The sequence below is a fragment of the Xyrauchen texanus genome, chromosome 2 (assembly GCF_025860055.1).
Source record: "Xyrauchen texanus isolate HMW12.3.18 chromosome 2, RBS_HiC_50CHRs, whole genome shotgun sequence".
NCBI classification, from domain to species: Eukaryota; Metazoa; Chordata; class Actinopteri; order Cypriniformes; family Catostomidae; genus Xyrauchen; species Xyrauchen texanus.
The window spans coordinates 19,608,906-19,822,668 of NC_068277.1; the positions used below are offsets into that span (position 1 = coordinate 19,608,906).

At 38.4% G+C, this 213,763-nt stretch overlaps 7 protein-coding genes and 2 long non-coding RNA genes across 20 annotated transcripts; 4 read left to right on the forward strand and 5 right to left on the reverse strand.

Annotated features, from left to right (window-relative positions):
* Positions 1-15,221: 15,221 nt before the first annotated feature.
* LOC127652403 (tumor necrosis factor ligand superfamily member 12-like) lies at positions 15,222-26,478 on the forward strand. Its single transcript, XM_052138528.1, has 6 exons — positions 15,222-16,030; positions 18,437-18,518; positions 21,394-21,441; positions 21,552-21,575; positions 21,684-21,811; positions 24,020-26,478. The coding sequence occupies exons 1-6, from the start codon at positions 15,857-15,859 to the stop codon at positions 24,272-24,274; spliced, it is 711 nt and encodes a 236-aa protein (XP_051994488.1). The 5' UTR covers positions 15,222-15,856; the 3' UTR covers positions 24,275-26,478.
* A 5,071-nt stretch (positions 26,479-31,549) lies between these two features.
* Positions 31,550-102,830, reverse strand: LOC127654586 (chromodomain-helicase-DNA-binding protein 3-like). 8 transcript variants are annotated; one of them, XR_007971954.1, is made up of 42 exons: positions 102,504-102,830; positions 98,597-98,739; positions 98,283-98,447; positions 97,026-97,162; positions 96,042-96,280; positions 95,256-95,383; positions 95,038-95,167; positions 93,633-93,808; positions 92,690-92,947; positions 82,463-82,666; positions 82,153-82,370; positions 81,927-82,058; positions 81,432-81,522; positions 79,991-80,182; positions 79,408-79,608; positions 78,996-79,133; positions 78,305-78,426; positions 77,964-78,137; positions 76,212-76,353; positions 75,821-75,952; positions 74,978-75,095; positions 74,296-74,420; positions 73,171-73,402; positions 72,719-72,888; positions 71,444-71,621; positions 69,433-69,519; positions 68,790-68,875; positions 67,313-67,446; positions 67,034-67,178; positions 66,366-66,531; positions 66,121-66,275; positions 64,889-65,126; positions 64,664-64,798; positions 64,013-64,141; positions 61,864-61,950; positions 61,365-61,473; positions 60,904-61,036; positions 59,113-59,308; positions 55,140-55,303; positions 54,670-54,827; positions 54,457-54,583; positions 33,760-33,776 (listed from the first exon to the last, which is right to left on the reverse strand). XR_007971954.1 is itself a non-coding variant. In XM_052141842.1 (41 exons), the coding sequence occupies exons 1-41, from the start codon at positions 102,664-102,666 to the stop codon at positions 33,673-33,675; spliced, it is 6,303 nt and encodes a 2,100-aa protein (XP_051997802.1). In that variant the 5' UTR covers positions 102,667-102,830; the 3' UTR covers positions 31,550-33,672. The 8 variants fall into 8 exon arrangements, 7 of the variants coding, with proteins under 7 accessions (XP_051997802.1, XP_051997778.1, XP_051997771.1 ...); XM_052141842.1 differs by lacking the exon at positions 54,670-54,827 and having other exon boundaries at positions 31,550-33,776; XM_052141818.1 differs by lacking the exons at positions 33,760-33,776; positions 54,670-54,827 and adding an exon at positions 44,756-45,968 and having other exon boundaries at positions 97,026-97,150.
* Positions 102,831-104,592: 1,762 nt separating this feature from the next.
* On the reverse strand, positions 104,593-110,931 carry LOC127663371 (cytochrome b5 domain-containing protein 1). 2 transcript variants are annotated; one of them, XM_052154938.1, is made up of 4 exons: positions 110,688-110,931; positions 110,421-110,497; positions 105,758-105,976; positions 104,593-105,072 (listed from the first exon to the last, which is right to left on the reverse strand). In XM_052154938.1, the coding sequence occupies exons 1-4, from the start codon at positions 110,806-110,808 to the stop codon at positions 104,845-104,847; spliced, it is 645 nt and encodes a 214-aa protein (XP_052010898.1). In that variant the 5' UTR covers positions 110,809-110,931; the 3' UTR covers positions 104,593-104,844. The 2 variants fall into 2 exon arrangements, with proteins under 2 accessions (XP_052010898.1, XP_052010890.1); XM_052154930.1 differs by having other exon boundaries at positions 104,593-105,075.
* A 1,988-nt stretch (positions 110,932-112,919) lies between these two features.
* Positions 112,920-124,655, reverse strand: LOC127653020 (dnaJ homolog subfamily C member 3-like). Its single transcript, XM_052139504.1, has 12 exons — positions 124,180-124,655; positions 121,699-121,812; positions 121,290-121,414; positions 121,125-121,199; positions 119,764-119,907; positions 118,983-119,164; positions 118,199-118,318; positions 116,395-116,500; positions 115,834-115,954; positions 115,595-115,727; positions 114,804-114,952; positions 112,920-114,626 (listed from the first exon to the last, which is right to left on the reverse strand). Exons 1-12 carry the CDS (start codon positions 124,262-124,264, stop codon positions 114,481-114,483), a joined length of 1,500 nt encoding a protein of 499 aa, XP_051995464.1. The 5' UTR covers positions 124,265-124,655; the 3' UTR covers positions 112,920-114,480.
* Positions 124,656-125,143: 488 nt separating this feature from the next.
* Positions 125,144-129,726, reverse strand: LOC127653039 (claudin-15-like). Its single transcript, XM_052139533.1, has 5 exons — positions 129,293-129,726; positions 127,234-127,398; positions 127,028-127,109; positions 126,746-126,853; positions 125,144-126,651 (listed from the first exon to the last, which is right to left on the reverse strand). The coding sequence occupies exons 1-5, from the start codon at positions 129,507-129,509 to the stop codon at positions 126,546-126,548; spliced, it is 678 nt and encodes a 225-aa protein (XP_051995493.1). The 5' UTR covers positions 129,510-129,726; the 3' UTR covers positions 125,144-126,545.
* A 5,133-nt stretch (positions 129,727-134,859) lies between these two features.
* LOC127653049 (uncharacterized) lies at positions 134,860-138,278 on the reverse strand. Of its 2 annotated transcripts, XR_007971771.1 has the most exons (4): positions 138,158-138,278; positions 137,925-138,001; positions 135,979-137,335; positions 134,860-135,633 (listed from the first exon to the last, which is right to left on the reverse strand). It is a non-coding gene; the product is annotated as an uncharacterized LOC127653049 (long non-coding RNA). The 2 variants fall into 2 exon arrangements; XR_007971772.1 differs by lacking the exon at positions 137,925-138,001 and having other exon boundaries at positions 138,158-138,273.
* A 2,872-nt stretch (positions 138,279-141,150) lies between these two features.
* On the forward strand, positions 141,151-178,172 carry LOC127652996 (GRB10-interacting GYF protein 1-like). 3 transcript variants are annotated; one of them, XM_052139466.1, is made up of 25 exons: positions 141,151-141,345; positions 149,512-150,042; positions 150,210-150,273; positions 152,685-152,814; positions 158,758-158,892; positions 161,333-161,447; positions 162,360-162,468; positions 162,622-162,821; positions 163,225-163,451; positions 163,539-163,656; positions 164,944-165,117; positions 169,955-170,097; positions 170,737-170,896; positions 170,992-171,206; positions 171,472-171,575; positions 171,666-171,766; positions 171,870-171,940; positions 172,018-172,143; positions 173,370-173,558; positions 173,647-173,816; positions 175,037-175,197; positions 176,410-176,573; positions 176,673-176,720; positions 176,857-177,001; positions 177,981-178,172. In XM_052139466.1, exons 3-25 carry the CDS (start codon positions 150,239-150,241, stop codon positions 178,046-178,048), a joined length of 3,108 nt encoding a protein of 1,035 aa, XP_051995426.1. In that variant the 5' UTR covers positions 141,151-141,345; positions 149,512-150,042; positions 150,210-150,238; the 3' UTR covers positions 178,049-178,172. The 3 variants fall into 3 exon arrangements, with proteins under 3 accessions (XP_051995426.1, XP_051995443.1, XP_051995435.1); XM_052139483.1 differs by having other exon boundaries at positions 170,992-171,158; XM_052139475.1 differs by having other exon boundaries at positions 158,797-158,892; positions 162,622-162,815.
* A 39-nt stretch (positions 178,173-178,211) lies between these two features.
* On the forward strand, positions 178,212-184,281 carry LOC127653045 (uncharacterized). Its single transcript, XR_007971770.1, has 2 exons — positions 178,212-181,365; positions 182,488-184,281. It is a non-coding gene; the product is annotated as an uncharacterized LOC127653045 (long non-coding RNA).
* Positions 184,282-187,370: 3,089 nt separating this feature from the next.
* On the forward strand, positions 187,371-200,262 carry wrap53 (WD repeat containing, antisense to TP53). Its single transcript, XM_052139495.1, has 11 exons — positions 187,371-187,581; positions 189,340-189,629; positions 191,557-191,716; positions 191,830-191,925; positions 192,038-192,146; positions 192,341-192,429; positions 195,826-196,049; positions 197,460-197,671; positions 197,825-197,928; positions 198,028-198,171; positions 198,548-200,262. The coding sequence occupies exons 2-11, from the start codon at positions 189,386-189,388 to the stop codon at positions 198,765-198,767; spliced, it is 1,602 nt and encodes a 533-aa protein (XP_051995455.1). The 5' UTR covers positions 187,371-187,581; positions 189,340-189,385; the 3' UTR covers positions 198,768-200,262.
* Positions 200,263-213,763: the final 13,501 nt, after the last annotated feature.

Below are 213,763 nucleotides of genomic sequence, written 5' to 3' on the forward strand. Positions count from 1 at the left end.
ATGTTCTCGGCCGGAGTTTGTCACATGCATACTGCACTGATGAGGACGTTGCATGGGAAGATAGAGGGACTCGTGGGACTTGTGCCAGCTCGAGATCCTCCTCGGATTCTTCCATCTCTACCTCTTGGCCCTGCCGTTCCTCCTTGTGTGGTCCCTTAGAACTTAACACAGTGGAGTCGGATGGGAGGGCCAGGAGGCAGAATCGTCCCTCAGAATGAGGCTGACTCTCGAGCGGAGTGTCCAGAGACTCACGCTCTCACAATGGGGGCAATCTGTCCCCATTAGAGCTGCTTCAGTGTGGGTGCAGCCCAGGCAGTGAACGCAGCTCTCATGCTGATATGGCAGAGCGATATGTCACTCGCATGAAGAACACTTATGGAACAACATATTGAGATAGACGCGTAGACGCAAGTGACTCTTTTTAGAACTTTTAATGTCCCATGGATGGATATAAATATAAAGGATACAGCTCCTGCCAGAATGCTGCAGGAAGCAGGTAGGAGCCTCACTGAGGCGCTGTTGTCAAGGCGACGAGCGTCTGAAGTGAAGAAACCGTTGCCAGCGGTGAGGCGGAGAGAATCTTCAGGCGATGAATCATCCTGTTGCGTCTGCAGGAAAGTCCTGTCCACTGAAGGGTGTATGTCATAGTCATAGTCAAGAATGGGACGATGTCAGTCTTGAAAGAAGAAAATTCGGAAGAATTGGTGATTGAGTGCCAACTTATATAGGCCAACTGACCCTAAAGGGGCGGGGCTTAAACATCATTGCCGATCACAGAATTGCCGTTATTATACATATTATATCTTCAGTTAGGTCGTTGGAGAAGGAATTCCCCAAAAGCGTTTACTGCAATGTTGAGTGAACCATAATCGAAAGGGAACTACATTTTCCATCATTATATGTGAGGGCATGAGAATGATAAAATAGATAGTTAACGCATTAAGTACACACCTAATGTGCAGATATCCTCTCTATTTTGTTGTATTGGTGTTAAAAGCTTTGTATTTACGACTTCCGATCAAACCATTTAAAAGAGTTTCAGACTAAGTTTTGCCAAAGTCAGTCGACTCGACGGCCAAATTTGAAATAGAAACTAAAATAAAATGCTCCCAGGCATCTATATATTATGGATTCAAGCAGCATAAAAGTACAGCTCCTATCTACTTGAATGGGAAACGACCGAAATCTCCAAAAACGGTTGGTCAAGATTACGATCTAAAAACGTATTTTAAATCAGCAGTAAAATCTGACAACAATGGTATCATAAATTGTATTTCTTTAGCTCAGATCACGCAAAAAAAAAAAAAATTATAATAATAATGTTTTTTTAAGGCTGGTCCAACTAATGCGCATGCGCGTTCTTATGCTGACTGATTGACGTCTCTGTATCTAAAAGATGAGTGGCTCTTTTACTTATTAGGCGGGACTTCCTTCCACATCAAAGTTATTCAAACATATAATTTAATTAAGGTAGTAACAATGAAAGTAAATTAAAACAGCTGCATACGAGTCATTATTAGACAACTTGTGAATAAAGAGAAACAAATTTATGTGAAACTGTTATTCTCACAATAGTGCGCATTTATTCAAAAAGAAATATCTAATAAAACATTCATACATCAAATTAAATAAATACCAGTCCAATTTTAAATAATCGGTTAATTTAAAATGTTTCATTACATAAGTCGCCGTAGTAGCACATGGCGGATGAGCTGTATTATCGGATCACAACGTGCAGATGGCGCACTTTCACCAGTTTATTCTCCATTAAGTGCCGCGTGAGAGTCGGTTCAACATAAACACGCCGCTTTCGTTTTTCCACGTTGACAAAAGCTGAAAGTGTGTTCCTCTGTGTGGTATTATTATTGAGCAGGATGGATTTCGGGCCGCTACGCTTGAGGACTGTAAGGACATCTCGCGGATGATACTAGTGATTCAGTCAATGCGTGCATATCATGCGTCAGTTTCTGTTTTTAGACTAATCATATTGAAACGCTGATCTGTTGCGTCACTGACAGCATGCGAAATCATTCGTAATCGTCCAAATTCTGCCGTAGTGTAACAGCCATAATAACATTAATGTTGATGAATGAAAGAGTGAAACATATTCAGTATTATACTTTACTGTCACTGAGACTAGCGGATGGAATTTGAAATGCTTGACATCGTGCTGCAGCCTTCAGCTGTCAGCCGCGACTTTTGTGTCTTTGATTGTAAATGTGCAATGACGTCATGGAAATGTACATAAATGAATGAAAATCACATCGTAGTGCAACAATAACAGCAGGCTTGTCACTAACAAGTCATGTCCTTAACCCCTTTTGAAAAAATGTTTGATGAAATTTTCTTGCACATCATGGACCTCATTACTAAATATGTAATGTAAATTAACTTATCATTTTAATTATATGATAATCAAATTCTAAACATGTATATATTTTCATAATGGATAAAATAAATAAAAAAATAAAGTGTGTCTGCAAATCCTGCATCCACTGTCAATGTTGCTTTTAGGCAATACACACCTAAAGCAAATCCTTTTAACACTAATTTTTTTATATGACTAAATGTAAAAGTTTAGTCACTAACAAATATGAATCACATTTTCAATATTGTTTCACACTACAAAATTGGCAGAACATGAGAAAGTTTCTGACCAGATCTAGATTACACAAAGAGGTATGAATATGTATCATATTTTTACAATCAAAATGTAATAATATATGCTTGGCAGATGTCATGTTGAGGACTCCTTGGTTAATAATTTGGAGCTGATAACAATCTCGCTTCTTTATTTTAGATCTGGAGCAGGACGGATTCTCCAAAAAAACGTTTTTCCATGGAATTATTTGTGAAGTACCAGAGCATCTTAAATCCAAAGAATAAGAAGATTTTTTTATCTTATTGATATTTAGCAAAATATCAGCTACGAGTCACATTATACACATCACTTTCCCGCTGCACTGCTTTGTAAAAGGATAAATAATTTGTTATCTAATCAGGGAAAATATTTCTAGCCTCTCTGAATGGCTGTTACATAAGCTTATTTGGGCTATTTTATTCTCTTGCCTTACATATTCACATCTCTGATTTTATATCCCCCCCCAAAGCTGGTTCATTGCAGTTGGGGCCCCAGTGCCCCCCGCCCCATGCTTTATTGTTATTATTATTATCATCATCAGTAGGCCTATTATAGGCTATTGCTATAATTGGGAATTTGCACAAGACCTCTGATATTAATTTATGCTTTATTATTGTTATTATTACTAGGCCTAATAGTAGGCATCATCTGCATTTTTTACAGAAGCTTGCTGGTAGGTGATGTTAATGTGAGACCTGAGCCTGCTTTGCCTTGCAAAGATCCTCAATTCTTGGCTCAATGTTTGATAAACATAGCCTCAAATCATTCTCGATTTGTGCACGATTGCGGTATTTCGTTTTGAGTGCAGTCATTTTTGAGAATCCTGCCTCACACAAATATGTCGACGCGAAAGGAAGGAGAATCTTCAAGGCGACGTCACAGAGTTCAGGGTATTCCTGCATCAATGCTGCCCAGAATGACGAAAGAGGGCAGGAGCTAAAGAGTTCCTTCAGTCTACTGTCACTCTTCAGCTCAATAAGCTGTTCCTGCATATCAATTGATAGCTCGTTTGCTGTGCACACAAACGGATCTCGAACCCACGCAAAAGAGCGATAATCCTCTTTAAAGTACGTCGCAAATTGTTTTCTTATTGCTGACAGTTGCTCAGACGCTGATTGAAATAGGGAGGAGAAATCGTGTGACGTGCCTGCATCAGTGATAAAGTCTGCAAGGCTGGGGAAGATGTCGCAGTTCCCTCGAATGATGCGGCCATAGGTCTAGTTTTTGTGTGAAGGCGTGCACTTTGTCTGCAAGGAGCAAAATATGAGTTTCGCAGCCAGTCTAATACAGTTCAGCAACATAGGCTACATCACACGACCTAACGACCAAGAGAGCTGACAACTGACCATCACTTAATTTACCATCACCTCACGATTGAAAATGTGACACTGATTTCATATGACAGTTCAACAAACAAGTTAATAATATTAAGTCACTTACATTTTAGACGAAATAATGACTGTTTTGGTCTATTTTAGCAGCGAAAATAGATCCGATGAATCCAAACAAAGATCACAGCATAGCCATAGCGCATCTCACAGCAATACTCAATCGTGTTTTGAATGATTCAGTGTTGTGAACGAATCGGTTGAGTCAAAGATTCAATGACCCATTCACAAACATCTGTCTCATTCTTGATGAATCGGCCGTTTGAACGAATCGTTTGAATGAACGACTCAATGACTCGCTTAATGAAACCGCTTATGCTTATCACCTGCATTTGCGCTCACTATCGACAAACCAATCAAATTTGTTCAAAACTTTTTTTTTTAAATCAGTCCAAACACATTTTAATTTTTATTCAGGAGTTATGTATATACAAAACTATAACTTTTTATGACAGTAGTTTAGTGATAAAAAAAATGTGCCCAAAAATCTTTTTTTTCCAGTTTTTTTCCCTTCCATCGTAGCCTACTCGCGCCCCCTGGAGAGTGTACGCGCCCCACCGGTTGAGAACCACTGCATTAATACAATGGAATTACATTTATTTGACATTTTCTTTCACTTGGCTGACTATTTGTTACCTAAGCATAAAATGTGATCTCATCTTTATCAAAGTAACATGTAAAGACAATCACAATGTGCTTAGGCAAACAACAGACAAGCAATTATAATCACATCCCGTTAAACATTCACCTTACTGTGAAAAAGTAAGTGAACCCTTGGCTTTAATAATTGGTCGATCCTGCTTTGGCAGCAGTAAACTCAACCAAGCATTTCTGGTGGATGCGGATTAGACATACACAACGTTTTTGGGATTTTAGATCGTTCTTCCTTACAGAACGTCTTCAGCTCATACGTATTCTTAGGATGTCTAGTGTGAACGGCTCTCTTGAGGTCATTACAGAGCATCTCTGTTGGGTTAATGTCTGAGCTCTGACTGGGCCACTCCAAAATGTGGATTTTCTTTTTTTAAGCCATTCTGTAGTGTATTTATTTCAGTGTTTAGGGTAATTGTCCTGCTGTATCACGCAACTTCTACTGAGCTTCAGCTGGTGCACAGCAATCCTGACATTATCCTGTAGGATATCTTGATAAACTTGGGAATTCATTTTTCCCTCAATGATGGCAAGCGGTCCAGGCCCCAGAGCAGCCCTAAATCATGGTGTTCCTTTCACCGTACTTCACCATTGGGATAATATTTTCATGTTGGTATGCGGAGCCCTTTTTATGCCAAAAGTAGTGCTTGTTTTTCCCAAACAATTCAACCTTAGTTTCGTCAGTCCACAAACATTTTTCCCAGTTGTGTTGTAGAGTTTCAAGGGTGTCTTTGGCAGTGATAATTGTATTGCTTCCTGTGTAGGTGTTGTCTGTATTGTGGCAGTGTTTTGTGGTGTTTTGCTCTCTCTTTCGCTTTCCTTCTCAATCTCTCCTCATTGCAAAGGTTAATGGACACCAGCCAACAATGGTTACTGTTTGATTGCTGCCTGGTTCTGATTGGTTGCTGGATGGAGAGCTTGAAGATAAAGCTGGAGAGTGAACTGACTGAAAGGAGGCCTTTTTGGTGTCCAGGCTGCTGAGACAGTTTTCTCCTGTTCCAGACAATTAGCAATTGTGTCACGCTAAGTGTTTCCTCAACTTGTATTAGTGAAATTTTTTTTTTATTGTACAACCTGTTGATTTATTGAAGTAATGGTGGTAAGTGTTAATTCTTTCATTTTTTAATATATTGATACTCCTGGAGGATCTTTAGTTCATTGTTTATTTTAGTTCTTTTTTTTTTAAAGCCGTAGGGAGGATGGCATTTTAGTTATTGATCATGTTTTCTCCTGTTTTGGTTTAGAGGTGTGTGTGTGTGTGTGTGTGTGTGTGTGTGTGTGTGTGTGTGTGTGTGTGTGTGTGTGTGTGTGTGTGTGTGTGTGTGTGTGTGTGTGTGTGTGTGTGTGTGTGTGTGTGTGTGTGTGTGTGTGTGTGTGTGTGTGTGTGTGTGTGTGTGTGTGTGTGTGTGTGTGTGTGTGTTTAAAAGTTCGAACCTTTACAAATTTATGAGGTTTGTTGTTTTGGCCTGGTCTCCTTTTGAAGCTTCCCTTTCTCTTGTGTAATCTTGTTAATAAATTATTCTTTGATTTAAGATTGGAGTCATCTTTGTGACCGAGCTGGGACAGGAGAGGACACTTTAGCTGCCTGTTAGTTTTTTATTTTTTTTTATAATTTTTCCATTCTCATGGAAAACAAGCCACAGTACTAAATCATCTCCATGTCAAAGTAGCACTAACCCAAACCTATTCATTATTTGGATGCATGGTTTGCCAACTCCTGTCTCTAATTAGCTTTTGTTGACACCATTAGCCTAGGGGTTCACATACTTTTTCCAATCTACACTGTGAATATTTTAATTATGTATCCAATATGTACAAGAACAATTCAATAATGTGTTATTAGTTAAAACGCATTGTGTTTGTTCATTTTTTTTTTTTAACTTCGATAAAGATCAAACCAAATTTTACAACAAATTTAAACAAAGGGTTCACATACTACTTCTTGCCACTGTATGTTGTGGCATTTTAATTATGTAGTTAGACTAAAAGTGTCAGTAAGGCATAAAGCACCAAGAGAATGTTTAAGAATGGAGTACTAGTATTGTGATAACGATTTGCTTTTTTTTTTTTTATTGACGTGAACATTTTGGCTTTTAGCCTGTTTCTGTGACCGCTGAAGGGTGTGTGACCAATTAATGAAGAAATATAGACATTTTGAATTTGAGTAGAAAACCAAAAACAGTTATTTTGAAAGAAGCTTAAAAGTTAACATTTGTATTTTTTTTTTTTTTAAATTAATGTCTAAAGTTTGCTTTTGATGTAATTTGATTCATATTTAATGTTTTGAAACAAATGTTGAAAATGTATGTAGATAATGAGAATCCCTCAAATTATCACATTATTTTAAGACAAAATACCTTTTATATAATGTAAAAATTTTGTTCAAGGTCATTAAATCAAATGTTCTATGAGGAAAATGACAATTCTAAATCCTCAGGCTCTGGAGACATTAAAAGACACGTGTTCAAGCTGAGGCCCCTGAGCAACAGGCCGAGAGCCTGGGACTCAATTTGGCCAGTGTGTTGGAAGAGATTCAGTGTCAACTGTCGAACATGATGGTAATGCTGATGAAGGTTGTTGTTGACTTTGAGGATCTTGCTGTAATGCGTCGATCGATCACTGCCATGGAGATGAAATTCTCTTGGTTCCAAGAGTCTTGGATTTTGAGAAAAGGATTGATTATCTGGAGTCATCGGAGAGGGAATTAACTGCTCACCTGCTAGCGACCTTGAGAATCGTAACCGGAATCTGAATTGTTGGAATTCCTGAAAACCAAGAAGGCTGATGAAATTCCTAGACGAGCTCTTCCAGAGTCTGCTCGACATAACGGGACAAAATCTGGAGTTTGAGCAAGCTCATAGAGTCCTGGCTTGGAGATCCACAGAGGGAGACCCACGGAGGGAGACCGGCCTCGATCAATTCTGGCCAAATTTCTGAGATCATCCGGTAAAGATCTTGTGTTGCACAAGGCGAGGAGTAAAGGAAGGCTTTCTTGGAAGAACCACAGCATTTTCTTGTTCACAGACTTTGAGAATTTGACAAGAGAAAACGTGATTGATTCAAGGAATGCAAGAATCTCTTACATCAGCAAAAAGTCACTTTTGCACTGATGTTCCCTGGCAAGTTGAGAATAGATACTAAGGATGGCCGCTATTTACATGCCCACAGCAAGCAATGTCCTTTTATAATGTCAATGGAATAAGTCATTGTGTGATTCTCTCAATGCCACCGAGTGGGCCTGACTCAATGAACATTCACTTGACTGTCTGAGGAAACTGCGTGCCTATTTGGTTTCTTTTTATGATGGTTCCGCCTAGTGGCTGGAGTTAGTTTTGTGGAATAACACTTTTGGGACAGTTTGTGGATGAATCTTCATATTGTTTGTGCTTATTTCACCTGGAGTTTGTTTTATGGATTATTTTCTGTTTCGTATTTCTGTCTCACAAACACCAGACTTGAGCAATCCATCAACAAAGTTGTCACGGAATGACACAAATGTCTCAAACAGATTAAAGAAATTAGGAAGAGTCATTTTATATTTTTAACAGAAATTCAGGAAGGGAAGTTGGAAGGGAATATTAAAAAGGCAGAGCTGAAGTGCCAAATGTCATCTGATGGGCTCTGAGAATTGACCCGATTGAAATGCAGATATAATCCTATTTTGTCACGGAAGATGGAGTTTTGGCTATTCAGGGCAAGACAGTCCTACTTTGCGTAGGATCCCTTTTGCTGTAATACTGTGGTTAACCTTTGGGTGGCAGTATATTGAAACTTATAAATAGGTACACATGGGATAGAAGGGAAGGGGTTTCTGGGAACCGAGGAAGCACACAGTTTTTGACTGTGACCGTGCTTGTAAACAATAACAGGTGTGATCAGGCTTAGAACATGTGCTTGCCACTTAACGTGAACTTAAGCGTGTATTCACCATATTTGATTTGGATTGTATCCTACTTGATTGTATTCAATGATGTTAAATTTGGTGTTGGCTTGAACATATTGGAATTGTGGAACAAACAAATGATGACTTCAAACTACTAGTGAGATACATTTGTAAATTATTCCTGTCTACAAATAAGACAAAGAGTAATGAAGAGAATATTTTCTTTATTGACATGAGTCAATTACTTGCTGACTCGTCGAACCCAATTCACCTCTGGCTTTAATGGAAAGCCACTACACTTTGAGTTGGGGGAAAGGCAGGAAAACTTCTGGCTATATATATATATATATAAAACAGTATCTTTTTGTACCATTCACTCAGTGAAATCTGCTGGTGGTGAAATATTTTCCTCGGCCATTGGTATTAATAATGCTTTTAAAGAATTCTATCTTGTTCCTTATAGTTCCACCTCATCGTCCACTGATGAGGATATTAGAAACTTAGAACTTCCTAAACTGAAGGCTGAGTAAAAAAATCCTCTTGATTCTGAGATAACCTTGGAGCTTGGTGAGGTAATTAAGGCTTTGTCTACAGACAAGGCTCCAGGGCCAGATGGCTTGCCGCTGAATGTTTTAGATATTATGCTTTGGAACTGGCTCCACGTTTGCTATAATTTTATATGGAATCATTAAAGAATGGAAGGCTTCCACCAACCATGCCACAAGCCCGGATCAGTCTGATTCTTAAAAAGGACAAATATCCAAGTGAGAGTAAGAGTTACCGAATCCAGCTAGACATTAAAATATTGTCTGAAATATAATTCTGGCTAATCGATTAAGTAAAGTTATGACATCTCTTAGGATACATATAGATCAGGTGGGGTTTATCCGGGGCTGCAACTCTTCTAATTACGTTAGGTGTTTCATCAATATCATGTGGTCAGTGGCGCATGATCAGACTCCGGTCGCAGCCATCTCACTAATAATTTTGCTTATACTTTTTTTTTTTTTTTTATTGGATGTATTAAGTTACTTAGACACCTGGTAGAGGCAGTACAAACAAATGTATTAATTTAAGATTATTTTACTCTGGATAGGGGCACCTGGCAGGGTTGCCCTCTTTCCCCATTATTGTTCTGTATTGCCCTGGAACCATTCGTAGCCGCAATAAGAAAGGAAGATGATTTTCCAGGGGTGGTGGTGGGAGATGTGGCGCATAAGCTTTTGCTTTTTGCAGATGATATTTTGTTATTTGTCTCAGACCCCATTAGATCTATGCCTTACCTCCACAAAATTATGAATTCCTTTTATAATTTCTCAGGATACTGAGTCAATTGGTTTAAGTCCAAAGCTTTGGCTCTGACAGCGTTTTGCCCAGTAATGGCTTCTCAGCCAGGCGTCTTCCTGTGGCCCAAACAGGGCATTAAGTATTTGGGCATTTTATTCCCAGCAAATTTGTGTGATTTAGTGACTTTTAATTTTGACCCTTTAATAAAAAGGTTTTTGAGCGATGTGGGCAGGTGGGCTTCATTACATTTATCTATGATTGGGAAGGTTAATGTTATTAAATGAATTGTATTCAAAATTCAACTACCTACTACAGTCTCTCCCTGTTGATGTTCTCCTCTCTTATTACAAGCATTTTGATAGCATAGCCAAGTCCTTCATTTTGAAGGGTAAACATCCCAGATTACATTTCAATAAATTGCATAGACCGATTGACAAAGGTGGGCTAGGCCTACCCACATTTTGTTTTATTATTATGGATTCGGTCTCAGACATTTGGCTCATTGGTATCTTCCACCTGAGAGATCCCCTCCCTGGTTTTGTATTGAACAGGAAGTTCTTGCCCATATTTCACCATTGCAAAGCATTTCTATTAAACTAATCATAGAAGTTATACCTCGTTATCACGCATTTGCACTCTGTATGGACAAAATTGTCCAGAGTGTTTAATTTGGACATTTATTAAAATGTTGCCTTAAGCATATGGCAGAATCCAAAATTATGTATTAATAAGTCCCTTTTCTGCTGGTCAGTGTTAAGATCTTTTGAAAATGTTTTCACAAAAACATTTTGGGATTCCCAGATCTCAGTTTTATAGGCATCTACAACTGCAACACCTGCCAATTCAGAGTCTGGGGGATGGAGCTTTAAATTCTATCAAGAGATTATGGGAGAAATATTTCAAATTGGTATTGGAGGAGGGAGTCTGCGAGGATTTAAAAAAAAAAAAAAAAAACGTTAAGTCTGCATCTAGAGATGCAAGGGTGCACCTTGTGCAATTCAAGATTTTACCTAGATTTTATTGGACCCCCTCTAGATTGTAGGCTCGGTCTTAAAGACACACTCACTTGCTGGCGATGCCAATCGGAGAATGGATAAACGGCCCAGGTTTATGGTGGCCCATGAGTTTTGGTTGAGTGTTCAGGGCAAATTTAAGGACTTGTGACTTGCTTGACTAAATTAAGAAAATGACTTGAATTTGACTTGAGGATCAGCAACTCGAGATTTGACTTGAACTGAATGACTCGACAATGGCTTTAATGTTTTTTTTTATTATTATTTTCAATAACTTATTATAAACGGTAATGAAATGCGTTAAAAAAAATATTGCGACATCAATTCATTCATAGGCTATGCAAAAAAGCTAGCACCACTGATCTGCATCTGCACAGTTAACGCAGCTCTCACAACACGCCAAAATGACAGATGATTGTCAAATTCCCAAAATAATCTCCTTTTGGATATGAAGATTTAAAATTGGAATTGGGGAAAAAAATGATTTGCCAAATGCACAAAATACAAAAATATCCGATACAACCACCACAACCTTGAATTTCATCAGACTTTTTAAAAACCAAAGGTAAGATAAGTAAATAATTGTATTATCGTTTCATTATCCAGAAAGATTAATATGTAAAATTAAGGTTCAAATGTTTGAGGGTTGTCAGTAAAATGATTCACGATTAATCTTATGTTTTGTAGCACGACAAGTTATGTTGAATCATGTATTAATATTTTGCTCTTCTTTATTTAATGTAGGACTCAATGAAAAAAAAATGTTAATTACAAAAAAAAAAAAAGGTAGGTCCCTCCTACCAAGCTTCATGTATGACATTGAGTACGCCATGCGGCCGACACCCATACGGCAGCTCAAATGGGGAGTCCAGTGCATCACAAACCCTGTGGAGGCTTGGGGGACGTCTCGCATTGCAAATAGCAGGTGATCTAGCCACTTAACCCAATTTGTAGCGTTATCGTGTATGAACGTACAAAACATGTTTTTTAAGGTTAAAATCGTTCCACCAACCTGTTTGTTTGTGGGTGGTAAACACTGGTGCGAATCGATTTAATACCCAACAACTCATGTACGTCGGGTAATGTTCATGACATAAAGGTAGTGCCTTGATCAGTGAGGATTACTTTTGGAGCCCCCACTCGGGAGATAATTCTGAAGAGTGCCTTCGCAACACTACGTGCTGAGAAGTTGCACTGGGGCACTGCTTCCGGATATCGTGTTGCATAGTCCAGCAGAACCAATACAAAGAGATGCATGCTTGCGGTCCGTTCTAATGGTCCGATGAGGTCCATGCAAATTTTTCCGAAGGGGACCTTGATTAGCAGTAGAGTGGTGCTTTTGGGGTGGCTCCACACCAGTCTTCTCAAATAAGTTGAGGTAGGCCTCGGGATCATCACCCGGCCCCATCATGATGAGGGTTACCAGGGTTGTGGGCTCCGGGGTCGCAGATGCAGCCCTACTTCTGAATATCAGGCTCCGGAACGCCTGCCGATCCTCCGCTTGGGCCTGGAGCAGGAAACGCTGTTCCAGCTCCAGGGGTAAATCCTTGAGGGCTTGATTTTGGTCTTGCTGGATGCTGGCGAGGGACTTAATTAATTCGTCCAGTGGTGAAGGGTCCATGACGACATTATCTTCCAAATCCTGGATTTTGGCACCAGTGTAACAGAGTTCGTAATTTTAGGGCAAATGGAGGAGTCAGGAGGCAGTGGAACAGTCAATTTATATTACTCTTAGCGTCAGGCAAAACTTAAACAAAAGGGCTCTTTGTGGCCAACTAAACACACAGACAAGACAAATGACAGTTTACAACCATATTCCTAGTCAAACACAGCAGACTCTCTTTGCTTCCTCTTTCTGCCGACTTATGCCCTTTTCTGGTCACCCTCTGCCATCACTATTACAAGAGACAGGTGTTAATGATAATGACAGCCCAGGTGACGAGCCTTACCGTTCTGCCTCTCCAGCATACAGACACACGACCACGCCTTCAACAAAATAATGGCCTAGGAAAAAAGGAACTGCATTTTGTCAAGTGCTACAAAATAAGTGTACCCTAATTGTGAAAATGACCAGCAAAAGTTACCTTATTTCAAGCTGCTGTATCCATTGCACTGTGGAGATTTGTTGTTTTCTGTTCTGAAGGCCATGAATAAAATTACATAGTTTCAGGTTTGTATCTTGTCTAAGAAATTGAGACTCTCTGGTTTCAAGTAATGTTGGGAAAAGATTTACAGTAAAATTTAATAAATTCAATCACTGGGCTGCAATCACTAATAGGTAGGCAGAGTACATTTGTAACACTTTTTGCTGTACTGCACAAATACAGAGCAGAATAGCCTTTTTTCACAAGATACCTTTATCTGTCTACATAAATGCCAAAAACCTACACACATTGTTCCTATTTTCTACAATTTGTGATTAAAGTCAAGTAGCGCTTTTGTTACAACTGTCGTCATACCAGGTACAGTTGTAGCACTACCCCAGGACCGTTGTAACACTCATTTGTAATGTGCTAAAAAAGGCATTATGCCTAACTTAAGTGAAATATACTGACACATTTTATACTCCGTGTTTGTTTTCATATATTTCTAATGCTTGCATATGTATCACTTCTAACACATCAGCTGAAAATTCTCTTAGTTTTCCTCACCCTGATACAAGGCATGCTGTGACTTGCACACACATGTAAACCACAAAAATAATAATTTACAATCATATTTTCTGACTAAATCTACGTTATAAAATAATTTACATTGCATAATTATACCTATCTGTCTTAATTCATTAATTTGATTTGCTTATCTAAACTTCCTGACTGAAAAAAAAGCTAAAAAAATAAATTAAAAAAAAAAAAAAGTTTAAGAAATCTAGGAGTATTGCAACCATGTTTCTTAAGACACCGGTACAGTTGTAACCCAGAAAGTTGATTCCCTTCTGATCAACTTGCATGCTTGCCTGATTTTCTATGTGACTTTACATCCAGGATATCCCAAAATATATTAATATGTAGACAAATCAATAATTATAATAAGCAAAATTTCCTTTCATGGTCATAAAGAAACAATTATTTATTTACAATGAAATAGGATTAATATAAATATTATTATTATATTTTCTCATCAATATGGACTATGTTCTTCAAATTTTCCACACAGAGAAAGGATACTAATGTGAATAAGCACACTGAAAATAAGCACAAGTTCAAAGTTGCATTAGAAGCGAAATATTCACAGTGTTTCAACAGTCCCACTGTTCCAACTGTACTCGGTTTACCACATGTTTTGAGTTGCTGAAATTAATTTTGAGAACTATTTTGCAGTTCCCACACCTTATACAACAGCGCCATCATGCGATTACTGAGAGAAATCAAATCACGTCACGCACGTGCTGAGAATTCATGCGTTTTGCACTTTGTTCAGAGAATTTCACTGAAGAATTCAGCCAGTAGGCTACATCACTGTTAGAAAAAATGTCATTTATAAATTGTGGCCTATATGATGTAATTTAGTTTAATTAATCAGAACTCTGTACTTCACTACAGATTTATCTAATTCATAATTAACTCTCAGTGACCCAAGCATTGATATCCATGATGTATAGGCCTATTTTTCCCTTGAAAAGTTAAATTTTATTATTATTAATACTAATAATTTGGAAGCCACTTACGAAAAAAAAAAGATTTTTAATCATATTTTGCTTTGGGGTCATTTTTGTGTGACTTAAGTGAGTTTGATATTAAATTAGCGGTTTTTTCGCCCACCAAAACTTGTGAAACAGTTCAGTGTGTCAGCTACTATGTGTAATTGTTGTTTTTTACCATTTTAATAAAAGGAATACACTCACTTAGCCCTTTATTAGGAACACTATGGTCCTAATAAAGTGTCCGATGTGGTCTTCTGCTGTTGTAACCCATCCACCTCAAGGTTCCACGTGTTGTGCATTCTGAGATGCTATTCTGCTCACTACAATTGTACAGAGTGGTTATCTGAGTTACCATAGTCTTTCAGCTCGAACCAGTCTGGCCATTCTCTGTTGACCTCTCTCTTCAATAAGGCATTTCCGTCTGCAGAACTGCCAATTACTGGATGTTTTTTGTGTACCATTCTGAGCAAACTCTAGAGACTGTTGATGCGTGAAAATACCAGGGTATCAGCAGTTACAGAAATCCTCAAACCAGCCCGTCTGTCACATTAACTGAAACTCCTGACACCTATCTGCCTGATTTTATGCATTGAACTGCTGCCACACGATTGGCTGCTTAGATAATCATATGAATAAGTAGGTGTACAGGTGTTTCTAATAAAGTCCTCAGTGTGTGTGTGTATATTTTTAATTGGTTGAAACAAATGTTGCAATTCTGTTGTAGTGGCTCTCTCAAGGTTAAATGCTCCCCATAACTAAGGGAGCAAATTGTGTGTGGAATGAAAATATGCACTTGTTGATTTGAGCAGGACAAAGCTAAATAGTGTTTCACTACAGAATAAGAATTTGGCACAGCACGAGGGGGAAGGACATCTTTTTTCCACTGCTGTGCAGGACTCACTTCCCTGCAGTGCATACTTGAGCGCATGGACACAAAAATGCTTTAAAATGAAACCTCTAATCGACTAGATCATGCTCTATTTATCAAGGACAACACGAGGAAGTCATGTCCAAGAAACGGGTCATTGAAAACTGCGAATAAAATCCAAATCCCAGGGTATTGCTCTACTACTGTCAACTCTCTGCACAAGAATGAAAGGAATAATGCAATATTTTTGAGGCCAGCTGCAATTGATGCAATACACACAGACAGTTCTGTTTACCGGGGTCAATCTAGCAACGTGTGTAGGTTTGCATTGACCGCGCTGCAACATCTGCATTTGCGCTCCGAGTTGGTGAAGCTCTCGCCCATGGGACCTACCAGACCGGCTCAAGAGATGTCTGCGTGGAATATGGACAGAATGACTGATGTGGAAGCTCTAGAACGGTAAACTATCCGCGTGCGCAAAAATGCAGCGAATTCTTCCGAGGAGACGCATCCGCACACTGCGCTTGGTTTGGTCGCTCATGGCCGTGCTCGCGCTGTCCCTCGCCGTGTGCAGTGCAGTATTTACAGTGTGGACATTGCGACAAACGCGGGACCTGTCCAGGTCTTTCAAAACTCTGCAAGAGCGCTTAGAGCAGGTAAACGTGATTTGCTCTTATTTTTTTCTGTTCTCCAAATGCATGCCAAGTCTTGCACAATGCATGCATTCTCAAGCATATTTGTCGATGCACTTCTTTATGTAGTCAACACTAATTATCCAGTAATTTAGTAATTATGTTTTTTTTTATCACGAGGTTATGCAACACTCTCTTATCGTCCCGACCAGGAAACGTGTTTGAAAGTTCATACGGATTGTAGAAGGTATATCTTGATGAATGTAATCATATTATTGAGAGGCACTGGATTTCACAAACATACTGCTGCGGCACCGCTAGGGGGTCTGCGGGACGCGTTTTTATGATCCTTCCAGACTTTGCGCACAGGGTGCTGTGAGTTATGGCCTATTTAGTTTCTAAAGCAGCTGCCAATTGTGATAGGCTCTGGTGCCAATTTTGCTCCATGTTTAGGGCAGTTTACTGGAAATCTTATACTGCTTGGCACAGGCGCGTTTTAAAACCAATGGGCATAGCATTTTAAGCACCATGCCTCGTAAAAGCGTTTGTGTAATTATGGTTATATGTTTACTCTATTACTTTGTCATGAGTTTTGTTGTGGCGCTGCGCACAATTAAAAGTTGACGCGCAGGAACTGCCAAGCACTGCGGAGTGATTTAAAGATGTGCACACGGGGCCGAGAGGATGTATCCAAATATTCAAGGTAGGCCTATCCATTAAGAATTGGTCTGTGAAAATCCCACATTGATGAACATCCTCAATGATTTCTATTGTGATTATGATCCTTTAGGGAGTCATGATTTTGACGTTAGCTTTGCAGTACAGTTTGTGTAAACTCCATAAGATGAGTGCAGATCTCAATGCTCTTTGCATAATTACATAGATGCAAACTCCAGATGGGCAGGTGCTATCTTCACTTCTACGCACAACCACAGTTCCTGTCGCTAGACATTTGTTAAACTGCTGACAAAGCTTTCACATGCTGGTCACATTGTTTGTCAGCTTTTTCTATCCCTAAAGATTACTTTTTACATAGAAGCATTCCAGGAATATCTAGCATTATGAAAAAAACATTGCAAGGTGTTGATACCGGTTTTCATTTAGAGGAAGTGGTTGGCCTATTAAAAACTGAGATTCAGTGTTTGCCAAGCTTCTGGTGACTGTTTGCAGGGGCGGAGCTAGGGGGTGGCCGTGGCCACCATGGACCGATGCCTGGCCACCCCATTGGCCACCCCACTCACAATTGCCATTTTGGACATCTTTTTTTCTTGGCCAAAATTTTGTTAGTCTTTCTACACCAACAACCACCAAACCGTATGTTTCAGCTGGCAACAATTTTAACCCTAACTGATGCAGTGTGAAGCTTCTCATTTCTTAAACAACCATGTCGGAAGGCGTATTCTGTGGTCGTGGAAAAGATATTACTGCGTTTCAGAAGGGGTCAATTATGGGCCTGCACAAAATGTTTAATAGTGAATGTAAAAGCATTTCCACACACACAATGTGACGAGAATTTACAGGATTGGGACTAAACAGCTGTTTGGCCACAAGAAACCACTTGTTAGTGAGGCGAATCGGAAATCAAAAATTACTTCAGTTTGCTAGGGAACATAAAGATTGGACTGTAGAGAAATGGAAAAAGGTCATGTGGTCTGATGAGTGCAGATTTGCCTTATACCAAAGCGTTAGATTAAGAAGTGCACATGAAGCGAGTACCTGTCATGAATAGTGCCCACTGTACAAGCCTCCGGAGGCAGTGTTGTGATCTGGGGTTGCTTCAGTAGGTCAGGTCTAGGCTCAGCAACATCATGCAATAAAATAAAGTCAGCTGACTACCTGAATGTACTGAATGACCAGGTTATCCCATCAATAAATGTTCTCTTCCCTGATGGCATGGGCATAACAATGCCAAGATTCATAGTGCTCAAATTGTGAAAGATTGGTTCAGGGAGCATGAGGAATCATTTTCACACGTGAATTGGCCACCACAGAGTACTGACCTTAACCCCATTGAAAGTCTTTGGGATGTGCTGGAGAAGACTTTACAGAAAAAGTCTTCAGATACAGAGAATTACTCCCCGTTATCAATGCAAGATCTCGGCCAAAAATGAATGCAACTCTGGACAGAAATAAATGTTGTGACATTGCATAAGCTTGTCGAAACAATGCCATGATGAATTTGTGCTGTAAACAAAGCTAAAGGCTGTCCAACAAAATATTAAAGTATGCAATTTTGTTCTTGGCCAGGCAGTGTAGAAGCCTGCAGTGTTTCTCCCCTGTCACCTGCTTGGACCTGACACATATTTAGGTTCCATACTTGGCCCAGTCATGCTGGTTGCATCTGTCTCCCATCTCTGTCTGCAAAAGCTGTTGAGTATGATGAAAAATGTTATTCATTCTTCTCACACTCGTTATTTCTCTCCCTTGCAGGTTAATATGCAGCGTAAGGCCATCTTCCAGCTCATCCTGGAAAAACGCGAACTGCTGGAGAGTCATAGGTTCCGCAGAGATGGTACTAAAGCATATCATGTCATAATATCAGTCACAAAACAGTTAATGATATACATTCAAAGCTGATTAGCAAAGCCGACTAGTAAAGACCAGTGTTGGGTGTAATCAGATTCAAGTAATTAGTAACTGTAATCTAATTACTTTTCTAATTATTTAAAAAGCAGTGTAAAGTATTACATTTTAAATTCTTGTAACATTCGATTAAGTGCATTGCTTACTATTATAATATTATTTATGTAGATTACTTTTTAAAACATGAGTAGAGTGGCAGTCACACTACTGTACACTTCACACTTCATTCAGTCCTATTCAAACGCCAATGAATGCAGGAGACTGGAAATGCAAGCTCATGCGAAGAAATTTTGCACTACGCTGCATACATACAAAAGTTCAAATTTGGCAAACTCTGACCTGATGAGAAGACATGTGACCAATAGAAGATCAAAACATGACATACCTCTTGGCTCAATTCAAAGGATACATATTTCAAAGCTGCATGCTCTTATTTTTGCTGGAAAGTGAATAAATGGTATATTTAAACATTGAAAATATAATATTTATTATTAAAACCCGAAGCCCTCGTGCGTGACATCATATCCTGCTCTGTTGCGATGTCCGAAATAATTTTGCATGCTCAATGCCTAGTGTGACTGGGGCTTTATTTTCATATGTATGTCTGTTTGTATTTCTGTGACAGCCAGAGCATCTCTCTTGTAAGGGAGAAACATGTGGTACTGAGTGTATGACAATGAATGAGAGGAAATATAGATAGGAAATATAGATTTTGAATTTGTTGAGTGGAAAAATGGTTCAGATTTAAAAAGTTATTATATTATTATAATTATTAATGTAATTACTTTTTCGATGAATTAATTAGTAAAGTAATCGGATCACAATTTTAGTGTTGTAATTAGTAACTTGTAGTTTTGTTATTATTTAGCAATTTACCCAACACACAATCAATGATAAAATATTACTTTATGAACAATAACAAAACAATTATTGTAATGATTGGATAACGGCATCTGTTACCGTATCACATGCAGATTGCCAATGAAAGGGATATTTTACCCAAAAAAGACAATTCTCTCATCATTTACTCACCCTCATGCCATCCCAGATGTAGAAGACTTTATTCTGATGAACACAAATTAAGATTTTTTTGAAGAATATCAGCTCTCTATGTCCATACAATGCACGTGAATGGTGATCAAAACTTTGAAGCTCCAAAAATCATAAAGGCAGCATAAAAGTGGAGATTTATAGTTTAATGGAATTAAATATTGATATTTTTCTTACCTACTCATATTATATCGCTTCAGAAGACATGGATTAAACCACTGGAGTTGTGTGGATTACTTTTATGCTGCCTTTATGTGATCTTTTAATCACCATTTACTTGCATTGTATGGACCTACAGAGCTGAGATATTCTTCTAAAAATGTCTGTTTGTGTTCAAAAAAAGAAAGTTATACAAATCTGGGATGGCATGAGGTGTGAGTAAATTATGAGCAAATTTGTATTTTGGGGTGAACTATCATTGAATAAAACTGCAGGAAATGTATTAAAAACGGTGTTGCCGTAACACAACAGCTGTTGTAGAGAATAGAGAAAACTTGGATCACCTGCAGTCTTTGCAGCTGCAGAAGGATGATCTTTAGTGTTTGCACGCAATATTTACAGAGACGAAAGCATTTTGGACAGCAAGGCACATTGGGTAAACCATTGGGCACATGTTTCCAAAAGCCACAACAGGAAGCAGTAGGCAGCAGGCTGAATGACAGGAGAAATTATAGGTTTGAGCTGGATGGACACATACCCGGCAATAACCAACTGGCACAAGGATTAAAATGGCACTTTGGTTTCAGAAACATTCTAAAACCAGTGACCCCTGCATTGAAGCCTGAAATAGTTTTAATTGGCAATCGACTTGCTTCAGCCTTGAATTCTGTTGCAGTTATGCGATAAGACATCTGAGGCTGGTCTCCCTAGTGCAATGTGAAACAAATTGTGCCAACGGGGCAAAAACAACAGAAAGGAGGAGCTATGGTCACAAAGATCAGCGAAATAAACATTACTCCATAACAGATGAACCATCAGAAGTCTAAAGAACAACCGCAAGTCTTCAGCTGACACCTGACGGCTGTTTGATTTCAGAGCCAAGATGCTCATCCACAATCATTCCTTAAAATATATAGTTTTTCCAGCCCAAAATAGTGCCCCTTGGGGACAGTCAGGCTTCAGGTTGAACCAGTCAGCCAGAAATAACAATCAGGCTAATTATTTCTACGAGGTTCCTTTTGAAGTCTGAGATGTACAGTAAGTAATCAGTCAATACACATTTTGACAGATTGGAAGGAGTTCAGGCAGCTCCCATGAGGCGAGGCTCTAGAGACTCTGGAGAGGGGCAGAAATCGCCCATTTCTCATGGTGCTTTGTTTGAATTATTGCATTAAGTTGAATGGTAGCCATAGCTGTTATTCAATCCCATTTCAATTTTTTATTTTTTATTTTTTTGCATGAGAAAGGTTAGGAAAGATCCAGCAATCCATTTTCTTTTTTGTCTCTTTTCCTTTGCTATGTTGACTGGAACCAGCTGATGGGGTGAAATGTAGAAAATATTTTGCATGCTGGCCGTGGCTAAAAACAACTGCTAAGAGAAGTGCAGAGCCAAGCTGAATGGAAATATTTGACCATCTGCTTTGACAATCAGGCCCTCAGCTGGTAGATCAATTATTCTAGATTAATCCATGATGTTTGCATCTGCACAGCTGTTAATTGCTGGAAGTTGCAGGATCTGCACACTTTAATCTTCCTCACAGAGAGTTTTGTCTTTTGTCCAAAACATGCCTCTCTTTTGTCTTTTATCTTGCAAGTGGGAGGGAAAAAAGGAAATGGACGCAAAGTGGCCTCTCATTTTGAGAGTAAGTGGACATTATTTCAAATCACTTAATCTATCAATGGAACACCCAATGGCTATTCTGTCTCTCCATCCATGTGTTCAGCCTAATATATATATCTCATTTTTCAACAGTAACCAAAGATTCCGCCCAAAATGGTGAGTTATGGGGAAGGATCACTTTCAATGTGCATCATGTGGAATATTCTTTAAAACGATGTGTCATATGGAATATTTTAATAGTGAGTGTGTGCGTTTGTGTCCTAGTGGGGAATGAGGGAGTCATTAAAGGATGGACTGAGGAGCACCTGAATATGAGCAGGGCAGTTCGTTACAATCCAGACACCGGCACATTCAAAGTGGAGCGCAGCGGCGTCTACTTCCTTTACTGTCAAGTGAGTTTAATGGAAACGGCTTTCTGTAAACTTTCCTGACACACTGCTTCACTAGTAGCATATTCAGTATTCTGACACAATCATCATTTACATCCATCTTTCTTAACGCAAATGGTGATAACCTGTCTATTGCTAGCACTGCTTACTTAAAGGAATAGTTCACCAAAAAGTGACAATTCTTTCATGATTTATTCAACCTCATGTTGTTCCAAACTCACGTTCTTATGCAGAACACAAAAGGAGAAATCCCGGTCTGTCTTTTTAAATACACTGGCAGTGGTTAGTGACTCAACTGGAAAATGTAAATGATTTCACAGTAAAAAAAATCTTGATTTCTGCAATGGTTCTCATTTGCACATTTGTGAGTGCATAAGAAAAGCTCGCGAAAAATGATTGTTCACATAATAACATGTGCTTTTTTTTTGCTCTCACGACGTTTAAGCACAGGGCATTGTGAACGAGCTTCTTGTTGCACCTGTCAGCGCGCAAAGGAGAGCTTTCCACTATAACAAAGTTAGTGCTGGGTGCAGGGCTGGACTGGAAACAGAAATCAGACCGGGATTTTACATAACACATGTCCGCCCCTGATCGGCACCAAAGTGCATTGGCCCACCGGGAAAATGCCCGGTATGCCAGATTACCAGTCCAACCCTGGCTGTGTGATAAAAGTGTGTGTGTGTGTGTGTGTGTGTGTGTGAGCGTGAGCGTGTATTTATCACTTTGTGGGGACCAAATGTCCCCATAAGGATAGTAAAACCCGAAATCTTTGACCCTGTGGGGACATTTTGTTGGTCCCCATGAGGAAAACAGCTTATAAATCATACTAAATTATGTTTTTTGAAAATGTAAAAATGCAGAAAGTTTTCTGTGAGGGTTAGGTTTAGGGGTAGGGTTAGGTTTAGGGGATAGAATATAAAGTTTGTACAGTATAAAAACCATTATGTCTATGGAAAGTCCCCATAAAACATGGAAACACTACGTGTGAGTGTGTGATGATAAACTTGAGTAATTTTTTATACTGGTCTCGGAATATGAACAAACGGTCCTTTTTTCATTTCTGTTTTAAAGTAATTAAATTTTTTGTTATCCGAAATGGAAAATGAAACTCAAATTATTTTTTAAATATCACTCATCCCTTTTTGACACTGAAAAAGAGAAACGCTTTATATTTTAATAAAAAGTTTTGTATATTAAAACAAAAATCAAATAGCCACTTGTTTTTGGTTTTTTAATACCCAATTCTAAAAGAAAAATCGAATGACCAAAAGATACACGGACCTATGTGACGTACAAATTTTGAATTTTACCTACTTGTCATACAGGGAACACCGTCATGAGCATCGAATGCTCTGTTTAAAGCAGATGACAGTGCAAATTAATTTTGTGGCACGAGCTGAGAACATAATAATTTAATTCAATAGCAGCCTTTGCGGTTTATCACTTTGTCACGTAGCGACCGGCTTTTCCAGAGTGGGATGCTGGTCATAATGTCTGAGCTCCTTGGTCATTACTACACAGAAACACTTCAAAATAAAAGCTCCACCAAAATAAAAGCTCAATTTTAATAAAAAAGTATGACAGAAATTTTATATTCACTGTTATACTACTACTACTACTACATCAAATAATAATAAATCAATAGTTATATTATTATATTTAAGCAATATCTTACATCTGTGATTCTCTATAGTGCAGCACTTTATTTTATAAAATATAACTCCAATGTATTTTAGATTGAATTGTCAATTTCTGAAGTCATACACATTAGTAAATATGTCACAGTAACTTCCCCCAACAACATGGATACATTGCGATCGGTTAACACTCAAGTAATGTTTGAGTCATACAAGCATGACAACCAATCAAAAAACATACCCAAGCATTATAGCAGGTAAACAACTTTGCCAAACAGATAATAACATCCGTCCAGATTCTAGCGATGCTTGACATTCTTATGACATTCTATTCTCATGACTCAATTTTCATTTTTGGGAGAAATATTCCTTTTAAAATGGTTTTCTTATTGGTGGTTTCAGGTTTAATCGTAAACCAGAATATCAATTGCTCCCTATTAAAGGCCTTTCTCTTGTTCTTATTTCAGCCTCATTTCTGTTATGTCTCATTGTCTGAAATGATCTCTCATAACATTCCTGTTTCACTTGTCCTCTTTCTCCTGTGGTTTGGCACTGTCTGTGCTTCCACCCCCAGGTGCACTTCAACGAGAACCAGAGTCAGTATGTGAAGCTTGAGGTGTCTGTCTCTAAAGGGCCCTTGCTCCAGTGCATGGAGGGGTACGGAACCACACCAGCATCTGGCTCACACAAGTTCCACTTCCTAAAGCCTTGCCAGGTCTCTGGCCTCCTACGCCTGAACAAGGGTGCTGAGCTTAAGGCCGTCACTGGAGGTTCTTTCAGTCTGCAGGTGTCAGGCAAACACTACTTTGGCCTCTTCAAAGTTAACTAAAGGCAAGGACAGTATCCAGACACTTCAGTTATATTTTCCACAGATCACTGTTAGAGATCTGGCCCAAAAGTACCTAATCAAAATCTGTGTATTTGAGTCTGGCTCCTGGTGTTGCCTTAACAGAGGAAATTGTGACTCAAGAAGCACTGTTTCTGTAACCAGCTGTCCATGGTCATGGATGACCCCTTTATGAACACAAGTGCCCTTCCATGAAGATGTCATCAGGATGTTAATCACTGCATAACTTGCCTTGTTGGATGAATTTACGGAGAATCGTTTGGTACTTTCTTGGTTTGGCTGCAAATGCCTTATTAAAAACAAAACCAGCACAATTTTAACTATATAAATATAGCATTTAATTACAGCATACCAGAGACATTGCTCCAGCAGTGTGGTTGACTTATATACTGGTATAACCAGTTTGAACTGTAAGACGATGAATTTTCAGCAGAGTTGCAGAGCACTACAAGCATGAGAGGTTTCACCACTGACTAATTGGCTGGACCAAAAGAGAATTGCCCCAGTTCCTGAACTGCCTTACCGCTGGATGGGTTCAGCGCAGAAAATGGTTGTCTTGGTTGTTGATTATAAAAACTTTTGAGTGACTAAATAAGCATCTTCTATGTTGACTCCAAGAGAAACGTATAATTACTGTTGCATCAATTCGAATCAACAAGCTTCACACGGTCCAACCTTTTTCTCTCCTAATGCACTTAGTCATTGTGACATATGAAATGTCTATTAATATTTATCTAGCAAAAGATTAAGGCAGTGGGTTCTTAAAGTAAATGATCTATCTTGTGAACTGCACTGTTTTACTGAGAGTGGACTATATGTAATTATGGCATGAAGGTTTACTTGCTGATTGCATGTTGATTAGAGCTTGCTGGTTTATGTGTACAGTTCAGTACAACAACCTTTATAAAAAGTCACAGTATGCCTCCAATTTTATACAATGTGCAATTTCATGTTATATTTTTCTAAAGGTAAATTAACAGATTTTTTTTTACCACCATAATTACATTTAATCTCACTAATTATAAATGTATGAAACCACTGGTGTTCCATATTGACTCCTGACTTGGCACTCTACAAGACTTTCGTAAATATTGTCATTAATGTCAATTAAATTTAAAGTGGAAATTACAACAACTATTCTCAATGCACTTTACCCCAACTGGATTTCCTAATCACGCACCAACTTCCTCTTTGTATTTCCTCAACCCTCATGCGGACCTCTGGTCAACCCCTGCTTTTGGATTCACTTCCTGCATCTAAATCTGCAGCAAATAGTTGAAAACCTTTGAGGAAAAACATGTGCTTATTCCCCCCCTTGCTCTTTAGCCCCATTCCTTCCCCCTTGTCTACTCAGTATTTTTTTTATCCTCTATTTGGGTTCCTTGCACAAAATCTGCATTTGGCTAGTGGTCGAGTTTCTGCTTTTAAAACAACATCCAAGATAAACCTGACTTGGTCGAGCTGAAGTATGGTCAGACTCTGTAAAGTAAACATGTGAATTTGATATGACAGAGGGTCTTTCGATTTGTGTGCGCAGATATGCATACAAGTTGTTTGTGTTTTCATGGCAATATTTTTAAAAAGTTAAAAAAGAGACCAGATCATTTCATCTGTAAATCTGGTTGAAGACATTAGTAACGTTAATGGAAACTGGAAAGGTGTCAAAGCGATCTGGGTTCAATTTCAGTGCCAAAATAACTGTTAAACTGGTAAAGAAACTTTTTTCCAACCTTGCAAAATGTCATTTTGAGGGGAGACATTATCTTTTGCCCACTATCATATATTATCAATGAATGGTTGTAAATATGTCAAGGGCAAATATCTTCATACTAATGTCCTAATAGGATTTCCTGGCACTAACATTTCTGACTGTTGACACTTGATGTTTAATTTAGATATTTACCAGTAAAGTCTGAAATCACCCAAGGCACACTGTAAAATCTAATAATTTTTCATTTATAATTGATTTTTCATGGCAATCAGTTTGCAAGCTTTCTCTAAGTAAACATAATTGTTTGTCAAGTAAACTGAACTTAATTTTTTAAATAACGTTAACTAGTTACATGTAAGTTTAACTCATCTATGATTAAAGTTATTTTGATTTAATTATTTAAAAAGGAATATATCATGTCTTATACGTTATAAGGGAAATTATGACTTGACTCTAGGTTTGACATATGGCACACTGGAACTCAGTACATCTTAGTGCACATAAATCTGCACTTTTGTAAAGTACAATTTAGTAAATAAAAGAATTGCTTAAATTTAACAGGCTCCAAATTCTCTGGAGGTAACCCTAATCACCCTCATGACTTCACAAAAATCTAAATTATCAACCAGCTACAACAAAACAACAATAGTCATAAGTAATAAAAATAAATAGATTTTTAAATAAACAACTATTATTTTACTATGTAAGATTTCAAGTACTTTTTTATTAGGAATACTTAAATGTTTTTAATAATGACAGTTTTAGGATTTCTAGAGTAACAGTAACTTAATTAAAACTAGTAAGAACTTTTTTATAATTTGAGATAACTTAGTATTTACAGTGCTGGAATGCATAATTTTTCTATGTTCACAAACTGACATGAGCATTATTTTGAAGGAAGTGTTCACATCATTTACTCACCTCATGCTGTCTCATACTCATATGAGTTTCTTTCTTCTTTGGAACACAACAAAAATGGGTGTATGATGAATTTTTGTCAATACAAGGTCAGTGAAGGGGGTCCAAAATATTTGCTCTGAAAAGAACATAAAGGCAGCATAAATGTGATCTATATGGTTTAATCCATGTCTTCTAAGATTTTTGATAAGGACCAAATATTTGCTTAGTTTCTAAACTTAAGCAATTGTATAATTTTAGAAGACATGAATCAAACCACTCGAGTAATATGGGTTACTTTTATTCTGCTTTTACACTAACTGAGCCATTTATTAACAACAATATGGTTCGATGTATTGTGCATTCTGAGATGCTATTCTGCTTACTACAATTGAGTGGATAACTGAGTTACCGTAGCCTTTTTGTCATCTTGAACCAGTCTGGCCATTCTCCGTTGACCAATCTCACCAACAAGGCATTTCCGTCTGCCGAACTGCCACTTACTGGATGTTTTTTGTTTTTGTGTACCATTCTGAGTAAATTCTAGAGACTGTTATGTGTGAAAATCCCAGGAGATCAGCAGTTACAGAAATACTCAAACCAGCCCGTCTGGCACCAACAATCATACCACAGTCTAAATCACTGAGATCACAATTTTACCCCCATTCTGGGGAAAAATTGGTTTATGTGAACATTAACTGAAGCTCATGACCCCTTAGGTTACTGGTGTTCCTAAGAAAGTGCTCAGTGAGTGTATGTCCTTTTTTGGAGCTTGGAAGTTTTGGACCCCATTGACTTACATTGTATGGGCAATAAATTCTTCCAAAAATCTTTGCTTGTGTTCCAGAGAAGAGCGAAAGTTATACGAGTTGGAGACCGCATGAACTGAATTTTTCCTTTAACCTTAAACTCGTTGTAACGGAAACCCAGACTCGAAGATGATGTTTGAACCCGAAGGTAGGTATTTATTAAACACACAGTTTAAGTAAGCAGGGGATTATAATTCAGAGGATGTTGAACAGTAAATGATGAGCAGCAAAGAGTCCTTGATGTGCCAGACTCACAAACTCACCCTGGCGGAGCAGAATTACGACATCAGAAACCGGGAGCTTTTGGCTATTAAGCTAGCCCTGGAAGAGTGGCGGCATTGTCTAGAGGGGACCCATCATCCTTTTCTGGTGCTAACTGACCATAGAAACCTCGAGTATCTTTAGGAAGCTCATCGACTCAATACTCGCCAGCCACGATGGGCCCTCTTCACATGCTTTGACTTCACCATCTCCTATCGTCCAGGGGCCAAGAACTTCAAAGCGGATGCTCTTTGTCATCTCTTCTCTCCAGAGAAACACAGAGGAACCCGAAACCATACTTCCTCCACATGTAATAGTGAGTCCCATTCAGTGGTCCCTGGATGATAGGTGAAGTTAACGGAGCAGTGATGGAGCTGTAGTTCCTAATGAACCGACGGTAGAATTTTGTGAATCCTAAAAAACGCTGGAGTTCCTTGATGGTAGAATAAGTTGGCCATTATTGCACAGCTTTTACCTTCCCCTCGTCCATCTGAATACCTTCAGGGCTGATGTTGTAGCCAAGGAACTGGAGTGATGTCTGATGGAATAAAAAATTTTCTGCCTTGAGGTGGAGATGGAATTTTCTCAGCCTTTCCCACCTTTGATGGTGGTCGTTCTCTTTCCGGGAGTACACCAGAATGTCATCAATGTAGATCAGTGGTCTTCCATTTGTCTCCCTTCCGGATCTGAATGATGTTGTACATGCTTGGTGAAGATAGTGGCTCCTCCCAACAGTTCCAAGGCTGCCGAGATGAGGGGAAGCGGATAGCGTAACTTGACACTAATCTTGATGAGGGTGCAATAATCTATGTAGGGCCACCATCCTCTTGCCTATACTCCTCCATGGCCTTTTGATATGGGATGGAGAGAGGATTAGAGGTCTATTGTAATGTCCCATGGTCTATTAGGAGGTAGTTGAGAGGCTTGTTGGGTACAGAAGATGTCCTGAAAGTTGGGGTAGCAGGGTGGTATATCCACAGAAGTTGAACTAGTTGAGCTTTTGATAGAGGTGGTATTGAGAGAAGAGGAGATTTTTTTTATTAAAGCCATGGGTCTTGGAGTGGGACGATTGGGGAAGCAGAAAGGAAAACACTGGGGCCCCCACCTCAGGATGAGATAACGGGAGAATGTTGAATAAGTCAGGGATGTCCTAATATGATTTTTGCTGTAGAGCTCTCCAGAACCAGTAGAATGATTTCTTTGTAATGCAAAAATCAGAATTGAAGTTTGACAGGACCAACACAGTGACGGATGACTCATCTGCCTAGAGGCTTGCTGATTATACAGTGAATCTTGAAGTTGGACTCTGTAGCTGGTGGCAAAGCGCCAGAGATGAAGTTGGTGGCTGACCCAGAGTCGAGGAGAGCAGATACTGTAAGTGACAGACCAGAGGCAGTAAGTGTCACACTGGTTAATAATGATAAATAAAAGGCATTAGGAGTGTTAACGTGACTCACCAGTGGGTGTGGGCGATGATTGGGACACGCTGAGATGACATGTCCCCCTCCACCGTAATACAAGCATAATCGCTGGGTCAGCCACTGTTGCCGCTCTGCCAAGGACAACCAAAAGGCATCCACTTGCATAAGTTTCACTGTCTGGTTCTGGAGAGTGGACAGAAGGCTATTGGTGCAGAGCAGGCGGAGGGTGTGGGGCGGGTAGTTCGTTCAGGCAGGCTTTCTTTCTGTTGGCCATGTGTATGGAGAGTTGGATGAAATGCTCTAGCCCCATTGAATTGTCATAAGAGGAGAGATGACACCGCAGCCTCGGTTCGAGTCCCTGACGGTAACTGGTGAGGAGCAGGCTCATTCCATCCTCTGGAAGCAGCTAGAGTATGAAATTTGAGAGCATATCATTAATTGAACTTCTACCTTGACGGAGATTATAAAGTTGTTCGCTGATAGATGAAGCTCCTGCAGGGCATCCAAAAACGTCCTTGAAGTGTTTAATGAAGATCTCAAGTGACTGGACTGTTTTTTCCCCAGATAGATTAAGCCCACTGCAACACTCTTCATGCAAGCAGAGAGATAATTAATTAAATTTTAGCTCAGTGGGGAAGCTATGCGGCTGCATCTCTAGGGCGAGCGAACATTGGAAAAGAAAGCCGCTGCAGTCCTCCGCCGATCCTGAGTATGACACTGGATTGACCATGGGACTGGCAGTATAGACCAGTGCAGAAGAAGAAGCAGAGGGAGTTCTGGTTGCGATTTGTAGTGCAGCTGGGTTACCTGGAGGGGTAAGTGCACAGCGGACAGCGTCAACCAGCTCCTGAAAGAGATCCGCCGGTTTCATACCTGCTGTGTTCATAATTTTGGCTGGTCTGGTCTTCTGTAATGGAAACCCAGACTCAAAGATGATGTTTGAACCTGAAGGCAGGTATTTATTAAACACAAAGTTTAAGTAAACAGGTGAGTATCAATCAGAGGATGTTGAAATGTAAATGATGAGAAGTACATTGATAACAGTCTGTATTCGGATTGGAAGTGAGAGTCCTTTATGAGCCACACTCACAAACATCAGACAGGGGCACGAGGAGAGGAGAAACAGGGGAAACAGATCGTTGGAAACATTGGAAAGGAACCTTGGAGAAATCGTTGGATATTGCTGGAGTGAAACTTGGGAGAACAGGTAAGTAGCAGGTAAGTGAGTCTGTATTCCTGGGGAGACCAGACATTGATTGCGGTGTGAGTGTGGCTTATGTAGGGAGTTGATTAGCGTGGTGATGAGAGTGTGTGGCGAGAGAGCCTGGTGAATCTGTGACACTCGTACAGGTCTTACATTAGGCTGTTCTTCAAAATTATACATTTTTACTTGTCTGTGAGCTTGTTAGTTAAATCCAGTGTTATATCTCAGATGTCCAGAACAAAGCTTGCCATCCAGCAGAAAAAGCATGTTAAATAAAACATCAATAAAATATTTTATCAACTATTGATGATAACATTTTATATATCCTCTCACTCTCCTAATTTCAAGAGGTGCACTAGTGACTGATGCAAGGGGCTGTGCCTTTTAGCCTCCTTGTTAGCGCACCTGCCTCCCATACTGGAGATGCCGGTTTGAGTCCCGTACGGAACAGGTAGAACAGGAGCTTCACACATGCAATAAAAAATTTACTGGATGTCTATGGTGTGAGTGCTTAAATGTGTTGGAGTGTCACCTTTATTTCATATCTGTATATTGTGATGAAAGGTGATATAGGGGAGAAAAAAAAAATCCTTGTAATTGGTGTCATCTAGTGGAATAAAATACAACTTTTTGCAGGGTGGCAGAGTAACCAGAAACGAAGATTTTTTTTTTAAGAATTATGTTTATCACAAGACTGTAAACATTTATGGTATTATTTATGAATTATTTGAATCTTTTTTTCTGTAAGTTGAGACTATTGATTTTGCAAATAGTCCACTACATGTGTTTAAGGCGAGCTTTTAAATTTGGGTGTTAAAAATCCAGATGGCAGCCAAAAAATTCACAACATTTTAAGAAATTAATGCTTACAACTGATGAACCAGCTAAAATGAACTATTGAAACTCCCTCAACTTAAGATCTTTTAATAAGCACAGCAATACAGAAAGTCTTGAATTTAATTTTTATTTTATTACAAACAAAACAAAAGAGAGAAAGATGCATTATTAACATGTTCCGTTCAATGTGCCGAATGTCAATTACAACATTGTCACTGAATGTCTGGAATCACAACAAACACTGTGACACTTAGCAGGAAACAAACAAAATGCAGAATTGTTGAAAACAAACAATACTGAAAGTCAGAAATGAGAAATGGACAGAAAGTGCTTGTTTTGACACAACACTCCCAAATAATTCCAAGCACTGAAATGTAAAATATTTCAGTTTCAACAGAGGAACTTTGGAGGGGACAGGGGGAAATAACTTAACATTTCAATTCAGTTGAAGCCTAGCTAAGGATAGTACAACTGCAGCCATATACAGAGTTCACATCTGCTGATTAACTATTAACAGTTGTATTACCATGTAAGGCAATTACATTACAAGGCTGTGTATTTGTAGGAGCCAAAGATCGCAAAGAAACATTGCGGAAATGCCTAAAGGAATTTCATTTTCTGATTTGAATATATGGATTCTTATGTTTTCAATTGTATGGTTACAAATGTGATCCACTGCATACAGGTTATTTATTTGCAAGCCCCAAATCTAGATAGTCAGCGATGTTTATTACATAGTCATAATGTCTATCATTCCACACTTCGTTCAACATCTTCGCTGAATATTATTACAAGAGGTCCGCAATTGAGAAATGTCATGGACCAAACATACAATGTATCAATGTTTCAACTATTTATTATTCTTTTCATTTGGTAGAAGCTTTGCAATTGTAACATTAAGGACAACATTAAGAGCAACAACAATAATCATAGTTGTAATAACAATTCAAATTAAAAACAGGAGATCACAATGAAACTGAGCTTAAATATGCAAACAATATCAAAGAGCTCATAAAAAGGAGAAATGTGAAAAAAGAAAGGAGTGCAGCGGAGACATGGAAAAGTTATGTGTGATCAGAGAGAAAGAAAGAGGAGTTTGGAAAGTGTAGGTCCATCAAACGTGATTCAGTAACAATCATAAACATTATGAGGGAAGTACGAAGATGTCTTGCCAATGTACATTTTTTGAACTTTCAAGGCTCGAGCTGTGGAAACCTCTTCACCTCACCTTAACACAACTTTAAGGGTCAATAATTAAAAAGGCAGGGAGCTCTACATATCAATGCTTGATTTCCCATTATAAGGCTAAATAAACTTCATAACAAACACGTCTTTTTTATCTCAAGACAATAATGCAGCCAATACTGTATGTAATTGAACATAATAATACATTACTTCCTTACTGTCGTGGAAGGTTAAAAACTTAACCTCAAGTTTTATTTTTATATAATTATTTTCCAGAAAGACAGGAGAAAAATCGGAAACCAGAATACTGTTAAAAGTTTTTTTTTCTCTTCATTGAAATGTATTACGTGTATATTAAGGTGGCCCTCCCAATCCAAATCATCACCATGCCTGAAAGCATGTCTCCTTGCAGCTAATAGACCTCAAGGGTTAGAAGCTTGTTTTACAGTACATGGCGGCTCGGACACAGTCACGCTAGCTTATGATGAGGGTTCTCTTGAAAGACTGCACTATGCTACAGTAGGCACAGCTCAATGCACAGGCGTTTTGCTTGACTAAACCATGGACTGTGATATGCATGCTGTCAGAAAACAAATCAATGCGGGAGGAAGTGAAGCTCGGCGAATGCTTTTCCAAATACATGCAGTTTCATGTCTGTGTCAAGGGGCGCTTGCGAGATTACAGGGCTTTGGATGAATGCGAGTATGAATGAACTGCTTAGAGATGCCTGAATTGCGAGGTTGATTTTGGATAGATAGTATGAGAGGAAGGAAAATACAGTATCTGTGTGTGTGTGAGTGATCAGGAGGAAACCACCTTCTCTGCAAAATAATAAGTAGCTGTAACGTGAGGTGATGTGAAAGTGCTGGCGTGATACTGAGGGTAGTCTGTTTTCATTCAATCTGTTGGGTTGCAAGCGCACGTTTGCATCTATGTGTGTTCTAAAGGAATAGTTGTTTACGTTTGCATGCAGATGTCCTTTGACTGAGTCAGCGTGTGTGAGTGCGTGCGTGTGTGTGTATCTATCTGTATACGTGTGTTGGGAGGGGCTGAATTCAGTCATCGATGCAGATCACTTCCCCACTGCGCTGTTCCCTCCGAGCCATCAGAAGCTCCGCCTCTCTCTCTTTCTTTACTGACATGGGGGGTCCGTTCAACACTGCAGGGAAAATACAAAAAGTTAATGATCCATACACTTAGGCAAGACAAAGCATAATTTCCCCTTTTTTGTTTATATTAAAATAACTAAGCACTCGAAAGCACAATCTGACCTTTTCTCTTTTTATCTTCATCATATCCATCATATGCTGTTGATATGACCACCTTTCATCATCTCTCAATGGCTCTGGGTTTTTGGTTTTCTTTTGTCATCTTTCTGTTTCTCTCTCATTTCCATTTGTGCCATTCTCTTTCTGTCATTCAATTTAGTTCTTTCTATCTAACTGTACTACTATGACTTTCATTTGAACATTTATTTTACTTTCTGTATATATTTCAAATATAAAAACTAAACATTACAAAATACAAATAAAAAAATATGAAATCACATTGTGCTCCTTTGTGGGCATCCTTTAATTAATAAACATACAGTCAGAATATAATATACAATACATAATAATAAAAAAACACTTCTCATATTTTGTCAGAGATATAAAGTATGTGAGGAATAGTCAGTTGTACCATTAGTAGCTAACCAAGTATTATAGTTCACCACACACACGCACATAGTGAGTATCGATTGTTTGAATTGTTTTGCTTTGTTCTTCTAGATTTTGCTGTGGACTTACAATACGACAGACTGGTATGATCGCCGTTGTCCTTTGAGACACATATAAAATACAAACCATTCTAATACTCTCAAACTTTCCTGCCGGTGGACATTCTAGAGTTCTCTGGTTTTAGAAACAGGATGCAAAAACATGAAATGTTTCTAACAGACAACATATGACATTGAATATGTGTAATTCTATTCTATTCTATTCTATCCAAAATTTCATGAATGGGGTTATAGCATTCAATACCTTTTGTTTCAATTAACTTTGGCTCCACAAAAACTCCACATTCAAATAAGCCCTCTTACAATAACAACACTGGTATTGTGCTTATACTAAAGGCCAGACTATACTTCGGTTTTCTGCATGCTGCTACATCTCACATAGCACGTAACACAAATTTGGTCATCAGCATAGTGCGGCGAAATGTTTGCGTGTCTAGAAAACCTGGGCTAAAACCGGACAGTCCATGCATACTGTGCTGATGATGAATTTTGTGTCATGTGCAGCCAAGTTTTTCTAGACACCCAGACAGTTAGCATCTGTGTATGCTATCTTCACATGCATTGGCAGTATTAAACATTACAAAGTATTACAAAGCAGTCAAAGTGCACATGCGTCAAACATGTCTGTATGGGCTTGTCGTTAAAAGAGTATACATTGGCTGCATCCAAAATGCGTCCTGTCAAATTTATGTACTGCATTTGATGAAGGACGTACTTCTCAGCTGGTAAAAAAGTATGTTTCATTAGGTATGGAGGTGAGTATTATAACTACATTTATGAACATACTTCATACAGGGACATGTGTATTGTCTTGTGAACCAAATACACTCACTAAGCACTTTATTAGGAACACCTGTACACATACTTATTCGTGAGATTAAATCACTTGCCATTATATAAAACACAGCTGAAAGTTATTTGGTTTGTTAAATGAAGCTTAACATTGTCTTTGTGTTCAAAAAACAAAATCCAGTATGCTCTAAAGTTCTTCAAAAATATATATGAAGGTGCTCTTGAATGAGAAAATAATAATCCAAAAAGAAAAAGGAAAATCAAGGCACACTTCCAGATCAAAAATATAGTAAAAACCTTTATTGTCAATGGCTATAACAATAGTTAAAAAAGAGGGCTGCAAACCTACTTGTATCAGCAAAAATGCCTTCTTCAGGTACCTTGTCTTTGTGTTTGTTTTTGAGTTGCCACAGTATGCAAAAGACTGACATGTCTTAAGGTAAACATTAGGTCAAAAGTGGCAAAAAAGAAACTTTCTCTAGAAACTCGTCAGTCAATCATTATTTTGAGGAATGAAGGCTATACAATGCTTGAAACTGCTTGAAGATTTCATACTAAGGTGTACACTACAGTCTTCAAAGACCAAGGAAAACTGGCTCTAACAAGGACAGAATGTGAAAGGCCAGATTTACAACTAAACAGATGTACATCAGAGTGATTTTTGAGAAATAGACACCTCACATGTCCTCAGCTGACAGTTTCATTGAATTCTACCCACTCAACACCAGTTTTATGTACAACAGTAAAGAGAAGACTCGGGGGTGCAAGCCTTATGGGAAGAATTGCAAAGAAAAAGCCACTTTTGAAAAACAGAAAAACAAAAATAAAAGGTTAGAGTGGACAAAGAAACACAGACATTGGACATGAGATAATTGGAAAAGAGTGTTATGATCTTAACCCCATAGAGCTTTTGTGGCATCAGCTAGACTGTAAGGTAAGTGAGAATTGCCCGACAAGACAGCCACATCTATGGCAAGTGCTACAGGAAGTGTGGGGTGAAATGTCACCTGAGTGTCTGGACAAACTGACAGCTAGAATGCCAAGGATCTGCAAAGCTCTCATTGCTGCACATGATGAGAACTCATTGAAGTACTTTTACAATAAAAAAATAAACAAAATAATTTTTATAGTAATTTTTCACATTATTAATTTCCTGACTAAACATTGTGATCAGTTGAATGCCACTTTGGTAAATAAAAGTACCTATCTCTTTCCATAAGAGCTAAATCTGTAAATTTTTCCTAAATTTTGGCTGCCAGTGTATTTTTATAGATAGGGGGTTATATATGACAATTTCCTTGACAGGTTTCACCACCAATATATACTGTATATATACAGTGCAAAAGTTTTAGGCACTTAAATGTTTCACAAAAACATTTGTCATAAGATGATTATTTATATCTTCAGCTTTATTGTGTCAATAGAAAAAATAAATTTTAGACTTGCAAATAGAAATGATTATAATAGCAGAACAAAGTGCTCTGCAACAGATGTTATGGCCCCCACAAAGCCCCTCACAGAACATCGAGTCAATCTGGGATTACATGAAGAGACAGAAGCAATTGAGACAGCCTAAATAGATGGAAGAACTGTGGAAGAAGAAGCTTGTAACATCCTATCTGCCAACAACCAAGAAACACCGTGTCCAGGTGTACCTAGGAGAATTGGGGCTGATTTAAAGGCAAAGGTGGCCACAACAAATATTGATTTAGCTTTTTATGTTTACTGGACTTTGTATGATGTTAAGTGATACATTAAAACTATTTATGGCAGTATTTCTGAAGACATCCGCACTATGAAACATTTTTCACAAGTGCCTAAAACTTTTACACAGTCATGTGATTTAAGGCTGTGTAATTTACAACCTTTTGAGATTTTCCACTTTTAAACACATGATCAAACACAAACATACACACATAGCATTTTCTTTTTCATTGAATAAAACAGACAATAATAACAAAATTGAAACCAAAGTTCACTTTTATTCCTGTCATCAGCACCTAATAAAACAAGAGTTTAACTTTGCCGGTTATGTGTGCGGATTTAAATGGAAATAACTGTCCGATCAGATTTTGGTTTTTTTACAGGTACATGCACAAGAACTTTATAAAATTCTTCAGTGTGTCTGATATCAACATGCAGGGACACAGATATGAGAAGCACGCACATCAGAAGCTCAGTAAATACATTTCTACTAAATTAACTCAGAACTCTAAACGTCATGTTTGCATTTATATTATACAGAAGTATAATTAAGAGAACCTGTGCTCCAGATTTGATAGATTTTTCTTCTTTTACTTTTAGAAGCTCAGTTAATACATTTATTTCACTAAATAACTCTACCAAGATATCCAAATATTATTATTTTTTTTACATTTGAATAAGACAATAATAACAAAATTTAAACCAAAGCGGTTTCATCAAATAGATGGGCAAATGGTGGTTGTTCCCATATATAGCAACAGTATGCTTTCAGAAGTATCTGTTTACTAAGATTTTTGACATTGAAAAGAAAACAAAAGTTTTGTTATGCTATTTTACAGATACATTTCAATAAGGTATCTTAAAAATATTCATAGCAATAAAATTAAACTTATCGATTTGATTCCAGTGAATCTTTTGATGCTTGTGTTGTAGGAAACAGGATAAAATTGAACAGTATATTTATACAGTATATTATTATAAAGGTGTTAAAACCAATGTCTTTTCAAATTAATCATTTATCGTGATAAATTATATCAGGCAAATGAGTGTAATTTATAATTATCAGATTATTACCTGAAAATACCTAATAATTACTACTTTTATAGAGAACAAATAAAGAGGTTTTTCCCCCTTTTTCCACTAATATTTGAATTATATATAAAATACAATGCAGTTTACTGATGATTTTTTTTTTAAATCCAGGATTTTTGACAGCTTTTGTTTATTTTATATATATATATATATATATATATATATATATATATATATATATATATATATACAGTTTAAGTCAGAGGTTTACATAAACCTTAGCCAAATACAATTAAACTCAGTTTTTCACAATTCCTGACATTTAATCATAGAAAATATTCCCTGTCTTAGGTCATTACTTTATTAAAAAAAAATTGAAGTGTCAGAGTCACGTGATGCCATGCAAGGTTTGGACGTGTGAACGGTGAGCTCAGCGCGCTTTGCTAGTTTCAACACTATTAATGACATAAACCGGTGAGATTCAATACACTCTGTTCCATAACGGTTCTAGGAGGACAATATATCAAATAATTCAAATCCTCGGTCTCTGGAGACATTAAAAAACAGTTACGTGCTCAAGCTGACTCCCCAGAGAAGGCCCAGAGCCAGGGAGCCGATTTGGTCGGAGAAATTAGGGAAATTCGGCGAGAGATGTTGAACATGTCGGTAATGCTGACGAAGGTCATTGCTGACTTGTAGGATCTTGCTGTAATACGTCAATCGATCACTGCCATGGAGACAATATTCTCTGAGGTGGTTACAAGAGTGGGGGATGTCGAGAAATGGATCGATTATCTGGAGTCATCGGAGAGAGAATTATCTGCTAATCCGCTAGTGACCAAGGTGGATTTGGAGCATGTCTGGGAAAAATTGGATGACATGGAGAATGGTAGCCGGTGGAATAATGTATGAATCGTCGGAATTCCTGGACGGGCTCTTTCCGAATCTGCTTGACATAACAGGCCAAAAACTGGAAATTCTATCTTCTATCTTTAGTATCTTAATATTAGGCAGGTGGTTTTAATGTTGTGGCTGATATTTATATTTATGAGGTTCTAAAATGTAAAGATTCAAAACGTAAGTTTAGAACCAGCGACACACTAGTCTAGAAACTGGTTGTTGGATATTTTGGTTGTTTTTTACACCGTTTGTACTGTAGATTTTCGCTTTTCCTAATATAAAGTCACTGTATACTTTTACTGTACTTACTACTGCTTGCTGGTTCAGTTGATCATTTAAACCTTCCATGTGCCACCTGGTGTATGTTTTGTGAGAAATGCAACAAATGTATTTAAATTCTAAAGCCCAGTTCACACTGCCGGCGATATCGCTCAACAAAGTGTCGCGATCCCATTCATTTTCAATGAAAACAGAGCGGCTTCCGGCAAAACGAGCTGCAGTGAGTGTTGGCGATAGAGGAAAAGTTTAACTTTATGCAAATGACGAACAACATTCAGTAGGGACTTCCAATGAGAGTGAAGGCAGTGGAGCTCACGTCATCCATCTCCAGGCAGTGAGTGTGCAAGATACTGAAGTCGATGCATAGAAAACCGTGTCGGCATTCCGAGTGAGTTTGATTCATCCATTGAAAGATCGTTCATCTTGTTCATGATATGATGCATTAAGCACTGCTGCATGTTACATAAAAATACTGTCCCCTGCAAAATGGTTATTTTTAGAAGCAATAGAAATGATTCCTTGTCAAATTAGAATGATATCTTTTGTTTTACCGGCAGTATAATCTGTAATCAGAATTTCCAAAGCTACTATGACCAGACATGCAGTCCACCAATAACATTAAAGGGACAGCAGTAGAAACACCCACCAGCATCAAAGAGTCTAGCATCACCAAGCGGCAATGTTGTTTGCGATGTGAACAGGGTTTAAGAAGCCCGCCAGACCGATCCTGCACAAGATCACATGATGGGTTGTGTGAAGCCGCCTGAAAATCTTTTTTTAAAAGCCACATCTGTAATCTAGTCTTTTGTCTGTTTTTGTGGATCAACACTATTTACAGGAGCTGTATGTATATGTATATATATATATATATATATATCTGGCATTGTTCAAAGCCAAAAGTCATTGACTGGTTGTGCAATCTCCTGAACACATCGGAAAGAATTAAAGGTGACAGATATCTTCATTGTGTGCTATGGTTATTATTTCATCTCAGTGTGCTGTGGTTGATTATTTCATCTCAGGCCTAGACTTGCAGGGCACTGAGGACCAGTTTCAAGATCTTCAAAAAGACAATCCCTCTTGGCTTGGGTTCATCAATATTACACAACCTAAGATTATTCAAGGGCAAAATTGCCACAGTCATTTGTTTTGTTACAGGTTTTGGCTGAGATTTGCATTCTTGAGTATACAAAAAATATATGTGCAATAGAACATGCTAAAGTGTTGACTTCAATTATCTGAGTAAGACTAGCACGTTTCGTAAACATGTAAAAAGATAAGAAAAATGCATGGCCTTCAGATGGGAAAGCATCTGGTGAAAGCTTGGAATGTGATGAGGCTCCTTTACAAGGGGGAATTGCTGAGCTAGAAATCCACCGGGTGACTTTCATATCTTTGAAAGTTGTACTGCATGCTCCTATAATGTGAGCCAAGGAAAATAACTAATTGCTCAGATTCAGATCTCTGACTAGAACTCTCTGCTTCTACAATCAACAATCTTGGAAATTAGTCTTTCTCTCAGACGGCCTCTGTCTCCGAGACTGTCTTTCTCTCAGATTGTCTCTATTCTAGACTGCCTTTTGGACTACCTTTTCTCTCATTTTGGACGATCCGATCACAAGTGGACAGAAGAGACACATCACTGTTAACACCTGGTCATAATATGCATCTCTTTTGACCACTTGTGTTTGGATTTTGAGGGGAGGTTCCCTGATTTCATGACAACATACTTTAATCACTACACCAGTGTGTTGCTGCATGGAGATTCATCGCAAAATATTCAAAGAAGAAAAAGAGTGTGTGAAAAAAATGCCACACTGTTTCTTACTACTACACTTGAATTTAAGCAAAAAATACATGTATTAACCGAGCTTCAGGTGTGAGTACTTCTCATATGTGTGTTGATACCAGGCACACTGAATTTTGAATTATTCATGCTGCACGGACCAGGCAAAGTTAAAAATGCTAGTTTAGCGAAGTGGTTCTTAGACCATCTCTCCCTCTTGGACTGCCTCACTTTTTACGCTAAAGTACACAATACAAGAGTAAAGTATTCGGTTTTCTGTGTGCCAATACATCATGCACCCTATGCGAGTGATGTAAATTTCATCATCAGCCCAGTTTTTCTATCCTTACATTTAAATGTTGTCTGTGCATGTGAGTTGACTACTAAAGAGAATCTCAAAGCATTGGTAGTGTGCATGGCTCAAATGCATCCGAATGCAAAAGAATAGAGTATATGTCAAAAGAGTATACAGTATATGGTCAAAAGTAGGGATGCACCAATGTATCGACCTTAGACATTTATTGGCCAATTATTAACCAAATTTAAACCATTGGCAAATCAGTTTTAAGCATGAAAATGCTGAAATGTAAAACTGATGGTTTATTTATAATTAAACTCTGTAAATTCAAATGGACAATCCAGAAATAATAGCCCCTTTTCCACTATCGGGCCGGTGCGAGCCAGGGCTATCAACTATCAACCAGCTAGGACCAATAGCCTTGGAGCTCGATCCGCGAGACCAAAATTGATCTGCGTTCCAACCATCAGGCCAATAACCACCGCAGCATTGCCCTAAAGCCCGACCTTAAAACACTGCCCTGATGTCATTGTCACACACACCTCCCATTTCACAAGCAAGAGGGATGCTCAAGCTGAGGTATCATGTTATCTAGTTATCTAAAATATCGACTTTATATCATATGTAAACATTCGCTAGCAAGCAAGATAAGTTATCGTTAGCTAACCCTAACTCATTGACTGTAACTACCATGGTGTCCCAAATGGTCTCTCCACTAACAGAGGGATGATGTCACAGCACACCGTCTATGAAAGTTCACAGAACCATGGAAAGTAATTTTTTTGGGCACCACTTTGTCCATTTTGCATTTTAATGGATTTCTACTGTGCCTGCATATTTTTTATAAAACAAATGTCAATGAAACTCCAGCTTTGACACTGAACCCGCCTCGTTCCAAGATTGTCCTTGTTTGGTCCAAGGGTAATCGGCGGGCCAAAGGCCATTGGCCCGATAGTGGAAGCATGGCTAATGGGAAAGGCTGGCACTCCTAAGAATACGTTCTCACATGAACGAAAAAACAGTTGTTAAAGCGGCACATAACAACTATACATGAGGTAAAACCATCCAAAACGCTTTGAAACCAGCAATCTTTGAAATTGTTATGGCATCCATTAAGGCTGCACAATTGATTGAGTTAAGACTGATATCGCAATAAGATCTTGCATGATTACTAAATTTTGAAAGCTTTAAAATTGACTGCTTTCAGTGATTCAGTCAGTGCTTAAGTTAGCATTGTGTAAGCAAGTGGCGCCCTCTAGCGGTGTGTATGGCATTATCCACTATCCATTATACATTTCCGTGGAATTGCCCAACATATGCATAACATTAATTTGTGATGTTCTATTATATACAATTCAAATTAAAAACAGGAGATCACAATGAAACTGAGTTTAAATATGCAAACAATATCAAAGAGCTCATAAAAAGGAGAAATGTGAAAAAAGAAAGGAGTGCAGCGGAGACATGGAAAAGTTATGTGTGATCAGAGAGAAAGAAAGAGGAGTTTGGAAAGTGTAGGTCCATCAAACGTGATTCAGTAACAATCATAAACATTATGAGGGAAGTACGAAGATGTCTTGCCAATGTACATTTTTTGAACTTTCAAGGCTCGAGCTGTGGAAACCTCTTCACCTCACCTTAACACAACTTTAAGGGTCAATACTTAAAAAGGCAGGGAGCTCTACATATCAATGCTTGATTTCCCATTATAAGGCTAAATAAACTTCATAACAAACACGTCTTTTTTATCTCAAGACAATAATGCAGCCAATACTGTATGTAATTGAACATAATAATACATTACTTCCTTACTGTCGTGGAAGGTTAAAAACTTAACCTCAAGTTTTATTTTTATATAATTATTTTCCAGAAAGACATGAGAAAAATTGGCCAGAATACTGTTAAAAGTTTTTTTTTCTCTTCATTGAAATGTATTACGTGTATATTAAGGTGGCCCTCCCAATCCAAATCATCACCATGCCTGAAAGCAAGTCTCCTTGCAGCTAATAGACCTCAAGGGTTAGAAGCTTGTTTTACAGTACATGGCGGCTTGGACACAGTCACGCTAGCTTATGATGAGGGTTCTCTTGAAAGACTGCACTATGCTACAGTAGGCACAGCTCAAACATTTAAAATGTGAGTTCTATTGTTTTGAACTGCAAAAACAAAAGTGCAAATATGTTTTCCATCCATCCATCCATCGTCAACCGCTTATCCTGTGTACAGGGTCGCGGGGGGGCTGGAGCCTATCCCAGCTAACATTGAGCGAAAGGCGGGGGACACCCTGGTCAGGTCGCCAGTGCAAATATGTTTTAGAAATGCAAAATAATATATTCACATCAATCATCATGCTTTGATATTTAGTTAATTTAAAAAAAAATGTTTTTAATCTTTTATCTTCTATTTATCTTTTATTGTGGCTCTCTTTAAAATTTTGGCCTGTCATGTGTTCAACAGATCCAATCCATTTTCACTGAAAATTATTATTTTTAGAACAATAAAAAGCTTTTGTACTTCTTTGTACATTTTTAAAACATAATTTCTGAGCAAAATAGTGCTCTGATGACAACATAATGTAATTGGCAAAATATTGGTATTGGTAACAGCCAACTGTTATTTGTTAAAATCGGTATCTGCCAAAAATGTTAATTTCGGTGCATCCCTTGTCAAAAGAGTATAATTTGAAAAGCTAGAGTGCTTGACTATGCGCCGTGATATGTAACAGCATGCAAAAACAAGTATATTCTATCCTTCAGACTGTCTCTCTCAGACTCTCTCCCTCTCTCTCTCTCTCTCTCTCTCTCTCTGTGTATCCCACTTTCTCTGAGCAAACTTGATCTGAGGGCATCAAGTTTGCTCTTGTGTACCAGCTTGCCTCAACTCTCACTCTCTCTATTTCTTCCTATGTTTCTCAGTTAACCAGAAAAACATGAGCATGGAAATGGCAGCTGGCCACACTGACCCAGCCTAGACCATAGAATCTTCAATCGACTGAAGTGTGCGCACAACCAAACAAAAATATATACACAATTAGCCTCAGTCTAATGATACAGATCTCCAAAGCATAATGTATATGCTTATTAATGTAAGGCCACTACACTAATGTAGACTACTAAAATAAAACACTCCCCATGGTGTGAAATAAGGAGCTACTTAAGTGGCTCATGGATATTTGTGCATGCGTGGGTGTGTTTTGAACATTTTTGAGAATGCAGGGAGTTCTCATACAACAGTCATGTACTGTATAAACATCCTTCTGGGGATTGAATCTGGCTCTAGCACAGCACAGGAATTTGGTACGACAGGTTGAGTTGTGTGTGTGTGTTGTGTGCTCATGAAGGTCTTCTGCACTGACCCATAAGAGAGCTTGAAATGTCATAGAAAACTATTAAACTGATCTTAGATCAGCTGAAGTGAGCAATTCTTAGTAGCATATGCGCTTCAAAGTTTGATATTGATGAAACAATCACGCTCCATTAGTCAGATATTTGTTTCTGAACAGGTTGTAAAAGAGTCCTTCAAAACTATATGCTTCATGAATATGGAACATCAGGCTGAAAAAACCATGGCTTTTAAATTTATTTAATGATTTTGCGCAATGGTATAGGCCCTGTTAATGGTACAGAGTCCTGGTTTAGGAACGTAAAGAGTCCATAGTTGGAGGTGATTAAACCGGGATAATTTTCAAGTGGTCCAATGTTTCCAAGAAGAAGAAGAAAAATCCAAGACAGTTCCACACCACTTTGCCACAGTTTTGATTGGGTCAGGGGGTTTAATGACAGAAAACAAACTTGTGGTATTTTGGAAAACTGTTTGAATTCTTAAGTTCTGACACTGTGTGAGGCTGCAGGGCTCTTTTGTGGGTATATGTGTGCGTGTGTATGTGAGAGAGAGAGAGAGAGAAGGAGAGGGGGCAAATGATAAAGAAAGAGAGATATAATGTGATGCAGAAAGAGAGTGTTTTGAGGTGGAATTAGGGAGGGAAGGTTTCGGGCACTTAAACGAGCACTCTCGGACCGAGAGATGAAAGAAAAAGAACAGTGGGGGCAAGGGGGGAGAGACAGAGTGAGAATGGAAGGCAGATAGAAAATGGAAAAAAGTGGTGGAAAGAGCAGAAGTGGAAGATGTCTGTGTTTTCGTTGTCTCTGCTGCTCTCGGACAGCACAAGCGGCTCTTGTTTCACCAAGGCATGTTGAGTAATTTGCTTTTGCACTTTTTACCTAATTTATTTTTCTTTTCTGCATTTGTCTAGCTGTTATTATTCCTCCTGTGCTCAAGCTGTCATGGTTATCCCCTCTTTTAGTAGCACTCACACTCTCTTTCTTCCGTTCTATCTCTCTTCCCCCATTCATTTTGCCTCGCTAATCTTCTCTCTTTCTTTTCTACCTCTTTCTATCCGCTAAAATATTTTCAGACAGTCCCCCTCCTCTGCATGTTTTTAACTGTACCCTCCCCTCCTCTCTCTTTCATTCCCAATTGATCAGTCTCTTAATTTTCCCCCTTTTTCCAGCCTCTCTGCCCCTCACATTCTACAGTCTCTTCCCCCATCCCTTTGTCTCCATCCATCGCACTTTTGGTCAGGGTTTTTTGGGCCGCCCATTGCGTGGAAGATTCTCCACTGTGTTGCTGAGGCGATACTTGACAATGATGCTGTGTACAGTAGATTTAGGCATCCGAAGCTCCAGTCCAATTGACCCTTCCGACTTGCCGTCCTTCCACAGGTCCACCACCCTCTGGCGCTGGAGCACGTCATATTCCTTGGTCTTCAAGCAGGATGGAGCTTCTGTGGAGGCAGAAAGGGGGCAGACTGTAGACACTGGGGGGGTTGGGAGCGGGCAAGCAGCGGCAAGCATCGGAATCAGAAAAAACATAAACTCTGGACTGTAGGCTGGAAGGAGGCCTTATTAAAAACAAAACTAAAAATGCTTGAAAAGTTTGGGAATTTTGCTTGAAATCTGTGACATCACAAATATCCCAGTTTTGAGTTTCCCGCTTGTACAGTAATCCTGAGAGCTGTGAATGCGTCATTCAATGCAGCAAGAGTTATGACGCATTTAACTTTCAAAAAGTAAAAAGAGATTTTAGCGGTTTGAAAAGTTTTTTGCCAAAGGAATCTGTTTAATACCTTTTGTTCCATAAAGTTCATGACATATAAAAAGCTAAAAGTTTAAATGGCAATGACTTAAAAAAAAGAAAACACAAGGTGCTTGCCAAAGTCTTTTTTTCCAACAACTTTAAGAATGATTGAGAGAGATGTTACAAGGTTCCACTAGGCTTTCTACAGGGGCAAAGAGGTGCTCACAGATCACTCACAGATTTTCCTTTTCACTCTTTCTCCTCCCTCTCACTTCTACTGTCTTTTAGAGAGATCTTTGACTGGGACCAAAAATGTCCTATTATGGAGAACATTAAAAAGATCAACACACTCTTTCCTTCATTTTTCTCTTTTCTTTTATAACTTTTTCTCTCTCTCTCTCGCTCTCTTTTTTTTTTGTTTTGTTTTGTCTAGTCTGGCATGCTGTTTTCATTTCACTCTTGGCTCAGTTGAAGCTGGGGTCACCACAGTTGTCTCAATCAGGGACCAAAGGGTTCAAATGGGCCCCAAGCAGGCATATTTTTAGCCCAGTGAGGGTTCAGCATGTATGGCCTCAACAAACCCAATCAGTCTCTACACCCACCAGGATCTGAAGTCTGAGGCTATTTCAGTGACATACAGAAACAGAGAAAGAGAGAGAGAGAGAGAGAGAGAGAGACTAGCTCTGTCTCCAGGGAGTTTATAGACCGGCATAAAGACACGAGCACATTTGTGTTTCTTTCTGCTTTTTTCCACTCTCTTAAAAATATCTGAGTAGAAAAGCAAAAAAAAATTCCCTCAGCTGAGCGATTCCTGGCATGGCTACGGCTCTGGATAAACGTAATGACATTTTCAGAAAAAGAAATATAGCAAGAAAATATGCCTCCCTCAGACGCTGTGGTAGAAAGAATGTTATCAGGATCGTGATCAAGAAACCTTTGTCTCTCTCTGGGTAAATACAGTCAGGATGACGGACGGAGTTTGGCCTCTGATAGAGTATACAGAAAACACCAAACAAAAACAACTGCATTTCTCCTAAGTGCTTCCTGCCCACATATGCTGCTACAGAGCTAATATGAAACAATAAACTCACTGGCAGGGCTAATATGTTCTCTTGGACCAAAGATGGAGAGCAAGAAATTATTTAATTATTTTATTGGCCCTCTCAAATTAAATTGCAATTATGTGTATTAAAATCCTAAGCAGAATCATATTTTGCAGTAATATAAATACTAAAAGTGTGCCTTATGTCAATAAACTTTCTAACTATGGACAGAGTATGTGTTTTCATCTCTAAAGAGTGACATATTGAGCAGGGATTCCATTTGTAACGCTGTCCCATTACTTAAAAATACAAATTACATCTGTGAAGCAAGAATCAATCCAGGTTTACAGGAACAAGTAATAGTAGGACTGATTAAATATTTTTCTAAATTCAAATGCTTTGTCTTGAAAATGCTTAATCGAGAAAAAATATGAACCAAATGTCAAATCCAACCTCATAAATACTGATCTCACAAATGATCTATTGTGAAATAGTGTTCTCTCAAGTGACACACACACAACAGTAGACTGAGAGAGAGAAAAAACGAAGAAAGAGATGGAGGTTAAATCCACTCTGGATTTCGGATCCTAGAGTTATAAATGGTGTGCTTTGAAAGTTGTGCTTGCTTGTGCCAAAGTCACCACCATGGTTCTAGGGTGTTGTAGGTGGTTGCTAGGGTGTTGCTTTGCAATTGCTAAGGTCTTCTGGATAATTGCAAGGGTATTGATAGGGTGTTCTCCATGGTTGCTACGAGATTTCTCACTGGCCTAATTCAAAAGAGGCCATCACGTTTCATTCTATCAATCACAGCAGTAGAATTTCATCAGATAGTAATCAAACAGTAAAAAAAAAGAACCTGACATTAATCCAGATACAGGGTGTGGTCAAGTGCCCTTTCAACATGTTAAAGAGATGATTGAGATATCTGGATCACAGTAGTGGAGTGATGCTGTAAAGTTACAGTAGAATGTGACACATTGCAGTGGTCTGCTTCCTCCTCGGCAATATAGTGCTCTTGTTATAGCCTGCAAGATCAGAATCAGGCTGTGCAAATTGCACACAGATTTTGGGCACAGTTGCCTGATCTGCATAATTCCTTTAGTGAATTGGGCACTAAACAAATGCAGACAGCACATCAAATATAATAATAAAAAAAAAAGCTCAACAAATAAAAAGCGCTTTTTGAAAGGATAGTTCACCCAAAAGTAAAAGTTTTGTTCTAAACCCATTAGATTTTTTTTCTTTTTCGGTACACAAAGGGGGAGGGGGGGGGGATCTGCTGAATTCATATAATGGCAGTGGATGGTGACCACCTCTTCAAGCATGAAAAGTGTAATTCAGAAGTCTAATGAATAATTACATAAGACTTGTGCCTTGTTTGAAGGCATACAATACTCTAAGTTTAGGTGAGAAACAAACCAAAATCAAATGTATTATTTATTTCATTTTACAGACCATTGCTCTCTTGTGCACATTCATGTGAGTGCATGAGCACAGCAGTTCACACAGCCCCCTCTTGCGAGTTGGGGCATTCAAGCGAAAACTTGCTTTGTTTTTGCAAAAACCGTACCACCGCACAGATTTTCAAAACAGAACACAACACAGCTGCACACAAACCAGAGAACCGAACTTAGTAAACATGTCAGAAGAGTGTATTTCTATATCCAGCCTTATTTTTTTTAAATGGAGTACCAAATCAAACTAAGAGAGATGAAAGAGGCTGAGTAAGTCGCACAAGCACAGTCAAAATCCACAGTCAGACGAAGAGTACAGGAGACCGCAGTGTTTTGGAGGTTTTGGATGTTTTGCTTACCAAAAGTGATCTGGAAGTATTGGAAAGAAAGGCGGATGGAGCCGGTGTGTCATCACCTATTCTCCATTCTGAACCGGTGTGTGTGTGACAGACCTTCGACTAAAGAGAACAGTAGGTAGGTATGACAACAAATGCTGGCTTGAATATACTGTACTGTTATGACAAAGGTTTTGGACCACTGACAGCGGACAAAGTTATCCAGTGCAAAGCCTCAAAAACAGAAACCAAGTGATCGACAGAATGTCCTGTAGTGGCTGATTAGGACAAAAACTCTGATTGACATGAAAAAGATTTATTATTAGATTTATTATTTATTAACATGAAAACTTTTTTATTGCATATAGTGTTGCGTCTGTTTAGGACACGGTGTGACTGTGGCTTCCTCAGCCTCTTCAACCTCTCTCAGTTCGACTTCTGAGTACTCCAGTTCAAACAATTAAGGCTGGGTATAGCTCTCTAGATAGATCAGTCTGATTTAAAATTGGAACAGTAACATTTCTTCCAAATGTTTGGCAGTTGCATATTTATTGCAACAAGACTTGAGCCAAATTATTTGAGGTGTCATTTATGTCCATGGCACAAATGGTGCAGTATGAGGGGTACTAAGGCTTAGGAGTAGGTATGAGCAATTGTTAGTGACATTTGCCATAGCAAGCAACACTAATAAATGAATGATCCTTCCATATCACACCTTGCTTCACAGATTTGTTACGGCCTCAGGTAACAGGTATGTGGCCAAAGCACAAGAGTGCGCAGAGATCTAAATCACAGTTTTATATCCTGGAGGGTATTGTATGTATGTATGTGTGTGTGTGTTATACATGTATGGGGTATTTTCACAAACCTGCTTCCCTTGAAACTAAATATTTTACATTCATGACAGTAATGCCAGCCAGTATTCCTCTGCTCTTAAGCAAAATGTCTTTGCAATTTACATTTAAAGCATCTGGCAGATGCTGTTCCCCTTTTGTCACTCACTCGACGCTGTGTCGATGAAGTGACACTAGGGGTCGCTCTTACATTTACATTTATGCATTTGGCAGACGCTTTTATCCAAAGCGACTTACAGTGCACTTATTACAGGGACAATCCCCCCGTAGCAACCTGGAGTTAAGTGCCTTGCTCAAGGACACAATGGTGGTGGCTGTGGGGCTCGAACCAGCATCCTTCTGATTACCAGATTACCAGTTATGTATTTTAGACTCAATACACCACCACCACCCTCTTGGGAGCGCCATTCATCTCTGATATTTTGAGAAAAGGCCAATGAAAATTGGCGAGTGGAATTTGCATGCCACTCCCCCGGACATATGGGTATAAAAGGAGGGAAAATGCAGCCCCTCATTCAGATTACTTCTTCGGAGCTGAACGGTTGTATTTCACTGAGTTGAACTACTCTGCCAAGCCATTTTCATCTCTCGCTCTTACGAGCTGTTGGATTCTACCGCGCATTACAGTGGTTCTCCCCCTCTCGCACTGGCGTTGTGTAGAGAATCACCCCTGGGCCCTTCAACAGTAAAAGACCTGATTTTTCCTATTTATTCCCCTAAAAGAGAATATTTCCCTACTAAAAGAATGGCACTAACAAAAGTGTCTTTTTCAGTATGCCTTTTCGTTTGTGTGTTATTCCTGGTTGTGGTCGTTATCTCTCTGCTTCTGATGGCCACGATCGCTGTCTCACATTTCTGGGTGCTTCCCACGCGGAGTCTGCGTTCGTGGATGGTTCATGTCCTCATTGCGAGAATATGACCATGGCTACGTTGCGGTCACGCTTTCCTTCGTAAGAGGGAATGCCACCCCAGCGGCTCCCCAGCTCGGTCCTTCTACCAACGGGTATGAGGCGAAAACGGTTAGAACTGGGGGGCGATCTGGGGACTTCATTGGGAGCTTCTCCGTTGGGAAACCCCCCACAGACCTCCCATTCCACAGTACGCTCGTACGCCCCACCCAAGTTCTGGGATGAATCCGTAGGCTCATCTCACTGTGGGTTCGCAGCTCCATTCAGAGCTTGTGAAGAGGATAAGCTAATGATTGCTGCATCGGAGAGCAGGCTCGTCAGGTCTGACATGGAGGACTCTGTTGGACTCCCACCCTCGGGTGTGGTAGTCCAATGGCAGGATGACGCGGAGCTGACCTTTTATTGCCTGGACCCGATTTGCAAACTCCTCCGCTCTCACTACCCTTGACGGTGGGGCGGCAAGGGGGTATGCAGCGATTTCTTGGGTGGATCAGGCGGTCGTGGTGCACTTATGCCCGCAGAGAGCCACCACCTGGCAGAACCGTCCAAGACTCCTGTCTAGAGCCTGTAGGCTTACATCATCACTGGCGGCTAAGGCCTACGGTGCTGCTGGATGTGCCGCCTCCGCCCAACATGCCATGGCACTCCTGCAGGTGCACCAGGCCAAGGCACTGAAAGAGCTGCACGAGGGTAGTCCTGACCTGGGATTGATGCAGGAGCTGCGCTCTGAAACTGATCTCGCCTTCCAGGCGATAAAGGTCACGGCGCGTACTCTCGGGCAGGCGATGTCCACCTTTGGCTCAACCTGGTTGAGTCGAGAGTGGTTGACAAGGTTCGTTTCCTTGACGCCCCCATGTCCTAGGTGTTCTGCGACACCATCGGAGACTTTGCCCGGCAGTTTTTGATGGGGAGGAAGCAGATGGAGGCTATCCAACACATCCTGCCCTGGCGCGGCTCTAGATCCCACACCCCATCTAGTTGTCGCCAAGGGCGTCTCCGGCGGTGACAACACCGGCTCTGCCACAGCCCGCCCCAGGAAGCAGATGCCACCCGTCTCACGGACGGCCACCAAGAACCGGCCACCAGAAGGCTTCAAAGCACCCCTGAGATGGCTGTGGCACATATCCATCCCCGATATAGTTGCCTCCACATGGTATGAAGACGAGAATCTTCCTCTCCCATCCCAGGCTGTTACGGGAGTGGTCACAAGGATCCAGGTAAGTGCATCGATGTCCCTGGACTCACAGCCACAAGTGGCACCTCAGGCTCCGCCCCATCACGAGGCCCCGCCCGCCGGTATGTCCGACACGATCATTCCCTTCGTCCCTCTCGCACAGAGCATGGAGGTGTGGCTTGCGCTCTCCAACCCATCCCAATGGTTGACTGTCTGACTCAGCAATGCGATTCAGTTCACCAGCCGCCCGACCAGGTTCAACAGCATTCGATTCACGGCTGTGAAGGGCGAGAATGCCGCTGCCTTGCGTACTTGCTGAAGGACTGGCCCTCCAACAAGGATGAAGAAGGGGTTTTACAGCCCCTACTGCATCGTTTACAAAAAAGGCAGCGGTTGCAGCTAATCTTGGACCAGCGAATTCTATACCGGGCTTTGCACAGACTCCCATTCAAGCTGCTGACGCAAAGGCGCATTTTAGCGAGCGTCCAGCATCAAGATTGGTTCACGGCGGTGGACCTGAAGGACGCGTACTTCCACGTCTCGATTTTACCTCGACACAGACCCTTCCTATGGTTCGCGTTCGACGGTCAGGCGTATCAGTACAAGGTCCTCCCTTTCGGCTTGGCATCTTCACAAAGGACGCAGAGGCAGCCCTTGCCCCGTTAAGGGAAGCAGGCTTTCACAAACTCAATGAACTAGATGACTGGCTGATTATAGCACACTCTAGAGAATTCGGGTCATCTGGGGGTTAGACTCGGTCTCCATGCAGGTGCGCCTCATGAACGAGCGTGCAGTCGGTGCTGAATTGCCTGCGTACTTTCAGGCAAAACACATCGGTCCCACTGAAATCTTTTCAGAGGCTCCTGGGGCATATGGCATCAACAGCGGTGGTCACGCCACTCGGGTTGATGCATAAGAGCTTCAGCACTGGCTTCGGGTCCAGGTCCAATACCCTCTCCAGCTGGTCTAATCACATTTCAATGTCAGAAATTCCAAATTAAGCTTGAACCTTATCAAACAAGGCTTTTAAATTGTCTTTTTTCTTGTTTGGAAATCTAATAACCACATCCCTTCCTGTGGTCTCAAGTCAATTCAAACACAAATATCAGTCATCTCATATATACAGATAACAGAACAAATACACAGGCTGTTTTCAAAACCATCATGAAAGTTCAAATCAACAGTTTTGCCAGACACAAAATGTATCTCTTAACCTACTACCAGACTTTGTGAAAAAGTATTGTGCAATGCGAGTATGTTTTTTTTATTATTATTCTACTACATTGTTTGGAAAAATAAGTCACACCTGAATATAAGTCCTGGACAAAGTTGCATCCATGTATAAATTGCACTGAAATAGAGGATGCATCCAACAAGTATTAGGGCCCAGGTGTAGCCAACTTCCCTTTAGCCGCTTTGCACATCGTATTATGTTGTATTTGGGCATGTTTTAATCGGGAGCATCTTCTAAGTAATTGTGCGTAAGCTTTTTTGTAAATTCTGTTTATGTTAAACCATATCTGTTTATAATATATGTAACTCTGTGTTTTCACATACAAATGAACAGTTTTTATTCAATACTTAGTGAGTTAAGCAATATACTTGTATTGTATTCATTAACGACTCTCAATGAAGTATATAAAAAAAAAATTGCAACACTATTTGCAAACTGAATGTTTTTACTAGGGGTGTGATAAAACATAATTTTGTCCTGAATGTGGGCGGCTACCTGCAGGTACCCGATGAGTTTACCGCTAACATTTGATGTAACGGGTGGAAAAATATTTATATTGTCATTTGTGGTGCGGGTGTGGGTCGGGAATCAGTAGGCACAGGCAGACTGCGGGTCACATAGCCAAGGCCATTTTTTTCAAATGTCAAATAATGTTCATTTTTCTCAGCTTTTTTCTGTTAATTGTCACCACAACATTAGGCTATGTGTCTATTTTTCTTAAATGTTCCAACTCAGAGTGCCTAATGTTAGTTTGATTGCTTGTGTAAAGTGAGCAAATAAAGTATTTTTGTCTGCCTGATGTAGTACATTTACTCTAATGCGGGTGCGGTTTACACCGTGGGTTTTATGTTAAACGGGTCATGTAGGGTACGAAAATAAATTAGTGTTGCTGTCTGATAACAGGTCTGGTGTTCTGCAGGTGTGGGGCAACTTCGGGTTTACAAAACAGGACCCTTGCCAGACTCTGATAAGTGGAGTTGCATGTGACAGCCATCTATTAGAATAATCCTGTTTGTTAGTCACTTTGGATACAAAAAACAGAACCTTTCAGGTAAAAAAAAATTTATTCTGGATAATACGGTAAATAAAAAAACCTTTGACATAGTTAAGATTAACTTGATCATGAAACCACTGGAGAGTTTATGGTAGTTTTATTTGAGGGTTCTTCCTATGGACGGATCAGCAGAACTGACCTGATATGAAGGAGCCAGGGGGCATCTGGCTATAGTTGGCCCCAGCCAGAGTGAGAGCCACTGAGGGTGCAGGTGTGAAGGGGGGGCCAAAGTTCTGTGGAGTGGCGTAGGGACCCGGAGGAATAGGCTACATAAAGAGAGAGAGAAAGTGTGTGAAAGAGAGAAACCAAACAGATTTAATTTAAGAAGCTAAAACATAAAAACCCAACTCACAGTGGTAGTATAAGATTCATTTTGAGACGCTGCACATTTGGTTAAAACCATATTGCTGCAGCAAATGACTTTCTGGGTGCATTGGATTGTAGGTGGATTTGAGTGTGCTTCCTGTCTACTGCCTACATTGGCAGCTACCTTCTAAGGAAGCATCCTAACTGAAATGGAAATTTTGGATTTGGAACACATACTCACAATTAATTCTATTATAGTTTGACATTAGCATGTTTCTAAGTTAATAATACTCTAATAGGCATAAAAATATATAGCACACACAAATATAAGGTAAAACAGTGCTATTTTTTTAATGATACCTTTTGGTGCTGAATGTATTATAAATATACTTATAATGAACATTTCTCGTATGCCATCTTGGATTTATTTAGTTAATGGTAGGAATCCATGAGCATGCTTAAATATTTACAAACCTGAGCATTTTCCATTTGTGAACTGAGTGTTTTTGTATTTACCGGTGTTGTGAGTGTCTCGTTGCCTTTGTTGGCCAGTCTGCTGAGGATGCTTCTCTCTGACATCTGCAGACGGGCTGTGATTGGTGGGACTCTTGAGAGTGTGGCTGGGAGCCGCGTTACATCCGCCTTCATGTCACTCAGAAGCTCCTCCAGTTGGTTAAGAACTACAAAGATATAAATCATTACAACAAGCCATGTGTACAGTTCCATCTCTTTAATAAAACAGGCAGACAAGATTTATACGTAATGTTAAATAGCATTCAAGTGTTACCCTCTATTGCACGCATTATGAAATCAATGTCTAAAACATTTCTGATTCACTTTTCTTGCTTAAAAAGCCTCATTATTATGATTTTTATAGATTTCTTCAGGTTCGGAACTATATTGAATCAATTAATGAATTGTTATAATGAACAATTAATGAATTAATATTCTACTAAATGTTTTCACAGAGGCATATGTTTCGAACTCAAATCATAAAACCATCTCAAGACTTTATAGGGGTCTACAACAAACAAAAAGTAACTCATTATATGTAAAACAAAAATGGGAAAGGGAAGAAAACTTATATATAACAGAGGAGGAATGGGATAAGGTATGCAAGCTACAATGGAAAACTTCATGTTCTGCTTTATGGAGAGAGTTTTGTTGGAAAAACCTTGTCAGGTTCTTCATTACTCCAGCTAAAAAGACTCATTATACTAAACTGACCAGTTGCTGAAGAATGTGTGGGTCCTCCAAAGCTCATCATTATCATATATTCTGGGCAACCTCTTTTTCATGCAGGAGGTTCATAAAACTTTACAAAAAGTACACCAGGTGGACATTGCATTTAAATTGGAGACCTTGTATCTGGAAGCCCTGCCTTCAGGAAATACTACCTCTAATACTAGATATCTTTTCCGTATTCTAAGTGAAGCTGGCAGAAAAGCCATTACTAGAAAGTGGCTAAAACCAGAAATACCTACAATGGATGATTGGATTGACATTATTTATGATATATTTAGGATGGAAAGAATAACATTTTCTATTAGACTGCAACAGGAAACGTTTTTGAAAAACTCTGAGAGTTTGATTTTATACATCACTACTGTACGTCCATCTTTTGTTTGATGTGAATTTCTGTCCATCAAATAAATAAAACTTTTTTTTTTTCTTTTTTGAGTGAATTAAGCATTAGGAAGGCACGCCCCAACATTCTAGTTCTATTTACTATATTTAGTTTTTAATTATGTATTTAGCTTTTTATACTTGCATTTTATATTTACTTAATTGATCCTTACTTGCATCTGCATAAAATATTGTTACTCAGCTTATTATTTTTGGTAACAAGTGTTTTTGAAGAAGGCTGAGATAGATAAGGCTTCTAAGTCTTGTTACAATGACTATATTGTTTGTATGGATCTTTGTATATTTCAATAAAAAGAGAATTTAAAAAAATAAATAAATTTTCATTATTAAATCAAATATGTACATTTTAGGTATGTTGCTTGGAGGCAATATTGTGTGACAATGGAAATAAATTAATCAAAGACAGGTTTTTATTTTTTGAAATATTTATAGAGAAAGTGAACGACATTTTGCAGGATGCTAAAGAAAGCGAGATAAAAAGCAAAGAACAATTATGTTTTTATTAAGTTAAATATTAGTATAATACTCTTTACACTACTGTAACTGAGTTGTCTCCTAAATAACTCCTAGATATAAATCTAACTTACAAGTTCAATAATATTTATATAATTTAAAGCACAACTAAATAGTAAAAAGTTAGATATTTTATTAATGGATTATACAAAAAAATCTGAATAAATAACATATGACAACTGACAATATGACAATCTCGGGTGATTATGACAATCTCTATAGTGGCTGCATGTGTGACATCACTGTACATGTGTGCTATATTCATTCCACTGTCACAGAATATAGCTTTTAGGCAACAAACACATTGCAATTCCTTGTATTTTAAATGTTTAACAAATTTGAATAATATTTTAGATGGAAAATTTACATTGCTAAAAAGAGGGCAGTTCTCCAGAGCAAAAATGTTTGTCCTTCACATGGTGGACAATGCCAAGATGATTAAAAAATTACCACCAGGATGTAGTGTGAATGACAAAAACCTTAATAATTGTTTATTAAAAATAATTCCTTCATTATCAACCGATTTATTGCCATCTTACATGCATCATGTGCTTGCAAAGTAAAGGAAATGGGATTGTTGGTTTAGACCAACGACTGTAGCTGTTTATAGACTATTTGAGATATAACAGAGTTCATCTTGAAATGTTTAGATCTCTCTGCTTTCACAACTTTAAACACTCTTTACACCTGCATAGATAAAGTGTGTTTTTTTAAGAATGTCGTTTTTTCCCAGAGGTCCAGTTTTGTGAGTCAAGGTTTTCATGACTATAATCCACCCTCTCTATGACCTCTAGAAATAAACAGACTGTTTTTTTTTTTTTTTGCAGCTAGCCTACACCTTAAGGAATTCTATTTGTATGTCTTTTTATGTGCTGTTGTTACAGCAAAGCACCAGAATAACAACACATTTCAAGACAATCACTGTCACAATCACAGACATGAAATCCGTCAGTACTGCTTCAGTATTTGTGAGGTGTTGTGAAGAGATTAAAGTCTTTTGCTGATTCTGTCTGACACTGCTTAAATCAATGGCAAAAAAGGTTTAACCTGCTTGATGTGGTCCTGCAATTCTGCGCTTTTGAATGTGCAGCGAGGATCGCCCTGAAACACTCCGATTACATTGATACATGTTATTGAAGCAGTTTTGTGCCGCTCTGTATTCAAGCCTTTCTTATTTCTTTCCTTTCTTACTTTGATAGTTTCATGCAATAAGATAAGATTGTTGAATATCCGTTTGTCATCATGTTGAAGTGCTGTACTTAGCATCCATATATTCCTCTAAAAGGTGTAAAATTGGGGTCTCGTTAACATAACAGAGCCTAATTATACATTATTATCTTTAACACAGACTAGTCGACTAGTTCAAACAAATGACCACTACACATGCACATCCCTGCTTGTCAAATGTGTGATGAGTAACAACCCACTGCTACGCTTACACACAGGCTGCAGGTTTGCTGTCAGGTCTAATATAGTTTGTGCTGTCCCACACAAACCGTTAAGGTCAATGTTTTTTGGACACCAAATAGGTGATGTTGACATGTAAATGTTGGCGGTCACATGTTATTAAATTCATCAGTAAGTTCAGTAAAAAAGAGCTGTTTTAGCAGCTAAGTTTCAACAAATGGTCTTTTGGACTCAGGAGGAAGTTTTGAGCTCTAGAGGTTGTTTTCATAGTACACAGAACAATTAACTCTTCAAAAGATCAAGGAAAATTGTATTGCACATGATATGACCCCTATAAAGTACTTCAACAAGAAAGCATTTAAGTAAACTGATGTCACTTAGACAACTCCTTGAAGTTTCTTTAACAACTGAGAGCATTTAGAATTAAAAATACTGAAATTCGTTAAACTTCAAAAAATTCCCTTAACACAGCCGCCCGTTCTTTGAAGAGAGCTTATGAAGCATTTAAAGTGTCTCAATATTCTCTAGATAAGCTTTGAAAACTATCCACAGTTTTGTATGTTAACTGAACTATTATTGATTCTGGCTGTCAGAAATTAAGAATTTATGGATGGATCTTTCAGCATTAAGAGCGATAGTCCAAGTGAACTGATATCCAATAAATTGTTTATCTGCATAGATGTGACAATAAAGTGATTTGATTTTGATTTGAGATTACCAAAAAGAAAACTCCAGACCATTTTGAAAGTGCCTTGTATTTATGATCTGTTCACATATAAGACCTCTGAAACAGAGAGAAGCTGGCAGGAACACTGGTCCCACTGGATCTATTCAGCAGACACATACTCTCTGATACATTATTTTTCATTAAGAGACATTTACAAGAAAAAAGCCATCCATGCATACATACTCTTTCTCTCACCCTTATGCAAGACGGCATTGGCAGGTTTGTTTCCTGCGAGTGACTCCTTGCTGAGGTGCTGGTGGGACTCGGCCAGACATTCCACCTCAGCAAAACGAGCGTTCAGGGCCATGGCTGGGTGAGTGGGGTCCTGGGTCATGTTGAGATACGCAGCCCGACGCAATTGCTCCTCTATCACCAGGGCCTGTTCCAGCAACTAAAACAGAGAGAGAGAGATCTTAAACTATCCAACTATTTTACTGTTTTGATATGTTATCTAAAAACACTAATTCCAAGTTTTTCCAATGTTAAAGTTCTTTCTAGTATCCCAGCCTAAAGGAGTATTCCGGGTTAAACTCAATCAACAACATTTGTGGCATAATATTGATTACCGCAAAACATTATTTTGACTTGCACCTGCTTTTCTTTAAAAAAAGCAAAAATCACAGAGTGACTCCAGCCAGGTTTCCTAAGCAACCAAATTGGCCGGTTGCTAGGGAGGGTAGAGTCACATGGGGTAGCATCAACGTGGTCATGATTAGTGGTTCTCGCTCTCAATGGGGCACGTAGTAAGTTGTGAGTGGATTGCAGAATGGAAGTACCTTATCTATAAATGTTAAAATACTCATGGTTTCAAAAGAACAGCCACAAGACATAAACAATATGCGAGTTAACACGATTGTAGTGTTACTTTGTCTGTGTAAAGTTATAGCCAATTTTACAGCTTTGTTGCCATGACGATGTAATGTCAACAACCCCTAAAATAATTTAAATAATTATGATTTAAGCAACTTTACAGCTCAAATATAACAGAATAATTAATTTAAGTGCTTTTATAAAATTATAATATTTCAAAAATGTTATACATTTCCACCTTTAAATCCTCCAGAAATTGGCCCCATTCACTTCCAGTGCCTCAATGTAACCTCCATTTTTGCTTTATAAACTGTTGTTCTGTGGCGCTATCAAACTATCTGTTTTCTCAAGCAATGGCAGATGGAGGGATGATTGGTAAACTGGTATAAAAACAAAAATTATTTTTGCAATTCTGTTTGGTGACACTATTGGCACAGAAATAATACACTTCAGTTTTAAGAATTTGAAAAACACCTAATAGGATGAACAGGATGAACAGAACATGGTGACTGAAAGAGTGCAGAAGCTGAGAGGGTAAAGAAAACAAATAAAAAAGAGAAAGATAGAGAATACAGAGCTGGATAGAGGCTGAAAAACAGGCCCTGGAATAAAAGAAAATGTAAGAAATTTATTGAACCGAATTGACAGAAAAATCACGTCTGGAACGACAACTGTTCCAGTGATTTATGAGCATGAGAAAGCACCAGCTTCCAATTAAAACAAGTTCCAATGGAAGCTTTTCTCAAGTTGCTCAATGCATTTAGAATTATATAAGAGAAGAAGAAGAGAGAGAGAGAGAGAGAGAGAGAGAGAGAGAGAGAGAGACAGACAGACAGACAGACAGAAGGAGTCTGGGAAAAGAAAAAGGAAGATGTAGAGAAAAGGAACAAGAAAAACAATGACAGTGAGAAGGCTGTTTCACAAGAATGCATGTCAGATTATTCAGGTTTTGTGTATGCTTTTGACTCATCAACATTACTAATACAATATTTTGGCAGGAGTCACAGCAGAACAAAAGGTCAAATAAAAAGCTTGTTAAAACAAGACATACAATTATGACAAAATGACATACTGTGACCTGAGCCACAAAACCCACAATAAAAAAGGACAAGTGACAAAAACAAAAATAGCAAAACTTGTACAGTACATTTTATTTGTTATTTATTTACAACGTACCTTAAACCGTCTGGCGAGGAACTTGTTCTTCATCTCTAAGAAGTTTCCTTTGTTGGCTTGAGTTTTGAATGGTTCATTTATGACGGCAAACTGCGGGTCATTCTGAATATCTTGCCACCGTGCATAGCCATGACTGCAACAGGTCAAGGATTAAAGTTCAAACCTGTCAAACAATGACTAGAATTGGAGCTTCACAAGTTTCTTAAACAGAATATACATTTTGCTGTCTTTAATATTCTTTCATGTAATCTCAATGTACTCATAGCAACACCATTTTCTCATTTCATTTCCTTATCTTGTTCTTCTTGGCTATAAACTCTAAACACTATGAATACGAGAGGAGTATTGTGTTCAGACTGTAAATACAAAAACCCTCCCACTCATTTAGCAAACGTAATATAATACACATCAAATGGAACTGGACTGTTTCTATGGGGATAGCAGCCTATATCCAAGGATACCACACAATGCCTGCCAACAGCCAGAAGTCGTGTCGCCGGTGCCAGATCTCGTTGATCTTGCCTGATGAAATTGCCGCCCGCTCCTCATTCTGCCAAAGAGTGTGTAACTCTGTCAAAGAAAGAAAAACACAGCACAGGCCAGGTATCATTTGAAAAAATGCTACCATCCATTCATGATTCATGACAGGTAAATAAAAGATAAGTAACAATCCCTTTGGCAGCAATGTTAGCAAGTGTATTAATTGCGTTATCTGTCTATAAACCATATTATTTGTCCAGAGTACAGGCAGTATGCTTAGTGTTAGCTTGAAATGTTTTATCAACGCTGGTGAAATGTTTATTAACAGTATAAACCCCTCTATGTTTAGCTGCACTTGCAAAAATTTGTAAATTGAATTATATAAAGTGGTCGTCCTCAGGGAACTGAAACTATTTAAAGTCATAGGGGCACTAACGCTATTAAGTATAGGGGGAAATAATAGAAATGATAGAAACTGACCAGAAATTGACAACCTGCAATGTGAGGGTTGTTTAGGTGACAGGTGTTGAATTTGAGAATGTTTCTGATATTTAAACATGCTTGGAGCTGAAAGAAAGATACTTATATTAATATAATGTACTGTGTCATATATATATATATATATATATATATATGCAGTCCTGTGCAAAAGTTTTAGGCACTAGTGAAACATTTTGCATAGTGAGGATTTCTTTGAAAATAATGCTATAACTAGTTTTTATTGACCAATTAACTTCAAACAAATCCTGTAAACATAAACAAAAAGCTAAATCAATATTTGGTGTGACCACCTTTTCCTTCAAAACTGTTTTTCTTGGTTGTTGGCAGATAGGATGAACCAAGCTCCTTGGAGAATTCACCACAGTTCTTCTGTCTATTTCTTCTATCTCTTCATGTAATACCAGACTGACTCGATGTTCAGTGGGGGGCTCAGTGGGGCATACCATCTGTTGCAGGGCTCCCTGCTCTTCTATTCTATTCTATTTGCAAAAGGAATGTCTGGAAGTCTAAAATGTAAAAACTTGAAAAAATTGTTAAAACACTGTGACAATACCTGTGACAAAAGTGAACTACCCTGGTTTTTTTTTTTCATTTTGATGATATTAGTCATGTGATGAATCATAGAAAATGTAATTTGGTCTTGGTCATGATACTATACTTTCACACAATTTGAAATATGAAATACCACTCCCACCACTGAACTCTCCCCTTATATCCCAATACTCCCATCACAGTATCCACCCATATCATATGACAATGATTCATACTATTAGACTTCCATAGACATAATGACGTATGCATAATACCATATTTGCATTTAAAACATAAATATTTAAGTCTACACTTACATATAAATTACCCATGAATAAAAAGTGTATGAAATCATGGGTTTCTCAACTTCAACATAATATAGGAAATAATCAATGGTGACTGCATGGAAACTAATCTAAGGGAAGCCTTTGCAAACCACTGACATATGAAATCACTGGTTGCCATTTCTAGTAAAACCGCTAAAAAAACAACTGAGAATCTGAACTGCGTCTTTAAGAATGTGACCACACTGTCATCTTATCTCGGGAACACACTGTTCCATTTCACCTTTATTATAACAAAACATGCCTTTCTTTACATAAGCAAGCAGCTTTCCAAAACACATTTACCTAGCACACGTTACTGTGCTTCTAAATACCTGGCAAACTATCAATGAGCATAATGTTTTCAGTACTATACACACAAAGATAAGCACATATAAAGGTTAAGAACATAAGAACGAGTTAGACTCTCTTAAAGGGACAGCTCAACCAAAAATTTAAATTCTCTTATCATTTACTCCCACTCATGCCATCCCAGATGTGTATGACTTGTTTATTCTGCTAAACACAACCAAAGATTTTTCACTCCAGTGATTAAATCTGTATCTTCAGAAGATTTTGGGGTGAGAAACAAACTTCTTCTATTGTTTTTGGCAATTCACTTTATTTGTGCATATCGCCACATATTGTGCAGGGAGGAGAATTTATAGTATAAAAAGGACTTAAATATTGATCTGTTTCTCACCCACACCTATCATATTGCTTCTGAGGATGTGGATTAAACCACTTAAGTCGTATGGATTATTTTTATGTGGCCTTTATGTGCTTTTTGATCCTCCAAAGTTCTGGCCACCATTCATTTGCATTGTGAGGACCTACAGAGCTGAGATATTCTTCTAAAAATCTTTGTTTGAGTACAGCAGAAGAAAGTAAGTCATACACACCTGGGATGGCATGAGGGTGAGTAAATGATGAGAGAAGTTTCATTTTTAGGTGAACTATCCCTTTAAATGAGCTACCTGAACTAGCAATATGAATATGGACACTGCATACTTAAAGCTGCAGTGTTTAATCTCTGCATATTTACAGCCCCAAACAGAAATGGAAAAAAAAAAGTTTTTCCAAACCGGTTTCTCAAACGCTCTTTCCTTTCCCAAACTCAAACCACTGGTTGAGCACAATGTTTACACTTTTCAGAGTAAATCAACCTACAAATGGCGTACTTTTAGCTGTCTCTGCATATTAAGCTGGGATGTGAGAAAGTATTTTAACACAGAAACATGACACTCAGCAGCTTTAAACAATTTTATGTGTACCTGTGAAGCCTCCATCTGCAATGTTGAACATGAATCGTGGACGCTCTGTGGGTTTACCGTTACCTTTGGGTACCTCCTCCCTTGGCTCTCTGAACTCTTTCCCAGCATCTTTTTCACCCTTCACCTCCTCTGTAACCCGATAGAAGGAAGAGAAAAACATGTTTACATGATAAGAAACATTGATAGAAGTTAGGAATATTTGTATTTGTTGCACTGACACATAGAAGCATAGATGCAGCATCATTCAAAACCAGAAGTTCTCATTTACCAATGGCATTGTAGAAATACGCTTTTCGCAGTCAGCCATTATTAATTTTTCAACGAGTGAAGGCATCCAGTTACAGGCGATTATTGAGATAAAGCAAGTAATATTCGGCTGATCATTCGATCTAAACATGGTGGCACACATAAATGTGCACCCAGCACCTTTGTAGAATAATGATATGACTAGAGTCTTCATCTAAGTTTTTCAAAAATACTATTTTACTATTGCTATTCTTTCTGTTTATTAAAAGTTGGAAACTCATAATTACACTAATTATGACAGGACATGAACACTCCATTTTGTACCCTATATTTGGGAGTAAATGTACTTTTCACTGTATAACAATAAAATACATAAAACAAGAAAGGCAGACCTTTAGCATTCACCTTTTTTAACATCAGAAGACTGACCATCTGTTTTCTCTATCTTTTCTGTTGTTTCTGTTGGAGCCGTCGCATCACTTTTCTCCTTCTCTTCACCAGACTTCTCTCTTTTCTCTCCCTTCTCCCCTTTCACAGCCTCTGTGATGACATTCACAACAATCAGCCCTGAAATCGCAATTAAACTAGAGACCAAAATGACATCCAGTCAGATTTCACTGCTGCAGCTACCTCTGCTCTCATCTTTAACGAATGGGGAATCAGACATGGAATCTTCCTTCAAGGCCTCTTTCTCAGAGCTCTCCTCCTCTCGTTTCTGTTTCTCAATTTTTTCTTTGGGTGAAGATGGAGGGATGTCAGGGTTTTCTTTCGTTTTGGAGTCATCACTAACTGTTGTGGGAGCTTCGGATGTCTGGGATTTTTCATTGGTTGAGGATTCTTTCTCAACCTCTTTCATTGGGGTGGAGGTCTAGACGGAGGGATATAAACACTCTTTCCTCAAGTACTTGACAAATACACACACTCTTTCTCTCTAACACATACACTAATGCACACTTTCTCTCACTACACATTCCACCTTAAAGAAATAGTTCACCCAAAAATGAAAATTCTATCATCAGTTACTCTTCCTCATGCCATCCCAGATGTTTATGACTTATTTTTTCTGCTGAACACAAACAGAGATTTTTAGAAGTATATCTCAGCTCTGTAGGTCCATACAATGCAAGTGAATGGTGACCAAAACTTTGAAACACCAAAAAGCAAACAAAGGCACCATAAAATTAATCTATTACACTCAAGTGGTTTAATCAATTATTTTCTTAAGTGATCTAATTGATTTGGGGTCAGAACAGACCAAAATATGAAAAAAAATTCACTGTACTTCTTGCCATTGAAGTCTCTAGGCATGATCATGATTTCAAGCTCGATTACATTTCCTATGGACGCATCCATAGAGCACTAGATGGCACTGGGAAGTGTAATTGAGCTTGAAATCATGATTGCCTGATGTCACCAGTGTTTTATGGATTACTTTTATGCTGCCTTTATGTGCTTTTTGGACCTTCAAAGTTTTGAACATCATTCACTTGTGTGGACCTACAGGGCTAAAATAATTTTTAGAAAATCTTCACTTGTGAAGAAAGAAAAACATAAATATCTAGGATGTCATGAGGGTGATTAAATGATAGATATATATGGTATCTGGTATCTAAGTGACGACATATCATAGGCTTCTGTTGTTTCACTACACATAATCCCAAACCCTAACAGTAAAAGAAAAGATGTAGCATTTTTACAACAATAATATTTTTTTTACATTTATTTTATTATTTAATTTCCAATTGAGGATGTCCTCGAATGTCCCCAAAAGGATTTAGCTCACATCTGGGGGTAATTTTTTCCTCAAACTGTAGCTAAGTAACCCCGACCCCCTCTCCACACACACACAAACACACACTTACCTCTCCATGCTCTGTGCTTTCCACACTCCCCCCCTCCTTTCCTTCTTTCGTTTTCTCTTTCTCTCTCTCTTTTTCTGGTTCTGTCTGGGGCTCACACTCATCCTTCTCACCCTCTTTCCCGCTCTTTTCTATCTTGTCAGTTGGAGAGGGAGTGGCTGAGGAAACAGGTCACAGCAGGTAAAGTGTGATATTCTCTTGTAAAGGTGTGTGTGAGCACTGAAAGAGAGATTAGGGTGAGTTTGTACCTGGTTTGGAGGTGCAGGGTGTGTTGTTACAGCTACGTTCAGGTGTGGGAGTGTCTGTCTTAATGGCAGGAGAAGAGGCTCTTGAAGATCTCTTGGAGTCCACGGTAATCTCTGGCTTCAGTTCAGGCATGCTCCATTTCCCATTAATGTGCTCAAATTCTTGCACCTTCACACAGCGCAACACAACACACACCAGGTGTCAACACACACATCCTCACTGACATTCTACTAACATTCAAGAGCATCAGATTAAACACTTTTAGACTACAATCCTTAGATATTATACAAAAATGTATATGTGTAGTTGACGTCCTATGGTTTGATATCCTATACTCCATCTTTAAACAGCACTTACAGTAGCTAATTATTTTACAGTATAATTATGCATGTAGCTTTTATAATGTGTCTGTATGTCTATCCATCCATCCATCTACCAACCTACGCTGGTGAAAAGACCTGCTAAAATTGACTTTCATGCTAGCCCAGGCTGGTTTATGCCGATTAATGCTGTTTTGATCCTGGTCAAGCTGGTCGACCAAGATGAAGCTGGTTGACCATGGAAGTTGACTATTGGCATTGAAGTTTGACTATTCTTTTAAGGAATAAAACAATAGACTGTGTTAGACTCTATATGTACACTTAGCTGTGAGAGTTGGACCCACACAGACCTTCTTCTTGACCAGAGACATGACCCCTATACGCGTGAGGACCGGCTGCCTGCAGAGACCCTCCCGCGGAACACCGTCAGCAAACGTCTCCGAACCATCAGCCACCGGCTCACATAGATGCCTCATGAAGAGCGACACATACGCCCTGCCAGAGAAACCAAGAAAAAAGAATAAAAAAGAAGGGATAACTGCATTTCTTTCACAGTATTCAAGTGTTTCAATTCCTTTAAGTTTTTATATTTTCCAAACACGTGAGATTATGGGTGAGGAAATTCATACTTGAACTCTTTCTCACACTTGCCACGAAGGTCTCGCACCAGCCACTGGCAGGAGAAGGCGTCCTGAGCAGGCATTCCCCACCTCATTACAGCATTCAAGAAGGCCTTTCTCTGGCGCATATTAAAGCCCAATACCTAACAAACACACACAGATACAAGATTAAAAACCCTATATTTTCTTTCCTGTGCTAACTTAAGGCCAGCTAAGGCCAGCGTTTGCATATGGCAGAGAATGGCAGTTGCCATACCCTAGCATGCAGACAAAATGGGGAATACGCCTCGTTAAGATGCAGTTTGCTCGCCCTCTTCAGTCTATGTCGGCCTTGTTTCCCAAATGCATCATAATCCCAAGTAGGTATATCATAGAAATGACCATACGAATCATCTTAAACATTTTTTTTTAAATACTTGAAAATGGTCGTAGATCTAGTGTTCTGGAGTAAGGACATATCTGACTTATGCAGACACTAGCAGGACAATCGCGAAATTACACCTCATAAAATTTAATCCAGTTAATGTCTCACACATTATGCAGACGCATACAATGTAACCATGATACTTAAAATGTTTTATTGTATTTATTTTTAAAAAGAATATAATTGTATAGGGCTACTTATATCAGTTAACCTACATAGGCCTATTTATTATTAAATATATGATATATAGTTTAAAATTAAGGTATAAAATAGATAAATGAAAGAAAAATAATATTTTTGATAAAATAATTCAAAATTATAAATCAATAAATTATGCATATTTGTGTGCAGGATCACAAAGTTGGTACAAAGTGGCCACATGATTCAATTACAACTTAGTTATCCAAGGGTTTTTGGCCATAACCTAGGTTTTTGTGAAACGCTGCCACTGATTGAATCAGGAAGATTGGGCGTGACATATCAAAATGCTTGTCATCATTTTTTGTAACTAGCATATAGGATTCATTTACATCATACGTTACATATATTTTCCAAAAGAGTTAAACTGTATATTATAACTGTATATATTCGTTAAAGTTAAGTTTGTCAACCTTTAGAAGCATCTAGATGACTTTGAAACTAATAGACATGGACTAAAAGCCATGTCTATTAAAAACTCCAATTTTGATTTCATAGAGCCTTTAAGGATGACATATTCAAATCTTTTGCAAATCATTTCAGTCTAATCAGGCTTCCTATGAAAAACAGGCATGCTGGCCAATTTTCAATGCTGGAAAAATTTAGCAAGTTCATCTCCAACTGTATGTCAGTCAGTTTTATTATCAGACATCCAAAGATGCTGTATATACTGGTCCCACAGATGACCTCCAGAAAAACAACACTCTGAAAATACTCTTAATAATAAATATATAATAAATGACTGCTAATATATAAACAGTCAGATCTAAAAGCATCTATTATGATATTCGCCTTATTTACTGTATGTGTAGGAGTTGTGCCATAGCAAACAAACAAATAACTGAATTAGCAAATCTGCAATACCTCAATGTTGCCCCCCACTCTGGCCAACAGGGGGGGCAGTGGTTTATCCTTCTCATTTCTAAGATGCCTGCGTGACTGTCTGCGACCTTAAGAGAGGTAGAGAAGAGTCAGCCAAGAGATCAGTTTTGCACGTCCATCTCACTGAGCCAGAGTCAGGAAACATGGTTACAGCACAGGAAGGATATATTATCCTGCACAGCTGCACAACATAAACTCTGCGCAGGTCTCCATAAGAATAACAAAACCTGACAAAACCACCAGATGTCATAAATGTCATAAATGAGCCAAATAATGTTTTAATTAAAATAAAAAAGATGCCAACATTTGTTTTAGGAGTTGGGTACAGTAGTTAGATCTAGATCTTTACACTGTCTAAATAAAATGTCAGTGGTTCTTGCTTGTGCAAAATGTGCAGCCATAATGCTAGCTAACAGCTAAGGCACTCTGAGGATTTGTTCCATAGCGCAAAATAATGCTGGATGAGTTACGCACCAAAGATTAACTCAAAGTGTTAAGGTTTTTTCTTTATATTAGGAACAAAAGATGTCAATGGGAAGTGTATGCGTGTGTGTATGTGTGTGTGTGTGTGTGTGTGTGTGTGTGTGTGTGTGTGTGTGTGTGTGTGTGTGTGTGTGGTCCTCACCCTCAGGTCTCTCATCAAAGTCCTCGTCTTCCTCCTCTGAGCCAACGGAGTATTCTGATTGGTTATCTGAAATGTCAGCATGCCACTCTGAAACAGCATACAGAACAAAGCACTGCTAATCAGGAACACTCCACACAAATCAAAGTTCAGAGAGTGTGTTTAGCACTAAGGTCTAACAATTTCCATTCACCAGAATCCTCAAATAGTGTCCAACAAACATTTGAGACAGATGTGATTGTTTGAGATTTGGCTCCTTTGCGAAAAACTATTCTGCATCTCCACTTATTTAACCATACACACACATTCTCTTCATATTCTGCTGTCACAGAGAATGATTTAGCCCAACTGGAAAATGTAGGGCTGCTTAACAAATATGAAAGCCCACAAAAGTCATTTAGTGCAGCACAGGCTGCTGTTGAATTTTTAATAAGCCAGCATATCGTGCATATGTAATATATTATGCAGAAGATAAGCTGCAACATTACAACCCAGGAAATAAGGTTGCTTGGATCCACAATAAAACGTTTTTCATTGTTATCACTGTAATTATGCAGCTGTAAGCATCATCTTAAAACCAAAGTTTCTAGATTGTTCCTCTCAAAAGAAAACTTCATTTAACTTTTTTCCCTGACCATTTTGTTTTTTTGTTTCTCTTTTTGTCATATAAATAATAAGCTGCCACATTTACACATTTTCAGCATCCCTGGGGTGTTGTGGATTCAACCATTTTGAGTGCAAACTCTTCAACTACATGTGGCTGTTCAAACCTGACCAAAACAAAAATGTGTGGGAAAATATTTCTTTGCCTCTCAGTCAAAAGTAAAACCACATACTCGGAGTGAAATTGCTATAAAATGCAATCCGGATGATTCAAATGAGAAAATGAATCCTGAGTATTTTGATAAGCACAAAAGGGGTTTAATGTAATAAAAGACAAGAATGGCACTTCATAAAATATATTATTTAATCTGTGGCAACAGATCCGTTTCTGTGTTTACATTGGTTTATACTGCTATGAAAAAAGTTCCCTCAGACAGTGGTCTGCAGGCTTAAGGGCCCGATATACTTCTGAAGGAGTTCTTCTTCGTTCAGGTGTAAAAAAGAAGTTTGTAGTAACAGCCGAGTAACTGTATACTGTTTGCAAACATTCAGACACCCACCTCACAGCTATGGGAGTCATTTATAAGTTCATTTAAAAATTAGAGCACTCAGTAATACCTTTAGTAATATGACATTTAAATGTGTTATCAATGACTTTATGCCTAATTCCATGAATAGAATTCACACTAGATCAGAAAAAGATGCTTTTTTTGAACCACTCATGATGATTTAAAGTAATAAATATGTAGTAATAAATAAATAGTAGAAAATGCGCTAATTTCTATTTTACATTCTGAATTAATGACGCTAATAGCTAACGCGCTATACGCGGCCATAATTTGCGCTGATAACGCTGTTATTGTAATTTATGATGACACTGATACTACTGCAAAGATTGGTGTATAAAAGTGTGTTAATGGCACGCACTAGGCCTCTGCGGGCATATAAAACAAAAGTATGAAGTATCGGGGCCATTACACTGTTGTTCTACTTCAGCTTCTTTTCTACCCTTAAATGTATCACTAAAGGTATGTTAACATGTCTTTTTTTTGTGCAGACCTAGTTGCTTTAATTAGCATATTGACAGCAGTGCTTGTTGGACAGTTTGCATAGTAAAACCCTCTCAGAGAAGTTGCGTCTTAAAATTCATCCCCTTTACAGCACTGCTGCTAACACCAAACACATTCAGACGTCTTTGGCCATTGTGTCATATCTCAGGCTGTTTTTTGAGGGTCCCACCACAAGTGTTGTGTTAAGACAACATGTCAAATTAAATATAGTCCTACTTTTTAAAAAGTGTCTTGGAACCCCTACATTCTGTTTCTTTCTGTTGCACTCTGTCTAGCTGTTGGGAACACAAGAATGCATCTTAAGTAAAGCTTGCTAAAAACTAGATGATGTTGGACTGTACCTTGGTCCTCCTGGGCTGCGTCATTGTAGTTGACCTGTTTGCGGACTCTCTTTCCTTTGCCGAGATTGCGGGCCAGATCTTCTTGCTGCTGCTCATAGTGATGCCTCAAGAGTTTCTCCCAGTAATCAGGATCCACGTTCTCTTCCTGCTTAATTATCTCTCTCTCGATCTCCTCTATCTGGACACACCCACATGAAAATAAATCACGCATAAGATTGCTATAATGTATTAGTTGTTTCTCCTAGACATCAATCAGATTAAGTGGTGAGAAAATGCAGATTTTGCTTAAGTCTCTTAGTTCTCAGATTTGACTCCTGAGAAAAAGAAGAGATCTCAACAATGTTACAAACTGTTAGGTTCAAACCGCAGGTGAATGTGGCCCAAATCAAATTTTTCCCCCTCACTTGTGACACCGATCTGTTAATTGTATGACGGTGTGAACAGCCACAAGCCATTGAATCTGAAATTTTCAAATACAATTGGGCCACTTTCATATGTGAAAATAAATTGAATACGTATCTCATTGTTTTCTGATATGCCGTCAGTGTGAACAGCTAGATCAGATTTAATTGAATTTTTTACATCAATCTAACTCAATATTCATCACTTGCACACTTGATTTACTGCATAATTTGTCTCTTACGGTATAAAACCTTTAATTTCAAGTAATTTCTTTTCCACGTAATGCATTCAGTTCCTTTTTAAGAAAAGAAAATGATAGGCTTCAACAGTTAGGTTCAGGAAAACATACAGAGGTAGCTTTAGCTTATGTAATACAGCTCTTTGCTCATGTTACTCGTGCATGTTACAGTGTGAACATAGCCTTTTTTGCCAAGATACCAAAAGTCAGAAATATATATATGAACTCATCTTTCTCATTAAATTCTTTCAAGACTAATTATTTTAGCAATATTATCCAATTTCATTTTATTTATCATAATTTTATTTGTATAATTATAGCTCTATGTTCTTGCTGTATTTCAACAACTGTCCAATTATGTTTTATTCCTTAAGGAATTTTAAGAAAAACATCTGAGACAAAGTTGATTCTTAAACTAAGCATAACTTAGATATCCATTAAGTCTCATAAGCAATGAAAGAGCAACCTCTCAGCAATACAATTTTCCTCTGCGTGAGATGCACACTATTCTACAAACATACTTTACAGCTGAATTATTGATGAAAAGATAACATTTATGTAACATTTCATATTAAGTTACAGTTTTTGACACTCTTCAAATAACTACTCCTTAGTTTAACCTCTCGCACTCCCACCTTGTCGTCCTCTTTGACGGTATACTGCGCCACCTTGAAGGAGCTAAGATATTCGTTCATGTTCTGCATGTCAGAGTCATCTGTGGCGTCCTGGCTGCGGTCCAACAGGTGCTCGATGGCGGCATTGTCGTAGTGAATTATGCTGCTGTCTTCGTCCTTATTGTCCCCTGCTGAAAAACAGAAATATAAGGAGAACCTTATGAGTTCCTCTGTCATTCAGAGTGGAGATTTTCAGCACAATCCAATAATGTGTGTGATAAAAACACTTTTCTGGGGAAGGTTTGACTCAGGCAGGTTTGAGTGCAAGTTTAAAAAGAAAAACCTGTTTAGAAATGTCAGTTTTAACATTGAAACAAAGATCTTTATTTGTTGACTGAATGATTCAATGACTCATTTGTTGATTCATTGGTTCATTTATTTTTAACAATCACAGTTTATTTAATCAATCTCACCTTCAATCTCATCCTTGAAAAGCTCCTCAGTGCCAAACTTGAGGATGTCATCCAGCTCTTGTTTGGACATGGATCCAGCTTTTGAACCCAGACCAGGTCGCACCACCAGATGTGTGAGCATCATCTTCCTTTTGGCCACCTGAGTGATCCGTTCCTCGACAGAGGCCCGAGTCACAAAACGATAGATCATCACTTTGTTGGCCTGACCAATACGGTGAGCTCGGCTAAAGGCCTGAGAGAGAAGATTCAAGATGACATAGAAACGGCTAGATTGAGCTTCCTAAAATACCTTTAGGTTCAAAACCTCACGGAAGCTATTATGAGTTTCGTACGTTTTTACTCAAACTATCCACTTGGGGGCAAAACACACACCTAAGCTCATGTTCAAACAGCAGGTATAATGTGATTTGTTTTTCAAATCCAGTCATACTGTCATTTTGCAAATGATGAAATCGGATCTGTTTGTTCAGACAGTCTTGTTAATATTCCAGATATCTACATTGTTTGCCATGGTTATGACTTAAGCATGAGCACAATACTAAGAGACAAAGGGTCTGTTCCAAAACCTAGTGAGCTGCCTCCGGAGGCAGCATTTTAAGGCATCATAGGCATGCTCCCGATGCAAAGGCCTTAATGCAAAGGTTAAGCTTAATTATGCAACCTCCTAAGATATCAAATTTTTGTCAAATTCTTAGGTATCATCCTATGTATATTTCCCCAGAAATAGCCAATCCCAGAATGCACTGTGATGAGTTTGGTGAAAAGATACATTCAAGATGGAGGAGTAAGCTAGATATTTTTAAGTAATTAGTAATGGTAAAATGTTGTTTGAAATAATAGAAAATAACACCAAATGTGTGCTAAGTGTATTTATGCTCATTAAATTATTGCGTCAATCCTTTTTAATCACCTGTATTGAAATAAATTGAGAGTTGATTCCTATGTAGAGCTTTCCAAATTGGTCTTTTAAGAGGCTCTGTTTCAGTTTGGATGGTGTCACTGAAGGCAGCTGCCTAAGCAGGCAAACTTTTTGCTGACAGTCTGAACAAATGTAAAGCAAATATGCTGTGGACTGACTGTATGATAGCCTTCTCTTGTACTATGTATATTGTGTAGTTTTGCTACCTGAATGTCATTGTGAGGATTCCAGTCAGAGTCAAAGATGATGACTGTGTCTGCAGTGGCCAAGTTGATGCCCAGGCCACCCGCTCGTGTAGAAAGAAGAAAACAAAACTGACACGCTCCAGGAGCTGAGAGACAGAAGAACTTTATTCAGTCAGTATAACAAATTACACAGATTCATGCATCAATAAGACACACAATTGATGTGTTGTTGAAGTTGATTGAATAAGACATTTATTCAAATATTAAAAATCTCCCTCCACCACAATACCATACATATTATTATAGCTTCACTGTTGTTCAAAGGTTGATATATTTTTCATGACATTGTAATATTAAATTCAACAATGCTTCTATATTAAATCTTATAAAATGCTTTAGTTTAAACAGGGTTATAATATCTTGACCATATCTGTTCTCAGTTTATTTTAAGTTTGTCTTCCATTTGTGTGCCTCTATTAGACTGGAGTGCAAATGGCAGCGCTGTGTGGCAGGTGCTATATTTACAACTAGTGCAAATAGTCATGCAAATAGTTAAATTGCAAGATTTACTTGCCCAACAATAAACGCTGGCAAAACTCAAGCTAGTAAGTAGCTTTGTCCAACCCTGATATAACACACATGTGAAATGTTATTCAATGATTACTTATTTACTAAATGTCTATATGTTTTGAGCTGCTCTTACCATTGAATCTGTCAATGGCTTCCTGTCGGAGAGCTCCAGTGATGCCTCCATCAATTCGCTCATATTTATAACCCTCATAATCCAGGAAATCCTCCAGCAAATCCAGCATCTTGGTCATCTAAGAAGGAAACCGAGTGTGCAAGTTTAAATATGATCTAATAACTTCATTCTAGGTTCATAAACGTTTCAGAGCAAATACGCAGACTTATGTATGTCACGTTACAGCCTAACCATTAGACACAGCCATATTAAATAACTTGGAAATTAAAAATAAAACTTGAACAACATGGGGCAAATGATCATCATGTAATGTACCACTTGGGGGTGCACTTGGGCTAGTTGTCACACAAGGAGGGCAATAACTCAGTACTGGTAATGCATTTTTTTTTTTAGATAAAAGTATGACAGTGACTGTTTCTCTAGCTGTGGTTATGCATGTTGGTTTCAAATGCCTAGTAAAAAACTGCAGTGAAGGGAATTGTACATTTTTAGACGTTTCGTGAATTGTTTTGAGTTTCATAATTGTTTTACTGTTTAAATATGTTTAAATCTTATTGGCAAATCAAAAATAGTCCATTTCCGTTCCAGGTTTCGTTTGTGACAGTTTACCCCATATAGTGTAACAACATGCCACTCTCTTGGGTCATCTTTTTTCCTGGACAAGAATGGTGAACATGTTCAAAGCTTTTTTGTAGTCAAGACTTACAGACTTTACAGGACGTGGCTACATAGAAACTGACTTTTAAAGCTAAAACTACCATGAGAAATATCCACTAGAGTAATAAGTATGACAACTTTCTACAGTCTCCCCTTGTGCGTGAGTTTGCCTGTGTGAGTGAGTACCTGAGAGAACACCAGCACTCTGTGGCCTTGTTCTTTCAGCTTTCTGAGCATCTTCTGCAGCAGCATGAGTTTCCCAGAGGCCTTGGTGAGGCCTACACCTTCATAAGCTCCACTTGGTGTTTTAGGAGCTTCCTGTCAGATGCAAACACACATTAGCAAAACAATCCCTGCTACATACATTCCTACCTACATATTTATAGAAAAACAAACAACCCCAGTCCAACACCTGTACATTTGCTAACATTATCTAAAACAACAAACAATACTACTTGTTTGAACCACATTTTCTGACAGCAGATGGCAGTAATTGACTGCATAATTTGGATCACCAAAAATACAGAGCAAAACTACACTGAAACATTTTCAGGAGGCTGTCAGAGAGATATCTTACAGCTGAAGCAACAGGGAAGAGGTAGGGGTGGTTGCAGCACTTTTTCAGGTCCATCATTATGTTGAGCAAAGACACCTGGTTTCCTCCTCCCTTCGAATTCAGCGCCTCAAAGTTACGAGTCAGAATGAATTTGTAGTATTTTCTGTTTAAGGGCACACACAACACATGAGAAAATCTTAAACATTTGTCCTCTCTTCTTTTATAGATTATAGATTATTAATTATTCTTTATCCTTCTAGTTTCTTTTCTTGCCCATCTCTATCTTTCACTCAAAAATATTTTTAGCCTATTTTTAACTGAATAACAAATTTCCATTTAACTGAATTGCCTAATCTTTAACAAAATAAAATGTACAAATCTTACAAACTGCAATTTTTATTAATGACATTTTCTTCAAGACTATTCAATTCAATTAGATGGAAATTTGTTATTAAATTGAAATGGATACATCTTAAAAATAGGCAAAAATATTTTTTTGAGTGTTGGTTTCACATCAATATTGCACTATTCAATTCAGTCTTTTTAAATAATTCAAAAGAAATCCAGGCAAGTAAACTATTTACATTACTTCTAAAATTAAATCAAAATTTCAGCATTTTCTGAAATATTTTGATTAATCCCTTTAAAGAGACAGTTCACCCCAAAAATGTAATTCTCTCAACATTTACTCACCCTCATGACATCAGACTTTTAGAAAATTATCTCAGCTCTGTGGGTCCATTTAATGCAAGTGAATTGTGGGCATAGAATTTTGAAGGCCCAAAAAGCATATGAAAGCAGCATAAAATTAATACATATGACTCCGGTGGTTAAACCCATATTTTCAGAAGCATTATGATAGGTGTGGTTGAGAAACAGAATTTTTACCATTTTTACTATAAATCTCATTATTTCACTTTCAAATTCTTCTCCTTTTGTTTTGGTTATTCCCATTCTTTGTGCATTTTGCCAACTACTGAGCAGGAAGGAGAATTTATAGTAAAAAAGCTCTTAAATATTTATCTGTTTCTCACCCACACCTATCATATCACTTCTGAAGATATGGATTTAACTAATGCAGTTGTATAGATTACTTTTATGCTACCTTTATGTGTAGTTTTGGACCTTCAAAGTTCTGGCCACCATTCACTTACATTGTATGGAGCTACAGAGCTAAAATATTCTTCTAAAAATCTTAATTTGTGTTCAGCAGAAGAAAGAAAGTCATACACATTTGGGATGGCTTGAGGGTGAGTAAATTATGAAAGAATTTTCATTTTGGGGTGAATTATCCCTTTTTAAATCAATAAAGTGACCCCTGAGGGGGGCTGGATAGCTCAGCGAGTATTGATGCTGACTACCAACACTGGAGTCGCGAATTCAAATCCAGGGAGTGTTGAGTGACTCAAATTGGCCCGGTTGCTAGGGAGGGTAGAGTCACATGGGTTAACCTTCTCGTGGTCGCGATTAGTGGTTCTTGCTCTCAATGGGGCGCGTGGTAAGTTGTGCATGGATCGCAGAGAGTAGCATGAGCCTCCACATGACGAGTCTCCGCGGTGTCATGCACAATGAGCCACGTGATAAGATGCACGGATTGAGAAGCGGAGGCAACAGAGACTTGTCCTCTGCCAGGTGAGTAACCGTGCCACCATGAGGACTACTAAGTAGTGGGAATTGGGCATTCCAAATTGGGAGACTACTTTAAAAACACAAATATATAGAAAAATAAAGTGGCCCCTGACAAAGAAAGTAATTTTTATGTTTGACTCTAACTTCTGCATGGGGCTGAGCTCCACTCTGACGATCAGCTCAGTTTTGGCCGGCATGTTCTTAAACACGTCAGCTTTGAGTCTCCGGAGCATGTGCGGCCCAAGCAAGTCATGCAGCTTCTTGATCTGGTCCTCTTTGGAGATATCCGCAAACTCCTCTAGAAAACCCTCTAGATTACTGAGAGACAGAGAAAGGGATTTTAAGGGGAATAATTGTTTCTTAGAAAGTATTTGTGTGCTAATATATGTGAAGATTGCCTGTTCAAATATGTGTGTGTGCTTCTATCACTTCTCCAGCTATGTGTTTAAATGTGCAAGTGTGTTTCCAAGTGTGTTTGTTCATACTTGAAGCGGTTGGGTGTCAGGAAGTTGAGCAGATGGAAAAGTTCCTCCAGGTTGTTCTGTAGTGGAGTTCCTGTTAGCAGCAGCTTATGGTCAATCTTGTAGTCATTAAGTCTCCTGAAGAACTAACACACCACAACAACAGTCTTCAGCTAATAAAACAGACACTTTACCATACTTTATCTTATTTTGTTATGGATGAACTGGGACAATTTTAGAGATATGTTTTCCAAAGAGATGTTTGGTATGAAACCAATATGAGTAACACTTGCCACCCATGAAACATAAAACAGAAAAAACTGAGAAAGTGTACTATTAATAAATTATTATTGCTTCAAATATATATCTTAAACAAAACAAAAAATATAGTGGCAAGTAAATTTCTACTTTCCTCAAACTACTGTGTTGTGAAGAATCCAAAAAGGAATGTTATCATCCTGTATTAACCTGGAATATATCTACCAAACACACAACACGTAAAAAGTCAATACAGGCAGTTATTACCGTCTATGTGTACCTTAATTTAAAAATGACTTCCGTTTGGTGTAACCTCATTTAGTCAGATTGATTCAGTCATATTAAATAAGATTTGTGACCCACTGTAATACTTTTGAAACCAGATAATTTTGATGTTACCAGCACTTTTTTAGTAATTTTGTGATGTTTTAGATTGAAACACACAAAGCCTGTGTACCTTAGACTGGTTGTTTTTGAGGCGATGGGCTTCATCCACCACCAGACAGGCCCATTCGATGGACTTAAGAACGATCTGGTCTATGGTCACCAGCTCATAGGATGTCAGCAACACATGGAATTTAATGGGAGCTTCTCTCTGGAGGGATGATGGGTCGAAAGAAAGAGAGATACAGATGGATTAATATAGAGAGAAAATTGAAAGGATGGATACGGTAAAAGTAATTAATGTTATTTTTATTTTTAAAACACCAATAATTGTCTTTTCTCATTCTATGACTCTTTCTCTCCTGCTGGTATGTTCTTTCTCTTACTGCTGCTCTTTATTTTCCACCTTACTCTGTCCATCTTTCCTTTCACCTCTCCAACCACCAACCATTTCCTCCTTTCCAGCTCTCCTCTCTTCTCCTCACCCGTAATTTGAAGGCCTTCTTTGATCCCTTTACCGCTGTGTCGTCGAACGAGAACTCATTCTCAAGGATGATGCCGCGGCTGTCCTTGTCTCCGGTGTAGGTGACGACATAGAAGTCGGGGGCCCACATCTCAAACTCTCTCTCCCAGTTAATGATCGTAGAGAGTGGTGCACTCACCAGGAATGGCCCTTTAGTGTGACCCTGGGGAAAGATAGTAGAAAGAAATGGAGAGAGATAGGAGGACAGACAGAGAGAAAGAGAGTTGAATAGGATGAGAACCAGAGACCATTCGGAAACATGCCAACTGCCTCATGATATGGTACGCGTCGCACTACTTATGCTGTGATTCTATACATCGCAATGCAGCGTGTCTGAGTGAATCTACTGGATCAGCTTCAATCTCTCTTGCACCTCATAGTAATGACAATAACAATCTCAGAGTTTGTGCTTATTTGAAATACCTGCTTCTTCATTATTTACCAGCAGAACATGATATGAGTGCACAAATACTGTAAATACATCAACACAAGGTTCTTAAGTATTAATACGATATACAGTATGACAAGTATCATGATGAACCAACCTCTTTAAACAGTGAGTAGAGGAAGACTATGGTCTGGATGGTCTTGCCCAAGCCCATTTCATCAGCCAGGATGGTGTCTGTTCCCTGAGCCCAGGAGAACCGTAGCCAGTTCAACCCTTCGAGCTGGTAGAGGTGCAGTGTCCCTCCAGTCTCTGTTACAAAGTCCGGCTGCTCCTCATACTTGATTGTGGGCTGGAGGAAGAGAGGAGGAAAAGGAACAGATAAGAAAAGATATAGAGAGAAGGGTGGTCCTACATTTCCCACAAGCTTTATTTCTGAGAACTGGGTGCTGGAAAGTAGGTGTAAAATGATGAATAAAAGAACAGGGATCAGAGGAAGTTAAGTCTATAAAGGGGTCATGTCATGGGGAATAAAATTGTCATTTATAGTTTGACATATAAAATGTAATTCTACTATTAAAAACATACTGTACATTTCAGAACTCAAAACTTAATCCCCAGTGCAATAAAACCATTTACAGTATTGAAACCAAGCTGCAAAAACGCCTCGTTCTCTACTTCCGTGACTTCCCTACATCACTAGGGAGCCCATGAAATTCACGATCGCCTATACAGCAACAACATCAATGCCTACTTTATATCATTGCACCCTTGGCCCCACCCACTTATGCTCAGTTCGTAAACATAGAGGGAGCAAGGCAGACAGGCCTAGTGTGGCCTACTAACTATCCCTGAACACAAAAGCTGACCCGTCTGGTCTATTTGTAATTCATTTTTATTTAAGCATACACTAGACAGACATCTTTGACCGTTGTTATGTTTTTAAAAGACGCAGGGTCAAGTTACTACAAAAGGTAATTCAGCTGTTGCTTCTTTCTGTTTTGAGCACAACCACTATGTTTAATTGTTGGTGTATGTAAACATGCACTTGATGGTCTTCTTTGACCATTTTGATGTGTTTCCAGCGATTTGCAGGATGATACTGTATGTGTGCGAGACTTGTTTCATCATACTTTGGTCTATATATGTGCAGGGTTTTTTTTTCGGCTCATATCAGTGTGGATTGCTTGTGAACCAATCATAATACAATCAAAGTTATTGAAGGATGTGGCAGTTAAAAACACTATTGTACCCGATCGCAAAACTGTAAGTAAGCAGTTTCATTCATTAATATTTCAAATGTCATGACTGTTTGATAGTTTATGGTGCTGCATTATGTGTAACCGTGACATTTTGTTTTAAAATGTTGTGGAGCTTGTTAGATATATAGATATATTACTAAATTATGACAAAAAACATTACTACCATTATCAGTGGACCTCAGGGAAGATCATTTTTATTTTATTTTTTTAATGTGTAATGACCCCTTTCAGGAAATCTAGTGACAAGTAGGCAAAGCAGTGTGAAAGATCAGTAGTGAAGTTTAAGGCTGGGAAAATAATTAATGCATAGCATAAAAGAAAGGCAAGATTGACACAAACATCATTAACAGGGGTGCCTAGAGCTTCATCATTCTCCTCTCTCCTCCTCATCTTCCTTGGCTTCTCTGGGTCTTCCTTCATCACTTCTTCCCTGTGAGAAAAAAAAGCAGTTTTTGTTTTATTTTAATGCTTACTCCATCATTCATATCTACTCCTAGATAACTAAAGATATTCTGTAGGCATAAATTAAATAAAAGTTATAACGTATAATTGAAAGTTAATGTTTATCTTAGTTAACTGGTCAACATTTCTTTCATAGGTTATTTACAATTTTAATCATATCTTTGAACAAATGTCAAATTGCAAAGCACTCTCCACTGATAGCTGGTCTAAGGTGGGCGTTTGCCGAACTATGGCTGCCATTGCATCATCCAGGTGCATGTTGCACACTGGTGGTGGCTGAGGATATTCCCCCACTCTCTCTGTAAATTACTTTGAGTGTTCAAACAAATATAATTAATTATAATTATTTATGTCAACTGCCCATAACTGCACCTGTGTCTCCAGTAGGCAGCTTTGTGCACTGCAAACTCTGGGATGTCCAGATCGTCCATCTCCCAAGTGCACTGGTCATAGGTCAGATCTCGCCATTTAACCAGGTAGTGGTAGATCCCCTTTTTATCCACGCTGCACACACATATCAAAGCCTTCAGCAGACGTGCTAATATGATGAAATTGAGAATGATCAGTACATGTAATGTTATTTTTAACACACACACACCTGTGGTTGATTATCCTGTGCACCACCATCCACTCTGGCTTGATGCCATAGCGATAATATTTCTCCTCCAAAATGGCATATTGAGGGTCTTTGGCCCTCCGCTTCTCACTCTTCCCAGAATCCTCCTCTCCCCCAGAGCCATAGTCCAGACTGGGCGGCTCATCCATGTCTGTTTTCCTCTGATAGTTCCGGAACATCACAGAGTGGAAGATCTCCAGCTGCAGGATGGATGGAAGGAGAAAGAAAGTCTTTGGTGCACTTTTATTTCATCATATCTATCTCTCTTACACTATTTGTGTCACTCCCTCACCTGTAGCTCTGTAATCCAGGTGCAGTGCCAGTAAGACTGTCCTGCCAGCTTCACAAAGAACTCTCTCTCTGGACGGCCCTTCATGGGTGGAGGGGTTGGGGCATCAGGGGGCGCATCTGGGGGTGGATGGACAGGAACTGGTTGTGGGGGTTCACCCCATCGCCAGTGCAGAATCTTCTGCACTCGTCCTTTGATCGGTGGACACTGAAAGACAGACAATTGGAATAAGCATATCTCATCAAACAATTCCTACTGGACAGACATCAACAATTCTTCTGTTCATGTGTTTTGATAAGAGTATTGATAAAACTGTCTACATACTAGGGTTGCTCCGAAACCAACACTTTGGCTTCGATACAATACCAGCCCTGGTACCTTGGTATCGATACTAATTCGATGCTTAGGCTACAAATAAAAAACCTCAGATTTTTTATTACACCACACAAAAATGTACTTGTCTAAAAGAACTGCATAAAGTCTTATCGACACAAATTATGCCATTTTTTGTTCAAATTTTTCTGGATTCCATGTTAAATGCTTTAATTAAATGTTATGATCAAATTGTGTTTAAACAAATACATACTGTACAGCTTTAATGAAAATATAATACTTTTCAACAATATACTATATATATATATATATATATATATATATATATATATATATATACACTCACCTAAAGGATTATTAAGAACACCATACTAATACTGTGTTTGACCCCTTTAGCCTTCAGAACTGCCTTAATACTAAGTGGCATTGATTCAACAAAGTGCTGAAAGCATTCTTTAGAAATGTTGGCCCATATTGATAGGATAGCATCTTGCAGTTGATGGAGATTTGTGGGATGCACATCCAGGGCACGAAGCTCCCGTTCCACCACATCCCAAAGATGCTCTATTGGGTTGAGATCTGGTGACTATGAGGGCCATTTTAGTACAGTGAACTCATTGTCATGTTCAAGAAACCAATTTGAAATGATTCGAGCTTTGTGACATGGTGCATTATCCTGCTGGAAGTAGCCATCAGAGGATGGGTACATGGTGGCCATAAAGGGATGGACATGGTCAGAAACAATGCTCAGGTAGGCCGTGGCATTTAAATGATGCCCAATTGGCACTAAGGGGCCTAAAGTGTGAAAACATCCCCCACACCATTACACCACCACCACCAGCCTGCACAGTGGTAACAAGGCATGATGGATCCATGTTCTCAGTCTGTTTACGCCAAATTCTGACTCTACCATCTGAATGTCTCAACAGAAATCAAGACTCATCAGACCAGGCAACATTTTTCCAGTCTTCAACTGTCCAATTTTGGTGAGCTCTTGCAAATTGTAGCCTCTTTTTCCTATTTGTAGTGGAGATGAGTGGTACCCAGTGGGGTCTTCTGCTGTTGTAGCCCATCCGCCTCAAGGTTGTGCATGTTGTGGCTTCACAAATGCTTTGCTGCATACCTCGGTTGTAATGAGTGGTTATTTCAGGCAAAGTTGCTCTTCTATCAGCTTGAATCAGTCGGCCCATTCTCCTCTGACAAATGACAAGGCATTTTCGCCCACAGGACTGCCGCATACTGGATGTTTTTCCCTTTTCACACCATTCTTTGTAAACCCTAGAAATGGTTGTGCGTGAAAATCCCAGTAACTGAGCAGATTGTGAAATACTCAGACCGGCCCGTCTGGCACCAACAACCATGCCACGCTCAAAATTGCTTAAATCACCTTTCTTTCCCATTCTGACATTCAGTTTGGAGTTCAGGAGATTGTCTTGACCAGGACCACACCCCTAAATGCATTGAAGCAACTGCCATGTGATTGGTTGATTAGATAATTGCATTAATGAGAAATTGAACAGGTGTTCCTAATAATCCTTTAGGTGAGTGTGTATATATATATATATATATATATATATATATATATATATATATATATATATATATATATACAGTACTGTGCAAACGTTTTAGGCACGTCTCGAAATGAGACGGTGTCCTGGCCAAATTTCCCCATAGGCCCTTCTCAATCATGGCCTCCTAATAACCCCCATCCATTAATTGGCTGTATCACTCTACTCTCTCTTCTCCACCAATAGCTGGTGTGTGGTGAGTGTACTGGTGCACTATGACTGCCGTCGCATCATTCAGGTGGATGCTGCACACTGGTGGTGGTTGAGGAGAGTCCCCATATACTAAGTAAAGGGCTTTGAGTGCCTAGAAAAGCGCTATATAAAAGTAAGGAATTATTATTATTATTATTATTAACAGGGTGCTCTGCAAGAGATGTCATGTACATTGAGACAGTATGAGATTACATAAAGCAGAAGCAATTGAGACAATAGATTAAAGAACTGTGACAAATTCTCCATGAAACTTGGAATATCCTATCTGCCAACAACCAAGAAACAATGTGTCCAGGTGTACCTAGGAGAATTGGGGCTGTTTTAAAGGCAAAGGTGGCCACACCAAATATTGATTTAGCTTTTTTATGTTTACTGGACTTTGTATGATGTTAATTGATAAATGAAAACTATTTATGGCAGTATTTTTGAAGACATCCTCACTATGTAACATTTTTCACAAGTGCATAAAACTTTTGTATAGCACTGTATATATATATATATATATATATATATATATATATATATATATATATATATATATATATATATATATATATATATATATATAAATATTATCATTATTGGTAGAAAAAAAAGATGCAAAACAGAGCTTTACAGTATAAATGAAAACATTAAATGTAAATAATCTAATTACCTGAGGAAAAAGTCTACCATGGCAGAATCACAACATGCTGATATTCAGTACACTTGCTTATGTGATATTGCTTACAGATAATAATACTAATAATATAACCATTTAATATTATATTGTTGTTACTATGAGTATTATTGTGACTGCTTTGAATATTACACTTTTATACAGTAGTAATATTTTTGTCTTCAATTGTCTTCAATTTCACAGTCAGTTGAACAGATCTCTCATTTCAGTGGGACTTTTATTTTAAAAGATCTTTGAAGTGCTTCCTGTTTATGAAGAGCTTGTTATATCAAACTTGCTGTGACTCACAAGCTGACATCTCAGAGCTGCAATGGAGAAAGAGTTCATTATAGAGTTAACACTCACAGCCATTTATACACTCAGCAACTGATCAGTGGCTCTGCAGATGGATACTATTGGACACACTGCATAACAATCAAGCATTCGTAGTGTGTGTTGCAGTTGTGTGTGTGTTCGTGTGCATGCCTGTGTGTGTGAAGGAGATGACAGGGTGGAGAGGCACCTCTTATTCATACTATGGCGCACAGTGTATGAGACTATATATTATTTCATTAAATGACATCCTTCTGCTGTTTAATGATCACACTTGGCCATATAGAGCTTTTTATATTATTAGTCTTTGATTTAATCTAAAAACTCTCACATTACATTACATTTTGCTAATGGCAGCATACTTTAATATGGTACCGAAATTAACAAGATGATATTGTACCATTTTTATTTTTTTGGTATCGCAATATTTAGTTAGTATACCGGTGATGTGCCTTCAATTAAAAAAAAAAAAAAAATTAACAAAATTTTTTTTTAAAACATTACATGGATTTGATTGAAGCCAACACAACCCAGTCTATCAAATATCAGCTCAACCCAGTGTACCTAAATTCAACTCAACAACATTTTATCTCAACTAAACGCAACTCAATTTCCCCGTCTGTCGCTCACATCGACGTTGTCTCCAATGAAGCGACACTAGAGGACTATTTTGAAGGCCTCGTTTACCTCTGAACTTGAGAAAAGGCCAATGAGAAATTGGCAGACAGAATTTGCATGTCCCTCCCCTGGACAAATGGGTATAAAAGGAGGGAATCATGCATCTGTCCATTCAGATTTCTCTTACTGTTCCACTCACCTTCGTAGAGTGTATGCTGTTGGATTTACGGCACATATCAGCGGCTTTCTCCTTCTCTGCATGGCAGTGCAGCTTTGCCTCTGGGTGTTTCGACAGCGCTGCTGAAAGAGTTATTTACTCTAAAAGAGCAATACACAGCTGTCGTTGTATGTTCTTTTCAGGACGCGTCTTTATAAAGATGCCCTTCCACCCCTGTGTAGTTCCTGGATGTGGTCGATTTCTCTCAGCTTCTGATGGTCATAAGAGCTGCCACATGTGCCTGGGCTGCGATCACACGCAGGCAGCCTTTAATGAATGGTTCATATTCTAAGTGTGAGAACATAACCATGACAACGTTGCAGTCACGGCTTTCTTTCCTCCGAGAGAAAGCCACTTCAGCTGCTCCCCGCGCCGCGCCTCCTTCCTACAGGATTGAGGTTCTGATGATGAAGGCAATTTGGGGCGTACAGCGGGCTCGGTTTTGCCGGGTACATCCCCACGAACCACCCGCCCCCCAGCGCACTCGTTTTCTTTCATTCGGGCTCAAGGTGAGAACGGCTCGCCTCACGGCCAGTCTGTTTACTCCCTCGGACCCCGCAAGCTGGATGATGTTTCCACGACTGCTGCCCCCCGGCCGGCCGGTTCAGATGAGTCGAGAGGATGCCTACACGGATGCCTACTCAGTCACTAACCCATCCCCTGCCAGGTGTGCAGAGCAAGGTAAGTGCTTCAAGTCTTCTTTCAGCACCAAAGCCTCGGGACATGCTTTTTGCTTCCCGACACCCTGCTTCCTGCTCCGCTCCACTGCGAAGCCTCGCCAGGTAAAAGTAAAAAATTATCGTCCCCTTAGTGCCCCTCGCACGGAGCTTGGATGCGTGGCTCTCACTGCCCAACCCGTCGCGCTGGCTGGCCAGGACCATCCGACTTGGCTACGCGATTCAGTTCACCAGGCCCCTGCCCCCTTTCGCCAGCATCCGCTTTACCTCGGTGCATGGCGAAGACACCAACACCCTGCGTTCGGAGATCACGACCCTTTTACTAACAAAGACGTGATACAGCATGTCCCTCCAGCCGAGATGAAGAATTGTTTCTACAGCCCTTCATCGTACCCAAGAAATGCAGTGGCTTACGACCGATCTTGCAAGTTTTCAACCAGACCATACACAAACTCCCGTTCAAAATGCTCACGCAAAGACACATTCTAACTTGTGTCCAGCATCAAGATTGGTTTGCAGCGGTAGACCTGAAGGACGCGTACTTCCATGACTCTATCTTGCCTTGACACCAACCCTTCCTACGGTTCATTTTCGATGGCCATGCACATCAGTACAAGGTCCTCCCCTTCGGCATGTCCCTGTCCCCTCACATATTAACGAAGGTCGCAGAGGCAGCCCTTGCCCCTCTAAGGGAAGTGGGCATTTGAATATTCAATTACCTCGACGACTGGCTCATCCTAGCCCACTCTCGAGAGTCACTGTGCCCCCACAGGGACCAGGTGCTCAGGCACCTCAGCCGTCTAGGGCTTCAGGTCAACTGGGAAACGAGCAAGCTCACCCCGGTTCAGAGCATCTCTTTTCTCGGCATGGAGTTAGACTCAGTCTCAATGACAGCACACCTCACCAACGAGCGTGCACAGTCGGTACTGAAATGCCTCACCTTATTTAAGCCAGGCACAGCGGTTCCTCTAAAACAATTCCAGAGGCTCCTGGGGCATATGGCATCCTTAGCGGCGGTCGCACCACTGGGGTTGATGCATATGAAACCGCTTCAGCACTGGCTCCAGGCTCGAGTCCCGAGAAGGGCATGGCACCGCGGCACGCACCATGTGTTCATCGCCCCCCACCTGCCGCCAGACTTTCAACCCCTGGATAGACTTTTGTTTTCTGCGGACAGAAGTCCCCATACAGCAGGTATCCCGACACGTTCTAGTCACCACAGACGCCTCCAAGCAGGGTTGGGGGGGCAAGTACAAAAGGCACGCAGCCACCGGCTCCTGGACGGGGCCCCGGCTGGGTTGGCACATGAACTGCCTAGAGTTGCTGGCTGTAATACTTGCCCTCGGGAGGTTTCTCCTGCTAATACAGGGCAAGCGCGTCTTGATTCAATCAGACAGCACCGCTACGATAGCGTAGATAAATCACAAAGGTGCCGTGCGCTCTCGTCATATGTCACAACTCGCCCGCCATCTCCTCCTTTGGAGCCAGCAACAACTCAAGTCATTGCATGCCACTCACATCCCAGGAAACCTCAATACGGCAGCGGACATGCCATCATGACAAGGTATGCTCAGCGTAGGCTCCACCCCCAGGTGGTCCAGCTGATTTGGGAGCGGTTCGGCAAAGCACAGATAGACCTGTTTGCTTCCCAAGAGACCTCCCGTTGCCTGCTCTGATACTCCTTAGCGGAGGCTCCCCTCGGGACAGATGCGCTGGCACACAGCTGGTCCCGGGGGCTGCGCAAGTATGCATTTCCCCCAGTGAGCCTACTTGCACGGGTGCAGTGCAAGGTCAGGGAGGACGAGGAACAAGTCATTCTGGTGGCCCCCTACTGGCCCACACAGACATGGTTCTCGGATCTCACACTCCTCGCGACTTCCCCTGAGGAAGGCCTTCTTTCTCAGGGACGGGGGACCCTCTGGCATGTCTGCCCCTGGACGGGATGCGGAAGATCTACCACCTGCTGCCGTAGACACGATCAACAAAGCCAGAGCTCCCTCTACAGGGCAACTGTACACCCTAAAATGTCGCTTGTTCATAAATTGGTGTTCTTCCCGATCTGAAGACCCACAGAGGTGAGCAGTCGGGTCAGTGCTCTCATTTCTGCAGTAGAGGCTGGAGGGGAGGCTGTCCCCCTCCAACTTGAAGGTTTATGTAGCCAACAGATCGGCTCACCATGACGCAGTGGACGGTAAGTCCCTTGGGAAGCACGATCTGATTATCTGACACCAATGTCGTCCTAAGGCACCGACCGGGCTACGTGCCCAAGGTACCTACGACCCCCTTCAGGGACCAGGTAGTGAACCTGCAAGTGACGCAGCCCTGGGAGGAGGCAGACTCAGCCTTTTCATTGCTGTGTTTGGTATGTGCTTTGCGTACCGCACGCAGAGCTTTATATGTTCTGAGCAGCTCTTTGTCTGCTTTGGTGGACAGCGGAAAGGGAACACTGTCAACAAACAGAGGCTTCCCACTGGGTCGTGGATGCCACTGCATTGGCCTATCACACCCAGGCCGAGTCCACCTCCTTGCGGGTTTGAGCACACTCGACAAGAAATGTGGCATCCTCGTGGGCACTGGCAAACGGCACCTCCCTAGCAGACATATGCAGAGCAGCGGGCTAGGCAACACCCAATACCTTTACAGCATTTTACAATCTCAGGGTTGAGTCGGTCTCGTCCTGTGTTTTGTCAGGTACTAAAATTACTCTGTACTGGAATAGGTGCTCCACAGGATGAGACCTTGTGTGGATTAATCCCCCTGTGTGTATTGTCCGCGGTACGGTCACCCTACAAGCGGACCCACGTCTCCCTTGGGCAGTCCCTGCTGTCCCCCGGTCGCCGTGTTTGTAGCAAATCCTCCCTCACAGCAGGTAGATTACCTGAAAACTCATATGATGTATTCCTCTTTACCTCCCCCCAGCCTGTGCAGTTGGTGGTCTCCGTGGGGTCTTTTCCCCCTGAAAGAATAGGTGTTGGAAAACAACGCCTTCCCTGATGCGTGATAGCATTAAGATGGCCCCAGCCACTTTAATTCTATGCGAGAAACATAGAGAGAAAAGGCGCAGCTGGCGCAGCCTGCTCTCATGCTTGGCACGTCGCGTTGTTCCCCCCTTCGGGTGGTGGAACCTAAAAAGTTTCTGACGATTTTTATAGGGCGTCGGGGAAGGGTACATGCAGCCTGATGCAGCCTGTCGCCTTGGCATGCAACTGCCTGCCCGCACCTGCATCAGCAGCGCACATACACGGTTCAGCGCATGGCATGATTGAATAGGGACACCTAGTGTCGCTTCATTTGATACAACGTCGAAGTGAGTGACAGACGGGGAATGTCTAGGTTACTGTTGTAACCTCCGTTGTAATGGAGGGAACGAGACGTGTGTCCCCCCGGCCACGACACTGAACCAGGCCACTGTTATGGCCGATCCTTATTCTTGGCTCCTCAGTGCAAAACCTGAATGGACAGACGCATGATTCCCTCCTTTTATACCCGTATGTCCGTGGGAGGGACATGCAAATTCTGTCTGCCAATTTCTCATTGGCATTTTCTCAAGTTCAGAGGTAACTGAGGCCTTCAAAGAAGTCCCCTAGTGTTGCTTCATTGGACATAACATCTCGTTCCCTCCACCAGGGAACGGAGGTTACAACAGTAACCTAGACGTTATCTCATCTCAACATGATTAAAATGATTTTAACACAATCTATATCAGTTTATTAAAACAACAAAACTAAATGTATTTAATCTCAAACAAACCAAACTCAAGTCAACCCCAGTTCAACCTAAACGGTTCAGCTGAGCCAGGCAAACTATGTTTGCAGGTTAGCGTGTAGTGCAACAGCAGCTCTGGACACATGCACTTAGTAAAAAGGCCTATACAATTTTACAATATATTTTTTCCTAAATTAAGCTTTGTGTCCTGCCTTTTAGAATAAAGTATAACTATGTTTCCATCCAAGGATATTTTGAGAACAAAGGTTTAGAGCATCAAAATGTTTATAGATATACTATAGCTGATGGAAACATTTATACCTAACATTTCACAACTTTAACACATAAATCCTATATCGATATGTCAAATGTTATGAAAAACTTGTCTGGAAAGACTTTTTGTTGAGAAAACTGGCATTAACGCAAAAAAATTTGTGTCACATTACAGAATTTACATCACATCTGTCCTCACAACATACAGCATAACGGAGAGGAACAATTGGGACTCATGAGGAGACTCGAGTTTTGCTCAATTTCATTAAAGAAAATGACCTTTATTTTCCCAGACGTTTATGGACTGTGCATTTTTAAAGATTATGGCGTCTTTTACCAAAATGGACGGTTAAAATAACCCCAGGTTATATTAATCCTGTACGATTGGCATGCTGGTAAAAAACAAAAAAACAAAAGTGAATCTGCAATGTCCAGTCTGTACGCCTGTGATTTAAAGTTGTTTAATCTCTCCCAGTGTCTGAAGTGGATGTTGGCCAACGAGAAAAGACCAGAAAAAAAGTGCTTCTTTTTTATTGTATTGTAATAACAGACAAAAGTTTTCAGAAAGGAAAAGAAAAAAGGGAATAACATTCAGCGCTAAAGGGACAAAACAGAATTGCCAAAATAATTAATACACAAATAAAAATAGACATAAGAGAAAAAGGATATGGAGGGAGTAATTAAGTTAAACGAAGAACAAGAAACCATAAGTGTACAGAGACAGATAAATAAAGTCATAAATAACAGAGCTATATGGGATCATATTATACCTAAAGATATAAACAAGACACCAAAATTTGTTCAAACATTCCATATTTTGATGGTTTTTTTGTTGGAAGTGGTGGACATCGTTTTAATGTAAATTCCAACATATCTTAGAAAATTCGACTGCAGATAATGCTAGCTGTTGCAAATGGATGTTTGTCTCAAGCACTTCATGATATTGAGTGTTTATTTACACATGTAAAAGAAAAAGAAATGAGTGTTTCTTTTGGTTCGAAAAATTAGAAAAGAATACAAGCACGTAATTTTGTGAGTGTTGAAGTTTTTATGTTTTGTTCAGTTTCACAACATATTTTCTGCAGGGACTAATAAAATTACATAATGTGAACGGATTGTCCCTATTTTTTATTCTAGAGTGTAATATAGGATTACAGGCTCAATAATGCCACTAGCTCTGTTGAAAAAATCTCAGATACAGACAATCTAATTCTCCATTTCAACAACGTCTTTTGATATTTCCTACTATTGTAATTATTGTATGTGAAATTAAAATGACAGTAAGCTGGCCAATTTCAATAAATTGTTTTAATACTCTATCCATTTTAAACAAATGTGGGAACAATTGGGACATGAAAGGTACACGATTTGCGATATACACAACATTCTGTTTGGAAATGCCTCAAGGGCAGATTTCTTTTGTGCTTAACCAAAACTTATGTGACAAAGTGTTTTTTTAAGAATGATGTCATGACGCACACGATTTTATCAGTAAAAGGCAATTTGAATGGAAATGAACAGGAGATTTTTTTACACATTTTTACTTTGTCAATAACAGAACAGTGCAAAAAGTGGATGGAAACTTGGAAGCTAATTTTGACACACAACAACAATTCTCAGAGCTTCACTCACAGTGCAGCGTGGACACAGCCACTCTCCATTAGGGATCTCCGGTAGTGGGGGGTTTAGGCAGTGAATGTGATAGGACGACGGGCAGGAGTCACAGCACAGCAGCTCTCCTCCATCTTTACACACACGACAAAACTCTATGTGATCATCCTCCTCTTCCTCTCCACCCAGCCCCGACTCCACATCCCGGACATCATCACACTCCTCTTCAAAGTCCTCAAATTCTTCTTCCTTTGCTTCCCATTGGATCCCTTCCTTCTCCTAAAATGTAACAGCAATGTAACACTCTTTTCATTATATTTCATTTTCCATAAAACATCTAGATGGTGTTTTTGTGTCTCAAACTTTAGCCAAAGACATCCACTTTTATCAATTTTTATCCCAATTTGGAATGCCCAATTCCCACAAGGCTACTTAGTAGGTCCTCATCATGGCATGGCTACTCACCTAAATCTGGGTGACGAAGGACAAGTCTCAGTTGCCTCTGCTTCTGAGACAGTCAATCCATGCATTTTATCACATGGCTCATTGTGCACGACACCGCGGAGACTCCCAGCATGTTGAGGCTGATGCTACTCTCTGCAATCCACACACAACTTACCATGAGCCCCATTGAGAGCAAGAACCACTAATCGTGACTACGAGGAGGTTACTCCATGTGACTCTACCCTCCCTAGCAAAAGGACCAATTTGGTTGTTTAGGAGACCTGGCTGGAGTCATGCCTTGAATTCAAGCTTGTGACCCCAGGGGTGGTAGTCAGCATCAATACTCGCTGAGCTACCCAGGCCCCCAAGGCAGCAACATAATTTAGATTTTTTGAAACAGTGATCTTCTCCAATCGTATGAAAATGGGGGGTATCAGAAGATGTCTGGTCTCATTAAGCCCCTTGAAATAAATCTGTAATTCCTAAGTGTATAAGGACTGGGTGGGTGTATGTGACTCACACAGTGAGGGCAGCTCCACTTGCCCTCAGGGGCTTTCTCCAGCTCAGGCTCAAGGCACACCAGGTGGTACGCTCGAGGACATGTATCACACAGAATGATCTCCCCTCCCTGCTGACACACCTCGCAGTAGTCCTGATGGTCTGTCTCATAGCCATCACCATCCTCATCGGCCAGCACTGACAGTCAGATAAAGTGTTTAGAGTGTAATATGAACATATAGAAATATACAATAATGTGCATTTCTTTCTTATAACTTCAGTTAATCCAAAGTATGTAAAGAAATATTTAAGGAAATATTGTATTTATTATACAAAAACATTTGTCATTATTAGTGCATATTTGACCAAATTTTTTTTAATGATTTATTGCGATGTTTGCATTCAAAAGCAACGTTAAATGGATAGATCACCCAAAAATAAACATTCTCTCATCATTCACTCATCCTAATGCCATCCCAGATGTGTATGACTTTTTTCTTCTGCTAAACACAAAGATATTTAGAAGAATACTTCAGCTCTGTAGATCCTCCCAATGCAAGAAAATGGTGACCAGAAATTTGAAGCTCCAAATATCAGATAAAGACAACATAAAAGTAATACATATGACTCCAGTCTTCTGAAGCAGTATGATAGGTGTGGGTGAGAAACTCAATATCAATATATAAATCCTTTTTTCCCATAAATTCTTCTTCCTGCCCAGTAGGTGGCGATATGCATGGATCACCAAGAACAAAAGAAGAAGAGAGTGAAAGTGGGGACTGGTAGTAAACAGGACTTAAATATTGATCTATTTCTCACCCACACTTATCATATCACTTCTGAAGACATGGATAAAACCACTGGAGTCATATGGATTCCTTTTATGCTGCCTTTACGTCCTTTTGGAGCTTCATTTTGTGCCCATTCAATTGCATTGTATGGACCAACGGAGATGAGACTTTCTTCTAAAAATCTTTGTTTGTGTTGAGCAGAAGAAATAAAGTCCAATGTTTAATGTTCAATAAAACACCGGAACACTTGGAGAGGTTGGAGGGAAGAAATAGTCACCAGAGTTCCAAATGCTGTAACTTTTGATTACAACATAACAGAAGATATTCTGGTATGAATAATAACAAATAATTTTCTATTTCTATTTTGTTGTGTGTTTTCTTAGCAGTGTTTTAAACTAACTAAGAGTCAAAAATTAGTCCAAATCTATTTATTTATTTACATTTAAGCCACCTTATTATTCTTTATAAGCCATTATATATAAAATACATCCAGTACATATTATATAAGTTTCTGTTAAGTTGTCTGTAAGCTATTTAGGTGTGAAATCTTTAAAAACTACCTTCAGGGTTGACTTGACTTGACTTGACTTGACTAAGGCACTAGAAAGATGCAGTGTTGGTGAAAACAGTTCTCACCTTTTTTCTTCTTCTTCGCCGGGCGACCCCTCTTATTCTTTTTGACACGTCCTGAGCTGTCAGAACGCACTGAGGAACTGTGAACGCTGGAGTTTTCCTGCTCAGAGTCGTCTTCTTCTGCCTCTTCACTCTACATTATGAATACACACAATCAAACACAAAAACTAAACCCTACATACATTCATTTACACATGCATTAGACAAACTCTTCATCTTACCGAGCTGCTCTTCTTTCTCTTGTTACCAATTGCTCCCAGTTTGATGCGAAGTGGAGCCATTTTCTTAGGTTTCGGCTTCTTCTTGTCTGAGACGCGAGGACTCTTACTGCGTTTCTTGTAGCCAGGACCTTTAAAAGAGAATAAGGAAAGACAGGATCACTAACAGAAACACTGAAGAAACACAAGTGAAATCCTACAAAATCAGACATGTCTGTTCACTCTTTTAGTGTATTATTAATTTAAAAATAGCTTAGTGGGTCAATGTGAAGTCTTGATTTACTGATATATAAAACAGAAATAAACCAGCCTAATTCATGAACACAGTTCTCAGCTTGTTTTGGATGTGTGGCCTACATAAAATTATGCCAAGCAGTTGCCTCACACAAAAACTGTTTTGATGTCAATTCTAATAATCAAAATCACAATATAAAGGGAAATAATCAACTGTTATCTTTTCATCATAATCGTATAGCCCTATGTAATAAATGTGTCACTCTTTGTATATTTGGCAGATGTTTACGACGGATATTAAAACTGATGTTGTAATATAGTGTTTGGGCAAAACACAAAAACTACACATTAACTATATAGCAAACATTCAATCAAGCTAGTTTTATTAAACTGGAAATGCTTGGAATGCCTGACAGGCAACTGATGTTGATGTTTAACAATCTAGAATCTGCAATCATAATTATCATTATAAACATAAAAGTGACTAGTTTTGCCCAAAGTTAGCAAACAAATTCTGCATTAAAACTACCATAGCTGCAAACCCTGATGTCTCACCTTTCCCCTCTTTGGTTTTGGCCTTGCGAAGTGGTGGTGGCTGAGGAGGAGGTTCAGGGGATGCTGTTGCAGCAGAGACCTGCTCGGCAACGGCAGCCGCGGCGGCAGCAGCTGCAGCAGCAACCGCTGCTGCCGAACCTTTGAATGGATTATTAGAGCTGAACTCCCGCCATTTAGCACCCAGAATGGTCATCATCTTAGACATGGGGATTTTAGGGTTCTTCTTAGCAATCATGGGTCTGCAGAGGATAATATGTTGAAGACTGTTTTGTTTTACTGCAATACATATGAACATGTAGTATTAGCAAGCAATTGCAGTAACATGTTCAGTGAATTGAACACTGCAGTAACAGGCTCCTGTGCTCTTTCTGTTCTGCTGATAAAAATATAAAACAATAATAAAAGACTCTTACGTCAGTTCTATATAAAATAAATGCTATTATTTGCCTGTTTTTTCTTTACCTCCTATCATATATAAATATTATACGTTTAGGTACTATATTATGCCCTGTATTATAAGAGAAATATGATCACACAAAATTATAGGGGCAGATTTTACTCGTAGGATTTACTGAATCCTATTAAATCATGGCAAAAATATATCACTATGTATATTCCCAAGTTACATACATTTCCAACAGTCAAATGTACACTGTAAAAAGTGGTAACCTACAATTGTTACATTAACAAGATATTTCTATCCTTAATTGTAGTTTGTGTAACCTTGTGTATTAAGTTTGATTCACTAATATTTTTGACTTGAATAAAACCATTTGATTTAGATATTTAAGGTTTACAATTTGTTAATTATACGTCTTAGCTTTAATAAGTAATTAAGTAATTATTACTAGTCAGTAACAACATCACAGTTTATCAATTTAATACAAATGTAACTTTCTGTTATATGCATCACAATAGAACTGCACTGCCAAATAAAGCTACAACCTTTGCTATAATGTGTGAAACTCTTACGAAGGTCAGCACCTCATGAACTGGCTGAAGGCTTTGTAGTTGGTTAGTGTGTGGTAATCCTCCTCGGTGAATGTGTGATCAACATCCTCTAAACCCCAGTCTTTAGCTAGCTGGGCCGACGTCTTCAACTCTACTGGCTGGAATAGAGACTGCATCATATGGCTAACACAATCAGGATGAGTTTTGACCAATGAACTTCCATTAATCTTCCATGATCTTTTCAATCATTTGATTCAGTACACTGTATATGCACTTAAAGACATTTCTATGACTTTTTAATGGCTTTTTATCTCCTACTTTCTTCCCAAATAAGAATGCCCAATTTCCAATGCGCTCTAATACCTCGTGGTGGCGTAGTGACTTAAATCCGGGTGGCGGAGGATGAATCACAGTTGCCTCCGCATCTAGAGGCGTGTAGAGGCTCATGCTATTCTCTGCGGCAGCCACACACAACTCACCACGTGCCCAACCGAGACCGAAAACCACATTATAGTGACCACAAGGAAGTTAACCCAACGTGACTCTACCCACCCTAGCAACCGGTCCAATTGGTTGCTTAGGAAGCCTGACTGGAGCTTTTAATGGATTTTAAAGTTCTATTTATGGTACTTTAAAGATAAGACAACATTCACAATGAATGTGTGAATGTTTCCAAACACCTTGCATCAGGGCAAATTTATTGCATATTCACAATAACATTTTCAAATGTTAAATCCATGAAATGTGGATACCTCAGAGGGGCAAATTCACTAAATAGTTGCACCACTTAGGGGCATGGATAGCTCAGCGAGTATTGACGCTGACTACCACCCCTGGAGTCGTGAATTCGAATCCAGGGTGTGCTGAGTGATTCCAGCCAGGTCTCCTAAACAACCAAATTGGCTCAAGTTGCTAGGAAGGGTAGAGTCACATGGGGTAACCTCCTTGTGGTCGCAATGGGGCGCATGGTAAGTTGTGCGTGGATCACGGAGAGTAGCATGAGCCTCCACATACTGAGTCTTCGTGGTGTCATGCACAACGAGCCACATGATAAGATGCACAGACTGGCGGTCTCAGAATCGGAGGCAACTGAGGCTTGTCCTCCCCCACCCGGATTGAAGTGATTAACCACGCCACCACGGAGACCTACTAAGTAGGTGGACTTGGGCATTCCAAATTCTGGAGGGGTTAAAGGGGATAACAATTTTTTTTTAAATAAATAAATAGTTGCACCACTTTTGTGCACAGTATTTTAGCGTGAAAACCTCCATCTTATTTCATTTTACTTACCTTTGTCTCCTTGTGTGTGCTGTCTTCATCATCTTTCTTCTTTTTCTTGGTTTTCTTTTCTTTTTTATCCTTGTGTTTTTTCTTCTTTTTCTTCTCTCCTCCATAATCACTGGCAGCACTGTCAGAGTTCACGCCATAGTCTGAGTCTCTCTCTACGTCACTGTCCTGAGAAAGAATAAGAGAGAAAGAGAACCTCAGAGCAAATATAGTACCAAAAATGGTATAATGTTTTCGAATGATTCCCATTACTCCCATAATTTAAAGTTGACTAAAAATGCATTTAAGCATCAAGTCAGGTCACAGCAATCACATACTAATTTTTTGCGCTTGCGTGCTTTGGGCATCTTCCCCTCCTTGTCCTTGTCTTTTTTCTTTGGCTCTTTCTTTTTCTTTGGGCCTCGTTTCTTTTTCCCCAGGCTGTCTCTGTCCGATATCTTGCCGACATTGTGTCCATCATCTAAATGGGAGAATTGTGGGGAAATGGGAGAACATGGGAGGAGTGATAAAAAGAAAGTGATCATAATTCTTTACAAACCCTCTGAGATATCCTTCAAATCATTTCCCACTTAAATTATCGAACAACAGCAGGGCTGGACTGGTAATCTGGCATACAGGGCGTTTTCCCGGTGGGCTGACACACTGGGGCCGATTATGGGCGGACTGGCCATTGTGTGAAACTAGCGGGCCGGTGGGTCGGCTGCGAAACAGGCCGAATGGGCTGTGATAAGCTAAAATGAGCCGCCACGTTATGCAGAATGAACCACAAAATGGTGCCGCGATATGAAGGAAAGGACAGCCCTGAACAACAGTGTGACTCCAGAACGACACAGGGTGTGCAGAGGCAGAGACTGTCACACAGGAAATATAACTTATTCCACTTTGACTTCAACTAAGCTGCAGGACTTAATGAATTAATCTTGAAAACATGATTATCTACATGACCTAATTATGAAAGTTAGCTCACATGATAAGCTATTAACTGTCGGTAGAGGGGATTTTAAGACGATGATAAATAATGTATGCAGCACTCCATAAGATTTCAGGTCACTGGAGATGATGGGGACATTCTAAAACGCTTAACGTGAAAAACGCTTAACGTGGCTTACTGTACTACTACAGTGATATTGAAAGACCAAACTCAGTACACATCATATTAATAAACCATACTATGTATAAACAAATAAGATGAGTCCAAAATATGAACGCAACTCGTTTAATTACACGTTAAGCCTGTAATTAGTTTTCTTCCCATAGAAAACCGTTATAAGAAAACGCTTAACGTGGCTTACTGCACTAATACAGTGATATTGAAAGACCAAACTCATATTAATAAATATGATTATATGTTTATATAATATTTATAAATATAAATATAATATTTATATATATATATATGTGGAATAATATAATATATATTTTATAGTATATTAGTACAGTAAGCCACGTTAAGCGTTTTTAACGTTAAGCGTTTTCTTATAACGGTTTTCTATGGGAAGAAAATGCTTAACGTGTAATTAAACGCGTTGCGTTCATATTTTGGACTCATCTTATTTTTTTATACATAGTATGGTTTATTAATATGATGTGTACTGAGTTTGGTCTTTCAATATCACTGTATTAGTACAGTAAGCCACGTTAAGCCTTTTAGAATGTCCCAGATGATGTAGATATATATATATATATATCACTGTTTTAAAAGATGATCATAAATAATCCTGAACCTCCAAAATCAATACAATGTGTCTGTCTGTATATCTTGTGTATGTCCCTATATAATATCAAACCTACAGGGTTTTGACCCTTTTAGACCAACAAGTTTCCTTTCCAGTTCCATGATTCAGGGATGCAAACTCAAGAGCAGTGAAAAAGGTGAGAAAGTCATAGCAGGTGTTCCATATGAACTGCACATTCTCTGTTGATTTGTTTGTTGTATTTAAAGCTTTTTTGTTTTTAAAGATTTTTTTAATTGATTAAGCTTATAGTAACCATTTTGAGAGATTTTAATAAGAACATTTAGATAATGTCATCAAACAATTTGGGCAAGTTAGATACATTTGCATCCCTGATGATTACTGGATGGATATTATTTCATATTTATCATTTACAGCAGAGATGCAAATTCATGAGCACTGGAAAAAGGTGAGAAAGTCATAGCAGGTGTTCCAGATGAATAATTTCTGTTGATTTGTTTGTTGTATTTAAAGCTTCTTCTTTTTTAAGTGTTTAAGAGTAATCATTTCAAGTTATTTTAATATGGAAAATATAGAAAATTGTACTGAACAATTTGGGGAAATGAGCTTCTGAAGAGGGGACTTTAGCTGAAAGGTGATTAGTTTGCATCCCTGTCATTGAGGCTGGGGCTAATTTCCATTTGTGTGACAAGTACCAGTTATTGGAAGTAGTAGATTTAAACAAAACTTAAGAGGATATTAGACCAATGAACAAAGGGATGTCATATCACACTGGCTTGCAGGCAAACACTTCTACTGCAAAGTCTCCGTCAAACTAGAAACACATAGCCTATATTACCTATAGAAATTTCCAAGACTTCTTAATATTTCACTTTATGTTTTTATTATTGCGCCAGGCCTGGTAATCACAATTTTAAAAACACTTCCCTGGTATTTATAGGGTTTCAATGTCCATTTAAACCCTGTACCTAAGTGTCTACAAAATAATAATCTAACATTATTATTGTTATTATTATTTATACATGGCAATCTGACTTTTCTGTATAAACTATTAGAATTTTCAAAACTTTACAATTTAACTACGTGTCGGGGTGAATAACCAGCTTTTTACGCAGACCATCAAGTTCGGTTTTTCTTTATAATTGTGTCACGGCTGCAGAAGACATCATTATATCATGTCTGAATCACAGCAGATGACCCAGAAGGAACGCTGGCAGCCTCCATTGCGCTGTGATACATGAGTTGGATTTTATCGTGTCTTTGTTGTTAAGGCGCGTGGAGAGCTCGAGCGAGCAGAGCCTTTTTCCCGCTCACTGCAGCCAGGGGCGGCAGCAGCACGCACTCGGGGCTCGGTGATTGAGAGGCCGCGAGACGACCCCACGTCTCCACGTCATGAACTCCTGCACCTGGGGAGCAGACCACCAGATGAACCGCAGCTGAAGGTTGCTGGAGGTCGCGGGGGCGAGAGAGGACGCGCGTGTTAATTGATTTACGCGCACTGTGGGAATGCGCGAGACACCAGTTACGCGCTAAAAACGGGGCCCTTAATATGACTCATTTGCCTCCCAACTAATTCTCTGTGTCTCGTTAGATCAAAATGCCTTTAAAGTGATAACTACGTAAAATAAGAAGCTATTTTACCATTCAAATAGTATAAAGAGAATCTATTGTTGATTATCTCCCTATAAAACGATACAACTTTATTCAGCACAACTTTCATGAATGTTTATAACTGAGACAAATGCAAATCGTGCACTGTTCAAAGATTTCAGTTAATGATCTATATGACACAATTATCAACTGAATAGAGGAAGTATCAAAAGTTGTATGACACAATTATTAACTGAATAGACTTTTGACTCATCATCTGTTAATGTCATGTTGCAAACATGCACAATAATTGTGCGTTTTTTCTGACATAGTTTCACAGCTCAAACAGCCTCAGGGCAGGCGACAGTATACAGATGTTGCAAAGTGAAGGCATCGCCAGCTACATATGTCTGCAATGTCCTGAACCGGGAGACAGTGGGTCGAGTCAAGTTTATTTACATTCTGTCACAACACTACACTCAATCAAACGGCAGACCTGACGCACACACGCCTCTCTAACCTGCAACATTTCTGCATTTATACTAATTAATTGGACCTCTAAAGGTTGTTATTATTATGGACGCCCTCTTTATATGCTTTGTAGACAAGATACGTCTGTAACGAGATGTTGGCAGCTTAATGATCCTTTGTCTTATCCCATGAGCCCCATCAACAGACCAGATGAATGAAACCAACGGGACAGAGAGAGGGGGATCGGTCAACTTTGGCCAAACTCTAGCCAACTCTTTCCCGAAATTATTGCGGATACTTAAAAACATACATTCCCTTCAGATAACTGCTTTAGACGATTCGGAATGAAGCATGTAGTTACGCAGATGTCACCTTTCGCACTTTTACAATTATAGGCGTTAGTAACAATGTTATAATGTGTTTTTGTGCTCTACGCGCGCTCCCGTGAGAGCCGCGGACTATACGGTACCTGGCGCGGCTCTTGCTGCAGTTTCTCTAGGCGCCGCCGGCGAGTTTATGTCGCTTGCGTTCTCGTCCAGGTCTCCGTCGTCTTCTTCTTCATCAAAATCTCCTCCCTCGGAATTAACTGCCGTGCCCTCATCTTCCTCACAAGAACGGAGAAGAGAGGACATGATATTCCCGTCACTGACCCCGTTCCGCGAGATCTAAAAGTGTATTCCTTCTGAATTATGATATTTATTTAATATTCAAATCGACACACAAAAGTGGGGGGGCGTTTTGGAATATTTTACACTACAAGGCAGAGAAACAAAGATGGCCGCCCTTATATTTATTTTTTAACAACCTCAACCCCCCCAATAAGAAAAATCCCCTTACATAAAAATGGCTGACTATATTATTTCAGAACGCCCCCCTCCCCCGTTTCTTACACTCTCTCTCTCTCTCGCCTCCCATCCCTCCTTAAATTAATCACATTGTTACAGAGGGGGGTTTAGCTCATTGCAAGTTGCATTTCTACTAGCTTATTGTGCTCGCTCTCTGCTTCAGGCTTGCCTAGTAACTGTCTGCTTTTGCGAAAGCTCGCGTGTATCGCCTGCGCTCAGTGTACACAAAAATATATCAAACATGGCCACCTTAATATTCTTAAAAGCCCCCACCGTTTTACAAAAAAAAAAAAAAAAAAAAAATCTGACCAAAGGGGTTGATGCGCGTTTAGTTAAATGGAGGAGAGCTGCAGCAGCCATGCCCACACTTACGTCATGTTGCATTGCTTAAAAATTAACTATTTGAGGTGGGGACAAAACAAAGCAAGAGCTAACTGTATACGATCTGCCCAAGATAGAATAAAAGGATGAAGTAAATGGCATGGAGAACTCTATGTTTTCTACAAATACATATTGCTCCAGTGAGGTGAGGCACTTTTTCAACTCTGCAGCATGCATGCTCCCAGGATACAAAAGCTGGTTCAATGTAAATGTGCAAAATGCATCCATACAAACCAGCTTTATCCATCTCACTGTGCTTGGAATACACTTAAACAAAAATGTCTGTGTGGTGTCATAATCAAGATGCGCCCTTTTTGTACACACAACAATACATTTACAATTACGCATTTTGGCAGACACTTTTATCCAAAGCGACTTACATGACATTCAACTTATACATTTTATCAATTTGTACATTCCTTGGATATCAAACCAATGATCTTGCTGTTGCTAGTGCCATGACCATATGTATAACTCATACATATAACTCATAATTTCAAGTAAACAGTCCACAGGCAAATGAAAGTGCTTGCCAAAAGGTATGTGTTTGCAAATATTTATGACATCACAAGCAGTGTTGGGCATAATCCAATTACAAAGTATTTAGTTACTGTAATCTAATTAGTTTTTAGTCAAAAAAAGATGTCTAATGAATTACATTTTAAATTATTGAAATCAGATTGCAGTTTCTGACTGTTAATTAATTTAATTAATTAAAATTACTTTTAAGTACATTATAAGGTTATGCTTATTTCTAATATATTATTTATGTAGAATACTTGAATTATGACCCTGTAACGATTCCTTGTGAAGGAGTAATGAGGGGTGCTGAGTGTATGTTTAACAATGAACAAGAAATATAGACATTATTTTGAATTTTTGAGTGTAAAAGTGTTTTAGAAAGTACCTTGTAAGTAAAGGAATCAGTCATGTGATTACTTTCAATTAAGTAATTATCCAAGTAATCTGATTACTATTTTTATGAAATAATTTGTCATTTGTAGTGGATAACTATTTTTTTGTAATTTACCAAACACTGATCACAAGTAGGTAAGTTTGCCAACTTAAATACGGGACAAATCACATCCCATATTGATTCGATATGGGACGCATCATTTCAATTTTAAATACAAGACAATCCTGTATTTTACAGGACGGGTGGCAACCCTAGGGATTCAAATGAAATGCTATCTGCATGAAATCCTTTATGTATACATACAGTATATAATGCTACTTAATTAGAGTTTAAGAGCCCTCTTTGGCCTACTGCTGCTGCTGCATTACCTTTGAGCAATTACCATGGCAACCACCAGACTTTATGGTTCAGGGGTTTATTATGTAGGCTAGGCTGGCATTCATCTTTTTTATTCTGTTGCTCAGAATTTGATTGGATGATGCTGAGCAAGCTGAAATAAGATGAACAACACAGACAGGAATCGATGAGACACTGAACACAAGAATAGCTGATGTGATGTTCATGTTTCTCACTCAAATCTTACAAATTTGTTTGCAGTGGTTAAAGATATTTTAATGGATTACAAGCCTTCATTTTCCACATTAACAGCAACCATCTTCCTGTTGTTTTCAAAGTTCAGTGAGGTCATCATTGAAATACAGGCATATAGATGGAGAGAAGAGGTCACAATCTGCACTTCCACAGTAAAACTCATCTTCTTCAGGGATGCCGTTTTCACTCAGGGTCATGCTCATATCCAAGTTTACTCCATTGTGCTTCCAGGTGTAGCTTGCTGCATGGGAATTATAGCACACGTATCGCTGGAGAATCTCATCCAAAGTCTCCTCTGAGCAAACCTGCTTAGAAAAAAAAAGATTATAAATATTTGGCTAAGTAACTTTGACAAAGTAATGTGCAAGTGCTATATATGAAAAAGTTTAGAGCTCTGCTTAAGATACAGGATGCTGTGAGATAAGGTGCATGAGCCTACAGACAGACCCATAAGTTGAGTGTTGTAAGAACCACCGGGAAAGGAAATAAGGAAACATCTGGGCTGAATGAAATAGCCCATTGCCAGATGGTTGTTCAGCCCAGAGTTTAAGATACAGCCTGGTGGCCGATAAACATGTGAATCTGCATACTCAATCTGGGAGCTTTTGTTGTGCCAGAGGCTCAACATTAGGTACATTTCCCTTGAGCTGGAAAAGCATCATATTCAAAGAGTGGGAGGGAGGGAAAAAATAAATAAAGATGGAAAAGCAGAGGAGCTGGAATGGGTGTGAAAGAAGAAAAGAGGGCAATGCCGCCCTCTAGAGTAAACATTCTGCAATAGCACAGTGCATGCATTTTATTTGAGGAATGTACACTATGAAAAAAACAAAGACACAAAACACAAAATGCTTAACATAATTAATATTTTATTTTCTGTTAGTCCCAGAATATTGAAATCACACAAACTCTGTAGAAGAGCCAGAATCGTGTATGCCAATTTCTGCTTGTGAAAATACGAAGCAACCATATGCCAGGTTAATATTGGCTTACTTCCAGCCTTTGCTCCTGGGAGGTAAGAGTGTTGATAATGCGGATCCAGCGTGTTTTGGCAGACAGAAGCCCAACCTCGTAGCGGTTATCCTTCCACCAAGGCCTCCCAAAGTCATTGGCCCAGTCAGTGCGAGGGCAGGGAGGGGGTACATGTACAAAGCGTCCTCTAGGGGTGTAGTATTTAATGCAGCCAGTTAAAGGATCAACATGTGTAAGAATCTGAAAAGAAATTAAAAACAATAGCAGAAACACAAAATTGGGAATCATATATATTTTTTTTTTTTTTGTGATTCAGAAAACTGACCTCAACAATACAACAAAGAAAACAATTGCATAAATTAATTTTCTTTACTTCAAACTTACAAAAAGAGCATTTTTGGAAGTCAGTTTACAGGCTTAATGTTTAGTTAGCTACTTACACTCAATGAGCACTTTATTAGGAACACCCACATAGTCATGTGATTATCTAATCAGCCAATCATGTGGGAACAGTGCAATGCATAAAATCATGCAGATATGGGTAAGGAGCCTCAGTTAATGTTCACATCAACCATCAGAATGGTACGGAAACTCAGATAACCACGCTGAACAATTGTAGTGAGAAGAATAGTATTCCTAATAAAGTGCAAATAAGATATAATAAAGTTCCTAGTAAAGATATGGGGTTTGTTCATTCAAGTTGTAGAGGATCATCATTTTGCTAAAGCCTTAAAGTAATAGTTCACCCAACAAAACAAAATAAAAACGCTCAAAATGTGAGAACTGGGGGCCTGGGAAGCTCAACGAGTATTGACGCTGGGACGCAGGGCTGCTGAGTGACTACAGCCAGGTCTCCTAAGCAACCAAATTGGCCCGGTTGCTAGGGAGGATAGAGTCACATGGGGTAACCTCCTCGTGGTTGCTATTATTTATTATGATTATTATTATTGTCATATGATTATTTATTTGTATATTTATTCTTACATTTCTGTCTCTTGTATGATAATTATGTGGGCGGGTCCTGCTCACCATTGGTTTATTGTAGATTGAAGCGTGTGGTCGATTACTTTTGACTTGTTTTGATGTGGCGTCAGGTCATAGCCATACCTCGTATAAACTACAGCTGACGCTTTTTGGAGAGATTGTAAAGACTGAACAAAAATGTTGAAGATAAGAACATCTACGACCCAAAATAGTAATAAAATTATAAGAAATGTTTTTTTCTTTCAAGAAAACGAATTACCCCTTGGGGAAAGTTTTTTAGGAATTCACTAATAGAGAATATTAATTGGAAATATTAATTGGAAAAAAGCATGGCTCTTATCATATACATTTACATAAAATATATCCTACTAACGATATCACATGTACATTTGGTAATAAGGATTTGAATTGTAATTTTTGTAAAAACAATCTTGAGTCAATTGAACACCTTTTCTTTAAATGTCCCCTTATCCAAAAATGTTGGTGTGACCTATCCAAATTGTTTACCACAAAAACTGAATCAGATATTGGCTTAACATTGTGATTTTAATATAGAATATATAGCGAATGTTATTTTATTGGCAAAACACTTTATTCATAAATTAAAATTTTCATCAACAATACCCACATTTATTCATTTTCTCCATGACTTTAAGTGCCTAATTAGGACACTATAATGTGTGGTTCTCGGTCTAGCGTGGGGAGTTGTGCGTGGATTCCTCCACATGCGCTACGTCTCCGCGTTAATGCACTCAACAAGCCATGTGATAAGATGTGTGGATTGACGTCTCAGACCTGGAGGCAACTGAGATTCGTCCTCCGCCACCCGGATTGAGGCTAGTCACTATGACACCACGAGGACATAGAGCGCATTGGGAATTGGGCATTAAAAATTGGGGAGAAAAGGGGAGAAAACAAAATTGCGAGAACTTCAAGTTGTATCAAGCACATGTCAGCTTTCGCTGTGAATGAGTTTCTCTCATGAACCTGCAAAGGAAAGCATTTTGGTGAAAAAGGAATACATTTTTTGTTTACTTCTCACCCAAAGTGATTGGGTTAAACCACTCAAGTGTATGGATTACCTTTATGCTGCCTTTATGTCCTTTTTGGAACTTGAAAATTATGGACTTTTTGGGATAGCTCTTCCTTTAATGAGCCCATATTATGCTAATTACAGGTTCGTTATTTTATTTTGGGGGTCTACTAGAATAGGTTTACATGGTTTAATGTTAAAAAAACACACTATTTTTCTCATACTGCACATTGCTGCAGCACCTCTTTTCACCCTCTGGCTGAATCGCTCTGATTTAGCTCGTCTCTTTAAAGCCCCCCTTTCCGAAAAGTCCAGTCTGCTCTGATTGGTCAGCCGCTTAGAGCGTGTGTCGGAAATGTAACGGCCCTTACCATAACAGAGTTTCAGGACTGTAAACACTATGGCAACAGTGGCGTAGGATGCCCCCGCAAGATGTCGCCCTGGGCGACTGGCCATGTTTCCCATGGCTAAATCCGGCACTGCATTAAGATGCCGTTATAGTAATACATTGATACATGATGAATCAATTATGCCGACATCACCCAGGGAAAGAGACGCAGGTGAGCCTACACTGCACACACTCTCTTCCATTTTTGAGCAGGCACTCAGTGCTTATTCGGACAGACATGAAACAATAACTAAAGTGCTTGGGGTGGTCATGAGGGATTTCCATGTATGATTAAAATACTCAAGCAGCATTATAACAACATCTCTTCTCTTATGCATTCTAATAGCAAGGTTATTCCTTTTATAGTGATGTACGGCTTCCAAATATTGCATATGTTGCGATGAGTTTGAAGTGCATTTTATGTTGATGCATGTAGCGTATTTGTGCATGTGTTAAGTTAAAATGTTGATTTAATAATTAGATAATTATTATTATTTTTTTAGTTAAGGACAATAATTAACCATGGTTTTACTATAGTAATATTGAAGTAACCATTATTGCTGTCACCATGGTTTTCTGAGCAGAATTCATGGTTTTGATCAAAATTAACCATGGTTTTATAACAGTAATTCTGTAGTTTCTATAAGTAACAATGATTTTACTATATATTGTAACCATGACAGTAACCATGATTATATTGTGGTTACTATGATTTTACTACAAAATGCCATGGTTAAACTATGGTTTCTGTTGTAAAACAATGATTGTTATTTAAGAGCAAACCTACGGAAGCTCAAAGAGGCCTTGTTTTCTCGTGATCTCGACATAACAAAAGTTGTTTTCTCGTGATAATGACTTAATTTTCTCGTGATCTCAGCATAACAAAAAGTTGTTTTCAATAAGTCTATCTGGAGGCAACAGCTAAATGCACTTTTGCAAAACGGATGACCGAATATGTCATTACTTTGATCAAGGACTCGCTCAAGCTGAAATAGCTGTATGTCTCTCAGTCATTGACAACTTCCAGATTAGTGTCAGACACCTTAGAAGAACGCAAGGCCTCTTTGAGCTTCCGTACAAACCCGTTGAAGTGTTTACCAAATAGATTATTCTTTGGATTTGGCAGTAATATTTGTATTTTATTTTTGAACAAAGCAAATACAGAACAGTACCGACCCTTAAACCGTGATACAAACTGAACCGTGAGAAATTCGAACCATTACACCCCTAGTGTACGCTGTATCTACATCACAAAACACTCAGAAGCAGATAAATCCACAAATAATCAAGTATACTACCAGTTTATGATCCTGAACTGTCAGATTGTCCCAACAAAGTGGGAACTGCACCATCTTTCAGGAGTAACCATCTTGAAAATCCAACATTGGTTGTGGTTGTACTGCTGAAGAATAGTCGGGAAAAAAAATGTAACCACCGATTCTTCAATTCATCTGCCTTTGGAAGTACAAACAAAGAGGTTTAGCTTTCGTAGTGAAGAAATCAGCATCTTCTCGACATGGCGACAACACTAACTCAACTCATCCTGGCGGGTGGTCCAAAGTAGACTTTAGGCTGGCATCATGCAAATGTGTTACATAGTGACAGATACTTAACTGAACCAGGCGTTTTGTGTTGTTCAGGAGCAGTGTTGTCGGTGGGAGAGAATAACCCCCTTTTGCGTGGACTTTGTGCTTTGTAACTTTGCAGACCTTTTACATGCACATACCAAAAATCCCAAAAACCATAATAGGGCCTCTTTAAAGTGACCTGTCCACTAGTATTAGATCTTAATCACAGCAGCAAAAATTTTTATTTTTGAAGGGAATGACAACGATGCTGTGATGGATAGACATACTGTCTCTTCAATACATTGTACAGTTGTTTAAATTATTTTTGGAAACATTGACGTACTTATCCAGTGAACGTGGCAGACGTAGAGAAGTTATCAAATGTATTATGTGAAATATTTATTTTAGATCTTAAATTGATCATAAAAACTGTTTGTTCATCAAAACAGACAATTTAACATAATCTTTTATGAGCTCTACTCGTTGCTGTGATATTTCAAATTAACGCCATGTAAGAATCTCGCGAGATTGACGAGAGAGGGATACCTTCTAGACACGACCGTGAAAAAGGTCTATGAAATGTAATGAAAGTACCAAACAGTACTTTTGTTTAAATTTGGTAATGGGTTTTCGTTTGAGTCCTAGCTTTTTTTTCTATTTCGTTCTGGTCTTTGGCATTGTTCATTAATATGTTTTGTTACAATGGCTTACATCTTTTTTCTTTAGGTCAAACCAGTGACTGATGTCCTTTCCTGCACACTCTACAATTGGTTTCAACAACACATCGCCTAAAATGTAAGGAGACAAAAATACAAACAAACAAAACAACAACAACAAAAAAAAAAAAAACAGAGAAAAGAACAGTGTCAACATTATTTGCAAGAAACAAAATAAATATTGTTTATAATGAGATGTTAATAAATGCCACATTGCAAGTTCGTGAAAACAGCTGTTCTCTCTTTTCCAGTTTTGACTTACCTTTATATTCTTTCACCAGTGTTGTCAGATTGTACACTTTACCCAGGTACGACACCCAGATGTCTCCTTGTGTGTTGTGTAGGGACACCTCTTTCGGCGTGAAATACTTTGGACGGCGCATTTTGAAAGGAATAAAAACTCGTAGTGCTTCACGGGAAATTATTAGAAACTGAAAAGCTTTACTATATTAAATGGTGAATTAACGAGTTGTAGTAGCTTGTAATTGCTACATTATTGGTATCCGCTGAGGCGCGCTCAAGCACACTGGTTGCTGTGGTAACCAGAGCAGTGGGAGCGCGCCAGTGCGGGTCACGTGTGAATGGCGTGAACCTCATCTGCATGTTTTTTGGAGGTGTACAATATCGGATGGATGGTAGAGCGTAAAAGTGCTCATTTTTTGTATCTTTTTTATAATGCTTGAGTATTTTGGACCACAATAAAACGTGTTACTTTTCTGAAGTTTGGTTATAAAGCAGTAGTATATCAAGCAGGATAGTTCACCCAAAAATTCTATTTCTCTAATTATTTACTGACACTCATGCCATCCCAGATGTATAACTTTCTTTTGATGAACACAAACGAAGATTTTTAGATGATATCTTGTAGGTCCTTACAATGCAAGTGAATGTTGACCAGAACTTTGAAGGACCAAAAAGCATATTGGGCATTTGCAAGGACATTGCTAATGTGTTCTTTTAGACCTATGCGGCTAAGTAAATGTAATTAGAAGAAAATAAATAAAGGAATAAATGTCTTGATAAAACAAATATAATTAGTTTTTAATTAAATTTATTCCTGAATTTATTTTTGTATGACTTTTGTTCCTTTATTATTTTCTCTTTTTATTTTTATTCTTTAAAACTTTATTCTTTAATTTATTTGTTTTTATTTATTTATGCATTCATTTATTTTTATATTTATTTATTCCCACATGTATTTATTTCCATATTTAAATATTCCCACGTTTATTTATTTTTATATTTATTCTTACGTTTCTGTCTCATGTATGATAATTATGTGGGCGGGTCCTGTTCACCATTGGTTTATTGTAGATTGAAGCGTGTGGTCGATTACTTTTGACTTGTTTTGATGTGGTGTCAGGTCATAGCCATACCTCGTATAAACTACAGCTGACGCTTTTTGGAGAGATTGTAAAGACTGAACAATATAGTTGAATATAGTTGAAGATAAGAACATCTACGACCCAAAATAGTAATAAAATTATAAGAAATGTTTTTTTTCTTTCAAGGAAACGAATTACCCCTTGGGGAAAGTTTTTTAGGAATTCACTAATAGAGAATATTAATTGGAAAAAAGCATGGCTCTTATCATATACATTTACATAAAATATATCCTACTAACGATATCACATGTACATTTGGTAATAAGGATTTTAATTGTAATTTTTGTAAAAACAATCTTGAGTCAATTGAACACCTTTTCTTTAAATGTCCCCTTATCCAAAAATGTTGGTGTGACCTATCCAAATTGTTTACCACAAAAACTGAATCAGATATTGCCTTAACATTGTGATTATAATATAGAATATATAGGGAATGTTATTATTTTATTGGCAAAACACTTTATTCATAAATTAAAATTTTCATCAACAATACCCACATTTATTCATTTTCTCCATGACTTTAAGTGCCTAATTAGGACACTAAAAACAATAAACAATAATAAAAAAAACTGTTAAATTGTATGACGAACTTTTGATTGTATCATAATTTGTTAATTCATTGCCTCTGTATATTTAATTGATGTACTATTTTGGATAATTGTGCTTTTTTTCATACAATAATAAATTCAGGAATAGATTTAATTAAAAACTAATTATATTTGTTTTATCAAGACATTTATTCCTTTATTTATTTTCTTCTTATTACATTTTTTTATTGATTATTTTTGCAGGTTTGGGCCTCCATAGGTATACTGGGTGGTTGCTAACAGGCTCAAGTCAAAAGGGCCCACTCCCAAATCTCTATACTGTGGCCCATTTTATTGTCTGCCAGGCGGAAGTCTAATCGCCTATAAAAGTAACAGCACACCTGTTATTATCAAGGTGCACAATTGGAGTTTTTAAGTCCATTTAAAAAGTTTAAAACTGTATAGTGACACCTGCCTTAAGCAAGCACCATTAAATATGACTTACACATTTTAAATTGTAGGATGAAAGTCTTCAACTTTTCCTTCTAGACCAGCTGAATAAAACACTTGACAGATGAGTCTTTAATATACATTTTTTTATATACACTCTGTCATGAAGAGTTTTCATTATTTTGTGTAGCTTAAAAATAGCTTTAAACAAATGAAAACAGACATAAACCATTAGGAAGACCAATTTCCTTTACATCAGTGAGGTCAAAGGATTTTAAGGAATACTTCAGGTTCAATACAAGATAAGATCAATCAAATGCTGTTGATTGATCTTTACCACAAAAACTGATTTCAATGCCTCCCTCCTTTTCTTAAAAAAAAAAACAGTGAGGGGTTACAGTGAGGCATGTGCAATGGAAGTGAATGGGGCTAATCCATAAATGTGAAGTACAGCCACAAAATATAAACAATATGCATTTTAACTTGATTTTAGTGTGATATAAAATCGCTTACTAACCTTTTCTGTGTAAAGTTCTATTCAATTTTACAACTTCCTTGCCATGACGACGTAACGCTTTAAACATAAAATGGCTGTTAAAACAATGATTTCATAATTTCACAACTTCACAGCTCAAATAATGTATGCGTTTTAACAGAAGAATTCATGTAATTGTTTTCATTAATTATGCTTTACATTTCTGTCTTTAAACCCTCCAGAAATTGTCCCTACTCACTTCCATTAAGTGCCTCAAATTTTTGCATCTTTTAAAGAAAAGGAGGGAGGAATCAAAATAAATGTTTGTGGTACTCAACATTATGCTGTTGATTGAGCTTAAATTGTATTGAACCCAGAATATTTCTTTAAGAGAAAGTAGAAAGTACAGTGGCAACTCATAACATTTATGTAACAGTTTGATAGCATTTTTTGTTTATCAGGACATCAACCTGCTGCATATTACATAAAATAACAGTGTGAATGCTGGTTGATAGCCTGTCATCTGATTTACAGCTAAACATTTTCATTGAGCAGACTTTTGTCAGGCTATAAAGCAGCAGAAGAGCGGGTTAATTTCCAGACTTCCTTCAATATTATCAGAAATTATGCCTTCTAAGGAAGTAGAAAGACATTTCTGAAAACTTCTCTCTTCGGTTTATAATTGGAAAAATAAATAGATGACAGAAAAATGGGAAAAACCTGCAATACTGTTTAACTCCTTCAAGCCAGGCACATAAGAGTTTAAGAATCCAAATTTGACATTGGTATCAGGAGTGCATGGCACAGCAAAAAAGAAACCACAACCCTTAGATTTGGAGTGTCATTCAATGAAAACATAAGCAACATAAAAGTGAGGAGAGAGATGAAGTAATGAGAGTGATGGCACGTAAATCAAAGAAAGTTAGAAGATTTTGAGCTGAACTGATTCAGCTGGGTTTAAGACTTAAGTTCATCAAGACTCCACTTTGTCTTCCGACTCTGGTATTTTCAAGCAGACGAAATCAAACACCAAACAAATGGATGTTACCTGAACAAGTTATTCACTCCTGGGAAAGTCCAAATCAGCCTATGTATTTAAGTCTCACTTTGATAAGGTTTCACCAAAGTTCAATTTGAATATTCTCTAGCCAGGCTTCATAAATGTTTCTGAATTAGTCAATATCACTGTCCATTTATACTGTATCAGCCGCTTCATTATCAGTTGTAGTGGAACTTGAAGTGGAAGTCTCCGCCCTCAAAGGGGTCGAACCCAAAGGGCCATTCTCTGGCTCCACCCCCTCCTCCACCTTCCTGATTTTCTGGGTCCAAGGGATCCTCACCGGAATCAAACTTTTGACGCATTTCTATGCAGGAAAAAACAAAAAGGATGCATCAAATTAAAATTAAACTCATCATACAATGCAGACACAATATGGAATAACAGTGAATAAAAATACAAGGTTTCTCAATAATAGAATTGTGACATGAATTGCAATTGTATTTTGTTCAGGTTGTTTTTCTGGCACCTAATGGTCTCTTACCTGGATTTGTAAGCACTTCCTTTGCTGAGGCAATATCTATAAATTTTTTCTCTGCCTCTTTCTTTTCTGTCTCAGACTGGAAATTGTCAGGATGCCATTGCTGAGCCAGCTTCCTATATGCTTTTATAATTTCCTGTTTGTTGGCACTCCTGAAGGCAAATTAAAAGATTTATGTAAATAGTAGAGATGGGCATTTCGAGTAATTTTGTGGTTGAGTACTCGACCAGATAAAAAAAAAATAATCAATTCCTTGAAATTTAGAATTTAAGTTCAACCTTGGACCTTTGAAACTGTATGTTTTATTTAAAAATGAACACTATGCATGAACAACATCTAGGATAAAAAAATGACAAACAAAAAAAATACAAATAAATTGCACTCACACATAGAAACATACATTCCAAGTCTTTTAAAGCGATACAGTCAGAGTAAATAATGACAGAATTTTCTTTTTGGGTGCACTATACCTTTAAAAAATGTCATGCATCCACAATGCCATCCAATGCAATGAGTTGTAACAGCAAGATTTAGATGAGAGAAGCCATTTTAATTTTAGCCCACAGAAGGCAAAAATTGCAATATATAAGTACTGTTCTTACTAGTAGAATATTTTATGCTAAACGAGTACTCGATTAATTGTAATTACTCATGCACATCCCTAGTAAAGATGACAAATTGGAATTTCTCCACTCTCCAGAATAGAATTTCAGGTTTAAAAGTAACGTTCATTAGTAATGTTTATAAGTAACAGCAAAAAAGTTTTAAGTACTTTAAGGTGATCATGTCCTTACCTACTTACTCCCAGGATCTTGTAATAGTCCCTCTTTCGAGAGAGCTTGAGGAGCTTCTGTGCCCGATCAAGACCTTCACGAAGCTCCTGGTTCTCCTGATCGAACTCCTGAGCCTCCCTATAGTCCTCCACAGCTTAGAGGATTAGCAGAGAAACATGACATTACATGCAAATTAAATAAAAAAGGTGAAGGACTGAGTGGATCAAACACAGTATGTTAGCTAATACATGTTCTAGTACCTTTCTCGTATTCCTGCATTAGGATGTAGGCCTCCGCTCGGTCCCGGAGGATGTGGATATTCTGAGGTTCTCTCTGGTGAGCTTCTGAACATATGTCTACTGCCTTCTCAGCACTCCTCATCTGGAGGAGTCCCAAGAGAGGGGAGGGCAACAAATGAGAACTCTAGATCAAACTAAATAAAATGGTATTTTCATCTTTGACCTCACATTGGGGTAATTACGTCACATTTATTATTTTTGCAGATTCACTCCCTAAAGTGTTTTCAATAAAGTGCATATATCACAGAATTGGCCATTACTATGACAGGTTGCTGAGAGATTCTAGCATGGTGATCAATTACACAGTTCCAAAATACAAGATTAAGTCATTTTTACCCAACAGAACTATTCAATAGTGTCAATAGAGAACAATCACTGAAAATATTAAATGATTCATTTTAAAAGGTGGAAGGTACTAGTCTATTTGCAACTTCTAATACAATTCCAATAGAAAACTAAGTATCAAATAACTTCAACATAAGTACACTGACATCAAGTAGGTGAAGCTATGCAAATGCATACTTTGACTAAGCAGAAACAGATCCTCTCCTTTGCCTTATTAGCGTAGAACTGAACATTTGGCTCCATTCTCATCACTAACTCATACTTGTCAAAGGCTTCATGATACCTGTAATTCAAGAGCAAAGGTATGAGCAGAAGACAACTTCAATTAGTGTGTCTCTTTTAAAGCCAGAAATTCACAGAAACACTCAAAAAGTCATTATCGTAGCATAAAAATGGAGCCAAATTAGAGACCTCGAAAAAATATGTATGTGTTTGTGTGTGTTTGGTCGATTTGTCTCAGCGACGAGAATCGCCTGCTTGCACGTGAAGGAGCCATCTGAGACATGAAAATGAGCAATCACTGTTCGTTTTGTTGTTACATGCCATCATGAACAGTGTTTAACACGATCTCATTTAAATGGTACGCATATCAAGAGCTGTAACAGACACGCAGGAAATCAAAAAGTTAAAGTCAACAGTTCCCTGTAACGTTTACCTTTCTTGTCTAATGATAAAATGGCCAATTTTCCAATAAAACTAATAGAATATACATTCTGCGAATATGCAGATAGCTTGTTAAAACAGATGTAATTCACAAACCTATATTATATATAAACAAAGTATACACACACACACACACACACTCACTGAGCACTTTAATAGGAACACCTACGTATTCATACGATTATCCAATCATCAAATTGTGTGGCAGTAGTGAAATGCATAAAATCATGCAGATGTGGGTCAGAAGCTTCAGTTAATGTTCACATCAACCATCAGAATGGGGAAATCATCTTGATCTCAGTGATTTAAACTGTGGCATGATTGTTGGTACCAGACGGGCTGGTTTAAGTATTTCTGTAACTGCTGATCTCCTGGGATTTTATCACACAACAGTCTCTAGTGTGTAAAGAGAATGGTGCAAAAAAACAAAAAGCAAGCAGTGACAACAGTTCTGTGGATGCAAACACCTTGTTGGTGAGAAAGGTCAATCGAGAATGGCCAGACTGGTTCAAACTGACATGGGGATGTGGATATGGAAATTGGGTGTGGCAACCATGAAAAGTAATTTGCTAATTATCAATTTGAATAACATGAAGGAAATGGTAGAACAGGCACAGAAGACAGTGAGGCAGTTCACTTGGTTTTGGATCAAAGCCAATAATATTACAAAGTTAGAAAACTAGCAAGATAGTAAAGGTTCAATAGCTTATGACCTGGAGAGCATGCTTTGGATTAACCTGAAAACTAGATTTCATTTTGTGTCTGTAAAATGTGCTGTCTGTTAATGTCCGCTACCCTGTGGCAGTGTGTCCACTGTCTTTGTTCTGGACTAGGGGAGGATAATATTTAGGATTACTATTTACATTTTCCATGGCCAATTTCCATATCCATGGCTCTTTTCAAAAACATTTGACATGCGAGTTTTAAACTGCAAAAACAAGCAAACCTGAAAATGTGTATTTGCTTCTTAAAATTAAAACTTTTGCACTGAAAAGAAAATTGGAAACTTTAAAAAATAAGATTCATTACTGTAAAAGTTGAGATAAAACTTGAGATTTGCATGAAAGAGTATTTACTTTCACTATTTTTTTACTTTTGTCCCTAATTTGGCTCCATAGATACAGTATATGGTCAGAATTTCATCTTGTTTGATGATGATAAACCTAAAAAGCCTGGAATGATAGAAAATATGCCATTAAATGTATAGAATAGTCTCACAATAGCTTAAATTAGAGTCCAGTTCCTAGACTCTGACACCTATATCACACTGATATAAAATTCAGTTCTAGTAGGGGCAGATAAGAGATGTTTCCTGCACCTCTGTTCTGAGATCAGCTCCTCTGCAGCATCCAGCTGCTTGCTCAGCTTCTTGACCTGTTTGTAGTGGGCAAAACACTCCTTATCATCCTGATCCAACTTCAGACACTCACGGACCTGACTGAGGACACCAACAATGTAATTTTTAGCATTTAGAGATTACCATTACAATAGGGCTTTGTTCAGACAGGCAGCAAAAATTATGTTTTTTTTTGGTGTTTCTAAATTAAATTAGTTTAGTAACAGCAAAAATCTAATGTTTACAAAGCCAATCCAAATCTCATCCATTTGTGCTTTAAAAATCTGATTAAAATAAAAAAGAATGGTCAGATCAAATTTCAAGTTGTTTTCAACATTCAACACACATGTAAAATGCGCAATATTATATGGAGCTGTATCTGAATACACTAATATGGGATATTCACTATCTAGCGAATACGGAATGACTGAACGTGTCAGTGGTTTTGGACACAAATAGTACATGAAAGCATAAAATGCTTCTGTAGCCTATGTTGCCTCATGAGTTAAGCACTGTGGTGTGATGTCATAACAGACAGGTGCAGAAGCAATCTTTCCACACTGCTACTCTTAGTTTTTGTATGAAAAAGCCTCTGAACCTTACATCATTACTACAGTAAACAATGTAAAAACGTTGGCCATTGTATTCACTGTCTGAACAAACAGATCAAATTTCATCACTTGCAAAATGGAAATGCACAATGTCAGTTCTAAAGCTTGGATCTGAAAAGTGAACAAAACCTATGATTGAGTGTGTAAGTACGTACTTTAGCGAGTCGTGATGCTCGCCCAAACTGTAATGGAGTTGACCGAGTTTGAGAAAGGCCGGTCGGTTGTCAGCGCGGAGACGTGTTGCCAGAGTCAAGTCCATGATGGCCTTCCGTGGCTCACCGAGCTTGATGTAGCACTCGGCTCTTAGCTCTCGAGACTCTGGGTCCCACGGAGAGAGCTGGGGAATGGAGAGCGGGTGACAACAGAACAAAGTTCAGTGACAACAAAACATTGAATCCAAGTTGTTTTACTTGAACCATAACAAAATATATATATATATTTTTTTTAATTTTACCATTTACTTCCACAATCCAAGTAACAGAGAGTAATAAACAAAAGTAATAAATAGATTATTTCTTACCGGATAGTTTATCCAAAAAAATTTCCAAATCTGGTCAGATTTTCAGTTAATAATGACTCAAAGTTTGGTCTGCCATCATATGGCTTCAGAAGACACACAAGTCATATGGACTACTTTTATGGTGCTTTTTCATTGTCTTTTTTGGACAGTTTAATCATATCCCACTTTTGTTGTATGAACAAGAGCAGTGTGGATGTTAATATTAATGCATATCTCCTTTTGTGTTCAACAGAAGAATAAAAAAAAAATAATATGGGCTTGGAACAATACGAAGGTAAAAACACTGTATTTTTTAATTAAAATGAAAATTTGACATTCAAAAACACCAATAATATATTACTAATACTTTTACATTTCATGGAATTTACACAATACCTTTTGCTGCAATTGCATTTATGATCTCCAGACTAACTCACCACCATGACCTGATCCAGCATCTTGACAGTAGTGACGTAGTCAACATGGTGATGGGCATCATGTGCCTCTCTCTGAAGTAACTCTAGCTCACTGGCCTTGTGGAGCTGATCAAGCGCTTCCTCGTTATCCGGGGAACGCTTCAGCTGAAAGAAATCAAAATACATAAGCGGACAAAACAGGAGGCTATGATGAATAGGAAAAAGAAAGGAAATTTAAATGGAATAGAACAGAACAGAATAGAATAGAATAGATGTGGGTCATGACCAAAGTCCCCTTCAAGGTAAGTCAGTCCACTCGGTGGCCATGTTGGGAATGCTACCTGGCAAGTATTTTTCTATAAATGTAAGCGGCATTAAAAGTACGACTCCTGTCTACTCGAATGAGGAAAGACTGAAAACTCCAGAATGGTTGGTCAAGATTACAATGAAAGAACCTTTATCAAATCAGATGTAAAATCTGACAATGGTCTCATAAATTGTGCTTCTTTAGCTCAGATCATGCAAAGGTTGGTCCAGCTAATGTGCACGTGCGTTCTCGAGTCGACTGACAGCTGATGACTGTATCTAAAAGATAATTGGCTCTTTTACCTGTAAATTGCGCCTTCCTTTTCTACATTTGCCATATTGGTTGTTCAAATTTCTCTCATTCATGATAAGATTCAATATTCTGTTATTGTCAAAGGCTTTTTTTTCAAACCAATCAAATAAAAATGTAGGCAGATGCCAACACATGCAGGTTGCATGACATGACCTCATCTTTGAAAACCATGAACTTCTTTGATCCCTAGTCAACGATAGGAAGGGATTTCCTCCGGAGCCCATACGCTACTGTGGGTGCTGCTGGATTTCGGACTTCGCCCAGAACGCTCTCCCATGCTTTTCGATCCATGGCAATGGCATCACAGAGGGTGGATCGGCAGTTTTTCAGGTCTTTTTCAATTTGTTTTGACCATGTCTTCTTGGGCGCTGCTCTTTGAACTTTCACTCTATTGGACGATTTCACCAGAGAAGCTGGTACGGTGTCCTGGTGATGCTCATTCTGCAGATGTGCCCGAACCATCTTAGTCTTCTTAGTTGGATCTCTTCCTCGCCCGACTGGTGGTCGCATCTTATTCGGATGGTTTCATTTCGGATGCGGTCGCGGAAGGTGATACTAAGGATCTGCCTAAGGCATCGTATTTGGAAGACCTTGAGCTTAATTAGGTCTTGCTTCGGTAGAGTCCATGTTTCTGACCCGTATAGAAAACCATGAACAAAACTACACAATGTGAAAGTAAATACGACCCCAACCCAAACTAACTGTATTTTTTGTTGTAAAATGTACATCTGTAATGGAATTGTAAGGGAACTGTATAACTCACCACTGCTTGGAAGTCTTCTGTGGCCTCTTGTGTACTTCCTTGTTTCAGCAGAATATTACCCCTCTGCAATCTGGCCTGAAAACACGAACACAATATAAATATGTACCAATACTATGGTAATCTGTAACCTAGTTTTAGATCACAACAACAAAATTTGAAACTTACAGCTAGGAAGTCTGGCTTGAGCTGTATTGCCTGGGTCAGGTCTGGCAGCGCTGATTTGGACTTGCCCATGGCCAGAAAAACGGCAGCTCGTTTGTAGTATGTCAGGTAATTCTTAGAATCGCCCTCTATTTAAGAATTGTGCATTTGTGAATTAAGAGTATCTTTCTATATTTTGAATTATTCCAATAACTGAACATATATGTATTTTGGTATTGATGAGCATGTTCGGCTGTGTTTGTAATGGATTACTAGCGTACTGCTTACTGAATACTACTCACACTGTATGCTGCCTACTATGATAAACATTGCAAACAATAATATCCTAAACTGTCTCAATGTCATTATGTTGCATTTTTAATTTAGTGTGTGTTGTACAGATATCATCTTGGAAATAAAAATAGTGTCTTACCAACAGCTGAGTGATAGTGGGAAAGGGCTTCGGCTAGCTGTCCAGCCGCAAGCAGTTTACGGCCCATTTCCAAATGATGTTCAATCTCAACAGGTGTGGCTCCTCCTAACACACCTGAAATGGATGCACGGGTCACTTACACATGATACCTGGACAACAGACTCAGAAATTACTGGATTAATAGACTCCCTCTTAACATCTGATTTATTTTCTAACATTTGTTTTAAGCCTTCTACATATTATAAAAAAATGTGATGCTGATTAAAATTTCAAGGTAACAGCCTTATGACATTAATTTGGAATTGATAATCATTATAGAAACTGATTAAATTATTTTACATAAAAGAATGATACACTTTGTTTTTTAAATGCCCTTATAAGGATAAAAAAAATATGTTTAATTTCTATATAAATATCTGTTTTACAATTCTGTATTTTATTTTATATATATATATATATAGTGAGGAAAATAAGTATTTGAACACCCTGCTATTTTGCAAGTTCTCCCACTTAGAAATCATGGAGGGGTCTGAAATTGTCATCGTAGGTGCATGTCCACTGTGAGAGACATAATCTAAAAAAAAAAATCCAGAAATCACAATGTATGATTTTTTAACTATTTATTTGTATGATACAGCTGCAAATAAGTATTTGAACACCTGACAAAATCAATGTTAATATTTGGTACAGTAGCCTTTGTTTGCAATTACAGAGGTCAAACGTTTCCTGTAGTTTTTCACCAGGTTTGCACACACTGCAGGAGGGATTTTGGCCCACTCCTCCACACAGATCTTCTCTAGATCAGTCAGGTTTCTGGGCTGTCGCTGAGAAACACGGAGTTTGAGCTCCCTCCAAAGATTCTCTATTGGGTTTAGGTCTGGAGACTGGCTAGGCCACGCCAGAACCATGATTTGCTTCTTACAGAGCCACTCCTTGGTTATCCTGGCTGTGTGCTTCGGGTCATTGTCATGTTGGAAGACCCAGCCTCGACCCATCTTCAATGCTCTAACTGAGGGAAGGAGGTTGTTCCCCAAATTCTCGCAATACATGGCCCCGGTCATCCTCTCCTTAATACAGTGCAGTAAGCCCTATCCCATGTGCAGAAAAACACCCCCAAAGCATGATGATACCACCTCCCATGCTTCACAGTAGGGATGGTGTTCTTGGGATGGTCCTCATCATTCTTCTTCCTCCAAACACGGTTAGTGGAATTATGACCAAAATGTTCTAATTTGGTCTCATCTGACCACATGACTTTCTCCCATGACTCCTCTGGATCATCCAAATGGTCATTGGCAAACTTAAGACGGGCCTTGACATGTGCTGGTTTAAGCAGGGGTACCTTCCGTGCCATGCATGATTTCAAACCATGACGTCTTAGTGTATTACCAACATTAACCTTGGAAACGGTGGTCCCAGCTCTTTTCAGGTCATTGACCAGCTCCTCCCGTGTAGTTCTGGGCTGATTTCTCACCTTTCTTAGGATCATTGAGACCCCACGAGGTGAGATCTTGCATGGAGCCCCAGTCCGAGGGAGATTGACAGTCATGTTTAGCTTCTTCCATTTTCTAATGATTGCTCCAACAGTGGACCTTTTTTCACCAAGCTGATTGGCAATTTCCCCGTAGCCCTTTCCAGCCTTGTGGAGGTGTACAATTTTGTCTCTAGTGTCTTTGGACAGCTCTATGGTTTTGGCCATGTTAGTAGTTGGATTCTTACTGATTGTATGGGGTGGACAGGTGTCTTTATGCAGCTAACGACCTCAAACAGGTGCATATAATTTAGGATAATAAATGGAGTGGAGGTGGACATTTTAAAGGCAGACTAACAGGTCTTTGAGGGTCAGAATTCTAGCTGATAGACAGGTGTTCAAATACTTATTTGCAGCTGTATCATACAAATAAATAGTTAAAAAATCATACATTGTGATTTCTGGATTTTTTTTTTAGATTATGTCTCTCACAGTGGACATGCACCTACGATGACAATTTCAGACCCCTCCATGATTTCCAAGTGGGAGAACTTGCAAAATAGCAGGGTGTTCAAATACTTATTTTCCTCACTAATATATATATATATATATATATAATACAATACATGCTAATATTAAATTAAAATACTTTAAAATAAACAATACAATTTATATAATTTTATATTTATAAAAAACATGTATATTATAATTTTAAGTTTTGTTTCCTTGTGGGGCAGAACGCTATTTGCAAGGTTTCGCTTTTGTATAATGCACCACTGCACTAAATGATCACCACATTCACCTACACTGATGTTAACATGGTACTAAAAAGTGTTTACCATGGTACACATGGTAAATGTAATGTCTAACACACGGAACAACCAGGACACTTTTTGTTATTTTCAGATTGCCACACACTTTAAGAGGAAACGTGATACTTTACACTGGAATTCTCGGACTGGCTTGAAAATAAACTCGGTCAGATGTGTGAAAGAAGAGTCAGATCTCACCGTCAAACTGAAGATCCAGGACCACACAGAGCAGAGACAGGGAGGACAGGACACTGCTCAAACCTCTCCGCCGTCCCGACTTCATATTGACATAAATCACACCCCAAATGAACAGCCGTTTGTTATCCCACCTTGACAGACAATGCGTAACAAAACAAAAAGCGTATTTACACTCAGCTCATCATGACAGCTGCATTTCAGACATACTTGGCAACAGCTTGGCAAGATGTTACAGTAGTCCGGATTAAAAATACGTCCGAGTGTGATGAAGGAATGCGATACTTTGGTTCCGCGTGTCTGTCAAAAATCAAGCGTCCCTCAACTGCTGTGCAAAAAGTGCATTATTATTTAGATTTTAGCCGCTTGTGACAGTGACTGTGCACAAGAGCTGTCAGTACTTCAAAAATCTCCTTGAACCTCTTGGCTGTACAATTTAAATCGCCCTACATTTCAGCGCGGTAACTGACTGCTGCTCATATCCGTGTTTGCCGATGCGACAAACGTGGTCCCGACCCATTGGACGAATTATTTTAGCACACTGGACGGACATACCCACGTCCTTTAATAGACTGGTATCGCACTTCAAAATTGATACATCACCACCCTAGATAAATAGCCTATCCTTGCCCATAATGTCGTGTAATCAGGTTGATTCACTAATGGAAGCGATCAAACATTCATAATAGAATAGAATAGAACAGAATAGAATAGAACATAACATTACAAAACAAACCGTGTTAATCATGGATTCCTTTAAAACAGCAAAGCTGGTAATGTTGTTAGGGTAATATAGGGTCTTAATAATGTGTAAAGGCTTTCGGAAGTTCACTGCAAATTATATATATACTGTATGTATATATATATATATATATATACACACACACACACACACACACACACACACACATATATATATACAGGGTTGGGAGTAACGAAATATATTTTAGGGGATTACATATTTAAAATCTAGAATACAGTTACATTCAAGAAGTATTTTGATTACTGAAGAGATTAATTTGCATTTTATTGCCATTTGTTTCATTTAATAATTAGTCATTTCAGATGAAAAACATTTATACTAATAAATTATGCAATCCAAAGTGCATTTGAACAGCGGTGAAACAATTTCTAATGATGTGTTACATTCATACGCTCGTAGACAGAGAAGTAAGTTTGAAGTAAGTTTGGAGCAGAAGAAATAGAAATTAACCTTGTGCAAATTGTCAACTTAAGCTTAAATGCTATTTCTAGCCATTTTACATGCACATGTTACCATGCACGATCAATTGTTTTATCAAGAAAATTCATGTTGGATCATAATTTCTTTTCTTTTTTTTTGTAAGACCTTTGATATTAGGGCAATAATCAAATGAGATTTTACAGCGTGTATTCTGTAATCTGTAGTGGAATCACTGATCTATATATAGATCAGTGAGTGGAATACATTTCAAAAGTAACCCTATATATATATATATACTGTAAATATATTTTGTTTATGACAGTGGTGGCTACCAAGATACCACTATTTTAGCTGTGTGGCAACAGTAATGTAGTAATTATGATATTTTGCTAGAAACCATGGTTGTCATGTCAAGCAGAATAGAATAGAATACAACATGTTATTTATGGTTTCCTTAAAAACACCATAGCTACTACTGTTGATATTACTTAGGGTAATATAGGGTCTTCTTAAAACAGTGTAAAGGCTTTCAGCTTTTTTTTTTAATATATATATTTTTTTATTTATGTTTATGACAGCTGTTGCTGTAAAGCAACAATAACAGTATATCTAAGATATTTTATCAAAAACAATGGTTACCATGGTAATTTGTGTTAGGGAAATAGAATAGAATAGATCAAACAATACCCCCCCCCCCAAAACATTTGCATTTTCAATGTAATGCTTGTTTAATATTTGTATAAAACACATTATATAAAACATAATCATTTGCACAAATAAATGGACACAAGATAATGAACACATTGGGAGTTGATCAATCTTGATTCATGTAACTGCAAAAAAAAGAATTGTATCTTTTTCCGAACAATTACTTCAATACAAAATCAAATATATCAAAACCCTTCTTAAATCTGAACAAATACACAAGTAATTTCAGTGTGTGATTTCTGTACAGGGATTTAACAACTTTGATTCTAGTGTGTATAATGTCCTCTGAGACGTGTTTACACTGCAAAACTGACATGGTAACATATGACATGTTCAATGACTTATTCGGACCACAAAACTGCCTGTGTGTCTAGTATAAATATTTACATAATTACACAGAAATATATAGTAGAAAAAACTATCAACAGTCAACTGTTTTCATGTTTTATAGACATGAAATCGACCCAAACTGCTTCCTTCAGACATAGGCATTTTTACCATAAGTGCTCTGGGCACTCTGGGCATCTCTCTTGGATGCGGACACTGAGTAGACTGTTCCCCGTGTGGGCTGGTAGGGGTAACCACTACAAGAACAGGAGATGAGAATGAGACAGTAAGAATTTGTTTAATGTGTCTTTAGGTGAGAGGAGAGAAAGAGAGGCAGATCAAGAAACTCACATCTTCTCTTTTGTGCCAAATTTGCAGGAAAACATGAGGCAAGCTCCACCACAGATTGCAAGAGTTCCGGAGGCCCAGCCAATGTATAAACCCTCTCCAATCTCATATCTACAGCACATTACAAAAATAAAACAGACACAACATATTCAAGTCAGTTCAGTATAATTTGTACAGATTTCACACTGTATGAAAAATGCTCTCAACACAATCAGGACACAGCACTAAAAAGGTTGAGCGTTAAAGAAGACAGCAGGGGGCAGCATACAAATACATTGTACTTACTTTTGGCCAGGATAGAGTGGATTGAAGAATTCCTGCGTGATGTTAAATGCGTACCATGACACTGATACCATTGTACACAAACCTTTAGATGAGAATAACAAAAGAGATATTTAGATAATAAGAATTTTTGTAAGTCTGAAAACATGCATTATACCAAAACTCAATTCCAGTCATCTGTAATAATTTTAATCAGTAATGAACTCTACCTTGCAGAAGGAAAAATGCTCCTCCAGTACCAGCTATTCTGCCTTTCAGCACGTAGTTCTCTCCTCCAGCTTTCGAACACTGCATGCCGATGAGTGTGGCCACTAAACCAAATGTCCCAAACACTATTGAGGCTATCATAAGAGCTCGAGATGCTTGGATATAGCCTGAAAGAATACAAAAGCTCAAAATTATTATCAATTGGTGAAAAACGTATTAACTTGTTAATAGACTTGCTGACACTTAGGGGTGGGCGATATCTCGATATTTAAAATATATCGAGATATTTTTTAAACACGATATGAATTTTGACATATCGTATATATCGATATATTGTTTATATTCAATTCTGATTTCGCCACTTTGCTCGCTTGCTTTCTCTGTGCTGTGCTCGCTCCCGCCTCCGCTCGCCCCCGCCTCCTTGCTTTTGCTCCCCCTCCCTTCGCGTGTTGTCTCATTCAACATGGCGTCGCCCGCAACCAGCCCGGAGGCAGAACTCGTCTAAAAAAAAGGACAACTGGCTCCATTATATGGAGATACTTCAGTTTTAAGGCGTCGGATGAACAGCAGACAGATGTCTACTGCCGTGAATGCCGAAAGTTGGTGCCAACCAAAGCTTATAGCAAACTTGTTTTTTGGCTATTTGTTGATGGCTACAACAGAGTTAATGCAAAGATGAGCTTGAGTTGTTTTATTTTTGAATGAAAAGGCAATATGTATTATTTGTTTTAATTTACAGTTAAATTATTATTATTTATGTAATCAGGGATATTTTTTTCCTTAAATGTCGCAGAAGCACTTTGTTCTTATATATGCACTGCCTACCTTGAGTTGAGTTGTTTCATTTTTGAATGAAAAGGCTATATGTATTTCTTCCTTTATTTTACAGTTAAATAATAAGAAGCACTTTGTTCTTACGTGAACTGCCTACCTCTTTGCACTTTAATAAAAAGGACTGTGGTATTTGGCATATTTGTTTTTGCAGTAATTTTTTTGGGGGGGGGGGTATTTTTCCTGTAAAGATATCGAGCTATATATATATCGTATATCGAGATATATAGCAAAATATATCGAGATATATTTTTTGCTCCATATCGCCCAGCCCTACTGACACTGTTATTTAGTGTGTGTGCGCAGATTTATTCAGTTTAGGCATCTATCTATCTGTCTGTCTGTGTCTGTCTGTCTGTCTGTCTGTCTGTCTAGCTAGCTGTCTGTCTGTCTGTCTGCCTTCCTTCCTGTCTGCCTGCCAATCTGTCTGTCTGCCTAGCTAGCTAGCTGTCGGTTTGTCCGTCCATCCCTCCTATCTATCTATCTATCTATCTATCTATCTATCTATCTATCTATCTATCTATCTATCTGTCTGTCTGTCTGTCTGTCTGTCTGTCTATCTATCTATCTAAGCTATCTATCTATCTGTCTGTCTGTCTGTCTGTATGAGAGAAAGAAAGAAAGAAAGAAAGATCAATTTCTTAATTCTACGTAACTTCATACTGAATGCTAACAGACACAATTGGCTAACGTTCTCCCAAAGTTCTCTCAATGATCTTTCAAAGTTTCTATTGTTGACAAACGTTCTGAAAACATTATTCATATTTAGTTAGTGGGACGTTTTAAACGTTACTACATTGTAAAAAAAAAAAACAACTACATTTACACAATTTTCAAACGTTTCCAGAATGTTCCTATAACCATGAAAAATATTTCTTAAAACATGTACAAAATTAGACGTTTTGAACGTCCCCAGGACTTTCAAATAATGTTTTCATAACCTAATGGAGACATTAGAAAAACAGTTTTGAAATAAAATTGTTAGCTGCTACCTACACTTACAAACATTAGCTAAACATGTAACCATAGTGTCAAAATACTATAATAACTGTTGCTACTTCAAACAGCATTCCGAATCTTTCTGTCATTTTATGTAGGCCTAATTTGTGACTATTGCCAAGTTTGTAACACATTTATTTGATGATTTAATGATTATTGTATTTTTTATTTTTTTTTTAAGATAACTTTTGGTGTCTATGTTTAAACTTGCTAATCGGTTGTATTTCCTACCAGATAGTGCGAGCAGAGATGGAAATTCGCGGCAGTTGTGCACTCCCGTCGAGTCAGTTGCGCAAGACATCCACAGATTCTCATAAAGAGTTGAGGTGGTGATCACAGTCCCATCTAAACTGGAGACTCTCCAGTAACGGTTAGGAATTGCGACTCCAACCATTACCCAACTCACAAAGCCAAGACACAAAGCGACCACTTCAAGAATCGGATCCATTGTTGCTTTATATTAGGCTCCAAAATCCTGCAAGATTAATCTTTTTCCTTTTTTTTTTTTTTTATTCCTTTGCGTTATAATTGGTTTCAAGATGCAGTAACTTTTTGAAATATTAATCAAATATTTCATCCAGTGCACAGGATTTTATTGTCTGTTTCTAATAATCATTCATTATTTGGCTAGCTTAAATTACATCCGTGTGACATAGCAAGATCTGGTGTTTAAATTGAAAAGTGAGTCATTTATAGGCTCTGGTTGCCCTCCCCTCTAGTGTGCACTATGTCTCGCCTTTGCGTTTTACATGCCGAAACTGAACATGTGGTTATCACCAAAGTCCAATGGTCGTTTCGTGACCTTCACAGCCAGTATCCGTTATATTATGTATGAGGAGTTCAAACGTGTCTGTTTTCACATTTCCGTTTACTTCTTATAAAGCGACAAACCTGAATATTTTAATAAAATATATTAGTTTGTAATAGTTTGGATTAATCATTGTCATGGTATCTACCAGTCATTTAATGCCTGAGTGAGAGCATGAATAATTATGAACTGGATTTAAGTTGTGTATGTATGTTAAAACATCTGGGAACATGTTCACAAAACAAAAGACTTATCCAGTTGAATAGATGATTTTTAATACTCAGAAGTTTAGCCAAATATTTCAGAACTATCCTCTTTAGAGGAAACAGTTCATAAAATATGTGAAGAGGGTGTGTGAATGAGTGTCAGTGATCAAATTAATACAATAAATGATGCTTTTGTGTTTTTGACAATGTCTGTTAACATCTAAATTTCGCAATGCAATGCACATTTCTTTTGGAATTACAAAAAGCAAACGGCCACAATGTCAGTTTTTTATTGGACGTATGAAGTGAGTTCCCCTTAGGTTCACACAAGTCAAAGCAAAGTTACCACAGGTGTTGTTCACATGAACTATATTCTTTTGACAACCAGAAGTGTTCAAATAGCTATACATTTTGTCTTAATTTTGAAAAGTATAGCAATTGTTGGTTTAAGACAAATAATGGTCTTTTTATGAAATGCTTTGCTTCAAAAGTATGCTTGCGTTAGTTTTCTTTCAAAGAAATACCACTTCATTTGACTCAATGACATTCATATAAGTGCACTGTATAAACAAGAAATCCTGATTTTTTTACAAAAAAAAAAAGAAAAACTGGCAGCTGTGGTTGCCAGAATAATTATGTAAAGAAAGTCAGTAAAAATGTCATCAACTTTACAGAACAACCTGTCATTTTTACAGTTTATAATGATTGTAATTTACATTACCACACTGGCACTGAAAACAAATAAACACAATAATCGGTCAAATCTGCGTTTTATTTAATAAGATATTTGTTAATTACATAGTAAATACTGAAGGGCTCATGATGACATTAAGTTCATCAGTTGTGGCTCTTCCAGGAGTAATGTCCAATAAACATTTAGAGACAGTCTCAGTGTCACTCACACAAACACTAAACACCATCAGGGGAACACATGTGAGATTTAAATAATGCAGTAAACATTATCTAAATTACATCAAATATAACACAGAACACCCCAGTGTACATTACTGATATAAAAAAATAAGAAGAAACAAAACTATTCCCATGAAATATAATGAAATGTAATGGGTCACGCAAGGAATTCTGGGAATGCCCGATTACAGTTTTTTACTGTTAAAATTACAGAATTTTTTTACAGTGTGTGTCTTAAATGAATGATCCAGATTAAATACAAGTTGAGCTCATTCAGCAGCATTTGTGGCATAATGTTGATTACCACAAAAATTCCTTTCGACTCACCATCTTTTCTTAAAAAACAAAAAGTGATTGGGGGCAATCCGTAAAGGTTAAAAAGGTTAAAATCACAAAAGAAATACAGTTAGTCACTGATCATGTTCCATAAATCTGTACAGAAAGACTGACTATCTATGACAGATTTAAATATTCTGTATATCCTTCATTAATGTTTAATGGCTTAGTGGAGTTTTTTTTAATTTAACAAGTGTGTGATTAACTTATTAACTTATTTTATTGATTTATTGAAGCTAAAGTATTATGAGAGAAAATAGCTTGAAACAAGCAAAGCGACAATCCGTATCTTGTAAGATTATTTGACTTGCAAATCGATTTCCAGCTAAAAAGTAAGAAGCTTATATTGTAACAAATGGTTTCGTAAAATCAATGGAAGCATTTGCCATTCTGAAAAGGTTTTTTTTATTTTTTATTTTTTTTGTGGCAAGCGTTATACTGGAGTATCCTGGAGCAACTGTTTCAAAATCTGTCTGTCTGTCTGTCTGTATGCATATCTATCTATCTATCTATCTATCTATCTATCTATCTATCTATCTATCTATCTATCTATCTATCTATCTGTCTGTCTGTCTGTCTGTCTGTCTGTCTGTCTGTCTGTCTATCTATCTATCTATCTATCTATCTATCTATCTACGTATATAGCCTCTCTGTCTTTCTATCTATCTATCTGTCTGTCTGCCTATACAGGTGCATATAATTAGAATATCATCACAAAGTTGATTTATTTCAGTAATTCCATTCAAAAAGTGAAACTTGGATAATGTATACATTCGATCCACACAGACTGATATATTTCAAGTGTTCATTCCTTTTAATTTTGATGATTATAACTGACAACTAATGAAAAACCCCAAAATCAGTATCTCAGAAAATTAGAATATTGTGAAAAGGTTCAATATTGAAGACACCGGGTGCCACACTCTAATCAGCTAATTAACTCAAAACACCTGCAAAGGCCTTTAAATGGTCTGTAGGCTACACAATCATGGGGAAGACTGCTGACTTGACAGCTGTCCAAAAGACGACCATTGACACCTTGCACAAGCAGGGCAAGACACAAAAGGTCATTGCTAAAGAGGCTGGCTGTGAACAAAAAAAAGTGTACAACCAATAGGGATAACCGCACCCTGGAGAGGATTGTGAAACAAAACCTATTCAAAAATGTGGGGGAGATTCACAAAGAGTGGACTGCAGCTGGAGTCAGTGCTTCAAGAACCACCACGCACAGATGCAAGACATGGGTTTCAGCTGTCGCATTCCTTGTGTCAAGCCACTCTTGAACAAGACACATCGTCAGAAGCGCCTCGCCTGGGCTAAAGACAAAAAGGACTGCACTGCTGCTGCGTGGTCCAAAGTTATGTTCTCTGATGAAAGTAAATTTAGCATTTCCTTTGGATATCAAGGTCCCAGAGTCTGGAGGAAGAGAGGAGAGGCACAGAATCCATGTTGCTTGAAGTCCAGTGTAAAGTTTCTACAGTCAGTGATGGTTTGGGGTGCCATGTCATCTGCTGGTGTTGGTCCACTGTGTTTTCTGAGGTCCAAGGTCAACGCAGCCATCTACCAGGAAGTTTTAGAGCGCTTCATGCTTCCTGCTGCTGACCAACTTTATGGAGATGCAGATTTCATTTTCCAACAGGACTTGGCACCTGCACACAGTGCCAAAGCTACCAGTACCTGGTTTAAGGACCATGGTATCCCTGTTCTTAATTGGCCAGCAAACTCACCTGACCTTAACCCTATAGAAAATATATGGGGTATTGTGAAGAGGAAGATGCGATACACCAGACCCAACAATGCAGAAGAGCTGAAGGCCACTATCAGAGCAACCTGGGCTCTCATAACACCTGAGCAGTGCCACAGACTGATCGACTCAATGCCACGCCGCATTGCTGCAGTAATTCAGGCAAAAGGAGCCCCAACTAAGTATTGAGTGCTGTACATGCTCATACTTTTCATGTTCATACTTTTCAGTTGGCCAACATTTCTAAAAATCCTTTTTTGTATTGGTCTTAAGTAATATTCTAATCCGGAGATACTGAATTTGGGATTTTCATTAGTTGTCAGTTTTAATCATCACAATTAAATGAAATAAACACTTGAAATATATCAGTCTGTGTATAATGAATGAATATAATATCCAAGTTTCACTTTTTGAATGGAATTACTGAAATAAATCAAATTTTTGATGATATTCTAATTATATGACCAGCACCTGTATATCTATTTCTGTCTTGACTGATTAGCTAATTTGTCCTTCATATGCAATATGCACGAAAAGTCTAAAATTGACACTTACATTTATTTATTTGAACTTATACCCAGAGGAGAATCAATGTTTAACTCTAACTTGAACAATGTAAGGGCAAAAGTTGGACTGGGTGCTGGCACTGTGCTAAACATCTTGCGTGTGATAAGCAGATGATGTTCTAAGTTTTAAAGGTCAGGTTTATGACAAGCCTGTTTCTTTTGTTCTTTTAGCAAATACAATAGTTTATACACATGTGGATGCATCTCCTGGCAAGTGCCAAACAATGATGCTGCTTTTTATAATCGGATGATATAAAAAGCTTATGAAAGAGTTTTGCATAAGGACAGAGCTCTGAGGTTTTCAGTAATACAAGTGTACTCAAACATGCTCCTTTACCTTTCCTGAAGAGTTTAGTTCAAACCCTGCTCTAACACACCTGCATGAAATCATCATTTGAACCCAAAGACCTTGATTAGCGTCTTGAGGTGTGACTGTAAGCATCAATGTGAGAAAGACAGAAGATTAAGGATTCATTTTTCTTCATCCAGAAGAGAGTAGCTAGTACATCATTCTTCCTGCCATCATTTGCTAGTTAATAAGTAACCTCAATACTGTGTTATAAAATTACATTACTAATGGTAACCATAAACTCCAGCATCATAAAATTGTAAGATGTGTACTTCACTCTGAGAAAAAGAACTTGGGATAATAGATGTGGGAAAATTTAAGAAGAATTGTAAACAATTTAAAATTGCTGTTGTTATCAGTCATTATCTTATTTAAACATGTTTTATAGTGCATTTGTTACATTCAAGGTCTGTTAGTTGTTGTTTAAATCAATGTTCAAAGTTGATACTCCCAGATCCGAGAGCCTAAGAGCTAATGATGCATGAGGGACAATGACTTTGTGAGTGACTTTTTAACCAAAAGCTTTGGTCTACATTAAAAATTAAAGTACTAATCTATCAGTGTTGTTAACTAGCTTTTACCAGGGTTCCCACACCTTTTGACCAATGAATTTCTATGACTTTCCAGTTGTTCATGATTACTAAATAGAAGGATTTTAAAAAAATCATTGCACTCACAAAAGAGCAATTTCTAGCCAACAATTTTTTTTAAAGCTGAGTACAACTACATAAATGTCTACTCAGTATAGAAATGATCATATAACACAGGAAATGCTGCATATCAAACTGAAATTGAACAATCCCTGTATTAGCCTATTCTATATGTATAGTGCTCTTGTTGAATGGTGGACATGATTCAGTTCCTATAGCCTGTTCTGAACAATGTATGGAGGAAGAAGAAAAGTATGTTTTTCTTTCGCAAATGTTTTCAATTTGAAATCTATGAGCAGAGATTACAATTCAAGGCACAGAGAGACACACACACAAAGTAATCACAGTAGTTGAAACATGTGCCAGCACAAGTAAACAGACGATGTAAACAGAACGTGATAAAGACTGTGTCGACAACAATGAACATACTTTAAGACAATGTATTACAAGTTTGGCCCTGGTCACACAAGACACCGTCATACTGTATGAAACCAGCCAAGATACATGTGATTTAGTTCAGCATGTATACCTTGTTAATTCTTTAACAGAAGTAAGGTATTACTGTTTATCAAAAAAGTGCCATTTTAATTTACTTTATTGTAAATACATTTAGATATATAGTTTAAAAAGGTACACTCAAAAAGTGCATGATATTATGATAAATCCTAACCCTTATTAGCAAGCCTCTGTAGTCTGAAATCCTGAGTATAGTTAATGGTTTCTGGGGGAAATACAGCACAATACTTTAGTGTAATCACACAATATCTATGCATATCAGAAAGAGCAAGTGATTCATACATCATTATGAAAGGCAGGACTCCTCGTGGTTTTATGTGATTATATAAAAAAAGTCTCTCTTCTGGAGAGCAGATGGAATCAAAGATTTTCTGTAACTCCATATTGGGACTTTGCACCTTTGGCCACTGCCACACCAGTAAGGCCTGCCAATCCGTCCATACCTAATCCGATACCGCCAATGATCGCCATGCCAACCAAGCCATCTGACGAAAGAAGAAAAACAAATGATGATCACTCTGCTGAGATTAAATAACTACAACTTTTGACTTTGATATTATAACCTATGACAGACCATAAATCAATAAAAAATAAATAAGGTGTGTCATTAAAATTGTTTGCATAATCATAATGATCTGCTTCTTTAACCTCCTGAGACCTAAGCATGACTACTGTTTGCATTTACATAATTTCTTTTTGATTTGTAACTACTAGCACCTAATAAACAAGCATAATATATATATATACAATTTTAAACATTTCTAGAGCAAATCGTTTTTCTAAAAATGTATGTCCACAGTGGGACTAATTTGTGAAATTTTAAATAATACCAAGCTATAGCCGATTGAAGGAGCCAGTTGAGGTGGTTCAGATATCTTTCTAGAATGCCCCTCGGATGCCTCCCGAATTCTGGCATGTCCACTCGGGAGGAGACCCCGGGCCAGACCCAGGACTAGCTGGAGAGATTATATCTCTAGGCTGGCCTGGGAATGCCTCGGTATCCTCCCGGGAGAGCTGGCTGGAATGGCTGGAGAGAGGGAGGTCTGGGTATCCCTGCTCAGACTGCTGCCCCCACGACTCGGAACCGGATAAACTGGAGAAAGTGGATGGATGGACCAAGCTATAAAGTCTGTATTCTTTTTCAATCAAATTGTTTATTATGTAACCAGGTGTGTTGTGTATTCATGTTTTTTAGAAGCTACAGACATTATATCAGAAATTAGCATAATTCATTCTGATTTAAAGTATTGGACAGCATCATCCAATCACTGCCAATAAGGTTAAAATGAAATGATACATTATAAATTCTGAATCTACGTTCTTATTACCACTGCCTGCCAGATATGTTGAGTGGTCCAAACATCATCTGCAGCCTGAAACTAAACTTTTGCTTGGATTTCAGGAGTGTATGCACTTAATAAGGTTTAACGTAATAAGGTTTCTTACCAGATGTAGTTTTGTTGGAATTTCTCCCAAAGACAAACTCTCGGTGCTGTGTTGTTTGGTCACATGACTCAGTACATCGAAAGTTTAGCCCTTTACTAAACTTCTGAACTGAGATCAGTCAGTTTAAATAATGCATTGCGTATAGGGAAACCAAAATACAACGTCCACGCATGTGTGCAGGTTAATGTTACAGTTGAATAAGGTTAATGAAAACTCACAACACATTATCTCCCAATGATTAATGTGCTGTTTCTCATCCTCACTTTATCTTTTTTACAAATAGAGAGTAGATAATGCCCTACAAACCTGAGCAAAAAAATGGTCCACGCCCAAAATGGCAAAACATTAAGCTTTTAATGGTCTTAACCACAGATCATTGGTCAGGAAATTAGTAAGAAATGAACAAATAGATAAAGTAACTTAGTTTCGGATAGTTTTTCCCTTTGATTTCTTTAAAAGTTTAAGCCTTGTGGGTAAACTTGCGAACAGCTTTTTACAGAAAGAGTCAATGTTGTTCCACTTAATGTTGATGGCTTCAATGAGTAGAAAAATACATTCCTGTTTCCAGCTTTTTCACAAACAGTTCAGTGAAGCTGGTGGGTATTTTTTCAGGTTTAAATGTTGCTGTATTTTACCTTTTCTAAGCGCATTGTTGATGAGTGTCTCTGGTTCCAGTGCCTGTTTATCATCTGGTTAATTTTTTAGCAGAGTACAAACATACTTCAATGCCTTCTCATATTCCTGAGAAAAGAAGAAAAGATTGATGCAAAAAAGGGTGGTAAAGGGAACAAAATATAGGGAAAGAGATTACATTTAAACAAGGAACTTAAAGAAATTGTTGTGAAAAATAAACCCCTGAAAGGGTTTGGAACACATTCTGGGTGTTTCCCTCATCTGATGCACATATTTCAGGTCCAATGTTGCTCAGTATTAGAGTAATCTATGCCCTGAAATGAATGTGTCAGATATTATTTATTATCCACTATGTGGCTATATTCTTATTTTTTGGTTTTGTGGTGAAATATGACAGGGACATTTTCTTGACAGGTTTTGTGAGATTCATCCCCTCATTTTCAGCACGTCACACATTTTGTAAACAGTATATTATGTATACTTTATGTATATTATTGTGTATATTGTGTATTATGTATATATTAGGCATTCTGTACATTGTGTTCCTCTGGTAAAGGAACAGGGTAGGGATAAACTGAAATAGTCTGCTGCCAGGGATCATCATATAAAGACATCAGGCACATTTATTATCTGTGAATCAATCCACACACACCAAAAATAGGAGTACGGAATAAGGATAAAAAGTTAACCAGCTCACCTTAAGTCTGTAATTTGCAACGGCAAGATAAAAGAGAAAGTCTCTCTGATCATCTTTTTTGCTATTAAGAATCAGTTCTGTTGTTAAAACACAGAGTCACATTTTACTAGATTTTAAAACCTTTTTTGTGCCAAGAAAAGGCATGCTCAGTTTCAGCAGGACAACACATTTTCTGCTGGAGCTCATGCAAGCCATAACTAACTAATAACCAAAAGACATGCTGAATTACTAACCTTCCAATAGCTATATGCCTTCAGTTATGTCATTCGTGTACTTGCTTTTGATCAAAAACCAGGCACTCTCGAAAATGGTTTCCTTGGAAACTGGTCTCTCAGACTTATACTTCTTCTCAACCCTCTTAAAGATAAAAGCAATATAGATGGATGGGTGGGTATCTGAGTTTACACCAGTAAGAGGATGAAGTCCAGATCATGTGCTCCCCCTGGCTGACAATCATGGACTACTTTTATTGGAGAATGTTTCATTACACTTTTATCTCATTATAACCACATTCTTTAATTAAATCAGACAAACCTCTGTGTCAATGAAAATATTGGATGAAATAGTATGTGTATTAGGCTATTATAATAACAAACAAATATAACAATACAGTATTAAATAATTGCACTATTGAAAAGTGTATATAATAGAAAGTGTACAATAACACATTTAAAGTCACTCCGTCCTTGTATAAATGTATATATTAAAGCAACAATGTATCATGTCCGGGAAAGTTTATTGTTGTCATCATTTGATTATCAAGTACAGCAGAAAAAAGCCTGTGTCATTCTAATCAATGTTTTCTTCAAACAAAACACTATTACTAGATGAGACACATATGTCTTTTATTTTCATGCATTTTACCCCAAAATTTTCATTACCAATATGTGGTTTTATTATTATTTAAATTGTAAAGTATTTATTAATGAAAGTAGTAGCTGCTCCCTTGGTACTGTCTTTCCATTTTTGCTGAATATAATAATACAAATAAATAAATACATTTGATATATATATATATATATATTAGTATATATATTAGTACAGTGCTAAATGTGCTTAAAGGTATAGTTCCTCCCAAAATGAAACTTCTCTCATCATTTACTCACATTCGTGCCATCCCAGATGTGTATGACTTTCTTCTGATGAACACAAACAAACAATGCAAGTGAATGGTGACCAAAAGGACTTAATTAATCTGTTTCTAATCTGAGTATCACTTCTGAAGATATGGATTTATCCACTGGAGTGTTATGGATTACACTTAGGTTTCCTTTATGTGCTTTTTTGGTGAACTGTCCTTTTAAAGCTGAAGTCTGTAACTTTTTCAGTGTTAAAATACTTTCTTCTATTCCAGCTTAATATGCAGAGACCACTACTTTACTCAACCAGTGGTGTGAGTTGTTGACGGGACTATTTGAACAACTGAAGACAAGGACATATTCTGTTTAGAAAACGTTGTTTCTTTTTGCAACTCTTTTTAGTGGTGCTAGTGTCACATACTTCAGCTTTAAGTGTCCTGAAAATAGTCACAATGCAAAATTAAGCAAAATATATTTTCATACATCTTTGTATTGATTTGGAGCTAAATATGACCATTACAACATAATTTCTATAATGATTTCCCCTGCGACCAAAAGTTTGGAATAATATGCAGATTTAGCACTTATGGAAAGAGATTGGTACTTTTATTCACCAAAGTGGCATTCAACTGATCACAATGTATAATTAGAACATTAATAATGTGAAAAATTACAATTACAATTTGAAGAAAAACACAAAAAAACATTTAACTAAACTAAAGTTAAACTACTTCAAAGAGTTCTCATCAAAAAATCCTTCATGTGCAGCAATGACAGCTTTGCAGATCCTTAACATTATAGCTGTCAGTTTGTCCAGATACTCAGGTGACATTTCACCCCATGCTTCCTCAATGTGTTTAAGATCCATAACACTCTATTCCAATTATCTGTTGCCCAATATCTATGTTTCTTTGCCCACTCTAACCTTTTCTTTTGGTTTTTCTATTTGAAAAGTGGCTTTTTCTTTGCTATGCTTCCCATAAGGCCTGCACCCCTGAGTCTTCTCCTTACTGTTGTACATGAAACTGATGAGAGGGTAAAATTCAATGAAACTAGAGACTCTGATGTACTTATCCTCTTGTTTAGTTGTACATCTGGCCTTCCACATCTCTTTCTGTCCTTGTTAGAGCCAGTTGTCCTTTGTCTTTGAAGACTGTACACCATTGTTTGAAATCTTCAGTTTTTAGGTTTTTTTTTTGCAATTTCAAGCATTGCATAGCCTTCATTACTCAAAACAATGATTGACTGAAGAGTTTCTAAAGAAAGTTGTTTATTTTTTTGTTGTTGCTATTTTTGACCTTAATCATTGACCTTAAGACATGCCAGTCTAATGAATACTGTTGCAACTTAAAAACAAACACAAAGACAATGTTAAGCTTCATTTAACAAACCAAATAGCTTTCAGCTGTGTTTGATATAATGGCAAGTAATTTTCAAGTACCAAATTAGCAATTTAGCATGATTACTCAAGGATAGTTGGTGGAGTGATGGATGGCTGTAAATGGACCCTCTCTAGATTTGATCAAAAATGACTTCAAATAGTAATGGTGCTATTTTTTACATCAGTAATGTCCTGACTGTGACCAGTTGAATGCCACTTTGGTGAATTAATGTACCAATTTCCGTCCAAAACAGCTAAATCTGTACATTATTCCAAACTGTTGGCCACCAGTGTGCATCCACACCTTTTCGTTTTTTATATATGTCACACAAACATCTTTTTTTAATAATAGTGCTTTGATAGATTCACTTCAGCCTCACTCGATCCTTTAGAGCCAGTACTACTAGAGATAACCATCATCATCATCATCACGCTGTACAATGGAGTGTTCTTATTAAAGTTAAACTTCATATGTTGTTAATGTCTTGTTAATTGCTTATTCTAATATATAAAGTTTTTGTATTTTTATTATTACTGTCAAATTTTTTTGTTACCTGTATCGATACTCAGGAAATAGAGTGTGTGAAGCAACCATACCAATAACTTTATTTATTTAAAGTTATTTACTGTTAGTGGCCTTATTTCGTTTTTTGTTTTTTTTTGACTAGTCATTTCAAATCTTCCGTTAGGGATCGCTGTCTTCAGACTCACTGTGGTCACGTGGTAGAACTGAGTAAGACGGCCATCTTCCCTAAAACACAAACAACAAGAGCGTACAGACATCAACACGCAGCGACCATTGGAGAGCGAGCGAGAGAGAGAGTAAAAACAGTGAAAACGGAACGCGATTCACGAGAAGCAGCACATAACACAAACAACTGCACATGCATCCAAAGTCAATGTCGTAGACTTTGTCAGGACGACTGGACAGTAAATATTGCCATTGATAGCTCCAGATACGGTGAGCAACTCTCTCTCTACTTGAATGTTTGTAGCGTTAATGGCAGATGGGTGTTGCATTAAGTTTCGTGCAAACTTGGAAGGGGCAGGCCAGTGGGTGTGCTTTTAGAAAGCAGTGCATAATGGGCTTTAAGTTGTCAGTGCATGTGTGGATAGGAAGTATGTCGGGCTATTTTAGGTTAAGATGTTTTTTTAATGTGTTTGTCAAGACAACTCCGGCCGTGTGTTGAAGGCCACGCGAAGCAGCGGAGTGGAGTTTGGAAGGGCGCAGCGTGCACAGTGAGGAGGTGTGTGCAGGGGTTGCACGCGACGCCCCTCTTAACTCTTCTTTTTTTCTGGAGTGCGAGGATTAACAAATTGTTGGAATGGAGAGTATTTGCTGCTGGTTAGTTGACATGTCAGGAGGACCCTTTTAGCAGTTCGACCCAGTTAGAGACCCCTATGTCTCTCGTCTGTTTATAATTTGCGCTGTTTGCGGATGATTGGCAGATGTTCGCATGGATAATATTGCAAGTTACGTGTTTAATTGTGAGCTCAAAATGTACATTTTAATCCTTCATTGTTAAGTTAAATGGGCCTTAAGTTGTTCTTGAGACGGTGCACGCCCCTCTCTCACACATGCAGTGTATATTATTGGACATGCACAAATGTAAGTCCCATATTTGCTTATAATGACTCAACTATTTTCCAAAAATCCTTCATTTTGGAGTTAAAGGTGATTTCAGCTGTTCTGGAGATGGTGCGCGCCACTTTCACAGACATGCGTTCTCTTGTATTGTAGTACTTTATTTATATGAACCAGACTCCTCCAGTGAACATTATTAAGCTAAATCTCAAAGGGTTATTCTGTTGCTTGGATATTTCTGTTGCTATGACATCTGTAGGTGCTGTGATTAAACCCCTGGGATTTTCTTTTCCATCTTCATTCTGTTCTGATTTAAATAACTGCTTTTAGTTTTGTAGTCCAGTTATGTCAATAGTTTTAGAAATATTTTAATGTATAAGCTTGCTGAAATGCACATCATGCCCATCCATACAAAATTATAGTGTTCTAGCAAGCCCTTGAGGCTTTTTGTAAGGACAATTATACTTTTGGAAAATGTGTTTCTAAATGCATAGTCAATAAGTCTGTAATAACTTTGATGGGCTTTTGCCTTCAATTTTTAAGATATCTTAGTAGTCCTATAGATTGGAAATTATAGGGTGAAGATGGTAGGTGGGATCATTTGAACTTGGGTCGCTCATGTGCACTGTCCACCATGCTGACATATTTCTTCGTTTTTAAAGGCCCTGTGAAATCAAAATTGTGCTGCTTTTAGTCCATACCTATTAGCTTTTAGGTCATCTATACAGTATTCTAGTGAACTTCTAAACATTGAAAAAAATTGTTTTCAGATAATTTAAGCATTTGAAGTCTGCTGTCTCTGTCTTCCTTTTAAAAATACTTTGGAAGACCCATTACGTCACATAGAGGTTCAGAAACCTTTTCCAATCAAATGTTTTCTTGAACTAAAATGCACCCTCCCCACCCCTACATCTTTTCAGTGTGTCTGGCTGTGTTCTTACTGGTGCTGATCATGCCTTACGTAGGGCACTTCAAAGAGAACAGAAGGCATGCTGTAGTGTTTCCTAATAAGAATCGCTTAAAATGTGAGTTCTTACTATTATCGCCTTTCACCCATCTGAAGGTCTCACAGTAGAGGGTAATTGTCTTCAAAGGGAGTAGGGCATAGGGATTATCACTTCTGAATGGGACGTACCAATGTGGGAGCTGGATGTGAGGAAAGTTGCTCAAGTTTATTTATAAACTGAGGGTTCTTTGGATGTTCAGCTCAAGTTAAATGTTCTTTATTCCTTATGCTTAGTGTATTGTGATTAAAAACATGGATATGTTTATCTTTTACTTGTTCTTAGTCATCTGTATCACTTTCTCCAACCTTGTTGTAAGCAAAGACTGTGATGCGCTGTGTTTGTTTGTGGGCTTATTACGCAGTTTAGTTAGAACATTGTTGAGTTTTCAAGTCTTTGGAAAAGCCGGCCGTTATTGAGTTCACTTCCAAGTGCCTTCCTGTAAGTGACTATGACATGAGCAGCACGATGGAAAGGGGGTGTATGTGGCTGTTAACTAAACTGTAAACTCGTCAAAGCACTTCACAGGGACTTTAAAGGTGCACTGCACTCTAATTGTTTTTTTATGTTGTCTTGGACTTTGGTATTTAGCGGGATGAATGCAGCATCGTTCAAATGAAATAGTTTTCAGTTACATATGCCATTGTAGAAATTCTACACTGTCAGTCATGATCAATTTAATCCATGACTGAACATGTCCAATAACAGTGGTTATGTAGATTAAGCGAATATTATTCAGATGGTCATGCGATCCTAACATGGCGGCCCCCATAATGGGGACCTTCTCCATGTAGAATAAAGCAGCTTTTATAAGGTTACTGATATGAATGAAGTCTTCATCTCATGTGAGCGGTCATGATTTTATACATGCACTGGTGGCCAAAAGTTTGGACTAATGTACAGATTTAGCTGTTTTTGAAGGAAATTGGTACTTTAATTCACCAAAGTGGCATTCAACTGATCACAAAGTATTGTCAGGACATTACTGATGTAAGAAAGAGCACCATCACTATTTGAAAAAAGTAATTTATCAAATCTAGACAGGTCCTATTTCCAGGCAGCCAACACTCCAATACCTTATCTTTGAGTAATCATACTAATTTGGTACTAGAAAATCACTTGCCATTATATCAAACACAGTTGAAAGCTGTTTGGTTTGTTAAATGAAGGTTAACATTGTCTTTGTGTTTGCTTTTGAGTTGCCACAGTATGCAATAGACTGTCATGTTTTAAGGTCAGTATTGGGTTAAAAATGGCAAAAAAGAAACCGCTTTCTCTAGAAAATTGTCAGTCAATCATTATTTTGAGAAATGAATGCTGTACTATGCCGAATATTTCATACAAAGGTGTAGACTACAGTCTTCAAATTCAAATGACAACTGGCTCTAAAAAGGACAGAAATAGATGTGGAAGGCCCAGATACAACTAAACAAGAGGATAAGTACATCAGAGTCTCTCGTTTGAGAAATAGACGCCTCATATGTCCTCAGCTGACAGCTTCATTGAATTCTACCCACTCAACGCCATTTTTATGTACAACGCAGGGTTTCCGTTGTCCGGTAATTACCGGACATTGGCCGGTAAAAAAATTAAATGTCCGACAAAATTAAATCTCTCCGGTCAAAATGTCCAATTAAAATTGCCTAATAATCCCGTCCCCCTAACACAATCTGAATTTGAGAATAAGCCTAAAATGTATAAAGCAAAAATACACCGATCTCTTGCTATGTTATAAAGGAACAGGCTCTATCGTTTGAAAGTTATGAAACAACATTGCATGCTGCATTTCAAATAAAGCGCACGCCTAAATCGGCTGCAATATAGACCTAAACAACGAACGATTGAGTGAGACGTTTCAAATATGGCCAGGCCCAGGCAGACTAGCTTTAAAAGCTTTTTTCAGAGGCCAGACGATGGTGAATCAGGAACATCTCATTATAGATAGATCAGTGCTTCTAATCCGCGCATTCGTGCAGTTTTTTTTTCTCTATCATCAAAACTGAATAGCCTATGTTCATCAGTGCATGGTTACAGTCTATATCAAGCAGGGACACGTTTGTGTGCATTTTATTTTGTGATTTCACCGGAATTAATAGAGAGTCTCCGCAACGGCGATAGATTGAAATGCGCGTCCTAGTGAAGATTGCGCAACTCGCGCAGCGCGTTGTCCATGCAACTGATAGCAGCGGACACGAGCGCTCAGCTTGATTTCAAAAACAACAGATTTTAGCGCTAGATCTCTTATTTAATAACGGACTAAATGAATGATCTGCTAGTTAACTGGAGATGTTTTATTTATTTGTATTAGGTACATCCGTGCCTCAATGTTTCAAAAAGTGAATGTGTGTGAAACCACAGTAAAAACAATTGCCGTTGATTGACGCCAATCGGACGTTCATGTTTTTTTTTTCGTCTATTTGAAAGTTAAGCTAATAATAATATGTTGCATTCTATACGGCCTGATTATGTCATTTTTTAAGTTACATAGACTGCCTCCAGTTTTCCTCAACTTGACTAATTAAGAGGCGATATATTTGACCGGCATATCATCAAAATGTCCGTAAAACGAAACCTCTGCCGGTCACTTTGACCGGCACCATTTTTTCTAGCGGAAACTCTGGTACAACGGTAAAGAGAAGACTTGGGGGTGCAGGCCTTATGGGAAGAATTGGAAAGAAAAAGCCACTTTTGAAACCGAAAAACAAAAAGAAAATGTTAGAGTGGGCAAAGAAAAACAGACATTGGACAAGAGATAATTGGAAACAAGTGTTATGGATCTTAACCCCATTGAGCATTTGTGGGATCAGCTAGACCAGTGTTCGGGAACCTATGGGTCACCAGCCACAAGTGGCTCTTTGTTAAAAATCAAGTGGCTCGCCGGGTCTCTCACCATTCACCAACACATGATCATTGAAAACTTTGATTTGCTTTAAGAGACTGTATCTTAAATATAAGTGGTGGTGGCGTAGTGGACTAAAGCACATAACTGCTAATCAGAATGTCGCTGGTTCGATCCCCACAGCCACCACCATTGTGTCCTTGAGCAAGACACTTAATCCAGGTTGCTCCGGGGGGATTGTCCCTGTAATAAGTGAATAAATGTAAGTGTATTTTTATGAGACTCCAATATATAAGATCATACAGTTTTACAACATGAATCATGAACATAGTTTGTTGAAGAATGATGACGAAGGGTAATTCTTTCAGGTGAGATCTCATGTAAACGATGGAGAATATATCACTATTTATCAGTTTTATGGACAAAAAGTGCTATTGGATGTTTTTCAATGAACGCTTGTCATGGACAATTGACCCAAGTGTGGTGGACTGGATTCATCTGGTGATCGCGTTTTCATAAATGTACGAAGTCCCATTTTGATATTCCATGTTTTCATTTGTACTCCTGGCACAAATAACTAAATTACTGTTTCTGGAGCATAGCTATCATGAAACAGAAATCGTATATCAATGTTGAACCCTTAGAAAAGATGTCTAACATTTATAGACAGTAAATTTTATTAAATGCAAGCAGAGTGACGTCACTACCGTGTGCGGGCGATTGCGTATGAACAGGGTAAAGTAGTTTTAAGATATTTATATTGGAAAACAAGCCAAAACAAAAAGTAAAAAACATATTTTGTTGCTGTGTAGAATGGGGACGAAGACTACCCTCTTTCACCTTTTATGTTCACTTCAATCCATCTTTAACAAAAAAACAAACTCTCTTATTAATAATGCTGCTTATTACCAATTTCTTCACAATAAGAAATGCACAGTGATGTATTGTGATTCAATAAGTCACAAGCCATCACGTTATCAAGGGATGAGCATCCCCACGACAGTGTTCCTCAGACGGGTGCAGTTTCGGTCTCTTCTAGAGGTCGACCGATTAATCGGACGATTTTTTGCATTTTTTAACATAATCGGCATCGGCCAGTATCCAAGTATATCAAGCCGATTATTAGGCAGGCGCATCTGTGGGCAGCCTAGTGTTGTTGTGGAACACGTGTTCGACGCACACTGCCCCTAGAGTCATTTTCCAGCAGAGTGAGCAGACCTCAAGGAAGGAGCTAAGTTCCTTGGAGAAAACAGTAAGGAGTAAATTTGTATAACTTCTTTATATTTAATTTAAAAGTTTTGATATGTTACTGCCAACTTCAAGAAAAAAGGCGACAAACGCTATAGGCGACATGACGTTCGGCTACTTTGGATATTGTTAGCGTAGTTGAAGTTGCATTATCACAGCAGAAGGGTTGCTATCATGTCACAATAAGTAAGCAGTCATTTTGCAATTACAGACAGTGAATCTGAGACTTTTATTTGTTCCGTTTGTGTGTCTTAAATTTGAGAGGGTTGTCACTCAATGCAGAGAAATAAGTAATAAAAAATACACCAACGCACTATATGCTATTGAAGGAATGGCTTTGGTAAGCTCGGACGTTATCGGTTCTGCTGTCGGTACTGGAGAAATTAAGAAAATGCATTTATTATTGCTATAAAGAGTGTGTTATTTTATCTCGCCAGCCATTTCTATGTATAATAATTCTATGAAACCAATTGTCTGTGATGCAATTTAGCTATTCACAGTCAGAGAGAGAGAGAGATCTCGCTCATGCGGTGACACAGCGAGCACAACATGAGCCCTGCATAATGAGTGACAGAACTAAACATTCAAACGTAGCCTGGTTTAGATCTGTGATATTAGTCTGATTTTATTTTAGATTTTGCCTTCCAAAGATTATAAAAAGAATATTTATACATAAGCCGCATTCTGTCTAGCACAACTTCCTTCCCTTCACAGCGGTGCACTGACATTTCTCCCTAAAACTCAAACTTAACGTCAGAATCAGCACGATCGGTGATTGTTGTAAAATGCAGTCTAGCTACTGTTGCTAAATTGCGGGACGCGTTTAACAATAAAAAGAGCGCAAGAGATACTGTTCCCAAGGCGGCGCGCGCTCCGATACAGACCACAAGAGACAAGCAAAGTATAGGCTACTTTGGGTTTCATGTGCGCGTCTAAACAATCAAATATACACAAAAATATGTCAAAACGACCGGCTTGGAGATTCACTTAAACACAGTTTATGTCTTAAATGGACGTAGTTATGGAAATAGTTGGGAGAAAATATGCTGCATCAGGAGCCTATTAGACTCGGTCTTAAAGGGGAAGCTGTCTAATAAACATGCTGACGATTGAGCCATTACTGCGAATCAAACAACAAAAGGCAAAGAGAAAATCACTTACAGCTCTTGAATGAATAACTTCTGCATTAATAAGCATTAATCTATCTATGATAAACTATGCAGTGTTATTTTACAATTGATTACTTTATTAGATTTCTTTTTAGACCACACCTGAACAGTAATGTTAGTAGACCTTCCTGAAATTAAATCACTGTGCCTATATAACGTTTATCTTTGTTTAATATATATATATATATAACAAAAAGAACCGTTAAGAATACAGTTGAAGTACCGGATCGATAAGCAGTATCGGTAAGTAGTTATACCATTAAAACCTTAACGATACCATCCCTAGTTATGCCTGTGCTTCTCTTGGATGCTTTGAATATTGGATTACGTGTCTGGATTGCCCCTTAATTAAAGCTGCATTTGGATCTCAACCTTCATGTCTCGGAGCAGTTCGTAACACCTGCTTTGTTTATTTAATATATTTGTTTAACTTTATTTAAACAATATGTTTTTACATTATACATTTTTAATTTAAGTGTACAAGTGCAGATTGGTCAAGTGTTCAATAAATGTATTTGTTGAGAAATTTTGTCTATCTTAAGTAATTATTTGTGTTACATTTTATCTTTCAAATAAAAGGTTCAAATAAGAGGTTAAAAACAAGCACATATCGGCCAAATATCGGGCAACATTAATCGTCCATCAGCCGACCCGGATTTCAAAAGATCGGCATCGGCCTGAAAAAAACAATATCGGTCGACCTCTAGTCTCTTCCCCCTTAGCTCAGGACAATCTCACAACTCATAGAAAAGGTGCTGACCGCACAGAGAAATTCCAGTTTCAGAGTTTGTAGTTATTTACATGATCTGCTTCCATATTATTTGAACTTTAATAAAGCTATAATGCATTAAATATAACAGCATTTAAAATGTAATGCTGGGGTTTTTCCTTTAAAGACGCTCGACATGCAAGTTTTGCTCCAACTCCACTTACTAAACAACTAGAGTGCTTCTGTATTTACTTATTCTGTATTTTTCCATTAAAATACCCTCATACTTTGCGATCTACATCACCTGAAGCTGTTTGGAAAGTTTAGAGGGCATCTGGACTTTGAGCTGTGTAATTCGTCCTCTCCTCAGTCAGGCACGAACTGCAGTGCTGCTCTCGCGCAACGTTATTACAGTTTAATGTGATCAAACGACTATTTCAGCCCTACTGATAATTTCTTTAGGAATAAAAAAAGAGGAAAAAATACCTTGTGCACCTTCTTCTGTTTTATTACTTGCATTTTGTCAACAGATTTGAAGAGTTTTATGAGAGAATTTCTTATTTTCTCCTGCAGATAAAGAAGGGAGAGGGATTGTTTGGAGTGAGGAGGGGGTCACCAGCTGGGGCCTGGTCCACACAACTTTGCCAATACAACTGAAAGATAAAGAAACGCGCACACACAAACATATAGAGAAGGAGAGCAAAAGTTTTCGGAGTCATAATTTCTTGCAACTGTATTATCAACAAATTAGTTTAGTCTAGTTTTTGTCTGTTTTTCATTAACTAGTCAAAACGACTGTAGATGACACATCAGTATCAAACTCTGCAGTTATTGCAGTCACACAGGTATTAATAATTTTTGGGGTTTCATTTATGTTTTTGGATTCTGTTTGTTTGTTTTCAACGGCTGTGAACAAGAGATCTCTTGACCTGTAGGATTTTTGCTCTCCTGCACACGCCCTGAATTAAGGCAGCTATATCCTTCATATATCTTAAGCTGGAAATTCTGAAACGCGCACACATACACACAAACATACACACATTTTGCCCCTCTCATCCAAACCTGGTCCAGCCTGATCTTGCCTGCGCTGCTCCCCTGGACAGGGTAAGAGTAGCATAAAATGTGTTTGAAAAATGTTTGCAGTGTTCATGCACACAGCAATATAATACAAGATTTTGTGTGTGAAAATGTGAGATTTTGTGTGAACGGGAGTATGTGTAGAACCTATTTCACTATGTTGCATTGTCATATTCAGGTATGTTTGTTTTCAGACTTTCACCTCTGAGAAGGAAGGAAGAATATGACTGCTGAAACTCTTAACTTTGGCCCAGAATGGTAACTTCTCTCTCTTATAGTCTGTTTCCCTTTCTTTCTCTTTTGGTGTTTCTTTCCCTTATTGCCAGATTGCCCTCTTTCTCATAAAAAAAGTGTGTAAAGTTGAAGTCACAAGTTTACATACACTTGGTTGAAGTCATTACAACAAATTTTTTAACCTCTCCACAGATTTAATATTAGCAAACTTTAGTTTTTGCAAGTCGTTTAGGACATCCACTTTGCGCATGACACAAGTAATTTTTCCAACAATTGTTTACAGACAGAGTGTTTCACTTTTAATTGACTATATCACAATTCCAGTGGGTCAGAAGTTTACATACACTTAAGGTAACTGTACCTTTAAGCAGCTTGGAAAATTCCAGAAAATAATGTCAAGCCTTTAGCCAATTAGCTTCTGATTTGAAGGTGTACTGAGTTTGAGGTGTACCAGTGGATGTATTTTAAAGCCTACCTTCAAACTCAGTGCCTCTTTGCTTGACATCATCTATACAAGTATCTATATCCACACTAAAACAAGTCCTATACCGACATAACCTGAAAGGCTGCTCAGCAAGGAAGAAGCCACTGCTCCAAAACCACCATAAAAAAGCCAGACAACAATTTGCAAGTGCACATGGGGACAAAGATGGCAAAATGGCTTAAAGACAACAAAGTCAAGGTATTAGAGAGGCCATCACAAAGCCTTGATCCAATAGAAAATGTATGGGCAGAACAGAAAAAACATGTGCGAGCAAGGAGGCCTACAAACCTGACTCAGTTGCTTGTGGAAGGCTCCTCAAAATATTTGACCCAAGTTAAATTATTTAAAGGCAATGCTAACAAATACTAACAAAGTGGATGTTAACTTCTGATCCACTGGGAATGTGATGAAAGAAACAATAGCTAAAATAAATCATTATCTGTACTGTTATTCTGACATTTCAGATTCTTAAAATAAAATGGTGACCCTGACTTACCTAAGACAGGGAATGTTTTCTACGATTAAATGTCAGGAATTGTGAAAGACAGTTTTTTTTTTATGTAATTTTATCCCCTTTTCTCCCTATTTTGAATGCCCAATCCCACTACTTATTAGGTCCTCGTGGTTGAGCGGTTACTCACCTCAGTCCGGGTGGTGGAGGACAAGTCTCCGTTGACTCCGCTTCTGAGACTGTCAGTCCGCGCATCTTATCACGTGGCTCGTTGTGCATGACACAGCAGAGACTCTGCATGTTGAGGCTCATGCTAGTCTCCACGATCCATGCACAACTTACAATATGCCGCATTTAGAGTGAGAACCACTAATCACGAACACGAGGAGGTTACCCCATTTGACTCTACCCTCCCTAGCAACCCGGGCCAATTTTGTTGCTTAGAAGACCTGGCTGGAGTCACTCAGCACACCCTGGATTTGAACTCGCGACTCCAGGGGTGGTAGGCAAAACTGAGTTTAAATGCATTTGGCTAAGTTGTATGCAAACTTCTGACTTCAACTGTATTTTCCCTCCCTCTTCTTTCCATTTCATCAATTTATGCCTGGTATTACGATGCTTTTAGGTGATCAGTTTGAAACAGGATGATGCTAAAGATGGGTTTAATCAGGGTTTTTTTTATTTTTATGCTCATGATCCTGCAGTAATACAGTACACTGACATTGTGAGTGATATACAGTATGTCGTCATACAATCAGAGACGCTCCTCTTGAAATCCGAACACAAATCCTTAAAATAGATGCTTATTACTACCACGTGTCTTGCCTGTCCACCTGTGATCGGGTCTCCCAAAATGCCTCACCAGGGCAAGGCAGTACCAGAGCTTTTTTAAAATAAAACTTCCTTGATCTTTTTCTCTCCTCCACAAATTGATTATCTATCACCACTGTCCTTTTCCTTGTTTATAGTCTAGACTTCTTTTCTGTATTTTATTCTAATAACACAAGTCTTTATTTGAACCACCTCTTTATTTTCCCTATGTTTCCTAAGGTTCTCTTTCACTCTGCATTCCCTTCTTCCCAACCCCCTTTTCTGTCTGTATCTCCTCTTGGCACACACTAAATGATTATGCAGAAAGCAAACCTTTAGGCGTGGTTCTCTGCTGAACTAAGGCTGCTCTGTGCATAGTTGGTCTCCTGCCAACGAAAATGGATTCCTGAGACTGACATGTACAATGCAGTGGTGGTGTGTTTCCTCAAAGACTTCTTCATCAGCTTATCTCAGCAGGGTAGTGTTTGTGTAAAATTTAAACAGCCACCCGGGGCCCTGACAGATCCTAAAATAAAGCAGGATATGTAGTTGGCATTGACAGGGTTTTATTTATTTAGACTTTTACCCAATAGTGGGACATTCCTCCATGATGCTTCAAGATTGTTGCTGCTGGATCTGTTTTGATCTGCTCTCTCTCTCACTCTTGCTCTCTCTCTCTCTCTCTCTCAGGCTCCGTGCACTTTCCAGTGGAGGCAGTGTGTCTTCCCCTCCTGCCTCTCCTGCTATGCCAAAGTACAAGCTGGCAGAGTACCGTTATGGCCGAGAGGAGATGCTAGCACTTTATATCAAAGACAACAAGGTGGGAAAATGCAACAAATCTAGGCATTGGTTTTTTTCACTCTCATTAGTCCCTTTCCCACCTTCAGTCTTAGTACTTTTGTAACTTTCTAGACGAGAACTCGTACAAGAAATGGAACACCTGAGCCGACTTTTCCTCTGTTGCATTTGCATTCACATAGTTACCAATTCTGTGACGTCATCTAGTATCCACAATTTTAAAGTTTGGAGCGTACGATTCAATTTCAGCAGCACTGACTGAGGATTCTGGGTTCTAACACTTTTGTTAGATTTCTGTTAAGGTAATTGTTAAATCCTCTGAAAAGCATGCTAGCAGCTAGTTGTTTACTAATGGTGGCTGTGGACTCCTCCTTTCTCAATGCTTTGTGTCATAGGTTTTTGATTAATCACAGGCTGCAGCACCTCCCACAGTCCCTATATGCCCCCTATGTACCTACTCCAGATAGTATGGAGTAGGTACATAGGGGGCATATACAGTGAGGAAAATAAGTATTTGAACACCCTGCTATTTTGCAAGTTCTCCCACTTGGAAATCATGGAGGGGTCTGAAATTGTCATCGTAGGTGCATGTCCACTGTGAGAGACATAATCAAAAAAAAAAAATCCAGAAATCACAATATATGATTTTTTAACTATTTATTTGTATGATACAGCTGCAAATAAGTATTTGAACACCTGTCTATCAGCTAGAATTCTGACCCTCAAAGACCTGTTAGTCTGCCTTTAAAATGTCCACCTCCACTCCATTTATTATCCTAAATTAGATGCACCTCTTTGAGGTCGTTAGCTGCATAAAGACACCTGTCCACCCCATACAATCAGTAAGAATCCAACTACTAACATGGCCAAGACCAAAGAGCTGTCCAAAGACACTAGAGACAAAATTGTACACCTCCACAAGGCTGGAAAGGGCTACGGGAAATTGCCAAGCAGCTTGGTGAAAAAAGGTCCACTGTTGGAGCAATCATTAGAAAATGGAAGAAGCTAAACATGACTGTCAATCTCCCTCGGACTGGGGCTCCATGCAAGATCTCACCTCGTGGGGTCTCAATGATCCTAAGAAAGGTGAGAAATCAGCCCAGAACTACACGGGAGGAGCTGGTCAATGACCTGAAAAGAGCTGGGACCACCGCTTCCAAGGTTACTGTTGGTAATACACTAAGACGTCATGGTTTGAAATCATGCATGGCACGGAAGGTACCCCTGCTTAAACCAGCACATGTCAAGGCCCGTCTTAAGTTTGCCAATGACCATTTGGATGATCCAGAGGAGTCATGGGAGAAAGTCATGTGGTCAGATGAGACCAAAATATAACTTTTTGGTCATAATTCCACTAACCGTGTTTGGAGGAAGAAGAATGATGAGTACCATCCCAAGAACACCATCCCTACTGTGAAGCAGGGGGTGGTAGCATCATGCTTTGGGGGTGTTTTTCTGCACATGGGACAGGGCTGACTGCACTGTATTAAGGAGAGGATGACCGGGGCCATGTATTGCGTGATTTTGGGGAACAACCTCCTTCCCTCAGTTAGAGCATTGAAGATGGGTCGAGGCTGGGTCTTCCAACATGACAATGACCCGAAGCACACAGCCAGGATAACCAAGGAGTGGCTCTGTAAGAAGCATATCAAGGTTCTTGCGTGGCCTAGCCAGTCTCCAGACCTAAACCCAATAGAGAATCTTTGGAGGGAGCTCAAACTCTGTGTTTCTCAGTGACAGCCCAGAAACCTGACTGATCTAGAGAAGATCTCTGTGGAGGAGTGGGCCAAAATCCCTCCTGCAGTGTGTGCAAACCTGGTGAAAAACTACAGGAAACGTTTGACCTCTGTAATTGCAAACAAAGGCTACTGTACCAAATATTAACATTGATTTTCTCAGGTGTTCAAATACTTATTTGCAGCTGTATCATACAAATAAATAGTTAAAAAATTATACATTGTGATTTCTGGATTTTTTTTTTTAGATTTTGTCTCTCACAGTGGACATGCACCTACGATGACAATTTCAGACCCCTCCATGATTTCTAAGTGGGAGAACTTGCAAAATAGCAGGGTGTTCAAATACTTATTTTCCTCACTGTAGTTCCTTAGGTGCTAAAGTGCTGAAAAGTACTAGTCCCGGGGAAAAGTAACTAACAAAGGCTTTAGTACTGCCAGTGGGAAAGGCCCTATTGGTTATTTTTTTGGCCTAAAAATTAAGTAATTGGCTGATAGTTTTTAAATTGATGAATATAATGTTCTTTCCCTACTATGATGGGCACAGACGTAGAGGCTACAAGTGTCCAAAAAGAATACATTTCCAGAGGCATACTTGTCCCCGTTTCAGTGCTCTATATTAAGTATTAATCAAATTAAGCTTTTTATTGCCTATATATTCACCAGATGAAGGGTTTTGGATGATAATAATGCATTTTATTTTTAATGTGCTTTTCTCATACTTGAAACGGTTACTTGTGTTTATACTGTATTAGGGCTTGTAAATGTAACACATGAATTTCTACAATTAATAGTTGTCTGTAATGTGTACATTTAAAAAAAAAAAAGAATTTAATGCAGTATCCATATTCCGGGCATGCTGCATTTCCCGGGCATAATAAACACACAAGCAGATTTGCTGTACATAAATTGAGACTTCACCAGCATGCAGAGAGCCTGGTGTGGGGGAGATATGGGCAAACTGCTTTAAATCTTTGCATTTCCCGAGAGTGTCCCAGTGTGTGCGTGATATAGACCGAACAGCAGCTAGAGAAATTTTTAGTTTTCTATCAGCTTTTGCCTGCCTGAGGAATTTAAACTTGAAGTGCGCCACAGTCCTCCAAATGACAGATGACAATGCTGAGAAAATATCAGTTTAATACTGCATGAAATAGAAGTTTAGAAGTACTTTGCTGAACTTTACCTAGCAAGGTAGGACAATAAATAGTCCATGTTTGCTGGTCACATGCAAGAGGTGAACAAAACAAAAACACTTAAGAACCTCTAGTAGGCTATATACACTGTCTGTCTGTGGCACCTTTAGTATGATCTTATCAACGCTGTAATCGTCTGCCAACAAAAATATGCATTTAAATTATTTTAATTGTGTGTGTGTGTATTGATGTCATATTGCGATTATTGAGGCTAATATTGCGATATGCAATTGCGATATAATACAACATTTGTTTATTATATCGCAATCACATATCGCAATATTAGCCACATGAGTCAACTTGCTTGGTTATCAAGGAAAATGCACAAATAGATTACTGATAATGCTGAAATGTGTATTTCTCAACTCAAACATACAAACTAGCAACAACAACTATAAATGTAATAAATGTGTTTTCAAATTAAAATAATATTTTACAAAATTAAATTATATTTATATCATTACTGCAGACTTGTTATTTTCTCAATATTACACCTAAATAAAATGGAACAATAAATAAGAACATATGAATTTTCATGAAAATAAGATTGTTCTAACATCAGGAACATTTAATCAGGATGTAACATGTACTTTCTATAAAGTCTTTTGAAAAGGAAACTGGATCTAAAAGTGTGGTTCACTCAAACCACTAAAACTGTTGTTGTTTTTTTTTTTTTTTTAAATGACCAACTGGTATTTCCAAATCCTCTTTCTAAAAAGTTCTACTTATCGCTGGTATCTCTTGTCCAGTGTGTGGATCATTTTCTGAAATCCAACTTTGCTAACGGTGCATCATGTCTCTTTATATCTCGGTGAAGACTTGTCATATGGCGTGACACTCGCAAACACATCAGTAATTCTGCTTTGTTTTGTTTAGCTTACTGGGCTTTTTAATGTAGTTTTAGTCAATGAAAACTGTTGACATTTTAGTCATATTTTAGTAACATTTAGTCATATTGATATTTTAGCCACTGAGTATTATTGATAAGCATTTGTCAATCTTGTCTTTACAAAAGACATATATATATATAGATATATATATATATATAGATATAGATATAGATATATATATATATATATATATATATATATATATATATATATATATATATATATATATATATATATACACACACACACACACACATTTTATTGTTGTTGTCATTTTAGTGTTATTTTTCACATAAGATTGATCTGACCATGACGATGTCATCAATGATGCTACACATTGCACTGCAGACAGCGGGGGTGAGAGACGAGCATCTCTGTGTTAGTGCGCATCACCCGGCAGAACTTTATATCTCTCCCGGTCTTGACTCCCGCTCAGATTGTGTCTGTTCCGTGACTGGTTGAAGTGGCTCTAATCTCACTTCTCTGCATCTATCTCCAAGCTGAACACCGGAAACTGACATGACCATACGTGCCACTCCCTAAACTGAGACTGACTGGTCATTTTTATTAGCGGTGTAGAAAATGGGCAAACAGCTCTCAGAGAGAATGGGCTGTCACGTCCACACATGCACTTATTTATTTAATATAATCGCGGCATTTTGCCATCATATAATCGCACAGGCTGACGTCGCGATTGCGATATGATGTATCATGCTTCACTTGTGTGTGTGTGTGTGTGTGTGTGTGTGTGTGTGTGTGTGTGTGTATATATATCTCATTATATATTGAATGTTTGTTTTTGGGGGGCTTTCTCTGCAAGTGTTTATATACAGTTCTGGAAAAGATTAAGAGACCACTGCAAAATTCGGTTTCTCTAGATTTACTATTTATAGGTATGTGTTTCTGTTTCTATAAAGTACTGACAAAATTTCTCCCAAATTCCAAATAAAAATCTGTCATTTAGAGCATTTATTTGCAGATAAAGACAACTGGTCAAAATAACATAAAAGATGCAGTGCTACAGACTGCAAAGAAAACAAGTTCATATACATTTTTTTAAACATCATAATACTAATGTTTTACCTTGGGAAGAGTTTAGAAATCAATATTTGGTGTAATAACCCTGATTTTCAATCACAACTTGCATGCGTCTTGGCAAGCTCTCTACCAGTCTTTCACATTGCTGTTGGGTGATTTTTTTTTTTTTTTTTTTTTTTTTTTAAACAAATGTATTTGTTTTTTGCCACTCCTGGCACAAAAATTCAAACAGCTCTTCTTTGTTTGATGGTTTGTGGCCATCCATCTTCCTCTTGAGTGGAAGTAAACCAAATTCTAGAGGTTTAAATGGGATTCAGGTCTGGAAATTAGGCTGGCCATGACAGGATCTTGATCCGGTGGTCTTCCATCCACACCTTGATTGACCTGGCTGTGTGGCATGGAACATTGTCCTGCTGGAAAAAACAATCCTCAGAGTTAGGGAACATTGTCAGAGCAGAAGAAAGCAAGTTTTCTTCCAGGATAACCTTATTATGTGGCTTGATTCATGTGTCCTTTACAAAGATGAATCTGCCCAATTGCAACCTTGCTGAAGCACTCCCGGTCATCACCGATCCTCCACCTGGTCATCTAATGGTTTGACGGAGACCAGTAGAGGCCTTCAAGCCACAGTCTCACACCCACTGTGAAATTTGGTGGTGATTATCTGGGGGTGCTTCAGCATGGCTGGTATGTATTTATACATGATATCTAATATTTTTGCAACATGTTAATAAATAGTTTCATGGTTTTAACCATTGATTCTAAATGATTACGATTAACCGTGACATTTATAATCGTGGTTAATAGTAAAACTGTATATCTGCTGCATCCCTACTGTGGTCATTAAATAAATGTATCATGAATAATAATTGGGATTAACAATACTTCCAAGTAATATTTGCCTAACTAATTAACTTTGTTTTGAATTGTTTTTGCAGGGAAGCATGTATTTTTGTTGTAATTAAACTTTTTATGTGTTTGAAAAGGGTTTTCCAGAAACCCAGCCATTCACACAAGTCCCGACAGTGAAAAACTTTGGAAATGGCACATTTAAGTTGTCAACAAAATGTCAAAGCTGATTGCAACATCAGAACTTAATGTTTCTTAGTGTGTGTGTGTGTGTGTGTGTGTGTGTGTGTGTTTTCAGGTCCCTGAAGAAATGCAGGATAAGGAGTTTGCTGCTATTCTGCAGGATGAGTCTCAACAGCCGCTGGCACTGTTGCCTGTCACTGAAGAGGAGCAGGTGACGCGCGCACACACACACACTGATTTGACATGCATCGCAAATGTGTCCTGTGACTTTAATCTGAAGTAGAGCTTGCGCATTTTTCTATGTCTTTCACACTCTGTTGTAAAAACACCCTTAGCACTACATAGAGCAACAGTGCCCACACACTTTTTTTTAGCCGTCTGGTATCCGGAAGTATTTTTTCCATAGACTTTTTTTTTTTTATAGAATCCTTAAGAGTTGTAATCCATGATCCAAACCAGCCATCTCTGAGGTGAAACATTACAAACATTTTGATTTGAAACAAAAAGACTGTGCCTACAAAACTGTTTACTTACCGTCTTTCACCAGGACACAAACCACAATCTATGAAGCATTGTGAATGATGTAAAAAAATTAAATAAAAATGGAAATATATAAAACTATTGATTTTAGGTTGTTGATTTATAAGTATAGAAACAACATGTTTTAAAATGATTTGATAAATACAAATATATTTGTAGTTTAATGGTATATGAACACTTCTGATTGGTGGATCTCACTCTGCTGGACCATGGGTAGTGTAGTTGTTCAAAAGGAATTCAACTATTAAACATCATTTTTAAATGGTGAAATTGAAGTAAAATGGATTGATGTCTCATGTTAGCTCTGTTTTTAAAGGTTTATAAGGGATAGGAATGTGCAAAATATCCAATTTTTATAATCGACTAGTCGGTGATATAAAAATATAATGCATAATATAGACTCCATTGTGATCATGTGACCCCGATCAGATGCTTTTCAGAGGGATATATGGAAGCTATGGACAGCATTTCAACATGGTAACTAACGATTATGCAACAAATAAATAGGCTAAATAATTGTCTTATTGCACAAAACTATAATAGTAAAAAATAAGAAGGGCTTCAATACAGAGCAACACAAAACCACTTATGTGCATCCTGAATGCACAATGATGAACTTCAATGTAAACAGAGAGCTTGGGAGTCTCAAGGCGATCCTCGCTACGCAGTGCACACTCAAAAACGCAGAACTGCAAGATGCGAGTGCACATCTAGTTCATGACATCATGCAGTTTAAACACATATTACTGCAAGTATTTATTTAAGCAGTTTCAGACAAAATCAGCAAAAGATTTTAATCTCTCTGTAGCACCACACAAATATGGGAACATTACTCGCAGCAGAGGATTTAATGTCCGACAATGATCGTCTTGTAAAGTGTTGTTGATGCAGTGCTTTGATGGCTGTAACAGCAGCGATGCATAAATGGACTAAACTAAAAGCATTAAAGAGATAAAAATTATTCACTTTTAAGCACAGCAATCTACGTTTTCAGCGAAGTTGCATCTCAATTAATTTGAGAATTGCGTCTTCCGTTAAAACAACCACTACTAAAAATATTAACGTTATTAGTAGTGCTGACACTATATATACTTATTTTCTTGTCAGAATCAAGTAAACAAAATATTATGTAGCAATATAATGTTTTACAAACATTTCCCAAACAAAGCATTCCACAATATTAAGACAATTAAAAAAAATAGTCCCCACATAAGTTGCATATTCATTGCAATGCGCATGAAATCACTTAAACTGTCACAATATTAATTTGCAGGTAGACTGTGGCTATCCACTTTGTTACAGCAGTTGTGTCACTGGGTTCACGATTTGCATCAAAGCAGCAACGCCAGCATTGTATGCCAATTTGAAATCACTGTGAAAAGCGATTTTATAAACAAAAACATCTCATTCTGCGTTTTGGTGATGATTAAGATTTGGTGAGCTTCTGTGGTAATTAAAATGTGCCTTAAATAGGCTATTTCTATCACAAGTCCCATCTGGGGTTGTTTTGTACATCAAAAAGTTTTAAGAGGTCCTTTATCCATAATTTTATCACTAACAGGGAAGCGTTGTCAGAGATTCTTTTATTTACCAAGCTCTACGGCTATATCATAGGAGAGCGCGTAACGGTCAACTAGCGTGCTAAGAATGTTGCTTTATGCTAAGCTTGTAGGCACTTTTAGTAGAAGGGCTGTGACATGTGCATTGGTGTAATGACTCCGGGCAGATACATTACAAAGGTTCCACCCATTACACCAGTGTTTATGCTGTGTTAACAGTAAATTAATGCGTTAAACTTTTGTAATTAATCGCATGTGTAAATGCGTTAATTCTGACAGCTCTAGTTATTAGTCAACACCCCTGATCGACTAGTCAGTTGTTGGACGACTAGTCAATTTGTCGACCACCATGGCACGCCCCTTGTATACATGTTATCATTGAAAATCAATTTGTCTATGGAAGAAATTAATTGGATCTTTACTTCCGGAACCAGACTGTGGCGCTCTATTATAATTGTATCTGTACAGAGCTTGTGATTTTTATTTTTTTATTTATTTTTTGGTGGTGGTGTGGTCCTTGTTTAATTCCTGATCTGTTTTCTTTGTCTGCAGAGGAATTTTTCCATGTCTGTCAACAGTGTGGCAGTGCTGAGGCTTATGGGTAAAGGGGGTGGGGCTGTCCCGGCTGGGGTGAACCGAGGCAGAGGCAGTGTGCGAGGCGGTCGGGGTAAGTTAACCTATTAATGTGTATAAGTGTGTCAATAATTCATTTTGATATGGTGACACTGAAGTGCACATTACTAGTCAAAAGTTGGGATGTACTTGACTGAAATTGTTGTTTTCATGCTCTCAAAAAGCAAAACTAACCTTTTGCTTAAAGGAATAGTGTACCTGATTATAAAATAATTGTATTTACTTCTATTTTGTTATTAACATTTATGAGTTTTGGATGACATTACCATTACTACATTAAGAAAGATGGTTACAATAAAGGAGTAAGTGTCTCCAGACATTTGACTTGTGGTGTAAATCACACTGTATGTTTATAAATCACAAGATCTGTGCAGATACAATTATAATAGAGCGCCACAGTCTGGTTCCGTTTCTTTCCCTCAGCTGTCGGCCTACTGAACTCTAAACTCAGGCGCTGAACACTACATCCCACCCGAACTTCATATTTGTATTTTTCTTTTATTAATTTATATTTATTTAATTTTCTTTTATTTTTCGCACATTTCTTGCACATAACGTCTACCTCCTGATGCTGCTTGCACTGTTATGGCCACCGGCCATATATTTACACATTCACATACTTATACCTCATTCTGTACAATGCAACTTCAGTTTATGCTTCTTCATTTGCACCTGTACTGTATTATAGATATTTGCATTGAGCTTGTCTCTGCTTCTCTACATCATAAATTTGCACTCAAAAACCCATATTGTATGTACTTAGAGATATATATATATATATATATATATATATATATATATATATATATATATATATATATATACACACACATACTATATATACATATTGCTATTTGCACTTGCACTTCTGGTTAGATGCTAAATGCTTTTCATTGGCTCTGTACTTGTATTTTGCACAATGACAATAAAGTTGAATCTAATCTAGGGCGAGGAAGAGGAGAGGGAGGATTCTACCAAAGAAGCAGCGAGGAAGGAGAGGGTGGGTTTGGTCATAGTGTTCGAGAGATCCATCGTAGCCAGAGCTGGGATGACAGGTATTCTCTCTTTTTTTTCTTCCCTTTATTTCTTGTCTCTTGAACTTATTAATTTCCCATCTTATCCATATTGAAGTTTATGCATCTTATTGTGATCTCAGTTTATCTCACTATACATAAGAATCTGTTTGATTTTGCCTTTTTTATTTGCAGAGGTGAGAGGCGTTTTGAGAAACCACCAAGGAGGGATGGGGTGCGGCTAGGTTTTGAGGAAACGTGCCCTACTGTGAGAAAGGAGTTCATGCGCTCTGACAGTGACAATTGGCGTACACTGAGAGAGGAGCAGGAGGAGGAGGACACTGGAGAGGCTGGAGGCAGCTGGAGACTCACTGGCTTACGAAAAGATGGTACAGGCATGTACACAAATACATGTACTTTACAAATGTACACCGTTGCTTTTTAAGTCAACATTAACTCAAAATTGACCCTGTTTACATTCTGTACCCCTGATCTTTGTGCACAATTAATCAGTGCATGTTATTGAAAAGGGAAAAAACTTTTATTTTCATATTCAGTCTTCAGAATATCTTAATTTTCAATGTAGACAGGGACATGTGGGTAGGGATAGATAATGCAATCGACTAAACAATCCAATCAAATTCTGAAGTCCCACCCTACATTCTTTGTTTTTAAGTCAAAAACATTGCTAATTACATTTTATTTAGCTTTTAAAAACCTATAAACTGTTTGCTAAATGTACAAACAAAAATTCTCCACAAATCTCTCACTTTTTCCCTTTCTCTCTCTCCTATCCAGACGGTGCGCCTCGCTCAGCTGGTTGGCGGGAACTTGGTGCTCCGGCTGAAGTTCGCCGCAGAAAATTTGACTTTGAATTCCGGGATGGAGGGAATGAAGGAGGCAAAAGAAGAGCAGGAAGTGAAGGAGCAGAGGAGGAGAGAGATGGTCTGCCAGAGTGGTGCACAGATGAGGAAGATGGAGAAATGGGAACCTTTGATTCCTCTGGAGCATTTATGTCCATCAAGGTGACAGGAAACGCTCAAGTTTCCTATGATTTCTGATTGATGTTTTTCTTTATATTTTATTTGATCCCCTCTCTTTGTTTCTTATAGAAGGGCCCAAAAGACCCCATTCCAGAAGAAGACTTTGAGTTCCAGGGATTGGAGGATGAGGAAGAGGATGACATTAATCAAGAGAAGAATGGCAGTGGTGCAGAAAAAAGCGAGAAAGGTGAGGAATGAAATTGACGAAATATTAGTCGTTAACCAAAATATGATGTAAATATCTCTGAAACTTTCCAGAATTAAACAAAATGACCATAAAAATTACCAATGTAAATACATTCTCACTAATTCACAATAAATTGTGGTGGCTGAAAACGGTGTGTAATTGCAACTGCATTGTCTGCAGTATTTAAGCACCCGATTCACTTAAGACATTATGCTAATCAGTTAACAGTGCAAACACTGCCAAAGAAATCTGTGCCGAATGCGATTCTCATAATGTTCTTCTCCATTATTTGATGAATTACTGATTGCTGCCATAAGCACTAGAAAATGTAAACAAACATCTATTTATATAAATACAATTCCATTTATCACCTGCTTTCCATGGGTGGTAATAGAACATCGTTAATAAAGTTGTTCAGGCATGATGTCAATTTGTAGCCAAACCCTCAGGAATTTCCAAAGGGTTTTAGAATAGGGATATTCAAATTACAAGTAAAATAAGATCTGAGATTAAAATAACTAATTAATGGACACTTTACCATTTTGTTCTAGAACATTCATTACACTGTGGTCATACCTCAGTTGTGGATTTTCAAGCCGTAAAAATACACATTGCTAACCTGTTGCTAAATAAGAACTACAACAGTTGTCCATTTCATAAAGCATGTAGCTCCAATGCTTATAGTAGTTGTAATCCTGAATTAGCATTGTGATGCAACATTTGTTTGGAAAAAAAAACACAAAACAAAACAGTATCTTCAAAATGTATGTTTGAGCTGTGACTGTAATGTATCTTCTAGAATAAAACGTGAAAGTCTCCATGTAATTTTAACCACAGTCCTTATTTTACTTGATTATCTAAAACTGCTGATGTTAAAACCCATAGAAAATGACTATGCTAACTGTCTTTTGGGTTTTTGGACTAATTGCGGCAGGCAAATAGCCTTGAGTTTAGTGAATAAATCTATCTATTAGAAGTTTGATTTACATAAATAGTTGACATGATTGTGCAGAAAAGACTGACAACATCTATAATACTTTTTCAGTGCAATTTTGTGCCCATTTAAGATGATCACACCACCCATTTTGGCTGGTTTATGAATAAGATATACTGATATACCGTACGCAAAAGTTGTGCAACTATTTGGGAAATTTGCCCCTGTATTTTTTTAAATCTGAATAAAGAAAAATTTGTATTACATGAATTGTAGCAGTCAGGTGGTTTAGATTTTGTAGTGAACAGCTAAATGTATTTTTTTAATGTTTTCAATCTTTTTTCTTTCGACAGATGAGATAGAATCTGTGTCTGAAACTGAAGTGAAGCTCATCTCTTTTTCCCCTCCACCCTCTCTCCCTCCTCCTCTTCCTGCACCTGTCCCTGAGTTTTTGCCTTCTGCTGCCCCTTCTGGCCTGGAGTATCCTCAGCCTTTCCCCTCCATTCCCAACAAACTACCAAGTGAAGGTAAAGATTACACTACAACATTCTAAAGAATTTTATGGTCAATGTATCTTTTTTCGTTCTTTGCCCAGATATTAAAAGCCCCGAGCAATAATATTTGCTGCAGTTACCAAAACCAACACATTTGGTGGCACAGAAAGCTGTTTTGACCACCGACATTAAACACGAAGAAGAAAGTAACAAAATAAATTACATTTAGTTTATGTACTTCAAATAAGTTCAATTATTTTACTGAACAGCTAATGTAACTTACTTTGTGTGTGATGTAATTTCATAACAGAAATCTTCAATTAAATGTCACAGTATCATAACAACAGGGTGGACAAAAAAAATTGTGACATCCAAAATATAAATACCACAACTTGCACTGAGGACTTAAATGTCATCGAATTGTAGGTATGATCCACATACAATAAAAGTTGTAAACGCACTGCCAAGCTCTGTTCAGGGTCGATGGGTTTGCAGTATTTTGTTCGGTAATCGAACCCAGTATCTGCGCTTTTTCTTTCCACATTGAGCAAAATAATAATAAACTCATCATTGCTGCTGCTTGAAGAAAAATCTATCTTTTTTCAGCTTGCTTGCTAGACTCTAATACTGTGAATCCATGGTTGTTTTGCAAACTTGTAAGGTGGACCAGCTCAAAGGTGAGTTAAGCCACCTACTCTACTGGGGTAAAGGTGTGAATGAGTTAATGGTACGCTTGGGATCGATACCTTTTTCACGCATTGATAATCTGAAAATTTTCCTGATGATTTTATATATATATATGGATTTTTCAGATAAAAGTAGAGCTGCTCTTTGCACAACTTGGTTGGTCCAAGATGGCAGCTCGGGATCCAAAATGGTGCTATTTTTGTTAAATAACCCGACTTTTGCGGCACACGGACATCGGAGCAACCGGTGTTCGTGTTTACCATCGCCAGACACTGCTCAAATATAGGATTCATGCAACAACCAAGCTGCATGATGACCTGCAGGAGGCGCTACGCAAACTCTGCTTGCTGCGGAGACCAGGCCTCCAGTCCTCGGCGTCGCCTGATGCTGAGGGAGAGGACGTCGTAAGCGGTGTGTGAGGAAGCGGAAGTGCAGCAAGAGGGCGGGGGTCCATGCTAGGCCAAAAACAAACCCTAGCCGGCCGGCTCTCCCGTCTATCCTGCTCCCATCTATGTTTGCTCCCTGGACAATACTGGACTACATCCGACTCCAGCAGGCTACGCAACGTGAGTTTAGAGACTGCTGCGTCTTTGTTTTCACAGAGACGTGGCTCCGCGACTGAGACTGGCTCATTTCGTGCCGACAGAAATGCAGCTCTGTGCGGTAAGACTCGCGGTGGTGGCTTGTGTGTTTACATCAACACGGAATGGTGCAGGAACTCTATGCTAGTCTCTAGCTACTGCTCATCGCTGGTGGAGCTTGTGACTGTTAGATGCAGACCTTTTTATTTACCACGGGAATTCACCACTGTTATCATAACCGGAGTTTACATTCCCCCCCAGCGCTAACACTAAGGAAGCGCTCTGTGAACTGTATGGGGCTACGAGCGAACTGCAGAACACTCACCCTGATGGACTGTTTATATTTCAACCGGGCGGAGCCCCGCCCCCACTTTGGCTACTCAGGCCACATCTCTGTTATGCTAATTCCAGCATACAGACCGCTCATCAGATGCACAAAACTGCTTCAGAAGCAGGTGAAAACCTTGACAGCAGGAGCCATCTCTGCTCTTCAAGACCGTTTTGAGTGTAATGAATGGCAAATGTTCAGGGAGGCTTCAACATATGGCGGCTCTACCAACTTGGAGGAATACACAGCATCAGTGACCAGCTACATCAGCAAGTGCATTGATGATGTCACTTTCTCCAAGGCCAACACCACACGCTCCAACCAGAAGCCGTGGATGACTGCGGAGGTGCAGAAGAACCGAGACTCTGCCTTCAGAGCAGGCAACAAGGCAGCCCTAAGAACAGTGATGGCCAAACTGTCCCTGGCCATCAGAGAGGCAAAGCGTGCACACGCCCTAAGAATCCAGTCACTTCCAGGACAGCGTTGACATGCAGCGCATGTGGCAGGGCATCCAGGCCATCAACAACTACAGAACAACATCAGTTGTCTGTGACAAAGATGCCTCCCTTCCAGATGCGCTGAACGACTTCTAAGCTCGGTTTAAAGTACAGAATGACGTGGCGAGGAAGACCACCCCTCCTCCCAACAACCAGGTGCTCTGTCTTACCAAGGCTGATGTGAGGAAAACTCTACGTAGAGTCAACCCACGTAAGGCTGCTGGACCAGACAACATTCCTGGCAGAGTGCTCGGAGGATGTGTAGACCAGCTGGAAGATGTTCTTACCGACATCTTCAACATCTCTCTGAGTAGCGCCGTCGTTCCAAAGTGCTTCAAGGCCACCACCACCGTCCCCATGCCAAAGAAGTCTACAGTGTTCTGCCTCAACGACTACTGTCCCATCGCACTCACACCCATCATCATGAAGTGCTTCGAGAGGCTCGTCATGAGGCACATTAAGACCCAGCTGCCCCCCTCACTAGATCCACTGCAGTTTGCGTATCATCCAAACCGTTCAACAGACGATGTCATCGCCACCACCCTTCATCTGGCCCTCACCCACCTAGATAAAAAGGACTCCTACGTTTGAATGCTGTTCATAGACTTCAGCTCAGCATTCAAAACAATCATTCCCTAGCACCTGATTGGAAAGCTGAACCTGCTGGGCCTGGACACCTCCCTCTGCAACTGGATCCTGGACTTCCTGACTGGGAGACCTCAGTCAGTCTGGATCGGGAACAGCATCTCCACTACCACACTGAGCACTGGGGGCCCCCAGGGCTGTGCTCAGTTTTGCACTGCAACTGTGCAGAAATGCACAGCTTGAATCACATCAAGTTTGCCGATGACTCCATGGTGGTGGGTCTCATCAGCAAGAACGACGAGTTGGCGTACAGAGAGGAGGTGCAGCAGCTAACAGACTGGTGTAGAGCCAACAACCTGTCTCTGAATGTCGACAAAACAAAAGAGATGTTTGTTGACTTTAGGAGAGCACAGAGTGACCACTCTCCACTGAACATTGATGGATCCTCTGTGGAGATCGTCAAGAGCACCAAATTCCTTGGTGTTCACCTAGCGGAGAACCTCACCTGGTCCCTCAACACCAGCTCTATTACCAAGAAAGCCCAGCAGCGTCTCTACTTTCTTCAAAGGCTGAGGAAAGCACATCTCCCACACCCCATCCTCACTACATTCTATAGAGGGACTATTGAGAGCATCCTGCGCAGCTGCATCACTGCCTGGTTTGGGACTTGCATCTTTTCGGACCGCAAAGCCCTGCAGAGGATAGTGAGGAAAGCTGAGAAGATCATCAGGGTCTCTCTTACCTCCAAAGACATTTACAAAAAACACTGCATCCGCAAAGCAACCAGCATTGTGGACGACCTCACACACCCCTCACACAAACTCTTCACCCTCCTGCCTTCTGGCAAGAGGTACCGAAGCATTCGGGCCCTCATGGCCAGACTGTGTAACAGCTTCTTCCCCCAAGCCATCAGACTCCTCAATACTCAGAGACTGGTTTTACACACACACACACACACACACACACACATGTCCTGAGATGCACTTTAATTTTGTCACTTTATAACTGGCTGCTACCTCAACAACTGCTATGTGCATAGAACACTATCTCATAGTATGTTATGTTTACATTTGGCATTTTTAGAAACCGTTATCTTTTGCACTACTGTGTACTGGTCGGCGCTGCACTGTCTCTTACTGTGTCTATTGTCCTGTTCATTGTTAGTAATTTATTGTACTGTCCCGTAATTTTTGTACACATTTGCATGTGCACTTTATATAGGTATGAGTTTGTTATTTAGTCTGTGTAGTCTCATGTGGTTCTGGGTTTGTCCTGTTTGTCTCTTCATACACATTTCAAGACAACTTTGGTAAAGTGTGAGCGGCAGGGTAAATTTAAGGCAGTCGCACACCAGATGCGGCTGTCAGACTATATGACACATTCTAAAATTAGAAACAATTATTTATTTTCTACAAAAGTACACGCACACATTGGCAATGCTCAGCGTCATCATTTTTAAGTGCCACGTTGCGCATTTCGCATAGTTTCCCATTAAATTATACACAAATCATTATCAATGGACAAATGTTTTTCTCTAGCCGTCACTGGATGATGTTATTCATTCGTATCTTTCATATAGCCTACACAATGTATTTTCAGTTACAAGTATGTTGTTTTGTGGTTTGACAGCTTGAATGAAAGACCTACATACAGAAAATGTGCTTAATATGCATCGCCATTTCTAATCGATCAGTTTGCGCAGATACATTAGTTACATTATGAGTGTCTTCCTGTTTATGTCATGCTCAGTGTCTTCTGGGAGAGGCGGCTGTTGAACTTACTGCTGTGTTTCTGCCTCACAAATCCACTGATTTCCATGGTGATGTCGGTGTAAATAAAATAACATATTTGATGTACTGTAGTGATGTACATCACCGTTGTTTGGCAAATTCGACAAGCTGTAACACTACAAACCACTTTCTGTTTGCCATCGATCTTCTCACCTATGTACTAGAAGTGTGTTGCTCTGTTTTTCCTGTGAGCGCTCAGCACTGCCTCTCACAGGAGGAGACTGTTCGGCAGCTCTCAATATTGTGCTGATTGGTTTTAATTACACTCTAATGTTTACGTATCGTATGATACATTATTGTATAGTGAGTGTTGTATCGTACGATACAATACCTTTTTACACAACTTGTGCTGTTGGCATTTCACATTTGTAATAGCATTTTTCTTGTTTGTTGTTATTACAGTGTTATCAGAGGCCATGTTAGATTTGAGCCCCAGTGCCTCCTCCAGTCTACCTTCATCACCTCACTCTTCCTCTGCTGCTACTGACCTCCCACCAATGGGGGGCGACATTGAGGATGATGAGGGCATGAAGCACCTGCAACAGGTACAGTTTCTCAAGTAATGCACTGGCTACATCTGATTGAGTGGTAATGGCTAAAAGAAAAGTAGTGAAATTAAAAATTTTAAAACACTTATTTACGTACGTATAGAAAGGGGACATAACACAGAATGTTCCTTTTTCTTTTGATAAAGATATAAACTATGTTAGACAAAGCAAAGTTCCCTCCCCATTCCACCCAGACCATTTATGAAAACCAAGCTGCAAAATTGAGTCATTCAGAACGTCATTAGTCACAGCTATCTGCAATTGTGTGTGTGTATATATATATATATATATATATATATATATATTGACATATATTACACATTTGTATATGCATATATTACACATTTGTATATACATGCATTCTTAAATGTATAGTTCACTCAAAATGAAAATTCACTCATCATTCACTCACACTCATGCAACCCCAGATGTGTATGACTTTCTTCAGCAGAACACAAATAAAGATTTTTAGAAACATTTCTCCGCTCTGTAGGTCTTTTCAATGCAAGTGAATGTGACCAGAACTTTGAGGCTCAAAAGCACAAAGATCGCATAAATGTAATCCATATGAATCCAGAGGTGGTATTCTCCCAGCTGGAGAGTGTTTTTGATGTTTTTGTGTGTGTTTGTGTATAGGAGGCAGAGAAGATGGTGGCAGCGCTCCAGGACACCTCTCTAGAGGAAGAGTGTTTCACTCAGACTCTTCAGGAGAGCAGAAACACAGCCTCTGCTCTTCCTCTCTCCCATGACTCCGCCATGAAGTGGTTTTACAAAGACCCGCAAGGAGAGATTCAGGGTACACACACACTCTCTCATGCAGCATTGCTCTAAATATAGTGCATGAATATCTTTCAGTAATTCCCTTTCTGTCTTTGGCCTGCTTTCTCTCAGGTCCATTCAGTACAGTGGAAATGTGTGAATGGTTTCAGGCAGGGTATTTCACCATGAACCTGCTTGTGAAGCGTGGTTGTGATGAGGGATTTCAGCCACTGGGGGAAGTCATTAAGATGTGGGGGCGTGTGCCATTTGCCCCTGGTCCCTCCCCTCCGCCCCTCCTGGTGAGGAATCAAGCCCTCCTTCGCCCTCAACCACCCCGGGGGGCAATCGTGAGTCTCTGGGTGGAAGGGTGAATGTTTATGTTCCACTGGGATATTTGTGCTTTGGGGAGATTTTCTTTTTCCTCCTGTATTAAGATTTGGTTAATATGGTAATAAGGTTTTTATTACTATGTGAGCGTGTGTGTGTGATTTGTCTGATATCACTCAAGGTTTTATGTATGTTTGTCTGATTTCTATCTGTCGTGGTTGAATGTGTGTGTGTGTGTGTGTGTGTCTGATCTCTCTCTCTCTCTCTCTCTGCTCTCTCTCTCAGGGTAATATGGATCAGGAGAGGTTGAAGAAGCAGCAGGAATTAGCTGCTGCTTCAGCTCTTTACCAGCAACTCCAGCAACAGCAGCTGTTCCAGCTCATCAACAGGTTAGTGTTCATTGGTGTTGAAATTTTGATGCATCAATGTGCACATTCCATATTTATTGCTAGGTTATAACTCTTTATTTGTGGGTGTAGATGTGGAGAGCAGAGTGGAATGCCTTCAATTAACAGGTCGATGTCAGTGCCAGATACAGGGTCCTTGTGGGACATGCATACCTCAGCCTCACAGCCAGCAGGTACACACAGTTATCCTTATTTTTTTTTTCTCTGACATGCTCACTCCAGTATCCCAAAACGACTATCCCTTTCTCTTACCCTCTCTCTATTTTCCACGAGCAGGCGGTGAGGCCAGTCTATGGGACTTAATGAATTGTTCATCTCAGGGTCCAATTCTTGAACAGCTTCAGAAGGTGAGATCTGCCCTCTGGTGGATATGTAAGGAAATACACTGAACTGTCCTGTTCCAATTGCATTGTTTGTGTCTCAGCTACATGAGAGAAGAGAAGCTGAACTCAGGGCCAAGCGTGAGGAAGAGGAAAGGAAACGGAGGGATGAAAAAAGGCGAGAAGAGCAAAAAAGGAGGGAGGAAGAGGAGCTTTACAGGCGCAAGCAGGTGTGCATCAGTCTGTTAATTAAAAATAATGAAGCAGCTTTGTTCTATTTTCCTTGCAAGATCATATAAGATATTTTATTAACCTTGGATTAGGGGTAGGTAAAAATATTGATTTTCCAATGCAACTTCATTTGAACAATCTCGATATTGATTCGTAAATGCCAAGATCAATCTTTTACTCTATACGCATCTATAAATCACTTGCATTTGCAACCAAATTTCATGCTTTATGACTCAAATTAGTAACTAACTGGTAAATGTTTACATTTCACTAAGCAGTTATTGTGTAGTATAGTGATGAAATATTTAGCAGCAAGATCCTTTTACAGGATTAGTTCACCCCCAAAAATTGACTCCCCTTTAAGCCATCCCATATGTGTATGTTTTTCCTTCCTCATCAGAACCGAAATGAAGAATTTTATAAGCAAATTTCAGCTCTGTTTGTCCATACAATGAAAGTGAATGGGTGCCATGATGCTGCTGGCTATTTGATGGTACAGCATAAAAGTAATCCTCACAATCAATCCTCAGTCGATCAACGAATGTCTTCTGAATAAGCTAGGCCACTCTGATGTATTTCAATCAGCTTATTCCTTGTAATTTCTGGAATTTCTTTTGACCTTGGCATAGTGTGCTACTGGGTGAGACCTTTTTGCCAACTTCATGCTGCTGAAAAAGTTATATTTAGGTGTTGATTGAACAGGGCTGGCAGTAATCAGGCCTGGGTGTGTTTAGTCCAGCTGAACCCCATTTATAAATGCGGTTTCATAAATTTGGGCATTTATTAACTAAGGGGGCACATTCTTTTCCCACACATGCCCAGTTGGTATTGGATAACTTTTTTGCTTCATTAAATAACTTTATAATTTAAAAACTTTATTTTGTGTTTACTCAAATTGTGAAATTTTGAAACAGTTTAGAACAAGATATATACAAAATCAGGATTGGCGCACAGAACAACCTTGTTAGAAGGTCCCCTGTATAATTCACAGCATTAGCTGGGAGATAATTTATTTTATATATAAGTAATATGGACATTTACAGCCAAATTATATCTATGAATCAGAATTGAATCAAAATATCATGAACGACTGAAAGAGTTGCTGAAATTTGTGTGGGCATCCGTTGTTTTTTATATATATATATATAAAAATATAAATTCCCTCTCACACACATTCCATGTCACTCTTTTTCAAAAAATGTTACACTCTTAATCTCTTTCACAGCAGCAAGAGTTGCTGATGAAATTGCTCCAGCAGGTTCCGCGTCAGGGGTCGTCAGGCTCTGGGTCCAGCTGGAGTGGAGGACCCATCCCTGGGCTGGGGAAGCAGACCAAGCCCCTCAACCTCCTAGATGTCCAGCAGGAGGCCGAGAGAATGCACAAACAACAGCACAGAGTCCAGCAACAGCAGAGGGTAATACAAAAATATCAGTGGTGTATAGCCAATGCCAAAGGCAATCCTAATTAAACAAGTTGCAATATTATTTTCTCTCTCTCCAAAGTGGGGTGATACTTCTGCAATGTGGGGAGCCGGATCTTTGGATGGAAAGGTGGGTGGCGGTGGCAGTCCTTCAGGAGGAGGAATAGGCGTCTGGGACGAGGCCCTCAAGAACCAGAGTGCTCTCCGAAACAACATGGGGCTGAAGAATAGCCGCAGCAGTCCCTCACTGAGGTAAAACCACACTAGTGGTCAACCTAATAGGGGCTTTTCAGTAAATTACTACTGGTTAATGGCCAATACACAGTGTGGTTCAAAAGTCTGAGTTCAGAGTGAAAATCTGCAATAAAAAATACAATTTAAAAGAATAGTTCACCAAATATTGCAGTTGTCATAATTTTTCAAGCTGAACAACAGAGGTTCTCAAATGAAGGTGCAAGTCACTGTGAACAACATTCTCTCATGCACTCTTTGATGTGCAATTGACGTCAAGATTTTTTCGAAAAATTACTTAAATTGTGGGTTGTTTCCCACCAAAACGTATGCCTTCAGAATACTTAAAGGATTAGTTCACCCATAAATGAAAATGCTCTCATCATTTACTCACCCTCATGCCATCCCAGATGTGTATGACTTTTCTTTCTTCTGCAGAACACAAATATTTTAGATGAATATATCAGCTCTGTTGATCCATACAATGCAAGTGAATGGTGACAAGAATTCCAAAACTGCAAAAAGGAGATAAAGTCAGCATAAAAGTTATTCATAAGACTCCAGTGGTTTATTCCTTGTCTTCTGAAGTGATCAGACCTAAATCTAACTTCTTTTTCACTGTGCATCTTGACAGCTGTCTCCTTGGCAATTATGATTTCAAGCTTGATTACAGTTCCTGTAGCACCATCTAGTGCTCTGAGGATGCATCAAGCACTAGGAAGTGTAATCGAGCTTGAGATCATGATCGCCAAGGACAAAGCAATGGCAAGATGTACTTGAAAAGTGAGTCACTATGCACTGCCATTGTATTGAAAGATGGTCAGCAAGATTAATTAAAACTAATTCTTTTGTGTTCTGCATACAGGTATAACAACATTACAAAATTATCACAGATTTTAATTTTTGTGTGAATTATCCCTTTCTAACTGGACACTTAAAGATTCTGCATTATTTTAATTATTATAATTGTTTTACTCTTATCTGAAAAAGCTAATTTTAAAAAGAAAATATGTGTTATACATAGACAAGGCTGTTGTAAATTTTGAAAGTAAGACAAGGAGAACTACCACCTCTGTTATTTGACCAAGTAGGAAAGGGCATAAAAGCGTCAAAATACTGCCTAATTTATCGTTCTGGACAATATATCATTCTTACATTTCCACACACAGCATAAAAACACATGGATACATACGAAGGCTCTCACGAGTACAGCTGTGATGTTCATGTGTGTGGTTCTGCAGTGAGCAGTACATGATGAGGGGCCGTAAGCGCACTGACGAAGAGGATCGGCTGTTGAAGCTCCTGCAGGGGATGAAGTCTCAGGATGGCTTCACTACCTGGTGTGAACAGATGCTGCATGCACTCAACACCTCTGCCAATAACTCCTCCTCTTCCCAGGATGGTAGGATATAGACATAAACTGTATCTAGCTATCTCTCTCTCTCTCTCTCTCTCTCTCTCTCTCATATGCTCTGCAAGCATCAGTCATCATTTTCTGATCTTTTACTATTAAAACAATATTCTGGGTGAACGACTTTAGCTGTATCAACAGCATCTGTGGCCTGCTGTGCTGTCAATGACCACAGCCAATAATGTTGACTTGTCCCTCACAAATAGGAAATGCAAATTGGAAATGTGAAGCTTGAAATTTTATAAAAGCACTTAAATTAATTCTTCTTTTAAACTCATGTTTTATTTGAGCTGTAAAGTTGTTTATATTGTAATTTCCTGGGATTACAGAGTCTACAGTGTTATATAACAAAGTTATAAAATTAGATAGAACTTGAAAGTGCTGTAAGCTATTTTTTGTTTTTCATGGAAAGGTATGCAAAAAATGGTCCTCCTCGAAAGATATTAATGAATATTAGTGTCGTGAGATATCTCACCTTTCTCTGTGACATCTCTAGACTCTGTAAACGGCAAACAAAAATGTGTCTGCGGCCCACGGTCTCTGATGCTTTCTGCCTGTCAATCGTTTTGCACGTTCTAGTGTTGTAGTTGCTGCGAACTATTGAGGCTTCATGCCATTTTTATGCCATGCTGTTCATAAAGGTTGTCAGTTGAGGGCGCTCTTTTGCTGCTGCTGTTTTTGATAACCGCTTCTACTAGGTGTCTGTCTCTATAAAGCTCATTTGGTATCTTTGGAGTGCAGGGTTTTGGAAAGAGGGGCATGGCTAATCCAATGGCTCATCTTTTGGAAATTTCAGTATGGCTAAAATCGCTTACAGCACCTTTAACACCAAAACGTTAGTAAGCGATTTCATCACACTTAAATCATATTGTTAATACACATATTGTTTATGTCTTATGGCTATACTTTTGTTTATAGATTAGCCCCATTAACAAGTGCCTCACTGAAATACAGCTTTTAGCTTTTCTTTTTTTTTTAAGATAAGAAGGGACAAGTCAAAATTAAGTTTTGTGGAAATCAAAATTATGCCACAAATGCTGAAACGATTGAGCTTGTATTGAACCCAGAATATTCCTATTGAAGTTAGTTAAATTGCCTAAAGTGTCCTTTTTAGGTGGAGGAACTTCTTAAAGTGCATTACAGATGTAGACAAATAAAAATACAAAAATTCCTCACTCATTAAGTGTGTGTATGTGTTCACAGTGCCCACCATTGTGGCATACCTGAAGGAGGTGGAGTCTCCGTATGAGGTGTTGAACTTTATCTGCTCTTACCTGGGTGACACTGTTGAAGCCAAAGAGTTCGCCAGGCAGTTCCTGGAGCGCCGTGCCAAACAGAAAGCTAACCACCAGAGACAGCAGCAGCAGGTGTGTGTGACAGAAACAAAGTCTTTAGTCTGTGTGCACGTGTGTGTGCGCATGTGCGTGTTTTTCCTGCTCAAACTGGAATTCTTTGTCCTCTTATAGCTGTCCAAAGAGATGGCTGGACTAACTATGAACAGCTTTCCTCTGCAGGTATGATTACAACTTTTTTGAATGATTTAAATTTTACAATTTAGTTTCCTAGCTGGGTAAAGCCAAGACTGTCACAATGGCATATATAATAGTTTACTTCCTGTTTTTCTCTCTGACGTACCCTTTTCTGTCTTAGGACACTGTACGAGGAATGAACCCCAGTGCCCTGCAGTCTATGTTTCAGGCAGTGCATTCTGGAAAAGGGGGTGTGGTGTATGATCAGGCAGGAAAGCTGAAGAAAAAACAACCCACAATGCTACACTCTGACCCAAGCATCTTAGGTACTCTTCTCACTAAATTTTATTTCTCTCACACTATCCCTTTCCAGAATTTTGTATTTTTTTTTTCTGCCTTAATAACAATATTAATTCTTTGCATTATAACACTACAAACTGATCCGTAAAATTGGAATTGCGCAATGCAGAATACATTCAGTGCAGATTTTGTAGATGAGTTTTTGCCATTGACTGTTCTGCATAATTCCTTTAGTGAACCGGGCACAGTGGAGACAATACATGCAAATAAATGGTGCTTTGACCAAATGTAGTTCATTCTTGGTGAATTCCCCCCTAAATTGATTTTTACCTGCACTGCTCTGGCAGTTTGTGTTCACATGGTTTTCTGTCTTGACCTGGGAAATGTTTTGGCCCATTTTAATTTTCTGAAAACCCTACATTTTCAAACTCGTCCTTGATTGTTTGACCTCAAGTCAATTTTTATTTGTATAGCGCTTTTCACAACACGCATCATTTAAAAGTAGCTTTACAGGAAGTCATGCATTATCAGAAAATGGAACCGTAATATATATATATATATATATAAGTCTTGGAGTGATCATTGTGTAGTTTGATTAAATACAATTATGAAGTGTGTATAAAAATAAGTAATTAAAGAATAATTGTACTTAGAACCCAGTGAGCAAGCTGAAGGTGACTGGCAAGAAACACAAAACTCCATAAGATGTTGGTTAATGGAGAAAAGTAACCTTGGGAGAAACCAGACTCACTGTGGGGGCCAGTTCACCTCTGGCTAACATCAGGAATATAATGGCAATATTAGTTATTTATGTGCTGTGCAAGTCATGGTTTAAAATTATTAAACTAAGCAAGTGTCAAGGGACAATGTTTAAACAAAGAGTTTGTATGAACTGTAAGATTAATGACTAATGTCTTTTTAAGTTCCTATTCATACATAATACCAAATGTATCATCTAGAGAAACTTTCTTTATTCCTTTTGCCTCTCTTTCTCTCTCACTGCAGGGTACTCATTCCATGGTGGCCCTGATCGGTATGGTCTAAACGAGATGGAGATTGTCGAGGATTACTGAATCCACAGCAATAGCAACACGAGGCCTTTAAATCCACGGGTCCACCTAATCAGACCCTGCAAATCGAATGTGCACTGCATTGAAGGGGAGGGTTTTGGGGATAAGCCAGGAGTAAGGTATCAGTTTGTGGGATGGGTGGGGGGGTGGGTATCGCTGGGAAGAACACGAATGTAATTCAACGGGGAATGGATAAGGTGTGAATTTATTTTTGTGTGTTTGGGGTATGGGGGGGTGATAAACTTCTGGCACTTACAGCATTAAGCACCTTACACTCAAACTAATGCACTTTATTAAGATGGAATTTGAATATTAGTTTTTTTTCTTCTTTTTGAGAGAGATTTATGTGTGTGTGTCCGTATGTGTATATATATTTATGTGGTATGGCTTCAGAAATACTACCACATATATATATTTATATAGTGTGTGTGTGTGTGTGTTGAATCAGAACTGGAGTTTGTGCTGGTAGTAAAAAAAGGTGGCGATCGGGGGACCATTGCGTGTTCTAGTTCAGACATTATCAGAAAAAACAAATCCTCTCTTTAAAGAAAAACACTGTTGTTTTGTTTTTTATATAAAAAGTTTCTATAAAAAGATAAAGCTATTAAAAAAACATTGATTATAAAACTTGAAGATTTGCACTCACATAAAATGCAAGTAAAAATATAAAAAAAAGAAATGCGTTAGATATCATAGAGATTTAATATTTTTGTGATTTGTGTGCCTGTGTGTGTGCGTATACATACATGTTTGTTCGAGGCAGAATGTGTAAGTCTGTGTGTGTGTTTAAAACTGCACAATGTATTTTTTTTAATCGCTTACTTAGATGTATGAATCAAAAGAGGCCATTTTGTTATATTGAATTTTTTTTTGTATTTTATGACCCGAATGTGCAGATGTAAGCGCTCTTATACAGGGGAAACTGTAGTACTCCTTGTAAAGTGCAGTATGTTTGTATGTGAGTAAATGAATTAAAGAAAGGCAGAGAGAGGGGGGGGCAACGGCACAACACATCCTCTTTCACCAGCCCTTCATTCCCCAACAAAGGAAAAACCTCTAGATTCAAACACTTTAAAAGCTTTAGCCCATTTTACGCCAACCAGCACTCTTAGTTTTCACGGTGAGGAGCATAAGAGTTTCTTCCTGCCTCTGCAGGAAGTTTGTGTGTGTGTGTGTGTGTTTCTGTTTCCACATGTGTGCCTAAGAACTAAAGGGCGAATGATTAAACTTCATTGCTGCCATTGAGACATTATTTTTTTTAGTGGAGGGGTGTGGCCAAGTATGTGGCTCCGCCCCTAACACATCCTACGCTTTTGAACCAAGAGCTTAGCATCATTCTCTGTCAGTTGTAGTGTAGCCTGGGGATGCTTAGATGAAAGAAATGATTGATATTTGGAGGATGTGACCTAACATTGCCTTTCTGTCCACTCTCTTTCTATTGAGTGACTGGAGATTCTTTTTCTGGCTGAAAAAAAAAACAAACAAACAAAAACAATGGCATCAAACTGTGCAAGCGCACGTAGCAGTGCACAAAATGTTTGTATATTTTGTTACTTGTTCATTGTTGACGATGACAATGATGTTTTTTTTTTTCTTTTAATGTTATATATATATGAATATAAACAAAGTGAAAAGTATTGGACTATAAGGAAGAGCACTTGGGGCTGCTACATATTTGTTTATTTTGAAATCATTTTCCTTGGATTTTTAGTTGCCACCATGTAAAGTGCATTTGTGTACTTTATTTTCCTTTTAAGAAAACATTGAATGTATTCCAAAAATGTAACGGTGAAGATGGAATTGCTCAACACAGGATATTAATGCGTAATCAACAGGACATCAACAGGAGCGAAGTCGAAAGACGTTTCATATTCATGATGGCTACCACAAAAACACTGCCTCTACAATCCTGTTCGTACAAACTCTAAGAAAAAAAAAAAAAAAAAAAGAAATTCTATTCCATACTGGAGTTTTGGTTGTTTACAAACCACACAGACAATTGTGGGTGCTTTTTTTCCTTCTTTTTATTTTTGTAGTGATTGAAAATGCGATTCTGCATTTTAGAATCATTGTGATGGAGGGGATTTTAAAGGCATGATGTCAAACCCTTACTTTTGCATGTTGATCGAGCGCAGCTTATATAGCTTGCTGACTGAAACAATCTTCGATCGCTGGAACGCAACTAATGGAATTACATCAAAGATTTCTTCATATACCTTTATTTTACAGTGAGGAATCATAACAAAGGCAATTGTGTTTTGTTTACCGAGCTGTTCTTTGTTTACCTTTGGCTAATCTTTCTTTATAATTGAATGGAAATGACTTGTGATCATCAAGACAGAAGAAATGCTTTTATGTTCCTGGAGAGAAGGCAAAATCAGACAGCGTGGATGACCTCTTGGTACTTTAAAATGCGTCATTCAAATGCTTTAACATTTTCCACCTTTTTCCCCTCTTTTTTTGGCTCATGGATTATTTTGTATTGTGTTGAACAGAAACAAAGAGATGGACTTATCTGTGATGGATGTAGATGAGAAGAACAAAATACATGTATGATTTGAAATCTGCCAGATAATTCCTTGGACAGTGTGAACACTTTTTTTATTAGTTTTTTTTTTTTTTTTTTCCTTCTCTTTGAGGGTGTATGTCATAGCCATCATCATCATAAAGATAACAAAGGCACTGTCCTGATACCTTCACTATGCACATTTAATTTGCTCAAAACAGTAAGGAACTTTTGCTCTGGCTTGGAGAGCACTAACAAGAAAGCGAGATGTCTGTCTACGCAAATGGATGTTTCTGCCTAAGAAAAACTTGCATGATAGAGTGACTATTCCCTCTTTCTCCCTTATTGGTGTTGTTTATCGGGCTCTCTTAGAACTTCGCCACATGAGCTTTACCATAGATGTATAAGGGAAGTTTCAGAAGCTTTGGGACTTACAAATCCTTGGCGTTTTCCCGTGGAGCATTTTCATTGAACAATGTTAATATTGAAAACCATATGAACCGTCTCCAAACTTGGTTACAGTGTGGAGATTTAGAACAGATTCACTCAAACAGTGTTCTACGTTATGTTGAAAAGGATTAACCTGCTTGGTCCAGGGTGCTAGTCAACACAAAATATTTTTGTGGACTTGATTATTTCATTGATGACTGAAAAATACTTTTTGGAAAAAGAGGACTATATGACTTTTTTTTTTTTTTTTTAATTGAAGATAAAAAAACAATAAGCTCTGTCAGCTTTAACCAACTGCTGACAGTATGGCTGAAGTTCACCTTTTGCTTGAAGTGGTTACAGTGCTACCAGATCGTCTTGTATGGTAATGACCAGCTTTTGTTTTTTTTTATGCACCATAATCCAAATGTACTGTAATTAGTGGTGCTTACTGCTACAAGGTACCCTTAATATTATCTTGTATTCTGGGTTCAATATTTAAGTAAATCGCAATCTACAGCATTTGTGGCAAAATATTGTTTACCACAGAAATTTATTTTGACTTGCCCCTCCTTTTCTTTAAAAAAAATAAAAAATCAAACATCTGGTTCTAGTGAGGTACTTACAATGGAAGTGAACGGGGCCAAGCCGTAAACTTTAAAATCCTCACAGTTTCAAAAGTATAGCTACACGATGTAAACAATATGCCAGTTTACCTTTTCTGTACAAAGTTATAGCCAATTTTCCATCTTCGTTGCCATGATGTAAAGTCAACAAACCCTACAATTACTTAAACAACTTAAAAGCTCAAATAATACATGTTTTTTAACAGAAGAATTTAAGTTTCAAATTTCTCCCTTTAAACCCTCCAAAAATGGGTCCTATTCACTTCCCTTGTAAGTGCCGCACAACAAATGCTGTCAATTGAGCTTAACTTGTATTGAACCCAGAATACTCCTTTAAAGCTGGGGTGTGTAATTTCTGCACAACCAAAATGAATTACAAAATTAAAAAATAGAGATTTAATTTTAAACTCGCTACATTGGTTGAGTCAGTGTTGTTGTGTTGGGCTCCTTTCTCCAATAAAGCAATTTTTATAGTGCCACTGAGACAATATTTACAGTTTTACAAGAAATCAAACAATGAATGGCTTGAGTTGCCTTTATTTTAGTATTTTAATATTGAAAAAGTAATGCTTTACAGCTTTGAACATTGGCACACTAGTCTACCATTCACAGGCTGCAAATCATACTGCCTGTTGAGGAAAGTTGTTTTTATTTTGTCAAAGCCATAAATCCTGTAGTGGCACCCAATGTTTAGGGCACAGAATATCATTAGATGGTTTCCATCCAAAATGGAACCTCCCACAGCACCTTGGCACTGTTGTGGTAAGCACCACTAATATTTTGTTCAGCTATTTAAAGAGTAGTATTGGATTTTGGGATTTAAAAAAAATATTCCTTTAAAATTTCCTCTTAATTCTTGGTCTTTTTCTCTTTGTTGTTAGGTCTTTGCTGTTCCAGATCTTCAGATGAAGATGGAGACTCTCCACTGATTTGTTTTATGCTTCGTTCATCTACATCTTCACTTCAGTGGAAGATGTCCTTTACACGCCAATGTTGGGGATTCCAAACAGCACGTGGAATGATGAATGCCCAACAAAAACAAAGGATGGAGGAATCCAGTTTTCTGGAACCATGGCATCCCTCTCCAAGGAGCACTGCGAACTTGTGACATGTTCTTGTTTCTTTGGTAGTAGGGAGAGAACTGTGAATACTGGAACAGTCAAACCTGCACAGAATAGTTCTGTGGGCAGCCAGAGTTACCTTTACACACAGCACACTCGCATTTAATCTAAAACACACCCTCATACACTTACCCATGAACGGATTTGCTTTTGTCAATTTTACACACACACACACACACACACACACACACACACACACACACACACACACACTCAACCTTACACTCACTGACATGGCTGACCCCAGTCCCACTACACCTGACCTCTGGCTGCCGTGTAAAAATGTATATAATCCTCTCTCTTTTGGGTTTTTTGATTTCTTTTTTTCTTTTTTTTATTAATGACATGCCTTAACAGTTCATTTCTGCCTATTGAGGCACACTTAAAGATGGGTGAATTGAAAAGTGTTAGCAATCATAGAGACTAGCTCTGTGATGTGATAGTGTGATTTTATTTAAGAAACCCTTGAAACATTGTGCTTATGAACTGCTCTTCACTTACACAGGCAAAGTAATTTTTAAAACAATACAAAAGCTCAATTGTGAGATATCAAAAAAAGATGCAGTGTAATTGATAACTTCATTTTCTTGAGCTGGTTGTAACTGAGCTAGTGTTGTAAATGTATGATGTAGAAAAGCACTTTCTGCCTTTTATTTTAAATATAAAAGTAATCTGGATGCAAAGCTGTTCGTTGATCAGCACTGCAAAATGTTTCTGACTTTTTGATTGTGGACAGTGTGGTGTGGATTCCTAGATCAGTGTTAGTTTGTTTAGAAGCTCTGATAATTGAAAGAGGCTTGGTGTTGATAACGAGGTAGTGTGCTGATCTAGAATCAACTTACTGTCCATTTGTAATTTATTCATGCCCATATGAAAGACAAAAACTGTTTCAAGGTCATAATTTACTGTTATATGCTTAACATAAGGATGCTTTTTCATTCTATCTTGTATGACCTCTGAATAGAGGTTGCTGTTGAGAAATACTTTACTAACACATGCTCAAGTGTCAGCTTTTACTGAATGAAAGATCTGAAAGGATGTTATTTGTTTATGGAGGTGATGCTGATGTCATTATGTGAGTAAGGTATTGCCCTTTAAATATGATAAATGGTATAAAGTTGCAGACCAGATGAAACAAATCTGAGAGTTCTAATATCTTTATTAGTATGCGAGCATCTATATTTTTTAAAAGTTAGTAATAAAACATAAGCAGTTCATATTTATTGATTCTGTGTGAAAAGCAACATAACTGTTTTTCTTGAATCGGGTCCCCTCGTGTGTTCACGATAGTTGATTCAGCAGGATAACTGAGACCGTAGATCAGCACTTTTGATGAAGTCTGGTGCATAATGAAAGATCTTTTACATCAATAGTCCCCCTTGCTTTCTGCAACTATAACCTGAGGTGGATCTTTATAATTTCCAGACATAAAACAATTTAAAAGCATCATTAGAAGCAATTTTGAAAGATTTAAGGTTTGAATATTCATCATGTAAATAGTTTTGGGGGTTTCAGGTTTGTTTGAAGAAAAGAAAAATAAATAACTAAGAATAATGCTGGTGTGGCAGTCTGTGTGTTTTAAGTTCATGACCACTTTTTCATAACAGGATTTAAATAATGAAAATTCTCATTTAAGTCGTCAATTTTACTTGTATAGCGCCTTTCACAACACACATCATTTCAAAGCAGCTTTACAGAAGATCAGCCATTAACAGACGATAAAACTGTAATGTCGATGAATCATCATTGTGTAATTAGATAAAATAGGATTGTTAATCGTGTTTAAAAATAAGAAATTAATAATTGTATTAATAACCCCAGTAAGCAAGCTGAAATCGACTGTGGCAAGGAACACAAAACTCCATAAAATGTTGATTAATGGAGAAAAATAACCTTGGGAGAAACCAGACTCACTGTGGGGGCCAGTTCCCCTCTGGCTAACATCATGAATATAATGTAAATATTACTTATGTATAGCTAAAGTCGTGGTTTAAAATTATTAAACTAAGTAAGTGTTAAGGGTCAGTGTTTAAACATTGATTTTGTTTGAACTGTAAGATTAATGACCAATGTCTTTGAAGTCCATCCTGGATTAACTGCAGAAGTTCACATAGATGCAATTAACTTGTTAATTGGCTGATGAAGGCTTTTGTTGGCAATTGTTAGTCTATGTATTCCATTTCAAGATCGTAATCGATCAATAGACTGAGGTGATGCAGGCAGAGATCAGTGAGGTGTATCGCAGTTCAACCTGGCCAGTAATTTCGGTGAGGTTCGGTGTGGTCCATCCTAAATCCAAGGTTCAGACAATGGCACATGAAGTATCCCATGTCTTATGGTTGGAGTTGGTATCAGTTCATCCTCTGAAGTCCATCATAATAGAGTGAAGTGATGTTTGGCTGGCACTGGCTGCATTTAGTCATCATCATTCAGTGACACGGTGCTGGTACTGGATCCAGCCGGTTCTGGTGACCTCAGGATAGGAGTCCTGAGGATGAGACAGGGAAAAAAATAAAATAATATAAGCATAGATGCCATTCAATTCATTGCAGAGTTATGAATTGAGGTTTCAGGTACTGCTTTGGGCACAAAAATGCCACCAAGTTTATCTTACCTTCTTTTTTGGTCAATTCGAGGAGAATGAGCCACAGAAATCCCTTTCTCCCTCGATTAATACAAAAAATATATTGATCATTTCTTTTTATTAGCTCTTCATACTTGTAACACTGATGTGAAGGGATTTGACAAGGCAACACATGCATTAGTAGTATTTTATGAATTATTCTATAGATGTATGTGTTAGAATCATCACTGGGATTTAAAAAAAAAAAAAGCCTGTGTTGTACTATATAAATAGTAGGCCTATTCTACAAAAAGCATGACAACTACATTTTTCATATCAAGATTTACAGACAAACATAGCTGCATAAAATCCGTTTCTTCAGAATAGGATACAGAGAAATATAGCCAGAGGGAGCAGCTCTTAATACAAACATAGGAAATATATATGTAGTCTTGGTAACAAAAATAAGGATGATGTATAAAAGGAAAGAGAAACATTCAAATAAATACATTCAAATAAATAAATAACATAAGGGGAGAATTCAGTCTTTGTTCAGCTATTTACCTCAGTTGGGAAGTGTTTTAGGGTATCATATATTTTTTGTGCTTTAGGACCTTTCAGAGTTTTTAAGGATTTTATATATAATTTAAATTCATTTAAAAAAATGACAAATTTGGGAGATGATTTCACAATTCTACATTTGTGAATGAAACATTTAGCTAGACATACAATTGTATTACTACAGAGCTCATCCCCCTTGCTTTGCAATATCAATCCAAATGTTATATCGACTCTGGAGATAGAGGTTGGGAATGAAGACATCTGTTGCTTAACCCATTTATGTATATCACACCAAAATGTCTGTATCACATTACATGAGAAAAATACATGGTCCGTAGTTTCGACATCATTTTCACAGAATGTACATGTGTTATCATCTATACCAAAGCGAAGTCTAAGTAATTCTTTAGAGGGGTAAATGTTGTTCATTACTTTGAAGTGTGTTTCTTTCACTTTGGGAGGTATAGGGAGTGTTAGATACATTGCTCTTAGTTTAGTGATTGAAACTTTATCACATTTTTGTAGGATGTTATTTTATTTTGTCTTTCAGGGTAAAGGTATTCAGTAAAACAATTTCTAATGAAGTGATTAGTGCATTTTCTATCCAGAACAAAGATCCCTTGAATTGATAGTGGGGCCAATTGTGGTTGTATTGGATGATATGCCAAAATATTTCTTGTTAGAAAGACAAATTCTTGGGGTATTGCTCTATGTAATTTAGTAAAGTCTGATTTTAAGGGTTTGAAATGATATTTGATGCAAAATTGTTCATAATTTAAAAAATGTCCGTTGGTATCCATTAAGTCGGCTATGGACCATATATTTCTCCCATACCAATCTTCAAAGAACAGAGATCTGTTGCGGTGCAAAACATATCTGTTCCAGAGTACAGATGTGTGGGGTGAGAAGTTATGTACATATAACATTTTCCAATACAAGAGTATTTGTCTGTGAAACTCTGACAATGTTATAGGTAATTTGTTAACATTAAAGTCAGCTCTAAGAAAAAATTATAATCCTCTAATTTTCTTGAATAAGGTCTTTGGAATACAATACCAAAAGGTAGTTGCTGTGTTTGATCCAAGATTTTAACCAATTTATTTGTAAGGTTCCATTAAGGAAGTCAAAATCAATAACTTTTAGTCATACTACTTTTCTTCATATAATGTGGTCTGTTTCTCCAAATGAAATTTAGGTTGATTTGGTTGATAGATTATATCAATTTGTTTGGAATGGCATTGGAATAGGCTGGGTAAATACATCTCGATAAACATTCCATCTTAGGTAAATTCGACCTAGTATTGATAGGTCCCTCTGTAGCCATATATTTAATCTTGAGTTGCATTCTTTAATTTTATTTTCTACATTCAAAACTTGGCTTTGTTTTTGGTCCTTGGAAAGGTAAATCCCCAGGTATTTAATTTCTGATTTAATAGGGATATTACAGATGGCGTGACACTAAATTGAAACGTGATTTGAGCATATCTCGCGAGAGTCAGGTGACCTGGCAACGGTTTGTAGTTCAGTTATGGCGGCGCCCTGTAATTATAAACACGCAGCATGAGTTTATGTTTGCTACTGACTTGACGTTTTGCTTTTACAGCACAGTCGCTTAGAAGCTGCCATCTGAATTCAATAGAACACGAACATTGAAGAAGGTTGCCTGATATGTAAGGTCCAGGGCACAAGACACATGTGGACACGAACATTTTAAATCAGCGAAACAACAGGTAGAGTGACGGTTTGGATGGAGAAGTTCAGACAATTAGCATTTATTTTAATTATTTGGAGAAGTTTTGTCATGGCTGTCTAGCTGCTGGTGATGCCTATGCAAATTGTGTTTTTCCTGCTTGATTTATATTGACATTTTTGTATGCATAAAGCAGGAAACAATTGTTTTGTGGGGAAGGACAACATGAGGGCAGTTCATAATTTTGTGTATGTTCTTTTTGCTTGCCAGCTGACACGGTCATGTAATTTTACAGCTACATCAGTGATGAAAATAAATTCAAATTACATTCGTTTTTTCTTATAGACGACATAAAAAGAAAGAAAAGATGACTGAAACAGGTGAATTGCTAGCAGTACAGGCACAGTGTTTGTCTTGTACTGTTTGAAAAAAATCAAACATATCTTTTAAAATAAAAAATTATTACATTTAGGGCCTTTATTGCATTTAACGTTTTTAGTCAAGACCAAAGATTTTTTTTTGCGATTTCAACACCCGCGACCCCCCGAATGTTCAAGACATGGTTATGGCCTTGTGCACAACTGTCACAAAATATATAAACATTGATCAATGAGGAAGCAACAACCATATTTAGAACCAAGGGGATGTAATCTTTTAAACAGGATTATTTGAATACATTTTTCTCTTCTTGTGAAATATATACAGTACTGTGAAAAAGTCTTAGCACTTGTGAAAAATGCTATAAATCGTTTTCATTTATCAATTAATGTCATACAAAGTCCATTAAACATAAAAAAAAACTAAATCAATATTTGTTGTGACCACTTTTCCTTCAAAACAGCACCAATTCTCTTAGGTAAACCTGGACACAATTTTTCTTTGGAGTTGGCAGATTGGATGTTCCAAGCTTCTTGGAGAATTCACAACAATCCTTCCATCTATTTTGTCTCAATTGCTTCTGTCTCCATGTAATCCCAAACTGATTTGATGTTCAGTGTGGGGATCTGTGGGGGGGCATGCCATCTGTTGCAGGACTCTCTGTTCTTCTATTTGCAGATGGAATGTTTGGAAGTCTAAAAATTATATTTCCTGTTAAACACTAAAGCTAAAGATATAAATAACAATTTTAAGACAAATGTTTTTGTTAAACATCATATGTGCCTAAGACTTTTGCAGAGTACTGTAGAAATATCTGTTGTCAAAAAGCTTCAAAATGCAATTTTGTTTTATTTTTTTTATCCCACTCATAAAATAACAATTTTTTTTTTATTTTATAAACATATTGCAGATTCTGAAAGGGGACTGCAAACTGATAAACATATTTTATATTCAGTTGTTGTCTGTAAACTTCCATAATTTCTTAAATTGTTTCTCCTCGGCAGAGCACTGTGGCTAATTTTGGAATAGCATACTACTCTTACTATTTCTAAAGTAAATAGTAAGAGTAGTATAAAGTTAAGTTCTAATGTGTCCTCATCATAGTGCTGTGATAAGCTGAACTCTGTCCCCCATCAAACTGTCCACCCCAAAATGAAAATTCTATCAGTTACTCACCCTCATGTTTTTTACAACCCAATGTGAATTTCTTGAGTGGAACATAAAATGGATATTAGGCAGAATGTGAGGGACTGACAGTCACCTTTCACTTTCCATGCAATGAAAGCCTAACATCTTTCATGTTGCATGGAAGAAAGTTATACAGGTTTGGAACAACATGAGGGTGAGAAAATGACACCATTTTCATTTTTGGGTAAACTATTTTTTTAAAGACCTCCCACACCTTCCTTCCATCTGACAGATAGAGACACGTAAACACCAGCCAAGCTCCACATCTGAAGTTCTGGATGTCAGGTGTAGGTCAGAACAGTGATTGTGCTGCAGTACCGGAGGCAGAGGCTGATGGAGAACCCCCTCATGAAGCTGCGTCTCTGGAACAGGTTGAGGAAGATGAGGAAGCACCACCAGTAGCTAAACAGCCTCGACTGGAGCAGGAGGGTGTGGCCCTTGATTTACACATGACACAGACACCTGTGGATCCCTCGGTGGAGATACATGTGGTCCAATGTGCTGCTGGGATTCTAGAGGAAGGTGAGCTCATTGTTATTTCATCAAAGCACATCAATACTGATGATTTACAGCTGTTCAGCGGCATACTTTATATCCTGTTCTGATGTCTTAATACATGATGTAAGCTCCATATTTGGTCCATATGTGTTACTCTTGCTGTAAGTTAATTCAGCCATCTTTAAATGGTTACAGGGATCTTGTCTTATTTTGAGTCATTTTATCCTTATTATATAGTTACAGTGCTCCCCAAAAGTAATGGGAGATGTGATGAAATAAAACATGATCATGCAGTTCAAGAAGCTTTTTGTTTTATGGTCAGCCATGTATGTCTGAATTTGTACATAGTTCAGTTCAATCACAGATATTCAGGTCTAGATAATTGTATTTGTGTAACACTTCTCACAAAACATATGGTTTAATGCAGCTTTAGATGAGGAAGAAACCGTGAGAAGAATAAAGACATATTTAAATATTAATGTGTGTATTAACTAGTTGCATAAAATTCGAAATAAATCACTTTTGATAAATAATGGAATGATGGTTGGCTTGACAAAGCTGACTCTGTGCACAGTGCAGCCATCTAGCAACATGCATTCATGAATGAATGAACATTACATTTCTATGGTGCTTTTCTGACACTACACTCAAAGTGCTTCACATGGTGAAGGGGGACTTTCCTCAACCACCAGTGTGCATTCATCCACCTGTCAAGCCAACCTTAAAGTTTTCTTTGACAAACTTCTAGTTTAATAATGTTATTTAGATGTTAAAATTGTAAACATTGGAGTCAATCCAAGTCAACACATCTTACATTTGTTACATTGATATTGTATATAAATGTCCTAAAAAGTTTTTTCAAATCCCGCTGATAGTGGCACCAAACAAAATTACAAAAATAAAGTATGTTTTCAAACAACCTTTGCCAAACACCCCTAGATTCATCACACCCTTTCATGTTCTCTGATTCCCTATGAACAGTTAGGCCATTCTAAATAAAAGGTGATAAGCATTTAACATCATAATAAATAAGAGCATTATAACATTTACACACCGGAGAGTGGCAGTTCTAGCTTGTATGGCGCCCTGGGCGAACCCCCAGCAAGTGCCTGTGCCACCCCCAGCAAGATGCTGCCCATGCTTAAATACGCTACTAAATCTGGTCATCCAGTAACGTTGCTTGATTGAACAGCAGCTGGGTGTGTGTGATCCAGCACGTGAGGTTGGATGGTTCTTCTGCTAACTAGTAAGTGTAATTATACATATTCAGTGTATCTAATGAAGCGATCTTCAGATAAATAACTTGTGTGGCAATACCTTGATTGTAGCTCACCTTTCGAAAAGAAACTGCAAGTTCTGCGTCTCCTTCAAACCCAAAAAATTCCCTCAGAGTCCTCCATCTTGTAACTGGGATGTCAATGTTCGCTCTGTTTTTACTCCATTCTCTGCATCTGTGTCTTTTAGCAAGTCTTCGAATTTTGTCAAAACTACATTTAATTTCCTGAGTACACACTTGCCATGGATTTTCACATTCCCCTGCCTGAACAAGTAGCCACACCCCAAACTCACGCTATAGGTTGAGCTAGAAAGGGATGGGTGGAGCTGAGTGAGTGGGCCGCTTTAAATAAAAACATCAATGTTTTGATAGTGCCTGGGAGGCTCTGTGTTTATACTTTTGAGGGAGGTAAACCCATGAATGGCTTGCTAATAGTTGGCACTGAACTATAAACTGGGATAGAATAATGATTTTGACATCAAAAACGTTACATACTTCACCTTTAACCACTGTAGATAATAATGGCTTGAAATAGTTGAACACTTTACAATGTTCTCATTTCCCCTTGTTAAATGACATTAAGTGTATCATATGCTGAGAAACAACTAAATTAATGATACTGTGAAAATGGTGTAATTAAGGTGCTGTTTAACCTCTCAGTGTCCACTCTTCCAGCTGGTGAAACCGGAACAGCTAAGGAAACGGAGGAAGTTGAAGATGTGGAATGGCATGAAAATGGAGATGAGAACATAGCACTGAGCCAGTCTGAGGAAGAAAGAGGAAGGGACGAGCCTGAGAAGGACAGTCCAGTAGAAAATTCTGCTGTGCGGCACTAGTAAGTGTGCTGGTTATCTTAAGCCAGAACATCCTGGGAACAAATGTGATTTGACAGAGTTTCAGCTAGACATTGTATGATGACCCACTCCTGTTCCTTTGCCATGTTCACAGTGAAGGCTTCGATTTCAGCCAGAACCCTCAGATGCTGACAGGTTCTTGGGCCGAATATACCCACACTGCGGAAAATTACCTCAGAGGCTGTAAATGGTGATCGCTGATGAAAGCGCCCATTTCTAGAAAACTTATCTTGCAAAATATATAAGATAGCAAAGACTAATAATGCAATATCTAATACTCTTTTTCTGATATCCCACTGTAGGGCTCCAGATGGTTCCTGCATTCTCTCCAACAGTGCAGATAATTTACTTCGTGTGTATAATCTCCCTCCTGAGCTGTACAGCAGTCGCTGGGATATACTCTCTGAGATGGTCAGCCTCTAGCCAGAATATTCTTATTACAGATTTACAAACTGATTTACTAGAAGGAGCTAGGATCAGATTTCACTATTTCTTTTTCAGGCTCCAACCATGGTTTGATTGCATAATATTTGAAAATATGTTTAAAAATGGCATATACAGGATGTGACATCATCATGTTGTTGTTCCTGTTTGTATGTGCTCAGAGTCCAGTGCTGAAGATGGCAGAGGGAGACACCATCTATGACTACTGCTGGTTCCCTAAAATGAACTCTCTGGACCCAGACACATGCTTGTGAGTTCTGACCAAAAATACTTTCCTATCCATTACATTTCAAGTTAACCTGAATATTCGTCAAATGGGAGCATCTAAAAAAAAAAAAACAGTCTGAAGAGACTTTAACCAATATTTGCATTTCCTTTCACTTGTATAAATTACATTGAATGTAAGTCAGGCTACTGTAATATCGTGAGCATGGTTGTTGGGTTTAGGTTAAGCTATGTTGACACTGCATGCCAAAGTGCCCAATTTTTCTGCTTGGATTAAAAAAAAAAAAAAGAATTATGAGGTTGTTTGCATGATGTATGGCAGGGTGCGAATTACACATTAACATTTGGGGGTCTTTTTTTTTGTTTTGCTTTTGGGGTGGGGTCATGGTGACTAGCTGATTTTGGAAACATAGGCAACACAATTTATTTATAAATGTATATCATTATATATTCTAAAAACTTTAAACTGTTTAGAAGCTGTTGGCGGTTACCACTTCATGCCATTATTTTACTTGTTGGTGATTTTTCACTTGTTGAGCTTCGGTGATTATTACATTTCACTATACAAGAGTGCAAATAATATGTTAAACGTCCCAATATGCAAGCATGAGTGAGTGAGCAAACGAGAGAGAGTGGCCGAGAGAGAGGGGAGCAGTGCTGCTACTCTCATCTGATCAGCTCTGATTCCAGTAGAAAATCACACTGAACAGAATGGAAGATTTTTATGTCAAATTGAATATATGCATTACTACAGCATTACAAATAACTGCATTAAACAACGTATAGAATTAATCGCATTATTTGGAATAAGACACCCCAAGAATGCACAAATAACTGGTGGACTGGCCATTGGGAGAACTGAGCGGGCTGGTGGGTTGGCTGCGTGCCAAATGGGCTGCGATAAGGCCGATTTCTCTTCCCAGTCCAGCCCTGGATATGAATGATGACATGAGATGAATGGTTTTGTTTATAGCATTTTTTTTTAAGTCTTAACCCAAGTCTTAAAGCTATGCATTAGCAGCATAAATCATTAAAACATTTTAAAATGTTTTTGTCACTGTTCAAAGCAAATAGTGTAAAGGTACACCAAGTAATATTAATGTATCGCTTAATTAAAATTTTGTAAAACTGAATTTTTGGTTTTAAACATATTTAAAAGATATAATTTTACTATTGCTATTTCTGTTTTAAAAGTTTAGAAAAAAAATAAAAATACTGCGTGCATCTTTAAACAAATAGAATAGTACACGTTTCTGTGTAATGCTTCATATACTGCAATTGGTAAATTATTAGAATTTATGTTAAGGGTAAATGATGTGTGCTATTATGATGAATGTTGAGGTAAATTTTCCTGAATTCAGACCTAATGGTTCACATGGCAGAAAATCAGATAAGAATTGTGTTAATATACCAGATCTGTTAGTTCTCCCAAAAAGAAAATGTTGCCATTATTTAAAGTGATTGGCTGGTTCAGAAGACTTTTTTCCATTTTTGAATCTAGATCTTGTTGTTTATGCATAGTGCTATTTTTTTCATAAGGAAAACTGGTTCAAATGTTGAATTTAATTCTAAAGCAATCAATTACTCGTTTTTATGTTTACTACAAAAAGATCTGGGGGAAAATCAGATTTTCAGGAGAGTTTAAAAATCAGGATAGTTTGAGGCACAGTTGGATCAAATGATCATGTTTTTTGTCTCTGATTTAACGATGCTGTAAGCGATTTTTCGCCCCTCTTTCCAAAACGCTGTCCTCCAAAGATAGCATTGAGAACATCACCTTTTCATGGTTGTCAAACACGACAGTAGCAAAATAGCGCCTTAATATGACAACTGTTTTGAATCTGAAGGTAAGATATCACAGTGCACTTATTTCAGTGATATCTTTCAGGGAGATGTAACATTTTCTGCATACCATTCCATAAAAAAAATCAGATACAGCACCTTTAATGGCACTGATGTCCACAGTCCTGTTTTTACGATGTCCATTGCCAGTCTTACAAAGTGCCTCAGTTTATAATTTACAGATACATGTCTTCAAAGAGATTGTTTTGTGTTAAATTAAGCTCTTGTTCCAAATCCTGTTTCTTTTTTTATGATCGGTGCAGATGAGCCTCGTCTCCTCTGGCTTAGACTGTTCATTAAACTCACAATGAAAGGCTTAAATGAAGCTGCTCATATTTTATGTACTTTCTGTAAAAACCCCTGGAGGGTGCGAGTGGTATTCATTGTGTCCATTTATTGAACGAGTAGTTCTGGCTCTAAATTCTTATTGGATAATACACATTCAAAGCCAGTGTAAAATAGTCAATTTACCCACACATCAATTGAGTTTGTTATTAATTAGGCAAGTTGCTACATTGCTTAGTAACTGTAAACCAACTCGGTGTCATGCCTAACAACGTAAAAGTAATGTAACGCACTGGGTTATTAGCTTATTGCTTTAATATGTACTGTGTGTGTGTGTGTGTGTGTGTGTGTGTGTGTGTTAGGGCTCACTAGAAGTAGTTCTGGGATTGTTTAGGGAGGATATAAGTGGTCTCTCTTTATTCTTTTCTCGTTTTCTGTCGCCCTAGATTTCGTTTAATGTCTTTCTCTTTGATGGTTCTGTTTTTTTCATTCGAGAAAAGGCAATGGAACAGAAATGGGTCCAAATCAATGCCAGTTGTCATGGATAACGGCAGGTTACTAACGAGGGCTCATTAACTGTGGCATGTGCTGTTCTCTAAACCCACCCTCAGTCTGATCAAATGTTGTTTGGGATTACTGAATCTACCCTGCAGCGACAGAAAACAGTAGAGCGAAGAGACAAATGACAAGTCTCAGGGTCAAGGACGAAACTGTAAGCTGTATGAAGAACTCATAAAGAGGAGGTGGTTAAAGAACTCTGAGACACAATGATGTAAGACAAGAAACTTGAGTGTGCTCAATAACAATTTGTCATCTTATGCCGACTTTTAGCCTCAACAGGTTTACAGGTGATTTTGAAACACTGTAATTACATTTTTAGAGCATTGCCCTTCTACGCTTACTTGGTGTAATGTTTTGGCTGCTGAAGAGCTTTTTGAATATCCACAGGGGTTGATCATTAACTTTGACTTATGATTGGCTCTTCCCTCCAGGGAAGGTGCTTGGTATTCAGGTCATTTACTTCCTCCGTCTTGACTCAAGTCATTTGGTGTAGTTTCTCATTATCCACTTTTAAACAGTGTCGCTCTCCTGTAGAGAAAGAACATCAGATCTGTTCTTAATGGTTCTTTTGTGTTGCTGGCTTGGAGGGAAGCCAGGCTATAACTGACTAATGTTGCAATCTCTTATTTTTGGACAAAAAATATATTTTGTGGATAATGGGGGTTTTAGATTTTGAAATAAAAATGCAGTGATGTAGATTCATTCTTCTCCTTATTCCTCTCCATCCCTTCAGCATTGCCAGCAGTAGCCGGGACAATCCAGTCCACATTTGGGATGCATTCTATGGGGACCTCCGTGCATCCTTTCGACCTTACAACCACCTAGACGAGCTGGCCGCAGCCCATTCCCTGTGTTTCTCTCCAGATGGCAATCAGCTTTACTGTGGCTTTGATAAAATCATCAGGGTCTTCCAAACTGACCGTCCTGGGAGAGAGTGTGAGGAGAGGCCTACTATGGGTATGTGATGTTTCCTCCTATAGAGGAATACCCAGCAGAGTCAATGTCTTTCTTGCAAGTTAGTCTACTGGCAACCATCTTTGGAATGATCTCTGGAAGCTATTTCCAGTCATGAAAGTGTAGCTCCTTAAATGGGAGAACACAGAAATTTCAAAAACAGTTGGTGAAGAATAGAATAAAGGAACATATTTTATATCAGCAGTAAAATCTTACAACACTGGAATCCTAAATTGTGCTTTGTTACCTCCGATTACGTATAGCTAATGCGCATGCATCACCTGTCAAGTTGATTGACAGGTGATGTCTGTATCTAAAATGTGATTGGCTCTTTTACCTGTAAGGCGGGACTTCCTTTCTACATCCATTGACCGTTTGGCATTTCAATTTCTCCCATTCATTTTAATAGAAGTGGCACATCTCTGGCATGGTCACACTGCTAATCGAGGTCATTAAGTTGGCTGGCTCCCATGCGTGCAAAATGTATGTAATCCTATTTAATTTATTTTGTTTTCTGAGTGGCTTCGTTCCAAATGCATTCATGGAGGTAAACACATATTTGGCTTGATTTTGCTAACATGACAGACTCTGATCTAGACAGTCGGTGTGGATATAATTATTGTTGTATGTTTGTAGTGACTGACTAGTTCACCTGCTATTGTACAGTAATTATTGTTTTGGATGTGACACAAAAATCGTCTTTGTTTAGACTAATGAATGAGACTGAAGGCTTGAAAGATGCCACCCTCTATATGTAAACTGTGAAAATTGGACCGTTTACTTTTGCTTTAGCCTTTTAGATCAAAATGAAACCAAACTGATTACTAGTGGTGATTCTTGGGCGAGCATTGCTGTTACTATTGCTCATAGTTTGGGTTTGGAAAGGCATGTGACTTGTCCAGCACCATTTCTGTTACAGATAGGAATTGTACCTCACAGGAGAGGAGTTCTGTTACTTTTCTAGCGATTGGAATTGGTGATTTTAATCTGCTGGACTTAAAAACAGGCGGGAAAAGCCCATAGACTTGAATTGACCCAAGCTAGGGCCCAGAATATTACAGGGACTTGGGCTCTTGGGCCAGTAAGCAACCACTGAAAACATCCTAGCAACCATCCAGAACACCCTAACATCATGGGCCGAGATCATGTAGGTATAGCTGCAGGCCGGAGATCTCCAAATGGGTGTGGAATCTCCAAAAGAGGGTTGGGTTACTCCAAAAGGGGGCCCCTGTCACTTCCACTCACAGTCAAATCTCCCTATATCTTTGCTGGTGTTTTTGAGCTCCCGCCCCATTTTGGAGCTCTGCCTGAAGCTATATCATTCTCTGCGAGTTATCCATAGGCAACCACAACAAATTTTCTTCAGCTCTTTTTTTTTTTTTTTTATATCCCTCTAATTTAATCTCTTTTTAGTCAAGAAACAGGGTCAGACTGGCATTATCTCCTGCATTGCCTTCAGTCCATGTCAGTCCATGTACGCTTGTGGGTCGTATTCTCGTTCGGTTGGCCTCTACTCCTGTGAAGATGGATCAGTGCTGGCTCTGCTGCCCACCCGACATCACGGAGGCCTTACACATCTGCTCTTCTCACCCGACGGCAATCACCTGTACACTGGCGGTCGGAAGGTTAATGGGCATTAACATGCTTTGTATACTTGTTGATCAGAGATTGAATGATGCCAAATATATTAGCCTATCACAAGCTCTGACACTGTTCGCAAAGGAAATTTTTTCTTAAGGTTTTGAATTCTTTCTAATACATTCTGTCACTGCCTTTAGGACTATGAGATCCTGTGCTGGGACCTGAGAGATCCAGGAAAGGTTCTGTTCTCCATGCGCAGGAATGTCAATACCAACCAGCGAATCTACTTTGACCTGGACCAGTAAGATCATTATTATGACAAACAAGATTAGAACTGGATGAGAATTCAACAACACAGTAATTAGACACATTTGTGTGTGTTTGTTTGTGTCTGAATTAGATCTGGACGATATCTATTGAGTGGAGACACTGATGGCGTGGTGTCAGTATGGGACACCCTTACAGCGCCACCTGATGGAAATGAGGAAATACTGCAACCAATGCTGCAGTTTCAGGCGCACACAGATTGTACTAATGGAATCAGGTACAATTATGTTCACCAGGGGTGGGTGGGGGGATAGATATTGCTAAATATTTCAATACTTAACCTCACAATACTTGTATCAATATTGACATGCCATGAATTGGTATTTGTAGTATGCACGTATAAAAAAAAAAAAAAAAGTGGTTGCTTACTGTAATATAAAATCATGCTTATCAATTTAAAACCTTGCAGGAGATTTCTAAGAAGTCTTCTACGTGTATCAGAATGTATTCAAAGTATGACTGTATGTTTAAGGGTCCACTCAGTAATTTTCCTCATGAAAAAAGTTTAAAAGAAATTGTACTTTGTTTAAAATCTTTCAAAGTCATACTAGTAGTAATTTATCTCACTCTTTCTCCATATCTAATTAATGCAGTATGCATCCTTTCATGCCATTGGTGGCCTCCTCTAGTGGCCAGCGGCACTTTTGTTGGCCATCTGACAGTGAGGAATCTGATTCTGAATTAGATGAAGGGAATGTGATATCATCAAATAGCATCCAAAAGGACAACGCTCTTGTTATTTGGTGGGCCGGACCACTTGGATCATCCAATGAGAAGGGGCAGGTGGAGGAGCCAGCAGTGCTTGTAAACTAGAACTTTTGATTGTACAAAAGCAGTCTTGACATTGCTGTTACTTACTGCCAAGCCTAAAATACTGAGGGCAAGAGTTGCAAGATTGTAAATCTGCATCTATTTTAAGAATTATTTTCAAAGTCTTTGGAAATAAACAGGGATTGTTTGTGAATTTTGTTTATGTTTTGTGAACAGGATACGTTTTGCCTTTTTTTTTTTTTTTTTTTTTGCTGGGTTTGTAAACCTTAAATTCTTTAAGTCAAGACAGAAATACATTTAATTCAAACAAGTCTTGAAAGTGAGTTACAATTCCGGACACTCACCTTGGCCAATTCATTCATAGATTTCATTTAACTGCAAATGAGTTTCTAAATAGTTTACGTTGTCTAATTGCAATGCTTGTAACAAGTTCCCTCTCTCTGCCCTGATTGATTTAGACTTGGTGAAGGCAATAAATTCATAACATATAAAAACAGAGGTTCATCTTGGTTAAATGTGCCATAGAGCAACAGTGAGCAGCTGTGAATATATTTTTGTAAGCCTGTAATCTGCTTTATTGTAAGTGAATGCGGTTGGATTCCTGCCTCTCAATGGGCCTCATTTCTGAGGCTGCACATTCCTTTTGTAATAACCTGTTTTTGTCTGTCTGTGTGAGAGTTTGTATCTTATGTTGGCTGGTGTCTTGATACAGTGGTGTTTACAGACAAATATATATACTTTCTACAGCATTACGTGTGTGTGTGTGTGTGTGTGTGTGTGTGTGTGTGTGTGTGTGTGTTTTGTGCCTCACTATACTATATTTACAGCTGTGGGTTTGAATGTTTCTGCCTTGCCAAACCTGCTCTAGTCAGTTGCTGATGGTTAATATCACATTTGAAAGACTGCTGAAAGTTTCAGTTATGATATGAAGCAAGCTTTTTTTGTACATCTTGTTTGGATTGTAAGCCACCCAATTCGGGTGTACTTACAGTTCTGATCGAGTCTGATAAATAGAACTGTGTGCAACACGTGGATCAACAAGCTGAAAAGCTCATTTAAAAGTCTGTTTACATAAATATCACTATCATTTTTTTATTGTTACTTTAAACAAGCTTCACTATTCCTATTGCTGATCCTTTGAATTAAAGATTTGAACAAACCCCCTTACCGCAAGTATTAAACATTTGCACGTAACTCGTCACTCGATTGTGCTCATTTGTATGTACATGCATCACAGAAGATTTGTAATTTTTCCCAAAAGGCATGGAAATTTCCATGATGGTTTAATTTCCACCACATCTCAAATTCTGTATTGTGTTTAACACTTGAATGTTCCTTGAATGAAATGACGCTGATGGAAATGATAATTTTCAATTGGTTTTAATCAACTGGCTGACTGCGTTGTCTTGCTAAGGCTATTTCATAGATAACATTTTATGTATTATAAATGCAATTTAATATTTTTTTTTTAATAATTATTTGTAATTTTGCTAAATTACAGCTTTATTGGAAATGACGTCCAATAAAATTATTATGCTCCCTAGTGACTTTTACCTTGGTTTTTCTTCAAACATCACTTGACTCACATTTCATCTCAAGCATGCTCTTCATTGAATTCTTTTTTTAGTTCAATAACTAAATTTTGGGGGGGCACAATGGTTTGTGTGGTGGAAATGACACCACAAATGTTGGACAGTCATAATATTCAAAAACGTATTGAAATAATTTTCACACAGTGGAAATTGTTTGTTTGTTTCACATTACCAATTTAACTGAGTTGCCAACTAACAGATTTTCAACGTAAACATGAAATGCAGTTTAGTAAGTCTGTTAATTAGTAACTAATTACAATTATGTAACAAACCAACTTTGAGCTTGGTAGCAGCCACCATTGAAGATCATTTTTGGACCCAGGAAAAACCCTGGCTGTGCCATGTTTTATGGATATTTTGAAATTATGAATGGTAGGAAAATTGGTGTAGTTAGTAATAAAAAAATAAAATAGCCTTTTATGGTCAGATTAGGTTTGTTTGTGGTAGAAATGAAAGATAGTAGGCCAACCAGTATCACGTACACTCACTATGGACGCATTAAGATGCCACGGGCATGGGGCCCTCTGGGCTTGAATGATTTGCCTGTTCATTAATGCGACCCTGGCCATGACATCAAAATCTCACTTCAGCCTGGTATCCAAAGTTGGCAACCATTATTTTACACGTTATAATTTGTATTTTAACTATGGATTTTCATATTTTAATATTGAAAATCTGGCTCAGGGACAAGACTAAAACAGTAAAGTCTACACATAAAAGGTATTTGAAAAGTACCACAAAAAAAAGCCTGCTGCTGGTTGCACCAAACCCATAAGTTAAAGTCGGCATGAAACGGAAGTTGCGACCGACTTCCATATAGTGACTGTTTCATTTCGAAGGCTGCGTGCAAGGTAGGACACGTCCTTTGAAGGCTGCAGTATACCGAGTGTCCTCCTTTATACTAGCCTCGTTTGAACGAGACGGTCTTCGTAGGACAAACGGAAACGTAACGTATCATGGTTGCTATGACAGCACGGCACTCTTTAAGGAGCGTGAGCTCAATGAAATTGATCTCAATTCTTTTGTCTGTATACTGTAAGCTAGAGAATATATTCAACTAAGAATCCATGCAGGAATTTGTGACAATAGGCGTTAATAATGCATGATCTTGCTTTGATTCATAACTAAGAATATACAATATAATACATAATAATATAATTGAGTCTGTGAGACATTTCATTTTCCTGTAACGATTACTAGGAACGTTTACAAACTTTTCTTCTAATTTTCATACCCAATCTGTCAAGAATCCTTTAAGTGGTAGTTCACCCATAAATGAATATTCGGTCATCTTTTAGACTCACTGTCATTGTTCCAAACATTTGTGTCTTCGTCTTCTCTGGAACCAAAATCAAGGTGTTCGGGATATCCACAGTCACCATACACTTTCAAAAGTGACAAACAAATCGAAATGAATGGTGACTGAGGCTAAAATTCAGTCTAACATCTCCTTAATTGTGCTCATTGTGTCCAAGTCATACTGGTTTAGAACGTGAATGTGATGATATCATCATTTTCATTTTTAAACTATCACTGTAACAGTGGATATAAAGGTCAAGGATGACAGACACATGATTCATTCATACAAGTTGTTAAAATTAATAATCAGATATTTGCAGTGTAACTATTTACTCACTACTTGAGTAATCTTTTAATTTGATACTGTCTTACTCTTACTCAAGTAATTATTAATATTAGATCTTTTACTTCTACTTGAGTAATTAATTTTTAAAAGACTTGGTACTTTAACTTGAGTACAGATTTTGGCTACCCCAACCACCTCTGGGCCTGATCAAATCTTTTGACAAAAAGATGAAATGTGTTTGAATAAAAATCAACCCCTGGGACATGAAAATGCCGAAGTTGAAGAAACACCCAAAATCCAATAGAGTTAAAAGAGAGATTGAGCCATTTCTAGGAACCAGAATATCATAGAAAGGTTTTTTCACCCTTGCAATGGTGTAATGAACTGGCCATGGAGATGGTGTTAGGATCCATTTGCTGGAGGTTTATTAGAACACAAGCAAACAATCCAAATCGGCAGGCAAATAGAGGTATTTGTTATGCAGGCGATATAATCCAAAAAACAAAAAGACAGTCCAACAAGTAAAAACAAAAAACAAAGGGGTATCTAAAAAGCAGTGAACCCAGGAAAACAGGCAATGGTCATAACAAATAAACAATCAGCAATAGCAATAGAAACACACTTGGTAAGGCAGGGTAAGCTGGCAATACTTTGCAACATGACAATGGAAACAGCATGGCATTTACATAGTTCAGACAGGAAGTCACCAAAGAAGAAATGGTAGTGTTAGTATTCGGGAGAAGGCTGCCTCTGGTAGTTGGTAGGAGGGGTAACAACCTCAGATGTTACAAAGAGCATGGCAATGCCCTGGCAACCACCCACAATATCCTATCTTTGTGGGGACAACTTTTGTACAAACTGGCACCAGTGACTCTAGAGACTGTGGTGCTTGAAAATCCCAGGAGATCAGCAGTTACAGAAATACTCAAACCAGCCCGTCTGGCACCAACAATCATGCTACGGTCTAAATCAATGAGATCAAAATTTTCCCCATTCTGATGGTTGATGTTAACAACTGAATCTCCTGATCCATATTTGCATGATTTTACGCATTGCACTGCTGCCACATGATCGGCCTATTAAATAATCACATGAATACATAAGTGTATTGGTGTTCCTAATAATATAATAATAAAGCGCTCAGTGAGTGTATATATTTTTAATTGCACTGAAAATTCTGGTTTTAGTTGTTTTATTGATTGTTTTAATATTTCATTATATTTCAGTTACATTGTTCCAACATTTTTTGGCCTTAAAAATATCTGAATTTCGTTTCTATTTTTGGCTCTATATCTTGCCATAAATATGACCCACAAATGAGCATGAACCCTAAAGCAAAACATCTCAAATGATTAGCACTCTGGGAGGCAGCTCATAAAACACTTCAACACCATGACACACACACACACACACACACACACACACACACACACACACACACACACACACACACACACACGCACGCTGGCAGGCATCTTGTCTCAAATCTCTTGGATCAAATCATTCTTGAATGCTAAGCAGCGCAGTCTGTAGTTTTGTTGTCCAAGTTGCTAAGCGACCATCAGCGAGTCAAAGGCTGAAAGAAAAGACAAATCCCGAAGGACAACGAGACGTGGTGGAGTGGAGGGGAGGAAATTGTGAGTTTTTTTAAGAGCCTATCTCTGGTGCTTCACTGGATCACAGTGCCATGTTGTGGAGGAGAAATGTGGGACATGAGGTCTCTCGAGAAGATGGTGAACAGGATGACTCTTGAGCACACATAGGGTGCTCCACACACACATTCTGGGCGAGTGTAATTGTAATAAAACACAAACATACTCTCTTCAATCTATCATTAGCAACAGATCACATCTATAGCTTCACCTTCAGTGGTGAAATGACAGCACAGAACATTCTCTGCATCGGACAACAACAATCAGTGCCGTCTACTTCCCCACATCCACACTAATGACTTTGGCATTTACCACAGCAGTATCCGCTACTGGCCTTGTGTTGAACACACACAGAAACAGACAGGGTCAGAAAATCTCAAGCTCGTGCACCTAAGAAATAAAATGTATTGTATATGAGTGAAACAAAATTATATTCTCAAGTAGGAAAAAAATTATTGCTCACTTGCTCTTTTAGGGCTCTCAAGATTTTCAGTAAAATATCTACTTTGTTTCAGATGTTTGTTGTAATAATAATTAAAAAAAGAAAACTGTTGATAAGCTGTAAGAATGTAGAGTTTTAAAATAATACAGATAACATAGCTCAAATAATCTTGTCTTGGAAGAATTTGATGAGAAAATTATCATAACTTTGATGAGTTCATATTGAATTCTCTCACTTGATTGCAGACTTTGGTATTTTGGCCGATGTGTTATTTTGGACATTGTTGAAATTTCTTCAGAAACTCTAGAGGAGACACGTGAGATGGATTGTAATCTATCCGATTGCTTTTGGATTACTTCTGACCTCATTCTTGTTCATTTGATGTCACATGCATTTGAGGAGGATAAACTTGAAACATTTTGACATAATATTGCATATTAGTAAATGCATTAAAAGAAAACGTACTTAATAGATCAAAATAAGAGAATTTATATAACTTGTTGTGCGTGTTTTACTCACTATGTGTGTCTGTTTCTGAGTGAAATAATAAAGGCAATTAAAATGTACTTACAATAACAGATTAAACCAGTTATATTTGTAAATCAATGTCATAAAAAAAACTACTTGATTTGTTCCCATAAATTGTCACAAAAGCACATTGATATATATTTTTGAAGCCAAATACAAAATAAATTTGTGAAGCTAATACTTTACAGCACTTATGCAATCAGTTTGGCATTTATGTGGATTACCACTCTATCTTCAATGTAATTAAGTCTGGGGGCTAGTGTCAGATGTGTGTGCAATTTCACCCCAATTCGAAAAACACTTGAAGATTTGTCAAACATATATCAGCTGTAAGCTGATTTTGAATGAAGAAGAGGGATTAATAAATTATGTAATCATGTAATCCAGAAAAACTACTGTAATCTGATTGCAAGTATTTTAAAATGTAATTAAATCTTATTAAAAGTACTTTGTTTTTGTAATCTGATTAAATAATACAGATTACATGTAATCCGTTTCTACCCAGCTCTGCCGAAATCTAAGATGGTGGAAAAGGCTGATAACCGATTGATCGGTAGCTAGTTTTTACAAACAATCTATTGAACATTAAAACCTTTTTTTAATGTTTTATATGTCCTTATGGTGACAGGCACAGACGTAGAGACAACAAGAGCCCAAAATGAATGAGTGCCCAAAACAAAAGAAATAATAAACTATCTGTAACTATCAGTGTTGATTCTTGCAGACAATGATAGCTCCAAAAGCAACTATCGGCACTGATATATTAGTAAAAAATAAATCGGTTGACCTCTAGTTTCTTGATTACTTGGACCACGGCACACAACCATTCACAATAAATTGCACTCAGTGAGAGCGAAAAAAGCCGCCATTAATTAAAGCAACACTCTAGAATAAATATTTAAATGAATGGTTTGTTAAAAACGAAATCTATAATAACTATAATTCTTGTGACGGGTTTCTTTACTCAACTGACTGTCATGGTCAAACCACTTCATGTTTCCAGAACTAGGAGAACAGTGGCTGTGGTCATCTCTCAACACTAAAACAGATGAGCATCTGAAATCACCTCCAAACTCGTTCCATTCCCGGCAGCCTTTGATTGGACAGAAACAGCTTGACGCCCCCGCCATGGTGGAATACAAACTGTTGGCAGAGGAGGAGAAATGCACTGCCCTTAGACTCCAAGAAGAGGTGGATATTTGTAATCCTCAAGTGAACCATGTTGAAAAGTAATTAATACAGACATATTAGAGTGTAAAAGTATGTCTCCTGGAATTTATAAAGCCATACTTCAGTCTCCAGGGAAGCAGTCTGGAGAGATTTTTAATAGGACGTGATTAAAACTTTCTGATAAGGAGTCCAACTGTTTCTAATTAAACTTTTTTCCTCTCCAGCAGCAACATAATCCTCAACTTCTCTCCTTGCTGCATCCGAGTGGCAGATTTAATGAATGATCCGGTTGCTTCTCCAACGCCAGTAGCAGTCAGAGCTTTGCCATTGTGTCAGAGAAATGAGAAGAGCTTTTGTAATAGGGTGTAATTGCTTGTGTAATTGCTCTCCAGGGAAAGTAAGCGGCAGCCAAACCCAGAGACGGCTCTCCTCTTCAAAAGCCCAGTACAGTTGCCCTGCCAACACTGATCATCCATCCTTTCTTTCTCTCCCTCCCTCACACCCGCTGTCTCCTTGTGTGCTCTCTACCTCTCCATCTCCCACTTTGCGGTTTCAACCTAACATCTTCATCACCCATCGTTCTCTCCCTTCTTCCATCGCTCTCAATTGTTTCTCAAATCTCTCAAATCCTTCTCTGTACTACTCTTTCCCTTTTTCTCTTCCTCTTTTTTCCTCTTTCCCAGAGTCTGCAGGCCCAGTTTCAAGAGACGCTTCAAGCGAGTGATAGACTGGAGGCTGAAGTGAGGGGAGAGATCCAGGTAAAGCTGCAGGCCCAGTTCAGAGCTCACTGTGAAGGACTGCGGGCTCAAATGGAATGGGAGAAGGTCCAGGCTGTAGATGATGCCTGCAGGAAGCTGAAAGAACAGCTGCAGAAAGAGGCAGAGGAGGCCAGAGAGAGAACAATACAGATTATATGAGAAAAGAGCCAGGTCCACACAATAATAGAAAAACCAGAAAACCTTAATTTTTGATTCTGTTAAGAAGTATTTAAGTGTTGATAAATTGCTCTGTGCCATCTCAAACTAAATGTAAAATGTGCAATACATGTCGGGATATCGCAAGCCTTGAGGCTTGATGGTAACAGAGATGACAGTTTTACAGTTCATTTAACCATTACTAGATTTATGCTCAAGGTCACAAACAAAGTGTTCATTAGAAAGAGAATTTAATGGTGATATTTCTACAAATATCCACTTTTTAATTATCAGTTGTTTTCCGTTCATAATCATGGTAACAGGGATGACAATTTAAGATTGTCCTCGACTGACAACCTAACAAAATATTAGATAAAGTGACATAAAAGAGGAGACACTTGCTTGTACATGCAGAGTTTACATCCTGAGAGGATGATGTCATTATGGAAGAAGTTTTTTAATTTATTTATATAACTGTATATTATTTTAATAAAGGGGAGTTATGAAGATTGACACATAACTTGGGGACACAACGTTAAGTCTTTAAAAAAAAGATATGTCCACTAAAACATAAAAATATATATAGAAATAATATAGCTAAATACCAGCTTTTATGTATTTTCTTTTCGGAGTGACTATTTGCACTCCAATAGTTTGGTGGAAACACAGAAATTGAAGACAAACGGCATGCACTAGTGTCACTGCAGTGGTCTTGATTGTAGTGACTGTGTGGATGTGCTTTTTTCATGCAGACGACCCATGGTTCGATTCTGCCTTTTGTCCCAATTTTTCCCAACCTGTTTATTTATTTTTTATATAGTTTATGCAATTGAACTATCTATTTGGGTGTAACTAGCATCTAACAAAGAAGTGCAAAGAAGATGCTATTGGTTGCTATTTACACTTAGAATAAATAGTGCACTTAGTGCAAATAGCCTCTGCCTTTTTTTGTTTTCAATCAAAATAAGCATATTTGCAAATATCCAAGGAGAAGTTGCCAACACAGGGTAGAAACAGGCCAAATGGCATCCTCAAAAAAAGACGTTATAAAAAACACTTAAAAATGTAATAAAGTTACTTGATTTTTGCTGATGTGTTAAGAAAATTGCATACATAAAAGTTAGTATCAGCTAGTCATTGTCAAATCATTGTTTATACATATGTTAATATGGAATGAACCTACTATAAATCTGTTTTGTGTTCATCTGTGCTTTTTTTTTTAATGGGTTTCCTATATAAACATGCATAAGATTGACATCTTTGACTACTGTGCTGCTTAACAGACACAAAGATGTGTAAACGGCAGTTTTGGGTGTACCAGTAATAATTATTGCTGCTTGCCAAGGAACTATTACTCTTACATTACTAATGAATTACGTTATTGCAACTAAATATTTGAGAAAATAAAAAACACTGGATGGCTGCGACTGCTCTTTTAGGCGGACAGCAGTGGCGAGGACTTTTTTCTGTCTTCACCATTGCTGCCTCTCATACACTATCCAACCTTTTTCCTTAATACAGGTATTTTGATCTCTGTTGGTCCATGCATGACTGTCTGTGTGTGTATGTGTGTTCCAGACAACAGCAGCTGCAGGACAGGCTGGAGCAGGTCTGCAGGGAGCATATTCAGTATGAAACAGTTTAAAGTCTGTCCCGTAATGAGGTCATTATGAATAAATGAGCAACTCTAAAACAGGACCCGCTCCAAAACATCATCTGTAACACCCTGCAACAAAATGATAGAATAAGACAACTCTCTCTCTCTTCCCAAGCCAACACGTATGCTAATATTTTTTTTATTAAAGGGATAGTTCACCCAGAAATTTAAATTCTCTCATCATTTACTCATCCACATGCCATCCCAGATGTGTATGACTTTCTTTCTTCTACTGCACAATATGAAAAATTGTTAGAAAAATATCTCAGCTCTGTAGGCGCTTGTGCTTTAATGTATCACTTTTGCAAAATCCTGAATTCCAACAAATGTTAATGGCTAAAATCAATGTTTGCGTGGAGACCAACCTCAGGTCATCAGTATCATCTGTGGACGTGTCTTGGGAGGCACTTAAGTGGTTCTTAGGGGTCGGATCATACATTATGCCTCATGTATAAAAAGATATCCAAAGCATGAGAACTTGTGTAGTTGGAAGGGAATATTAAAAGTGCCGAGGTTGAGCTGAAGCACCGAATGTCGTCTGATGGCCTCAGAGAGTTGACCCAATTGAAATACAGATATAATACTATTTTGTTGCAGAAGGTGGAGTTTTGGCTATTTAGGGCAAGACAGTCATACTTTAATTTGGGGGACAAAGCAGGGAAGCTTTTGGCTAGATATATAAAGCAGAGAGTGTCTTTTTTTTACCTTTCCCTCATTGAAATCTGCTGGTGGTGAAATTTTTACCTCGGCCATTGATATTAATAATGCTTTTAAAGAATTCTATCTTGATCTTTATAGTTCCACATCTTCATCTACTGATGAGGACATTAAATACTTTGTGGAACCATTAGAACTTCCTAAACTGACAACTGAGCAAAACATTTCTCTTGATTCTGAGATTACCTTAGGGGAGCTTGGTGAGGTATTTAAGGCCAAAAATCAGCAGTAAATCCATCTGGCCCCGGGGCTTTTTTGATTTTTTTTAGATCTTATCCTACAGAACTGGCTCCACTTTTGTTAGAAGTTTATAAAGATTCATTAAAGAATGGAGAGCTTCCGCCAAACATGACACAAGCCCGGACCTGTCTGATTCTTAAAAAGGACAAAGATCCAAGCGAGATAAAGAGTTACCATTTAATTTCCCTGATCCAGCTAGATGTAAAAATATTGTCAAAAATTTGGCTAACCAATTAAGTAAAGATATGACATCTCTTAAACATATAGATCAGGTGGGGTTTATTCAGGGGTGCAGCTCTTCTGATAACATTAGGCGTTTCATCATTATCATGTGGTCAGTGGCAAATGATCAGACTCCGGTAGCGGCCATCCCTTGATGCCGAAAAGGCATTTGATATGGTAGAATGGGATTATCTTTTTAAGATTTTAGAAATATAAGGGTTCGGGAATAGTTTAATTGGATGGATTTAATTACTCTCTCCCTGTAGATGTCCCGCACTCTTATTTCAAGCAATTTGATAGCCTAGCGAAGTCCTTTATTTGAAATGCTAAGCGTTCAAATTACTGTTACAGGGGTTAAAATGGGAAAGGAGGAGGTGGGAACCAGACGATCCATCAAAGTAAAGTTTCATGTAAAAATAAATCATAAAGACAAAAACATAAACGCACACACGGCAGCTGTGTGTGGCTCTCTCTCTCTATCTCTCTCTCTCTCTCTCTTGCGTCCAGCTGCCTTTATCCCTCTCCTCAGCTGATTAGCCTTATTGGGGGCCAGGTGTGCCCCCTTTCCAAGGGCCTTGGTAAGAGAGGTGACCAAGAACCTGATGGTAACTCTGGTTGAGCTCCAGAGATCATGTGTGGAGATGGCAGAAACTTGCAGAATGACAACCATCACTGCAACACTCCACCGATCTGGGCTTTTTGTGGCCATACAGAAGCCTCTCCTCAGTGCAAGATGCATAGAAAGCACCTAAAGGATTCTCAGACTGTGAAAAACAAGATTCTCCTGTCTAAGGAAAAGATGATTGAACTCTTTAGCCTCAATTTCAAGCGTCATGATTGAGGAAACCAGGCACCACTCATCATCTGTGCAATACCATCCCAACGGTGTGGCGTCGTGGTGGTGGTAGCATCAATTCAACTCATCTGCTCATGAGTGGAGACTCCAAGACCTGAATTGGGTGTGTCAGAAAAGGGAGATATACAAGCCTGCCGGCAGGCTTTCCTCACCTTCTTCGTGACCTGGGAGGAAGACAAGGGGAGGGAAAAGGGGAGAGACAGTGAGAGAGAGAGAGGAGAGAGAGAAAAGAAATTGCTCGTCGGTTCCCAGACATGCCGTCGCCTGGTCCTCGACCACTCATTCACCCTCTGGCGGAAGACAGCCACTCCTCTCCGGGCGGACAGCAGCGAGTCCTCTGACCCCTAGTGGATGGAATATCCCTCCACATTCTGGCGGCTGATAGCGAGCCCCTCCGCCCCTGGCAGATGGCTGCGGCTGCTCCTTTGGGTGGACGGCAGTGGCGAAGACTCCACGACAGCGCAACCCCCCTCCTTCCTGGGTTTTGGAACCAATGTAGAGTTAAAATGGGAAAGGAGGAGGCGGGAACCTACGAACCATCAAAGTGAAGTTTAATTTAAAAATAAAGCATAAAGACAAAAACATAAATGCACACACGGCAGCTGCTTGTGGCTCTCTCTCTCTCACAAACTGTATAGTGAGGGCCCTATCCTCCTCTTCATCACAATTACGTTTTAATAAGTTACATAGGCTGATTGACAAAGGTGGGCTAGGCCTACCCAAGATTTTGTTTTATTATTAAGCATTCAGTCTCAAACATTTGGCCCATTGGTTGCTTCCAACTGTGAGAGCCCCTCCCTGGTTTTGTATTGAACAGGAATTTCTTGCCCCTATTTCGCCATTGAAAAGCCTTTCTATCAAACTAATCGGAGAAGTTAAGTTACACCACCATTATCTCGCATTTGCACTCAGTATGGACAAAGGTGTTAAGAGTGTTCAATTCTGACATTTATTTAAATGTTGCCTCAAGCATATGGCTGAACCCTAAATTATGTTATAATAAATCAATAAATTCTGTTGGTCAGAGTGGATTGTGAGGGGGGTTAATACACTCGGTGACCAATATGAGAGTGGAGTGTTGAGATCTTTTGAAAATTTGGTTCAACATTTTGGGATTCCCAGATCTCAGTTCTATAGTTATTTACAGCTGTGCCACCTGCTCTGTATTGTTTTGGGAGTAGCACCCTAATTTCCGGAGTGGTGTGTGGAATGGGGATGTTGGCAGCTTTCGAGGAGATGTCAATCAGAAGGCTGGGGGTTTGGGATTTGTTTGATATGAAATGGGGCAATTATTTAGTGACTCTCAGGGAGGGGCTGTGGGGAGAGAAGTTTAGTTTTAATTATATATGATTATTATATATATTTTTTAATTTCATTTTTCTTTTTTGTGTGTGTATTCTTATTTGTAACCACAGGGGTATTCGTTGGGGGTCAGGGTGGGGTTGGTGATTGGGGAGGGTAATAGTAGGGGTTAAATTTCCCATTTCTCTGGATCATCTTTGAGATGTTTCTGTAGGTGTGGGTGAGAAACTGATCAATATTTAAGTCCTTTTTTATGATTTTTTTTTTTTTACCATAAATATCTACTTACACAAAACCATCACTGATCCTCCCTAGTTTAATGGACAGCAGTGTTGACAGTGTTTCCTTCTTACATTACCATGATGATCCACCTGTTCTTCACGAACAACGTGTTCTTTTTCATGTGTTTCCATGTTTCTGTCTGTCTTTCAGAATGTGCAAGCCAGCTACAGACAGTTTGTGGACATGACTGATTCCTCCCTGCACTCTGATTACCTCTTAAAACTTCACAGACTGGGGAGAGAGCTGGAGCTCATGGACACTGCGACGCAGACTGATGAGATCACCACAAAACTGTGACCTTGTGAAGGCAGTGTGTCTCACATCATCACAATGTCTGGGTAGTAGATATGACATGTCAAGCAGTGACAGCAGTGTTCTGCAATGTGGCATGCTGTATAAATTGTTTTTTAAATAATTAATGGAATCACATTACTTTGGAATTATTATACTTGCAGTTATAACCTGAGACTATTTTATTACTATATTATGGATATTTAATTACATACTATTTCATGAGACTCCACAGAATATACAGGAAGATACATTTGTCACAATGCAGGACTATTAAAGTTAACAGAAAAAAAGTTGGTGGTGAACAGTTACAGCATCTCACTTTCCTTTATACAGTGCATACATTTTTTTTTAGAAAATAATGTACATGTTATTTGTCTGCCCGTCTACATGTCATGTGTTTTTTGATGGAATGAGATGGCACTAAAATATCCTATAGATTTGAGATATTATTTTGTAGTTATCACTTAAAGGGATAGTTCACTCAAAAATGAAAATTCTCTAATCACTCACCCACATGCCCAGATTGTGGAACACAAATGAAGATTTTTAGAAGAATATCTCAGGTCTGTTGATCCTTACAATGCAAGTGAATGGTGACCAGAACTTTTGACTATTAATATCCAGTTCCACATTCTACTTCTTTTGTATTTGTTTATTCACATTGTGCTATCACCACCTACTGGGCACGGAGGAGAATTGATAGTAAAAAAGGACTTAAATATCGATATCTTTCTCACCCACACCTATCATATCTCTTCTGAAGATATAGATTTAACCACTGGAGTCTTATGGATTACTTTTATGTTTCCTTTATGTGCTTTTTGGACCTTCAAAGTTCTGGCCACCATTAACTTGCATTGTGAGGACCTACAGACCTGAAATATTCTTCTAAAAATCTTCGTTTGTGTTCAGCAGAAGAAAAAAATTCATACACATCCAGGATGGCATGAGGGTGGGTAAATGATGAGAGAATTTTATATTTTGGGTGAACAGTCCCTTTAAAGGAATGTTCCAGGTTCAATACAAGTTACACTCAGTTGACAACATTTGTGACATAATGTTGATAAGCATACAAATAATTTTGTTTTGTTCATCATTTATATATATATATATAAAGTAAACATTTTGGTTACTGTCCTTTAAATTTGATCACACTGAAGTTATGTTATCATGTATAATGCTATCGTCTTGTGGCTACACTTTACAAAACAGTGTCTATTTGAATGTTTATGGACTTGCCCATTTCACTTCAATTGTAAGTGCTTTACTTTTTTCATACATTTTTTGTAAAGAAATTTAGTTTTGTGGGAATCAATATTTTGCAACAAATGCTTTCGATTGAGCTTGACATTATTTAACATGTAACATTATTTTGAGAGTAATAATAATATTTTTTGTCTCTTTAATGTTCGTTGTGTTCAGTGTTCATTGTCATTTTTTTCTGTGGCTATCCAATAAAGCAAAAACCTGCAGCTTTCTGTACAGGATGTGAGGGGTGTAGTTTCATTACTTCGCCATTGGGTGTCAGTGTAAGCAAGGTTTACTGCTTCATTGGGCCCCATCTGCAGGAACCTGCTTATTTGTG

What these genes read in the sequence shown, in the direction of transcription:
- LOC127652403 (XM_052138528.1), top strand. Translation starts at nt 15,857, where the DNA reads ATGCAGCGAATTCTTCCGAGGAGACGCATCCGCACACTGCGCTTGGTT. An exon ending in TCATAGGTTCCGCAGAGATG is followed by an intron (nt 18,519 to 21,393) that starts GTACTAAAGCAT and finishes TTATCTTGCAAG; the next exon opens with TGGGAGGGAAAAAAGGAAAT. An exon ending in AGTGGCCTCTCATTTTGAGA is followed by an intron (nt 21,442 to 21,551) that starts GTAAGTGGACAT and finishes ATTTTTCAACAG; the next exon opens with TAACCAAAGATTCCGCCCAA.
- LOC127654586 (XM_052141807.1), bottom strand. Translation starts at nt 102,666, where the DNA reads ATGTCCTCTCTTCTCCGTTCTTGTGAGGAAGATGAGGGCACGGCAGTT. An exon ending in AGTGGAGCTGCCCTCACTGT is followed by an intron (nt 92,948 to 93,632) that starts GTGAGTCACATA and finishes GTTACATTTTAG; the next exon opens with GAGAAGGAAGGGATCCAATG. An exon ending in GAGTGCTGGTGTTCTCTCAG is followed by an intron (nt 75,096 to 75,820) that starts GTACTCACTCAC and finishes TTTCCTTCTTAG; the next exon opens with ATGACCAAGATGCTGGATTT.
- LOC127663371 (XM_052154930.1), bottom strand. Translation starts at nt 110,808, where the DNA reads ATGCGCCGTCCAAAGTATTTCACGCCGAAAGAGGTGTCCCTACACAAC. An exon ending in ACTGGTGAAAGAATATAAAG is followed by an intron (nt 110,498 to 110,687) that starts GTAAGTCAAAAC and finishes CTTACATTTTAG; the next exon opens with GCGATGTGTTGTTGAAACCA. An exon ending in CCCAGGAGCAAAGGCTGGAA is followed by an intron (nt 105,076 to 105,757) that starts GTAAGCCAATAT and finishes TTTTTTTCTAAG; the next exon opens with CAGGTTTGCTCAGAGGAGAC.
- LOC127653020 (XM_052139504.1), bottom strand. Translation starts at nt 124,264, where the DNA reads ATGAAGTCGGGACGGCGGAGAGGTTTGAGCAGTGTCCTGTCCTCCCTG. An exon ending in CAGAAGACTTCCAAGCAGTG is followed by an intron (nt 119,908 to 121,124) that starts GTGAGTTATACA and finishes GATTTCTTTCAG; the next exon opens with CTGAAGCGTTCCCCGGATAA. An exon ending in TCTGTTTCTGCTTAGTCAAA is followed by an intron (nt 115,955 to 116,394) that starts GTATGCATTTGC and finishes GGACTCCTCCAG; the next exon opens with ATGAGGAGTGCTGAGAAGGC.
- LOC127653039 (XM_052139533.1), bottom strand. Translation starts at nt 129,509, where the DNA reads ATGGATCCGATTCTTGAAGTGGTCGCTTTGTGTCTTGGCTTTGTGAGT. An exon ending in ATCTCTGCTCGCACTATCTG is followed by an intron (nt 127,399 to 129,292) that starts GTAGGAAATACA and finishes GTATTCTTTCAG; the next exon opens with GCTATATCCAAGCATCTCGA. An exon ending in CCACTCTATCCTGGCCAAAA is followed by an intron (nt 126,854 to 127,027) that starts GTAAGTACAATG and finishes AATGTGCTGTAG; the next exon opens with ATATGAGATTGGAGAGGGTT.
- LOC127652996 (XM_052139466.1), top strand. Translation starts at nt 150,239, where the DNA reads ATGACTGCTGAAACTCTTAACTTTGGCCCAGAATG. An exon ending in GAGTCCAGCAACAGCAGAGG is followed by an intron (nt 173,559 to 173,646) that starts GTAATACAAAAA and finishes CTCTCTCCAAAG; the next exon opens with TGGGGTGATACTTCTGCAAT. An exon ending in ACCAGAGACAGCAGCAGCAG is followed by an intron (nt 176,574 to 176,672) that starts GTGTGTGTGACA and finishes GTCCTCTTATAG; the next exon opens with CTGTCCAAAGAGATGGCTGG.
- wrap53 (XM_052139495.1), top strand. Translation starts at nt 189,386, where the DNA reads ATGTCAGGTGTAGGTCAGAACAGTGATTGTGCTGCAGTACCGGAGGCA. An exon ending in GGGATATACTCTCTGAGATG is followed by an intron (nt 192,147 to 192,340) that starts GTCAGCCTCTAG and finishes GTATGTGCTCAG; the next exon opens with AGTCCAGTGCTGAAGATGGC. An exon ending in TGTACACTGGCGGTCGGAAG is followed by an intron (nt 197,672 to 197,824) that starts GTTAATGGGCAT and finishes CACTGCCTTTAG; the next exon opens with GACTATGAGATCCTGTGCTG.